The sequence below is a fragment of the Corvus hawaiiensis genome, chromosome 1 (assembly GCF_020740725.1).
Source record: "Corvus hawaiiensis isolate bCorHaw1 chromosome 1, bCorHaw1.pri.cur, whole genome shotgun sequence".
NCBI classification, from domain to species: Eukaryota; Metazoa; Chordata; class Aves; order Passeriformes; family Corvidae; genus Corvus; species Corvus hawaiiensis.
The window spans coordinates 59,247,603-59,535,960 of record NC_063213.1 but is presented as its reverse complement, the minus strand read 5'-3'; the positions used below and the strand labels follow the sequence as shown (position 1 = coordinate 59,535,960).

The following is a 288,358-nucleotide window of genomic DNA, read 5'->3' as shown; positions in this document are numbered from 1 at the left end:
TGTCTCATGGGGTCACAAGTCCTGCCAGCAAACCTGCTCCAGTGTGGGCTCCTCTCTCCATGGGGTCACAGATCCTGCTAGGAACCTGCTCCAACATCGTTTTTCCATGGGGTACCATATGCCTTTGCTTTTTGGCGTTCACATGCTCTGGTGTGGGGTCCTCTATGGGCTCCTGTGTGGGCATCCAGGGGCTGCAGGGAAAACTCTGCTCCAGTGCCTGGAACACTTCCTCCCCTGCTTCAGCACTGATGTTTGTGTCTTCAGTTTTTTCTCACATATTCTCACTCCTCTCTCTGCCTGCATAATCAGTTCAGGGTATTTTTTCCCTTTCTTACGTGTGTTATCCCAGAGGTGCTATCACCGTCACTGATGGGCTCAGCCCTGGCCAGTGATAGGTCCATCCTGGAGCCAGCTGGAGTTGGCTCTGCCAGACATGGGGAAAGCTTCTGGCAGCTTCTCACAGAAGCTACCCCTGTAGCCCACCCCCCAGCTACCTCAGGGACTGTCTGAAGGAGGTGTTATTCCATTGCACACAGGGGAGTGCTCAGGAAGTGGAGAGTTGGTGTGCTGTGAGCAGCAGCGACACCCCAGGCCTGGGCACACCTGGGTTGGGTACAACCAGGCAGGGTCTCGGCAGAGAAGAGCAAGCTCTGCAGCAACAAAGTCTTAAGAAGAGGAGCAGAGGCTGTCCGCTTGGAGAGACCAAGTAGTAGTGTGCTGGGTAACTGGCAAATGCAGGCTTTCAGCCTCCCCCTCTCGTGAATGTGCTTACCCCTGTGGATAACCCCATTTTATCATCTTCATATGTTTGTGTCATTTTTGTCTCACAGATAGACAGGGTGTTAGCAAGGCAAATGCTTCCCTGAAAAGTAGCATCTTCTGTATGCCCACATCAGTACTGTCTTTTTTTAGACTAGAGCTGAGCATTTCATTTTGTTTGAAATAATAATATTTTCATTTTTTAATCTTTTCCTGCTTTGCATTGAATATAGTGTTTGTGGGGGTGAGACTAAAATAGAATTTTCTTTTGTTCTAGTGACTGGCATTTTCTGTAACTATTTTCTGCCCATGGCTGTCTTGTTGCTAACAGTCAGACTTGGCCCTCCTGTATTTGCTATAAACTGGACTGTGAGATCACCCAGTTGATAAAGCCATTCAATTTTTGCAGACTGCTGGTTGCCACTCAATAATAGACCTTAAATTGTAGCTTCACACTGAATGTATACCCTTAAGAAAAAAAAAAGTCTTTAACTTGTACCTTTTATATACTGTGAGCTACTCATAATGATGCCATGAAGATTTTTTGCCTTTTCTTTTATACCCCTGTTATACCTTTTTACTACTTCTGTATTCTTAGTGCTTTTTGCCTACATTCTTGGACTTGTTTGTCAAGCTGAGAGACTAAACATTTTAGAAGCTTCGTAGCTAGGGATCAGTGTGCCCCAGACCCCAAGGTCCTCTCCAGAACACATTCTGTGAACCAAGATAGAACCATCCAGGGGAAGGTTCCTTGGGGAGGGGGGGCTCACTTGAGCCTCTCATTGGGGAATCTTTGATAGATATGCTAATTAGTAAAACCTATAATGTTATACCAGATCTTTTGGGGGGGGGGGGGAGGCATTTTTGCGGGGTGCATTTCGATGCATATGACCTGGACGTGGTGCACCTAAGGATCCTTAAAATAAATACCAAGGTCAAATCCCTTTTCCCCTTCTAACCATGTTTGACTCTTGATTTTAAGACCAGGAAAAGGCATCAATAAGGAATTAAGAGAGCCAGTATAAATTTGTAGAGTATCTATTATGACACATGGACTCCCTCTCCAAAAAACCCCCCACATATTTACATAAAAATGCAGCCAGCAAGAAAAAACTGTTTTGAAAATAAATTGCCCAGGATCAGACTACTACTGATCAGTTCTCTGCCCTTCCTTTCCTGTGCTTCAGGTTCCCCCAGCATTCCTGGTTAAAAGGGCAGGGCCCAGGAGGCCGGCTGGTCCCTGTGTCAGTCAGAGCGATGCACTGAGCCCTGGGGGCCGCTGCCGCCACCCCTGAGGCATCTCTGGAGGATGGCAGGCACGAAGTGGCCTTGGTGGCCATCTGCTCCTTGGCACCTTCCAGCCATGGGGAAAAGCACCACATGGAGAGACAAGCTTAGGGTCGTGTCTCTGTGCAAGGCAGCATCTCCTGAACCTCAGCTGCTGCAAAAGGCACATGCACCACAGTCGAGCATATTGTCCTCAGCTGTGCTATATACTTGAAAATGCATTTATTTAGGTATCAAGATTAAATGAAATAAAGACAGAGCAGTCATACTTCTTATTTTCTGCAATTTTCTTGTAATAAAGGTAATGGTAAAATATCAGGAAAATATGAAATCTAGTGCTTTTTAAAAGCTTACAGATGTTGACTGATGTTCATTATAATTCTTAATGCTAGGTGTGTAGGGAGATGGTGACTCCTGACCTAGAGTTACAGTAGAGTTTTTACAAGAAAATAAACTCAAAATCTTGTAGCAATAAAAAGCCAGGTGCTTATTAGGAATATTATTACTTTTACATTTCATATAGCTGCTTCACCGTGTTCCTTATATTGGTCAGTGATCCCCTAAAGAAATCTCTCATGCCAAGGCACCTCAAATGTGTTTGAGGTCAGTCTGACCTTGTTGAACTGCCTGCCAGCAGTTTTTCTTGCCAAGATCAAGGTAATCAGCATCTGGAGGTACCTCTCTCATGATTGCAAGAAGATACTGTATAGCCTATTGTTAAGGTGACAAATAGATGAATCATCCTGATGGATCCCTGAGCTAAAGTATCAGTATTGCAGCTGATTTGGATATCTTTATGTGGCATTCTGGTGCCCTGTGTACATCCACTAAGCCATGATTATGTACCACAGGATGACCACAGTAAGAATACACACTTATGATCCCTCCCGTGCACACAGGCCTGCTGCTTTCAGCAGCAGTTTCCACACATGCAAAGGGTGGTGAGTGGCTCCTACTTTAAAATGACAAAGAGTTCCTAGATCCTAGTACCCAGAGATGGTACTACAGATTCATGGAGAGGGCTGTCTAGCAAAATTTGGACCTTCATAGCCTTGAAATGGTTCTGAATATGTGGAAGAAGAAGTTTAAAAAATGGTGCAAACAAATGACCTGGGAATGCTAAATGATGACAAATTGTAAGTTAGGTGCTAGTGGCAATATCGGAGAATGTTACTAATTAGCTCAAATGGCAAAAGTTTTATGTATGATACGATGCCAAAGCGAGTGGGTGACAACGGCGATCCAAATACCAACAGGAATTATTAATGTTAATACTGCCTTGAAAAGTACTTACCAAACATTTAAAATCATGTTTTCACATTCCCCACTTAACTTCAATCCCTGACAGCTGATTTCCATTTCAGATAAGTTGACAGACAAAATTATGGATTTCCCCAGTATTGGATGTTAGTTTGCGTTATTTGTAGATGTTTTCCTTTATTGTTTGATGGCCTCCATGGCTATGGAACCCGTAGCCTTCAAATACAGTTAATCTGTCTCCCTCTGTGTGTGCCTAGTTTTCAGCTGGGAAAGATGATGACATGATCCTAGACAAGGTTAAATGCTACTGGCAGTGGGTAGTTGCTCAGACAATATAGGTGTTCCTGTTGTCTCCAGGTTCACCAGGATGCATGATGCCTAAGCTGCCTCAGGGTGGTTGGTCACACGGGATGTGTGGGGCAGACTCAGAAGGAGCATCTAGACCTTATTGCCCTCCAAAGGACTTGCACCACCTTACATCCCCACAAAACATCTGTCTCTTCCCCTACAACATCATAGAATGGTTTAAGTTGGAGGGGACCCTGGACGTCACATGCTCCAGTGCCTGGCTCAGAGCAGGATTAACTTCAAACCTCAACCAGGTTGCTTTACTGCCCAGTTGCATTTTGAGCATCTTCAAGGATGGGAATTCCAGAAGCTTGCTGAGTTGCTTGTTCCAGAATTTGTTTTGTTTCTCTGTTACGATACGTTTCCACATGTCAAATTTCTCTTGCTGCAAGTTGCATGCATTTCACAGTTCATCACTGGAAAGAGTCAGGCTCCATGTTCTCCACATTCTCCCATGAGTTGGTTGAAGAAGACAGTACGATCTTCCCTTAGCCTGACCGCCTTCAAATGGAACAAATCCAATTCTTCACTCTCTTTACATATTTATACTCCTGATTTGTGCTACCACCCTGTAATCTTCTTGATGTCCCTCCCATGGAATCTCCCATGTGTAATGGTTTTACAGTACCAGGGAACCCAGATCTAGACACAGCACACCAGATTTGGCCTCACAAGTTCCAGAAAGAGGGGAATAAACACATCCCTCCATCTGCTGGGTGTGCTGTTCACAGGCAGCCCAGCATAGGGCTGCTCTTCCCAGCCCCAAGAGCCCACTGCAGACTTGGGTTCAGCTGCCCCTCCACCAGTACCCACAGCTGGCCCTGGCCTGTGCTGTTGCAGAGGGTGATTTCATCCCAGATGTATGGCAATATAGTGATTTGTGAACTAGCTGAGGTACCAGAGAGGAGATGATCTGCCTTTTGAGTAAAGTTTGCTGTGGTTAAATTTGTTAAAGGGCATACAAGGTGTTTGTAGTACCTCTTCCACCAAACATGATGAGACGTGCAGTGTACTTAAAAACTTTGTATTTAGTGATTTAGGATTAAATGGAAGCCTGCTTTACTAAGACAGACAAGAATTAACTACAGCTTGGAGAGGGTTTAGGTTTATCTGTTAAATCAGGTTCACAGTCTTTTACCAGAGAAATGAACATACGGAGGAGAAAAAGGCAAACAGAAAGGAGGGATCACATGGTCTACAAAGCTCCTTTCCTTTCTGATTTTCATGAGAACCTGAAGACACAAGGTAACTTTACCTCTGTTATTCTCCATCAGAGCAGAATATGGCACAAGGCAGCAGTGAGGCAGCATCACCATTGCAGCAGTGGAGCAGCATCTCTGTGACATGATGAGCCCTCTGTGCCACACTGGTAAGGCTCTGTGTCAAGGTCAGTGCATGGCAGGGGACAGTGGCTCTCCGCTGCGCAAAGGCAGTGATATTCTGCCAGGCAGGAGACATCTGTTCTTGCAAAATTAAAATAAGAGGAAACCTTATGGTCTGAAGAGTGCTGGGGCCAGTCCTGGTCCAGAACTGAATGAGATGGGGCTTATGTGTGCAGATTGATGCTGCATGACAAAGATCATGAATTGCCTGTTAAGGAGTCATTCAAATCTCTCCAGCTTGGTAGGCAACATTTTTACAATGAGTGGAAAGCAGATCAAATATTAGACCTGCCTATAATTTCTTTGAATTTTGCTGTGGTTTTATGGTCTTTTATTTCTGGGTTGGGGTTTTTTTTCCGTTTTCGTTTGGGAGTCTGTGTTTATGTTCCTGTAATTGAAATGAATGGCAGATGACTAGCTAAATTCATTTAAGAGAGTGTTCCCAGAGACACGGTGTCAATAAACAGAAGAATACAGGATTATAATTATCTGTGATCCATCTAATAGAATCATAATTTAATATGGGTAGGCACAGAGGGTCAGCTCTTTAGTTCAAATTAGCATGTCTCCATTGAATTAAATGGATCTCTGACAGACTTCAGCAGCTTAAGAACTAGCTCAGTATTGTCAAGCAAATTGTGATTTCAGATAGACAGTTCACCTTAAAAAGTGTGTTCAGCAGTGGTACACTCAGACTGCATCACAGAAGAAGAAATGTCACTCTCTGTAGAGTGATTTGCTACTTCTTTCTGTACAGCAGTCTGGAAGCATGTGCGAACTGATTATGTTGTTGAAAAAGGAATTCGAGAGTGCCAGAAAGTAAATGCTGGTCTTTGCCATCAGCAAGACACTGAGGTACAATTTAGTAGAAGGAATTAGTAAAACGGGACTAAATGTCTTCTCTCCCATGAATGCAAAAGTATTTTTTTTCTGATTCCCAGAACACAAACTGCATTGATTGGATGACATGATATTAAAACTGCTGACACACTCAGAGATGGGCTGCTTGTTTACAGAGAATTGAAATTCAGATCCATATTGTCTGAGCAAGGCTGGCTGCAGACAATTTCAAATTGTTTTCCTTTCTCTGAACCTTTTACCCTACAATGTTTTCCCCCAAGAAGTACTGGCTTCTGCTAATCACACAAAATATGTCTGTGCAGCAAATTCAGAAGCATGTGATGGCTCCGGGTCTTTGTCATCTCTATGATCCATTAAAAACTTCTTGTTTTTTACGTTTTTTATTTTCAGAAGATAGATCTCTAATAGATTGATCATCTGGAGAGGCCTGTGGGCTATGAGCTAGGCTGGGCGGTGCTGATGCCTCACGACTCCACCTCCTGGCTACTGGGAGCTGAACAGAAAATCGCTCTCTAATATTGCTGTGGTCGGGGAAGAAGCAAAGATTGGTGGTTGAAGGCATTGCAGACAGTTTGGAGAGAAACTCCTGAGCTACGGCACTCAGTGCTGTACTGATTTGTTCTCAAATTATACTTGGTTATTGTTAATCACAGTCCTGTGTTACTCAAAGGAGACAGGCTTGAAAAGACAGCAATCATTTTGAAATAGGCTCAAAATAAATGAGCAGGCTTAGAAACTTCCTAATTGTCCATTTCCTGTAAATTATGGAAATGGAAGATAGTTCTGAGTCAGTATGAATTGAAGATTTGTGTGATTAAAGACTTTTTTCTTTTGAAATTTCCCATACTACTTGTTGCTGTGTGAGATGTGGTAGTTATTTCATCATCCCAACAAACACAACTGATTTATGCAAGCACAGACTTAGAGAAACCTCTAAAGCATTGCCTCAACATGAAAAGCATGTTGTGTAATTCCTTATTGTTATAATATGTATGGATCTGTGGAGACCATTTATGCTCTGGACTTTGTGCATGGGACAGTAAGATGGGATGATACCCTCTGAGAGCTGGCCTGTTTGTATATGGCTGCATAACAGAGTTTGGACGAAGAATGGTGTTGCATCACTTAGGATATGATCTTTTGGAATAGAAGTTTTTTCCTGGAGTGAGACAGAAAAAAACTGCTGAGGTGTTTTTTGGCCAATGTGCATTTTGTTGTGATGTCTGAAGATGGTGATGGTTTCTCCCTATCCTGCTAGAAGGCTAAAGCTTACAATGTTTTCTCTTTGCTAGCAAAGCTTATTTCAAAGAAGATCTAAATGCTTTAAGATATGACAGTTTCAGGGCATGTGAGAGCTATAAACTAAGGAGCAGCTCAGAAAAGGTTAATGGGGAATGAATGGGGGCTCTGACACATCCAGCTGAAAGATCTAAGGGACATCTAATTTTAACAGCAGGCAGAAAGTTCAAAACAAAGGTGATGGTTTTTGCATACTACACAGGTAATCTGTGTGGCCCCTTGAGTTTGGATGCTGGGAATACTAAGAATTTGAATGGCTTTAAAAACATGAGTAGAAAAAATTAATTTAAAAGAGCCCATCAGTATCCATTAAATGAAAAGGCAACAGCTCTTGTTCAGAAAGGCTCTGAGCTACAATGTTTTTTGGAGTCAGGGACTCAACTTGGGGGAAATAGAAGTGCCTGCTTCCCCTGCATTAGTATTCCTCCACTGTTGACCACAGACAGGAACAGGAGGCAGTGATCAACAAACCCATGGTCTGCCTCAGTAACACCAGTCTTGTGTTCTTATGTTGCACTGCTTTATTGGACTGGATCTCAAAACTACTATAAAGACCCTTTATAACTGAGAATGGCAGAGGGCTGGAGGACCTCTTCTGAGACCCATCTCTTGATGGTAATTTGATTGTTCACTGAAGTGCTATTTTATGCCATAAGAAGTTACGGATCTAGACTACAATGTATTCATTTTATTTATCTTCATTGAAGTCCTACGATACTTTCGAAGAGTTGGTAACAGCTGAATAGGGACCTCATAGTTACCCTAGGGCTGTTTCAAGTAAAGATCCCATGACGTTAATGTGAGTTTTGAAATTGAGTATCCATTTGTAAGATCCATCCTCCCTACACTCCAAACCGACAAGATAGAGACGTGTTACAAATGTCAGATCAACCTAAACCACTTTGCATTTTCTGAGGTTTGCATACATGCAATCTTCTCAAATGAAAGCCATAACAAGCTTGATACAACAAAGGACAGAGTGAGCTCCTGATGCTGTTTGTAGTGGGAGCAGCTAAAGCCTCATGGCTCCTATAAAGGCAGTATGTTTAAAGAGACTGGGAAAGATGCCCAAGTTCTAGCAATTTTTTTACTTGCCAGTGTTAAACAGAAAACAAGTTATTGCCACAGTAAGAAGTCAGACTTTAAAAATGGTAGAAACATGCATCCTGGACCTGTTATATATACATATATTCATCAGCCTCTGCAGGAGAAGAAAGCATATTATAATGTGATTACCCACAGTGAGGAACTGCTGGAGTGCTAATAGCAATCTGTCCTCTTGAGCTTGCAGAGCTCTCCACTGCAGCCTGGAGACTCTTCTCACTTTGAATTCAAGCTTATTGTCTCAAACAGAAGTTATGTTGCAAAGCACTAAAAGATATTTTAATAAAATGGTCCAGACTAAATTGCTGACTACAGGACAATTCTGCAGCTTTACAATAGGAATTGTAGGATTCCTGCTGCCTTCTTAACTGCATGATAAATTGCAAGCCTCTTGCTTCTGTGCCACAGGCTCAGAGAGCATTGTGTGATCACCATTGCTCTTCTGATTTACTTTTCATGCCTACTGGTACCCATATAAAAATATCTCTGTTTATGCTGGGGGTGTCTCAACTTTTCTCATTGGTTATATAGTGGAACGATCAGGTTGGCAGTTAATGTAAACATATATCCTGGATGTAATGTTAATTACATTTTAATTCTCTGTGTCTGTTACATCTGTCACCTCAGTTTGTGCACTTGCTATGAGGCTATTAACCCATCATAAGGGCTCTGGAGATCAGTTTATTCAGGTGTGCACAAGGCCTGGTTCTGCAATTTTATGCAGATAGCAATACCAAAATCTTCTGTTTTCACACAGAGTTTGCAGACTATTTTGCTGTGCAGTGCAAGGTGTATGTACCTGTTCTACTGTTGTCTTTTACGGCTGGAAGCTACCCCTGGGCAGGAGTAATACATAAAGGTTTGTTTTCACCCAAATCTCTGTGACTAGTGTTTTTCTTTGTAGAGGTCCTCAGGTGCATCCAGGAGTTGACTTTCACCACTGTTTAGGTACAAGTAATTGGTGGAATTTTGTTTGTTTGAATAACTCACTGAGGACCTTAGCCAAAGTCAACTGAACTTGACAAAAAGCCTGGTATTGGCTACAAGAAGATTTTATTACAGCTCAGGAGTGAAGACTTTGCCCCGAACACGGTGAAACCTGACTAGGTCAGATGGGAAAAATGCCATAGTGAGAAAAGCAAGAGAGCAGATGTGAATGTGTTACTAAAAATGTAGGGGCCTTCATGAGATGCTTTCTGTGCTAGTGAGAAACTGAGCTAGGTAGTCTTCTTCTCCTAAGCCTTGGTCTTGGTGGGTTGTAGGTGTAATCTGATGGCATCTGCTCCGCAGCACAGACTGAACACATTTGAGCCTAAAAAGAGACCCCACCTATGATTTCTTTCTGAGATCCACCAAACAGACAGTTTTAAATCTTTTTTAGTTTGTGCTTCAGTGGTTCAGTTAAATGTTTTTAATTGGGATGTCATACTGTATCACGGGAAAGAACCTTCTGAAATCTAAGTGTATTATGTCAGCTGTCACTTTTTATTAACTAAACTTGTCAAAAATGCTAGCAATATTTCAGTGTTAAATGCTAACATTTAAATTTACATTTAAAAGGGATGCTATTGTTTTCATTAAAGTGTGTTGTCAGTGTTCCTTATATTTGCATCTTACATTGTACTTAAACCAGTCTTTAACAATAATATTTATGTCAGGCTCAGTCTTTCCTATGATTTTGCTTGTGATGAGTGCTAAGCTGAGAAGCCTGCAGTCAGCCCTGCAGTTTGCCCACCATTAACACTTTACCTGTTCTTATGTCTGCATCTGTCATTGTGCAGCATCAAACACAGACAAACTATTTTTTAAAAGATTGATTTTGGTGTAGGTTATATATATTCTGTATGCAAAAATGTCAGGTCTACCAAAAGCACCTATGAGTGCTTTTACAGATACAGCAAAGATAATCACAGCATAACCTCTAAATTTTGATGCAGCCTTTGGCTCTAACTGCTGCAGTTAACACAATTATCATTGGGTGAAGTTACCGTATGTGTACATTGGTTAATATTTACACAGTGCTTTGGAGACACAAACTATTGAAGTCCTAAATGGTATTCAAACCTACAAAAACTTGCTGCTTTAGGACAAGGATTAGAAATATAGGCCACCTGAGGTGATACAAAACCTCGGTGAGCAAGAGTGTAGTGCAAAGCTGATGTTCTAGCGTGACAGACGGGGTTCTGCATTGTTGAAAAACCCAGAAATGCCTTACAGTTAGCTGGCCATTGTGAAACACTGTAATGTCTAAGTTGTGACATGGTTACAAGGAAAGGACATACAATGACACTGAACAATTGAATCAAAATAACAGTCCTAAAATAGTAAATATTGCAATGAATTATTAAAGTTGCTTATTTTAACATTTTATTTACTGAATTTTGCATTATTAAAATTACAAATCATCAACTCACATTGTGCTGTCATTGAATCTGGCCTCCCTGAGATTTGCTTTGTTCCCATTCAGTCTATCCCGTTGGTTAATATGAACTTGGTTCCTGAGTCATTACACCCTTATGATTCATGCCACTGACTCCTTGTTGCCCATTCTGTCTCATTTGAGTTTTCTTGGCTGTGCCAGGTAAGCTTTGCAAAGCTACAGCACACCATGAATCTCTCATCATGCGTTTTCCCACGTGCAACACCTCTTGTCCTTCATGTCCCAGGGTGCTAAGCTACTGCCTTCTTTAATGTAATTTTATCCCTGGCACTCATCTTTCTTGCTGTACTCAAATGAAAAAAAAAATTAGAATTGCTTGGTAAAATGAAATCCCTCATGAGATGCCCAGCATATGCCAGCTTTCCTGTGATTGTTTTCATACTGTATAAATTTTCATATACTTTTTGCTAAATATATAGGATGGTTTCACGTACAGGTCAATCAATGGATTCTTTAGCATGGTAACAAGGAAAGACTACTCCTGCGACATGCCCCAAAAGGACCAAGGCTTTGAGATAAAATTCCCTACAGGGAAGGGAGGAATCTGTAATGCTAAAAAAAGGAACACATCAAATAGAAAACTTTTTAGACAGAGTGAAAGCACAAAGGTATAGAAACAGCTCTACCTATACTCTTCTGTGTTGCTGAGAAAAGCCTGGATCTCTCTGTCCCATCCAAGGAAATAATGCTGGCCCAGCTGCAGAACAACATCCCAGTCTGTTCCTGTTTGTGTGTCTCTCCTCCTCCATGTCTCCTCCGATGACCACCTACAGCCCTTCATGGAAAACATGATGTAATAGATACACAAAAAAAGAAGAATAACCAATCATGATTTAAAGAGACCCTGAGAAGGCAGGTCTCACGGACAATTCTTGTATCATCTTCAACATCATTTCTGTTCTTCTTTGAGATCAGAGAACCTTGATAAGGCTGATTCCTTCTGGGCAAAGCCGCAGCACAGATAATCCCGGCAGCAACAGCACAAAGCAGGGTCTGTCTTCTCTTGTAGCTTGGATGCTTTATGTTCAAAACTACCTATTTATAACCTTTCTCATACGAATGCTAAAATGGTATCTGCCATTTTTAAAACAACACTTATCTGTTCTAGTGAAATCATTTTATTTTTGAAACTACCTACCTTGTGCATGTAGTCATACTGCTGGCAATGACAGATGAGCTTTGACTCAAGTCCCACTAGAAACTGTGTTTTGCCATTATACCTCATTTGCCTTTTTCTCTTTGAAACTTCCCCTGATAGATAAACTTTCTGAATATTTTCTAAATATCAGTTCAGTGGCAAGTTAATTTTGAGACTATCAGTGATACATGCCCCTAATCTGAATGGGGATGCTAAATCAGCTGTATCTAAGCACAGTGCTCACTGCCCTTACTTGTCCTCAGAGCAGTCTGTGTGGGAGGAGAGACTGCCCTGCCCATCAGACAGGGTAAGACATGTGTTTAGCTTTAATTATGGATGGATGGTTGACAAGTGACACTGTTAAACCTGCTACCCATCACTACCTGAGTCTGAGCTTCTCACCTTGCTCCAGGGAGATGCAGGCAGTGCTGGCCAAGGAGTGGAGTGGGAGCTGCACCTTGGCCTCCTGCAGGTATTTAAAATCTGGGCTTAATCACCTGGAGGAGATACATGGAGGTGAGATGTGATTGCTGTCCTCAGCTACCTGCCAGGGTTTAGAGAGAGGGCAGTTAGACTCCTCACAGAGCTGAGCACTGGAAGGAAACCTTCCCATGTTGCAGCAAGAGAAATTCAGATTAGAATCAGAGAATCATTTAGGATGGAAAAGACTTCTAAGATCATCTTGTCCAGCCATAAACACTGCCAAGTTCACCACTAAACCATGTCCTTAAGTGCTACATCTTTTAAATACTTCCAGGGATGGTGTCTCAGCCACTTCCCCATGGCAGCTTGTTTCAATGCTTGAATTTTGATGCTCCAGTTTTGACTGTACAAGAGGTTGGGTGAGTCATGCCACAAGCGTGTTTTTGGCGTCACGCCTTCCTCTACACCAACCCTGCAGGGAGTGAGGAGTTCAGCTGGAGGTGATTGCACTGCAAACACCAGCTGTACCACAGGAGCTTCTTGTCTACCCTGCTTGGAATCACCCATCTGTTTGCCCGTTGGTCCTTTAAGATATTTTAAGAATAATTGCCTCCTTAGTACTCACTGAACTCTTTCTAAGGACAGATAAAGTGCAATCCATGCATTCTAGCTTATTGTGATAAATGGGCATGCATTTGATATAGAGCAAATATTTCTGTATGTATTTTTCCTTTTCCTAAAAATGCCATTGCTTTTCTTGGGCTTAAACTGTCTTTGTCATTAAAAGTAAATCTAGGGGATCAGGTAGTCATTCCCAGAATATTTCCATTTCAGTCTAATGATAGGGAGGAACAACCCCTGAGGTAGAGTGCAAGTTAATACTGCTGTCAATTTTTTCAGGCTTCCCCCACAGAATTATTTATGCTTTCATATGAATGATTCCCTGGAAGGTTAATGAAAATAGTATCAGTGGATATTTCCTTCTTTGGTCCAGCTATCTGTTCCAGAGCAGTATGATTATGTGGAAAACCCAAGATACTTTTCCAAATGTAATACCTTGCACCAAGGCTTCCCGTATCTGACAGTAATAGGAAGAGGACTTGCAGATGCTGGCCTCTGCATCGTACTCCGCTAACTTGGCACAGTCTTATTTTGGTAGGATTCCACTCTTGCTGAGATTCTTGCAAAATCTGCCAACATAGACGGCTGCTCAATGCTGAATAAGCTTTGTTTACTATTTGTGCTCGAAGTGAGTCAGAAAGCTCTATGATCACCTTCTGGCCAAAAGGCAATGCTAGAGTTTTCTGTGCAAAGATCATTTGGCATCTTAACATTTTCAGAATCATGTAGAAAAAAAATATTGAAATCCCACAGATACTGAAGAACATGTGAAATACAGTTTATGTGAGTGTGCCAAAGACTTCTGTCCAAGTTGGAACAAGGGGATGCCTTCTGATCCTTTTGTTTCCAAGGCAATTTTTTTTTTTTTGCACAGCCTCAACCAGTCCTCTAGACAGAATGAAAATCCAAGAAAGTTCTCTTTATAGTATTTGGAATTAAGTACTGCACAGATATTTTGCTAACATCTGTCTGCCTCAGTTTAGGGAACAGAAACTGATTCATCTGAGGAAGCTGCTGGCAACTGACATACAGAAAAGCTGAATCACAGCCAGCACCAGAATCATAAAAATGCACTGTTTTGTCCAAAGGGAAGAATTTTGTCATTAGCCGTGCCAAAACCTGCCTTCGTTGACAGAAATGGATGAGAAAGCGTTACCTTATCTCACCATGCAGTTTACCAGGTCACACGCTGGCAGAGTCCTAATTGCATCCATGATCTTGCAGACGTGACAAAGCCAAGCTTGTTCCTAGCTCAGGAGAAGCTTCTCTAAATGTATGTATTTAAAAATGAGTTATGTGGCCAGGCAACAGGCAGCCCTTGAAGGGAAGCCCCTCTATGATACCACTTCGTTCCCTTCCTCCTCCCCTTTTGGGAAGGCTCTGTTGTGAAGGGGATGATATCTGGAGACAGCAGGAACCACTGATACTGTGGCTTCTCACCAGCCTCACACTGGTCCCCTCAGCGAAGTTGTCCCTAAATAAATGGGTTGCCACCTCAAAAAGCCCATCCGGTGAGAAATACACCATCAGGAACAGGAGAGGTCAGGCCTGCCCAAACTCTCTGTTGCTAAGGATGGGAGTTCTGGGGAGCAATACTTGCAAGGAGAAGGCTGATGGAAAGTATTTCTCTCTTCTCCAGTAGAACAGTCATTAGAGAAATTGCTGGAGATGGCACAGCCTAGGATTTTGCAAAACATACATTTCTTCTGAACATTTCTAGATTATTTTAAGAGCCTTACTTCCTGACTCATTGCTTCTGAGGCCTTACTAAGGAACAGTGCAAATACCGAAATAAGAAAAAGAGAAGGCAAAGTCATGTCTCTCCTAACTTTTTGTGCTTTGTCATCTTGGAAGATGCCTTGAATGCTTTTTTTCTCCTCTCTGCAAGTTGTTTATACCTCCTGGGAGAGACTCTTAACAGAGGAAAAACAATTAGATGGCCCTAGGAATGTCATCAGGAAAATACTGCCTTCTCTTGACTCCATGAGAGCAAATGTGCAGCTGAGCCTGCTAATGTGGACAGATGCTTGTACAGTACCTTCAGCGCATGTGATAAAAAATGAAAGACTGCAGCAATTCAATAGCCCAAACTTCTATTCAAGCAAAGGCATTTGGTATGTACAATAGCACAGTTAAAGGACATTTGGAACTGATAGGCAAATAGCTTAAGCTGAGAAATAAAAAAACAATGTTCGTAATAAAGTAATATCAGGCTATCTAAAGAGAAGTTACTCTTTATCATTTCAGCTGATTACATCTGCTTTTGTTATTTTATTACATCACTGTTATCCAAAAAGTGCAAATATTAAATATTTTCTCAAGTCTTTTAAGGAAAATTTGAAGACAACAGGGGCTTTAGGAGCATATCAGCCTGTGTGGTAAGGATGTATTCACAATGATCCATTGAGCATTTATTTTAGCAACAAAGGTTGAGGAGACAGAATTATGCACCTCTGCTCATGTATTTAACAGTTCATTAGATTGTACAACAAAGGGATCCCAGGCTGTTTGCGTATTCATTTTTGGGTGTTCTCTAAGAAATAATCTAAGGATTTGAGGAAGGACTGCAGTAATTAATTGTGCTTTAAATTTTTGAAAATGAAAAGCTGACGTTTATATGAGAAAGCTGGTTTTTCCTGCTGTTACACATATCGGTGAAATTGAGTGTTCTAATGAATTACCATGTACTTCTGGAAACATTTTTAGGAGACATTTTATATCCCAGGACATCCTGCATCAACAGAATTTCTTAATCTGCATTATGCTTCCATTATTGCATTGCTGATTTTATTTGATATCAAGCTGGAGATTCAATGGCTGACATCAAACATTGACCTCATTGTAAGTGTCCTGAAGATATTATAGGTGAATAAAAGAAACATTCTTTATTAAATTATACTCCCATATGTTCCATATATACAGGTGTGAAGAACAAGAAAATATTTGTAGTAACATCTTATCCATCTACATCTTTTAGAAGGTCTAAAAAAAAAAAAAGAAAACCCAAATCTGTATTCCTCTTTTCCCAAGCATTTCAGGGAGGTTATTGTAATAGAAGTTACATTAGGCTGTCTCATAGTGCTAAAATAGCAACATTGCCCAAATATGCTACCAAATATGTGTCAGCATATATTAGGAGTGGGACAAAATATGTTCTAAAATTGTTGTAGCTGAATCACTGAGCCAGAGGTGGGGTAAGGCACGGAGGTCTTGCAGTGTACTGGGTGCCTTCTCAAAAGGTCTTATGCAGGGGAAGGCCATGAACACAGTGCAGCTTATGCCCGGCAGCTTGCAGGATAAGTCCTCTTTGAAATGGATTGACCATCTCTAGATGGTTTCATTTATTTTATCAAAAACTTCCCAAATAAACTGGTTCCCAAAGAAACCTCCTGTTTTTACAGAGTTGAGAAGTGGTAAGTTTCTGCTCTAATGAGGAAAATATAAATAAATAGAAAGGACACAATGTAAAGTGAAGGGTCAAATGCAAGCTGCTCAAAAATTTCTTACCAGAAAGTCGGGCCAGCCACACAGCTGCTGAATATTACTGACTTCCCTGTTAATGATCTGAAACTCACCTGTTGCAAAGTGCCCTGTGACATCTTCCTAAAGGATGCTGTGTGTCAGTATCATGCAGTAACTAAAGGGTTTTGTGCAATAAGGAATAAATCCATAGGGCTGTTTTCCTGCAAAAGATTAACCTTTGAGTGACAACTTCATAAAGGAGTCATTAAGACCATGAGTGAGAAGATCTGTAAAATCATATAGAGAGGTAATCAGGCAATGGATGCAACTGTCCTGAGGACAAGTAGTGATCTTACAAAAATCAATGTAAGCACACAAAAGTTTGGCACTTTGATCCAAAACTACACTTTGACCTCTGTCTTCCATGGTTTTTATCAAGATTATTTCAGAAAACATTAACCTATAGGTGGCATTCAAGGATAGCAAATTACTCCGATTTTCACACAGGTATAGTGCTACCACACTTGGTCACACAGGAATGTTATGAAGGTGCTAATTTTTTCATAAGTGAGTGTTGCAGTGTCATTCTCGGTGGTACAGACCAGAATGGGTAATGTGCTTGTCCTGCCATGGCTCTGAGAGCTGTCAGCTGCCTTTCTCCACCAAGTTCTGTGCCATGCCACAGACCCTCCTTTTTTACTTTAAGTGCTGAATTGTTAAATGGGCTGGGTAGAAATGGGTCCTGGGCTGTGACGTGAGCTGAACACCAGCCAAGTCTGCCTGTCCCTGGTCAGGGGCAGCCTGAGCCGTGTCCACCTACTGCCTGCTGCTGGGAGGGGAAGGTGCCAGTACACTGCGAGCTCCAGCTGCCAAACCTGGACGTCACTGTCAGGGCTCTGCTGAGCTGGCATTGAGCAGACAACTCATGGGTGCTTCCACAAAGTGCCCAAAGCCAGCCCTGGCTATGCTGTTGCAGATGGATCTGGACTGCAAATAAAATCCCAAGAAACTTTATTTCCTGTAAGAGATCAAATCCTGACAACCCACTGCCTGGAGTGCCTTGAAGGACCATTGGGTGTCACCTCTTTAGATCATACCTAGGGAGGATGACCAACCTGCCAAAGGCAGAGAAAAAATAAAGTGCTTGAAAAACATAAAGAAAGTAATAGTAGTATCACCACTTGCTTTCCTCCAAACACTGGTGCAGCAGAACTTGAGACCAGATGTAAATGAGGAAGCAGCTGGGAAGGCTCAGGGGCAGTCTGGAACCTCAAGTGTGTGCTGAAACAGGGTGCTGACTTGCAGATAAGAACAATCCTGTATGACTTGTTTTCCCTAGACATCCAAACACTGTCTGAGCGAGCCCACCCTGCCACTATGGGATTTCCCTCCTGCCTGGTTGTCGGGTGGTGTTTGGCACAACTCACACTGCAACCATGTCCTGGTGCTCAGGCTGCCTTCAATAATGAAAGATTTGCATCTCTTCGAACGAGCATGGCAAGCTATCACCTTTGTCCTCAGCACAGAATAACCAGGCAGCAGGGCATGCAGTCAGGATAAAACAGCATAGCACCATTTCTTTGCTGAGATATAAACCACATAGGAGTGTCATGACCTGTGCAGGAGCAAACTGTTCTCTAAAGTGCACCTATATTCTATCCATCATCACAGGCCAGTCCTTCAGAGCTTCACGTGCTTGAATCACCCAGGGATTTGATCCCCCATTATGTTCCCCACACCATACCTCACCCTGACTGGCACGGGGGGATGCCGCTCTGCATCTATTTCCATTCATCTCTTTGTGGCTGGAGACCCCCATTCAGAGTAAAAATCAGACAGCTTTTTTATCTCCTAAGCATAACTACTGAACTTCTCAAGTCTCCTACACCCTTATCTCATATGGTCAGTGCAGTCAGTGGCCCGAGGCAGACAGTCTGCAAGCACAGCTGGGCACTGCCCTTGTCACAAGGCAAAGTTGCCAGTTGCTACCAGCATTGCCTGCCTTCACTGAATTCAGAGGTCTGCAGGGCATGCAATCCCTAATGCTTTACTTAGAAGGTTTTCTTAATAAATCTATGGTGCATCTAAGGTAAAACCCTCTTTTGCTGTTGTTGTGACATTCTCCTTTGCAACCTGTCCACACAGGACTTTTCCTCTGCAAATTCTGCAAAGCATTGTTCGGGGGTTAATTAAAGCAGTCTGTTTCTACAGCACGTTCTGTCTGTTTCTTCTTTTCATTATTAGATGTGATGACACATTTGCCTGTGTGGCTTCCCGCAGATGGCACGGAAATTTTGTGATCAAATGTTAAGAGTAAACCAACTGTCAGATCCGATCACAGCTTCCTGTATTGCTCTGCTGGTGTAGGAATACCGTTTTAATAAAGGGCTCCTTCTTTTAAAATGATAGGGTTTGCAGCAAAGATGAAGTCTGAGAGTAAGATGTCTAGTTCAATATGAACAGTTTCAGGACTGTATTGAGAAGTTTTACGCTCTAAATATAGATTTTATTTGCAAACACTTTAAAAATCAATAATATGGAGTGAACATTATTAGAGATTGTGGTTTAATTCACAGGCAATTTTCATGGTAAACTGAATAAAATACAAAATAATGTGGTTGGTGGATAATTCAAGTGCTTTGAAAATCATCACAATAATCAAGTGTAATGTAATGCATACATGCACACACGCACACAAAGAAGAAAAATCAGACGTTGCATAGTTTAGTTTGGTTTAAAACAGAAAGCTGGTTTATAGGGAAGAGATTTTTCCTAGAGATGGCCATTGTAGTGTTAATAGAAGGTATATACATGCCTAGCACTGATCAGCTCACCTCAGCCTCCTCTGAACAGATCAGACTTGTCTTGGGGGCAGTAAATTTGGATCTGACATTGAAGAATCTGAGTAGGTGTTCTGGTTGATAATTCAGATGTTGACAGAACAGCATAAACTATGCAGATCAAACATTTATTTTGCTGTTTTAGCTTTTTCTGCTATTCACGAATTATCTATGAACAGAATTTGATTTTGACAGATTTGTTCAATATTCAAAGTACTCAGAACCTACTCCAGGTTATATCTTGTTTGCAAATTGATTGTTTTCAGTATGGGTGTGAATTCAATGGTTTGCTGAGTATCATCCTCTGCTGCTGGTTGGAGAAGTAAAAGATTTTACAACAGAGGAAGGAGGAGTGTAACTTCCTCACACTAATAGGCACCTGCATGAGCAGCAGGCTCTGCCTGCATGGTCAAGTTGTGATTTTCTTGTGGAGAACTGATGGAAGTACCTGGTACTTGTGGGCCTCTTCCCTGTTTCACCCAAAACCCTGAGCCACCTGGACACCTTTCCCAACCTTGGTTCTTTCCCTAAATGTCCCATAGGCCATTTTACCCTAAATCCCTTCAAAATGTCCTGTAAGTTTTGCACAGCTGCTCCCCCGTACAGTCCAAAATAAGTCCCATGTCCCTGCGCACAGTCAGCCCATGGTTTGCTGGAGCTGGCTGGGGAGGGAAGGATCTCTCCTTGACCCACCTCAGCGGGTTTCATCCCAGGGACAGTGGTCTGCTTGGCCTTCTTGGATGCCTTTGGAGTAACTTATTTGGGGGCTTTGGTTTTGTTCTCTTCACTGAGACCTGGTGTGTCATTTGCTGAGTTTTGGTCAGGAAACCTAACCAAAAGGTTTGGGCATCCTCTAGTTTTTCACATTGGAATCGTACAGGGAAGGAACCCTGCTTCAGTGGGGTAAGTGGTAAATCCAGTCAGCAATCCAGGTTTGTGGGTGGAGACGGACAAGCCCTCAGTATGAAAGCCAGGTGCCTAAAGCTAATTCCAGGCTGACACTTCCACACTAATCAGATACTCTTCCATCTTCCTAGTGTTCTCAAGAGACTGATTAAATAGAGGGATCAATGGATGGCTTCACAGTAATTTCACACTCAGAGAAGATTCCTTTCACCTCCTGTTATAATTAAAATAACTGACATTTTTCTATGTTAATAAGCTACTTTATTTCTTGGTGGGGCTTGGTGGGGCATAATGAACTCCAGCATGGACTGGTTCGCTCATGTATATTGTCCTTTTTAGTTCTATAGATACAGATGGCTTTGCAATGCCACGTGAAAGACCAATTTGACTAAGATATGGTATTTAGTATTAAAATTTCTCATGCACATATTAAATAGCATATTTAAAGGTCACAGCAATTTAAATTGTGATCTGATGAACCTTGTGGTTTAGTGCATTATGCATTAGATGTAAGTATTTTCAGATTTTTGAATCAAAGACATTAAAAACCATTATTTTATAATTTTATTCTGAAATTGTTGTTTTCTCTACTAGTGACCTTTAGTGTTTTTACCTTGGGCAGAAGCCATAGGATTTACTTTTACACCAGGTCCTAAAATCCTCTTGGCAGAGGAGAATTCCCAGCACAGAGAAGAGCAAGATCACAAAAAGTATTTGTAAAATAATCCAGACTTGAAAATATGGTACAGCAGTCTTGTTTCAACAACACAGAAATAAAGTGTCTGGTTTTCAGAAAGATCAAATCAACTTCCTAAGGGTCTGGTTAAACTGCTGAGTGTAAATTGCTATTGAAATTGACTGTTAAAGATCTTGGTTGAGCAGGTTAAACATCTGCTGGATTTATTACGGTTTTATTTGTACTTCATCTGTGACTGGCACAATTAAGCCAATCAAAGTAAGTGAATCAAATCTAATTTACTCTCTAATGGACCAAAAAGGAATGAATAAACACAGCACTATTAGATCCAAATGATTAAACATGTCTCTGAGGTATTTTTTTTTTATTTCAGTATAGAAGAATCATGGTGTTTATGCTGCAATTAATCACTAAGGAATGATGTAAACTGAAGTTTGAGTATTCATTCATTTTTCATGTGGTATCATAAAAATGCTAAACAAAACGTGAACGTAATGAAACAAATTCCATTGGAATTGGGTACTTTTATTCATATAACCATTTATGTTCAATCTAAAATCATTATAGGATTGACACAGAGAGGTGTGTTTATCAAATAGGATGAAAATTTGTTGTAGAAATCTTTTTCACCTTACTAGGCCTTTTAAAGACAAAATTCAGCCCAGGTGTAAATAGCTGTCTAAGGTGCACCTGTCATGTTCAGGTTCATTAGGTAAGCATAAAAGTTAAAGTTACATAATCAGGATTAATTTGATATTTTAAAATTATGCAAATGGAACTGCATCGACTCTGCACTAGCTAGGAGCTGCACACTGTAAGTCTGGAGTCCTTCCTACATCCCAGCACCAGGAAGTAAACCTCATCATACAGCTGTTTACTTACACTGCCAACTGGAAAAAGGATTTAATCTGAAACAAGTAACCTAAATAAGAAAACCATTTAGAGCATTAATAAATAGACTACACAGCATGATTTAACCGTATCATATGAAAACCACCCCTTCCTTTGGATTTACTCACTTTTTTGTGCCCGTGGGATGCCTTTAGACTTTCATACTCCAGGAGGGCCCATTTATGAAATAGTTTCCTTTGGTGTCTCTGGAGACATTTTGTCTCAGCAGGAGGCAGCTGCAGTCCCCATGGGGTTGCTTTGCACCCTCTTGTTTCTCATTGCACTTTTTCTGTCATCCTTAGCCTACATGATCTTACATCAAGTTATGTTTTGGCTCTTCCACTGCAGGAGAGAAAGCAAAGTCTCATGTATGAATAGGCTGGAGATAACAACTATTTGGTAAATGTGAATGTGTTTTATTCCATGTGAAACATCTTTGCAAATATCAATATTCGTCAATGACTGAGGGTTTCTACAACCTCCTGAAGTCCTTTTTTGTCAGGACTTCATTAGGCTACCTCTAGGGCAGAGTTAAAAGGCAAGTCAGAAATTACTCAAAAATATTTTGTGAGAAAGCAAGTTGCTCTGGAACTTGAAAGTTTACTTGGAGGTTTAGCAAACAACTGAAGATAAAAATAGCAGGATTTGTACTCTGAAACCAGTACTTTTGACAACAGAGGCTATCATCATTCATCAAATCACTTACTTTAAAAAGCAAATTCGCAGTGACAGTTTTCAGTCTGGGCTTGTGCAGTATCTAGTGTGGAGTCCTGGCCCACAGCTGAGGCTTCAGAATAACATACCCATCAGACATACTATGTTGCTATAGCAAATTTACCACTGCCTTGGCATAGACTACAGTGCATATTTTTATCAGTCAGTGCCATTCCCAAAAATATTTTTGCAAGTGGGGCCACCAAGTTGAGGGAATCATTTCCACAACCTGTGTCAACGTTTGATTCCTGACACAACTAGGATGTGAGCTGCACTGGTGGCGTGGGGAGCTCCTGGCTACCTTGGGCAGCAGAGGCATTGCACTCTGGCCAGGGTAGGCAGACTGTGGTGAAAAGCACACCAGCAATAAGCCTCAGCGCTCACCCTGGCCTTGAAATGCTAAGAGAGACAACAGGCCAGGTGTTGCAGCTGTGAAGCAATTTCAGCAGACCCTCTGTGCTGCATCCAAAGAGCTGGACAGGTAAGCATATCACCCACGTGCCTCCAGACCCTCCCGAGCTGAACAACTGGGCTCCAACATCACACAGCCTGTGAGCCCAGCTCAGCTCTGTGGAGATGACAGGTTCTAAAATCACCTTGTGGCTGACCCTAATTGTATGAGTTTTCTTTCCAGAGCAAAATCAGCTTTTAAATCATGACTGACCTGTGTAATTTTGCCCTGAAATGGCATGGGAGAGCCTGGATAGTCATTGAGAGCTGAGATAGCTGGAAAAACAAAATCGGTGTAAATATATAGAAAGATTCAGCCTGTACTAAACATCAAATATGGATGAAAGTTTGATTTTTAGCAGGTACAAAGTGAATGAACTCAGCACTAGTGCTCAGTCACCTATCGCTGTAAACATGCTATTCACACACATCCTGCCTTTGCTTGGCTTGCTCTGTGTGACACAATCTCAGTGACAAGGAGCAGATTCCCAGGGCATTTGTACCATGCATATTTTATATCAGGAGTGAGATGCACACCACAAACCTGCTGGATAACCTGCAGATCTTTTGTGATAGTCTTTTCTTCATAATGTTTTATTTAAGGAGTTGAATCAATAAACCTATTCCTGTAATGCTGTCTAACCACCTGTTGCCTTCAATGACTTTTGGGATCAATGATCCATGAAGTCAGTTCAAAGGACGCATGTACTCTGCCTTGCTGCCCTGATGTAATTGCTGATGCCAAGTCAATGGTTAGGAACTGGATCGTCTCAAGTAAAGTGTAATCTGCACACAAGATTTTCTGAGCTGAGTGTGAGAACGGATGTTGAAATGCAACATCTGCCTACAGATTTCTGTTTCTGTGATTTTTACTCAGGCTTACAGCTGGGTGTTAAGTAATGCAGTTCTAAAACATATGTAATAGCAAAACAAGCTGTTTATTTTCAAAGTGGCAGACAAACTCAAAATTACAATGAATATTTTAACTAGCATGATTAATAATTACTTCCTCTTAAAAATATAAAGAGTATGACTTTGATGGGAGAATTTAATGCACTGTACCTAGCAAACATCATTTTTGTAAACCACTTAAAAATACCATAACTAATCACCTGGAAAATAACTGTGTGCCAAATGAAAGGGTGAGGAATCTCCTGGGACTGTGGATCAGAGCCCTCAGCAAGCTACCTTTAATTAGCAGCAAGACAGTGAGAAAACATCTTTCCAGAGTCATGATGCAAAAGCTAAAATTCAAAGTAACTATGACTGAGAACATGGTGCAGATATGGAAAGGAGTTTAAGCACCTACAAATGAACAAAAGGTAAGGTGAAAGACAGAGAAAGCCTAGAGCTGTACCTGGAGAAGGGCTAGAAATGGGCTGCAAAGGGAAAACTGCAAAGATGGCTTTGATGTGAGGCATGGTCAGAGGTAAGAGAGGGAATAGCAACTAAAATAGAAGAAGCTTTAGTGAGAGTTTCTGCTCAGCAAGAGGGATGTAGAGGTACTAGATGTTTACTAGATGTTTATAGCATTTGCTTTTCATGAACATAGCTGGGGTTTAGTTCTTGATCACTATATAATTTATTTTATGCTGTGTGACTGTATGGCAACTGTTTAATACTGTTTAATGCATGTTTTTACTCATATGTTTGGGCAAGGCTTGAAGTAAGGCCCTCTGTCTTATCTGAATACTGTCTTCTCAGATTTACAACATCATGATTTCTCCTACTGTCACTCCTTCTGACCCTAAAATTGTTCCCACTGTTTTTGCACAGTAGGAAATGTGTACCAGGCAGGAGGCTCATCCCAGTGTGCCACACAGATCTGTCTGCTGGGAAGAGAGCTTGATCTGCCTCATGCTGGAAAAGACTCAGATCTGAACACCAGACTAGCTGATAAAATTATGTTGCCACTGACTATGTTTTTTAAAGAAACAAAGGGAGCTGGTCGTCTGTACCCAAAGAAATGATTTAAGTGACAGAGTGTTGGTCTGTGAATCTCACATATGTTTTTCGAGTCTGGGGCCAGAGAAGGAACAGATGTCTAAGTCTGGAAGAAACACTCTTCCCTTTTTAGCACTTCCTATTGACTATTATAAGGTGTCCCCTCATTCAGTAGTGATTTCCATTCCTCCATATCTAGCTCTCCCTGTGACTAATGTAGATACCTAACCTGGCACTGGGTTTAATGGAGGCATGATGCTCCTGCTGCAGTGCTCTCTGGTGAGCACCTCCACAGGTGGGGGCTGCAAACCTACAATCGTAGTGAGCACAGAGTGCAGTAGCTGTCAGGTTCAACTCCAGTCTTTTCATCTCAGCTCTTTGTAAGTGTGCTTAAGAGAGCAAGGTTGGTATGGAAATTGCCACTCACAAAGGACTAGTGCTTTGTGCTGCAAGATCATGCACGAAGAAGATGTGTCAGGAAGTGAAAGATTTTTTTGTTTGTGGTTATGACATCTCCAAAGTTGGCCTTACTCTCTCAGTAGATATTGCTACACAAATTAGCCTTTGTATGAAATAAAGAGCTGTTGGAACCACTCAGCTAAGTCAAGAGTGGATAGATATTGAACTGCTAACTTAGTACATGTGCTTCACCTTCATGAAAGCTTTGCATGTTTTTAATCTGTTCTTCTTTACAAGCAGCTGCATCTGCTGCTAGCTCCTTTGGCAGAAACAGTGCAATCAGGAGGACATGATGGCTGAATTGGCAACATTAATGCTCACTCTCTTGGTGAGGCATCACAGTATCTGCTGTGACTGAAGGAGACTCAAAACTGGGAAGGGCATATTTTCTTTAGGTTACATAGAATTTACTGTTGGTTTGAAGTCACTGTGGGTTCTGTTTTGATCTTATCTTAAACAAGAAAATACTAGTCATCATTTCTCATTCTACAACACCCAAAATGCTCATCAAAATCCATTTCAGGTTAAAGTGCATGGCACTGTCTTTGCCATGCAACCTGTGGGCTGGCTTCCCAGCTGGCCGCAGAGAGCTGCTCGCAGGTTTTTGGTTCCCCAGCAGAACCAAGGTGTGAAGTTGGGACTGTGCTCTTCATCCCTACTCCACCTTGGAAACCTGCACAAAGAGTTGGGGAGGCCACACAGCATGAACCCAGATGGCCACTTGAACACAGAGGCTGCCACAGAAACCCCTTTTCCTCAGAGGTGGCACTGCCAGCACCTGTTGCCAGCACAGAGCCCCCTGAGCTGCAGGCTGTGCTAGCCCACTCACCCTATCCCTCAGACCCCCTGGCACCCCTCAACCATCCTGACTGATCCAGAGCTGATATGGGCACCGTATCTTACCCAACCCAGCAGTCTGCATGTCTGTTCCCAGAGCAGATCCCACTGTGGAACCCTGTCTTCCCACATAATTCCTGATGCCAGCCACTGTCCCCCATATCCTCCTTCAGATCTCTATCCTGCTCACTGATGTTGGAAAGATGGGCATTCATAATTAGTTTCTGCTTTTAATAAGATCCATTCTGTGACATGGTTTGTTTGTGACTCTATCATAGGAACACAAAATTTTATTTTAAACAGAGGTAATTTTATGATGAATTGCAGAGTGCTGCCAGTTTTCCCCTCCGTGGCTCATCTACAAAAGTATTTGGGTGGATATAAGAGAAGGTAGATCAGAAATTTCTTCACACTGTGCCAGAGAATATAAAACTGGAAGGCAGCTGACAAAAGGTGGCAATGAGACAGTAAGAGAACCATGTTGTTGCAGAGATATAAAAACCTAATGCCATAAAGAGAGCACTGCTGAACAATAAATTTAAGTTATTAGCACATATTCAAAGAGTGCTTGAGGAAGGCAGAAAAATTATATTTATGTAAAAGAGGTAAATCCTGTGGTTGCAGAGTTTTGAGTAGCTTCCAGACAATAGGACCATTTATTGGCCTCAGCATGTGATCAAGCTGGGTTGGCACATCACTTATCACAGCCAGGTTAGCCCATCGCTTATCACACAAACTCCTAGCTACCATTCCATTATTTTTTTCCGATATATCTAAGATTCAAGCTGCCCCTTGGAGTAATGTCTGAAAGTACTGATTGCACATACCTTACTGAGTAATTGCAGACTGACTATTAGTGTTATAGACAGCATGATTTAAAATACCCTTTTGGATGGTATGGTGTGGATAAATTTGGATTACATATGTCTCCTTATGTAAAAGAGATTTTCTTCTTTTGGTAACACATTGTCTGCTGCATTTGCCTAGCACCCCCTACCATATGCTCTTTAAAACAAGCTGTTGCATTTCAAGAATTGTCCCTAGTAATTAACAGGAAAAATATTGGTTTTTTTTTCTGAATAAACTAGGAGACCTTGCATCAATTAAGACTTATTTTCCCCTCTGGCTACTTGTTCCTGTAAGCCATCAAATCACTTCCTTCTCTTCAGTTCCTTACCTCCAGCCTGTCAGTTCAGCTTTTAGCACCACTGCTCCAAGTAAATACAAAGCAACCTTTTTCCAATGATCATTTCGTATCCCTTTTCCACTTCGTCTCTGAGCTTCTTGAAATCCTTAAAATTAATTTGCTCTGAGATCTCATCTCTGTTTTGCTATCTTCATTCTCATGCGTAGGTTTTTCCTCTCTTGCTTCCAGAAACCTATGTCTGAACCAGTGTCAGAGCTGCTATTTGCATCCCCTTGAACCTCTTTCTTTTTCGGGACCAAAAATTAGCCTACTTCTTTAATTCCAGAAAGATTTTGCCTCTGTGGCTTTCTGCTCCTCCAATTAATCTCCCTAGCACTTGATCTATCAATACTCTGGGCTGTATGGACTGCCTGTTCCCTCTTTCCCTCTCAGTCACTGTAAGACAAAATGTCAAATCCTTTTCCTTTCCTTCCAGTGCATCAATTCTGGCCCATGAAATTTGCTTTTGATATCTATAGGTATATTATATAATACGTATTTGTGTCTATTATAGTGAATCTCAGAGTCCCTCAACTCTGATTTCCCTTCTTCCAGTTTGTCTCCTTTATGGTCTGTCTAATACCCCCTAGATTCTCTAAAGCTTTCTTAAATCCAGAGTGGTGGCAGCTGAGAGAGTTGTTCATCATCATCTAGTTCTCTCCTTCTTGTGACAGTTTCAGGCTTGCTTGGCATCTAGCCATCCAAAACTGAGACAACAAGATAACTGTCCTAAGAGAAGAATATCTTTCATCTCTTGATGCCTAGAGTCCCCTTCTTTAAAGTTACCCATTGATTTTGTATTCTGTGGTTTTAAATGATTTTCCACCACTATCATATAGAAACAGCTTTCATATAAACCTATAGCAAAGTTCCCAATAAAATGACGAACATCTAGACCAGAAATTTGCCTAGGTTTTGTTTAATTTGTGGGTTGTTTTCCTTTTTTGTTGTTGTTTTTGGAATGTGGCCTGGAAGTAAAAAGGTCACTTGAATGGAAAGCTTCTTCTTTGGCAAAGAAGACTTTTTCAGGAATATTAAAGAATCTGGAGCTCCAAAATTACGTCCTCTCGACTGAGTGTGCAAAAGAAGTCTTGAGTTACTTTTTGTCTTAAGCAATAAAGCTGTTGTGATGTATTATAAGCTGCTCTTAAATTCAGCTTTAGGTATTTTAATTTCTTATGAAGGTGTATGGATCACTTTGGACTAGTCTTCAATTTGGATGTGATCAAGGTTTCCTAGAAAGTGAAGGGAAAAAAAGGTGTTCTGAAAACTGGTTCCTTGTTACTTGCTTATCTGGGTTTCACAGGGTGTGACCATAGTCTGAAGACATCCACTGTCCACTGCAGAAGTCTGAATTCTGTGAAAGACAGACATAGTATCTGAGGAATGCTTCAAAGAGATTGTTGAGGTTTTGACTAGCATGGGTCTTGCATGCCTTAAGCAAAACTAAGGCAGAGGTAATCTTCTATAGGTATTTTGGTATTTTAAAAATAGTAGTGGTTTCCTCAGTCAACAGCGACAGTTTTGTACTCTTATTTCAAGAAAGCTTTCTTTTAACCTGGACAACTAGTTTGCATGTCCCACATATCCAAACAATTATCTTTCAAGATATTTCAAGTATATTTCCTCTTGAAAGATTTCCGCTTTTCACAAAGCCTCCTTCGAGATGGTTGGAAACCCCCCTGTTTTCTTTAGATAGAATCACCATTTAATTTTGGCATGCAGGGGCTTTGTTCAATTTACAAAGACTATCAAATATCTGGCTCAAATACAGCAGCAGTTAAACTCTGCCTCACCGGGAAAAGTTAATCCAACACTTTGATGTATCAAGTGATGATTTAACTCCTCTTGGGAATCCTAGGTGATGGATTTGCTCCTTCTAAAACAGCAGCTGTTTCAGTTACGTGTTACCAGTTAGGAAATCATTTTCCCATATTTTGAGCCTGTAGAACATATGGTGTGTTGAGGTCCCCATAATCACATTCACACGCACCCTCACCACTGATTACTCCCTAGGGAACCTAAAGCTCTGCTAAATCACTGTGTAGTCCCTGAAATAGACCCATACATGGTCCAGTCATCACTACTACAGGAGTAAATCCCCAGTGGTACAGCCTCCAGCTACCTCTCCAAAATTGCCTTCTTCTGGTGAAACAGCTATAAACACACAGAAGTTTAAAAAGTTCAATTATATTTAATTTTATAATGAACACTTATTTCACAGCCTGTGCATGGTTTTTTGTTCTCTGTGTTTTCGTATTCTAAACTCCAAATAAGAAGATTTTTCCTTGAACTTCGTTGCTAGGGAGTACCTCTGCTGTATATCATTGTGCATTGAGGTGTGTGGTAAAGGAGATGTTTGCATTTTCAAGCCAGACCACAGGTCTGAAGTGGAAATGTGTTATGGTTGTCTTGTACAACAGCATCCTGAGGGGCTTAGAGGGCCAGACAAACTGCCAGACAAGTGTGACATTACACCACAATACTGTAAAACCAGATTAGCGGGAGGATCTGAGCCATACACTCTGGAGAAGTGTGAGAGTCTTGGAGAGACTTGCTCTATGTGAGCCAGGAGAAGAAGAGGTTTCAGCTATTCTGTGCTGATAAGCAGTAGGTGCACTCTTGCTATTCATTCCCTGTAAAACTGAAAACTGCTGGTTGGAGAGGAGGAGCTTGTCTCCTCCACGGGCTCGGGAGAGCCTTCAGGCCAGCTGGTGGAGAATCTGCAACCTGCCAGCACCTGAGCGAGCTCTGCCCACAGACGCCTCACAAGCCTGTCTTGCTCGCAGACAGATATTTTGCCACCTGACTCAAAACAAATCTCTGCTCAGAGCACGCTTTTTAACAGCCAGCTTTCATCACTGCTTCCAGATACCTTCTCCCTTCTTTGCAGCCTGGAGAAGGATGGTGGTCTGGGCGATTTCCAGAGGAGTAAATGTTAGCAGTGCTGGGAGCAGCTTCCCTGCATTCGGATGTGATGGTAACGAAACACAACCAGTGTTGCCAACTGTCACATCTTTTTCATGTCTCCTGTAACACACAGTGCTCTCTAAAGCTTTGGTTCAGAATACCATCAAAAGAAAAATCTATCTTGTCTTTAATTCTATAGCGTATAACTGCTTAGAAATGCAGGGGGAATGTAAGCTTCAAACAAAATTTAATCTAAAAAGTTCAGTGTATGTTGATGTTCATTTGGTTTGTGTACTTTGATAAAGTAATGAAATTAATGGCATTTACAGGTAATCATAGCAACTACCAATGGAGCAAAGTGTATAAGAAAGACATAAAGATTAATAAAATTTTTGTGAGTAATGTTGCTGGGCATGGAACCTTTATCTGTTATTTTAACTCTAGGTAAATCCATTTTTAGGCTTTTAAGTTATTTTAAATAATATTATTTAACTTAGTTTTAAATAAAGTAAGTTTTCAACATTCTTTTAAATCATGTTCAAGCTCTGGTACTTTATAAAGCACTGATACATGCATAAATACCCTGCAGAGTACTGGGATGGCAGAGAAGGCCAGTGATGAAAACAAGTAACATCACACTCTGAGAGAGGAACTGTAACAAAAACCAGGTATTGGCTGTCTCATGCCCCATCAGTATGGAAGTGAGAAATTTCTTATCACTGTTCTCAGCTAGTTACATGGAATTTACTTATTCAAAATTCAGCTACAAAATACATAATTCTAATTCTGCCTGTGAATATGTAGTTACAAGAAGAGTATACTGACACAGATGCATCAATCATTCAACTTAGTAAAGACCAGCAGGAAAGATACATTAACAATAGCTTCTTAGTGTGGAATTAATATACAGGACTCTCACAGAGTCAGTGGTATAATAAATACATAGGTGAAGCAGGGAGACCTTCCTATTTTTTTGGTCCTGTTTTGGTTTTTTTCCCCCATGCTTGGAAGGAAAAGTTCTAAAAAGTGAACTAATTGCCAAAAGAAACCATATGCACTATCAGTTCACCGCAGTGGGAACCACTGGGCTGTACCAGATGGAAACTCCTATCTCTGTCTAGCTATTGAGGAATGGCTTAATGAATTTCTTGCCTGTTCTACATTGTCTAAACATTTATAAATTACTTTCAAACCTGGGATGTAATAGGAGCGTGTGGGAGTTCCTGTCTTTGACAGAAGCATGTTTAAAAGACTACTGGCCATATTCTGGTGTATGAAGTGTCACATATACAAACTCTGATGGTGCTCCTCCCACAAATCATATGTACCTTAAACAGACTGTATTTTTAAAGATGCAAATAATAACACATGATTTCAGTATAGTGGCTCTGTCTGCCACAGCCTCTCTCTTTCATTAATCTTGGAATAAAAGTTCTGAAACCTAGCAGTATCTTTACTATATGTACAGTTCATTGGGGCATCATACGATTGCTGCATTACAAATTACTGTTAGTGAATCATTGCAAAAATGCAGGGATCTTAATTGCATCAGAGTAATGGATCTACTATAGAGAGAATGCACAAGGGGTAAAATTATCCTGCAGGATTTGCAACTGTTTGCCTTTAATATTAGCAGATTAATTAGTGAGTGCATTTGAGACATGTTTGCCTGGAAAAATTTTCTTCCCAAACTGATGCAATGAACTCAACAGGATGAAACTTTGGTTGTCAATGGTTACTCTGTAGATCTCTGAAGAAATTTATTTTTATAATAACTTACAAAATATTGGCATCATCATTACATGTTCAAATGTGATTAAGAGTTCAGTGAGTGTAGTCTTTTAAAACATGTTCAAGATTTATAATGTTAATGCTCTTTAAATAAATCTTATCTTTTCCTAAGGTAAAGATTTCCTTTGGTCTTTCAAGACCCACATATTCTCACAAGACGTACAAGCCCTGTGGATTGTTTTTAAAGGATTTTTTGTTAGTGGTTGGAATTGCCACAATCTGAGCAAAAATTTAACTGTAACAACTGGTCTATGGAGAATGCCTGGATGAAAAAGAACACAACAAAGGCAACAGCGAAAGCCATGGCTCTGAAATGCACAGTGTTACAGTACTGAATCAGTGCAGCTGGGAGTGTGAGCTTCTGTTCAGACTAATTGGTGATGCATTATCAATGTTGGAGTGATGTGTTTGAAAATAGTTACCCATGATTGCAAAACACAGCACTGGCACCGTCTACCAACAGTGACGCTGCTACAAGAGCCATTGCAAACCTAGTAAAAGCAACATCCTTGGCTAACCTGTGGCAGAATATGTAATCACACTTTAGAGCTATAGGGAGGGCACCATGTGTCTGGACTGATATGTTATGAGCCTAAAATCTTTGATTTCTGACAGTTTCTTCCTGCAGCAAGTGAAGTATCACACAGTAGTAAATTATCGTCCAAAGAAGAAAAGAGCAATGAGTTTAACATGTGGACAAAGAATCCCAGGTGAGACAGCAGGTTAAATTCCATAATGACAATGACCCAATAAGACAGCAGGATGCAGAGGATGCAGCCAGAGCATCTCTGGAGCTGCAGAGCTCTGATCCCAGTTGCTGCAAACAGCAAAGGCAGAGCTGATCTTGCAGTGAGGGAGAAGAAGGGGATCATATGTCAAGATTCTTCCTAGTCTTATTTTTTCCATATCTGTTATTTTCTTGTTCTGTGCTCTGTGTTTCGTTGCCATTTTGTATGTTCATATCCTCTACATGCTGCATTTAAACTTAAGCAGTGTCCTATGTCTGTAGAGTTATTTGGTCCAGTAACATGAATTGGATTATACAACTGGGATGCAGTATTTGATACTGCAAAATGAAACAAAAAGTACAAAAGCAGAGCACTACACTGATGTGTATGTTTTTGCAGATTGAAATTCTTAGCCTCTAGCCCTAAGGAACTTGCTCTCTTCCATTTCAGAAGCTGTCAGAGCTCTCATACCTTATAGTTAATTAATAATACGGGGTTACATATAGTCAGAGAAAACTGTCAGGATTTGATTTAATCCAATATGATGCAAGCTTGTCTTAGAAATATTCCTAAAAGGCATAATATAAAGGCATGATATTTGAATAGCAAAACAGCCAGACTCTATAGCAACAGGCTATATGGTCTGCCTTCCCCAGCTGTTAAGCTGCTGTTTTGCTAACAAAGTGTCTGCTAACCTCACTCTCCAGACAAGATTTTATTAAAAATTAAACCAGCTTAAGAGAAAGTGGAAACGCCTATGCAAATGTTTCAACAGCAATTAAAAGATTACTGAATTTTACTTCTGATCTTCAAATCACATTTTTAATTAACTGTAATTAACTTAAGGGCAACTAGAAAAGATGAGAGGGAATAAAGCAACAAGACAACCAAAGCTTCTGTGTTCTCAGAAAGAACAATAATTTTGCCTTCATGATTTCAGGAACTAGTTGCAGAAGTCTGCAAGTGGAGATAAAGTAGCTCTTGATTTCAAGTCATTTACACTCAGCAATGGGTTGTCCAGTCAAAGTGCTTGAGCCAGGGCTACTGAGTTCTTAAGTTCATTTGAAATAAATGGATCTAGAGTTACTGGAGATCCTTGTACATCTCTGTGTAAATTTTGTGGCTTACAATGGCCTCATAGCCAGAGAAAATAGGTAACAATTACAGACCTCCTCAGTGGCTTTGGACAGACATAACTAGCAAGATTCTGTGCCCTCTCCACCTTAAAAGTCCAGTATTTTTTCCTAAGGCCTTCCTATGTGCTGTGAAGATAAAAGCTGCTGGTACAGTTTTGACAGTCACAGTAAGGCTCATCAGCAGATAGATATTCTGGCTGCAAAAGAGACAAGCTTTCATTGCAGGACAAAATAAGAAACACTCCAAACACTGAAGAACAGTAAATGGACCCAGCCTATCAATTACTAGCATTGAGGGTGCTAAACAAGAGAGTGGGAAATGAAGGCTGAAATACTCTGGGTACTTCAGGTAGAGCAGGGAAGGGAATCATGGTTTCTATGCCTTGGATGTCCAGTTCTGGGGGGAAAACTTCCTTTGCAGTTAAAAATTCTATCTAAAACATGAAAGATCTTTTTCAGTGAAACTATGCTTTCTCTCTGAGTGCTTTTTTTGACAAATACAAGTTTTCAGGCAAAATTGTGTGGCTGAAACATTCCAGTCAGCTCTAGCACTCAGCTGGTGTGCAACAGAGCCCACCTACAGTGATCCCTGGAGAGGAGCTCAAGGGGGAAGTCCCACCCCCAGCACAGCTCACTCCAGCTTTGGAGCTTTGGGACCTCTGCTTTCTCACTTATGTTATTTCATTGGAAGTAATGCCAGAAACAAAGCACAAAGATCTAATGCAGCAAAGCCGGAGGAAAGGCAGGACCAGAGATGCTGTGTCCAGTGTGTGCCTTGTTCTAATACAGCAAAACAGATATTTCAGTCAAAGACACAAAATAACTAGGTTCTTTTATATAATCTACTGGATTTTTGTTAAGTAACCATTAAAGGAGGATTAGCCAGTAATCCTCCACCTCTTTCTAAGGGATTCTGAGCCATGAGTGTCTTATAGTCCCTCTAATGTCACACTTGAGTGAGAGTCTATCACCATTTAAGTGTTACACTAATAGGATGTTGAGAATGAAATCTCTGTGTTTTCATTGTGTAGTGCTCTTCCATGTATTTATCCAAAGGCTGGCTACTAAAGCTGTCATGAGCCTCCAACTCTCTTGGGCACCACTATCATGAGTACACAGCATAAATGTCTGGATTGATACAATGAAAAGTTAACAAACTGCTCAGGTAAAATCAATCCTGAAATTGTAGCATGGTAAGTCATGGCAACAGGCAATTCAGCTTCTAAAATACACTATAACAAAACTATACTTTTTCTTTACCTTGCCACCTACTGACTTTAGCCTTAGACTAAGATTGTAATTTCTGTTTGTCATGGATCCACTTTTTCTTTCTGTTTGTACAACGCCTAGGATAGGGAGGTCTAAATTGTAATGTATCCTCCTAGTTAGGCAAGATTGCTACCACAAGATTGATAACAATTATATAGTCAGTCTTTCCAAGAAGGAGGATTATAAGAGTTATCAGGCTGCATAAAGAGAATAAGGAAATTGCACCTGCTGTTCCTATATTGTGTAAAATGTCTAAATGGTCATTATGTTCTTATTTAATATACATGTAATGTTACACATGTAATAATTTTCCAATTCGTTCCAAAATCAGTGAGAGCCTATACTAAGTTCACTTGTGATCATAATGCTAGCAGCAGTGCTTCTTAATAATTTGAATATGCAATTAAGAAAATGGCATGCAACTTCAAACTGGCAATGCGTGGGATAAAACACATCTTCGCCCTGAAGGGACTGAGTCAAGCTTCCTTAAAGCAACATCTTTCAAGGCTGCCCAAGACTTTCTTTTTCCATTTCTCTCATTCTTCTTGCTAATATAACTGCACACCAAGCCATAGGGATAGCATAAGCCTTTTCAAATATCTGGTGTGCTCTTCCTGCACAGCTGAGAAAAAGAAATTGGAAAAAGTCAAATTATGATGCTAGTCCTTTGCTTTCCAGGGAACCCAGCCCAGGCTTTGGCTCTGCAGAGTAAAGCTCTTACAAAGGCAGGAGTAGAGCAAAGGGTTAGAGCTCATGTTTGGGTCTCTCTCAACTCCACTAGTATGCTTTCATTAACACTCAAATTTGTACAACAATTTAAAAGATCCCTGAAGTCTCTGCCAACCAGCAATAATAAATGTCAGTATTTTGATACATGAAGCAGCCGGTATCTCCCACTAATATTTCAATTAACAGTATGAATGCTAGTTATAAATATTTCCGTGCACTTTGGAAATCTACAGTTGGAAGGCTTGGCTGGAGAAGAATTGGAATTGCTGGCATTTTATGACATAGTCTGAATATCTCTTGAGGCAGCAGGTGGACAGGATGCTATATAGATACTATTCAGGCACGTGTTCTTATTGCAAACAAGATCCCAGCATTGGCTGTAGATAAGATTTGGTATTGATTCCCATTTTAGCCTGTCTTTTGGTTGCTTATAACTTTGCAAAGCTGCAAGTGCTGTGTCTATGAATTTCTATTTGGAGAATAAATTTTTTTTTGTAGAACTCAGCCAAAAACTGTTTGCAGAAAAGCTGGTGCTCTCACACAAGTCAATGCATTTGAGGGCCTGAAAACTTCTAGTGCCCCAAGTGGGAGCATGAGGGAGCCAGAAAGCTCTGTTCATGTGTGTCAAACTTCTGCCCAAATTAAAACTTGAAAATTCATTTGGTATAGGACCACTTGAGGTTCAAATTTAGTTTTTAAATGCCCTTACAATCTCATGATATGCAAACTCTGGTATGTGTGAGTATACTGGATCCTGCAGGTAGCAGAAAATAGAGATGAAGGGAAGATGTGAAGGAATAGCAATGGAACTGAATGGGAGAGGGAGCAATTTACTGATAAGGTATGAACCAGATCCTGAATAGAGTCAGGAGGTGTGTGGGAGACTGAACTCCAGGGGGAAACTAGCCTGGGAGAGAGCCTGAAACTGAAGACTGGGGTTGTCTGGAGGAAGAGACCAAAGTGGTCACACTACCTGGGAAGCTTCACCTTTGTCTTTGCCATCCCCCACGTCATGAGTTAAATATACAGCTGTTGGCCAACCCAGGAAAGCAATTGCTTCTTACTGACATAATTTTCTTGTTTGGATTTTCTTTTTTCTTTCAGCTAGAGAGCTGTGTATCTATGTCACTTTATCTTAAAATAGAACTGGAAGAAGAGATCACTCTAGCTATTGCCTAGTTCTTCCCAGCAATCCCATTTCTGATGGGGAATGCTGCTCCCAGTTCCTGTGCTTCCTTTCCCCTCTGCTAGATTTGCAGTCTGGCCGTGTAAAGGAGCATGTGGCTTTTTATATCCTGAAAACTAATGCAGAGGTGTTAGAAATACTGTCATAATTGTTTGAAGAAAACTGCTAGCCTTTCCAGAAGGAGAGGGGAACAGCAGGAGGGTTCTTTTAATGTAAGTTTAATTATAATGGCCAAGTAGCTCAGCACCATCAGACCATAAGTTACAGCTTCTTGTTTATGATACACCTGCCAGGAGGAATTTCAGATTCTTTAAGATATGTGTCTAATAACTGGTGCCAGTCCCTAAAGGCACAGACCTTCTGCTCCATATCCATCTCCACTTTAACTTGATCATTTTTTACTGAACTATGAAAACACATAGCAAAAAATCCTCTAAAATTAATAACTTACACAATGAAGTAAGATTAATGAAATTCTTTATAAAACAGTTTAATCAGTGACAAGGCTAAATGCTGCAGTTCACAAGTTTTGAACTTGGAAATTCACAAAATAAATCATTTCTGTTTACTCACACTGAGTTTATGCAACTTAGATGGTAACAGTAACCTTCAATGGACGTGCAAAGATTCAAGGGAAGAAGAAAAAAGCCAACAGATGGTACTGCATGTAATTCTTTAGCAGTGTTCACTAACTTTTTTTTTTTTGGTCATTAAATTATCTAATTTTGCATGGCCATTTGTGAATGCATCAACAATACTCAATTTAGTATGTGACACAACGTTTTTTCATGCCCATCAGTAGCATGTCTAAAATTTTCAAGGCCAGATTTAGCACAGCTATAATAGCTTGAATGGAGTCTCAAAATATTTTATATATGGAAGCTGGGGGTTTTTTTCCACTCTGCTTTTTCACTGACTATCAAGACTATTGCGGGAACACCTCCCAGGCGTGTTATTGTAGAATGTCTGGTGGGTGTGCAATAGTCTTCAGCTGTGACTGTTGTTGTAGAAGTGCTGGGCAGCAGTTTTGGACTGTATTATTGACTGTGTGCCAGCTTTCAAATCTGGTGCTAAACTTAGATGCTTGTTGTCGGTGGTATTATTCCCTTGAGTATCACTTGCAGGATTAGGTATTTCTTACACAAAATTACAGAAACAGTACAGCTGCTGAAAAGCTGTGAGTGAGTTCTCTGGAACTACACTGAGATCCTTGTGATGGGCTTTGCTTAGTTTTAATACTACTCTAAATCACAAGGAAAATCATCTACCAAGATATCAGCAGTAAATCACAGCCAGAAACAGGATCAGGCAAAACTATCCAAAACAAATGACAGTTTTATAGTATTTTAAATATAGTTCTGAGAAAAAAAAAAAAGAGGTTGGAAGTGGATGATTCCTCCCACAGCCCTTTTCTGGCAACTCTATATCTCCTGGAGACCACAGTACACAAAAAAATCCTTGGTAGAGTTGTAAACTGGTTGCTCTTCCCCACTTTTCTCTTCACCAGAACTTGCTAGGTTCTCCGATTCCATTTCCTCAGGTTCAAAACCAAAGTGTGGTCTTCAAATATAGAAATTCAATTCCACCTATGGACAAGAAGTATCCTTCTTCAGATGGAGCTGTAAAGTCTCCTGAGCAGTAAGAAAATACATGAAAAACTTCAAGTCTTTTGTCTCCAGTTTTTTTCTGCCCAACAACTCTGATGTCCATTTCCACATGTGCTCTATTGAAATCTGCTTTTCTCATCCAGATAGTGTACTCGTCTGGTATATCCTTGAACACCTCCTCCACTTGGAATAAAATGCTCTGGGGTTTCATTCTTTGCTGCTATTTAGACATTGCAATAATAGAATTTTCTTAATCAAAGTGAGATATTCCTGGGACAATGTATTTAAACACAAATTAAACCACTAAATTCATTTTTGGACATCTATATGGGATATGTAATTTCTAGGGCTGCAGAGGTAAAATAAAGCAGGTTTGAACCTTCCTGGATATCAGGCCAGTATTTTATTTAGATATCTAAAAATTCTTGAAGGATCCTAACTTCAGATCCATCCAGTTGGTAGTGCTGGCCCCACATGTTTCTCCTGAAGTTGGAGAGATGTGGAGGTTTAAATGGGGATACTCAGAGGATAGGAAAGAGAAATGCACATTTTTCTGTCATTGTGGTCATGCTGTCATTGCCTTTCCCTACCTGTTGATATCATGATTATATCACAAATACATTTGGTTTTCTGTTCCAGAGGAAAAGGGACTCCTAATATCAGCAGGGAGCCCTGGGGCCACGAGACCATAAACTCAGCTGCCACTGGCCCTGTGAGAGCAGAAGAAGAAGCACAAGGAAAACTACAGCCATTTTCCACAATTTATCAGATCTACAGTTGAAAATCTGAAGAGCACTCTGTTACATTCCTAAACCAAGCAGTATTTAGGAATACTGAACCTGAACTTAATAATGGAAACAACCATTTGAGAAAAGAACAGATGCTTGTGTGATAAATGTCACAAAAATCCCAAAGTTTTTCTCTGATGGGGTTCAGTAATAGAAATGTAAGTTTCCCCTACTCAAATGCAGACTGCCATTTGACAGGGCCAGTGCTGAGTTCTTGCTGAGCAAGAGGACACTATATCAGCATGGCAGTGCCAGCAGCAGTGCCTGGCAGGTGGCCAGGGGACAGCTGGTCCCTCCCAGGGTGATGCAGCCCATGCCAGTACAAGAGTGAAAGGACCACTGTGAAGAAGCAGCCTCTGACTGTCTTGGCCCCAGCTGCCTCTTTGGGACCCACTGGCCCACCTGGTGCAGAGCCACCAGAGATGCTTGGACCTGATCTGAGCAGCCAGTGAGGACTATGCAAATATAATCCTCTGATTAGTACTGCTGGACCCATTCTGTGCCAGAGTTGAAAGGTGAAAAAACAGCTGCTGGGAAGAGAGGGAAGAAGTGAGGTGGAGAGAAAGCAATGATTGAGATGATGAGCATCAACGGGAGCAGAAATCAGAGCAAAGTCTTTACAGAGGTGGAGCTGGAGGGGACAAAGCATTACAGTGGAGAGATGGAGGAGAAAAGGAAAGGAGCAGTCCGAGTGCCTGCATGTCTCTCGTGGTGAAGAACAGTAATTATTAACGAGGCTTTTTGTTATTACAGTAGCATAAGTTTAAGGATTAAGAGCAAAAAACCTGTCACTTTACACAGGTAATAAGTTAACCTGGGCAGCTGACACTGTTGTGCAGTCTTCGAGGATGGAGAAGGTGTGAAAATATCAGAGGTGGCAGTGCCAGGGGTCCACAGGGAACACTGGAACTACTCAGTTGTGCCTTCACTCTCAGTACCTTACTCACTTGGGAAGTGGTAATGAAAAGATATTTACTTAAAGGCTGATATTTCAAATAACAAACACCAGTTTTACAAGCATTGACTTGTACCAGTTAATAACTGTGCCAGAAAAATAGAGGTATTTTTAACAGCCAGCTCCTCAATCTGAAAGCCTTGACATGTGAACAAGCTACTCCCAGAATAACGTTACCAGAAGGTGATGGTTAAATTCAAAATTGTACCAGTGTGGCTTTAGATCAGCTTAAAATAAATTTAATTAAATCAAGCCAAACCTCTATTTCTTCCAATTTATCCAGAGGTCCTACAGACTTAATCTGAACTGTTTTGAAACCATATGAACCTTCTCTAAATACAATTAAGAATGCCTATGGGTCAGCTGTGTTTTGTGTCTGCCAGTGGCAGGAGCACATAAAAGAACCAATGAGATGCTCGTGACCAGAGTTAAGTTATGTAAATGGGAATGCTTTTCCTTATTAAGAAAGGTGCCTGTCTGTGTGCTTATTCAGGCTAGGAAGATGGCCCTCAGGACTCTGAAAATGAGGTGGCTTGGTACTGGTGCAGAGATCTGCATGTCTCTGATCCTCCTTTTGTGTACTGATAGCTTTTAGCTGGCAGCCATATTAAAAATAGACAGATCTTCTGAATAGTAAAAATCCAGTAACAGAGAGCTGGAGAAAATTGTCCTTTTTTTAGATTTTATTGTCTTTTTCACAAATAGCATTTTCTGTGACTGTTTAAGTCTATGAGCAAAACCAACCTCTCCTTATTAAAAATGTGTGTCTCTGAAGGGATACACATATCCAATATAACCTTCACTACGATGCTTCTAATTAACCAGTCTGCTTCACAATAAAGTATCTAGCTGTCACCAAAATCAACACTGTGCGGTTATTAATAGATTAAGGAAAGAATGTTAATTCTTCAAGCTCCATTTCATTTGGTCTCATTACTTTGCAAGCCAGATGGTCACAGGGCCAGACCTGTCAGCAGACACTGGGAGGAAGAATACACTTGCCGAGTGGCAAGACGCAACACACACAGCATCTGGAAACCTGCACCCAGGGGCAGCTGCTTATAGTTCCTGGGAATTATTCTGCAGGGAGCAGAAGAAATCATGAATTGATCTAATTTGGTATTATTTTTCTCACCTCTCCCTCTGTGGTACCCAACACCATCTCCAACACAGTGGCAGAGTGTGCCTCCAGCTGTGAAGGAGGTAGCTCTCTGTTCATTTTAGGTAGCCAGCTAATTGCCTTTTTCCTTATGGAGATGGGCTTAGTCTCTTCTGAACTGGCTAAAGTGATGCCAGGTTGGAAGAGATGTTGCTATCTACATCCAATTTGCTAGACTTTCTTCCTGCAGTATAAGTCTTAGGACTAAGAGAAAAGCACTTTGTCTCGCTGATCAGTCAGAATGTGTGGTGCATTCCCAGGCTCACATGGCAGCCAAACCCAGAAAGAGAAGTTCACCTCCACTCACAGCTCAGGTAAAAAGTCTCTCATGCTCAAATATAAAGAGGTGGGGTTTTTTTCTCCTTTTGGAAATAAAGTATCAGAGGTTTTGAAAGATAATCACCATTAACACTTTTGGGGAAAAAATCTGATCTGTTTTTCATAAAAACTCTCCAAGACTTTTAGTTTTAATCAGAAATACAAGAAAAATTTCAATTTGACCTGAAACTAAAGTTTGAGAAAGTTTCTCTCAAGTTCCCTTTTGTCTCCTTGAAACAGTATAGGGAAGGGAGCTCAGAGCAATACAAGGCTGGGTCAGGTTATCTTTCTGTAATGAGGCAGAACCAAACATACCGAATCCATTCTGGAAATATGTTCTTGAAACTTTCCACTGGGAATTCTGCCATCTCTCTGAGTAGCCTCTAACAGTACTTTTCTATTGTTAGAATTAGCAAGGTTTTCCTAAAGTCAAACCTAATTCTTTGCTGCAAATTAAGCCAATGTCATCTTAATCTTCCCCATGCTGAACTATCGATTACTTACTCTTTTAGCATCCATATTCTGTAAGATTTTTAATGTTTCCCTACCTTAAACATTATTTTCTGTGTATTAAATTGATGTCTTATAACAAGCTTAAATTTTCTAAGTTTCTTTCCATTCTTGTTCCCCTGCTTGTCCTCAATGATGGTTTGTGCTCTCCTCAGATTATCAGGGTATCCATGACTCATTTTTTCATCTTGTTCACAGCTGAAAAGAAAAACTAATTTAAAGTATACTCAAATGTTTGTCTTTAAAAAAAAAAAAAAAAAAAAAGAGGAAAATTATGAACCTTTTCCTCAAAAAGTACTTTTCCACTCTTTTATAGAAAATGGCCTTGGATTAAAATATTTTACTATCCCCAAAACACCATCTATCTCATCAAATCCCTAAGTCTAAATGTAGAAATGGCAATGTTTTTGTAAGACATTAAAGTGCAAAGGCTCTGAATGGTAACAGGGCACAAATATACCTCATCATGGGGAGACCTGTGAAGAAAATGTATCTATTATGAGCCACCTTTTTTTTGCTGTGGGGAGATCAGGCTGCAATTTCCTTGTCCTTTTTGGATGGGATGAGCAGGATGACACAGGCAGGACCTCTTGTCCCGGGGTGACGTTATGAAGCCGCTTTATTCCTTAACCGGCCGCTCAAGGCCCAAGGACGCTGTGCCTTTAAGATGGACCCGGGGGCGGAGCCACGGGCCCGAGGGGGCGGAGCCACGGGCCCGAGGGGGCGGAGCCACGGCTCAGCCCAAGGGGCTCGGGAGGGCTTGGGAGGGAACGTGCCGGGAGTGTTGTGCTGCTTTCCTGGGATTCCTCTGTGTTCCAGCTAGCTAGGAAAAGGTTCTGTTGGGTTTTTTTCTTGGTTTGTTTTTCCCTTTCCTTCCCCTTGCCTCACTGCCTCCCTTCCCTCCTCACTGGTCTGGGGGTTCTGCAAGGTGGCCCTGGCTGGTCCGAGCCCACGTGTCTGTTCCCTCTCCGGGAATTTGTTGTATTTTGTGGGCGTTTTTTTATCCTGTTCTACCCTGTTTTGTTCATGTGTTAATAAACAGTTTGGTTTCTTTTTCCCACTTTCACTCCTTGTGACCCATTTGTCTCATTGACGGAGGGAAAGGGGAGGAACACTCATTCCAGAGTTTTGTCTCAAAACCCAAGACACCTCTCCAGCCCCATCCCACCATAGCCTGCAGCCCAGAAAGGGAACAGCCACAGTGACTGCTGCAGGTTGGTGAACTGGTATTGGTAAAATTAATGGCAGAGATGAAAAACCATCTGATGGCTCTAATTATAGAGCTGGGTTATAGAGTTTAAATATAAAAAGCTTTCATACAAACTTGTGTGTATGATAGCCATATGTAATTAGATACTGTAGAAGACCTAGATTAATAGTAATGAAGGCCATTTTAGAAAGGCCAGCTAAAATTACTAGGAAAATGAATTGAAAGAGGAAGAATAGAGGCATTGATGGGAAATTCATCAGAAAAAAAGTCTTGTCTTTTATCTGAGTAATACAGAGGGAGGGCAAGCAAGGAGCAATATCAAAATGGTAACCTGCCAAGACAAAGATATAGGTCCTGTAGTCTTTAGGAAACAAAATGATCTCTAGCTGGTACCACACAGAGTGAAAAAGAACTATTTATGGCACTATGTACAAAAAGGAGTTGCTCCTGCAACTTTGTTTTGGCTTTCACCAAGCTGTATTTTTTCATCAAGCAAAAGATATCAAGACCTCAACCATTACATTTGCTAAAGTTGAATTTATTTCACTTATATAATTTCTTGGTGAAGAGTCTGTATCTAAAGAAACAGTGAATGAGCAAGTGTACGAAAGGCCAGACCTTTCCTAGATTTCCCAGTCTTTGCCACAGTGTCATAGGTCTGGAAGCTTCCCTGGGGCTCATGTAGTCTGTTTATCATCCTCAAGGTAAAATCAATGATAACCACAACTCTCCTGAGAAAAGCTATTTTAATCTATTTAATCTGTTTTTAGAGAACTCCAATAGCGGACGTGTTGCAGATTTCTTTGCCGATCAATTCTTACCCATTTTTTAGTATACACATATGAAAGATATATTTTAACATGTTTTAAAACTTTCTTGCAGCAATTCAAGTCCATTATTCCTTTTCCTATTTATTCCTGCACAGATTTCTCCCATCCTCACTACAGTTGTGCTAAGGACTGTTATCATTAATTTTCTCGTTGTCTGGTTTAGACAATCTTTGTTCATCTGTTCTTACCTCATACATCACTTTTACTGAAGCTTGATCATGCTTGACACTCAGCTTGTGATCCATGTCTACCATTAGCTTGAACCTGTTGCTTTTGGGGGTGCGTTTATCTGAAGTGCAAGGCATGGTGGTCAAGCTGGTTCAGTCAGGGCTTTTGTCTCCGAAGATCTGAGATATGTCTAACATCATGGTAAACTAAATCCCTTTCCTGAAGAAAATTGCTTGTCCTCTAAATGCCTCATTTCCTAAAAATTCATAATGTTATTTGCATTTGTTCCTACATGGTAAGCTAAGAAAACCATTAATAAACACAAAATGTGTGTTGCTTTACCACTTTGGTGCCTCTCCTTGTGTGAGGGAAATGGGGAATTCAGGTGTGGACAGCAGCAGACCTGAGTCAGGGAGCTGCATTACCCTTGCTTTTCCTCTCTTCCATGGGGTTTGCAGCTAATTAGTATCACCTCCCAAACCAACATCATTTAGTGGGATATCTCAAGTCCAGCACCCCAGTTTAGAAGTATTGATAATGAAAAACTTCTGGATTTAAAATTCTCAATTCCAAAATTTTAACTGAGGGAACTATCTAAAGATGTAAGAATACTTGAAAGCATCAGAACTGGCATGTAAGACAGGGTTCAGATTCCTCTGTATCTCACAGGCAGAAATGTTCAAAACATGTGTACTACCAGCCTAGAGGTAAAAACCTTGGAAAGATCAGCTGCAGACTTGAAGGGAAATAGTAGGGCTAAGAAATATGGCTATAAGGAAAGGAAGAAGTGATCAATACAGAAAACTAAGGTGTTGGAAAGTATTGAAATAGAACAAGACTCTCCAAAAAATGAGTGTTGCATTAAAGGTATAGAAATTTAGCAGAAAGTAAACCACCGTTGGTTGCAGCTGGTCTTCAGAGATCAGAGGGGCTGGGTATGACTGGGTTTAACTTCTGATTGAAGTTAAGTCAGCACGGTATGCCTAGTTAAGTTCAATAAGAACTTTCACAAGTACAGGTTCACAAATAATGCAGTTTACCAATTCAGGTCTGGTTGTGTTCAATAAGGACTTGCATGATCTAGGTTCATGAACAGTACAGTTCATTGAAGTAACAGGAAAGAAGGTTCAGGATTGCTGGTGATAAAGGAAACAATTGCAGAGTGTTAATGCATGTTACTACAGAAAGCATGGCAACAGACATCTGTAGTGCTGTATGTGTGTGTCTACACACACACACACACACACACACACACACACATATATACATGAAATGAATATTCCCAGGTCTGGTCCAACAAAGTTGGAGGTGCAAAGCTCACCTAAAGGCATCCTTTCAGGAGAGGAGGAGAGACACAGTCTACCAACTGATCCTGAGCAGGCAGAGGTGTTTTCCCCCTGTGACCCTTTCTGCCCTGAAGCTACCCTTTTATTGATGCCATGATGATTTTTTGTCTTTTATATACCTTTTATATATACCTTTTATATAGCTTTTATTTATCCTCAGTGCTCTTAGCATGCATACTTGTAATTCCTTAAGCCCAATAATTTAGCATAGTCCTAATATTCTGTTAAACCAAGAGACCAAACATCCTAAAGGCCTTGCAGTTGGAGCCTAGAAAGGCCTACACTGTCCTGAGAAACCAAGGTCCTCTCTAGAACGCATCCTGTAAACAAGGACAGGCTCATCCAGGGGGGAATTCCTTGGGATGGGGGGTATCATGCTATTCATTCAAGCCTCTCATTGGGGAATCTTTGTTAGATATGCTAATTTGCAAGGTCTATAAATTGTATATGCGATCTGTCGTGGGTGTGCATTTCAGCGCATTCCACCTGGGCAAAGTGGTGCACCATAAGGATCCTTATTAAATACCGTGATAAAAACCCTTTCTCCCTTAACCATGTCTGCCTCTTAAAAATTAAGACCAGGAAAAGGCATTATTTTACTATACATTTTTGTCCCTTCCCAATGGGATGGAAAAATGGCATGCTATATGCAGCAGTGGAGGCTGTCTGACCTTTGCCAGAGAGTCTTTGCGTATATCCTTATTCCTTAATGGACCAATTTTACATCAAGGCTTGGTTTTCAGGGTGAAGGTGGAGTACAGAGCTGTGGGTGCTCTTCTGTGCCTCTTCTCAGGTGTGAGACCTCCATGTCTTTCCAGACATCCTTCTGTTGTCAACCCTTGCTTGAGCCAGGCAATCAGGAGCCCAGCTCATGCTTTCCTCAATTAGTATCATCAATTCTTCAATGACTTAAAGCAACACTGTACAGTTCTGACCATCTACGACCTTGAGTTAGACCTCCCAAAGAAAACAGGGGGAAAATAAAAAAAATAGGGATTCATACAACAAAAAAATAGAAGAATTAGCTGTTATGTATTCAGAGTGGAAATAATGATTAAAGATAGACTGGGTATAGCCTAAAGACTGATGAGTACAAGTCCTCAATTTTCTATAGTGATATACTAAAAGCCTTTCACCATTTCAAAAAAATAAATTGTAGAAAAAGGCTTTTTGGAAGCTCATAAAATCAAGGGTTATATTAGAGAACTGGAGACCAGCAAATACGGTATCTCTTCTTAAAAGGAGGATAGGAGAGATGTAATGCCAGCAACTACACTATAGTTCGTGGTCATCCCAGGACATGATGTCTGGGGGTTTTGAGAACAAGTATGAAAATGGTGGTGTCAAAGACTCAGAGGTAAACAAATGAAGATTCATTAGGCCGGGAAAGAAAATTAAGGGGCTTTGTGTCCCCCCTCCATGCAGCACTGGTTGGTGTTACATAGGTGGTGCAGTTGCTGGAAGAGTGGTGGGCCATGGTGGAAGGGCTCTCACGCAGCTGTGGAAAGGCACCACAGTGCTGTTTCCAGTCCTGTAGGAAGAAGATAGGATAAAACTCAGCATAAGATTCCAATTTTTTTTCCTGATACCCTAGAAGACAATACTGTCAGAATAACTCTGTATCTTCCCTTGACAATTTGTTTTTCCATGCAAAAGACACGCAGGCAGCCTAATCTATCTGATCTTCAGTAAACACAGAAGCAGTTGTATATAACAATGTTACTTTCCACAGTACTTAAAGGAATGTAGAAAATAAACCAAATGGGATCAAATGAACCAAATGGCAAAAGTTAATCTTGAAGGAAGAAGTATGATACTTGAGGCATCTCTAAGGATCATCTGCAGCACATATTTTGCTTAATATTTTCTTAATGACCCTGATATGAAAACCAAGGGTATTTTGATGACATTTTCCGATGATGTGGAATTGAAAAGAATTATCAGGGCAGGGCGGGTCATGATGAACAGCAGAGCTTGAGAACTGTCATGAAATTAATGATAGAAATGGCAAAATCATGGACTTACAAACACACATTTTCATTTTTTCTAGAAGTTAAATTTTAAAAATTGTGGGATTGTTTGGAAAAATGTGAGTATTGCAGATGATCACAGCTTCCACAGAAGTGTCTCGGTGAGGGATGTGTGGAAAAAGAGGATGAATGGCTTAAAATGTATTCAGGAGAATCAGAGAGTCATCAATGTCCATACAGGCCCTGGCAAGACATCACCCAGAATGCTATGGCAGGTGGCAGTGACTTCTGTGCAGGAGCAGTGACTGGACACATAGCAGATATGGAGAGGCTACTGGGGAGACAGCTAGGGAGTAAAAGCCTCAGACCTGAAACATGTGATTTGAGAAGTGTCTCAACATGCAGACTGGGATGATCACCCTCTATGGATGCAATATGGAAGGAAGAAATCGGGGAAAAAGAGCTGCTTAAGTCAACAGACCTATTATTAGTCTATGAAGAATACTGTGCTGAGGACAAACTTAGGCTGGGCACCAGTGCAGTCTCCTGCCATAAGAAAAATTATGTTCTTGAATTGCCTTCCTGCAGAAAGACTGGGAACAGAAAAAACCTTTAAGTCATTCTACAATGAAATGAGATAATTTTATGAAAAGAATTTCATTATATGACTGACTGAGACAGCAGCAAGATGAACTTTATAACTAAGGGAGACACTTCCAACCCATTTCTCCTGTTTCTATGTGGATCAACATTCACTTTGTGTATTAATCAAACATTTTAATTTCTAATTGCAAACAGGGTAAGAGCAATATAATGTCCAAATAATTCTGAGGGTTCTCATAAATAGTCCAAAGCTTTTCCACATAAAGCTATGAAGAAAATTAATCTGATTACCCTTCCCCTCCTTTAGGCTACTGGATAGTCATGGAAGTTGCACCTTTGATACTTAATATAATTCTTTCAAATGCAGCCCATCTGTGACTTGCAAATTAGTAGTTGACAGTAACAGCCTGACATCTCTACAGTGCCAGTGCTAGGTCTCTACAGCTGTGCAAGTGTGCTCCAGCTTGTGGCCTGCATATCCAGCCCTCTGGCATCTAGAGTGGAGAGGTTGGTGGAGCTCAGTGTGACTGCCTCCTTTCCTAATCATATGAGTTTCCTACTCAGTGTTTCCTACTGCTTGGGTATGGGTAGAGAGTGCATGCATATACATGTTAGGGAGTAGCTGTGTGTCCAATTTAAATTTATGTGATGATGGAAAGGAAGGACAACCTGAGTGGCAACCTGGCTCTGGAGGGATTTTATGCATCTCCTGCATTGCATACCTTCTCTTTGACCAAGTTTCCTCAGCTGACTCTCTGTAAAACGAGTGTGGAAATTGTCCCAGCTTATCGGATAAGCACTAGAGAAAGTGCACATCTGTGATCATAGGACGGGGGGCTTTTTTTAATGCAAGAGGAAAAGTATGACATATTAAGTTTCATGTACATAAATGTCTCAGTAGTAGGCAGAAATATTTGCTTTGTCAAAAAATGCCTGTTAATTTAACTATCTATTGAAATTTAATAAGAATGCTGTGAAGGATAAAATCTTAGCTCTAGAAAAGGTAGCAGGAGATTGGCTATTTACAGGAAAATATTAAAGAATTTATCTCTAAACTGAAAGAAAACTTTTTACAAAACCCAGACTGTCATCAAGACTAGATTACCTATGTAAGACCACTAAAGTTTAAATTACTCTGACTCTGCCCAGGCGGATCACAACTCTGTGTTATCCTTCAGTTCTGCCAGGAGCATTTGACCAAAACGTTCTTAGAAAAGGAGTATCTCTCCACCTTTTCGTGGAGAAAATCAAAGCAGGCTCCAACCTTTAGAAATTCAGTGTTAAGTCCTTGGAAGTTACTTGTCCTTTCCTGTTGGTTTCACATGTTTATGAGCAGCTGCTGCAGTTAGAGCCCTGGTGGACTGGGAGCATTGGAAAGCTGCGGGGCATCACTGAAAATAGGTTTAGGCAGCTCTGTAGAGAACCCTGGAGCTGGAGAGTGAGGGCTGATTGCTTTAGTGGCATAGCCTCCCTAAATAAACAGGTTTTTTCTTTCCATCTCCTGGTCCTAAATTTGCTCCCCGGGAGTCCCTCAGGATTCTCATTAGTGACAGACAGGCACGTCCACCCTGAACGTGCTGCCCCCAGGGCACTGGCACAGCCCAGAGTCCTTTGGCAAACTCAGCTCTGCTGTTCACAGTTGTTTTCTTTTCCTGCAAAGGTTTACTGTGAATCTTAATAACTTGCCTGAGACAGAGGAGGATTCTCAGTCTTTCTTCCCCAAGTTAATGTCAGCATGCCTGTTAATACGGGATAAGCTCAACTACAAATCAAGTGTTTTTTCCAAGCTAAAACAAACCAAAATATTTGAAAGGCATTTCATGCAGGTTTATAGGAGAAAATCCTTTCTGTACTTGCCTCTCAGTGTTTAAATCCTCCAACCATTCCCTAACCCATCTTCTTATTTTATGATCTGAAACAAAAGGCACTAGAACAGTTCTTTCCTTATCTCTCACCTCCCTTTTCTTCAACCCACAGCAAAACAACAAGGTTAGCGCAAAAAAAGTGTTTTTCATTCATTTTGTAATTTTGCTTCAAACACATGATGCATTTTGCTGAGAGCTCAAGATATCTCTGACATGAATGGGTTAAGATGAGGGAACGAAAGACATGAAGTGTAACTGAAAGGAGCTACCTGACACAAGCTTGTTACTTGTTAACCACCACATTTGGTAAAGATTTGTCTTTTTGGTAGTTGCAAAGATCAGGTCAAGTTCTGTGTTCTTTAATCTGCCTCAGCCGCTCAACCACCACCAGCTCCATACATTACTGGTGGTGTCCTTATCAAGCTGTACTGACACGATGAGTTTTTAAGTTTTCTTGTGCTGTTTCAGGAGGCAGGTATTTCAGATGGGCCCACAGAGCCAAAAAATGCAATAAACCCCTAAAATGTTCATTTTTAAAAGGTTAAAACAGCACTCTAGTAGTAGAGCACATTTTAAATAGTTTCTAGGATTGATCTAAAATGCTTGGGCATGGGTTATTAGCAGTAGTGACTGGGTTGTGCTTTTACAAGAACTTCCTCGTGGATCATTGCTTAGTTACTACTTAATGATTTCATCCATGCTTACACACAAAGCCATTGCTAAAAACACTGGCATTGACACAAATGTCTGTGGAATGGTAAACAGGAACGAAGCAGAACAGACAGATATTTTAATGAATGAAAAAATATACAGAGCCTTGTGTGTGAAACAAAGCCAGCTGTTGAAGGAGACATGGGAACCTGAGACTTCCCACTGAGGCTGTAACTTGCCATGCTGCCCAGGCTGTCTCATCCAAGCACTCTTCTGCACCTTCCAGTCTCTTTTCCAAGGCAGGGTCACAGCTTCAGAGGACCACTACTTCAGATTAGACTATGAAGAGCTCAGAAGGGCAATTTCTAAAAAAAAATTAAAAATTGGATTTGAGCCTATCACACTGCCCAGAAGTTAATCTTTTGCTTCCCCAGAAAGTGTCTGAGCACCAGTCTGTTCTAGAAGGGGAAGGTACATTTTCCTCTGGCTTTAACTTGTGGGCCTTTTATTGGGGTCCCAAGTCAGAAAGATGCTGGGTCAGAATGGCCAAATATCTCCTCTTAAAGAGGTGACACTGACTAGAAGGAGAATGTTGATTTTGCTTTTAAACCTAATATCAGTAAAGATAACCATGAAAGTCTGCATTAGTTCTGATACCCACATACTTACAAGCTGGTTTGAGAGAGAACACAGAGGAATGATACAGCAATTCAAAAACCAGAGAAAACACTTGCAGAATGTCTTTGCATCCAGCTACCAGCAAAGAAACTAAGTTACATTGACTATAATGTATACCTTTGCAAACAGAGGGTGCTTCATATCAAAAGATTGCTTAAAAGCTACTAGCTCCTTTTAGCTATATTCTCTGTCAGTTTATAAAAGTAGGTGTAGTGTTCTAAACTACAAGATACAACGTAATTTGTTCAGGTCACTAGTACTAGTATTGCTGTGAAATTTTCATGCCTGTTCTGCTTTACAGCCCTTTTCTGAGCAACACTATTAATTTCTTGTTTACCATTTGGGCGGGTTTGAATTTGGTAGTTTAAGTTTTTCCACTCATAATATTTCAGGAAGGACTTCTACTTGCTTGAAGAGGCTGATGGTGCCCCATAACTTACTCTCAAGGACATTTAATGGTAATATGAGCTGATGTATATGTACTACTTTCAGAGGTTTTCCTGATGCGTGCCACAGAAGCAGAGAGAACATTTTTTAGATGGCAAAGTGTGGCCACTTTGCCTTAGACCAGCACTCTGCTAGCCCTAAATAACTCTCATGAAGCCTTTTGTCTTTTCTTCTGACACCAGCATGCTGTTGTTTTTATCCACGTTTTCTGCCAAATTGCTTTCAGGAAATATGAGTGTCTGTATCTTGTGACACCCTCTAGTTTCACACAAACTGAATCATGCTGTACAGTTCAGCAAAGTAATAAAATATAATCTGATTGGCAGGAGGTATTAAAGTAGGCCACATCATTACAGATCCTCTTTTAACCCAGTTTAACAAGTTGCTCCTGAGAAGTTATTTATTCTAGCTGTCAACATCTTGTTGTTGAGATGACAGCGATCAAATCTCTGTTAGATCCTAATCTTATTCTTCTTACTCCACCTTCGAGTATGTGAGAGCATCATATAAGCAATATCACTTTTTGTCAGCAAAATGATTTGACTCAGATCATTTGCTGAAAGTTACAACAATGTATTTTTTAATACCTACAACAATTATTAGTATGAGATGGGGATGGCATAAATAGCAGTCAGTAGTGAATCGTGGAGCGTTGAAAGTCTGAATTGTTGCTGTGTTGAGCACACTGATCCATACAAAACAAGAAAGTATTTCACAATTACAGAAACTTAGCAATGCATTCCCAGGTGCACAGATGTCACAGAAGCAAATTATTAGTAAGAGACTGATGTTCTTCTCATGTCCTGGGGACATCTCACTAGCTAGCAGAGTGCCAGACCCATCTCTGTTACGAAGTTATAAGAGTTCTTTTATTATGACTCTTGATGCTAGGAATTAGGAAGGAAAAGCTATATATTTTCTGTCATGCAGACTCCACCTCAGTCCTCTGACTTGGGAAATTCTAGCACCTAAATGATGTGATCTATCCTGATTTTAACTTCTCTAGTCCCCCAGTCCTAAGAACTCCTGCAACTCTACCATTCCATGCATTATACTGAAAAGTGAAATTCCTTGTAAATTCCTTGTATGTATTTGTAGACTATAAGAATGTTTTAAAGTTAGAATTTTCCTGAAAGTAAAGTTCAGAATGTTAATTGGAATATGGGAATATTTTTTTTAATTGTTGGAAGCTCAATATTTTAGGCTTATGACACATTTGAAATAAAACCACCTACCGAATTCAAAATTATTCATTTAATATGTTACCTGTCTCTTGGGCCATTTGTGAATGCTAGCAGATCTCATTCTTTCAAAGGAGTAAGAAAGCAAGTTCACTTTCAAATGTGGTAATAGTAAAGGTAATGCTCCTGATTTTCATCTGAAATCACAAGACATGTTCTCTTAGTGGAAATGTTTTAAACTCAATGCACAGTATATTTGTGTCAGAATGGATCCAGATGAAGGTGTTCACAAAAGTGTGAAAATACTGTGCCTGGTGGAAAGACAGGCTAATCAGCCCTGTATCTAATTGACCAGGTGGGAGTGTTGGTCTGCTGGAGGTCAGGAGGACTCTGCAGAGGGATCTGGAGAGGCTGGATCGATGGGCCAAGGCCAACAGTATGAGATTCAACAATACCAAGTGCTGGGTCCTACCCCTGGCTCCCAGCAACCCCAGGCAGCACTACAGGCTGGGGGAAGTGTCTGGAAAGATGCCCAGCAGAAAACAGCCTGGAGGTGCTGGTCAACAGCAGCTGAACATGAGCCAGCTCTGCCCACCTGGCCAAGAAGGCTAATCCTGGCCTGTATGAGAAATAGTGTTCCCAGCAGTACCAGAGCAGTGATCATCCCCCTGTATTGGGCACTGTTGAGGCCACACCTTGAGTGCTGCATCCAGTTCTGGGCCCATCACTGCAAGAAAGACATTGAGCTGCTGGAGCAAGTCCAGAGAAGGGCAATGGAGCTGGGGAAGGGTCTGGAGCTCAAGTCTTGTGAGGAGCAGCTGAGGGCAGCTGAGGGTGTTTAGTCTGGGCAAAATGAGTCTCACAGGGACCTTACGGCTCTCTACAACTACAACCTACTACAATCCTGAAAGGACCTTGTAGCCGCGTGGGGTCAGTCTCGTCTCATGGGTAACAAGTGACAGGACAAGAGGAAATGGCCTTATGTTGCACCAGAGGAGGTTCAGAATAGGTATTATGAAAATTTTTTTTCACAGAAAGGGTTGTCAAGCACTGGAACAGTCTGCCCGGGGGAGCATTTGAGTTACCATCCTTGGAGGTATTTAAAAGACATTTAGATGTGGCACTGAGGGACATGGTTTAGTGGTGGGCCTGGCAGTGCTGGGTTAACAGGTGGAGTTGATGATTTTAAAGGTCTCTTTTAACCTAAACAATTCTGTGATTCTATTTGTATTATGCTGATTCATTGCCTGTATTTTGGGATCTTATATTTTGGAGACTAGCATTTTTGTGCATAAAAGGAAAATATGTTATTTTCTGACTTGCTTTGCATAGGTTGGCTTTCTGCAGTGATTTTAATGAAGTATGTATTTCATATATATGTATGAAAAAAATCTGTATCGCACCTCGTCATCCCTCTTATCTCCTCCTCAATACAGCAGAGAGTCTTATGTTTTTAACATTATTTTTTCCCTCTCATCAATGAATCAGTTTGACTTCAAAATTTGATATAGTTATTTATGAAAGCAAAACCCCTTGAAATTCCTACTGAAACATTGATTTTTACATTTTGTTTGAGGACTTTCTTTTCAATTTCATTGCAGCTTTTACATAATTTTTAAAAATAGTACTTCTACATTGGTTTGTACACAAAATAAGAGGAAACTCTGCCTTTTTCCCCCATAGGAATATTTTTGAGAAATATATTGATTTCTCTCATTGTTGGAACTATAGATGTAAGCTATGTGGAGGTTTTCATGGCATGTATCTATTTCTAGCATTTCTGCAGAAATTTCTGCATTTCAGAGCAACACATTTCTGTATAAATGGGTGAAGGAAACATTAAGATAGAAAGCTGGTTGTAAAATGCTGTAGAATTAAAAAAAAATTATCTAAAAGCAAAATGACTAATAAAGGTTATTTCCCATGGATTAGTCTTACATTTGAGTTCTGTAGTGTCCAGTAATGCCCAAATTTAGATACACTACTTTGCAGAACACTTCCCTGAAAGCAAGCTGTGAATCAGGCACAATAGGAACTGCCCAGTTGCTCCTACTGGGGTGAGTCACTGTGCTCCAGGAATGCATGCCCTAGGGAGGAAACTGGAAATTCTGGACCTATCAGTGAGATAATGTGCTGTTTAGAGACAGTGGACTGGTTTGAAATGGGTGTTCAACATTACCCCTCCACAGCAAAGTGTTTGATTGTGACAGGAGCTCTCCAGATGGGAATTTCAGGCAATGATGGAGATTCTCCCCAGGCAACAATTTGTATGCTCAAATGTGTTGATTAATATCCTGATTGGAATGTCCTACAGATGCCCAGGCTGTTTCTGCTGTAGAACTCGTATGTGTGCATAGATAAGACACTTGCTAATAGTTGAACCTGTTACTGCAGCTACAAAAATGTTCACATAACCCATTTTTTAATATGTAGTTAAGGTATTTAAGAGTTGTTGTATATGTCATTAACTATGTGCTGGAGGTGGTTGTGTAGGACCATGAACCAACCAGGTCAGAACTGAGCAGAGCAACAGCTCTGGGAATCTCAACCCAGCCAAAGACACTGCTGCAAAGACTCTTCCAGGAGAGATTCCTGTCACCACCAGACAGCCACTGGCAGTCATGTTCGAGGGATCTGATTCCCTATGCAAGTGTGTTTTATGCCAACAAACTTCCTGTTCATGCCTATGCAAAAGCTAGAAAGTCAGGATCTCTAACTGACCTTGTGAATTTTCCTTCTTTTTTCTTTACTGTCATTTGACTTCAACACATTGCAAAATACTCTGCTCTACTAGGTTATATGGTAGTCATTCAAATACTTTTATGGCAAGTAGGGACTAGAGCTTTGAACTTGTCTTTCTTCCACCCTCTGGGTGAATGCTCTGGTGGATAGGTTCTTCTATGAAAGCTGAGTACTTTCTTTTTCTCTGATCATGTTTCCAAGCAAAAGTAATCCTTTGTAAGTTGTGACCTCAGAAAATTTATTTTAACTCCCAAATATGATTAGATGGAAATAGGTGCTAAGAACTTAGGCAGAGCAAACCCCCTTGTTGGATTAAGCTTCATAAATTCTAAGTTGTGGTTGAGTGTCTTTTATTTGGTGTTATACTTCTAATCTGAGTAATTTAAATTCCTTTTACTATAAATAAAAAGACACAATTCAAAGATACTAGTTCCAATAAATGATCCTATTTCTCTCCATTGATTACAAAGACATCTTTGGGTAGCTAGGTTAGATGCTAGTATTTGCTTGGCAGATACTGAAAGTTAGGCAAAATTTGCTCACAGGGTCCAAGGCTGGTTCAGAAAAAGCATTGCAAGCAGGTGAAGGAAGATGCTCCCCCCTGTCTACTCAGGCCTGGTGAGACAGCTGTGTAGAGCTGTGTCTAGTCCTGGGCTCCCCAGGACAAGAGAGACATGGACACACTACAGAGTCCAGAGAAGGGCCACAGCAGTGTTGAGGAGGTTGAAGCATCTGACACATGACGAGATGCTGAGAGAGCCAGGGCCATGCAGACTGGAGAAGACAAGGGTCTGGGGGGATGTTATCCAAGTGTATAAATAGATGAAGAGAAGGAGTAAAGTTAAGACTGAGCTGCAGTGGCCCTCAGTGATAGGACAAGAGGCAATAGGCACAAACAGAAATACAAGAAATTCTGCTTAAAAATAAGAAAAAATTAATTTTTATTCTGCAGGTGGTCAAACACTGGTGCAGGCTGCTCAGATCGGTATGTCATCTTCATCTTTAGAGATGCTCAAAATCTGCCTGAACATGGCCCTGAGCAACCTGGTGTCATTGACCCTGCTCTGAGGAGGAGGTTGGACTTGCCCATCTCCAGAGGTGCCTTCCCATAATTCTGTGATTCTGTGGAAATTATTCCAATTAATTCCACCTATGTTTAGTCCAGTAAACCTTCTTATATTGTATTTTGTTTCTTTTTATAGTTTTTCCTTAATCTTAAGAAATGTGCCACATCTGTAGCATAACATTTCAAGAAATTTTTCTCATTTCAAAGATTTTGTGATATTCTTAAACTGACCTTCCCATAAAAATACTCATAAATAATGAACCTGAGAAAATTGCCTAACATTTAAGAAATTTACCTCATGTCACAAAAAAAAAAAAAAAAGTAAAAGAAGCTTGGACTTCTGTTTGCAAATCTGAATGTATCTAAATACAAGCGTCTTGTATCTGAATATACAAGTTAATCTTTTATGATCTTTGAAAAGGGCTTTATCTTGAAACCCTTTCTCAGGTAACATAAATCATCTCTAACTAAAGATCAAGAGGAAAGTACTTTGAAGATACATTGCTACATTATGTAAATTTGAAAAATTTACTGTGCATTTGGAGCATGAATTTCATGCTGTGACCTAATTCTTGCCTACAAGTACACCATGAACATACAGAAAAAATGTAAAGATTATCTTTTGATCTCCAACTCTGTCTAATTAGGACAAAAGACTTGTTTTCAATAATAAAAACAAAATATTCCATAGGAGAAAACTGGGGGTTGTTTTATTTTCATATGCGAAGATAAACCTCTAGAATACTCCTGCACAAAAGTTAAAATCACAGAATCATAGAATGATTTGGGTTGGGAGGGACCATCTAGTTCCAACACCCTGTCATGGGCAGGGACAACTTCCACTAGACCACATTGCTCAAATCCCCATCCAACCTGGCCTTGAACACTTCCAGGGATGGGGTAGCCACTTTCTAGACAACCTGTTCCAGTGTCTCACCACCCTCACAGTAAAGAATTTCTTCCTAATCATGGAGGCATTGAAGACCCCCATGAGGACCAAGGCTTCTGAATGCAAGGCTGCTCCAATATGTCCCATCTGCTCGGTCTCATCTGCTCAGTCTTCCTGGTTAGGTGGCCTGTAGGAGACTCCCACTATAATGTCCCCAGTCCCTGCCCTCCCTTTAATCCCAGCCCACTTCTCTCCGTTCCCAGGCAGAGCTCCATGCACTCCAGCTGGTCATTGACACAGAGGGTGACACCCGCTCCTTGTCTCCCTACCTGTCCTTCTTAAAGAGCCTGTATCCATCCATTCCAACACTGTGGTCATAGGAGCCATCACACCACATCTGCACAATCCCAGTAAGACTATGGCCCTGCAGGCATGTGCATAGCTCTAACTCCTCTTGGTCATTCCCCATGGTGTGTGCATTTGCATAGAGGCATTTGAGTTGCCCCTCCCCCCCCCTCCCCCCAGTGAAACTGACTTACTGACTGGAGTGGCTGGAATTCCTTTGTGCTGGTTTTCAGGTGCTTGCCTGCTGATGTGTGATCCCTCTGCAGGCTCTGGGCATCTGTTGCGGGCACTGGCATCGTGCTCATGGGAGTGGGATGGATTGAGGTTTCCTGGTTTAAAGCCCACGGCTGAAGATGCTGTTCCTCTTCTCTGACTGACAGACAGATGCCATCAGCCCCCAGCAGACCAGGTTTCTCAATGACAGTCCCATGGTCTGAAGTAGTCAAACCCTTGGCTGTGGCACCAGTCCTGTAACCACTTGTTGATTTGTCACATTCAACTGGCTCTTTCAAACCCCTTCCCTTTGACCAGGAGGATTGATGAAAAACCACCTGCATTCCAGAGTTCCTTACCACTCCTCCCAGTACTGTGCAATCCTTGATACTCCTCAGGCTGCTCCTGGCTGTATCACTGGTGCCCACATGAAACAACAGGGAACAGCAGCAGGTAACAGTCAGCGGACTGTCAGAGGCTTGGGAGTCCCGTGGTGGCATTCCTGATACGAACACCAGGTAAGCCTCACACGTCCCTGGAGCATGCGTCAGGTCAGCAAACGGGTGTTCCATAACTCTTGGAAGAGAGTCACCTCCTGCTATCACTCTGCACCTCTTTTGAGTTGCTCTGGTTGTTATACAGGGAGCAGATCAGGCTGCCTTACTCAGCTCCAGCATCTCTCCCAATGTGTGGTAAATTAAAATTAGATCTGCTATGTCAAAAGGTTCTCAGAACAGCATCTTTGTTATATTATACTAAATGGAAGATGAAAAAGCAATATTCCTAGTACTAGAAAAATAGGGCTTAGAGCTTCTGTCTTTGAACCACAGCAAAGTATTTGACTGAAATTCCAGAGAAGCAAATAGTGCATCAATAATGTTTGCAATACTTCCTTAGGTTACATATGCAAAACAAACAAGGTTTACTTAATGTTGGCATAACTATTCCCCCTATTAGTTTTGATCAATTGCTTTGTGGTCATGTTCATTAGACAGCCTAATCTGAACTGCAATTAGATTTTATCCTTTTAAAAGGCAAAGCAGAATCCCAAGCCATTAATTAAAGGGTCTGACTACAGTTGGTTACAAGATGGATGTTGCATACCCTTTAGTGATGACTCAACTCAGCAAAACAGAGCACTTTAGTTTTAAGTGGCAAATACACCAGCACAAATTGAATGCAAGCTTTTGCTCTGGTACAGCTGGAAAAAAGGAAGTAATTTCACGTGTGGATTCTTGAAGACATGAAATGCTAATGAGAACCATGTGAATAAGCAAGATTTACATAGGGCAAACTGCAAATATGAGGAAAACATTTGAAATAGGGGAGAGTGATTAATATACAATCCTGCACCACTTATTGGTTGTTTTATTTCTCTCAGGAACTGAAAAACATTTAGTATTTAGTTTTCAGACCCACTGTATCTAATGCTGCAGTATCCCAATGGCAAAAATCAATTTATGGCTCCTAAGAAATCAAAAAGCTCATTACTTTCTTACTGATTGCACTCAATGGGTGTTCCCCAGTCCTTGCTTTGTGGTAGGCTGCTCCCTCATACTATCCAAAGTGTAGGATATTCCCCTTCCAGATATGAGTAAGTCCATATTCTTGGTCTCTCTCCTTCTAAAACCAGAAAAAGCCTTACAAGGGTTGCTGATTTTAAGATCTGAAGTCATCTGGCTAGACAATAAGCTGCACTCAGCCATTCACAAGACCATGTTATACCAAATGCTCCAGGTTTATGTCTCAGCTTCTCCAAAGATTTCCTATATGGCCACAAATAAATCTGAGGCATTTTAACCAATTTTGAAGGCAGGTTAATCATGGTACTTTTAATGTATGAGACTCAGGCTTTTGTGGATAAAATGGCAGCATTTCTCAAACTCCCAGGGGTCCTGCAAGGCTCTCAGTACCTGTGGTAACTGAGAAGCACAAAATGTGAGGTTGGAGGTAAAAGTGAAATTTGGATGCAGTAACTAAAGTTCTAAAGGAATTTTTAATGGATTTTTTTTAATTGAAAAGAAAAAAGTCCAAATTTTTTAAAATGCAGGATTCACTGAGGCTATCATCTGGTGTCTGTTTGAATGTCTTTCCCTTTCCATGAGTTTGGAATAACAAGACTATTACCTAGAAGCTTCAAAAGAAGAAGGAAAAGCTGCTCACTGCTAGTGATGGAAAAAATATAATGCAGACCTTGGCAATAAGGGCCTGCAGCTCTACCAGTCATCTCAGCATGTAGCCAGAGTTGCTAACTCAGCTATAAGGGAGCCAAAGCACACAGAGAGGCTGTTTTTTAATTAGTTTATTGTCCATTATTAATAGGAAACCCACAGAAAATAAAAATACAAATTGTAGACAAACACAAAAGCCTATTTTTAGTCTGTGAGATATAAGAAAGAACATTGCAGCCACAGGAGGTTATCTTCCATTTCTCTGAAGTTTTCTTTGTAAGTTTACCTTCACAGCTGTCTGCTGCATACACTCTGCCAGAAATGCTCTCTGACACTACCAGGTGCCCTTGCACTAGGCTGAGGGGATAGCAAAGAGAAGCCTTGTGGTCAGCTTGAGGAAGGTTGTCTGGCATACATGTCCTCTAGGATGAGACTGAAAATGAAGAAAGAGCTGGGTTCTCCCACGATAGCCAAACAGAGAAAAAAATCAGGAAAATATTGGAACACCATCAAGAAAAGCAACAAAACCAAACGCAAAATTAAAAGACCAAAGACAGGCTTTATGTCAGAGCAGCATTTCTAGGACAGGGAGTCAGAATTAAATAAATAATTTTTTTTTTTGCTTTTAATGATTTTCCTATAGATATTCACAGACCTTGGAAAAAAGGCTAGATATAAAACCTCTGGTTTATCTCTTCGTGATAGTGAGCAAAATGCTGAGCTGAAAGCACAGAGGTAAACCATCATTTTCATCAGGTCGTCTTCAGCAAACAACTGGCAGAGAAGATTATGCCCAGACTTGTATGTGATACATCACTCAACGCTGGAGACAATTTGAGTAAATTCATCCACGAATAGGAGAAAAAAAGGGAAAATGCTGCTAGTTTTCCTGCCTGTGGGGGATTTGGTACAGAATAAGTAGTTAATTTATTGATTAAGAGCTTTCTTGCTGAAAAATGTTTAAAGCAAAATATGGGAAAAGGTCTGTATTCTAACCTACTAAAAGAAAAGACTATTTAGATAAATAGCACAAAACTTTTGATGTTACTATTCTAAGAAAAGAACATGTTGGATTTTCAGTTCAAAATTACTTCTATACTGACATTTAAGTTACTTAAAACATAGAAGTTGGAAGCAAAATGAAATATTTGAAACTAAAGAAATGACAATTTCACCCATGTTTTTGCTTTATGAAAATTCTCAGTATTTTGATTTCTGTTATTTGTATGTTTTAAATTTTCAACATTTCTGAATCTTTTTAGTACAAAGATATAATTTCTCCTCTTTATTCATTAACTCTTTTTGAATGGAATAATGAAGACATTTAAAGGGGTGCTTTCCCTGTGATTAAATATATTCCTTAGAGGAACTACATCCAACCTTAGAAGCAAGAAAATTATGCATTTGATTGAATATTCATGGAATTAAATGAGCATTTCCCCATTGACTTAAGTGACTTATATTTCTAGTACAACATGAAGGGCTTCACTTTCAGAAATGCAGATGTATTGTTGCATGTTTAAACACTCATAGGCAAGTAACTGCAAACTCTTCCACTGATCAAGAGTAGAGATTGTCCTCCCAGTCTTGCAGACTTGTACACATATTAGAAGATGACATGAGTATTTGTGTGCCTATCTATATATGCATCTATATGGAAAATAATATAAAATATTTATATGTTTTTGGCTGCAGCGTCAGAATGAGCATGCTTTTCTCTCCTAAAAGGAACACCAAAAAAACCCTAGAGATTGGTAGAAGCCTAGATTTGTTTGGGGTGTTTTGATATATTGCTGCCTACTTGCTCATTAGACAACCTCCCTCTTTCTAATTTATCACTTTAACATCAGATTCAGCACAAAGAACCAGCCTGCAAAAGGTAAAAAAAAATAATTATAAATTCTACTGACCTGTTCACATTAGTGTGAGTGCTGGCAACACTAAGGTGTTTCTATTTATCACCATTTGCTTTGATGGGGCACCATTCATTTCATTTATCATTTGATTCTTTTCAATTATTTCTTCTTGGAAAGAAGTAGAATCAGCATTATTTAGTTAGGATTCTGTTTGCCCAACAGGTTTTGCAAAGTCCACTGAAAGAAAACAGTCGCTAGATACTTGTGCATTGGGTCTAGAGTTTTCCTTCACCATCTGCCTATTTTGTGATTTAAAAACATATTTGTGTTTTTTAGTATTACAGGAAGCCAACACTGATTTAGGCATTTAAGCTCAAAAGAATGTAGCAAAATTATGTAACTACTTTTTTTCCAGCGTCAGGGTAATACATTTCTAACTGGCGTAACAGCCAATTTGAAAATCTACCAAGGAACATTGCTGTATACCTTACTGTTTGGGTTGAGGTTGTGGGGGGCTTGAGGATTGTGTTGTTTGGGGATTTTTTCCCCAATTTCGGAAGCGTTGGGAAACCTCAGTAAAGATATGGAACACATGATTCCAAAAATTAAATTAAAATGCCAGCTCTAGTGCTGCATGAACCACTTAGGTGCACTGAATCATTATGGGTAATAAGTCTGTGCCACCTCTCACACCTCTTCTTCCCCTGTCATTATCTTTCCCAAGAAAATACTAAGAAAGGTGCATATATTCAAGGGACACCTTAGTTCAGGGAGGGCTCCTGGACTGTAAATCCCAAAGCAGTTCTCTCAGCATTTCTGCCTAACTCCCTACCAACCAGCCGGATATGTTGGGCATCATGACTTTAAATCCTAACCTCCAGTTTGCTCTGGGAATTGCACTGCTGGATCCTGGTATCTTAGGCAATAGCAACTGTCCCTTGTATCAGCACCTGTCCCTCAGCCCCTTTGTGAATTTGAGCCTTACTCTTTACGTACCAGAAGATGTAATATGGTGAATAAATACAAAAATTGGTGTCCAGAACAGGGTGACAGTCAAATGTCAGATGTAAAATTACAAGTATGAGTTAACACATTGCTAATGAGCTGCTCTTACTTTCAGTGAAAAATTTCTCAGAAAAAAAATTTCTGATTTTTTTGTGACTCTGGGCTTCTCTTGCCACAGTCCTGGGCACTCGGATGTTTAAGAATATTGAAAAGGAGGAGATCCTCCCCTGAGAGTCGGTGCAGACACCAAGAAAAGAGTATGTGTAAGGGTCCAGAACAAATTTAGCAACAGGGACAGGATTCGTCTCAGAGTGTTTGAATTATTACACTTGGAGGAAGAGGATTCTAACTTCTATGAAACTTTTAACTATTCTTCTGTCAAATTTTTCATTTGGCCCTTTACAGGAGGCAGTCAAGGTCTTTCTGGATGCCATTTTCAGATTGCCAGTTAATCACTTGATAATCACTGCAATTAAAGACTTCTCTGTGTTTCACATACAAAAATGAGGATAAGAACACTGAGAGGTTTAGAGGGGGCTTTGAGAGCCACAGAAGAAGAGCAGAGTGTTTAACACCACCTTGTGAGACACATGCCACACCTTAAGCTTCACAAACCTCTTGTTTTCTATGGGTAGCAAAATGAGACAGGGAAAAAAACTACATTTAATTGTCAGAAATAAAAGCAATCTTCAACAGCTTTTTAAAGAAGGAATTGCACAAAGATATCCCTGAAGTAAGAAGTCCATAAATATTCATGCATGATCACAACAGTTACACAGTCCCACCAAAAATTTCCGTGCCAGAAACCCTCTGGAAGCTAAGCCTGGTCCTGTTTGACTCCAGGACTCCTGTCTGTGACAAAACTTGGACCAAACCCATGGAAAATAGTATCACCTGCATCCTCAACCTCTCTAAATACACAATAAAGGCTTGTGATTAGAGGTCAGGAATGTATCTGCCTCTGTGTTTTGTTTGTTTGCAAAACAGGGACTCACGGGGGCACAGCAGGGCAACTGGCCCTCCATCTGTTGTGCAGATCTATGGGGTTTTTTCTGCAAGGTATACAAGAAACAACCTTCTTCATTAGGAGAGCACAATTTGACCTTCACTTTAAATATGCCTTAGTTTGCCTGAGAAGCTACAGCTTGAGGTTCCCAACCTCACCAACCACTGGTACTGAAGAGACAAAATTGTCACAAAAAAACTCCTAGTTTGTGCACCACCAGAAACATCTTGAAAGATCACGTGGAACCTACAGGTTCTGAGTTTTATTCCCATCTCTTACATGGTGTTTTCCTAAGATATAAGAGTGATGTCATGGACAAATTCACTGACATATTCTGGGCCTTGCAATGCTTGGAGAACAGGGATGATTTATATAAAAAGTAGGATACAAAATCAAGTTCCCTTTTGAATATTGGTTCAAAGGCTTGGAAAGGCAGATTCTTTTATGTTCAGAACATAGATGTTCGATAATTTTTACAGAAGTCTCTAATAATTTATAATCAAACTCAGGTGTTCCCCCCTTATACATTGCCCAGTCTTTATCTGCAAATTCCTATAAGGATTTGCAGAATTTGGGACAGCTCCCTTCCCAGGGAGATACCAGCTCTGCCCCAGTCCCACCCTTACACTACTCCAAAACAGCTGCCAGGACACAACTCGGCTCACCACCAGCTCGCCCTCTCTGCTCCAAACCTTTGACGTGATGTTTCTGACACAAAACAATATTACCCAATTATTTGGTCAAAACTCCCACACTCTTGGCAGTGAGGAGCAGGTTAAGGAAAGGGGAGAGGAAGAGGCAGATCAGTATGGAGAAAAGGTATAGGGATTTTTGTTGATTATACCTGTTAGACTTTCTGAGGTACCTGGATAGAATTGTTGTACAAGCCATGATTGTGTTAGACAAACAGATTCTATACACTGAGTCTGTGAAAGGGCACAATCTGCCTGACGTTCCCCATCACAAGAACTGAACATGCTTCTAACTAAAGTTTTCTTCATAAATACTTTCCTTCTTCAAAGGGCAGCATCTGGACTTTAGAGTGCTATCATAAAGCCTATCTTTTGGGGTACAAGATGTACAGCATAGGAGTAGTTTAGATAGTAAACCTGAAAGGCTATTAGACATCAGGAAAAATACCAAAGGAAAGAACAAGTGCAATTAATAAAACATAAAACATTTGCTCCATAAAAATCTAGAATATCATCATTACTGCTTCAAATTAGTTGGAGAGAAATTATCCCCAAGATGCTCCAGCACCTTCTACATCTTGCTTGCAAAAGTTTGACAAAACAGGAAGGAGCTGATAAAGATAAGGATATAAAACTGTTGGATTAATAAGGGGGAAAGAATGAAAATAAATTATTTTATGTGGAATGACAAATACAAACAAAATTGGACAGCTCTAGTTATCTGTGTTGCAAGAGTGTACATGCAAGTATCTGAACCACAGTGAAGGTGACCTTGCATAGTCTCATCTGATAGAAAAGCAGATTAAAATTCCTATTTATCCCAACTATTGTCATTACCACTTTCAATAAACAATACAAACCTAGTGGAAGAGTCCAGCTGATTGTTTATGTGAGTAAATGCTTGATTTGCTGAAATTGTTCTGCCTTTTGTGCTGAGGTGATTCAGAAAAAGAATTTATTGAACACTTTTAGGGGCATAGGAATGCTTTGTGAACAGGGTGGAAAAAGTCCTTACGAAGCTTTACTTTAAAGAAGGTCTTCTCACGAGATTTGTAACACGGGATTCAATATCATAAATATTTCCACCGTTTATCTGTGATAAGGAAAAAAGAACATCTCTGTATCCCAATGGTGTAAAGGCAGCAGAAAATTCAAGGTAAAGATTGTCTTTGAGGCATATTCCTCCCCTGGCAAGACCAGGTGAGACTTACTGAGGACAGCGTGTGCCCCACACAGGGGTAAAGGTGGTGAGCTCCACAACCCTTCGGTGCACTGAGCGAGTGCAGGTCAGGTACAGCAGAAGAGAAGACATCTCTTCCTTGCAAGAAAAAAACAGGGCTAGGGGAGAATGTGCTGAGAGTGTATGGAGAATGTGAAAGGAAAGAAAGATGGGCTGCTGGATGCCCTTCCTTCTCACCAGATCCTGAGAAGAACAATTCTGTGCTCTATACTGTGCTAAAACATGACATTTAGACTTAAGCACTTTAAACAGTCCCCTGGGCTATGTTGAGGGTGAAGAACAGCTGTATGTATAATTAAGTAAAGCTAATTACAATAAATTAATTTAACTAGAAAATCAGTCACAGCTTTTATTCCTAAAAGTTCTGTTGTTGTTGCCAGACTTGAAACTGCTGCAGGGCAAGATGCTGGGCCACCACAGATTGTCAGAGATCTAGTCACTCAGTTTTATTTTTAAAACTAAATTTGTAACTGGAAAATGTTGGAGTAATGGGAAGGTTCTTCATGCATGTATTCCAAATTTAGCAACTAGACAAGGCTGCTGATCTCTCTGGGATAATTGTAGCAGTGAGGTACATGCCTTCTCTTTCTCTTGGCTACAGAAGACTGCTGAATGCTCAAGTTGGCACCAGAATATTGTGTGAATGTTTCCTTTGCCCGTCTACCAAGCCATGCCTGCACAACTCTACTCTAAAACTGTCACAGGTGCAAAAACTTTTGTTCTACCTCAGCTTTTAAACATAACACAGAGTCTCCTGAAAATGTAGTCCAGCTCCAGGAAAGTCAGCAGAGTTATATAAATAGGCTGTTGGTGAGTCCTTTCAGAGAGAAGGATTTGCCTACCCATTTATTGAGATTCCTGTTTCAAGTTGTGCCAGGGAAAAAGAGGCAACCTGCCAGGAGCAAGCCTTATTCTGTTGCAACTGGTGGAGAATGTAATGCAACAGATGAATGGTAGATAGCTTGGATTTACGGTGGAATCACTGCCTTGAGGACCAACTGCAGGAAGAACAACATACAGTATTGTTTACAAAAGTTTCCTGAAGAAAATGCTGGGCAGAATTTGGCTCCAGCTGAGGAAATGTGTGAAGCACAAAACCCTGGAATCAAGGCAAAGACACCATGAAAGTGTCACTGCAGCTTGCCTTTATCTTAGTTCTTCCCAGAACATCTGCTGCTGTCCACTCTCAGAAACAGGATAGTGGGCTGGAAGGATCTTTAAACTCACCTTATATGAGTATGATGATTGCACAGTCTGCTCCTTCAACTGCAGGATGTATTCAGGAAGGAACAAATTGTGGTTCAGCTGGCACACAGCAAAGAGAAACCAAAGGCTGTGAAAATTCCTCCTGTGCCTCAGTACTAGATGCTGGAGCTAAAGACCAGATTGTGAGAGGGAGAACGATCTTTCTTTGCAGAGTAATGACTTTACTTTGTGCAAAGAGAAAGGAATTACATTGGCAGAAGCTTTGATTTTGCCCTTTCCCCACAACAAGGCAGTTCCCTGTGCTAGCAAATATAGACTGCTCCATGCATCACTGCCTCAAAGTGCTCCCTCTCCTCCAAGCCTCTCCTGGAACAGTGCAAAAAATTCCCCTCCATTGCCCCAAATTGGGGCAAAACACGGTGTGAGGCTCCTAGGAGAAAAATACCATTGAAAAATACATTTAATTCATCTGCATTTACCTTATTGGGTAAGAAGGAATGTCACCACAGTAAAGATTTTTAGAATAAAAATGAGTCAGTAACTATCTTTAAAGGACTCAGTTTAAGAGTAGGCGTAATGCAATCCACACAGGCTGTGAAGTTATTCTCATCAGGAGGCTTAAAGGAATGTTTCTGGGAACCAAGGTGAATTAAAGTTTGACCTTCTTTTTAAAATTGTCTTTCTCGACACTTTCTCTTATATATATACACTTGTTTTCAGGTTTCGGGAATGAGCTGCATTGATCCTCTTTTTGGAGATCAGTCATAGTGGTAAACAGCAAGTCTCTGTGATTTATGACTGGGCTTGCTGATAGTACCTCAGAGATGTCTGAGCACCTGCAGCTGAAGATCCAGCTTTAGGAACCACGAATTGAAGCCTTTCAGGTATAGCTTTTCTAGCTGTGCTCATTTGTGAGATGAAAACAAATCAGATGAGACAACAGTGATTATTACCAGTGATACTGATCACTGTTCAGCCCATGAAAAACAGATCGTTCTGGTGTTATAATATTCTTCAACATCCCCTTTCCCCATGACATCCTTGATCAGCCCTTTAATAAACACTAAACATACAGAATTTCTTATAACAGCAATAATAACGAAGAGACGGCATCAGGAACTATAATGTATGTCATACATGTGACAAAATTAGTAGAGAACTTTTTAGTTGGTAAAGTACTCAAGCCAGTCAAAAGTGGTTTTGATGTTGTATTGACTCACAACATGATTTCACACCAGCTACCCCTACTTGCACACACAGCTACTGCGTGCAAGTCCTAGTTAGTCATCCTAAATGTCAGCAATACAAAATAAAACTGTATTTGTGAACATTAAGATTAATTAATGTGTTTGCTTGCCATTGTACTTAATAAAAACAAGGGCAGCATAGAACACACTTATGCCATAGCCATGCTCACACCATTATCTTTCCTTTCTGTCTGACATTGATGGATATAAAGGCATCCTGTACTACAGATAAACCTGTCAGAGACAGGAAAGACTGAGTAGGGAAAGACCCTCCTTAAACTGCCAGCTTTAAATTCAGCCATTTTCATTGCAAACTAAATGGTACAAGAATAAACTTGGCTACACAGGACTGGATGTTGCCATGATATGGTAGAAAAGGCTGTGGTACACTGCAGCTTCACTTCTGGCTGCACAGCATGGAGCAGAGTGCTTAGGGGGAAGTCTACCACCCTCTGAGCCACTGCTGAATCTACCCTTTGCTGCTTATGGGAAAACATCAGAATGCCTGAGATTCATCAGCTGGTTTGTAACATTACATCCTTTGACATGAACACAGCAGCAGCAGCAGCAGCAAGCAATTGTGGGGAAAACCCTGCAGGTAAATGGCACAGCTGTATTGATTAAGACCCACTTAGACAGGAATTGAAAACATGTCACTTTTTATTAGCAGTGATTGAAAGCACAGATTTTTAAGACTGGGAGGAATCATTATGATTTGATAGTCTGATCTTCTATACAAAATGGGTCAGAGGAGTGCCCTGGAAAAAGGCCAAAAGCCAGGTTTCTAGGGCATATTTTCTAGGAAAGAAAGTATAGCCCTATTTTTTAAAAAGTCATTGAAAGAAGAACCATTTCAGTCCTTCATAATGTATTCCAGTTGCTAATCACACTGAGCAGCACTGTACTCTACTACTCTTCCTAATATCTACCAATCAGTTCACAGACATTAAGAGTAAAACTTAACCAACTTTGAGCAACTTCAGTAGTGCTCTGCAGCTGTGCCCGTCACACTAGGTGCCTTTCACAGACAGTAGAGCAAATAGAAGCTTTAAGGCAGTGATTCATCTAACCTGTTTTAGACATCTCCTTTAGGCTGAGATGAATTGAGCTTTACAATCTACTGAGAGTATTGCTTAGATCTGTATTGACACACAGCTTCTAGACAGACTGGCTCAGGTACAGACATCTATATTTAGCCAGATGAATCCTACCATCATGCATGACTTCCTTCTGTTGAAGAGTTTGGTCTTTCTCAGTGAGATACTTTTGGACTATAAGCAAACTGTCTCTTAGCCCTACCCTCCTTAAGAGGAATAAAGAGGGCTCCTTAGTATTTGACTTGTTTCCTAATACTAAAAATACTCTTACAGCCCTCAAATTTTCAGTTTCCTTCTTGGACTGTGAACATCAGAACTAGAGATCTGATCATACATCATGATGGTAAATATATCAGTAGTAGGAACAACAACATATGACTAGCTGTACTAGGTCAGTCCCAAGGTCCATCTAGATAAATGTCCTGTGTTTGACAGACGTGTGCAGTGGATGACTCAGGGAAAGTTTAAAAAAGAAAAGAAGTGAGTGATATTTTCTGAACTCCTCTACCAGCCTCCAGCCTTATGACAAATACAGACACTTCTGTGCTCGGGAGTGCTCCATGAAAGCTACTTAACAAGAATTTGTCTCATTAGCATAAGCTTTTGGTCTCCATAATCATAGAATCATTGAAAAGTTTGGGTTGGAAGGGACCTTAAGGATCATGTAGTTACAACACTCCTGTCCTGGCCAGGGACACCTTCCACTAGACCAGGTTGCTCAGACCCCCATCCAACTTGGCCTTGAACACTTCCACACATCCACAGCTTCTCCGGTCAACCTATTACAGTGTCTCACCACCCCCACAAGTAAAGAATATCTTCCTAATATCTCATCCTAACCTACCCTCTTTAAAGTCACTATCCCTTGTCCTATCACTACATACCCTTGTAAAAAGTATTATTGTATGCCAATGAGTTTAGCAGTTTACATATGGAACATTTTAAAAAATAATCCTTTTTTGTTTTGTTTTGTTTTGAGTTTGCCATTCTCTTTTCCCATCCTTACTTGAGATCATCCTGTTTATCTTCATTAATGGTTTCTTGCTACAGCACTGAGCATCAGATCACCTGCTCCAAGCACCAAGATGTTTCTTAGAATTTCTGTTTCTGGAGGTGTGTTTTTTAATGTAGTAGCCTTTTCCCTGATATTTGCTTGTACTAAGTTGTTTAGTATTATGTACCAAAGCTGCAGCCTCAAGAGGAAGCACCAAATGACAGGAGCTGCTCTCTTCACATTCACTTTGGTGGAGGAGGGAAACTCCTTAGTGCTGTTTACAGTTTTGTAAACAGAAGTATAGTGAAGTGCTCTGTTAAAAATTGTTATGAATGACTGAAAGCTTTCTAAGATATTCTTGCCCATTATTGTTTACCGTATTCTTCCTTCTCAACTAAGACCCTGGGACCTCAAGAAGCAATTCAGAGGCTATAAGTAGCCTACAAAATTAAGCATAGTCTACAGTTTACATCAGGCTCAAACAAATCTGGTGTTACTGGTTTGTGTGCCTAGGTTTTTAACCAGGAACAGAGGGTGGCATGGCATAAACCCAGACTCCTGTGCAGCAGTGCTACCTGGCAGGCTAGGCTTAACTGGAGAAAACTTGCAGGAGCAACTGGAACCTATGAGTGGGAAGCTTATTCTGAAAACGGAGGTACCAGCCAGTGGAGATACAGTTACTTAAAAAACCCCACAGTGGAGTATCCAGAATTGGGAGTGTGCCAAGATGAGAACCCTGAACAGCCATGGCCCAAAATCACTGCTCTGTGGTTTTGTGTCTTTTGTGTTCTTCCTCTGACTTGCCTCAGTCAGATCACACAAAACAAATTTCTGAAAGAGAAAATAGGACTTTCAGCCAATGCAACATAGCCAAAAATAGTTAACTCTAAAATGTTATTTACAATTTTTATCTTCTTCCTCCTGGAGGTAGAAATGCTGCTGACATCCTCCATAGGAAAGATGCCTGCCAGAGGGTGGAATGCATGAAAAAGGATAATTCCCTGAATCATCCTATGAAGGCGGCCACACTATGGAGGAGGAACAGAGCGACCTCTTTGCTTCTTCCCTGTTTTACTCCATCTGCAGATGGATGTTGAACATAGGGAGTAGGAGGTAGAGGGGAGGCACATGGGGAGTTTTGTACCTCCCACTCATCACATTTGAAGACACCAGCCCACTCACCCAGGCTTGCCCTCTCTGCTTTAGGCTGCTCTTTCATATATTAAAGAAGACCAGGGAGCCATACTGAAACAGACATTCTACATTCAAGTTAAAACAGTTATTTTATAGTTTTATATTTTCAAACACATTGTGGCTCTCTCTGTGTGCAAATCCTAAGCACAAACCCTGAATCCTGCTCAAAGCCTTGGATGTGAGGGGTCAGTCTTTATACAGATCCCTCATAAAAGGCAATTTTTGTTGCCTGTGAAGATGAAAAGAAGGAAAGGTAAAGATTTCAGGATATTTGAGGTAGAAAGGGACATGCCTGGATCTGTGGAAGCAGTAACTGTGAGAAAGACATACCAGTCTTGTTGCATCCACTAAAAAAAAATTTTAATTGTCCACTGAAAAACTTCTATACAAAAAAAAAAAATTGACTCACTCATGCTCAGGCAGAAGCTAGTATCTCTTACACTACCAGAAATAAGAAGGGTTTATAGTGATGAAGAAGTCAGCACACAGTTAAAGAAAAGAACCTGCCACCACCAGGCTTTCATTTTTACACCAGAAACAAAAGGACTTTCTTGGGTTAATCAGACAGCCACAAATTCTTATTGTCATATGTCCTTTCATGCACTAAAAGCTGCTATTAAAGTGCCCTCTGATTATATAATCTGCATATATCTATTGACTAAAGAGCACCTGTGCTTGTATATATGTACAGTAATAAAAAGAAGAAAAGGAGAACAAAAGGATAGAATGAATGCAAAGGTTTATCATTAAAAATTGATTTAGGATGTCAACAGAACAGATAAATAAAATTATATATGAGATGTGTCATTTCAGGTTTAGCAAGGATTTTGCAATCTAATTGTGTCAGTGATGTAAGAGATCAGTTTCTACTGACACCAATGTGCCCTGAAGATTGTGTGATTGTGGCCAAGGGTGACATTTTCCCTGGCTCTAGCTGCTCACAAACACAAATACAACTTAATCCACTGCATTTGAATTGCCACAGATATGTGAATCTATAGGATCTGAAGGATCTATATTTTTCTTAAAATATAGTAGCTCTGTGTCTGAGGAAAATTTTCTATTGCAACTGCAGCATCAAAAACCAAGACAAAAAATCCTGTGGAAGAGTAGGTCCATGGTGTAATTACTGCCCCAAGTCAGCTGGCTCCAGAGCAGTACAGAGTGAAATGCCTTGTGACAAAGAGCTCCTGACCTGACCAATAACTCAACATCCACTTTGCTTGATCTTTGTATCACCACTGAGAAAGAATAAAGCTTCATGTCTGCCTATGCAGGGTGAATATAAATTATCGCAGTATTTGCTATTGATACAGTAGCACAAACGTCAAGTCAAAGCTGAGCAGATCTGCATCTCTAAGGAATATGAGGTCATACACATGACTGACACAACTGCTTCTGCAGGATTTGCAATAGTATAAATAGGAAAATTGACTTTGAATCAAAATGATCTTATTAAATAAGCATTCGTGTCAATGGCATGGACAACACAATGTTTATTTTATCAGACATATCCACTTACTCCACTAGTTCAACAAAGCATTGTATATCGATTTGACAAAGATACTGTCAAATCATGTTGAGTGACTGCTTGTGGTACCAGTACAAATCTTAATTTATATTCTGGAACTGTGCCCTCTCTGCCATCTTGGATGTCCCTATAAAATCTTATAAGATGCATGAAAAAAATCTATTCCGCATTTTTCAGATTTATGACTCTCAAATGAAAGAAGGAACAGAAATAATCTTTCCATTTGTCAGCCTGTCACCTACATGGAACAGACAGAGCTGCTGCTGATTCAAGAAAATTCTATTACAGGTGCAAAATGGACATTTTCTTCACAATTTTTTTTATTAATTTAGCATAGAAATCTATGAAATCCTAGGGCAGTAGAATACTCATTTCATTTTATGAACAAAAAGACAAATAATAATTCACTTCAGGTTTGGCTTTGTTATTTTGTGCAGCTGAAAAGCTAGCAAATTCTCTTTAGTGCTCAAAGGTGCATATGCCTTGTTTGGGGAGAGGTAATATGCAAAGCTGTTCTTTCATTTCAGTCTTCCACTAAGGAGACAGCAGTGGGAGTCCCTACAAGCTCCCTTGGAATTATGAGGGAATGAGGATCACCCACTCCAGAAACCTTGCTCCCTGATCTCCTCAATCAGTTATGGAAAAGGACTCTCTCCAGAGCTGAGATAATTAAGAATGAGTTAGGTTTTTTTTACAGAGGAACATGTTGCTTAGGAAATACATGCAAGTGTGACATTTTATCAGTGTTACTTTGATGGTAATATGAAAAACTATCTGAAACATGAAATAAGAAACAAAATTTAAATAAGAATGAAATCAATATAAACTAAAAACCTTAGAAGGAAGGGTAAAAGTACTCACCTGACTCACCATATTGGGATGCAATATCCTTGTATTCCGTCCCAAAGGCTTCCACAGGAGACAGACGGGAACCTGGAGAGTGAAATTTGACAGGGAATGTACAAGGTGCAACAAGTGCTTTGCTGTGTGCTTCCCTTTCAACCACTCGCTCCCTGGGAGAAAGCAGCCATCTCATCCATGTACAGTTGTTCATCCTGAACCCCATTTAACAAAGGACTTGACCCCTGTTTCCTGCCCTGATCTAGTGTAGCCACACCCTACTCTACTGTTTGTTAGTCACCTGAGTCCACAGAAACGAATTCTTTTCCTCAGATTTGCATGGGTTCCTTTCTCCCCCTCCTCTCACGCTTTCCCCTTGCATCCCACCTGTGTAACCTGAAGCCCCCTGTGACAGGAGGATGTGCTGCACCTTGCAAAGGGATGCCTTGCTACTCCCCACCTTTCTTCCTTCTCCCTGTCTTCTTCCTCTCCAAAGGATTGCAAGGGACAGAGAATTGGAAACTACTAAATACCATCAGGAAAGAGAATCAAAGTGCAAAATGTAACTAAACTGGGAAAACAAGTTGTTTCCAATCCCAGTAGTTAATGCCAACTGTTTTTACTAATTTGTTAATGCAGATGCAGCATCGTATGATTTTTAAAATAATGAAACTAATATTTGCAAGTTTCTTTCATTTAAGAAAAGAGGGAAGACTTGACATTGCAAAATGAGCTTTATACCTGAGTCTGACCTGTCTGTGCAAGACTTCAGTGAGGATTTCAAATGAAAGAAAAATCATATTTAAACTATAAATGGGTAGTGAGTTAAAATGCAAAGTGAGATTACTGAACTAGACAAACCAAATATTTTGAGAAGATTAACTGATTTTTAAAGTGTAGAAGAACTACTCTGTCTGGATTTCAGCAAGGAATTTAGCATGATGCCACCTCAATAATATTTCTGTGTAGCGTAAAACAAAGTTCTGAGAGCTGATCTCTGGAAAAGCAAATTTTCCATTTTACTTCTTAAAGCAGACTGTGTTTCAAAAAGAGAGATCCTATAGAGCAAACAGATTCCAGCATGGAAACTTGATTTTTACCCTATTTTGAAAAGTTCTAGACTTTAGACAGTTATTTGCAATGACAAGACACTTAACACTGCTGGGATGGTATAAAAATCCTCTGTGTCCAGAATGTAGAAATGTTCTGCAGCTCATATATGTAATGACGTATTATAGACTGGAAAGAAAATTCTTTCAAATTCTAATTCCTTACCAATAGAATATCTATTTTTTTCTTAGATTCAAAAGGATAAAAGTAACAGGAAAAAAAAAAAGGAGAAAAAACTCCAGACCCTGCACTCTTTTGCTTCTGCCATGATGACATAAGTAAACCTCTAATTTTCTGAGAAAAGTTATTTTAAAGTTCTGAGACCGGAGCACTAGATAATTCACCATTTTTATTCTGAGACTACTATGTTTATCCTTTGGTTTTAGTGGAGTTGGCATGCTCATAAATCCCACCTTCCTCTGGCTGTTATTTCTGTCTGGTAAATTATTTTTTTATTCACAAGGCAATAAAAGGTCACTGGAAAGAGGAATATAATATTCACTCCCATAAAATAAAGTTAAAGAGTATTTAGCATTTATATCTTTCCAGGGTGGTAAACAAAATATGGTTTATTTGACTCAATGAAGAACTATGATACTGAAAGAGATAAATCTAATGACTTGTTTTAACAGAATAAGATAAATCTTTCAAGACAAATCTTCAATAATGCCATGTTTTTCCTGTGAAGGTCCACAATTATACATAGGTGCACATAGAAAGAGCAGCACTTTGGCTCTTACCTGCCAGAATTACTTATTAGATGCACGAGTAGATTTCTTAACCACTTCTGGAAGTAGAGAACACTTCTAAATTGTTACTGTATTAAATTATAAAAACCAAACATTGCTTAATAAAGTTTAGTACTAAATTTGATCATAAAATCACAGGAATAAAAGAGGTTTTCCATTTTTCATTAATCTCTGTTTTGACTGAGGCCTGGTTCCTGCAGTGTATTTTCGAGAAGTAAAGCAAATTAATTCCTTCTGAAAGGAAAATTTAATTCTACTTAGTAGGAAAAATTAATTCTCTAGCTTGGTTTAAAAAAATACATAACAGATAACCAGTAAATGTACCTAAGTGTATACTACAGACTAGATAGGCTAGAATTTTTTAGAACAAAATTGTATGTGAAAACACAGTGAAAGGATGCATAATAAAATACACTTTGCATTTTGCAACTGCAATATTCACTTCCATTTTCTTTTTTTCTGTGATTTCTTTATATGCACATTCTCTAAATGCAGCCCGGAAGAATGGGAGTTCTGCCAGAGAATCATTCTGGCCCCAGATAGTTCTTTAGCAAGGAGTAGAATTTTATATTCACAGCCCAGATTTTTCCTGGTTGAACTCATGTATTAATTGTGATCTCCAATGTGGACATCTAACAGATTAAAAAAAACACGAGTTATTCTGCCAATGGAGAGTTGAAACTAGGTTTTCTCCTACATGTGGACTCAGTTTCCGAGTTTAGAAAGGAAAGTGAAATAAAACATACTTCTGCATCTGCCCTGTGGCTTCTGATCAGTCTCAGCTTGTCCAGCTCTTTGCAAACCAGAGCTCACTTCATTTATCTACATTTAGCACAAGTAAAAGCAGTGGAAGCCCTCATTTCTCAAGAACTATTTATTCTTACATTTGCTGTCAAGCTGATGCCCCACCCTGGGAGGGGACTGTTGTAGGGGAAATCCTTAGTGGCAACAGCACCAGACAGTGTAAGGCCAGTCACCCAGCTGGGAGGGGGGAGGGTGGTGTGGGCGTGTGTTATTTGCCCAGCATGCAGGAGTTGCACACCCACTCAGCATATTCCAGTAAGGCAGAATTTGATAGCAAATGCTCTTGATGGCCTAAAAATATTATCTTGCAAAGTTAAAAGTTCTGTTATCTGGGAAGCTTAGACTGAAATAACTGGCCCATGCTAACACATGGTAGACTTTTACATTTCAAGTTTTTACAGAAGCATTGCAGTGAAAAAGCCCCATAACTAGCTTTTTATATTTGGGGCAACAATTTCTTTATTCCTATTATTGTCCTCTGTAGTAACTGAAATATTTTTATTGAAAAGGAAGGAAAGAAGGAAAGAAGGAAAGAAGGAAAGAAGGAAAGAAGGAAAGAAAGCAAAGAAATCTGCTGATATGAAGAAGAAAAATATAGAAGGAAAGGAATGAAAAAAAGAGAAAATGTTTTGAGGGAAATTATGGCAACTGCAATTTATGTCTGACAAAGAACTGGAGTTTTATAGGACTTGAAACTGTAAGTTCTTACTGATGAGAAAGAACTTGAAATAGAGGTATTATCAATAGCTTTGCATAAATTATTCACATTTCCAATCAAAGGCTCTCAAAGTATTTCAGTTCTGGGAGGTGGGAAAATGGAAAAGGGAAAAGAAGAAGTCCTGTTACCTAAAGCTAGGAATCTAAACAGAACTGATTATGTTTTCCCTTACTGAGGGATTTCCAGCATCCCCATTGGAGTTAAGGCACTCAACATCTACAACCCAAGTTCCTAAATTCAAGCAGACTATCATGTTGTTTCTTTCTGGTAAATAAGCCTTAATCCTTACATAGTTTTTGTCTCAATCAGTGATACACTAGGCATGTCTGCTTTGAAAAGAGACTGACACATTCAGCAGAACCAAGCTGTACTTCCAGCGCTCTTCTAACCATTGAAAACAATACTTTCAGAGATCTTCCACTCTATTCCCTGCCTCAAGGCATGAGCACCTATACCTAGATCATCTCTAGGAGATGATCTAATTGCTACATCATGCTAATGGTGTCTTAGTAATGTGAAGAATGTGGGCAAACTACCAAAAAACCAAACAGGAAATAAGAAAAATGCTCACCCTTTGGACACTATCATTTTGATAATCAAGTTTCTTGCACAGACTAGCATTTCCATACTATTCCATTAATTACATACTAGAACTATTTTCAAGTGTAATACAAGCACGATTTGGTCAAATTTGAAATAGTTCTTCATCAATCCCATGTACTCACACTCAAAATCTCAAAACTAATTCTTCCCTTGTTCAGCTGCCCCATTGTGCATTTGGGAAATATCTTTGCTCTTATATGAGGATCTAAACATCCCATTTTTCCAGAAGAAAAAACTTCCTCTAGTTGCCCGCTTGAAAATCCACATCTCCACTAAGCATTTGGTTTCTGGCTATTTCTCCTTTTCAGTCAAGGACCACCCTTGATGGGTGATGCTGGAAGCTGCCCAAATGCTGTTGTATCTGGTAGAAAGATATTTCCAGAACAAGATCTCAAAGAGTGATTGAGGCTTGATGGAACTTTTCCTTCCTTTCTATCTCAGTATTGAAAATCAAGTATAATCACTATTTATCCTTCCACCTGAACAGCTCCCTGCCTTGGGCTTCTCAAGTGGCACCATGTAACTTCATAACTCCCATAAATCAGGTAATCCTGTGTATTCAGTCCTAGAGGTGCCATGAACTCATTTTTTAACCCAACAAGATTTATCGGGTGGTGATTTTTCATGCCTTCTGGTGCCTCAAGACAGTGGATATTTATATTTTTCCTCCCAACTTATTCTCTAGCATTTCAAAGCAATGACTGTATATCACAGTTTGTGTTCTAAAAGTATCACCTCATGACGAACTCCCTACGCATTGATACGCACAGGATCTAAGAGTTCTGCCATTTTTTTCCATGGCTGATTGTGCTGCAGGTTTTTACAACCAGAGAACAGATATTTCTCGTACAGTGTGTTTCACACTGCTCTTTTGAAAGACCTTGTGATGTACCAGTATAATGGATCTCCCCACTTTGATGTTTGTGAAAACTGGCAAGCTACAGATTGTATATTATGCCCTGCATGACAATCTGTTACTAAATTTTGTCACCAATTTTTCAGGAGACTATTAAGAAGACAAATCACCGTAAATAGGATATTTCAGGGAGTTTCTCTCTTAATACTAAAGTGTCCTGATACTCCAATGGTTGAAGATGGAATGATTGTCATCTTTGACAGGGAAACTAAATCTGTTGTAGGAATCAGTAATACTACAATTTTACAGATGTAGAACTGTCAGCTGAACTTTCCTATGCTCCTTCTGAAACAGTGAGAATTGAAGGTTTCTGAAAAGCTAAACATCCAAGGCTAAATAAACAGCAGGAAAACTGCACATTGAGTCAGGCTTAAACTGCCTACTCTGGAACAAAGCTCATGCCATAAAGCCTGGCAAGGAAATAAAACACACTGGAGCAATGAAGCACAAAAATGGTCTAGATCAAATTTTTCTATATTACTCTCAGTAACAAGATTTTTTTATTAACATATCTAATGAAAGATTGCCTGTTCTGTCTTCTGCTGTATTTGGTAGCCTGGTCTCTGTGTCTTTTTGGCTAGACTTGTAAGCAGAGCTGACTGCAGCCACGAACATCCCACTGCAGTCACATATCCACTAATTGTCAGCTCAATGGTTCGCAAAGACAGGTCTCTTCATTATAAACATGCCACTGCAATACAAATATTACTGGGTGCCATCATTATTAATTTCATTATACCAGAATGTTAATAATATTTGTATTTATTAATTTATGCTTTACCGTGTCAGTGTTTTGTTTCTAGGTGTTTCAGTGAGACATTTTACGTTTAGACGTTCCCTGACTACATTTGTCTGTACTCCTACTGTTGTCTCCAGGCAAGCTCTTGCCCTACTATATGTAACATCACCTAAGATCACATATGTGTGCTCCTTAATGATGTGAAGCAAAGCCCTATTAGAGTTTCTCATTATGTGGTATTTGAAAACTAGGGCCTAGAAGTGAATAAAGCACAGAAAAAAAGCCACCTGGATTTTAAAAGCAGTATGACTAAAGCATGACAGTTAGTGCCTGGGAGCTTATTAAAGTTGCAGAGACTGCTTTGATCTGCATTGTACTTTAACAATAAAGGTAAGATTGCTACAATTAATCTTGGGTTTGGGGGTGTGGTTACAAAGGAAGAATCTGAATCACTCCTTCAAGATCCACAGGACTAGAAGAAAAGCTGACACTTGGAGGAAAACAAATCGTTTACATGGGAGGCGTCTCAGACTGTTTTGAAGTTCAGGGTTAGGACTGATTTGGGGTCATGGTCACAGAAACATGATGATTTATACAGCTGATGCTCAAATCAGTTGCAGTTTGGGAACAATTTCTGTTCCCATTAACTGTGTCTTGATAATGGTTAGCACTAGTAAGGGTTCTGATTAGATTTACAAAATGTAGATGATAAATTATTACTTTTGCCACATGATCTTGGAAGAACGAGGATGCAGAAAAAGGACTGGGCCAGAGCAAGAAGTACTTTTTTTATCCTTTGCTTCTACTAGCTCTAAAGATGAAGTCTGATTAGTGCCATAGACACCAGGAACTGACTTTTGTCTTATTATTACTGTATGAAATTTAACACCTGAAAAACAGGCTGACAATTGATGTGAAATGGAAAACCAGTTATGTTTCATTTTGGCCAGGGGAAAGGTGTCTAAACTACTATTAAGGATTATTGTTAACAGTAGGATAAAGGCTGGCAAAAACATATTAGAGAGAGCAGTGCCTAAAGTGCTTGGTTTATTTCTCTACCTTGCCAAATCCATGGCCTAGTCAGTGAAGCCATCCCAGCTTGCAATTTTCCATCAGTCATTTCCATAGCTGGAAAAGAGTATTTATGATCCACAACGAGAACCCTCAGGTACTGATCAATACAATCAACATGTGCTGGGCCTCTGCCTGCCTGTGATCTAACTCCACTTGGCCTCTGTTACCTATATCAGAATAGATGGAATAGAAACGATTCCACAATTTTCTTGTAAGTCCTCAACTAGGTCTGTGTGCAGTATCAATATCAACAATGGTATCCAGCCACTTATCTACCACTTAACGCTAAACTGAAGTCCTCTTTTGTGGAAAGATAGAATCCATACTGTGCCTCAGTCAGATTGGCCTTCATGTGGCCCAACAGCCACAAGCCATCCACTGTCTTTTCAGTGTTGTGCCTAATCATAAACTTGAGAAGGGATTCATGCCTGAGGCTCCTGCACAGACCTTCTGGGAAGGGCCTCTTCAAAGCCATTGGCGGCATTGTCTCTAGTGGGCCTGGAGTGCAAGCAGCTTGAACTGCAGCCTGCTGACCCTTGGTACAGAATAAATTAATGACAAACTGTAAAAAGCCTGCAAGAATAAGGAAGATTGTTAGGTTTACATGGGCAGGTAGTGATAAGACAAAAGGAACAGTTTTAAACTAGATTTAGATTAGATATTAGCAGGAGATTCTTTACCCAGAGGGTGGTGAGGCACTGGAGGAGGTTGCCCTGAGAAGTGTGGGTGCCCCATCCCTCGAAGTGTTCAAGGACAGGTTGGATGGGGTTCTGAGCAGCCTGACCTAGTGGGTGGCATCCCTGCCCATGGCAGGAGTGTTGGAACTAAATGATCTTTAACATCCCTTCCTACCCAAACCATTCTATGACTCTATGACTCTATGATTTGCATACTCCACATACTCTAAACTAACTCCAGCTCCAACGATTTTCCATTACTACCCTATCTTTAGCTTTATAGCAAAACCCCACCCTCAACAGGCACATAAAATTGTGTCCCAGCCCTCATCCTCACTGTAGAAGGTAAGTTGAATCCAAACATTAAGCAAATCTAACAAACTTACAACCCTATCCACAACCCTACAGATACTGCTACACCAGCAGCACTCACAAAGCTCTTAAACCAACATGGACAAGGTCTCAGAGGATTAAGATGTAAAACTATTAACCCAGGCCTCAGTCCCACTCTCAACCCTAATTCAGACTATAACCTTGAGTCTAATCCTTCTTGCCCCTTGCTCATTCCAGTTTTGTCCTAGGCTTGGACAACATAGAAATTTGAACAGTAGGTCTATCACTTCAGCCTTTCCCATACACAACAATGTATCAAGAAGAAATTACGTATTAATCTTTTGTCATAAATCAATTTCAATTCAATTGTTGCTGAAAGCCCCAATACCTGGCTTGGTTAAACTAAAATCAATAAATCAATGTATTTCATATGCTGAATTTTGAAGACTAAAACTAAAAGCAAACTTTCATCCCTTGGGGTTTTAATGAAGAGTAAACCAAGACACTAACATATATAAAGTGATCTGTTTCAAAAGTTTAAGATATTCTACAAAGAACATTTATTCTTCTGAATGCTCAGTTGTTTTGGAAACTTATAAAAGAAATTCTTCCAAGAAATACCAGATTTAAATAAAAAAAGACTATTATATTGCCTCTCAAAAACATGAATACACTAAAGTTAGGACCCTGAAAAACAACAAAACTGAAGCAACCTGTAAAATAGAAAGCTATTGGAGAGATGTGCAACAGTTAGCAGGATTGCCTGAAACAGAGGGCTGCAGTGAGAATTTATGATTTAAAAATTTACAGTAGTTCAGTCTGAACAAATTTTAACCATGTAGGCTTCTCCCTCTGAAGGGAAGCCACAGAAACTGTCAATGTCTCTCAAGAGAGGAACAGCCCATATTTTATGGCTGTCAGTTGAAAATTTCCTTCCTAAAGTTTTTCAAGTAGACACGTAGGAAATGGGAAGAAGGATTCTTGGGAAATATCTAAAAAAACCCAGTTAAGATTTGGATGCTGCATACTAATTTCACATGTCCTATGGATGTATAAGTTAATAGATGATACCAGAGAATGTAATATAGATTATGTTAATAGGTTATGGATTATGCTAACAGAGTGAGTGCTCGTGGGCTCTATAGAATAGGATAGAAAATTCCTTCCTTTTGTAAAAATTTTTGTCTATAGCAAGCACAGTACTGTTTGCTCAGTTAGAGAATTAGGAAAGAATTTAGAAGATCTTGCCTATAGTTTCCAGTATGAATAATAATGACAAAATCTCAAAAGGTGACAAAGCACATTTAGGCTCAGCCCTGATACCTGTCTTGATGAAAAACTAAACCGTATCACCTTCTTGCCCTCAACACCAAAAGAGAGGGTGACATGTCAGCAGTGGTGACACTCCAGCTCAGCTGCAGGGCTGGGAAAAGCACTCCGCTTTGCCCAGGCAGAGGTGCTGGAGCTGTAGCCCACCCTGCCAATGGGGTTGCCAGGGTTACCACAAGGATCCTGAGTGTGGAAATTCAGGATTGTAATAGAGAAGCTTTGCTTCACTAAACAAAAAAAATAGAGAGAGATGGTTAAATACTAGAGGATTGCTGCAGAAATAAATAAAACTGAAGAAAACGTTAGCAACGATATACAGGTAAAATGCCAGGGCTGGCAAAATGATTGCTAAATCCTGAACTACGTGTTAATTTTAAAAAGTGGAAATTTTTTGCACAATTAAAGTAACATTTCTGTCTCTGCTATACCCTTTACCACTCTCACGGTATGCTCACATTTATCCCAGCTGTATCACCAGGAGACAGATGTACCTTGTGCAGGATAAGATGAAGCCTCAGCTCCAGCCACCTGTGCTGGTTCAGCACAACTCCTCCTGCATTTGGCTGCAATGAGCGTCATCCAGGAATTCTTTAACTGAGCTACAGGTTAATTCAATGTTCAATTGTAAGGCAGCAACTGAACCAGGACAGCTGCTGTGCATTGTCCCTTTTTGGCACAGCAGGTCTGTGTGAGACAGAGTAGCCAGGGCTGAAGACCAGAGCACAGGCACAAAGCCATGCTGCTAAATGTGCCAGGGGCAAATGAGCAGCCCTGGATAAGCACAGCAAGAGTTTGGTTAATTTTATTACAAAAAACCTCATTATTACAAAATTATTACTCAGCTTGTACCTGAGTACAGAATTGAGCTCCTGGTATAAACACAGCCTTAAAATATTGGTTCAGAAACTACCAGTGGTTGCTGTGAAATGCACTAACACTTCAAAAGCCTCCTAAAATTTTGAGAAAATTCCATCAGAAATGTAAAACTGCTCATGCATTTCATCATTTTGTCTTGTTTAGGCTTTTTCCCATATTTTTCTGCTTCTATATTATAGTCTGCCATTGAGGAAATTGCCTTGTTCTTGCCTTATTTAATTTAATTTAATTTATTTTTGACATGGTAACACATACATTTTCATTATACCCATGCAAAATCTTATGTTATCAGGATAAGATCAGGAAGAGGTGACTTATGTAATAAAAGAGTTCAAGAGAAAACTTAAGAGTAATGTCCCATCACTTATATAATTATTTGCAATACAATATCATACTGAGAAAATACTTTGAACAACATTTACACTTTTTTTTGAGGAATTGCATTTTGTATCTAAAGTTCAACATCCAGTAAAAAATAAAATTAAGAACACAAATATAAGAATGAAAAGAATAATTAGTAAATCCAAAAGGGCAATTTACCTAGTGAAAATATAATTTTCTGACCTTAGCTATTTAGGCTTGCATCTTTATTTATTGTGCAGGTTGTCAAGCAGTATAATTTAACTAGAAAATGGTGTTTCATTTGCTTCAAGTTCAGCCCACATCGTGAAGAATTCCACAAAGAAGCAAGAATGCTCATTGTGGCTACTTCTGCTTTTGCCAGTTTATATTGGTGAATATTCAGTAATTTTAGGAGATGAGGGAAAGTGACACAAGCAAGAGGCCCAGGATACTTCTATTCATAGGTCATAAATCCATGTAAATGAGTAATCTGTTCATTATCTGCAGCAGTGATTGGTTTGAACACAGCAATCCCTTCATTTGGAGTGATGAGTCTTGTTTCCCCTGGACACTTACAGAGGGGTTTGGCCTTTAGTGGTTATTTAGGCACCTAAGTGTCCATTTCTGTATTTCTTAATGCTTGGCTATCTCACAGGAGGAACTGTGAAAGTCCTGGGCTTCTGGAGGTTGTACTCAAAACAGAAAATGTTGCATTCTTTTTTTCCTTTGGACACATTCTTCAAGCTGTTGTGTGCAATGGGGAGTGCAGGCCCTGACTCCTCCTTCACCGTAGGAAAGGTGTGATCCCTCCACAGCCTCTGCTTGGCACGCTCTAAGAGTACCTTCTTCTGCTGCTTTTCTCAGGAGATTTTAAGCTTCTTTTTGCTCTTTCCACATCTCCAACTGGAGGAGATTCAAACTGGAAGAGAATGTAGACAGGAGACAAAATACAGCATATGGTGCATCAAAATCCCATGGCAGGAGCCCTTTTATGACACAGACAGGTTTGGGTTTTCATTGTGGTATAAAGCTGAAGAAGAAGATGACAAAGATGAGAAAAAAATCCCCCAGAAAGTATAGAATATGTAGGGGGGAAAAAAAGTAGCCAGATTAATTGTCGTTTGTACTAATAGTGTGAAAGTCTATCTTCAAAATATTCAATGTATACATGGATTTATTCAGAATTTTTCTGTCTTTCTATCCATCACCAGATTTCTGCAACTTTGAATTGCTGGACCAGATAACTGAATTAAAAATATATATACGTTTAAGTGTTTAGCAGTAACAAATGGATATAATATAATTTCAGTAATACAATTACCACGATTCTGGGGGTTTCACAAAATTAAAGGGATTAAATGTCTCTCTAAAGGTTTATAGTTTGATGTGAATCTATAACTCAAAAAGCCTGCCTGCAATTCAGCTGCCTAAGAAATATATATTTAAGATACACACAGAGCTTTTGATCTAAGTGAGAAACGTGAAGAAAGAAGTTGTCATGTTAAAAATTTGAGGGTACATTGAGGCTGACTTTTTGGATTTTTTATTTTTAAGATAAGTTTAGAGGCAACTAAAAGGATTTTTCCACCTTATCTAAACTAAATGAGAGGACAAAGGCAGGACTGTCCAGAGAACAAACGATGACCTATGAGATTAAAAAGAAGTCTCTTTGTTGCAATTTTATCATCACTTGTAAGTGACAAAGTGCCAAAAGACAGGTTTGTGGCAGCAGCAATATATTTTCTTCAGGGCAGGAAAATCATCAACAAGGTGTCTGTATATGTGTAGCACTGCTTGAATATGAAAGCAATTTTCTGAAGCCCTGTGGCTTAATTCTATTGTTTTCATCAGGAACGAATATTCTGGATCACAATCTTCAGCAACTGATAATACTGGACACAGTGTGAAAAATGGATGAGCAAGTTCCTCAGATGACTGTTGGACAGGGCTCTGATACCACTGACAGCAATATTTGCATTTATCTAAGAGGAGATTAAATGCTAACAAGGTTTCAGTACATTTATCTGCCTGCCTTCTGTGTATGGTTCCCATTAAACTCAAGGGGGAAAGAAAATATGTAAAGGGAATAAAATATAGAGAAAAAAGAAAAAAAGCATGCTGCATGTAGAGAACTACTATAAACTTCCTTTTTCTAAAATACATTTATTCTAGAAAAATATCAACTAGTGATGCAGAAATACAAGCAGTGATACAACTGCTCAATCAAAGTATAGGTAATGTGAGATAATAAAAATTATTGCACATTCTACCTCTAATGTACTAATACACCTTCAAGAAAACCTAATTATGTATCCAATATTCATTCTTAATATCTTTTGAAAAATGCCCCAGACATATGAGAACCAGTTCTTCTGCAGCAGAATCATATCCCTCAGCAACTGACGGCAACATAATTTAAAAGCTTCTTTAATTATTCATTTCCTTCCAGCCTAGCCGGCACCTTCATTATCTTCCCATTTCAGAGCATCCTCCTACTTGGAGCAAAGACCATGCATGGGAACAAGTTCTATAGACAAAATCAAGGGATTCTCTTTTCATTGCCAAATCAAGATAGTTGATGACTTCTCCATCCACTCAAAATCCACACAAAAACCCACTGTATTTGTTCCAGTTATGGAACTGAATGACTGCTTTTTGTAAAAAAATTTCCACATTTTCTACATTTTTACACTGCCTTGAAAATTATTTCAAAGCAGTGTCAAGTATTTTCATTTGATTCTACTCCTCCTGAAATCAAAGGAAAAAACCTATCTTAGATAGGAATGAGATTGCAGACTGAAAGCATTTGACTTCATGTAAAAATTCTAGATTCTGATCCTGATTCAGGAAAGAATATAATCTAGGTACAGGCTTTACTTTACACATGTAAGCAGTCTCATTTCAGACACAGCAAGATTAAAGCAGATGGAGGTAAACATAGGCAAAATTGTCTGTTCCGTTCTCCCCATGTTTAAACAAAGGCACATATTCCCAACATTTCAAAGCCCATTTGGACACCTTAATATCTCTCAGAAGCTAAGCAGTACTTCGGAGCTGTTAAGCCATGTTTCTCCAGTAAAAAAAAAAGCTGTAACAAAATGGTATTTTAATGAAGGTATGTGATTAATTTGATAAGAAAAATATTAATATTTTGTATTTAAATGTATTGAGTCTTGATTTTGATTCTTTGAATTTTTTTTCACTAAAAAATACCTTTATATGAATTTTAAAGAGACTGTCCAGTTAGTGCAAAAATTAAGACAGCAAAATAACACTGGGAAAATAGTTTTTGGAAATATTGATTTGTTTATTTACAAACAGAAACACAGAAAGGTTCATTAGCTCTCTGCTGCAGGAGTAATGTAGTTCTGCTGAAGACATATTAGCAATTTGTTATGAAGTTCATAAAGATGGTTCCCTAGGGCCAAAGCACCGCCCATCCACAACATTCAAGGGAAGCTAGCAGTGCTTAGTCAAGGACAGCCTCTGCCCATAGCTTTATTTATTTCTGCTTTTCTGGGGCAACAAAATTTTACAGTTACCACTGGACATGATACCCAAAATGATAACAAGTGTATGGGTATGCATATGCTGTTACCTACCTCTCCAGCTGACAGACGACTTCCCAAGCTGCAATGAAGCACCAAGGGCTGTCTGGTTACAGGACCCACACTTTACAAGGTGATGGCATCTCCTGTAGTGGGACTCTGTGTTGGTTACACTAGGAAGTATTTTTTGCGTAACCTCCAGGAAAAATGCAAAGACAGCAATCTGTCTTTAACACCCACTCTGATAAGCTGTGAATAATACATGTCTGAATACAACTATCACAAGGGAGGCTGCTATTTAAGATAAATATAATAGCAGGCACTGACTACATGGTGGACCATCAGGACAAAGGGGAACTATTGGTGTTAAACCTACCAGCCTAACTAGGGAAAAGAATGTTCTTTATACCTAGGGTATGAAAACGGAATCATGGGTACATTTCTATCTAATTCCTTTCAATGACAGTTATTTTTGACACTTTTTCCTACAGCATTGAATTTCAGAACACATTTAAATAGACATTTTGCATGTGTATTATTTCTGTACATATAAAACTGATATAAAACCAGTATCGTGAATGTCTGTGGTGCCTGCTATTGTCTATTTGAAAACTGAATTGAATTCATCATTGAATGACTTTATCTCACAGCTGTAAAGATAATTTTTGTTTCTTAAAGGAAAATTGTAAAAGTATGTACTAATAGATAATTCTTGTTTTTAAATAAAAATTGTAAAAGTATACACTATTATACTATAAGATAATATTAAAAGTGTTTTGTCATGGATTTCAATGCAATATAACCAGCACCAGATCCTCTACTTTGATTTCTTCAATTTCTTCAAAATTTCCTCTCTCCATGTAAAAACACAGCTAGTCACAACACAAGCCCATTACTGGATTGTGGAGGCCAGTCTGATTAGGGCATGGGACTCTGGGAGGGAGCTCCAGAAAGATCAGACTATCAGCAAGAAAAATAAGTCTATTATTTACCAAGTTATTGACGTTCTGTCTCTTCATTCAACTACTTCTAACACTGCACATGAGAACTACAGTCCCGAAAATATACTGTATCAGGAATGGCACACAAGATCTATGAACAATTTGTCCCTCCTGTCATTGCCAGAACAAGCCTCACTGCAGATCAGAAATGAAGCAAAACAAAAGAATAACCTTAAAAAACTTTGAGCAGCAGATACTCCATTCAAACAACCCATATATCAAGGGCTAAATTTTCAAAGTTCAAATTTGGGCAAAAAAAAAAGTGTGTAACTTGCAAAGTTCAAATTGTATAACACAGTATTTCTATGAAATAGTACAATGCATACATACGTTAGTGAGGCATTTCTGAGTGTATGCATGCCATTTCTCAGTTAAGGTACAAGTATTTGTAGTTTATCCTCCACTTGATACAGCTAGACATGGAAATCACATAGGTGTTTTGTTCAATGAAAATGTAATAAGTAATTTCACTATTTATTTCATAAAAATTATTTCATTATTTCATAAAGAATTATTTCAATTCTTACAGGTTAAAAGAGCAACTAAGAAATGATAACACTGGATTGCTTTCTATGAACAGTATTTCTACAGTATTTGGGATACATGAAATAGATAGTCATGCAATGATCTCTGGACCATCAGTCATATAATTCCTTTCCTACATTCATCAAGCTCCATCTGAAAATCTGGGTGTCTCATGTCCACAGCCCACTGTGCTAGTTTTGGCTGAGGTAGAATTAATTTTCTCCACAGTGGCTGGTACAGGGCTGTGTTTTGGATTTGTGCTGAACACGGGGTTGATAAGAGAGACATGTTTTTGTTGTTGCTGATCAGGGCTTACACAGAGCCAAGGCCTTTTCTGTTTTTCATACTGCCACAAAGGCAATGGAGCTGGGGGTGCGTGTGAGGCTGGGAGGAGACACAGCTGGGACAGGTGACCCAAAGTGACCAAAGAGATATTCCAGACCCTATGGCATCATGCTCAGGATATAAAGTTTGGGGCAGAAGGTGGAAGGGGGGATGTTTGGAGTGATGGCGTTTGTCTTCACAAGTAACTGTTACATGTGATGGGGCCGGGCTCTCCTGGGGATGGCTGAACACCTGCCTGCCCATGGCAAGCAGCAAATTAAATCCTTGTTTTGTTTTGCTTGCATGCACAGCTTTTGCTTTCCCTATTAAACTGTCTTTACCTCGACCCATGAGTTTTCTTGTTTTCAGTCTTCTGATTCTCTCCCCAATCTCACTGGTGGGGGAGAGAGCCAGTGGCTGCATGGGGCTTGGCTGCTGGCTGGGGTTAAACCAAAATAGCCACACACAATATTTTTACGAGCTCTCTCTCTTAAAGGTTGCAATATTTCTTTATATTCTAGCCTAAATTTATTTATTCATGTTTACTCATCTGTGTTCATTTGAGTCAACAATGCCCTTGAGTTTAAGCAATTCTCAATTCCTTTTGTCCCCCTCCCTGATGTGATTAAAGCAATCACATCCTCTTCCAGCTTACTTTTTGCAAGACTAATAAAACCCTGCTGTAATCTCTAGCTCCTTGAACATCCAGGAAACTTTTCTTTGCAATTGTTTCAACCTGATCTCAGCTTTATTGCATATAAGTGAGAAGAATTTGCCAGTACTCCTGATGAGATCTCACTAAGGCCTTATAAAATGGCATTCACGTTTCCTTCTCTCTTAGAAACATTTCATTTGATATATCCTAAGACTGTTTACTTTTCACAGTCCTGGATCCAGCCAGCTTCGGCTAGCCTTTGGCCAGCTAAGACTGTGTCCACATTGCCTAAAGCACCTACAGGCAACAGCAGAGGTCACAGCTACAAATGATGCTAAATGACTCCTGCCCACACTGCTTGGGACATGCAGTCCTTTTCTAGTGAGCACCATCTGTGTCTAAATTGCACAGCACATGATCTGGGTCCCCTGTGGTGTCTGCATGATACTCCTGCGGCCCTACAAATTAATACTGACTCTCTTGTGGTTTTCCAGTTAAAGCACCCAAAATAAAATAGAAACGGAGTATGCCAGAATAATGCCAGACCAAGGACATGCTTTGGATGTGGGTGATATATGAGAGGTACCAGGTTTGCTTAAACAGGTTTGGATCACTACACACGGGAAGGAATTAATGGTGAGGTCCAAGATACATGCTGATCAGGACAAGAGCAAGTTATGAGAATTCCGTCATTTCACCAGCACACTCGTGTACTCCTTTTTTCCTCTGTTATTCCCAAAAGATTGTGATCCCTCTCTTGACAGAAAATGTTCCTATTGCTCTCTGTTGACAAGACCAATGCATATTACTTTCAAGTTTTCCTTATAATTAATAAAAAAATATTTCAATCTTCTTTTGATTATTTTCTGTAGCTATTTCATCTTTAAAATCTCCGCTGTTTCCCTACATTGAATATCAAACATCAATTTGTATTGATGCAATGATTGTTTACTGAAGAATAAGACTGTTCCCTACAGATACACCATTAAACAAAACAGCACCACTGAACAATAAAACTCCTCCATCATGCAATTATTAGAAAAGTCCATGGTATAATATTTCCCTGTTTCAACTGTCTCAGCCAACTCCTAAGCACCACTTAGGACTTACCACAAGCTGGAAAAGAGTCTCAATCAGCAGCATGGATGGATGCAATCTCTTTGAAGATGAAAGGCAATTAATAATATGGACGTGGGTTATGCCATGCTGTTGACTTCTTCATCAGAAAATAGTCCCAGGCCCTCTTAATTTTCTTAGTTTTCTTGGCTCACAATATTATTAGCCTCACCTAAAAATACTCATCTAGTTTTACTGCAAACTCTCAAATACATTTAAATCTGAATTTGAATGCATTTCTTCAGTGTGTGCAATAGGTTGCCATTTTGTCAAATCTTTAGGAAGTGATACATTCAGGTAGAGTCTTCTAACTTTGTTTGAATATACTGAAATCTCATTGCAAATTTCCCAGCTCATTTTATCTCTGTGGTAAACAGAACAGTCTCTGCATTCAAACACCTCTAACCTTGGCACATTTTGCCCAGCTTTGCTACTGGCATGGAAAACATTGTATTTTAGTATTATGGGGCATTTTTCCTCTAACACTGAACCCATCAAATTCCTGGAAGATATTTTTTCTCCATAGAAAAGTGGGACTATACAAAGAACATACACCTACAAAGGTGGTCAGAAATTGTGATCATACAGAGTTTGTGCAGATCACACAGAGTTTCAGAGGAAAAACTTTATCAATACAGATACAGCAGCTCCAGCCATTATTCGGCAGACACACACATCTGTATTGCTCCCTTGCATGCACCACTGACTCCAGTGTGACCACACACAAATACAGAGCTCAGCAAGATCAGGGACTGCCTGCTACAGACACTTCCATGACCCTGCCTGGCTCATCTGGGTTCTCAGTAATTAATAAGTGATCACCATAATGTATTATGCATTCAAAAAATCTTTTTTTTATATGGATATTTCTTCATTCTCCCAAGTAACATACATGTTGAATTCTTTCTAAATGCATTGCTCCAGGTGACTTAACTCGGGCTGTGTCTCTGTGCCCTTGTTTTCTCAGCTGCTCTCACCAATGCTCAGGAAATGCCTGGGTAGATTTTGTTAGCATTTTTATAGTACTGGGAGCAAAGAGGGAGGAGATAATGAAAAGGAAAAGAATCATTTATCAAGACAGAATTAAAAGCAAAACTTTAACAAAAATACATTTGGGTTACTATTTTAAATGGCATTTGCCTGAATTGTCTGGGAACCAATTTCCACCCACTCTATCCTCCTGTGGCCAGAAGGCTTATACAATGCATTTTACACTGTGATTTTCCCCATATTATAAAGGGTGAGTTATTTCAGATTCTACTGTGCTTTCAGAGTTTCAAAGCTGAGTCTTAACCTTTGAATCTGCTTATTAATACTCATGTCATGACTCCTATTGAGAAAGAAGTTTAGTGTCACTGTCCTCAATCAGTGTCCTTTCATTCACTTTCATTAAAGAACCATGTTTTCCTGACAAAGGATAACAAATGAACGCTGTGGGTCCCTAATGTGCTTTTTGACTACAGAGCCTGTACCATTTCTCTAAAGCAATGGCAATTATTTATCATTTTAATATGACTTGGCAAGGAGATCCAAAAACATATGACCATTATTCATCAATATGTATATCTTGTGCTTGCATTAATATTAGAATATCATTATTATTACCCTGACATTGTATGAGCTAGACAAAATTACATCATGTAAAAAATGTATTAAACTATGTTCAGCAGTATCCATGCAGCAAGGCAAAAGTAATTTAAACACCTGTAGTAGCTCTGTGTTGAATGCAGCAATTCATTCTGATTAGCAGTAAAGTCCTTTTACCTGTATTAATGAAATATATTTCAGTACTGCTCCACTGTTAATTGAAAACAGCATAGTTCTGCATTACTGTTGTTACCAAACATATCCAATGATCACATCAATTTTCTTTGTTCCTAAAATCTCATGATATTCAATACTTCTGACATTCCTGGTAAATAGTGTAAAAAAAAAAAAAAGTCAATTTCTGTTAATTTGGGCAATGGCATAGCCATGTTTTTCCCATTTCTTCTAGATGTTTTTGGTGTTACTGTTTTTCTTCAAGCTGTTGCACATCTTGAGCTTGTATACAATACTTGAGTCCAGAACTAAGTTCATTATCATAGTTTCCTACAGAGGAATAAAAGAGTTGTGCTTATGTCAGTCTGTTGGTTTTAGATCCAAAATCACTGACTAAAGCCAGAGGGCTCTACTCCTAGTGTTTCTTGAGTCTGTGGAACATGGAATTAAAAGTGGATGAAGAAAACATCCTAATAATATTTAATATTTTTCTTCTCATTCCCCTCCACCTGATAAATAACACTGCTCTATGAAAAAAAGGGAGGTAGAAACATCTCAGAATAAAAGCTCTATATAAAATGCAGGGACCACAGGTTCTATCCAAGCAGGCTATTCAGGTTATTTCTCTCAACAAAGTATGACTTGAGGGAGAAAGACTCCACCATGAAATAACATTTGAGTAGCTATGTTTTCCCAGATGACATACTTATTTTGGTATGACCCTAACAAAGCTTAAAAAGATGCAGTCCTTTGCACTTTGCAATGCAGCGAGTTCAGCATTTAAGGACACTTTCCTGGTGAATTGTTGGAAAATACAATTCATAACTAAACAGCAACAGCAAAAATTATAAGAGGTGATGGCAGAGGCAAGTGGCTTCAAAATGCTCAAAATTTTTAAAAAATTGTTTGTATTACAAAGTCTGAAACCAGCTTGATATAGTAATTAATTTATTAGCTGAATAATTGTATAAACTTGATTTTTCACCTATTTCCCTCTCAGCTGAAGGAAGATACAAGGAACATGATGCTCTACTTACAAACTAGCATGTCTGAGACCTTTTCAGGTCATTTAACCCCAAGTGTCTCAGTCCCTCCATTTAGTAGGCCTGAACTAACTTCCACTATGATCTCCTAAGGGCATAGAACTCTTCCCTTTGTTTATTACCCTTACCTTTCACTTAAAAACAAAAGCTGCATTATTCTACTTATTTTACATAATTAGTCCATTATTTCCTATTTTCTCCAACCATAGCACTCTATCAATTTTTTATCAGATATTTCAGTTAAAATGAGGTTACTCTAAAACATTTAAGCCCATCACACCAACCACGAACCTCACTGTACACTACGTACTTAGATTATTGTCCATTCTAGGAAGGGCTGCTCTTCGGTCACTTGAGTGCTTCCTTAGTAGGCAGAAAAAGCGAGTTTTAACATGCCATTGAACTCCTCCACTGAACAACATAATGGGAAGTAATAGTTGAATCAACATAGGAGCGAGCCTGTATGACAGCCAAACAAAGGCATGTCCATTATGCAGGTGGAGGGATTTTTGCAGAACACCATTTTGTGCAATTCAAAGATATGAAGAGAAAGAATCAATAAATCAACAATATGCACCAAACAGCTTTGGGATTATAGCCCTAAAAAAGCCCAGCAAGAGTTATGCCAAGTGTTATCTGAAAGAGGCTTATAATTCCTGTCATTTTGAGCACTCTTTGTAAATAAAAAGGATGATACCAGCTACCTAACTCCCTCAACAACTTTTCTTAGAAGAAATATCTCATTGACCAATTGCTCAATTCAACAAAAAAGATACAGGAGTGTTGTTTCCACTACTTTCACATGTCATCTTCACTTACGTGCCAAATAAGCAGTTCAAGTAGAAGGAGGTAAGTGGGTCTGGTCATAGCAAAACCAAAAGCACCACCAGAATGGAGCACAAAAGGGGGAGTGAAGATGTCAGCAGCATAAAGATCACATAATGCAGCGAAGAACATGCAAAGAGACATCTGGACTGCTCTTAAATATAGATATCTGTAAAAATGATTGCAAAGGGATTCTAGAAGTATGTGAAACTTCATCGTAATTTTCCATTCTTCATTAAGCATAAGAAATTTTTAGATATGTCAAGTTAGAAATATATTTCATCAAAAGTCAAATCCACAAAGGGACTCAGCAGTTCTAAAACTTCTAGGGATCTGACAAATACTGAACGAGACTGGAGACAGGAAGATGGTAGTGAACTATCCTGTTTTCATCTCAGAACTTCGGCATACCAAGTCCTGCTCTGTAAAACACAAGAATCAAGTGAACAAGTAGTGTTTAATATCTTATATTTAATATCAATGACATAGACAGTGGGATCAAGTGCCCCCTCAACAAATTTGCAGGTGACATCAAGCTGTGTGGTGCAGTTGACAAACCTGAAGGACAGGATGCTATCCAGAAGGACCTGGACAAGCTCAGGAAGTGGGTCTGTGCAAACCTCATGAAGTTCACCACAATGAAGTACAAGGTCCTGCATCTGGTTGGGACAACCCCCAATCTCAGTACAGGCTGGGAGATGAAAGAATTGAGAGTAGCCTTGACAAGAGGGATTTGGGGGTGCTGGTGGATGAGAGGCTGGACATAACCTGACAATGTGCCCTTGCAGTCCAGAACACCAGTTGTATTTTGGGTTGCCTCACCAGCACCACAGACAGAAGGTTAAGGGAGGGGATTCAGCCCCTCCACTCCACACTGGTGAGACCCCACCCAGAGTGCTGCATCCAGCTCTGGGGTGCCCAGGGCAGGAAGGACGTGGATCTGTTAAAGTGGGTCCAGAGTAGAGCCACAAAGATGATCAGAGGGCTGGAGCAGATCTGCTATAAAGACAGACTAAGAAAGCTGGGATTATTCATCCTGGAGAAAAGAAGACTCCAGGGGGACCTTAGAGCAGTCTTCCAGTATCTAAAGGGGCCTATGAAAAAGATAGTGACAAACATTTTATCAAGGCCTTGCAACTGGACATGAGGTAATGGTGTTAAACTAAAAGAAGGCAGATGCAGACTACATATGAAGAATAAACTTTTCACAGTGAAGGTGGAGAAATGCTGGAATACGTTGACCGGAGAGGTGGTAGATGCCCCGTCCCTGGAAACATCCAAGGTCAGGTTGGACAGAGCTCTGAGCAAAATGATTTAGTTGAAGATGTCCCTGCACACTGAAGGGAAGGTGGACTAGATGCCTTTTAACAATCACTTCCAACCCAAACCATTCTATGATTCTATGTACAACAAAATAAAGAAGCAATTGCAGAGCATGATCAAAGAGGAAGAATCCAGATCTTAGCTACATAGGATGGCTCTCTGAGAAACCATGAGATCTGGAGAGAGTGAGCTCTGGTCAGGTGTTTAATATCTGCTCAGAGTGCACTCACTGGGGTGTGTTTTTAATACCACTTTACAACTGACTTTCTGTTTCCTACCTTTTGATGCAAAATCAGTGAGCATGTGGGATGGCCAAAGTAGTTGCATCAATGCTCAGTTATTGCCTGGAGTGCTTAACAAACATGCCTTTTTGGTGTTTTCTCAAGTGTACATATTATGGTAAGAGCAGCAATATTTCTTCAGTCTTCTGAGAGCGTTACTGGGAACAAAGAAAAATGGAAAACACAGCACAATTAAGATCATCACCCTAAAAGAAGAATAGCTATACTGAAAAGCACTGAAAGAAATCACAATGATTAAATATATTTATTATGTACTTGTATTTGGCACTTTAGTTGTGAATCTTTAAGATTTGCATTGTTTATTGTTCCAGTTTTTAGTAAACAAAATAGAGCTGAAATGAGCTGCAAGAAACCACTTTGTGCAAAATGGTTCATGGAAGACCACAACCGCATTTGATACAGCAAATTACTTGCTGGTGCTATAGAGATAGATGATATCCTAAAAATAACCTAAAAAATATTTTTAAACTGCAGCCTTTATTAGTTTCCTGACCGGGCTTACCAGTGGGAACCCACTACTGGACCCATTGGCACAGCAGTGGGGGAGGCACACAACAGAGCAAATGGCTTGAAATAAACAGTGGCGACAGAGAAGCTGAGATTTCCACTGAAAGAAACGTACATTAAATATGGCACAGTAAAATAAATCTCATGTAAGCTTTATGTCTTTTTAGGACTGCACATTTGTGTAACTGCTCTGAACACAGCACCATCTTATACTTCATTGGCAAGGGCCCACAGGAATACGCTGTGCGTGTGCTTGGTGGCCAGCAGTTGTGGTCTAAGAAATCAAACCTTGCATGAAGTTACAAAAAATGGCCACAGATATCTGTTGGGGTCTCCTCCCCTGCCATGGAGCCCTGGGAGATGGGCCCTGGGGGGGAGACACGGGGTTTCCCTGCCCCTGGTCACCTTTGTTCCCCATTGGTTGGTTTGGGTTCCCCGGGGTGGTCAAGGACCCTCGGGTCCCGTGACTGCGGAGTTCCTGAGCTGAGCCCCGGCCATGCGGCTGGAGAAATAAACATCTCTGAAACATCTACCACGAATCTGTCCATATATACTTCGTTTCCATGGGACTCCTGGTTTGAAATATGCTTGTTGCAGTAATCCCCGCTGTAACAAACTGGTGGAGGAATGCGGGCAGGACACCGATCCCTGAGGAAGATTCGTGAGTAAAATAACCACTCTAGACCTCTCTTCTCATCTTGGTTTGGATATTCTCTCTGGACTATGGAAGAATAGTGGGAAATGGGGCTCTCTGAGCCACAGAAAAAAATGTATCTAGAAGTAAAAGGAATCCTTGAACAACAAAACAAAAAAGTAATGCAACCGGGAGATCTAGAACATTTCTTCATCTGGCTTTTCAAAAGGTTCTCCTATATTTCTCGAGACTTACTTTTTGATATCAAACCTCCTGTATCTTGTGAGGGGTGTTTCTGGGACGAGATATGGGATAAAGTATGGGATCAAAGAGAAGCTTTCCGTGCACACCTTATAATCAGGGAAGCTCTTGAGGAGCATTTGTATGGTCCCATTACCCCTAAAGCAGAGGCTCATACTAATCCCGTGGCCGAGGCCGCGCGGCCGCCATCCCGGGAACACATGACTGCAGCTGTGCCGGCGGAGGTGCCTGTGCTGGATGCGCCCGGCCCCCTCGGGAGCGCGCGCCCTATCGCGGACCCCATCCCTGTCTCGGGGTCTCCGGCCACGCGGCCGTGAGTGAGAGAGCGATGCCGCAGGCGCCGCGGGTGCCGTGGGCCACGAGCAGCCAGGAACCGGGCATCGGCGTGGCAGGCCGCTCTGAGCACACGGCTCGGAGAGCCCTGCGGAGGGAGAGGCGGCGGCTTCCACAGCGACACGAGGAGCCGCGCAGCGCAGCGCCGAGCCGGAACGGGGCCGCTCTCAAAGCAGCGTGGAGTTGGCGGAGCGGAACCACTCACAGGGCACGGGGCCAGCGGCGATGGCAACGCGGGGCCGCGCAGAGCCCGGACACGCGCCGGAGCAGCGCCGCTCGGAGAGCGCGGAGCAGCCGCAACACGGGGGCCCAGCCGAGACGTCGGAGTCAGCGAGGCGGCGGCCACGCGGGACCAGCAGCCACGACGACCACGCAAGCACGTGATAGGAGAAGTTGTAGCCACGAAAATCACAGGAACTGTGAAATGGTACAATGTAAAAAACAACTATGGATTTATAACACAAGATGATAGAGGGGAAGATCTATTCATCCATAGAACTGCCATTAAAAGGAATAACCCTAAAAATTACCTGCAAAGTGTAGGAGATGGGGAAGTTGTACAATTTGATACAGTGCAAGGAAAGAAGGGTTTACAAGCAGCAAATGTTACTGGGCCTGGGGGTATTCCAGTCAAAGGCAGCCGTTATGCACAGAATTATAAACAATATCCATCCCAGCAATTTCCCTACCCACAGCCCACTTCCCCCTTTTACCCTATACCCAATATGAACCCCTTCCTAATTTTACCCTGTCCCCAGTTTATTCCTAATCCATTTTTCACCCCATGGCTTCCCTATACAATTCCATTTCCCTACAATTCCTCTCTGATGCCGAGGGGGGGATGAAAAGAGGGAGAGAAGAAATTAAACCCTCTCCTGCCTCAGTTTCCCCACAAAGCATGCTCAGAGAGTTCTGTCTCCCTTCTGTCAGCCCTAAGATGTTCCAGAGAATCTGTTTGGACATCTGAAGACTCAGGAGGGTGGCTTGTTTTGTCTTGAAACTGTTCTTGTTATCCAGTCGTTTTCATTCTCCTTTTATCAAAATAAAACGGGTGAGATGTTGGGGTCCCTCCCCTGCCATGGAGCCCTGGGAGATGGGCCCTGGGGGGGAGACACGGGGTTTCCCTGTCCCTGGTCAGTCTCATTTCCCATTGGTTGGTTTGGGTTCCCCGGGGTGGCCAAGGACCCTCGGGTCCCGTGACTGCGGAGTTCCTGAGCAGAGCCCCGGCCATGCGGCTGGAGAAATAAACATCTCTGAAACATCTACCACGAATCTGTCCATATATACTTCATTTCCACGGGACTCCTGGTTTGAAATATGCTTGTTGCAGTAATACCCGCTGTAACAGATATCTAAAGGATATAAAGAACAGTTTTCTAGAATTATCTAGAACAAAGATGTTAAAGTCTGGAAAAATACGGTACCAATACAAGAAATCCCTCAATGATCTTAAGGGTTTGAAATAGACACAGAAAGGCAGTAATGGCTTTGATATAATGGAGGTCCTTTAGAGTAAGTCCAGAACACTGGAGAATAACAATGATGAAACAAGACCTCTAATTTCTATCATTTGGGCATTCTCTTTCACCACTTAATCAACTTCTATATTGTCTATAGAAAAAACAGAGATGTAAAAAGAAAAAATATACAGAAGGCACCATGGCTTACGCTAAAATACAGATATCATTTAATAAATTTAAGTCTTTTAGCTTCGTGCAAAAATTTTCTCACTTTACTGTTTTTTGAATCTATCATATTTGCTGTCTTTTGCCATATTTTGCATGATGTAGCAATTTTCGGGTAAACTCTCTGGGACAAGAGAGTTTTGTCTCCTCTATTTATTAATAAAATGCATAGAATAATGAAACTTTTGTCCCTTTTTAGGTTTCCAAGCAGTGGCACTAAAAAAAAAACAGAAAGAAAAAAAAAGGGTATTATCTTGCTCATCTTAAAGCTGCAGAAGATATGTATTATACATTTGTTGCTGCACTTTTCTTTCTGTTAAGGCAAATATTTATTTTGAGAGGTCAACTAATGCATGCTAGCAGCAGGTATCCCACACACTAAAGTGCTGTACCAAGAACTTCTTCAAACTCCCCTCTTCCAAGTTATTTACTGTCCTTGACCTTGACTGTCCTTTAGGAAGGAGAGAGAAATTGGTCTTAGCTTTGATATGCAGTAGCAAAAGCTAATCAAACTCACTTTCACTTCCATCTCCACCATCTATGTTGCCTTCTGATGAGGAAGCTGCACACTGAGAGCTTAATCCAAACCAAAGACATTTCCCACAGGATCTCTGGCTATACTGACACAGTAAAGTAACTCCATATCAACTTCAACACATTTTTAGCTAATCTGGCATCCTCAGCATCCCAGCTGTATTTTGATCTGGATAGCCTGGCATTTTATGGTAAACTTTTGATAGTAAAGAACAGACAAATTCTTTTAGCCTAAAGGGAAATTTTCCCATAGGAGAGAGGGGATTTATCCCATTCTAGCTTCTTTCTAAATAGAAACACTTTGTATAGCACTGCTTTTAGTTCCACAGTAGCATACTTATGAACAGACAAAAATATTTTCTCCCAATAGTTATGGGGTTTTTTTTTTGGGAATCAGTTCTATAAAGGTAAAGATGGTACAGTAACAACAAATTGGCTTGCATGGTATAACTGGGTTGAACACATTTCACATTTACAAGATCTTTAATGTATAAAAATCTCTTAGATAGTGCTCTTAAAAATGAAACATTACAGTTGCATGATGTTATCAAGCAAAAAGCTTTCAATAAAACATATTTATATCTAACTGACCAATACCTAAAAGTATTCTCATAAACATTTTGCAGTCAAGCAAGTAAAGCTCCTATAAAAAGAAACTGTCAATAATTTCTAAAACAAAGCATAAAAATAACTAAGGTGTCCTTTTGATCCTTGTGAGTATACTTTACTTGTCCTTGAAAAAAATATATCCAATGTACCTTTCAAAATGATTTATTATGTGTTATTGTTACAGTGTTCAATATTGTTCAATACCAAACCACTGTACTGATTACCACTCTCCCAGTCTGCTTTAGTTCTATCATGTGCTTTTATTTACCACCTGAGGCAAGAACATTTTAATTGGTTTAGGGAAGCTTGAACTCTCTTTTATCAATGACACATTTCATCAAAATAGAACGAAGCCAGGATATGTACGTACTCTCCCAGTGTTGCAAAACAATGGGTTTGTTTGAGGGCTTAAGTTTGGAAATGGATCGCTGCAGTGTAATTACTTAATCACTTGAATAGCAACAGCAGAACATCGTGATTTTTTCTTCCATTTTTTTTAAGAGTAAGAAAATTTATAAACAAATTGCACTAACTTTCCATATTTTACCTTTATTCTAGACAAATAAATTCTTCAAAGTGACCCTAGATATGTACTGTATATCTAGGAAAGATCTAGAATACAGCATTATGTGGCATATAGTACAGCAAGCGACAGAACTAAATCATGTACACATCGATTTAAAATAATCCTTGCACAAAACAGAGAGAGGATTTATTCATGTTTGAAGGAAGTTTCATTATTTTCAGTGATTAGAAAAAAAATATCTAATTCTCCCAGGTCAAAACTGTCCCTTTAAGAAAGCATGACTTACTTAAGGAGGATACCATATGACTTGCAAACAAAAAAAGTAAGATGTCTTTCTGTGCTATTAAAAGTGCTTAGCTGACACAGACAGGATCCCATTGTAAGCACTGTATTTTTTAAAAGTTGTTTAAAACAAAAATATATGTATCAACACAACATATTAGTTAAAATTAATTACAAAGCAAGGAATAAATTTATTAGTCCACTTCTATGAATATTTTCAACTGTGACAATTAATATTTTACTTTGAAAAATAACAAGAATTATACAAGATAAATATTTTTTCATGAACAAGAGTTAATGAACCCTTTTCTCCTAGTAGGTTACATACTCCATCCCTCACAGAGGTTGCTGCCACAGCTCCTGCTTTTATCCCAGCTTTCTGTCTGGACAAAAGGTGGAATAGCTGGCTGGTATCAAACACGTGGTGACTGCCCAGCTGTTTCAGCACACATACTAGCTCCACATGTACTTATGCATATAAGTTTTTTTGTCTTTTCCTCAGTGACATAGATATTAGCGATCCAAACACCAATTTTCACAAAACTTCTCAAAATTCATTACTTTTAAGATGGCAGATCCACCCTGTCCATATTGTTTGAAATTAGTTTTAGGATTCAAAGGTTTTGAGGGATAGTTGGAAGGAAAGATGTACAGATAGGCCAAAAGAATAATTACATATGCTTTGCTTCTTTAGGAATTCAAGTTTTAAAAAAGCAATATAAATACACAATGACAACAATCTTTACCTTTTGGCTTTCCACAGCAGTACTTTATTGCATTCAGAGACCCTTCAGTGTCACTGGAAAAGACTTCTGCTTCCCCTGACATTTGTGGTGCTTGATTTCTGCCTGTTTGCTGCAGAGGGAACAAGTCTGCAAACTTCAGATGCTGCAGATGCTGTGCCGGGCCTCCAGAGCGCTTGTTAAAATGCCCAATGGCCCTGCTTCATAGATTCTTTACAGGCTGGGATGAGGAATGCCTTATCAACCCTAAATCACATGAGACAGGTTGAGAAAAAAAAGAGAAAAAAGTATGATCTCTGGAAGAAAGAATACATTTTAAAACATTTACAGAATATGTTGACATAACTATTTGTATTGGGTTTGCGTGACGAGGTTTTGGTAGTGGGGGGCTACAGAGGTGGCTGCTGTGAGAACCTGCCAGAAGCTTCCCTACGTGTGACAAAGCCAATGCCAGTCAAGTACAAGACAGACCCACCACTGGCCAGGGCTGAGCCCATCAGTGACAGCGGTAACACCTCTGGGATAATAGACTTAAAAGGGGGGAAAAAACTGCTGCAAAACAACAGCAGCCAGAAGAGACGAGTGAAAATATGTGAGAAAAACAACTCTGCAGACACTAAGGTCAGTGAGTGGCAGGAGGAAGCTCTCCAGGTGCTGGAGCAGAGATTCCCCTGCAGCCTGTGGTGCAGACCATGGTGAGGCAGCTGTGCCCCTGCAGTCCATGCTCGACCCTTTGGCAGAGCAGAGATCCACCTGCAGCCCACGCTGGACCTCACAGCAGAGCAGGTGGATGCCCGAAGGAGTCTGTCACCCTGTGGGAAGACCACACTAGAGCAGGCTCCTGACAGGAGAAGGCAGGAGCCCACACTGGAGCAGGCTTGTTGGCAGGACTTGTGACCCCACGGGGGACCAACACTGGAGCAGCCTGTTCCTGAAGGACTGCATCTTGTGGAAGGGACCCACACCAGAGCAGTTCTTCTGGGAACAACTCACATTTTAACATAGGTTCTTCCATTCCACAGTTACATAACTGCTTCTCTCACACCTAGCAAGGAACTTGGAAAAATGAGATTTAATGAGTATTGTATTTTACAGTGGACCTTATACTCTTTATCCATTTCTGCATTAGAAACATACATGATATAAATACCTAAGGAAGCTAATGCTGTGTAGCTTATTGTTTTCTCCAGCTTGAAAACAGATATTGGCATTTATTAACCACTTTAGGGGGATTATATCTTTTAGGTCATTGATCTTTAAGCTTTTCCTTTTAGGTCTATGTGTTGGGTTGACCCTGAGTTGATGGACAGTCTTTAAGACCAATTACGCTTCTCACAATTTACATATTTAAACCGCACGGAAAGGCGGGACTTCCCCTTTTGGTCGGAGCTCGCCTGCTGGAAGGTGGGGGGCTCCGAGCCTCCCGGCCCCGCTGGGCCGGGCCGGGGCCACTGCCCCTTTCCCCCTTTCCCATCGCTGCGGCACGGACCCTGGGTCACTGAGGGGGACTGTCCCAGAGCCGCAGGCAGCTAAAACCAGCCATGGACTGCTCACAGCTAAACCCATCCAGCGCGGCTTCTGGGGACAGGCGGGTCCCTCTCCTCTCCATGCGGAGCCGGCGGAGCCAGCGGGAGCCGGCAGAGCCTCCTGTCTGCAGCCAGCACACTCCGTGCTGAACTGAAGAGGACACCACGCAGCCAGCAGCACAGAGGGAGCGAGGCTTTCCCCACCGTAAAGCCCGAACAAGAACACCCTTCAACATGGCGGCGTCAGAGTCAGAGAGAAAGAGAAGTGAGTCCCGTGGGACGGAGCTGAGCATGGCGACGGGAGAAAAGAGGGCGGTGCCGCGATTCTGGCGCGCAGCTTAAAAGAAACCTTCTTGCATGCCGTGGTAAGAAACTGTAATACCACAAACTGTTTGTCTCTTTAATCCATTTGAAGAACATGGGGGGGGCGTGGAGAATCAATGTGTGCCTATGAAGTTTGTGAAGAGTGCCTATGCCAGGCTATACAGAAGTAGTAAGAGGCTGTTAGAGACTTGTGGCGAAGAAAAGCCTCTGTGTGCAGGCCAAAATAACTTATCCTTAAAAAGATGAATAACCCCATGTGATGGCCCATGTTCTGTAGTGTGAAAGAACTGTGAAATTCTTCATGGGAGAGATGTTCTACACACAGCAGACTGTTTGTTTCCGGGCGGGTCTGCTATTGGTGGCAGTTTGGGAACCACGTGCAACTGAAGGAAACCCCTTTTTTCCTTAAGCATAAGAGAGAGACTTTTCAAGAACTGCAACACTGACTAACATCCCATGTTCTGTTATCCCTTGTGTGAGCTGGATAAAAGGAGAGAAGTGCTGGAAAGAGGGGGGGGGGGGGGGGAATTTACTTTAATTTTGTTTTGTTGTTTTCTCTTTACTTTTAATTCTGTTAGTAATAAAGCTCTTTCATTGTACTGCAACTGTTTAAGGTTTGTGCCTGCTTTGCTTTTCTCCTAATTCTTATCTCACAGAAGGAAAATAAGTAAATAATGAATATTTTGAATCAAAACCACTGCATTTAATTGGTGTTTCTGCCCGGTTTCAAACTCAACCCGCTACAGTCTACCATAACAATATGGCTTATAGAAGTTTTTAAATATGCTATCTGGAGCTGAATATATCAATTATTTTGGTAAAGCTTCTCAGTTAGCTTTAGAACCGAAACAAAACAGCTCTCTCTCCCATTTTTCAACTGTTCATAATTCTGAAGAAGCATTTGTATTCAAAAACTCTATAGATGAAGACAGCATTCAATACTGGGAATCCATACTGAGATATGGAGAATGGGATTTATATTTCAAAAGACCTAATAGACTTTCTATTACCTTCAGTGTTCCAGGTGAGCGGCTGGGAGACCATCTGGCAAATCTGCCAGACTCTTAAGCTGACACAAGGTTGAAGGTCTGGCACCAGCATTTGTGCCAAGTTTCATACTAACAGAAATTTGGATGGGTATTGAAGATGACTTTTATAAAGCACTTGGCAATCAACATCAAAATACTTCCAACACCATCCTAACCAAGATTTTTATATCATTTATTCTGAAAAAGGAAAGAGACCATCTCTCATCTAGGGAACTACTACCAGTAGTTGTGTGATTGCTACAAAAAGTGAATATATAGGACCTAATTTTAAATAGCTTTCCCCATGAAAGCTGTTTTGCTTTGGTTCTGGAATGACACTCTGTAACACAGCTTTGTTGTCAAGTCATAGGTAAGCACAGAAGAATGGCAACACTTCAAAACCATTTTTTGAAAATCCATCCAAATTTGGACCTCTTTAGACTTAAGATTCTGACCACATAAGTTGGCATTACTGTATTTCTTTACCATGTACAGTTATATATAAGAGGATGCTAAGAATTATGTATTAAGAGGATGATATATTTTTCATGCTTACAAAAACCTTACTGGCAAAAATATTAGTAAGGTGCTTATTGAAAATACTTTAAAAATTTATTTTCAGTTTTACTTTAAAAATGCTTCAAAAGTACACTGCAGGAGACGCCTGACATAATTTCCAAGTCAATAAGACATTTTTGCACTGAATCCTAATTCCATTCAGTAATCTAAAATATTAATTTTGACATATCAAAACTTAGAGTCAAGAAGAGAAATCCAATACTGCAGACCATGCCTATTAAGAAGCTCAAAGAGAGCAAAAGACCCAGATATAGCAGGATCTATAGGCAAACAGCAAGGTTGCTGTAACACTTGGTAACATGGGAAACATTTGGTACATTATTATTTCACAATCTTTACATTCTCAAACCCAGTTCAAAGGAGTGCACTGTAAAATTATGCTCTATGGTTTCCTATAAGGCCTGGTTGATATTACATAAAACAAACTGTGTGGAAACTAAACTAGGTCCTACGATTTACAACATTCTTTCCATGTTATTTATTACACTGAATTAGTTTAGATATATATCCTATATATTTAATATTAATCTCTGGATTGTTTTGTTAGCACATTATTCCTTAAATTCTATTCCCTTTCTTTCCTTTTGTTTATGAGCTGTAATAAATTCTTATTGTTTCTCTTTCTTCATTTTACAAGGTAAAAACTGTTCTTATTGCCCCATCTTATGGGTATAAAAATGGAAGTTGATGGAGTACACAGTTATGATTTATACAACTTCACCCAGAACTGCCCATGTATTTAATTCCATAGTGAGATTATAATGTCTTTATAACTACCATTTTTTTCTGAATAAAATTATTGGATAACCAAAATGTGTAACTTTGGTTACAAGAGAGAAAACCAAGAAAGGCTAGAAACAGATCCATTATCAATGTACAACAGTCAAGCTATCTGAAGTCAGACTTTAGATCTGAGCATACGTTGCACACGAGTTTTGTCTTGGTGCTTTTCCTCTCTGGAGTACTAGCCTGAGAGAACAAAGATGATCCCATAACTAATTACTACCTTGCATATAAACATTTCTCTTTTAAGCTTTCAAATACTGGACTGTCAGTGGGAGAAATCCCAAAGCCTCTTAATTTTTTAGCTAGTAATATAGTGGGAAAGCACCAAGATACTTCAAGTAGGAAACTGCTAAGCTGTTAATCAAAGCACTTGGTATACAACTTACACTATCTCTGTATATTGTTGCTACAATAAGACTACTCCAGCTCTCCATCGAAGATGAGACTTCAAATTTCTAGTAAACTTCTCTCAGCAGTATGAATACACGTCGTCGTCATCATCATCATCACGATTATCCTGGGAATCAGAAATTTTAAAAAAGGGAAAAAAAAAAGCCCAGACCAGAAAAAGCAAAAACTTTAGGTTTCAGCTGGATCACCACTGGTGTAAGCAAACAATTACATGATGTGATTATCTGCAACATGAAAGTGAATGCAATTACTAGGAAGTTCTTGTGAGAGAAGTTATTGAATGAAATATCAAGACAACATAGAGAAAGTAAAATACATGTAATACTGTTCACGCACTTCTAAGACTCAAGTAACATACTATACAAATGAAAATTTACAACTGATTTCTTCTCCTTTCACTTTAGTTGTTTCATTTTTATATTGCTCACTGAAAAACAAAACTCCATTGACCTGTATCTGTCACTTCAAAAATATGAATGAAGAGAGAGAAATCTCTCTTACTAGCATCAGTCCATATGCATTCAATGACTACCATGTAACGAATTCCTTAGGCAGAATCAGGGCAGTTGGAAGGAACCACTGGAAAACACACCAACACCCTACTCAGTGTAAGTCCATTCAGATCCAAATACTGAAGGCAGTGGCTAGTCGAGAGTCAAGTGTCTCCTTGGGTGGAGATTCCACAATCTATGCAGGCAATCGGTTGCAGCATTTGACCACTCAGGGCAAAGCTTTTCCCCTTGCACTGGGATGGGTTTCCAAGGTTCGAATGTTCTAACTTCTGGTCACAGGCTCTTGTTCTCCCACTGTGCTGCTCTGAGAAGGGTCTAGCTCTGTCCCCTCAACACTCTCCTGTGAGGGAGGGATATGGAGCATCAGCCTTCTCCTTTTAGGACAGAACAAACACATCTCTCCTTGTACATCATATGCTACAGCCCTCTAAACATCAATATGGCTCTGATGCATTTGCTCCACTGTGTCAATGTCTTTCCTGCACTGGGGAGCCTAAAACTGGACACAGCACTAGAGATGTGGTCCCACAAGTGCCAGATAGAGGGAAACAACCACCATTTCTCTCCAGCTGCTGATTAAACTCCTCCTAGCACAGCCCACGATGCAACCGCCCTTCTTTGCCAGAAGTGCAGCTCACTGGTGACTGAGTGCAACTCAATGCGCACAGGGACCTCAGGTCCTTTTCTACAAAGCTGCTTCCCAGCCAGCCAGTGCTGCCCTGTGCTGTTGCATGGGTTTATTCCATCCTGGGTGTAGGAATTCTTATTTGCCTTTGGCGATTTTCCTGAGATCCCTGACAGCCCATTTTTGGAGCCTGACAGAGTTCCTTTAAACAGCAGCCCTGCACTCAGTGTACTGAACACCCTTCCCAATTCATATATCTGCAAACAAGCAAAGGATGCAATTGATTCAATCATCCAAGCTGTTACTGAGAACAAGCATGGTTAGCATTAATCTCTAAGGCAAGCAACTCATACCTGGCTGCCAGGTGAGCTCTGTACCAGCAATCACTACTTTAGAGCTCAGTGGCTGAGATAATTTTCTGCCCATCATACTGTCTATTTATCCAGCTCACCAGTTTGGCTGTAGGAGCACTATGTAGATTGTTAAAGGCCTTGCAACACAACATCCATTGCTCTTAATGTCTTAGCTGGTCATCTCATCACAGAATAGAAGGCAGATGACCCTCCTAGACCACATGGCACAAAGGATATATAGGTAAAGAACGCTTATCACAGCTGAGAAGTGTCATAGGAAGCAGTTCCACGGCAACTGTTTCCAACGGGTGCAAACTAGAAAATAAAAACCCAGAAATGTGGGAAGCCAAAACCAGTTAGTTACCTGCTGGCCTTGCATTTTCCTCTGAAATTTTGTTGGGAAACTTCTCTTTCCCCAAGGCTTCTGCTCACTGTAAACACAATGACCTCTGAAATTCAAAAGGAGTCAGGATTTTCATTTTCTCTGTCAGTTGTAGCAAATTCTCACGCAAATGCAACAACACTGGAAGCTCAGAAGTGCAAGATTTAGAGTATATGTTCTTATCACTCATTTCCTGAAATGAACAGATTTCTTCACTAAAATACACGAAGCTTGGTAAAAATTTTGCCATGCTAAGCCACACATTGATTTTTCTTTTCAATATCATATGAAAAATGTTCCAAGCCAAAAACGTTTCTCTGTCATCATGTGAATCATCACAGCACTAAGTTACATTCACATCTCCTGATGAGCTCCTGAATTTTGCTTTCAGTTGCACTGCTACAGAATGAAGATATCAAAAAGAGAAGAGGAAAGCTGCACTAGGATTTCACTATACATAGGTGATGCTGCTGAAAATATACTAATGCTGAATGCTTATGAAGATTTTTAAAGCAAAAAAATTAGTGAGGCAATAGCAGAGGCAAATGGATTTTGAAACCCATCCATACACACTTCATGTAATGCTAAGTTTTGTAAAACACTATGCAAGGATGTACCATATGTCAAATTGCAGAACAGGCTCTGACACTATCAGTTTCATACCATTTAATAACAAGCATTTAAACTTCAACCACTTCTAGTGAGTCAAGTGACAATATGCTTGAATATCAGACTGTCTCCTCTCTTTTCCACAGCCAGCCATCTTGAGAGTTGCCACAATACTTAAAATTTATCTGCTGATTATTTTTTCTTAAAGCAGTGTTAGCAGCAGCAGTCCCACTGTTGTGCTGAATGAGCAGTTTTCTTTTTAGCCTTAATTTTCAGGTGTTCATATATTTTTTTCTAAGAACATGTAATACCTAAAGCTGCTTAGTATATTTCAAAGAGGCAGGAGGGAAGAAAGAAGAGAAGAAAAAAACACCTCTTCATAGGCTCAGTTTCTGGAATTGTTAGTTTCACAAAACCCAAAGAAAACTGAATTGGTACAAAACAAGGAAACTTGTTTATTTCCATCTAATGGCAAAATTAAAAAAAACCAAAACCATTCTAATACTTGCAGTTGTGGTCTGTAAGGACTATGAATCATTCCAAGTATTTTATTTCAGGAATAGATGGTTTTAAGTAAAAAAGGAGTGTAGTGTTGAGGAAATGCTCCTATTCATCTACACAGTTTTTTAACTGAAAGAGGAATGTGGTATTGAGGATAGGTTCCTAATTAATCTAGACAGTTCTAGATCACAATCTTCTCTTGAAGCTTTGATGTCTATCAATCACTACTTAGAATGACAGGAGAGAGGTTATTCGATTTTACTAGTATTTGTTCTTCTGGTTTTTTTAAAAAATAAGAGAATGGGAAGAAAATAAAAGTATCAGCATAATTTTGTTCAGGGAGAAATTTAAAAGAAAAAAAACCCAACAAGACAACAAACCAAAGTCTAACACGGTTTATATGTTCAAGAATAAAAGTTGTCAGTAAAAATGCCAACAGTATATAAAACAGAGACAAGTCATGGTTGTTGTGGGAAACTGTAAATTTGAATCCTTCACTATGTGTATTCCAAAGCAGGTGTTCAGCTGCTATCAAACAGCAAAATTCCCTGACCCTTAATTTCTTAACCACAGGAATGTGCTGAGGATTTTTTTTCACCGAATTTAGTTAAGCTCAGTAGAAGTATTCTAGCTATTTTAAGAACTACAACACCCTCTATAGGGCAAAGAATTTTCATTCAAATATGGAAAACCAGATAAATTCAATGATCCAAAGCAACCACTGGTTGCATTTTTCCGAAGGTTGAGCCTGAGTGCATGATGCAGCCATACACAGTCTATACAAATCAGCTATATATAACTATAATGATTTATAAAATCCTATTATTTATTTTGGTGTGATGATAACATTTTATAAAGAGGAAGTAGGAATTCATCTTTTGATGAAAGAAAAGACCATCTCAACTCAATTATGAGGTTACTCCTGAACCCCCTTTCCCTGAATTTTCTCATTTCATCAGTGCTATTCTCAGTACTGCCCTGCATCTCCTCTGAACAAAGCAGTCTTCCCAACATGGGTGCTCCTTTTGAATTTGATCCTTGCATTCTTCCTTATGCATTCTTAAAATGTTACAAGTATGTGATACTTTTGAAGGTTGCACTGCAGACACAAATGTGTCACAGGCCCGAAGAACTCATAGATTCTTGGACAGAGAGTATCATTAGGAAGGTAGATGGGATTTTCAGCTGCCTCTGCGAAGAGATGAAATAATGAATTTTCATCACAGATCAGAAGGACGCAACGTCATACGGGAAGAAAAGATCATTGCAAGAATAAAAAAAGCAGTAACATTTAGATTAATACTTAAGGGACAAAACAACAGCTCAGGATGGAAAATTTAATAAAAAGGCAAGCATTATTAAACAGAAGTATTGTAGATGAAGGGGAGATTAGAACCAGTGTGTCAAGCTTTTAAAAAAGAGGAGGTTGAAACAGAAAACCTGTAAAAGTAAGAAAAATAATTTAGAGAGCAAGACACTTAAATGGGCAAATGGTTTTGATTACCACACTTAAAGAAGGAGGTGCCTGCCCCTTTACTACAGACCACCTTCTGAGTATCTTTGTTTTCTCCTATCAGCAATCTGAACCACCTCTTCATTCTGCATTCTTCCAACACACCACCTGCTTGGAAACAAAACTTCCCCAGTAAAACCAACTTTTCCTCAGTCTTTCCAAGATAAAAAGTAAAACCAGTCTAAACACAATGATGGCATCTTCTGCAGGAAACCAGTCCTCTTAGAAGACTGGAACTTTCCTGTTTAATTTTGACTAAATAATGCATATTTAATTCTTTTGACATTTCAGTGCAATTAATATATTTCGATTCAGCTTTATTGAAATCAAAAATTCAGTCCCTTGTATCAAATAACTTTTTAGTTTGAAGTACAGGTCACATTACTAAAATTGATGAATCTACATGCCTTATATCTTTTCTTTTGTGGATTTCCACTGCTAGGTAAACTCTGCAATTAACCAGAGGATACTGACTGCACACAAGTTATTAGCCCACTGATGTTGCATTAAGCTTGCCTGAGCCACTTCTAACTAATAATGCCAGAGATATAGTATTAGTATCACTGTGTTGGAACTTGACATTCTTAATTTAATTATACTCCTAATAGTCTTAATAATGATAGACTTTTTTCCTTTCCAAACACAATGTCATTTTTTTCCTTTTCTCCCAAAAAATTGAAGTCCATAATCCAAAGCATTTGCTGAGAGCTACACACTGAGTGACAACGGAATGATAATGGATGTTTAAATTTACCTGTCTCTGAAAGATCATTTTATCTGAAAATAATAGAGAACCTCAGGATGCTTTGGGGGGAAAAGATGACTCTTGTCTCTAAACAACATGAAAATGCCATGGTAACTTGCAAAAAATGAATAAATTACTGTTTCTGAAATAGTCCATTTTCTTCTTCTATACACTTATGAATCCTAAATGAAATGCAACAGTGAGTAGAATGATTAAGTTCTGATGTAGCTTGTACTAGGAATATAGGGGTATTCACTCACTGGTGTTTCTGCAAATGATGGAGTTTTAGCTCCAGCAGTTTTAAACAGCTTACTTAAAACTAATATATTGTCTATAGCATTAAGACACTATATATTTGGCATATACACAAGAAATAACTCTTTTTTACCTTACTTTCAAAAAAAAAGTTGTGATTCTCCAGAAATTCCTTCCCATTCCTCAAGGATGTCAATCCCAAGCATTCACATGCACAGGACAATCACTGGCTTGTTTAGTCTCATCAACAGATTCTCAGGGCAAATACCTACTACTACTAAATTGGTCTTTTTCTCTCTTCTATAATTTCAGTAGGAGCAGTAAACTAAGAACTTTTTCAAATCTAGCACTAATTCATAATTTCAAAAGAGAAAATAAGAGACATGAGAGCTTTCTGTTTCTTAGACTTGGACTCTATGTTCTCAGAGAATCTGGTCCTGATACACAGGTCAAAATAGAAGTTTCACCAACTTCTCAAAACACGGAGGCCTAAGAAGAGACAAAAGAGACTATGAAAGTATCAGGGCCATAGGATGTCCCTTGACACCTGAAGAATTTAAATTTCGTGCCCAAATTTTCCTCCCAGTCTTCCTCCTGGCAGAAAGCACCCTACTCTGCTCTAGACAAGAGGACTTCTTCCTTTGCCTGACAAAAACCCCTGTTAGGCTGCCCCAGTTCAGGCTGGGGACACTGGGCAGACAAGCATGACACCATGTTGTCTCTTCTATATAGTGTCCCACTGTCTGACCCCAGCAAAAAACAGGGATCAGCATCTCTGCCCACCACCACTTTGCCATCACTGCTACTACAATTATCTTTACCTCTTCACCAAGAACTAGTTGGAAGAATCAATGTCAGCCACAGTTCAGAATTTACCTCTGCTGCAAGGGACGGAGTAATCAGCATTTTGTAAGCTGGTGACATTCATTATTACTCAGACACAAATGTGTACACAATGGAATTCTGAGCATGACTTCTAATACTAAAATTTCTTCTCAGAGATCATGCTGAGAGCACACAGTCATATAGCATTTCATGTTGCACTATAAACAAAGTCCAGATATATTCACATCAGTAGGAAGTAGGCATCCAACGCCAACAGGTAGACAACTAAACACTTTCGTGATTTGGTTCAACAGCATTTTCTAGCCCACCATAATGTTTCAACTTCTCAATAACATTTTTTCTATACAGATCTGATTGACAGATTGATTTTTGTTTTGTTGGGTCGAGAGGGCAGAGGGATGGGGTGAGGTAATTAAAATATGGGAGTAAACAGAAAAGGGAACTGTAGAAAACTTTAATTTTAATACTCATTTCTACATTCTCAGAACAATTTAGTAATACAACACCACTGTGATTTCCTTTGGATCTGTATGAACTAAGTAGCCTGCCATTAATTATTATATTTGTTTTTCCTACCACCCAAGCCAGCATTTTTAAAGACAAGTAAGGCAAAGCTATCTCAGTGTAGATGAACTTTACTGAGATTTGTCTGGCAAAAATCTACAGTGTCTGTAATTTGTATTTCTGTCTGTCAACAGTTCATAGCAGTAAACCCATAAATTCTCAATTAGTCCAAAAGCTTTCATAAATAGATTTAATTCTTAAAAAATATATTAAGTAAACCAAATGGGGCTGCACAGACATAGAGTATATGCTTATGTTCCTTACCTACTCCTTCTGTCTAGTAGAGAACTGTTCTAAGATGAAACATACTGCAACCAACAGAATCAAGATAGTTTGGATTAGAGATTAGAAGGGAGAGAACAGTATCTGCTACGTTTTTCTGAAACCCCAAACCCACCACACCAGCCTGCAGAATTAGCTGCACTGCACAAAAAAAGAAGTGCACCCTAAGTTACCAAACCAACCACAAGATGGCAGTCCAACATTAAAAAAAGGAAAAAAACTTGCATTTAATAGAAACTATTTGAAAAAGTAGTTTAAAATCTATGCATATTATTCATAATATAACCAAACAATGCTGAAGGGCAGTAATTTTCAATCTTCCTCTGTTTGCACACCTCTAAATACTTTAAGGACTTAAAGACCCAATATGCAGATAAATCTGCTGTTTATCTTCCATGAAGCCCTGACTTCATAGTACAGTTTTTACATCCCAGAGTCCACAGAAAAAAATATTTAAATATCAGTTTCATAATTTTAAAAAATACTATTTTCATGTAGTAGTATGCAGATTTTCACTCTCTTTGTTCAGAGTTCTGACTTCAATCCACTTACATTTATTTCTGAAATACAGCATAGCTGTCAACATGTTATTGCACAACTGAGCTTGCAGTTTGTCCCAATCATCCTTTTTAGTTTCCTCCTCACTAACTGCAACTCAGCTACCTACATAAATTCACACACAAAGCTTCCTGTGCAAATCTTTGGTAGGCATATGCAACATATCACTAGCCTATGAATGCCCAACACTTAAAAGAAACTGATGACATCCAGAGTCTCATTTGTTCCAGTTCAGTGTTGTTTGCTACAGCTGATATACAATTTACTTTTTACCATTTGTATTAGTGAGACTAATGATTTCAGTGATATTTCATAGTATTTCCAAAACAATTTCCCACTGAATTTCCTAACCAGCACATGACAGATTGTTCCAGTTGGCACATATCTCCAAAATTGCTCCCTTGTTCCTAGATTAATTAATTTTTATTTGTCTATATTGAATTCCATGTGCTGTATGCCAACCAAATCAAGATGGGTCAAATCACTTTACATCTTGTGTCTCTCATTACCATCTTTGCTTTTGCCAGTATTGTGAGTAACTCTGAAAATGTGTTTTCTCATATCAAATTATATGGATCAAATTAGCAATATCAGAGTTTACATCAGTTGCTGGTGAGAGCATTTTTACACAACACAAGGCATTAGCTGCAAATCGGTTACTGCTACACAAATACTGCTACCGCACCGAAATGTGGCAATTTGTCATTCTAACTCAGAAATATAGATTTAATTTTATATTGTGATGTTAGAGGAGTATGAACTGCTACCTCACCTGCAGGTCTGTAATCACAGATTTGAAGCTGATAAGCATTCTTCCACTCTATGGTGAGAAAGTAAATTTGTCACACTAATTTAGAGCACATTAAACTGCAGGATCTCTTCTGGCTCACAGCTCTCCAGGTTGTGACTCAGCTTTTCCTTACATGTGGAGAAGTTTCACTGTGAATACCTGTTCGTACCTATGAAATCAAAGGGCATGCTTATTCTTATTAACTTGCTTTCCACAATCACCACAGAGTCATAGAATCATTTAGGCTCGAAAAGACCTCCAAGATTAAATCCAGCCTTTGATCACCACCTTGGCAACTAGACCATGGCACTTGGTGACACGTCCAGCCATTTCTTGAACATCTCTAGGGATGGTGACTCCACCACCTCCCTCAGCAGTCCATTCCAATGCTTGATGACCCTCCCCATAAAAAAGTTCTTCCTGATGTTGAACCTGAACCTATCCTGGTGCAGCTTGAGACTATGTCCTCTCATCCTGTCGCTAGTTGCCCAGGAGAAGAGCCCACCCCTCACCTCCCTACACCCTCCTTTCAGGTAGCTGTAGTGAGTGATAAGGCCCAGCCTGAGCTTCCTCTTCTCCTGGCTAAACAACCCCAGCTCCCTCAGTCACTCTTGATGACTTGGTCTTTAAAACCTGCACCAGCTTTGTTGCCCTTCTGTGGACACACATAATGGTTTTCTTGAAGTGATGACCCAATGCACCAGAGATGGAAGTGGAGGAGGAGCTTTTCCAGCCTTTTAGTGCTTCTGAGTGATGCCATACAACTCCTCTGCCATACAGCAGTGGCCATCACCCCATTGTAGGTTCAGCATCCTTGTTTTACAGTGCCTTCTCCCCTCCATTCTCCACTTGTCTATTGAATTGTTTTTCAGATTGCACCCTGAGCACCCATGACAATATAAGTTTTCTTCCTTACAACAAGCCCAGGAACTTGAAGAGATGGCCTAAAACTTGCACTTCTTTCCTCTGCCTTGTAAAGCCTTCCTATCAATGGATACAGTCCAAAATTTGTTAAGCTGACTGACTTAGACATCCACCATGGCACCATTTTGATAATTACATCTCTGAAATACTTCAAATGTATATACAACAACACCCTTTAAAATAAATGTACTTTGGTATTTTCCTCCTGCTCATGGGATATTTACAATTTCAAGTCTGGTATACCTTGTATTAAATTCAAAGTATTACAACAAAATTTGCTTTTTACTGCACTATTGATTTGAAAGACACAAAAACTAGCAACATGATGGCTTTTGTTATAGTATGTACAGAACTTAATTTTGTTGTCACGATGTCTTTAATTCTAATTAAATTCCTTCCCATTGTTTGAAGTTCTTTCTTTACGCTAAAAATCAAAAAGTGTCCATTAAAATTGCATTATTTACTAAAATCCAGAATCCATTCTGTTAATCGATATTGAAGGAAATTGATGACATATCAGTAATTATTCAGAAAATGCTTAACTGTGCATATACTTGAAAACATTTAAAAATCAGAAGTACAACCACCCCATCTTCTGATCAATTCATGGTATGACATGTCAGAAAACTCAGAAAAACAGTTGATATTGGATATTTTCATATTTAATTCAGAATGACTGCACATGTAATGGCCTCAATACGTGCTCAATCTTCATAAAAGCACTAAGTGTATGATGAAAGACAAGGAACTACTGGAGAGGGTCCAGTGATGGGCCACACAAATGATTAATGGACCGGAGCAGATGCTCTTTTGAGGACAGACTGCTGGAACTGGGCCTATTCAGTCTAAAAAAGACTGAGAGGGAATCTCATTAATGCAAATAAATATCTCAGAGGTGGGTGCCAAGAGGCATAAACTAGAGCACAAGAAGTTCCACCTCACCATGAAGTAGAATTTCTTTACATTGAGAGTGGCAGAGCACTGGCACAGGCTGCCCAGGGATGTCATGGAGTGTCCCTCTCTGGGGACATTCAAACCCACCTGGACACGTTCCTGTGTCACCTGCTGCAGGTGACTCTGCCTTAGCAGGGGCTTGGACAAGATGATCTGACGATTATGACAGGGGAGATTCAGATCAGATTATTAGAAAAATCTTTTTCAGTGTTAGGATGGTCAGGCATTGGAATAGGTTGCCCAGGGAGGTAGCGGAGTCGCCATGCCTGAAGTGTTTAAGAGGTGTCTGGATCTGGCGCTGGGTGATGTCATTTCGTGGTTACAGTGGTAGTGCTGGGTGATGGTTGGACTTGATGCTCGTAAAAATCTCTTCCGACCTCGATGATTCTATGATTTCATAATTCAATCTCCAGCGCTCCCTGCCAACCCTACCGATTGTGTGATTCTGTTTAAGTGGGCGGGCACAACACCGCAGCTCCATTTCGGCTGCTCACCACAGAAAGAATTCCAAGCGCGAATACACAACAGTTTGATCTGGGGAACCTTCAGGTCGAAAGGCTTTTCCCCAAGAGAACACCCCCATTCCGGATTTGTCAGAGCAATGCCTACGCCCACACGCCCCACTGCCCGCCCGCCCCCGCCCCGCGGCAGCCCCAGAGCCTGCTGGGGAAGCGGAAAGGGCCGCTCCGCCCGGCCCGGCTCCGCCCCGCTCGCGCGGCCCCGCCCCTCCCTGCCCTGCGCAGGGGCCGCCGGAGCCGCTGGAGCCGCCGCGCCCGCCCGGCCCGGGGCCGCCGCCGCCGCCCCGCCATGTCCGAGGCGGGCCAGGAGCTCGTCCACCTGGTGTGGGGCAAGAAGGCCGGGCCCCGCGGGCTGGCCGACACCATATTCTGCCGCTGGGCGCAAGGTACCTGCGTGCGCCGTGCCCCGGCCCCGCGCCCCGCCCGGCCCTTCCCGCCCCGCTGCCCGCCCGCTCTCCCGGCCCTCCCGCCGGGTCGCATCCGCAGCTCCCCCGCCGCCCCCTGCGCTGTGGGGCCGTGTGCCCGAGGGGCGCCGTGCCCTGGGCACTGCTCCTGCTCCTGTGTCTGCGGCACCTCGGCGCTGGCCCACGCGGGAAAATGATGCGGCAGCTTCCCTTGCTAAATAATTATTTTGGTTTATTGCAGCATGGTCGTCTTTAGCCACAAATCTCCGCAGGAACCTAAAATTGTGTAAAAAAGGGTCTGAATTTATTAAATATATCAATAGCGTCTCATGTCGTGATTTTACATAGCTTGTGGAAACGAACATAAGTTGTGCTTTGTTTCTGTTTTTTTGCGAAGAATATGTGAGTCACAAATAGACTTAGCAAAAGCGGGGACAGGCTTGGGATAGAAGCCCACATTCGTTTTTTTAAACTGGTTATTTGGCCATGGGAGCAGGTGCATGCCAGTATTAGGATATGTCAAGAGATAAAGCAGCAGTAGCGCTGGAACCTGCGGTATTTGTAACGTGTTTTTTCTGTATTTAAGTTATGTAGCTTATGCGTGGTTTCTTCTTGATGGAGACTTGCTGGTGGTCCTTAAAAGTACAATTGCAAGGCTTACCTATAAAATTATATGCAAGGAATCAGTCTGTGTACCTTTCCTTGCTGAAAAAGGGGAGTACTAGCCTTCTCTATAACTTTCGTGGGCTTTGAAGGATTCTAATAATGATTACGATGTTCATGATAAAACTACTGATTCCTGGAGAAAATTCATAAGTGATAGTGGAATTTATAGTTTAAAAAAAAAAAAAGCATCCAGGTCTCAGGGTAAAGTTGCTTGAAACAGAAGTTTCTTAGTGTTTTCTGTTCTTTGCCTTTTTTTTTTTGTTTTTTTTAACAAGGGTGTTGTCATCTACATAGTTTCAGTAGATTTGGGAGCTGCATAGCTGCTCCCCATTACTGGACACAGTGCATTACCAGACTTGTATCTTTTTCCCTAGGTTTATCTGTCTTCAGATGATTCAATAATAAATATTTAGGGAAAAAAGCCAAATTCCTTTCAAGATCTCGAGTTTAAGCAGGCACAGTAAAGCTGTTGCTTGCTTTTCCTAAAAAAAGTGATTATTGAAATATAATTACTTTCTGAAATATCACTTTACATTTTGGTAATGTTGCTGTTTCAGTACAAGGTGTGTGCAAAGTCAGAAAAGAAGAATTGGTGTTAAAAAGCTTAATTATTTCTTTAACTGGTAATGTTGGATTGCCACAATTGAAGTTTTAAAGATAATTTGTATGAGAAATTTTAGCAGTTTGAAAATTTATTGAAATGTGTGCTATAATGCACTGTACTTCTGATCGACTGAAGGATTAATGGAAAAGGTCTTTGGAGTTCTTGGTGGCTTCTGTAGTGGAGCTGCTATTTCCAATCTCTCTTTAGTAAAGCCCTGTGCTACAATGTGTAGTGTATCTGTTCCCTTCTCTATATCCTCCTCAGTATAATCAATTTTGTGTAGCAAAAGCCCATGACATTAAGTTAGTCTGTTTGAAGGTCTTGTACTGAGAATCAAAAGTCAGTTCCAGTCACTTACCTTGTGTACCTGCATAATACTTTCACCCAGCTTTCAGTTTCTATTTTGTTGAAAAAGTTCTGGAGCATTTACTTGCTGCAAAGGACGCCTGTCAACACTGACTCATCAAGATTTAAAAGAAGAAAAAAAACAAAAAAAACCAAAAACCCCCCAAATATATCAAGCTTTATTATTTCCAGAGACTTGAAAGTTTAAAAGATAGATCCTGTTCCAATAAAATGCGCAGAAAGCACCAAACAACTAGTTTGGTGTTGGATTTTTTTTTTGTGTTTATTTCTTTTGATTGTAATGCCAACACTGGCATTTTTTTCAGATACTTGCTGAACATCATCTGATCCTTTCTCAAATCAAACCCTTTGGAAGTTGAGAACTATGATTTTCATTTGGAAAGAAAAGTAGGCAGTAGGGAGGGTGTTGAGGAATGTAAGACTCATACCTGTCAGGTTCTCAGTAAAGATAGCAGCATTCCAGAAATCCTGTTATGCACCAAACTTGTTGACCATCGTACTCGTTTGAAGATGGGCTGATCTGTGAGCAGTTCAGAGAACTGACCCAGCTCATGTGGATATGCTGTTGGAAGTTAGTGACAGTAATTCCCTCAGTTTGCTGCATTGGCAACTTTAAATATATTGGTTTTATTCCTGACTTAACAAAGGAGCCACAAAAGCGTGGCTGCAAAGTTGTTGTGAGGGTTTTCATGTGGAGTTCTTCACAGAATTTTTTTCTTTATGATTGGAGCAGAATTTGCAGTTTGAGCCCTGTGGATTCCATTTACCAGAATCCTCAAAGCACAGGAATGTAGTGCAAAGCTTTAGTCTGCTCTTCGGTATTTCCTGGCATAGATAGGAGGACTTGGGAAGGAGCTGAGAAGACGACAGAACCCTAAAGGAACATACCTGTGTTAGGAGTAAATGTCTCCATTGATCCAAGGGACAAATTTCATGCATAAAACTGCTCTTCAGATCACTCCCAAAGCATGAAGCATCGTGTCTATCCAGTGTAAATGTCTGGCAGATTTGCGCACCTTTCAAAGTTACATAAGCTGTGTTCTCACTGGTCTTTGGAAAGAAAGATACGGAATGATCTTCTCAAACAAGCATTTAACTGCAAAGGCATAGTGGGAAGTACAGTTTATGTGTATATGGATAACATACAATGTAAAAAGGTCCCTTTTAGCTGGATTCTCTTCAAGCTTCCAGTTGCCCAATGTAGTGGTAGCCAGCCAGGTGGTTTGTACACATACCTCATACCTTTGCAGGACTTAACGGTCTCTTTATCCACAACCTATTCAGTGATGTTTTGTTGTGGTATTGCTGTAGTAAATGCTTCTTCCTTTATGTGGGCAGAAGAATGTTGTTAGTTTGTTGGGGGTTTTTCTCCCCACAGAAAATTTTGGAAGTTTCATTTTACTGTAAAGATCTGCTTGGAAAACCCAGAGCCACAAGCAAAATGTGTATCATTCTATTCCCAGCGCTAGAGAAAGGCTGAAACATTAAGATGTGTTCGGGTCATGCTTGGGCAATAATGTTTTATTCCAGTGTGTCAGGCAGTTCTTGTATCCCAGAAGAGAAAATGGAATGTACTTCCATGGTGAGAGGTGGTTGAGGTCACTTGGTCTGTTCAGCCTGGAGAAGAGGAGACTGAGGGGAGACCTCACTGTGGTCTTCAACATCCTCACAAGGGGAAATAGAGGGCAGGTACTGATCTCTTCACTCTTGTGACCAGTGACAGGCCTCGAGAAAATGGCATGAAGCTGTCAGGGGAGGTTTAGGCTGGGTATCAGGAAAAGGTTTGAAAAACCAGAGGGTGGTTTAGCACTGGAACAGGCTTCCCAGGGAAGTCACAGCACCAAGCCTGACAGTTCAATGAGCATTGTGACAATGCCCTCAAGCACATGCTATGATTCTTGGGGTATCCTGTGCAGGAACAGGAACTGGACTCGATCCTTGTGGGTCCCTTCCAACTCAGCATATTCTGTGATTTTAGGACAAGAAGTGAATAGCACAGCATCTTTGTAGCTAGATTGGATCAGCAAGGGTTTTTCTAATCTGGTTAGAGTTGCATGCTCTTTGCTAATTCCCTTGTCTCTTCAGTTAAAATTGGTTCTTGTACAGAGTGAAAATACTGAAGAGACACAGCATTCACACTTTGTGAAGTGACAGTTATGTTTATGGTGTCTTGGATGGAAAAAAAAAGATTTTTAGAAACAGGCTAGTAGTAAAAAGATTCAGGAAAGTGGTGGAATAGTCATAATAGAAGAAATAATGGGTTTTGTAGTGCTTTGGAACATGATGTGGCATATTAGATGAAGGACAAGAGTGGGTAACAAAGTCATACGCTAATTTGGGCAAAATGTACATAGAAGAGCTAAGAATTAGGTGTGAGAAAGAAACATGGACCTTCATAAATGCCATATGGGGAAATAAGGAGAAAAAACTTTGTGTTGTCTGATTACAGTGTACAAAGGATATAAAGACAGATTTCTGAATGTCATTACTCAAAATATTGGGCAATGCACTGACTGACTACCAACAGGAATCTAGATCCATTCCATCTCCATGCCACACTGTCCCAAAAGGTTAAAGCAGCAGAGCAGCAGTGATGTTGAAAAAATTGGGTCAATGGAGTGTTTAATAGGGTTATAAATGACACGGAAGATGTATGGTAATGACACTATTTTATGTTTCTTGCGGGGAAATGATGCTAATTATACTCATGGATAAAAGGCACACAGATTAATTTTAAAAATATTATTTTGTCTGCATTACTATTTTTTTTCCTCGAAATTTTATCTTGAGTGAAAAGAGCTGTATAATAGGTATGAATGGTTAAGAGAGTAAGTAGAAGTTACTCTGGATAAGAGATGCTCATCTTGGTTGCTTAAAGGGTGGCCAGGCCATTCTTCCAAATCATAAGGAAGAGTGTGGGTTTGATGAGTGTTTGGATTGCCCAAAATGTGACTGTTGTGAAGGATTAAAAAGGTAAGTTGGTGTGGTTGCAGTCTGAGGTAGACTTGAACCCAGCTGGAGTTCAGAATGCTGATTTCTGAAATTTTACCTGAGCTGACTTAACAGTTCTGTAGAACTTTTAAAAAAGAGAGCAAACCCATACTGCCTGAAGCCCTTTTTTTTTGCTTGACCGCTTTTAGAATCTTAATATTTATTAAGCATTAAGTAGCATTTAAGTAATAGCAAGTGTTTCCTCAGGTATTATATATGTGTTTTGCCTGTAGTTGTATTCTGTGAAATTCTCTGTGATACTGAGTTTACATTGTCTGTCTCAAATTTGTATTCATTCTGGTGGATCACTTGATGTTCTTTGTTTTTAGGAAGCAATTTTGAAAAACAGGGCAGGGTTAAGCTGAGACAGTTCATGCCTTCTGTAAGAAGCCTGAAGAATGTGAAGCAAATTCGAGATTTCTGAAGTGTGGTTTAGTGGTACCACACCCAAGTATGTTGTTTTTCTGCAGAAACAAATCATTAAAACAACTAAAAAAGCTTTCTAGTTGCAGTATGCTTAGATAGCATGCAGTAACACTTACAAGCAGAGGAGGACTTATCTTTTAATATTCTAAGCCTGCACAAACCAATTCAGAAAGTTTAAGGGACTGAGGATATTTCTTAGTAGAGCATGTTAACAAGGAAGTGAAATGACATTACTGCAAATTTTGGTTAAAGTATGAATTAATGGAGCTTCATTGTGACATCAGGTGATGCCAGATCTAAGTATGTAGGCTTGACATAGGCACCAAGGTTTTGGATATAAAATATATCTTTGTAAGGCACATTTTCCATGTGGTTAAAAAGGAACTTGGAGCCTTCAGTCAGATCCACCGGAAATCCCATGGCTACGCTGATCCTTTTTAAAACAAAAAATTCACATTATTGGGGAACAGCTACCATTCTGTGATGAAATATGGCCTACAAAACATGCAGTAGTCTTATCTCTTGCTGCTTGGGATGACTTACTTGCCATGCTGTATTGTGGGGGGATGCATTTCCTCAGTTCAAACTCACATCCAGGGCTTAGAGATGCTTTTGAAATGGCAGCATGTAATCATATAGAATTGGGAAAAGGAGAAGTTGTGGGAAAGTAGCTTTGAACTTTCTTTGTGCTGAGACTGACAGTGTCAGTCTGTGACAAGATGCATGTGTATCCCCCTTTCTGCCTGCCCCCACTTGCTTGTGTTTGCTGGTTAGTTGTTGACTACAGTTGCATGGTTTCTAGATTACAGTGAACTAGAATGACTTTGGCACAGTCTTACCATCCCTTTAAAGGATAATGTACAGCGTCACTCGCTGTAAGTTGCCATGTATCATCTTCATCAAGGTAATTGCATGTGCATTTATCCATGAGAAATGAAAGCTATGAATCACCTTATCTTAAAGACAAGTTTAAGGGCAAGGTGGTAATGAAACAATTTTGAGGTAATTGCTCCAGTATTTGCTTTTTTATGTGACTGTAAGATAATTCTGAAATACAAATACGTTAAAGCTGGAGGGGGAAAATAGGTGATGTTGCATCTCAGTAAATGCAGTGTATCTTCTGTGAAAGAACACCATTAAGAGGCTCGATTCAGTGGTTACAAGTGAATAGTAAAGCTAGTCAGCATATTTCAGTCTTAATAGGATGCACTGGTAGGTCAAAAATGAGCTCAGTGGGAGGCATACCATGCCCTTCATCAGGAATGGAAGTGTATTATACATGTTCAGTGAAGGTTCCAAGATGTATTTTTTTTACATATGTGAGACAAAATAGTAACACAAATTCTAATTTATTGATAAGAAACTATAATAAAATAAAAAACATGGTTTAAGTAGAAATTCTTTTGTTTAAAACCCTTGCTGCTGGACCTTTGTGGTCATGATTTAATTGCAGATATAAATAATTCTGTCCTTTCATCTGTACTTATAACTTCTTCAGACAGTTTAACCATACGCAGTTGCATTATCAAGGAAACCAAAACCTGATTTTTAAAGGTGAATAAGTCAGATGTCATTTCTCTTAGGGAAGGAGTATACCTAAACATGTGCTTGTTTACATATTTCACTGAATAAAATTCTTTTTCATTTGACAGGATTTGTTTTTAGCGACTCTGAATCAACGGCATTAGAACAATTTGAAGGTGGCCCTTGTGCAGTGATAGCACCTGTGCAGGTACGATGCATTTATTATAGGAATGGTTTAAAATTAGTGAGCCCAAAATTTGTTCTTTATGTATTTGGAGCTAAAACAAATACGAACAAAATTGCAGATCAGTTGTATCATAATTAAAGTGTGGAGGAGGCAAAATCTCTGTAAAAATGCAGAGATGGGCATGGGCTGATTTTGAACTATAATTTTGCAGAAGGACATTTGTTTGAGGAAATGCAGCAGGCTGATCCAAGTAGAAGTAACTTCAAAATCAAGAATGCATTATAGAAGGGAGGAGGAAAAGATCAGATAGAAATTTAATGCTAATCCTTTCACATCTCTTGAATTCCCTGCTCTTAAGGCAATACCTGTGTCACAATGTCTGCCTTTTTTTTGTAACTCTGTATTAGAAATATTTGAAGTAGTTGATTTTCAAATCTAACAAGGTTTGCCATGTACTGAAAGGGAAACATTATACTTTTAAAGTTCTAATTAGCAGAAAATTGAAATATGTCAGGTGAATATATTTTATCCCTGATAACGTGCTTAGGATTTTACTTGTGCTGCAGATACGCTCAACCAACTGTGGTTGTGATTTTTTTGTTCTCTTACTCGATTGTACCTTCGCAGGCTGTGCATGCTCTTTGCAATGCTTTTTCAGGGCAGCTCTGACTGCTGGGTGGATGTAGGACCTGTAGGCTGGATCTGTTCTGCTGGAGCAGTTTGTTTAACTGCAACTGCTCTTCATTCTTGTAGGAGCACCTGGTAGAGATAGGCAGGCTTTGAGTCGTGGACGAGATTACTTTTTCTGGTAACCTGCTGTTGACTCTTCCTAAACACAGATCAAATTCTGTAGGTATGTCTCAATCTGATTGGAGGCCTTGTGCACTGATCTGGGACATACTTAAGTCATACAGAGAGTGAATCTGGTCATGAACTGGAAGGTAACTGGGTCAGACAACTGATGCTGTGGAATTGTTTTCATCTCTGGTGTGTACAGTGTCATAAAACCTCTGCCATTCTAAATGCTGGTCCCACCAAAAGACTTGTACCACAGGAAGAAGCGCCATTTGTTTAAGTGGCAAACAATCAATAAAAAGCTATTTTATTATGAATTGCACTCCATAGCATGGCCCTCTCTAGTTCTCTAGTCTTAAAACCAGATGCAGAGTGTCTGGTCTTTGATGTTAGAACTACAAATCTTTTATTTGGGGGATTGGAGAGAGTAAAGAATAGGACCAGCCAGCTCTTTAAAGGCAATGCCACGTCTTTAATGTATAAAATGTTCTTGTAGACAAATGGTTTTTTAGATGATACATAGGTAAACTTCATTGAAATTAAGTAATTAAAGCATATTTGAAAGTGAGTTGGGTTCCAGCTAGGAAAGGAGGAGGGGATCAAACAGATCTTGCAGTGCCTGCTGCTGCTGTGAATTACTAGAAGGGTGTGCAAAAAATCTGTAATGGGAGAACAGAGTGAGCATGTCAGGAAAGCAGTGAAAGTTGAACCAGCTGTTTTTAAGGTGCTTCAAATACCTGAAATGGCATCTTATAGAGTAATTAGAAAACCCAAGACTGTTCCACAAAGTTTCTTCTTTCATTGTTCCCTCTCTGTAACTTGGAGCATTTTTTTTTAATTGCAGCATTAGCATTGATGATAAAACAAAGCAGGGATACAGAGATGCATAGGATTTCTTTAACCTGATCTGCAGGTTATTATTTGCAATGATTAAAAGAGTTGGGCTTGTTAACCACTAAAGGGATTTGTCTTAGTGACTAGAGATGTCTTGTACTACTGATCAGTTATACTGAAAAATATTTGTGCCTCCATTATTGCAGTCCCGTGAGTCTGGACGTCTGCATCATGTGTATTTGAAGCGTACTTGAGGTTCAAATCATTAGTGTTGAATGTAGTTATGAGGCCGCCTTTGTGGCTAGTTTGATGGGGAAAAGTCAGTAAGCAGGGCAGGCTCAGACTCTTGTATTGAATGATAAGCAGCTTGAAACTCTTCTAATAACATGCAAAAATGCTTTGGTGTAGAGCTTGTGACATGATGTAAAAGTTGGTGGTGTCTTGTATTTTAATAATATTTTATTCTTTGATACCAAAGGCATTCCTTTTGAAGAGGCTTTTTACCAGTGAAAAGTCTACTTGGAGAGACTGTCCAGGTACTGTGACCTCTTTTTTTCCCCTCATTATTTTTCCATTTTATTTTTTTGTAAAGCATATCTTAGTTCAAAGAATTTAAAATACTTCACAGTTTCTTTTTGTTTGCATGCTTCCATACCATATGTATACTACATGCTTCAGAACTCCGATCTGTGAGTTCTGTGCTTGTCCTTAATGCTTCTGTGTTCTATAAATATTTAATTGAAATCCATTATTAAGAAAGGGAATGGGTTAGAAATCCTATAAAACCATATTTTTTGAAAGATAGCTTTATAATCTTTGGTCCAGTGTAGTCAAAGAGCAATTAACATTGTATTAATGAGATAAAAATAATAATTATTTAGATAGTGTTAATGTATACAAAAGATACTAGTAGCTTATGTATGACAGTGGTTCTCAGCAATCAAACTCATGTGGGTTTCTGATCTTTCAGAAGAGGAGCAGAAGAACCTTCTCTGTCATACATTATGTGATATTTTGGAAATGGCTTGCTCTGATAATTCTGAGTCATACTGTCTGGCAACATGGATAAGAGGAAAAACAACTGAAGAAACTGCTAGTATTTCTGAAAGTCCTGCAGAATCTAGTCGTCAAGAGGAACAACCTTGTAAGATGCATTTCTATGCTAAATTGCCCATCATTTAGTGAAGTATTGCATAGTTTTTGAGGGCCCACTGCTTTTTTATTTATTCACAGGTGGAGTTTTTGCATTAGTGATTCCACTAGTAAAAGACTAATTACAACACACAAATCTGAGGCATTGATCCTGTTTGTTGAAAGCAATGGGCTGTCTATCACTGGAGTTCTAACATACATGTTTCTTTAGAATTTCAGCAATTTCCATAATCTTCAGTTTTATTTTGTAATTTATTGGGACCTGATATATCTTTAATTTTGAAACTTCTACGTGCTTCTTAACACTGAAAGAATACTTTACCTTGTCACTTGTTGCTTTAGAAGAGTTTTTGTAGGAAATTCTTCAATGCTTTATTTGTTCTAAAATATTCTGGATCCCCTGTTATGGAGAAATAGCCTTTTTCCATTTGTCTGTGCAGTACCAAACAGTTTAAATCACCTTCTAGTAAATTATAATAATTTTTTTTGTAGATTAGAATTTTTCAGTTACCTGCTTTTTGCAAACGGCTTGATTCCTTCATTAGTTACTGACATCAAGGGTACGGGGAACATCATCTGTTGCACTAAGATGAGGCATCCAGTCATATCTAACTACTGCAGAGCCAGTGACATGGAAAGCTTATCTGTGCACATACGATCAGAGAGTTGTATTTATTAATCTTTTAACAGGAGAGATCTGATATGTTAAAAGATAAGCTGCTTTTTCTTACAGTTTTTTTTTCGCAATGGGTCCCTTAAGTATGAAAAACTCCTCACATGAGAACATGTTGCTTATAGAGGTGCCATCTTTTGATGCAAGGAGTATGTTATTCATCAGTTTGTGGCATAACTGCAAAGTAAAAATTGTATTAATAGATTTTTTTTATGGGCACAGCTAGTTACAGAAATTTGTAGTGCTGGAGCTCATTGTTACAAGTCATCTTCATGTGCTTCCAACGAGTGCTCCCTGTGCTTTAGAAGGCTCAAACAATAATTAAAATGTTATTTAATTGGAAAACAGAAGGCCAGTGCATAAGAGTTCCAATGTGAGCATTTTTTTAAGTAAGGAAAAGTATTATACAGAAAGTTGTATCTGCAACTTCGCTGTAAAAAAAAAAATCTTCCTTTGCAAAATAAGGCAGTTGTAACTCTGAAAGTCCTAGTTTCTGTGCATTTTTTAGTTGTCTCTGAAGCTCTTGCTAATGATACAAAGTTTGCTTTGAAGAGAAAGTGAAGCAGAGACTAGTTATCTACAGGATCTTACTGTCCTGTTTTTTAATGTATTGCCTTCCAAAGTTCCAAAGGGCTTTTAACCATAGAAAATGTTCAACAGTCTTTTTAAACACACACTCAGTTAATAATTACTCTCAACACTGACACTTAGGAACTAATCCATTCTATTACATAACTACATTTTTCATGTTTCTGTCTAAGTCTTCAAGTTCTGCCTGCCTTGTCCTTAATAACACGGAATGTGCTCAAGGAAGACCAGGATATATTACCATGTAAAGTCTGCTTGTGCCATAGGCAGTGTTAATCTCTTTCATTGTTTTTATTCTACATTCCCTGCTAGACGCTGAATGCATCTCTCATATGTACAGTATTTTGCCTTCTATGTATATTGCAATACACTTACCAACTTAAGATATGTTAGTTAGGTTGGGGCTTTTTTCCCTTCCTCTGTCCTGCTGTTTAACTGTGAACCATCTTCTTAACCTGGTTAGGGGTGGGACAGAGATGTTGAGGAGAAGATATTGTAGTAATGCAGAGTTGTGTAACTGCTAGTGCAAAGGGATAAATTTATTTCTTTTTTGGCTGCTGTACTCAATAAAAATAGAAACTGGCATTGTCATAGTTGATAGAACTTAAGAGATGAGTTGGGTGAGCAGGGAGTATTGCAGATACAGTTCCATATGGCAGGCTATTTGGGAATTGAATATGGTGATATGTTTATAATAAAGCCATGAAATATGGTTAGACACAGCATGATAGAGCATAATTTTACAGAGTTTCTATACAATTGTATTTCTCATACATCTCATGTTCTTTTGCTGTTTGTTCTTTTTCATTCCACCAAGCACTGTTTTTATTTAGCATTGTTTGAGTTATGTATAGCTCTACTTCTCTTTAGAATTTCTACTTCTTTCCCTTTATTTCAAATAGTAATTCTCTTAGCATTTCACTCTGTTCTTTAGTAACAGAATGAAACTGTCTATCATCCTGGTGTGTGAACAAAAGGTGGATTCGAGCACACTTACTGAATGCAACAGCATTTTTCATCTGCTTTTGTGGTGTATAGCAGTCATTTGTTGGCCACGCGTTGGCTTAGTAGTGCAAGTTCCCAGGTTCAAAGATTGCTTTATATGAGTTAGTCCCTCTAACTTTCTGCTTACAAAAGCCTGTGTTCTTCAAACAAGGTCAGTTTCTGCAGAATTTTCTGCAATTTAGATTCATTGTTTCATATTTTATAAAAATGTCTTAAAAATACATTCTTTTAAGTCCAGTTTTGGTCTTGGTAATCTAAGCAATTCCTTATAGTTATTCAAATGACAAAAACTAAAACTCTTAAGACAGCTACTGCTGTATTTCTGAAGTAGAAAATGAAAATAATCTGTTGCCTGAGAATCAGTTGTATTTGCATATAGGGCAAATCAAGTGCATCTTTCAAAATACAATTGGAATGGGCATAAAATGCCTTTTCTGGAATTCTGGTGGGAGGAATCAATCAGTAGAATTAGCCCTAATGGCTTCAGATCTTAACCGAATTGTATGCAATCACATTCAGTAGCTAGGTGATCAGGCATTGTTTAAATATTCGGCATCAAGTGGCATCTATCAAAAAGCAGATCTGTCTGTTTTGTGTATTGCTCTACCAGCAAAAATGTAAAGAAAAGAAAAAAGAAAGGTATAAAGCCTGTGTTGAACTTGGGAAGACACTAATGCTGTATTTTTTTATGTCCGGGACGCAACACTAACCTGAAAGGGTGTTTACCCATTATTGAAAGAAAACAGCAAGAACTTGCTTAAAAACAGAATGCATAACACTGTGTAGAATTAGTCTACTTTTTTGTTTGTAATAAGTAAGCTTTAAAGGGAAGAAAAAGCCCTCAATTTCAGTAACAGAAGTGTATATTCAGAGAAAAAATACAGCTTATCTACACTGATAAAATGATCCAAATAATCGTGCTTGCTTTTCTAGGAAGTAGTACTTCTTGTTGACCTGCAAAATTATATCTATAGTATGCATATGCTTGGTGACTTTGTGACGGCCACATTTTGTACAAAATCAACAGCTTAGTATATGACAAATATTTCCAAGACTACGCACTCCAGTGGCTTTGTGCTTTTAATAAATTGATTAGTAGAAATAGAAATGTTCTCACTAATTTGTATGGTGGAATCTTAATGTTGCGGTAAATTAGTTTATACTAATCAGTTAATTTTAAATGTCAGGGGAGGATTAAAAATATAATTAGAGCTTGAAAGTATACTAGCTTGCTGTGTGTATCTTGTGTCATTTTTTTGCCATGTGTAGTGCTGAAAAGTGTCTCTTGTGTATAGCTGCCTTGGCTGTCGAAGAGCTTGGCTTTGAGCGATTTCATGCATTAATTCAGTAAGTAATATGTTGGAACATTTAAAATACAATATTTTGAAGTTACACTAATATTCACAGGCCTGAAAGGGGTATGCTGAAGAACTTTGTGTTACTCATCAGGTTAAACATGGATTTCAAGTTTTGATTTGGGGGTTTTTGTGGTTTTTCTTTGCATTTTAACCATTTAAAATGGAATATTATTTTGAGCATAAGTATTAGGCTTTAAAATAAAACTGAAGCAATGTAATGTGATAAATTGGCCAGATAGTTTGTGGATTTCAAGTATATGAACACAGCTAATCAATATTTTATAATAAAGATGTTAATCCTCAATATTTATGTAATGTCATCTAGTATATTTCCTGATTTGGGATATCGTAAGAAACATTTATTAAAATGTTTCATATGCAAGACTGATTTTTGTTTCATACTTTAAACACTGTTCTTTTTTTGGGGTGTAAACACAGAACTGACAGTTCTAGTGAGTTTATAATTAAAGGCAAGAGCCTTTTATTTTCACAGTGAACAGCTGGGTAAATATTATACAAATCAATCCCCTAAGAAGAAATGAAGAGCAGCAGAATTCCAAAAAACACCTGAGATGGAAAATATTGCTAATTAGAACTGAAATACCCACAGTTTATTTTATCAGTAGTAATTACAGTTTATTTTTTAAACCATTGTCATATAAGGAAATAAGAAAGAGGAGTCCATAGAAGTTTTATAACCTTATCTGATCAAAACAGTAATTTCCTGCCCTTCCCCCTCCCCTCCTGCTCACCCCCTCACTCTTTGCACTTGTGATACCCACTTTTATTTTTTTCTGTCGTTCTCACTGGGAATGAATGCTCTGGCATTTACCTTTAGACATCAGATGAATTTCAGAACTGGCTTTGCCTTGCATACTTTGTATGCCATGTGTCTACTGATGAAGAAAGGATGTTTAGAAATCAAGTATTAGCCAGAGTAAACCCATCTATGAATGTATTTTTGTAGATGTTTGTTTCTTTTTTAAACAAAGCTTACTAAAAGTGTGCAAGAAATCAGAAAGAAAATAATATACTTGCTCGTGTAAGATAAGCAGAGACTATGATCTAGTTTGAATTACTCAGTAAAAACTAATGCTTGTGTTCTGAAATGTAGTATTTAGCTCTAACTGCCCCAAGAAACTGAAAGTGTATTGCTTCACTGGGATATTGATTAATTTCTTCCTTTTCTTGGTTTTTATTTCAGTTTTTTTCTTTTTAAACATATGATCGCATGGTGTTACCTTATCATCCAGATAGTCACCATATTACGCAGCCAGATAGTGTCCCAAATGTTAATGTAGCACTGTTCAATATTTTGAACAATTTGCTTTTTCCAGAGCAAGAGTCTAACAAATTCAAATTCTTATGGGAAATACAATAATTTCTTCAAAAGCCTGGAAGATAGTCTTACCTGGTTAAGTAGAAGGTTTTTTCTCCCTTGTTTATGGGCCAAATGTCTTTCAGAACACTATATAATGCATATGTTATTTTGGTGACATACAATCTATTTGCAATTTCAGTAACAGTGTTTTATAGAGTTACAGGAGTGGTGCAAGCCACTCAGCTCTTTCACACGTGTATGTAACTTTATGGTTAGTGTTTGCATCTCAAAATTGTTCATTTTTGCATTTTGCTCCAGAATTATTTATCATCTTCAGATGGGTAAATACTAATGACTCTATGGCAGTTTCAGTAACTCCAGAAGAGCTGCTGTGTCATTCTGTATATAACACCAGATCTGTTCTACTCTTACTTTGATATTTTCATGTTAGGTGTTAGTATTTCTTGTTTGTGACACTATTCTAATGCTTCACCTAAATACATACTTCTTTTCTGTTGTTTGTTATTGTTTTTTGTCTTTAGCAAACGAGCATTCAAAAGCTTCCCTGAACTGAAGGATGCAGTTTGGGATCAATATTCAGCGTGGACAAACAGATTTGGAGTATTGCTCTTTCTGTATTCTGTAATACTGACAAAGGTTTGTGGTTTGCCTGATATATTTTGTGTGTGGTTTATATTTCTTTGTTAAGAGAAACTTCGATCATGTAACCCTTTTTCTGTAAAAGATGAACAGTAACTGATGAACTAAGTCCAGATAAATGGATGAAATGGTATCTTCATTTATGTTGCAGTACAGTTCCAGCCTAAAAATTTGAAAGGCTCCAGCCTTTTGTCTTTTTGGGTTTTGGTTTGTCTTTTTCTCTTTTGATCTGGGAGACTTACACATTTTGAAAACATACTTTCTTACAAGATGTTTGAAAACATATTCCTTAAGAGAAAGCAGCCTGTTTAGTTATCAACTCATGTAAAAACATCAGCCTCCCAATATTTTACTGTTGCATTATGTTGTTGTATAAATGTTGCAATTCATTCCTTAAGATAGCAAAAATGTTTGCAATTTTTCTACAGGGTATTGAAAACATAAAAAATGAAATTGAAGATGCAACTGAGCCATTGATAGATCCTGTTTATGGTCATGGAAGGTAAAATACATTTGCTACCACTTAAAATAGATATGTGGGGTAATTTTTTGTTTTATGTAACTGATCATTCTTTTAGGGAATTACTGACATTAAAAGACAGATTCAATTACAAATTTAAAATAACCAAAAGCAACACTGAAAAGCGTGGGTTTTTTTTCACTGCTAACTCCATTTACTGTATCAGTTCTGAGGAAATGCTTCTGTTTTTGCTGAAATTTCAGAAGAATAATTCTCAAATTCAGGGCTACATTCCATATCAAGCTTGTGTCTGAAAGAGTGGAGATGATTATTAGTGTTCCTGAATTAGAAATACACACTAGTAAATGGAAAATAGTTATAAAATGTCTGCTTGGCTGTCTGGATAATCCAATAATTTTTTAATTTGTTACAGATAACCACTTTTTTTGAAATAGATTTTATGTCCTTTTTAATTTCTTATGTCTTACATAATTTCTTTCTGTTGCATAGCCAAAGTTTGATTAATCTGCTGTTGACGGGACATGCTGTTTCTAACGTGTGGGATGGAGACAGAGAATGTTCAGGAATGAGTAAGTTGATTCTAGTTTGTGCTTGTTCATAATTTTTACATACTCTGGGATGCTGACCTATAGATTTGGAATGTGTTCCATTTCTGTTTTGATAGTCTCCTTATTTACTGCCCTTTGATTTTAGTAGACCTCAAATGGAAATAAAACATACTAGCACAAAATTGCTGATGTTAGTATCAGTGAATATGGGATTGTCAGCTACCAGTTGAACGTAGGAGTTACCTGATGACCAGGATGATGGAAGGGAGTGGAATCTCTGCAATTTGGGAAGTTTGAAGACAGGGCCGCTATTCAGAGCAGCCCCATCAAGCTAGAGAAATGGACTGACAGTAATCTCCTGAGATGCACCCGGGATGGAATAAACCTATGCAACAGCACAGGGCAGCACTGGCTGGCTGGGAAGCAGCTTTGTAGAAGAGGACCAGAGGTCCTTGTGGGCATTGAGTTGTACTCAGGTGTGTCCTTCTGGCAAAGAAGGGCAGCTGCATCGTGGGCTGTGCAGGAGGGTAGCCAGCAGCTGGAGAGAAATGGTGGTTGTTTCCCTCTATCTGGCACTTGTGGGACAAGCTCTGGAGTGGTGTGTCCAGTTTTAGGCTCCCCAGTGCAGGAAAGACATTGACGTAAGGGGAGTGAGTTCAGTGGAGGCTCATGATTAGAGGGCTTTTGTGTTTTTTGCATTTAATTTTACAAATAGAGATTATATGAAAACAGGAACAGTTTAAACTGTGGAAATGTTCACATCTTCTCTTCCACTGCTACAAAGTCCATCTCAGGTTCATCAGCACATTTCTTACAATGATTTTCCATCATCTAAGTTAACATTGAAAATGTTTACTTGAAATGAGGTTCAGGACAGATCCATGCAAGACCTGAATCAAAATGCTCTGGTTTGGCAATGAACAAGTAGTATAATCTCCTTTGAGACATACTGCACTTGGCTATGATTCCACGCAGCCTGTACTAAAAGACTTACAGAATATCATTTGGATATTGTGTCTAACTTTCCTCTGTTTGACATTGTTGTCATTGATCCCCTCCCCACCCCAGTTTCTAATTGAAATTTGTTTCAATTAGCCTTCTGGGTTTTATCTTTGTGTTCTCTTCAGTATTTTTAATTTTCCCTTTTTGATTATGATTTATCAGTCTGAATTTTTATATTATGATTGATCAATCAATCTGAATTGTTCTTGCAGTTTTCCTTTGTATTAGGATAAGTTGCTGTTCTGTAATTCAGTGTATTGGTTTTGAATACTGTGAGTTCATTCCCTCGTTTGCCTTTCAGATTATCTTTCTGGTAGGCCTTATTGTTTAGTTATCCAAGTTGGAATTTTTTTCTTTTCTGAGAATGCTGAACTTGCTTTGGACACAGTAATAGTCCACACTTAGGTTCTCAGTCAGTTCTGCCCTAAAAACCTAGAACCAGAACTCCCATAGAGTCTGTCTCTTCTTGTGGGGAGTGGAGGAGCAAAAAATGATCTTTACTACTTCTTAAGGATCTGGTATTGTGTCCTGTTAGTTTTCCTGACCAGTGAAGTAATTGGACTTTACTGCTGGGAGCCCTCAATTTTCTTGAAGCCCTTGGATAATTACAGTCAGAACCTGCTTATTCACTGTCTTAAGTCTATAATCATATCTGTTACCAAGTGATTTGTTGTCTATCAAAAAGAAAGATAAAGAGCAGCCGTTACTGTTCACAACTTCTTAGCAAGACTGAATTTTGGATACATTGTCAAATTTTCTTTACCTAAAAATTCTTCTTGTCATCTTTTCTTTTTCGATCATTTCTCACGGATTTTGTTTCTCTCTGTGCGTAAAACCTTTAGCTTCTTTCCTGTCAGTGCTTATGAGCTTTTCATGTAGAAGGGTTGCAGGTATCAAAATAACAAGGACTGAATACATTTTTATTCAGAAGTTATCTAAAGTCACTTTACCTCTTGTTCAACTATTTAGATAAGCAGTTTTGAATTAATAAGTAAATTATTAAAATTATTTATAAGGCATTTTAAAGGTACTGCTAGTAATTTTAGCAGTGACAAAAGAACATACTGAATTGCAAACTTGAGGAATTACCATGTGTTTGCAGACTGTACTCAGCGCACTGACTCTCACAGTGTTGCATATTTTCCAGATAGGGTAGAAGTTATTAACTGGAATTGTTCTTGGCCACTGCTGGTAAATACGCCAGTGAAATGATATCTCTTCTTTGACTATCTACATGTTCTCCTTTAAACCTTTCTTCTTATTCTGATCTTTTCTCTTGCCACAACTGTCCACAGTGGGAAGATCTGGGGAGGTAATTTTTTTTTACCACTTTTTTTTAGGACTGTTGTTCCTACATGCGCTGTAGCAATTGCCTATGAATGCAACTAGTGCTGGATCTGCTTTTCCCACGCAGTGCCAGGGATTTGTGGGGTCGGTGTGGCCGCTCGGTGGCGCTGTGCTGATGCGGTTGGTAACAGAAATGTGCTCAGGAATTTGAGTGCTTCGCAAAAGTGCTTTTCCAAGCAAGAGAAACTACCTTTGTGGCAAGAGGCATAAATATTCATGTTCTTAGTTGATCTTTGGTGTTCTCAGATGCATTCCGGTCATCTTCTCTCTTTGTGGGATGAGGATATTCACAGAATAAACTTTGACTTAATGCTAGTCTCCCTTTGCTTCTTTGTAAATCATCTGAGAGTGATTTTTGCTTTTGTGTCTCTCTTCTCTGTTGGCTAATTCTGAAGGAGGCATGGGTAGGCCAGTGACTACAAACTGAAGTTAACCCTAGGAGCTTCCAGATACACAGTCTGTGTAGCTTGACTACTAACTATAAAGAATACGCACACTGTGTGGCTACTGCTGTAGCCAAAATCCCAGCTCTCTCTAGTCATCAGTTACAGTTCTCATGAGGTTATCTGTCAGGGGAACATAGAATTATTTTGAATAATTTTCTGCATAATAAATATTGTTTACACGTGACTTTGTTGTTCTGCACCCAGGCATTGGCTCCTACATCTGAAGCCCTTGTTTAGCAGATGGAACTCTACATTGATTTCTGCTAATGATTTTTAAGAAATATATGTGGTGTGTAAAATTACTTCTCTCATGTACTGTTGCTTACTTCTGCCACTTGTTTACTTCATTGCACATATAAGTATGCTATTTCCGTATGTTAGCTGTTCCCTAGATTGCAGGAATCTTCACTAGTTTTTTTTTTAATTGGGCTATAGCTCTCTTTCCCTCAGCTCAAAGAAAAGATGAATTGTCCCAGCATATGTCAATTTATAGTAACTCAGCTATAAATCAGTGAGATAATGGGGTTTTGCAAGGGATAATCTATGCATGCCCTGAATATTTTAATTCCAAGCGAGTTTGAAGATAATCTCTGAAAGCACAGCTTTCAGATGAAAGAATTCTACACTGAAAAGATCCTTTTAATATGTATAGCTGACACTCTAATGAAGGAGTACTTGCAGACACAAAGGTAGTGAACAAGCTCATGTTTGTAAGTTTTTTGGGTTTTGATTTTCAGAATTGGATGTATGGGGACTTCTGCTTAACAGTAGAGGAAAAAGTTAAACCATTACTGTAATTGTTTTGCACTGTTGCAAAATTCAGTTAGGTACACTTGAAGTTGGTGAAGGGAGTATGGCATGCCTGGTGCTGCAGAGTTGACTTCTGCAAATCCAGAAACCTTTTAAATTCAGAGTGGTTTCTTTCACTTGCTATGGTCCTGGGGCTTTAGCCTATGGATAAAGATGTCAGTTTTATGCTGTTGCACACAAATAATTGATGTGAAAAATTATGGGTGAGACTTAGTGTTTTAGAGGGAACTTTCAAATATGAAAGTCAGTGTTCACTAAAAAAAAAGGAAATCCAGATCTTCTTAAATTGATCATGGTGTATGTTTCCAGGTATGTGCTGCTCGTTAGACAATGTTTGGGGATCTAGCAGAGCTGTTCCAAGCAGACAGTACTTGGAGCTCTTGAGATGACGTATATGAAAGCCCAGAGCGTCTTCCAAATCTGTATAATTATGTTTGAAGTTTGAATTTTGAAGTACTTTCTCATTCTTTATTAGAGGACCTCAAGTAAGGCTCTGTAAGTGCTTTTCCAATCAGTAGTACATAAATATTTCGGCTGTTCCTGGCAGCTGTGTGTGTTAGAGAGCTTTAAGTGGAAGTCAGTATTGAAAATCAAATTAGTTTTTCTGCTAACAAAACTATTATTTGCAAAATTATGTTTTATTATTCAGAATGTGAAACGGTTAAGATAAATATGGCCAAGGAACTCTTAAGAAAAAAAGAGGGAGAGCGAAGAAACATTCATATGTTGATATATATGGGATTTTCTCCTCTTCGAGATAGCTGTTTTTCTTAGATTTTTCTAAGAATAATTGTGATGTAAGTTGCAAGTACTTCATCCCCTACAAAATCCAACGGTTTTTGAAAAGAGGCTATCAACAGGAAGCTCTTAAAACCATGAGTCTGGATCTTATTTTATAGAGAGATACTATTCATAGAGAGATATATAGAGAAATCTTATTTTATATAGAGAGAAGTGACCATTTTTTACCGTATCTTTATGATTTGCTGTTGTTACTAAAACTGCATAACTTAAAGTTGTTATTACTTGACCAGTTTTGAAAGTAAGAAAAAATGACTTAAAATAGGATTTGCAGATTTTTCTTGAATAAGTTTTGTGTTTTCTTTTGAACAGAACTTCTTGGTGTACACAAACAGGCAACAGTAGGCTTTTTGACATTGATGGAATCTCTGAGATATTGTAAGGTAAGCTGTTTTCTACATCATTTAAAAGTTTTCTTTCATTAAGCTGTTTCGGGCTTTTTTAACATTATTACTGTTAATACTACTTGTATGCAAGTTAGACACTTATGTCATTTTATTGAACATTTTATATCAGTGGAGTCCCAACTGTTTTGAAAACGAACTGAATTCTCATTAACTTGGTCACTAACTAGATGGCCTTTCTGGGTTTGCTTTGTATTTTTGATATTGTTGTACCTTTTTAGGTTGGCTCCTATTTGAAATCTCCAAAATTTCCCATTTGGATACTTGGCAGCGAAACACACCTCACAGTCTTCTTTGCCAAGGTATGTTAGATGTGGTTTTGGTAACCTCAGGCAGATAAACACCACATAAATTCAAAGTGCAGATCTTGCTACAGTGTGAGTTTTATGTGGCTTTAATGTAAAAACGTAGTCACTAAACCTTTTAATTAAGCCTTCGCTTGAAGGCCGAGTTGTTCCATACTTCATCAATATCTCATAAATTTCAGTGTGAAGCCTTTCAGTTTTAGCTTAATTTATTGGGCTGGGGGTAGTTTATGTTTTGGAACACCATGCTTGGGATAAGTACTGTCTTAAATTTCTGTCGTGCAAGAGAGAGTTACATAGTCATTTCATCTCCCTGACAGTACTTTCACAATTTTTAATCTGTAGTCGGTTGTTCTAGATTAAAAATAGACATCAGGACTGTCACAGTAATTCTTTATGTATATTTTATCAGATATTCTATCAGATATCTACTGTAGCCTGTGAAACATAAAATGCTTTTGGGAGGACTCTCAGTTTAAAATATTAGACCAGATTTTCCAGAGACAATTTCTGTTTCTTTAGTTGAAGATTGTAAGCTGTTTTTCTTAAATTTTATTTTTATACAACACTTGTTTCTGATTAAATGTTTTATTGAAACTTTGAATGGTACCTACTAGTATATTTATTGGCACTTACTAGAAATTAACCTTCCTGTACCTAGTATCTTAAAAATTATTTAAAACTTTAGTTATAAATCTTGAAAATAAATACTAGAACATACGACAAAGATAAAGCTGTAAATTCTCGAGCTGTTGAATTTCGCTAAGTAAAACTTTTGCTTAATCTTTAGAAAGACAGCATAAATGCTTAGATTTTTCTTATTAAAAAACAAACCTCCACAGTATATTAGAAGTTTATCTGTAGTAGTATTTTTTTATCGTTAAACTTAAATTTTAAAAAATCCTTTAAATTAATTAGCCGGTGTTACACACTGAATTTTTTTTTTCAAATTTTAATCCCTAATGTCTGATAATATTCTTTCTTCCTTATTTCATGAAACAGAAAAATCCTTATTCTCCTCTGGATGTTTTTTTTCTGCTTTACTCTCTCCCCAGTCTTTCCTAGTAAAGCTTTTTTATTTCAGTTTTGAAACTTTATCCACAGTTTTTCTGAATGATACCACCAAAGTCAGTACTTTGTCATATAGACAGCAGTGTGGTGCAAATAGGTATAATCACTCTGTTATGCCAGTCCAGTGTTCCTGTCACAGTGTTGTTACAGCTAATGTTTAGTGTCTGCAGAGACCATTTCCAGACAGAAATCCACTTCTAATGCTCTTTGTTTTAGAGTGTTGAAGGCTGTTTCCTGGGTTTAGAGTAACTGGGTATCAATATCTGCTGTCTCCAATTGGTTCTCCTTTCTTTACTGAACTCCACTTAGGCTGTGGAAAACTTCAGCTTGTGATTAATAAAAAGCAGAAGAATTGACATGGTATTGGCAAAGAATTTCCTAGAGTTTTTGTTGTCATTGTTATTACTATTATGCAGAGCAGGAGCTGAAGATGTGTAAAAGCTCATAGTTTTTGAATTTGCATCTAACCTCACCCTTTCTAAAGTAGCAGTCGTTGAGCATTTCTGTTGGAGCAGAGATGTCAGCTACAGTGGAAATACAAATTGTGTTGACAAACCATTATTGTATCAATTGAAGCTACATGTCAAAAACTACAGGAAAAAACTTGAATTCATTGCCAGTGGTTAATCAGCAAGTTGTTAAAGTAGCACATGTAGTTGTGTAGATGGTGTTTGATACTGAGGATGTAGGTTCATCATCCGTTTGATACTGAGGATGGTGAGTTTGATTACATGAGAAAGTAATTTTCAGAATGGGAAGAGAAAAATGAACTGTGGAGCCCAAACCAGTGCAGATTAAGTTTGAAAAAACCAAGTAAGTTTTAATTCTTTCAAGCTGCATATATTTTACAGGATCATAAAGCCGTATTTTTAAATAGAATAATGTTAGGCAATTATTAAGCGGAACAGTAGTCACTTCTGTCATTAGTTGAGTAATTTGGTCTGGAAATCTAGAAACAGCAGTCTGCCTAGGCTACTGTTGCTATAGACAACTAGCATGGGAAAATTAGGGAACAGAGCAGAATCTTCATTGCTATCTTTCCTTGAGCATGGAGGTTTAACAAGCAAAAGGTTTTACTCAAATTCTGCATACTGCTTTACGTAAAGAAAGCTGGCTGCTGTTCTTTAGTACTCAGATTTTTTACATCTGATGAATGATAAACATTGGTTTCCTATCAGTGGAATGAACGATTAACCACCGCACTTTTCTATCTCAGAACAGTTTGATTTAAATATTGTAGACTTCTGTTGCTGTCTGCCAGAACATATTTGCGCTGCTCTAAGTGTGGACCATTCGTTTGTAGCTGTGACTGTGAGAAGTGGTTTATTTTGTAAAATAAATAAACCTGTTCATAGCTGCCATCCTAAAACTTTGTATATTTTCAATGGATTTTAGTGAGCAAACTGCAGCACAGTATCTTTGGCCAAAGGTCACACTTATAGCCTCAAGTGAAAATGAGTTAACTAAAGTATGTAATTGGTCTTAAGCTCTTTTGTAACTGCTGCTGCATGAAGTAGCCTTAAACAGAGGCTGTTGAGTCAATTCCTTGTTTTAAGAGAAGTCTACAGTGGGTCAGCAGTTTCTCCTATTACTAAAAGAGTAAATTTTATTCTACCTGCATGGTCTTCATCTCCACATCTTGATTGTCATAGCATTTCTGTGAGTTATTAGCCTTTTTTCAATAGAGAGATTTGAGGTAGAGAGAAATAACAAATAATTTCTTCATTGAAACAGCAATTTTGATTGAAGCACTTTTTATTGAAGACAGTATCAATAGTTTTGATGTCTGGGACTTTGCCAGTTTCTCATCAGCCAAATAATTACTTGTAGTTAGATCTTTTGGAAAGAAAATAGAATCTGGAAATATCTGAAATGAAACCTCGCATCTTACCATAAATTCATTTTTAAGGTAGGCTGGGTTGAGCAGAAATACTACAGCTTATTCTGCACATGAGTAAATGTTGAAGTCAGAAAGGACATGAGAACATCTGCATTACTTAAATAGTTCTTCAGAACTCTGATACTTATGTGTGTCATAATAGAGTTGGAAAACTTTGTGAATCATTGCAGGGGGAGTTCATAGCAAAGAACGATAAGTAGTACCATCACATTGTTTTTCTTTTCTTCACAAATATGTGTGTATAAAGTCAGAAAGCTGCTTAATGCTCAGCAGGCCAGATTTAACATTTTCCAAAAAAGGAAGTGTGGCTATTACTCTTAGAGGTCACAGGCTATGCATTTGCAACAAGGTAGATTTTGCCTGAAAAAGTGAGTATGTAGATTCTTCATAGGCTACTAAATCTAATCAGCCATCATTTCTGCCTTTCCCTGCCCACCCTTCCTTTCAGTGAATAGGAAGACTTTCAAATGGCTTCAGTCCAACAAAAGCAAACAAGGAAGCTTTCATCTGACACACTGAGTTTCCCTGCATGCTCTGTCAGACGGTGCAAAGGGAAATATGTGGTGCTGTAAATGTCCTCTAAAAATCAGCTTTATCATTACAGTCTTTTTGTATTTTTTTTTTTACTCTTTTATTGTAGAGATAAGAGAGAGTAGGAAGTGGGGTAGCTCTAAATAAGGCTGTGATGTTCTGGATGAAATGTTGTAGGGGCACTTCTTAATTATTTTTATGGTACTCATAATATAGGAAGTTATGACAAGCTGAGACAATTCAGAACTTCTAGGAATGTCAAAGTGTGGTCAGACTATATGAAAGAATACCAACAAGTTGAAATGTTATGCAAAATATAACAAGAAAATGTTCCAGTGCAAACAATAGGAAGAACAACAGGAGGTTAATAGGTGCTTTCTAAATACTGTCTGCTGACATGCAAATCCACGTGGTGTTGAAGTTTGAATTCATTTGAAGTTATATGTCTATGCCATTGAAAGTGAAAAGACAGCATGGATGAAGGTCGGTCTGGTGGCTTCAGGTGATTGAAACTAACTGTGGGACATTTCAGCTGTGTAAGTTTTTTTTAAAATTCTGTTAGTTTGTTTCTAGGTCTTTGAGCACACAGGCCTCAACAGAATTGGCTACCATTTTCAGTTACAGCATTGTAGCATTTCTAGACTTGAAGAGTTAGATAAGCAGAGAAAACTTCTGTCTGAGAAATCTGAGTAAGTTACAAATTACTGCTTTTGAAGGAAAATGTCCTGTCCTGGAACCACACTGGTTTCAGATTTTATTTTTCTGACTTTGATCACTGTAACCTGTTCTACATATTCTCAGGGCCTTTTTTCTGCATCCTTGATAGTATTGTCTCTCAGAAGAAAGAACATTCACTTCTCTTCCTAAACAATCTTTTTCATCAGAGTTCAACTGAGGGGCACCGCAGCGAACACTGACACGGCTATAGGAGAGCCTAAATGTGGCTCAGTGGTGTTTACAAGAACTGGACTGAGGGGGAGTGTTAGTTGGTACAGCATTTAAGGTCCGAACACCAACAGAGGTTGTCAGTGGTCATGAAAGAAAATAAGATGCATGTGTAAAAATTCAGTCATTATTAGTATATGTTAACAAGTTTGGTTTCTACAAAAGTAACCTATGTGTTTCCTTTAACTTAAGAACTCTTCTGCTTTGGAAGGGTAATGAAAAATATCTACACGTTTCCTTTTGTTTTTCGCTCCCATGACCAGTGAATGCAGGTAAAGTATATTTTCATCAGAGAATAAAATCACATTTTGAAAATCCACTTCAGGAAATGGTTACAGAGCGTGTGGATTTAGCGTCTTTAGTTTTCAGGAGTAAGAGGAGTTGGTTCTGGTTGGGACAGTCTGGACAACTGATGGAAAAGATGTAGATGTGTGAGGCAACTGCAGAAATCATTTCTGGGCTGAAGTAGGACTCCCATTTTCTCTGTGCTATTTAAGAGTAGGGAGGCAAATGCTGTTTCGTTTTTGACAAGAGCTGTCACCTGACTAAATCAACATTGCATCTTCAAATATTTCTATTGGCTGGTAATTTGAGAGCTCCTTTCTGCAGGAAGAGACCCCTTTTTTAAATGAATGTTAAAGGAGAGTGTTTCCTTTGGGAACTGTGGGCTCCCAAAAAGAATTTAAGTTACTCTACTAGTTGGTTTAAGATCTGTAGTGTAAATGCTATTGCTAAATGAATTTAAGTTGTTCTGAATAACACAGCAGTTCATAAGCAATTCCAAAGGAGTTTTGGAAAGTAGTAGAAAGGCCAGTTTTGAGATCTCATTTTTGTCAGGGAACATCTCAAAATACTTCTGAAAAGTTCTACCTTACTCTAGCTTTGTGAGATCACAGAGCTTAACTGTGAAAACTTGTTCTGCTCCTTGTGGGTCTGTTCTGATTTTACTTGTGGATTGATTTGTTCGTACTACAGGTGTGTGGTCCTTTTCGTTGAACAGGTCCCTCTGGACAATTTTTTATAGTTTGTTTGGAAGGTTTTTTACAGGAGAGCTTGTACTTCTTACATTCACATCAGTGATTTGCACACCAGCATTTATCAAGTAACTTTTAGATTTTGTCTTAATTTTTCATTCTAGTAAAAGAGACTCTATAGGTGATGCAACAGTGTGTGGTGGCATATTGTTTCTAATTAAACCAGTCCATCACATCAATTTGCCCAAAGTCATGGTGCATTGTCATTTATGAAGTCTCCGAGGTTTTTTTGGTGGGATTTTTTTTATTTTGGTTGGGGTTTTTTTTTGGGGTGGGGGGGTTTGTTTGGTTACAGTTTTTTATTTAATTAGAAATGTAGTTTTGGTTTTAAGTGGAGGTGGCTTTCATGAGAAACTTCAGCCATCATACAGTTTTTAGCTTTGCTCAGGACAAATACTTGTTTCATTTTATTTTCCTGTTTCCCGCATTGTTTGAATACTCAGCCAACTCTGATAGCTGCTAGGAAATACCAGATCTCCCTGTCTGCTCACAACTTTTGATGGTCTCTACATCAGCTTTACTAGAAGAATTTTTTAATACTGGAGAAGGCAAAGCTCCTCTGAGTTGCTCTACTTACTGAAAAGAGTTTATCCTGAAATGTTACACATTTTGATACTATTCTGTGCTCAGGTAGATGAGAGAATGCCTTTGTACTGACTCTGGGCACGTTGTTTCCACACCTAGATGAAAACTTGTAAGATGCGGGGTGGGGAGTAGTTCTCACAGTTCCAATAGAAACTTTCAATCCAGCAACGTTTAGATATAAAAACTGAAAATAAAACACTACCACTTGTTGCATGAGATACTCTTTGAAATGAAGGCAGGAAGGGTGAGAGAATAAAGGATAGAAAACCAGTGCAGTAAGAGAACCTTTTCTAGATCCACAAATCGAAAATGAACGAATTTCCTGCAAATTGCTAAGCTCTCAATTTAGTGTATTGTAGGAGCACTTCTGAATCAGAAAACTTACAAGGAAGATCTGCCTACAAATATCACATTAAACATTTTTAGGAAAAATGTCTCCTTAATCATTTCAAGTCTATTTAAATGCACTTAGGAAGACAAGTGATTCTAGAGGTCATCCATGAATTTACTTTTCCAGCTTCCTAGTTCCCTTCAAAGTGTGTGCTGTGTTTACTTTCTGCTTGCTGAGTTTGCATTTTAGTTGGTTAAGAAACAAACTTTTGTCTGATTTTTAAAGGTTAGCAGTAGGTTGTGGGAACATAACCTGAGATTAATGGGTAGACATCTCCATGAGACAATTTTTGGCAATAGCTAGGTGGATACATTGTCTCTGAACATGAGCTAGCTCTATGTTTAGTGGAAAGCTTTTAGTGGTGAACATGTAAAGCAGCTGTTGTGAAAAATGCACTGAGCAGTATAGAAATGGTGGGTCATTTCCTGCCCATTTGTAGGCAGGGCTGTCCTGAGGAGTACATTTTCCTTTTCCTCATATTAGAATGTATGACTCTCATATGTAAACTGAAATTGGGGGCTGGAAGGTAACAAGTTGGGTCCTACCTCGTAGGAGAACTTCTAGAAGGAATTGCAGCCTCCTGTGTGTTGAAGGAGGAGGCTATGAGCAACATCTAGTTTGCATGTACATCAGCCTACCCAGGGAAGGACTGATTTTTAAAGAAACACATTTTAGTTGTTTTATTCTTTTTTGTAGTATATGCAGAGTGGCTTGCAAATAGTAAATACATCAAAGAAATTTCTAAATGCAATTTTATAATTTATAAGTCACTCTATCAAATAAATTCTGAAAGCAAAGATACTAGGTAGAAACAAAGCCCTAAAACCTAAACCACTGTCTTCCAAAATACGGAATTTAGTATGCTTGTAGTATCACGATGAAGAGAAGGCAAATGAAATGAACAACTTCTCCACATATTCCATGTACTTTTACGTGAGGCAAGAGGTAGAAATCATAAACCTTGATAGTGCCAGACTCTCACCATCCATTCTTTGTTTTACAAAGCACCTTCCTTTTTACTTTATCTTTTAATTGTGGCCTACTGACTGCATATTTTTAATACCAGATAATGATACTGGGAATACTAAGACTTAGAATTGGGAATGTAGTATTCACCACGTGACAGAATGGTAGTTCCAGCTTATGAACTGATTATCTACCTGCTATGTGTTCTGTTTGAGAAAATGAATTTCTGTGAATGGCTATTAATCCTTGCTCACATGTTATAAATACATGTTCTGGAGTGAATCTGAGGAATCATTCTTTCCCTTACAATTTTGCTACCTGAGAAAATGTCCTGAAGTCATTAATGTATTACAGAACTTAGGAAACAGACAGTTTTAAATATAGTTATTGAATGCCTATTAAAGATATTTTTAAGTGAAGTGTTCTTGGGCTAAACAACAGGGAAATTATTTTGTGGCCATTTGTCTCTCTGCATGTTTTTTTTTCCAAAATGTCTGAAGACCAGATGTTCTTGCTGAGCAGGGCACCATGTATCCTTGGAAGTGGAGGATTACGTATTTTTTTATTCTCTGTTCAGCCTGCTTTATTCCCATGTGCCCAAACCCTGCTGGGATAGATGCAGGAACTAGAAACAGTAAATGAGACTGCCAACATGACAACATATGCTTCAGTAATAAAAATACACTTTAAAATAGTAACTGTTGTAGTCCTGTTCTGAAACTTTGTGCCAAGTTCTGCTTTTTGCAAAACTCACAAACTGCCTAATAAACATGTGACATGACAGACTGAACTTGTGTAGAGAATCTCTATCAGAAGACTTTAGGTCATTTTATAAATGGCAGGAACTTGGTTAAAATTGGTTTGGGTTGTAGCTGTTGTTTGAGCCACAGAACCTTAGTACATGTGACAGCTGTGGAATCCCTGGGAAAATAGGGTGAATCCATATACAGAATTGGGTTTAATCCAAGTACAATCACAAAGATGTTTAGCAACCAATTTCTAACCACTTTTTTAAAAGCATTGAAAAATAAGTTTTTCTTCCCTATATATATCCCCTTCCCTTTCATACAGATAGCAGCTTTGTTGCATCCAAAATGAAAATAACATCTTTGACCTCTTTTGATAAGGCAGCTCTACTTTCAAACTTGAAAGTCTGAATGTGGAAGAATACAAATACAGAGAAAAGGCAGGGACAGGGATTGTCTATGGAGGAGGGACCTTTGAACTCTTCCTAGGAAAGGTGAAGCACATTTAGTCATATTTTAATTTGCTATCTTTCTCCTCTTACAGAACATAAGAAGTTACATGTGATTAGCTATGTGAATAATATATTCTTTTGTTTGTAAAACTGTAGTAATGTCATTTCAATATTTAAGTGCATTTTTTTCAGTGTTAGTTTGTTTTACATAAGAAGCACATGAAATCTGTTTTCTCTTTGTATTACAGGGAGTCCAATGCCATTTTCCTCTACCAGTTGATAGTTTAGGGTATCTTATATATGTACTTTAAGAATATCTGTTACAGAGGGGTGCCAAAGTTGTCAGTCAAAGAGACTGGGCTATGAAAATATGGAAACAGTGCAGGTGTATTTAGAGAAATTTGGTCACTGTCTATGCATAGTTAAGAAAGCTCATGCAGTTTGAGTGAAGTGAGATGGGCTTTACTGTATAATACAGCTTTAATGAAAAAGTGTCACAAGTTTTGTATTGATAAAAGAATAAACATACTGGTTTTTATAGAAGCTAATTGCTCTATTCTGCTACTGTTGGAATTAGCTACCTGAAATAATATACTTCAAATATGATCATAAACAGCAATACTGTTTTTATAATATACGAAACGGTGATATTTATGAATATTTAGTATTTTCTCTGTACACGTAGCAATGTGCATATAAAGATTTCTTAAAATACTCCTTACCAATACTAAATAACAGTGGCTTACATGCCATTATTAATATACTTTTTTTCTTCATTGCTTCCCAGAGCTTGTACATTTCATGTGAAAAGCCATAAAATATTACTGTTAGGTTAATTAACCACGCTAAAAATTGTCCTTTAGAAACACTTGTTGGTTTTGAGTTATGAAATAATTGATCCAGTCTATTTGCAAAAACTTTTCATCATTCTGGATTGAGGCAAGCCAGAGGGTTCTCGTCATCCCAAGAGAGAATTATATGGTTTAAGTGGGAAACTGAATACTGTAAGCTGGTTTCCAACATTAAGTGCAGCTTTCAGGATTGTGAGAACTGTACTTAGGAAGTTTTAAATTTCTCCAGTGAATCTTCACTTGTTGTAAACTTTGGTATCAAATGTTCCTGACATACTTGTTCATTTCCTGCCTCCTTATTGTAATTCCCAAATAGAATTAGTATGTTAATACTCACCACTGCGTTGTATGGCAATAAGCTCATGTCTATAGACTGAAACGGTATTAGATGTAGAAATAGTATTTAAGACTAGATATTAATTTTTTTACATGGAAAAAGAGTAGCATAATAATAGAAGCTAAAGTTCATCTTAGTGAATTATACTGTGGAGGTTTTGGAAGTCATAAAGTGTAGAATTTGTTCACTTCCAGCTTGATTCCTCATAGGAACAAAGTATAGTGTTTGCATAGCACTGCATTCTGTCTTCAAAAAAAAAAAGCTATGTGAATATAATTTGAAAAGCTGCCCTTTCAGATTAAGCTTGCGACTTGAGGGTAGTACATAATTTAGTTATTAGATAAGAATTCCAGTAAACTCAAATTTGCTGACTCCTGGTCTATAATTCCAGTAATCTATTTTTGCTTTCAAAACAAAGACTTTATGTTGATGAGCAAAATAAGATACTAACTGAATAAGAAAAATACTATATGCCTAATCTTTATTGGTTCACAGTAATCTCTTGTAATCAGTCCGTGAAAGCAAGGAACACGTTGAAGAAGCTCTTATTTTTTCATGAGTCACCAAGTGAATTGTTGCCTTCTTGGGATGTTTTAAAATAAACCACCAGCATCTCTGGCAATGTAACTGTTAAACAGGTATTAATTGTAGTTTTGTGTTTCTCTTATTTTTAAAAACTGCTATGCTGTGGCTTTTTTTGTTGGCTGTCTTATTAAACCATCCTCTCCCACAGGAATGGAGGATATATTGTGGTTTCTATAACTTACTTGAGTGTATGTTAAAAACCCCACTTTCCAGATGAATAGGCTGACAGGGTCCTCAGCTTTCTGTTGTTAATTCTTCCTCTTTGGTTTGTGTTCACTTTTCCTCCACAGCCTCACCCCACTCTTGGATTAGGCTCTCTTTTCTGTCTGGTAGTATGGCTGAAGGTGAAAAAGAATTTGAAGTAGTCCATATGTAGCTTTTCATTCTTCCCTATGGAGAACTCTCTTCAGTTCTCAGCAAGGTACTGCAGGTACTGTGAAGTAAATACAGTCCTTTCACTTTAGCAAGGCAGTGTGCAGCTAGAGCCAGTTTGCTTCCTTTTAACCACCTTGTTGTAACAAATTGCTTGCCGTCAGTGTTCCTCCTCCTCCACCACCACTATCCCTTGATGAACACTTTCAGATAAACTGTTGTATTTTCCTGGTCTAAACTACAAGGTCGATATTGTATTTTCTGACCCCTGATAAGAACACTGCTACTTTGGGGGTGGCATTCTTCCTGTGGTGTCTTTTTCCTCTCTTATTCAAGAAAAGTATTTTCTTTGAGCATTTTCTGAATCCCTGATAGACTCATAGCCCCTCTTCAAGACTTAGGAGGATACAGTATATGATCTTTTTACACCTGCCATTCTGAAGTGGAAATAGTTGTGGCTGCAGAGCTCTTGTATAGTGACAGATAAGTCAAGGACCTTTCCTTCAGTTTTTCCATATACAGCTCTCAAGTGGGAAAAATTTTATACTCCTTCAAGTATTCTTTGGTTATATTCCAGTTGTTTGGCATTTTTTAATGCCTTCACTCATGGAAGATAATATGCTGCAGAGCAATATCACATTCCATTGGCGAGCACAAGAAAATCATTGTAAGCACTCTGTGCAGGGCGCTGCTATCACTGCAACAACCAGGGACAGTGCCGCCTGCGAACTGCTGGTGCAGATGATGTCCCTGAATACTAGTTCACTAGTCTTCATTGGCCATCCCTCTGTTCAGAGCCAGACTCATAATCTTTTAAACTGCATTTATGTCAATAACATCAAATGGTCTAGGATAGACTTTGCAGGTAAGGGCTCTAGGATTTTATTTACTTTGTTACCACGGCATAATTCTCTAACTGTCCCTTTTCAGACATGCCCTTAGGCTATTGCCTGCCTAAATTGACAGTAGATTCAGTATTTTTAGAGTATTTTTAGAACCAGTAACTTCATACCTCAGCAGTCTCAATACTGCTTTAGTAGTGCCTAAGAGGAAACAAGATCTATAACCTCTCCATAACTGTTCAGTTCTTTGTATGATGGTAATAATAGCCTCCCATTTTACATCTTAAGGCCTCTCTTTTCCTTGGTTTGATAAATAGCTCCTAGAAAAATCTACCAAAAAAGCTGTTATGTCATTTCAAGCAATGCCCAAGTTCTATTGAGCCTTCTTCATCTTAATGAGAATCAACAACTGGATTTTTATATCACTCTAAGACTTTGAGTGTATTTTTGCTACTGTAGTGATGATAGCTTTCCTGCTTTTCAACTGATACTGTCTATGTTAGATTTTACTTTCTGGTTTGTTTCCTAGCCAGTCCCTACAAGTAAAACTATCTGATGCCTTTAGGACACACAACTTAATTTGTATGTGTGCTGATGCATATGGCACTTCTGCTCCTTGCCTTCAAATAAAGCTGCATTCAAGTCTATTCTCTCTTAATTAAATGAGTTGTTATATCTTAGGCTAAAAGAACATTTCTTCTTCAAAAGGTGGAGGATCCCTTCACCTTTTGAAGAAGAACATTCTCTGTGTCCTCCGGGGTACATACAGTGGATGTGGAGATTCATTGCAAATGAATGATTACAGCCACAGGAGGAATTGAAGTTGCACATTCTTACTTCAGACCACTATCAATTTGAAATGCATTCTGGTCATGTGTGAAAGACCTGTGTGTCCGAATTGTAATGATACAGTTACATAGTACATCAGTAGGACTGTGTGAAGTGTCTTTTCTCTTTCAAAAGAAAATCTCCAGAGGAACCTTGCTGACGCATGAAATCAGCTTTCTTTTTGAACCAACTCCTCACTGAGATGCTCTGCCTGGCATCCAGTTTCAACAACCAGTTGTGAGACTCCTGTTTCCTCTGTAAAATTGAAATTTGGCAATGGATTCAGAAGTCAGTTAGAGACATGGAAGTCAGTTTCAGAGGTCCCATCTACCTTGTTTTCTTAGGAAGCCATTTTGGAAAAGTTGATGCCTTGAAAGCCACTGATTATAGCATTGAAAAGTACATGCTTTTCTCTGTAATACAAGACTGGATTAAATAAACTTCAGTTCTCCAGATGCGATTAAGTTACAGCAAGTTAAAAAGTTGATAAATAACTAGTGTTTCTATACTGTTTCTAGATAAATTCTGAAGAAGAAAGTTAGTATTACAATATGTAATTCTTACCCGTATCAGTCAATAGTGATAGTGTAGAACCATAAAGTTCATGTGCGAGCAGATTTCATTTTTCAGGGCAATTGGTCTTTCAGGGTGTGATCTTTGTAACAATTCATAGCCAGGATTTCAGTGTGGCTTAGCCATTATGTTCTGCTTTTGATTTGTAGAATGAAAACTTCTGGAATGTTTTCATTAGAACTTATGAAGAATATTTTTTGCCTCTGAGGCTAAACATGGGATCTTAAAATAACTGGTACTACTGATGAGAATAACTTTTCAAAGTAATATAAAATGACTTGTTTGTGTATCACAAGAGCCAATGAGTGAAACATGATTTTTGGGACATGTTGTACTTAGTATTGGAAATAATTATTGTAATTAACTGTTTATGGGATTCCCTTATATGGAACTTTCAATGCATGGGTTACATCAAAATGCAATTCATAAGGCTGGAGTGGGGAATATATTTTGGCACATATGGTGAAATATCAGCTTGGGCAGTTGAAATATGTTTTTATGTTAGATGTGTATCACATTTTCAGCTTTATTGCATGAGGGAGCTATAGTATTTTTTTTTCCCTAGATACAAATATATGGACTAATTGAACTTTTAAAGTTACCTGGATACTGGAAATGAATGACATGATAAGTTAGAGGTTGTATGGGATTTATATGTAAAGGATCTTGCATTTTAAACTTTTTATAGGACAGCAGTCTCAGTGAAAAGGTGAATTATTTTACAGATAACAGAGGTGGGTTTTTCGGTCATCTCTCTAGGGCAGACTTTTCTAACTTTTCACCTGAAGTTACTTGCTTAGAGCATCAGTAAATCACATTTAGTGAATAAAAAGTGTTAATATGTAACGATTTGGAGGCTTTACCGTATTTGTAAGTTCTGTTGAAAGAGAGAATTTTCAGTATTGAGTAATGCATTCAGCGGCTTCACCTCTTAAGTTCTTCCCGTGTACACATACATGAACTGAAAAACTAAGGACCTGAAAAATGAAAATGCTAACAGAAATACACAGTGTTTGCAATTGGACTATCAAAAAAAATTGTTGGTAGTTGCAGGACACTTGCTTTAAAGAATCCATTTTGCATCACATGAGAGTGTGGAAAGTACTACATTAACAAGATAATTTGTGGGTAGGGAAGACAATGCAAATGATAGTCTTTGTTCTTGGATTACATTAAGATTGTGTGAAAAGAACTGCATACTCATAAACCAAAGTAGAACTATGTAGTTTACATTTGAAGTTATATGTCTATGCCATTGGAAGTTACTTTGGGTTATATCCTTCCATACTATTGGAAATTTTAAGAGTTCTCCCTTGTTGCATAGCCTTTGTGAGCTGCTGATTCATTAATAAGAAACTACTACTAAAATGCCCCTTCTTCAGAGTTAAATCCTGAATATTGAAATCACTAATTATCTTGTTAATAAGCTCTACGTGCCATGGCATCAGTGATTTTAAACCAAGAAATATTTGTATTAGTTTACTGTAATACACTGTAATAATGAAATCTACTGCCTAGTATGTTTTGTGTTCCAAATTATTTAAGAGTTGATCACATACTACAAAATTTCATAGTGTATTGTATGTACCTTACATAATAACGTGTTACCCATTATGACAGGGTATGTGCTCAACAACTGCACAACTTCATACATTATTTGGCATCATGAAACTAATTGTGTTGAGTTAATATGGACTTTTTATCTGAAAGTACTTTAAAGGATTTTAGAATATATGTAAACATGAACTGTTTAAAAAGAGTTAAATCAGTTTAAAAACTGTTAAAATATTGGTTTTCTCTAAATGTTCTAGTTATAATTCATTTATAAAATTAGTTGAAAATTTTTCATTAAACAGTGGGTTCGTTTCAATTAAGTAGTATTTATGGACCCTTAAAATTACCTTATTATGATACTGAATTAATAGAAAAATCTAGAAATTATTTTTCCAGTATGTAAGCAATTTTCAAGTTGTTCTCACCAGAAGAGATTATCAGGACAAAGGGACTCCTCCCAAATTAGTTTCTTCTGTGCTCTTTCCCGCTTGAAGCTCTTGCGTGCAAATGAATGGAATTGTAATTTCCAATTAGCTTTTGTGCCACAACATCCGCATGAAAAGACTTGCATAAAATTTGTCTAGAAGTTCATGGGGTAATCGTTAGCATATTTCTTGATTGTTTTATGTCACTCAGCAAAATTGCCAAATCACCTTAACTTGTCTTCTGTTGTATTGAAATTTTCATTAATTTAGGTTCCAACTGGGTGTAGTATTGCTAAATACTTTCTTAGTAATCTATTTCTGAAGTAAGAATATTTTGTAAGGTTTCTTTGTGGTTCCCCCCATAGGACATGGCCCTTGTTGCTCCTGAAGCGCCTTCAGAACAAGCTAGAAGAGTTTTCCAGACATATGACCCTGAGGGTAAGGGCTGTGCTTTGTGCTGAAATAAGCTTTTTTTAATAGAAGTGTACTCATTAAGAAAGGAATGAAATGCCTAGTCCTTAAGAAATGTTCAGTGCAGGAGTCAATCTACAACACTGAGCACCCTGGTCTGCTGGAAGGTTTCCCTGCCCATGGCAGGCAGGTTGGAGCTAGATGATCTTCAAGGTCCCTTCTAACCCAAACCATTCCATAATTCTATGAAGAAATTATCTGAGAATTCTGCAGTAAGGGCAGTTGTAAAATAGGAAGTAGAATTTTTAACAGATTTTTTTAACCTTGTAATGTTCTTTGTAATTAACATAAAGCTTAAATAAAATTTATTTCTCCTATATGAAATTTTCATTAAAAAACTGTTCTAATATGAATCATTCTTCATGAGATTTTGTTCTGGAATGTATGCAGCATACACAGAAAATTTTCTTAGGTTTTGGAAAACAGGATGTCTGGCATTCGGGTACTTTTTTAACTAATCAAAAGGGAAAAATGGTACAGTTATTACCGCAAGGTACCTAGTGGAGAACTCTACACAAAGATTGCATTCTTAGCAAGTATTAAGCTTCTAATTGTGTGAGTGGTAAATCCAGTTTCTGTATTGCACTGTTCTTTTTTTTTTTTTTAAAGTGTGAGAGAAGCATTTGAAAACTGCTTTCCTTCTAGAACCCCACCATTTGCTTGCAAATTTTACAGATAAAGATACGTAGTATTTGTATTTCTGAGTGAAATTTGTTCTCCTGGAAAGCATTTTGTTTCTTTTCCTCACAAGAAGCTTTGCTACTTCTTCAGATAATGGTTTTATACCTGACACTCTGCTAGAAGATGTAATGAAGGCTCTGGACCTTGTTTCAGATCCTGAATAGTAAGTATAATAAAATTTAAATACTGTAGAAGTATCAATTAATCACATTAATTATCATTTAAGGCTTTTTTTCTGGATTCAGTTAACCCATACCTGTTATAATTTAGGGTTGGTTTTGGTTTCTTCCCTGGTTTGGATTTTTTTTCCTAGTTTACATTCTGGGCACAGAATGTTATTTTTAAATGTTTAAGTCAGCTTTAAATTAAAGGGGAGGAATTAAAATTAAGATGTCTCTAACTTTGGTAGTGGTAACTAGAAGCAAAAAAATCCCTCAGACCTACTGCATTACTATATATTGAGGAGATAGTCAGGATTATATTTCTGTATATTAATGGGGGTGAAACTGTGTGACAGAAGAACTAAACAATCAAGGTATTCAGTGGCAGATTTGGATTACCACTGGATCTTTCTGCAGAGTTTGAAGCTGAAACTGCTTCAGTTACAGTTTTGTTTCCACCAGCACTCAGGACCTTATAGTGTTTATAATTACCATTTATTTTCAGAAATGACACATTGATTCTCGGGATTATAGTTAAAACTCAAATGTTTTAACTCTAATATGGACAGACAAGACTAATATTAAGTGACAACAGTTAACTTTCAGTGTCAAAACTTACCATGTTTTGTGACTAAATGCTTAACCCAGAAAGGAGAGCCAAGGCCTTGAACTTTTTTACTGCTCCAAAAGATGCTTCTGCTCTCTTGTAAACATTTGGTCTAGTTTACTTGGGTCAAAACTGGAATGACTGTGGAGACTGCAAGTTTACTTACGACAGCCATCTGAAATGTGATTGAGCCCATTTTCTGTCCTTCCAAATGTTTGAAGTGTAATGAAGTTTACTGAGTTGTTCTCTGGAGGATAGGAGTGAAAACTGAAATAAAGAGGTACCCAAACCAAAAGAAAGTACAAGACAAAAGGCTCATGTTCATATTATGACAGGAAATGGTGAAATCTTCAAAACATTTGTTTTTTAAAGGAAGGGAAAGAAAAAAGCCATCATTTAATAGGTCTGAGAAGCTTTCTTTTGCCTTTTTGTTCTGCGGTCTCAATCAGTGTGCAGAAATCCTCATTTTTCATTCAGCAGTTTTTCCATTTGGCTGTTTGGCATTCAGGACATTTGTGGCATAGCCCTGTCTTATTTTACTGTGCATAGCACATCAAATATAAATTGATGTATGAAAAGCCAGTCGAAAGACTTGCTGTATTGAAAAGTCATGATGAAACCATGGAATATGCAGTCTTAAATCATCTCCTCTTAAATAAATATATTGCCTAATACTTTATCTTGAGAACCTACTCTCTTTTGGTTCTAGATGTTCTGTCTTTTTAGTGTGGAACACAAGTACAAATAATGTATTTCAAACTCCATACAGGCTTTTTTGCTTATTTTTTGTTTGTTTGTTCTTAAGGAAAATTAAAGGCCTTGCCTCAAATGTACTGTTTAAATTTGTGATGATCTAGTCCAAGGCTTTAAGTTTCTCAGAATCTCAGGATGTATGAAGATCAGACCTAATTAGGATTTTAGAACTGTAGAGGGGAAAACTCTGTAGAGCAGACATGAATTAGCAAGGTGACTTAGCCAGTACTGAATGCCATTGCATGTGTTTTTAGTAAAATTTTCTAGTTTTTTAGTGAATGTGTCTGAGAACCCACTTGTCTCATTTGTTTTGCCTGTTTCTAAAAACCATTTGATGCCCTTTAGGGCGCCAATTTGAGCACATCTCTCAATCTAGACTTAGCTTGTTTAAAACACTTTATGCTGTCTATTTGACCAGTAGTGCAGGCTTTTGTCCCCACACACTTCTCAGCCATAACAGTACAAAGGCCATCACCCCAACACTCGTAACCTCTTCGGTTCAAGTGCCAGGCTGTGCACTGAGGAGACTGAAGCACAAGCACACACGTGTTCAGTAGCTCTGCTGTGGTACCAGTAACGTTGAAAGGTGCTAGGGATCTGCTGAAGGAAAAAGCCTCAGTTGAAACATAACACAGTCCAAGTTTATTAGATCTACCCTCCTGCTTAACTGATTAAATTCTGTACACTGACCATATTTAAAAACTTAGGTGGCTCTGTATTTTTAAACAGTTCTTGTGTTTCTTTAGTGAGTATATACCTTGCTTTAATCTTACTACATAATTTTAAGTGCATTTTAAAAATTATCTGTCATGGTTCTGTTTGCAAACATGGTGTTTTTGCAACTCTATTGCAGCATTTCAGGAATCTGGGCAGGTTTCAAACAGCCACTGAAATACCAAAATTTTGTACTTTGAGAGCAGTGAGAATGAGGAATAGAAGGATTGAAGTCCAGTATCTTGCAAATCCTGAGTCATGGTTTCACTTGAGTAGAGAACTTTTTTAAAGGTGGTAAATTAGCATGGTTTATAGGATATCACAGTCAGTGTTACGAATTTTAAAATTTGTCTTCCAAGGACCTTAACAGAGCCACTCTCTTAAGATTTGCATAATATATCCTCTGTGTGTTGAGGGAGAAACAAAAAGAGTCCAAATAATTTACTAGTAGTTCTGTGTTAGGACCAAGAAAGGAAGTTACTTAAAGAAGACATGCAAGGGGTAGCCAGAAGGACAAAATGCATCTGTACAACAATCAGAAAGACCTTGGAAATGACACCTTCTGCCCACAGCCCCCAACAAAGAGACCTGGGGTGGTTAAGGGCCTACGTAGTAAAAGAGGCATCTGTGAGAAGCTAAGAATGTGTCTTCTGAGAGGAAAACATAGTGCCTACATGAAAAAAAAGGGGAAGAATCTGGATTTATGGAATGTTAAATGTAAATACAATATGAAGTGAGTTAAAATCTTCTGTAGACTAATCAGCAAAGTTATAAAACTAATAGTATTCTTCTGAGCCTGTCAGTGCCAAGAGGCTTGCAAGAGGTTTGTAGTTCTGACAGACGACTCCCAATATTTAAAAGTACTCAATTAGAAAAGTGCAGTGAGTTCTTTATATTCACCAGGGAAGGTGGCAGGGAGCAGTTCTCCTCATCACTGGAGATTACTGAGGGGTTCTGTGCTTAAGCCTTCTTATGGGTGGTCAGAGTAACTAAGGTTCTGAAGTGTCAAAAGAAGTAATAAAAAACCAAAATCCTGAAGAAACGTCAGAAGGACATTGCTGAACTGTTTTAGGTTACTTACCACTGTGAACTGTGCTGGTACCAAACAGTATCAGAATGAGAAGTTGACAAATGAGCAACAGCACTTAGAAAAGGATTTGAAGGCCAGTCGAGGGAAAATTTTCATATAAATATTTCACGGGTAAACATGGAATAGGAAGGAATGGTTTTTGTAGATAAAGAATTGACCAAAGAATAAAAATGTCACCTTTTCTTAATGGAGGGAGATAATTAGATGAATTTTACAGGATTTTGTATTAAGTCTGTGAATTCTGTTATTTTGCCAGCAAGGATTTGGCAGTAGGGATTTGTATGATTGTTGCTGATACAAATGTGTTTGAGATGTTAAAAAAACAATATGTAAGAGCAGCAGAAGTTACTAGAAGATATGATAACAGAGAAGTGTCAGTACAGTAAATGTAGATTGGTCGCTCAAGGGAGAAAGAAATGCTGATTTCACATACACGTTGTTGGTCTATGAACTAGATATTACTGGTCAGGAAACCTCTCTAGATTTAAACTGATAGTGATAGACATGGAGTGGGATTCGTAGGAGTTATGTCATTGTATAAATGCCTGCTGTTTCACTTCAGCTTGGAAAAAGAATATTGTAGAAAGGTATCAGGAATGCAGCAAGGCTAATTAAAGATATGGAATGCCATTAGTGCAAGGAAAAGGTAGGTTAGGACTGTTTGACCTGGAAAAGATAGACAACCATTTACACAGTAAATAGGGAGTGATTGTTAATTGCTTCACACAATACAGAAATGGGGTATCATCAAACTGAATTATCAGCTGACAGGTTCAAAACAGAGAACATCTATTCCCAGAATCCATAGTTTAGTTTTCATTTTTTGAGTGGAGTTTATTAAGAGCCAGAAGTATATATGGGTTCAAAGCTAATTAGGCACATGCATGGAAAAAAAAATATGTATGTTTGTGTTTTAGATACTGCCTGTCACTGAAGAGATCTTTGAGCAGCAGACTGCTGGAAATGGGGAGGGTAAACTAAGGCTGTGTGTTTGCCCTGTTGTATCGTAAGCATCCACTGCTGGCCAGTGTCAGGAACAGGATACTGGGCAAGATGCTCTGTTGGTTTGACCCAATGAGGACGTTCTTGTGTACGGTACAACTTGTAACTAAAGCAGAGGGCTAGGTAGATGCACGTAGGTACAATCTGCTGCCTGTAGAAATATATTGCTTAAATAGATATATAGACTTGTAACTGACCTTCGTTTGCAGTGACCTGAAATTAGATCATAGTCATGCAGTAAGGCTTCCAGATTAGTACTGTTAGTATTTCCATTGTTTGTTGGTTCTGGCTTCTTTGATATCAAGTACATGATGTAAATGTAAATGTAGAAATGTATCTGTTAAATTTAATTTTATTTCAGTGTACTTAGAAAATCTTGGAAGGTTTTCAAATCTATGTTTAAAAACAGGTTGTTTGGCAGTGACAGAGCTATGTTTGAAAGATGGCTGTTTCTTGTATCTTTAAAGAATGCTTACAAGACAGCAAAATGCCTTTTGGGCTGTAAACCTGGTTTTAGATTATATCGGTTTCAAATTATTTTACCAAATATGGTGGTCCTTCAGAATTATCACTTATTTAATTTAAAATAACAAATTACTTTTATTTAAAAATAACCATGTTTTTGCAACTTGCATACCATTCTGGTGCAGTTGTCACTTGTGATTAAGAATAGTATTGCTATACTTGGCAGTCAGTACTGTGGTAGCACAGCATAACTTCGTCATGCAAGAATAAAAGTGTCTTACTCATACTTTAATATTCAATGTTTTTATCTTAGTGTAAACCTCATGAAGACCAAATTAGACCCAGAAGGACTGGGCATCATACTACTGGGTCCCTTTCTGCAAGAATTTTTCCCTGAGCAGGTAATCAATATAGCTTTATTGCTGCAGAGCATTGTCTATTCTGTTTGGCTTTGTGACTCATTAAAAACTTTAATCAGTATCACAATTTTTAGTAAGTATTGCGTTCATTCAACTCAGCTGATCAGCAGATAACTTCTGTATTCCACCACAAATGGTAGACTTCTGTTTTCTGTAACATGTCCATGATTTTTTCAGCCTTACTCTGGAAGGAAGCTCCATTGTAGCAACAAGTTCTAAATTTGAGTTCAGGAAATTAATCATTTTGCATGTGACATTGAATTGTTTCCTTACACAGAAAGTTCATCGGAGTTTGGTTTTTATGAGAATAAATGACCATACTGGTTTTATGAATATTAAAAATATTGCCAACAAATGGGAAAAGGTTGCAAACATATTTAAAACTATTTTTATGTACAATTCTTAATAATGTAAAATTTTTGACATTTAACAAAAAGTCATTATAGACTTAGGTTTAACATATGTGGAAGTTAGGGTATTGGAAAATTATTTTCGAACTCTCAGTCTGCTCCGTATATTGTTCAAGACTGCACCACTACCGAGAGGCAGGTGTTAACCTAGCACTGCTATCCTCTTTTCCCTTTGCTTTGGATCACATTTTCCTGCCCTCACACTGCCTCCCTGCCACCAGGAGCCTCTTTAAACAGATATGTGGTAAGCCAGAACAGGGAGCTGGTCTGGGTAAGAGCTCTCTTTGCAGGTGTCTGGGGGCCGTGTTCCATTGCCATGCACATGCTTGTATTGGCAAAAGAGAGCAGGTTTACCTGGAGATAGAAGGATAGGCTGGTGGAAGCAGGAGAAGGCCTAACGCAACCGGGCGCTTGTCAGCACAAGCCCCGGCGTGCCCTCGGGCAGAGGGGACGCAGCGTTGGCCTCCACAGCGTCCTCGCTGCACGGCTCAGTGGAATCAGCGTGGGATGGGTGCGTGCGCTGGCTCCTCCTCAGAGGAAGCTCGTCGGGCAGCCGATGGAATGGCTCGCGTTAGCCCGGAGGCAAAGAAGGCGGGAGGGGCTTCTGGTGTGAGTTCCAACAGGTTTATTTGCAGGAGGGTCCAGGGACCAGCAAAAGCCCCGAGGAGACCCGGGCTATCCCCCCTTATGGGGGGGTGGAGCAAGGCAGGGAGAGGGAAAACAACCAATGGGGTACAAGCAGAGGGGAGGATACAATTTTTCAGAACAAATGGGGAAAACAGGGAGGCAGGAGTCGTAACAGGGAACCAATTAATAACTAAAAAAGGGAGAACTTTCTGGAACAGGGGGAGGTAATTTAGGATTTGGAGCCACCCAGGGCGAGGTAACCTAGACCTCAGTGATCTCTTCTAGTGACTGACATTTGATGGTTTCAGCCCGAGAGCAGGCTGACCCACCCCAACAAAGGCCTGAGAGGAGTACTTCTTTAAAGGCTTTTTAGCTTAATGTGTCACTGAAACTATGTGGCTTAATTTTTAAAATCAAGGAAATGTGGAACTGCTGGGTTTTAAGTGCCTTCAGCGAGATATATTTTGTTAAGGATTGTGCAGCACTGGGTATAGTATTCTGTACTATGAAACATTCTGGTCAGTCAGAAGACACTAGAATTGCACTGCCATAGATGGTAGGGATTGAATAGATCATTCAGAGGCTTTCATCATCTAGAGGAAAGAGAAACAGGAGTTAGTGTTAATTTTCTCTGGACTTACAGAATTATATCTGCATTGTATTTTTGCCAACTGTTTCTTCTTCCTTCCATTTGTTTATACAGAAGTGGAAATACATGCACAATTGAATGTAATTTATTTATTACAATTATATTACATTTGCAGATCTGGAAGACTCCACTGCTTAATTTTAGGCCCCAGATGCTTAGAATGAAGTTCAGAAAGCCAAAGAACATCCTCCATAATTGGCTGTGTCTAAACTGTCCAATACCATGGGCCCTAGATAGCTGGGGGAGAAAAGAGCCATTGTATGGGGCTGCTGCCTCTCTTTCCTGTTGCAAGGGCATCATTGACTGAAGAAGGGAAGCTGGAGAACAAAGCACAGTGCAATCACGGGCAGAACCCTGCCTTGCTCACCTTGGTGGAGGAACTCTTTGCCTGCTGTAAAGTTGGAGCCCCCAAGTCAATGCCTGTCTGTTAAGTGCTAATTCCCCACCACTCAGTTTTGCCTGTCCTGTTAAACCTTCACTGGCTCCAGTACAAAACATGGCAATTGTTACTGCCTTATGGGTGCTATTAGAGCAATCTGCATGTTTTGGACCGGAACTTGCCAGTATCCATTTTTTCAATGTCTGTACTCTGTGGATCAGGTAGCAGTAGCTTTTACCCATACTGACACCTGAAAGAATTCTTTCTGAAAGTGAAATTCAGCACAAATGAAGATTAAGGTCTTTTTTTCAAATACTTTGAGGAAATAGCAGATAACAGTGATGGCTGGAATTTTTGGTGTTGATATTTGAACATGTAGCTAGGGCTTGGGAGATCCCGATTCAATTCCTTCTTCACTGATATTCAAACCCCTATTCTTACTCTCCTAGAAAGTACTCAACTCCACCTCTGAAGTAGGAGGGTATCTCAGCTTTCCATCTGAAAGCTGCTGGCTTAGAAATAAATTATTCAAAGCTATTCAGCCTGACTCTTTAGTGTTTAGGGCAGTCACCTTGAGAGGGGGATTCCTGAATTCCCTGCTAGCCTTTTTTTTTTCTTTTTTTTTAAACAATAATTGCACAGAATTCGTAACTTCCATGGGACCGGAAGTGGAAAGCAGCATATTTTTTCTTTCTGGGTGAACGTAGCTTCCTCAGGGAAATGAATGTGTCCTCTTTCCTCCCAGCAAAGCTTAATTTTATTTATCTCTGTGAAGCAACTTCTGTAAGCAGAGTTACCACTTATCTTCCTTTTCACCACCCTCCTTCCACTGAATAGCTTGGATGGCTGTGAGAGACCCATAGAGAGAGAGAGTTTGTGAATCATTCAAGAGTAGAAAAATGAATGAGGGTTTTTATAATGTGATGGATGTACTGTAACCCGAGCAGATTTATTCTCGTTCCAGCCTTTACTTCCATGTGCTCAAAAAAGGGATAAGCTTTTGTTTGGAGCCTGGTCCGGTAGGCATAAAAGAGCTGATACTACACCTGATTTGTGTTTCCTGGTTCAGTGAAATCCAAAGCTTTCAGTCCTCTTAGGACTAAAACATTTAAACACCTGGAACAGTAAAGGTCAACCAGAGCCAGTACTTTTGCTGTTGGACCTTGGCAGAACTGGTGTCTTCAAAATTAGTTTACTTAGGCAGGGGAGTATATTAGCTTTTTAGCTCTCAGATGGAGGGCCAGAGATTGGACCTAGTCCTTAGTAAAAAACTTTGTAGCATCCAAACAGTGATAAATAAACATGCATGTGACTACTGCATAAGGTGTCTGACATTAAAAATTAGGACAGCTTCTACATGGTTAGTGCTGAAGTTGTAGTTCAAAGTGTCCAGGTGAACACAGAAAATCATGACGTGCTCTTGGGGCCATTACTCATTAATTTACTGGCACCTGTTTTTTTATTTCTGATAAGAAGGGTAAAATGAAGATTTTGTCACCTAAAAGAAATAGTACTTTTTAAGTTTCCTTGAGTCTTCTTGGTTGAATGCATCTGTCTAGTTGTAAAAATAAGAGACTCAAGGCACAGTGTATGCCACATGAAATTAACTGTCTTCTTTCTACTAGGACTCCAGGGTTTCAGAGTCATTTACTGTTTACCATTACAATGGACTGAAGCAATCTAATTATAATGAAAAGGTAAGATTTACCTCTAAGCCCTAATAACAGTAGCTATGCAAAACTGAATATAGTTAACAGCAAAATACTCTCAAAACAGATGTTTTACAAAGCTATTATTTTGATAATTTTCTTCCAAAATGATATATTTGGAATTGGAAGGTGCTTTGTGCTCCTGATCATATTTGAGCTACTGTACTGCATTACTTGGCCAGACCAGGTCTCTGAAACTCTGCGTTTTGAAAAGAGCACTTCTCACACCTACCCGTCATAAGGGGGGGTCTGAACTGTAAGAAGGGACGGTGGAGATGTAACATACACAAAATGCAACTTTTAGAAGTAATTCTACATCTAAATTAGGTGTTCAGAATTTTTCATGTAATTTTTTTAGTAGTCCAGGCTTGCATCAAAAATTAGTATTTTTTTGAGCCATTTACTGAGGAAACAAAGATGACCTGTTTCATTTTCAGTGTTCTCGAAAAAAGGGGTATATCAAACACAATATGACTGATTCTAAGTTCCTGAAGGAGAATTTAGAGTAAAAGATTGTAAGGCATTAAGAGCCATAAGGAACAAGAATGACTTCAAGTTAGAAGACTCTTCCAGAAAATATACCAGCTCAGTCTTTGGAATAGCTTGTAGTTAAGTCCTTAAAATCCCCCCTGTGAAATATCCAGCGGTTTCATACCCCAAAATGTAGGCAGAAGCATTCAAAGATTAGGGTTTTTCGATTTCATACCTCCATTTCATTAAAAAAAGAAGTATGTAAAACTTCACAGATTTAATGTGTATCGTAACAACTCCTCTCCTAAACTGGTGATAATAATCATCTCATCTTACAGTTTTTGAGCAGGCTGACAGAGTTGGGTTTACTTTGACAGGTCATGTATGTAGAAGGCACAGCAGTTGTTATGGGCTTTGAAGAACCAATGCTGCAGACTGACGACACTCCCGTGAAACGCTGCTTGCAGACCAAGTGGCCGTACATAGAACTGCTCTGGACCACAGACCGATCTCCTTCCCTAAACTGATGTGGTGTCCATGGGCAACGTCCGGCCGTTGCATCCTCGGATGGGGAGACGGAATTGGAATTTGCTTGGGGAGTGGTATACTTTGACTGTGTGGAGTTATACACTGGTATCATTGAGGAATTGTAAATAATGATTACAAACACTTTTTCAGTGTTAATTGGAATATTTAATTTTTTAATCAGATTGATTTCTATTATAATAGTTTGTCTTTTTTGGCCACTGTAGTACTGTTAATGTGAGTTATCCTAAAAAAAAAAAAGCCTACTTATAAAGTCTTACCATTATTTTGCCATCTCATGAAGATTTGAAAAATTCTGGTATTGCAGAATCTGCATATTAGATGTCAGATCTTTAAAACATGAAACATATTCAGCTTTCTCAGCATCATATAGGCATGTTTTATTATTTAAATTATACTAGCTTACATTACAGTACCATAATGTGTGGACTAAACTGGCCTTTGCACTGGATATGTTTTAATGAGTTAAAATTTTCTGCAGTTTTTCCTAAAATCTAATTTTACCTAAAGAGCTTGCACAATGTGACATAAATATGATACATTTTTAGGAATAAGTATAATTCTTAAATAATCTTTCTTGGCAGTTGTATATTACTGTGGCTTAGTTATTGGGCATGTTAAAAGTGAACAGAAAATCTGAGGAAAAATAGATATATTAATATTTATTTGAATTTGTATAAAAGAAATGTAAAAACAGCAGAAATAATTTCTTGTTCTATAATCTTTAAACTATTCAAACTTAGAATATTGCCAAATACCTCTTCTTAATTTGTCCAAACAGCAGTGTAAGCCAGCATTACTGTATGTGTTAAGTGCATGAGAACATCTGTTATTACATTATTATATTCCTTTATTTATTATCAACTTCTTAGCCCTAAAATAAAATCTTTTCCTTGAATCATATATTATTCAAAGTTTGGTTTACTTGGACTTGTTTGCTGCTTCTCTGAGATGATGGAAAGGGACCACAGGTTTAGAAATGTTAGCTTTCAAGTTGAACACATCTTGGGGGAGAAAAAACCCACACCAAAAGGTAATTTCCTAACTTCTGGAATTACCGTGATTACCATTCCTTATTGCAAACTGACCACAGAGTATCTTAGTATTAAGAGAGTTTTATTTTTTTTTTAGATTTCTTTTTCTGAAAAAAAAAAATTCCTTTGCAGATAACAATGATTTGAAAAGACTCCTGAATTTGTCCTAGGACTTGCTTTACTTAGAACACAAGTATTCTGTCTGGTGGTGTGGGCCTGACATTAAAAACTTGTGCAACAGTGGTATTACTGCTGAAAACTATAGATAACAAATTAGGAGAGTCTGCATGTCAGGCATGAAACTTTACTTTTCAAAAAATAGTCAAGCTTGATAGGTATTTGTTTTAGCTGGTTTTGCACATTTAACATAAATGTCTTTAGACTTCCACTGACACCTTAGAACGGGAAAATTCACTTTTCTGGCTCTTTGTCTTGAATGTTGGTGTCTGTCCTGGGCTTGTACTGGAGTATCTCACACCAGATTTTGCACTGAATCATATTAGAATATGCATCCTTTTTTCTAGCCTACTCTCATAAAATTTATGTTCTATCTCACAGAAAAAAAATCAATTAGAAGCCCAGCTGATGTGAGATCTGTATATAAGCATTAGTCTGGATTAAAACTTCTGCTGTACTCCAGAGACATTTAGCCAATGATGGTGTGATATAAGAACCCTCATTCCTGTATTTTTTTTCCTTCTTACTGCCTAGTTGTTAGAGACCTGGCTTCTGGTTTACTTCACTTTTGGATTACAGAGGCTAACTAACAGTGCTTTATGGCATTTAGGCAGCTCATCTGAGAACCTCAGCCAAATGAACCTTTCTGTCCTTTCTTCCCTGATGAGCAAGGCTGGGAGAGATTCTGCCTTTATGGAAATTCACTTTTCGTCCCCTAAAAGAATGTGGTTATTTAGATAGCAGACTTAAAACATGCAGGGCATTAATGTTTGCTACTTTTTATTTGCTCCCATGGAAAAATGTCTAGGAACCTATACAATTTCCACAAGTTGTTCTGCTCTAAGTGCTGCCTCTGTGTGTATGTATATATTGTAGTTTGCAAATTGAAGCCTAGTCGGTAATATCAGAGCACTCTATGGGATTAAACACATGCTCTAAGTAACCAGAGCAAATTGATAATGCTAACTGTAAGAAAGCATGTGAGCGAAATATGCAATTACATGACATTTTGATTAATACCCTAGGGGTTTTTACATATTGCACAGTCATTCAATTTTAATTGCCAAGGAAAGGACAGTATCTTCTGGGAGACAGCTACTGTCCTGGCTGGCAGCACGGTACAGTTAGCAGGACATCGGACAGTTGGTCTGGAAAACTGGCTTCCCATGTCTCAGAACCCTTTGAGACAGAACATTGTTCAGATACATGTTGGTGTCTTTTTGCTCTAAATTCACTTTCATAAAAAAGAGGTGATTGGGGGGGGAAAGGGTCCTGGGGTCAGCTGCTGGCTAAATGGTAAAAGAAATTATTCTTACACTTTAATGTATACTGAAGTTCACAGTCAGCCTCAAATAAGTTATCTAAGTAAATAATGGAAAGACTACTTCTAGTGCTTCATATTAGCCCACATGACTTAGATTTGAAGGCTGAAGGGTAACAAATACATATTTGCTTTGTTAAAGTCTGAACTGTTAAAGGTAAGCAGCCAGTACAAACCCAAATGTAAATATCCTTGTTAGAATCCACACAAAGGGCCCTTTAAAACAGTGAATCACTTAAGTACATGCTGGGCATTTTGGTTTTTGGATACTTTTGTTGAAGTTTTGTTCCTTCAGACAGTTACAATTTCTGCTTATCTGGTCCATCTGTATGCTTTCTCTTACCTCTTCTGTTCCTTGTGTGGATGAGTTTAGGTCAAAGAAACCCAAGATGGGCCTTGATGGAGCAGGCAACTGATGTGAGAGTAAAATCCACTGGGGGAGAGGAGTGGCTGTGTCTACACATCAGTTCTCGAGCAGAAACAAGAACCTCCCTTAGTGCAATGCGCTAATTTGCTGTCCAACTAGATGAGCGTCTGCAGTCAGGCTGTGGACAGCTACTCTGGGTGCTCCGGCTTGCAAGCAAGTCTGCTCAGCACAAAACATCAAGCATGTTCAAGGGAGCACCTTCAGCTTCCCGTGGCTGTGCTGAGCCCTGTGCTGCAGCTCTGCTGCTGGCAACAGCCAGAGGTGCAGTGGGAACACAGTGTAGCCACAGCTTCCCCTGCAACGTCCCGTCCTTTGGGGTTTCACACACAAAGCAGCCAGTCCCTGCTTTCACCAGCATGGTGGATTGCTCATTAGACTCTGTTTTACATTGATTTTGTGTGATTAAACTAGTTAATACCTATAACTAATGAAAAATCAGTATTTCCTGGAGATCTCTTGAAAAGAAACACATTTTTCTGCAGACTATATGCTTTGATTGATATAAGATTTAATCTACTCAATCTAAAATTAACTTTAATGCTTTTCATGTAGGAATTACTTCTGCTAAGATTTTTAACTTGGACAATGTTCACAAAGGTAAGGTTCAAAGAGGAATGCTGAACATCTTTTGTCAGCATGTCATCCTGAATTCAGATCCCACAGACTCGCTCTCTTTGTAAAGCATGGTCACATCCTCATTTTATCCCCTTGCGACAGGATAATCAATACAAAATCCTGTCTATGTAGTGGTTTCAACTACAGTTAGGTGAAGGATTCTGGCCTACAGAAACAAAACTAGGAAACAATTGAAAGATAAATTTTCCTGTGGGAATTGGACATTTCAGCTTCTGTACTGCCATGTTTTGAAACAGTAACATTTAACAGTAAAATTGTCATTAATTTTTATAAGATTTATGTTAAAAACCCATACGATTCTTTGAAATACTTGTTCCTCTGCTAGCAGGTTCATTACTGAGTAATAGCATAAATAACACTAAAGCCCTGATAATGAAGCCTCCTGCAAAATACTAAGTTTTGCCTCAGCAAAACTTTCCATAGAAGATTTGACTCAGTTATTTTTAAGATTGGAAACACCGTAATGACATACTAACATCACCAACTGCACATAATATTAGCTGTAGAAATCCACACCATTAATCTTATATTTTTCTTCATAAATTACTTAATCCCACATCTGACCTTCCATTTATTCTGTAAGGTAGATAATGATTTTTAGACTCTTGGCTAAATGTTCTTATAAAAGCTCTCTGTCCTGGCTCCAGGTATGGTTCTAGAGCCTATTAAGACTTTTTAGTTAGATATTCAAAGCAGTTAATGTATCAGACCACAGGTATACTAAAGTGCAAGCTTCAGCCAACCAGCAACTGGGGGAGCTGCTTACCACTTAGCATAGATCAGTGTCCACTTCAAACATTTCTAAAGCCTGAGGAAAGCAAGATGTGAAATAAGCTTCCAGTGATCAGAACAGATCCAGGTTGTGTAGAGAAACACAATCCTTAGAAGCAAAACTAGTTGTTTTTGTTTATCTCTTTAAATTGATTTGGAATATCCTGCATGCATATGTCTCTATAGAGAGGAAGAAAAAAAAGGAAAAGTGTGAGGGGGACTGCTGTAGGTTAACACTTTGGAGGTAAGAAGATCTTGATAGACAGTTCCTTCTTTTCATGCTGCCCTGCCTTCCTACAGGTTTTAGCTCTGATAGCTGTTTGAAGCACTTTTTTACTTTTTAAAATTCAGCTCAAACCAAACAGGTTAGGTGGCATGTATTTCTAACTGAACGGCAGGTACAAGGGGAGCACATGAGAACTGCCTGTATTCTTGCTTATGCCTCTTCAGCTTCATTGGTGTGAACACTGACCTATCTTCAAGTGTGCTAATTACTGAATTTTAACGGTTTTGGATGGATCTGTACGAAATGGCTACAGCACCAGAATGTGCTGCCTTCTCCCTTCTGAGCAGTCTGAGTAGTTCTCTGAGCCCCAGAAACTACATTTGAGACACTCAGCCCTGGAACTGATTGCTGTGCTAAGAAAGAGCATTATCATTATCATCATCATCATCATCATTATTTAGCATAAGGCAACACAACTTCCAAATGCCTTTAATTGTCTTAAAACTGCATGACTTTTAAGAGTAGGTGTTAATCCTAAAGTCATTCAGAAGTACCTCACTTCTGAATTTATTACAGGTGCTTAGATATCTAAGAGATACTTGTACTATGTAAAATAATGAAATAGTGTCAATGGTGATGTTTCACCATTTAACAAAGTAAATTTGACATAAATATAAGGCAAGCAGAATTAAGGGATATTACAAGCCTGTGGGGACAGCTAAGGATCACACAGTTAATGCTGGAAATAAACACACAGTTCTATTTTTGTGAAAAGGCATGTTAGTCTTATCTGAATAATCTTGCCATAGAGCACTTAAAATAAAATAAACACAAAAGTAAAGTAACCAGAATATCAGAGCAAAACAAACTGCTCTCAGCTGCTTTCATAGGTAGATCCACTGTAGCATATTTATAAATGGGTTCTCTATTCTTTTATTCTTTCTCTGATTCTGTTTTGGACATATCTGCGTTATAAATGCCGAAAAACTATTCTTTTTTCTTTTTGTCACAGAGCTGATTACATGGAAAATAAAATGTTTCTCCTTTTCTTCCTACCTTTGCGTTGGTAGAAAAAAAATATAAATAATGCTGTCCCCTCAAGATGTGGGTGTAATGGCACATTTAGCTTTGTAGGGGAAGGGAGCATTTCAGGCAGTCAGGTTTTTCTATATATTCTTAACAAAACCAGTTAAAACTCCGTTGTGGGGCTTGCAGGGGCAGAACAGTTCAAGACAGGAGTTATACAGCCCCATCAGTTTTGATTACTTTTACGAAGAAATTACTAGAGGAGCTTTCTAAAAGCACCATTCCATTTCTGTGCCACGTGCAATTGGTTATTTCTGTGGGAAAAGCGGCATGACACCTGCTCCTGCATGGAGCTGTGGTAAAGGCTCGCTTCTGCGCCAGTGCGAGGTGCCTCCTTCAGCTTATTAAAGCTTTACGTAGTCAGGCACTCATGGAGAAACTTTGAGAGGAATAGAGGAATGCATCTTGTAACGCGTTCTGAACTCTGTGCCCGGCTTTACATGTTTCCTCTGGTTGGAAGGGGTTTTTTCGTTACTGAGGTTGTTTGGTTTCTATTTAATAATGGCCATGCCGAGCAGCCACATAACAATCTGTGAAGGTTTACATTTTTTCAATGCACTTCAGTTTCCTAAAAGAGATTTTCAAGTACCAGGCTCTTCAGTTTAAACTCTTGAAAATGCTGGAAGTCGAGAGAAGTTCAACTAGAAACCAGCAGCCCACGCCCCGACATCTCCCGCTGGGAGCACGGCCGCCCCAAGGCAGCCATCGGTAGCTGCTGGGCAGTCACGGCGTTCTCCTCCTCAGCCGGCGTTTCCCGCAGCTTCTCCGGCGGGGCCTCTGGGCGCTCGGCTCGGCGCGCGGGAGCCTCCGCGGGCCGCGCTGCGGGCGGCAGCACTCGCTGCCCCGGCCGCGCGCCGCCAGGGGGCGCCCGAGCGCGCCTCCCCCGGGGGGCGAGCGGGGCCGAGCGGCGCCGAGCCTCCCGCGCCGCCCCCCGCCCGCGCACGGCGCGGCCGGACCGCTCCTCTCCGCTCCGCAGTGCCCGGCTCCGCACCGCCCCGCACCTCTGCGCTCCGCCCCGCACGGCCGCCGCACAACTGCGCTCCGCTCCGCTGCGCCAGCGGGAGCCGGCCGCGGAGGCGCCGAGGATGCTGCCCCTCAGCCGCGGGCGGCCCCGCCGTCGGCAGCACCCGCTGCTCCTTCTGTCAGCGCTGCTCTGGGCGCCGGCGCTGGTGGCTTTCAACCTGGATGAGGAGAAGCTGACGGTGTACAGCGGGCCCCCGGGCAGCTACTTCGGATACTCGGTGGACTTCTACATCCCCGACCCCAGCACGTGAGTGCCGCCGCCAGGGGTGGCGGGGACGGGCCGGGACGCCCCCGGGCCCGGGGAACGCTTTGGGAAGGCGGTGGGCGAACGGCGGCATCGCGCCCGCGGCGTGACAGTGCCCATCGCCCGCCTGTTCTGATCGCCCCGGTGCCCTCCCGGTGTGTTTCGCAGGGTCAGTGTCCTGGTGGGAGCTCCCAAAGCCAACACCACGCAGCCAGATATCGTGGAAGGAGGAGCGGTGTATTACTGCGCCTGGCCCGCCGCCCGGTGCAGGCAGATCCCCTTCGACAACACCAGTAAGTGCGCGGCTGTCCCGCGGCCAGTGCGGTGTGTGTCGCGCCGCCGTGCCCGGGTCCCCCTCGGCTCCTCCGCGATCCCTTTACTTGGGTCGCTTTGATCCGAGTATCTGCGCTTCGCCGGAGAAATCCCGCTCCTGGGAGTCTGAATGCATGTGCTCTTGCGGGGAATGGTTCAATGGTCCCCAGGGAAATAACAGGACTGTGACCTCCAGCATGAGCAGTTCATCTTAATAACTGCCTTTTTTTTTTTTTTTCCCTTCTTCTTCTTCTATGAAGGGCATTTGTTGCAGATTCCTGCTTTTGAAAACACTTTTGCATGTTCAGAAGGCAAAGCCCCAAAAGCCTTGTCTCAAACGTCTCTGAACCTTGGAAATAACAGGATTTCTAGTCTTTGCTGCTAGTTTCAACGAGGGGATTTCTGGCTGTTCAGATGGATGAAGTGCCTCGTGTGGGATACTTATTTAATTCTATTCAGAAAGCAAGAGTTTCAGAACAGTGAAGCTAGATGTAAACCGATTTAGGCACAATGTGGATAGATTATATCCACTTCCAAAATCCCATGACAGATGTTTCTTATTTAATTAGAGGGAACACACGTTTTAAACAATTCAAGCTGTTTATGCTTTCTGTTGTCTCTTTATAGGTCTTGAAAATAATTTAAACCTAGTGTTTGCAGAGTCTTCAAAACTGATTCCTTTATTTAGGCAGACTTTGACAGTTTCACCATTAAGCAAAAGTTATTCTTTAGGTTATATTTAATCTTAATATTTGTGGTTTATTGAAATGGGAACACATTTTTTTTTTTCTGAAAGCACTAGTTAAATTATAAGAGCTCACTTAACTGTAGCAAATAAACACAGCAGTTCTTTACTCCTCCCAACTCCCACAACCCACATCCTATTACTGTGTTAGTGTCTAGGAGCACTGAACAGGATGACTGTCCCATGATGCTGAGCATTCTTCCCAGACTGAGTGATAGTTCAGGTGCGTGTATATGGTTACTTGGGCAGGTAAAGCTATGTACAGCATCTGGTTATGTATGGAAATGGAAATGTACATAGACAGTATGCGCACATTATTTTAATTGTGATATGTCCTGAGTGTACATATTTAAAATAAAATGAGGAAATAGAGGAAATATTCATGTATTTCCCATCTTATGGTTAGATAGTTCATGTAACAAAAGTGGAACGTATTAGCTATACAAAATAATTTCAAGTTTGAATATAAAACTTACAGACCAAATGAAAATTCCAGCACGTTTTTGAAGGGGAGTTTTGAAAAATTAATGAAAGTCTAGTGATGAAACTAGAAGGACATCTGACTTTCCTATGGGAAACATGGGACAGTTCCATACTCTTTGCAGAGATGTCCTTTTGCAGAAAACTATGTTTTGAATAAAGGCACAAACAAACTGAAGAATATCAGTAAGGCTTTGGACTGTATCACACAACTATTCAGCTTGGAATCTCCAGAGGGCGGTTCATTCAGTCTTGCTGAGATGGTTGTGTCCATAGGTAGAATCCTGACATGTAGACAGCTGAAGTCCAGCCAGAGAGCAACCATTGTGTAGGCAGAGATGTCTTGTGGGAGGGATGGCAGCATAGACAGGTTTTGCAGTGTTGTCCCTGGCTCTCTTATTCCAGTCCCAAGGGCAGTAAAGGTGTCATTTGGCACAATTCAGCAATGTCCTGTAGACAAGGACCCCAGGAAGGTTTGCATGGCTTGTACCAACCCCTTCATTCTTCATTGCCAGCAACAGAAAGGCCATCCCCAATAAGCTTTAGGTGACTCCTTTTGCTGATGTGTGGATGTATATTTCATGTCATTTTTTTCTCTCCCAAACTCACTATTTACAGGATCGAGTTTTCCTTCTTTTCCACTCTTCCACCAAGCAGAGTAGTACACATGAGCTCTATCCTAGGTGAAACTATTTCAAATAGTCTGTCACACGGTTTCTTTTGAAGCCTTTAGCTATTTTATGCCTACTAGGACTTAGTCCTTAGTAAATACATGGAGTGTTTTCAATTCATGGCTCTTTCTTGTACAGACATTTTGTACTCATTATATCTTCTCCTACAACATCACTCAGAAATATTGATATTCCCACTTTTTTTATTCTGATAAACAGAAAAAAGTCAGTCCAGGTTGTCGAAGATCATACAGGAAGTTGATGATGATACTGGTAACTGACTTGGGAGTTTTTCTTCTTCTTCCAGTGCCTTAACCACAAGATTCTTCTTTCTTCCAAAACAGAAACACTCAAAAGTTGTTAGAAGACTAAAAGTTGAGTTGTAGCAGCTTTAATTTTAAAGATTAATGCTTCATGCCTCATAGGAGATCTTTAAAAGTCTTGTAGAGCTTTGGAAATGTTTTCTGAAACAAAACAGAAGAACTACAGAGGCTGCTTCAGAGCTGAAAGATTTCATTTTGATGCATTTTTATACAAAGCTTCCATTTTTCAATACTTTCTTCTTAGTTCTAACTAAATAATATCTCTTTCATTTCGATTAGCTAAGCAAAGCACAATAAAAGAAACAAAACTACTGAATAATTTGTAGCATTCTTAATTAAGTTCAGAAGTAAAAACTGAGTGGAACTGAAAAGAAAGGGAGAGTATAATGTAACACTTAAAAGGCAGTGTGAACCAACAAGTAGATAAAGAATTTTCTAAATCTGCATTTTTCAGCCTCAGAAGGTCAGTGGGGAGGACTTCTAAATTCTAATGAATTGTTAAAGTAAAGCAGATTCATATATACTATATCCGAAGTTCAATATGTGAAATTGCTTCAGGTCACAGAAACTAAAATTTTCACTATTACATAAAAATTCAAGAGATTAACAAATCCAAGAGGTTGAAAGACAGTGGCTTAAATTACATATGAGCAGGAGGGCTCATGTCTTCTGTTTCTGAGGACTGAATGCACAGATGAAGCTCAGGTATGTTGCATTCAGTGCAAGTTATGTTTTGCCCTTGAGGAGAGAACATACAGTGAGTATACTTGGATGATACTTGGAGTTTTACTGCCACAAACAAGTAACTTAAGTGGACATCTAATTGGTAAGATTCATATGTAACTGCACAGATTATTTCTCTCTTTCCACAAGAATAGCACACCTAATTTCAAGAGAGGTTATTTGTTTGCAAAGGCTTTCATGTTATTTGTATTAACACTGTTACTATCTTGGTCCTACTAAATGAAAATAGTGTGGACACTGACTAGCATTCTGTTATGGCTTTAGTCAAGATTCTGAATGTTTTCAAATATCATGGTGTGGATATGAGGGAACCAAGTAAGTGACAGACACCTTAGTTAAAAACTTAGTCTTGCTTAGGTTAATTTTATGATGTTCAGTGCTGAGATAGAATGGTTTTTGGTTCTGTAAAGGCTCTTTGGTTGAAGGGATTTGTTTATTTAATTAGTTATGTGAGAAATATATTTTTATTTTTAAAATAACGGAAGTGTTACTTAAAAAAAAGTCATTCTATATCCTGAGCCATAGAGTCACGAAGGAAGAACACGAGTGCCAGGCCTAACTGAATCTGACATCCTGACACTGGTAGGAGACAACTGCAGTGTTCCCCAGTGGATCAGGGATATGACACTGCAGGGGATGCACCCACAGTCACTGGTAAGGTGCAGCTAACCTCCCTGTTACCACACAGACTGTGGCACTCAGTATTAAACTTTGGGTTTTGGATCATGTAAGCTTTAAATGACAAAAGAAAAGTCTGGTTTATGAAGCCCCCTTACTCTTTTAATTTTTCCTCAGAGACTAAGATCAGGTGAGGGAGTAGATGCTGTATTCCCAATGAATGATACAAAAAACCTTTAAAAACTGCATGACTACTTCTGAGTGCCATGTTCAACCTGTCAAACACAGACTGAGCTGCTTACTACTAGCAGTGATACTCAAAACCAAGACATCTGCTGAAATCATCTCTGTGGCACTGTGCATGTGTTAGGATGCTCAAGATGGTCTGAGTGCTGTGAGCAGCTGCATAACCTGTATCATTGTGGAACTGTATGTGGACTACACTACCCTGCTGAGAAGATGGCTTAACTGGAGTTAGTAGAGGTGCAGGAGTATCTGAAGCCCATTCCTAAAAGCCACATCACCCAACTGAAGTTGCTCTAGAGGTAGTTGTCCCAGATGGTTACTAATTTCTCAGGCCACCTATCTCTGTTCTTCATAGTAGCTAACCCAGAGGTTTCCAAAGCAATGAGATTATTTACTTGCATCAATAATTAATCCTACTGATGAAAAAGCATTCCTGACAAGCAACAGAGGGGCAAAGGAGGGAAGGAGGGTGAAATTTTGTCATGTAGGATTAGAGCTGACCCATCCATAAGCAAGTCATGTAACTGGATGTTCCCATATGGGTTGGCCAGTGAAATGGCCTGCAGCCAGGAAGGGGCTTTAGCAGGGGCTCTCTGTGTTTCCTGCCGTTGATACAGCACTGACTCTGCAGTCCCATGTTTGCATTTCTTTAAAGCTCCCTAAATCTGTGTGCCAGGGTCAAGGCTCTGGGAAGAAGCTCAAAAGCACTGCCCTTGAAAGCACAATGGGTGCTTTGACCTGCTCCACTGCAGCATGGAACTGAGATAAAGTATAATGGAAAGGCTTTTAGTATCCCCTTACTCCAGGAAATATAGATTGAAGGGCAGTGACTCTTCTCCCTTGTTTCCGTACTTTGTGAAGTTGTCCGGTTGCATTGCAGTGTAAGGCTGTGATACTCTGAAACTCAATGAGAGGACAGGGGAAACAAGCATTGGCATCATATTAAAGGCTTGTGGTCTGTCTTTCCTTCTTACCTACACAAAGCTAACTTCAGTTTCTTCTGTATGAAATGGGTTTACAATGACTATTTCTGCCTTAACACTGAGGTAGAGTTACCAGGTCTTTGTTTCAGCTGTGTGCTCTTTCATTCAGCTGCCAGGAGAGGTAGCAGGAGAGCAATATCAAGAAAACTTTCTCCTCTCTTGATGAACTAGGAAACTTCTGAATCGTTCAAAGCATCTTGCAGCCAGAAGCAGACTTAAATACCCCCTAAAGTGCACTGTTGCTTTTGAAATCTGGTAAAAAGTTGATAGTTTGGATTTTGGAAACTTATTATAAAGGTCACTTTTAGTTGTAATACTTGATAGACTGCATCAAGTTCTTATATTTTAAATTAGGTTCTGAAGGCAGAATTTTAGATACCACTTCCCTTAAGTTTCCAGAACACACTGGGGTGTTTTCTTTGCTATCAGTTAACTTTACCAGTTTTACTAAAATAGGTTATATTTTTCTAAACTAGCTGGAAAAAATCTGAACAGCCTCTGAAGAGGAGCAGGGAAGGGGGATGTAAATCAGTTCTGACCAAGCGTGCAGTTGATAAAAAACATGAGCTAATCTGGCCAGAAGTTGAGCTGATTGTAACAGAACCCAGGTACTCTATAAGGAAAAGATGTATTGTGGGACTCAAGAGCTTTAGTTACATGAAAAAATCATTAGCTGTTGAGATAGTAAGATTCTGGGGAAAACTTAGAATCCTGTTATAAAACAGAATTTGCATCTCAAGATAAATTGCTGAGAGAGAACTTTGTTGTACTTTTAAATGTGGACACTTTTTAGTCCACTATGCCAGTAAGACCTTATCTGGAACGTCATGATTCACTTGTAGCATTCTGATTTATAGTAGACCCTCATGAGTTTCTTTTGTAAGTCTCAGCCTTATCTAAAGAAAGGAAAAAGTACTCTTAGCTATGTTGGTTCAAGCCCTGAGGGCTTAATTTGTTTTTGATCAGATTTTATTTAGGGAAAAAATCCTACTGAGTTTGACGATTTCAGTTTGGTTTTTTTTTTTATTCATGGAATGAAAGTCCAAATAAAGCTCTCTAGATACGATCTATTAAATTAAAATGACTCATATGAATAGCAGCTAAGTTGCAGTAAAAAACAGAAATAAAATAGATGGTTGCAGAACCAGATAACTCTAAATATAGAAGCAGCTCTTCTCATCGTGACAGCATTTTGCATATCCTTACTGTTTCTCAACACTACGAAGTCCCTTTTTTCCCCCAGCTTTAATTAAAAGCAATTGTTTGGCTTAGTTCATACCTAGTGTTTAACTTTGCATTTGAATTCTGTCTCTCTGGTGAGGGTCTAATATCAATGACCCTGTGAAAGTTACTGAATTACCTTTGTTTTGTAATGGGTGGTATCATTGGACTCTTAGGGTAGTGATACGGTGGTAGGATTGTCAGGATTGCCTCGTTTCCCTCACTTCTAGAATATGGGAGCAAGTATGCCAGTACAAACCCTTCCTCTCCCTCTTCCCTTCTGTAAGCCAGAACACTAATGATGCAGCGGAGCTGATTTCAAAGTTAACTGCGGTTGCCCGGGGCCTTTTGTAGCCAGCTTCACCCCAGACTGGAGATCCATAGTCTTTCTGGGGAATCTCTTAAGATTTATTCAGAAATTCCGTTGCTGCAACTTGCGTCTTGTTGCCCCTTTTCCTTTTGCTGCATATCTCAAATGGGAGTTTGGTACTCTCTTCTTTCTACCTATTGAACAGCGTATGAAGCACAAATAGATATTTGTTTTTTCTCTTCTTTGGGCCAAACACCTTCAAGTACTGATGTCTCAAAACTGTACATAACATTCCAAGTGTAGTCTCCATGTCAGGGATATTCACTTTCCTTTACCTGAATAAATTTATGGAAATATTTGTTTGTTTTATGTGTTTGTATTCACATTTTATACAAATATGGATAGATTTAGGTGATTATTCACCTCTACTCTGTGTATATATAATGATGTACAAATATATGAAATCCATGTATTGCATTTTATTCCACCTATATTTTTTATATGATGAAAAATATGCATAGGTACATACATACACAGATATATCAAAACTGGTATTTGAAAGGGATTTCCCATCATGGATGTAGGCACAGATCTGAGTGTAACAGAACCTGCTGCAGATGCCTGGTTAATGGACATCTGTGTTCATCCAGTACATACAGGGAAATACACACAGAGCATTTAGACATAATACTTTCCAAAATTCCAGGATGGTGAAAACTTATCTGAAAGAGCTGCAGGTGTATTACATAGACAGACATTTTACTTTGATTAGAAGCATTGTTTTCCTGTGTTAAGTTTGATTACAATATTTTCACGGAATCACAGAATCACTTAAATTGGGAAAGACCTCTAAGATAATGGAGTCCAACCTTTGAGTGATCACCACCTTGATTTACTTTTGTTCATTTGAGTATTTTCAAATTATAAAAGATGACGCATTTTTTACTTGCAGTTTCCAAGAGCTGAAAGAATCACAGTAAGTTGCTACCAATGTTTGCCCATACATCTCTTATGCAGGTATTGATTAATATAAAAAAGAAATACTGGTAAGGGAAATGTTTTATTCGTGCCTATTAAACTATTTATAATGTGCTGACAGTGACTCAGAGGAGACCAGTTCCCATAGAAAGCACCAAATTTATCCTAATGTGTAAATGATGGATTTGCACTTGCTCTAGATTCAGGCTTTAATTCCTACAAGGGAATCTGCACTATTGCTCTGAACATAGCTTTGCTTTTTGCTGTCCGAACTCAAATTTTTCTACTTGTCCAGCTACTGTTTTGGCAATGTAAGGGGCTTTTTTTTTGCCTTTGGTAGCCCCTAGGCACCTCAACTAATAAACTGGGTGAAGGAATGATAGTTTTAATAACCGTATTTCTGTATCTCCAGAGCTGCTTCTGAAGATGGATTGTGGGGCAGTACATGTACAGGAGTCATGACTCCTGCAGTAGAAAATGAGGTGCTTTGGGTTTGCTGGAATGCAATTTAAGGATGTCCTCATACCTAAATTTATATTTATAAATCTCTGTTCTTTGCATACTCCTGATTGTCTGGGCCTTAGTCTGCAATACAGTCTTAGGCAGTACAATTATGAGTGACTCCGGAGCTGCATCTCAAGCCAAATTTGCGAGTCATCCAGACTGTTGACCATCTGGAACAGCTCCTGGGCTGGCTCTGAAGCAATCCAGCTGGTACTCAGGCACTCCTTGAACCTCTCTGTGGACACGCTCAGGCGTTGTGTGCCCAGGCCAGCTGCTGCCTTGTACTCTTGCTATCCTTGCACTAGTGTCACATAACATGATACAAGATAGCCTGGACTCCTTCCTAGAAGGGGCCAGGCATTCTCCTCCAGAAGAGAAGTGTTGGGGTCCCTCCCCTGCCGTGTAGCCCTGGGAGAGGGGCCCTGAGGGCACAGACACGGGGCTTCCCTGCCCCTGCTCAGCCTCGTTCCCATTGGTTGGTTTGTGTTCCCTGCGCGGGCAGAAGGACCCTTGGTCCTGTGACTGGAACAGTTCCTGGGCAGAGCTCCGGCCATGCGGCTGGAGAAATAAACATCTCTGAAACAGCTATCAAGAATCTTGTCTGTCCATATATATTTCCTTTCCACGGGACTCCTGGTTTGATATATGCGTGTTGCAGGATCCCCACTGCAACAGAGAAGATGGTATTTGAATGCAAAAATTCACACCAAGTTTTCACTGCTCACAAAAATATGGCTGTGGGTAAGTATAGACTTAGCCTGTGGGCCTCAGATGCCCATAAATAGCACAAAGAGAGATATTTCCCTGTCATATAATGGTGTTATCAGGATACAGGCATGCTACTTTTTGAAATGCGTAGATAATGCTGTTTTGAGGAACATAGAGATTTTTTTTTTTTTAATTGAATTGGAATTTATCTGGGTAAATTAATAGCTTTTATCTGAGTCTAATCTAAGCTGGTCATCCATGGCTATCTACAGTTAGTTAAAAAAAGGTACCTTTAGGCCATGATTCTTCTGACCTTCTCAGAGTTTTGCTTTAGGAGGAGAAGAACAGGCTTAGATCATGTGCTCAGATGTAAGTGGATGACTCGCTCAGAAGTGGACAATTGCAGCAGGGTACAGTAATGACACCTTGTGTCTATTCAGACAAGTTAGTTGCGTATGGAGCTTTATTTTGCCAAAGTTACATGGGAAGCAGTAGCTGTTGTATAGCATTCTGAAATCCTGATCAGTTGTCACATCCAAAAGACTAAACTGTATTTTAAGGCACAACCTCAGAAACTGGGAATATGACTCCATAGGTCTAGCAAGGATGCTGAACAAAAGTGATCAGAAAATTTCTATCAAAAGAGATTTATCTGGGGAAAAAACTATTTGTTAATTTGCGTGTCTGTAATATTTTTCAAATTATTTTATAATGAAAATCCCATGCCACATGATGAAGTATTCCTACTATGCCATATGCCACTAAATGGGGTGGGATTCTGTGTGTGTGTGTGTACAGTTCTTGCAGATTTACTGGTAAATTCAGCTGTGGTTTTATAAATCCTGCAAATGGTTGTCCAAGTTTTAAAATTTAACTTCTTTTCAAATGTTGGTATGCTTTGCCAGTAGACAAGTATGTTGTTTTGATTGAAAATGTAAGCTCCTTTTAAGTTAGAATACTGGTCACAAGTATCCTCAGAGCCAGGCTAGCATTGGCTGCTGTAAGCTGGCTGTGGCTGATTTTCAAGCTTCAAAAGCTTTGTTTCTATCAAGATCCCATCTGTGGACATTGATCATGTTCAGATCTGCTGGAGCATTAAAAAAAGAAACCTTTAAAGTCTGAAAGGGTCTGGCTTCACTGGAAAAAATAATTGAAATAGTGTTGCCAACAACTAGGTAGAAGCTGGCAGCTCCTACGATGCTCTGTGTCAAATACGTTGTCTCTCACATCCACACAAGTTTAGGCCGAACTTCAATAAAATATGTTTTTAAAATTATTATTTTTAGAGTAATTTTAAATTATACTTCCTGAATTTTTAAGAGCTAAATATTCCTGAAATTTATCTCCCTAAGCATGGACTTCAATAGTAGCTTCTGTAATCGGCACAGCACAGAAGCAAATACTTGTACGAAGGAAGATGTTTCCTCAGAGACTTTCAAACTTTAAAAGATTCATTCTCATTCAATTTTCCCTCATGTTTATTAGGAAAAAATACAGAGATATAGTACCCTTGTTCTCCAGGTATGATGCATTTTTCTTTCTAATTTGGTTTACAACATTTATGAGGTTACCATAAGCTGAATTCAGTGGTGAGCTAACATCCTAGAAAACGTTCAGGTATCTCTTGTATTCCTGCTGGGCAAATCCCAAGTAGTGATAACTTTTTAAAATGTTGACTGTATTTTTTCTCAGTTATTTAAAAATGTATGTAAATCCACAGAATATAGTCTGACACTGCTTTTTTTTTTTTAACATTCCAAGGTAAACAGTATATGGTTTTATTTTCACTTAGAGTGACTAAAAAGGGTTGATTCTTCAGAAATCCCTCCTGATAGGAACCAGAAACAAACATAAGGGAATGCCAATGCAAGGGAGAAGGAGTAATGCCTTGCTTATGTATAAATTGAAAAGTTCATTAGGAATGACTGGTAAGGGAAGAGCATAGCTCATGAACATATGGGAAATCAGTTTACTTCAGAGAACAGAGGGTGAAAGGAGGGGATGTCTGCTTTTTATTAAAACCTGAAATGCATTGTAATTGGCCTGAATCCTTGCCCGGATGGCTTCTCTTCTGCTGACATCTGCAAGAGTGTATATAAAGCAACATTAAGAAGCTGTCCCTTGTGACAGTGTGTACACATGTAATTCTGTTAAAAACTAAGTCCTTTGCTATCTGTAGTGTTGGTCCTTGAATAAGCATGCTGAGAAATGTCATTTGTTTGACAAAAACTAATCATGGAACATGCTTTTTACATGGAAAGTTTCTACCACATCTGAGAAAACTTTTTAGGGCTTTTCACCTATTTTTGTAGATTCTTGTTCATTCTTCATCATAAATTCCAAGTAAACTTTTCTCTTTTTTTGGCAGGGGGAAACACAGCATTTCTTATTCCAGCCGAGTGTATTTTTTTTTTCCTAAAGTTTAAGTGTAATTATTTTGAATTTTAATGTGTGAATTTAAGCTGGTTTCTACTGACCAGTGAAAAAGTTAATTGACACCAGAAAGCCCATTGCCTGTTAAACGGGTTGGATGATGACAAGTGGGTTCAATGTAATATATCCATTAATCTCTTCACTTGTATAGCTCACAGGGTAATACTGTTAAAAATAAGCTGTCAACATACTGCTTCTTTCTTTGTCAGACAACAGGAAAATTAAAGTCAATGGCACCAGGGAACCTATTGAGTTTAAGACAAATCAGTGGTTTGGGGCAACAGTCAAAGCTCATAAAGAAAAAGTTGTGGTAAGTCTTATGCATTTCATATTCATTTGGAGAAAATGTTTATTTTTCTCAAATGTATATATTTAATAGCTGTCTATGTGTACATTATGGAAATAACTCTGATTATTGCATGAATTATAAAACACATGATATATATAATTCAAAAAATGAAAGCAGCCTATAAAATCAGGTTCAACTAATCAAGTGAAGATGATCCCACTGCCATGTGAAAACAGCAGAACATCATATTGTTGTGGAAGTGAATGATGATATTTTTTTAACAGATAATGGACATATTTCAGAGATAACACAGGAACTGATAGCTCTGTGCTCTAAAGTATTTTGTATTATGAAGATATGTATTTAACATGTGGAATATTAAATACAGAATGTAGTGGAATTGCATGTACTTGAATGTAGTGAAATGTTATGAAAACCAAGAACCTCTGTTGATGTTCAGTTAGGAAAACACTTGCCTCTTTTGTCACATTTACATTGTTTTGAGCAGCTGTGTTATAGTCATGGTAAAACAGCTGCAAAAAAAAAGCTGATAAAAACAGCTGATAAAAAAGCTCCAAATAAAGATGGCTGTCAAAATGCAATATCTGCTTTCCAGTTTCACTGAACATTTTACCTGTATTGATAGAGGCCTCCAGCAGTGGGCAGGTGGTAAAGTGCTGGTGATGCTGCTTTTACACAGAGATTTTATATTTCCATTTGCATTAAGGTTTACATTAAAAACAGCACTGAAGTAATTGTGATAAGAATAATTGGTTTGTTCATTATCTTTATTAGTTTTTACAATTACGAAACAAAAATTTACCTTGGAATTTGATTAAAACTTCCAATTATTACTTAAAAAGTAGTCATAAGGGAGGAAGTATTGAAAGGAAATGCATTCATTTATATTGTAACCCTTGTGGTTAACCTACAGAAGGATTTTGAAATGAAACAGGTAGTGAATAAACATCCCCCTATTCTTTTACAGAGTTAAGTAAACATAAAAATTCTAAAAATAGGTGAACATTTTTCATTCTCTCTACTAAATAATTCGCAAATTTAAAGTACTTCTTTACCACTATTTGTTAAATCTTAATCTTAAATCTTAAAAAAAACGACATCTCCAACAGATCTACTCTCCAACAGGTGTGCTGTGTCCATATTGACCAAACTTTTCTTTATTTGGGGTAACTATTCTCAGAATCTGAAACTGAGATAGAGTCAACACTTTTCAGGCAAAAATTTGGACAGCAAAGCTGGAAGACTTTATATGTTAAGGTTTGTAGGCTGAAAGAGGAGAAAAAGAAAATGTCATCAAACTGTCAGGAACTTGTTTTTTAAGCTACGAATGTAATAGTAAACTTCGTTAAGTCAATGCTTATGATTATATTGAGTTCTTGTTTCAATCCATTTGGCTTGATGTCAGATGTATCAGATGTACCTAAAATCACCCCCACAGGACACATGCTCCTCTTTGCTGCACTCTGGTTTTGCTCTCTGTTTTAGTATGCAGTTTTCTAGGCAGGGGCCTGTGAAGAGTCCCTGTTCTTTAAGCCGTTGCTCCAGAAGCTCTGACCTTTGTGGTAAGCGGTGAGTAGCACTGTGGTTCATAGAGCTGGTACTGATTGCAGAACAGAAGCTAATACAATATTGTAAATAACAGCAACACCTTGCCAGAGGTAGACAGGTTTGTCATTGAAAAAGTAGGACAAGATAGGACGTGAATGAAGGATTTATTTGTATCTTACAGAGGCAAGGTTGCAGGGAGAGGTGGTGTCTTCACCCTCCCAGGCAATGAAGATTTTCAGGGAAACTGTGAGGAATGACTTGCAGACCTGATAGTTTATCGTTCTTATTTTTCTAATTATCTGGATTACCTTAAAAAAAGATAATGTTTCTCTCTACACAAGTTGTGTATCTTTTATCTTTACACTGTCGTGTTTGTAACACTACTGCCATTACATAGAAGATTAAATATCTAGCCAAAACTTCCTTAGCAGAAAGGTATTCACTCAGACTGTTGAATGCATTATAACTGTATCCTATCTAGGAATATTTGAAGCAGGGGGTTATAAGAAGGCAGACACTCTGATGATTGTTATTGACAGTATGATACAACATCCTGACAAATCTCCTGCTAAGTGGAGTCAGTTCTGCTGCTACACCTATTATCTTAAGACATACCAGGACAGAACTGGGACTGCCTTCAGCTACATATATGTGATATGCATCTTAAATTACAGGATCAGCTCCTGTGCAATGAGCAGTAATAGAGCAAACATATTACTTGTGAAGCAAACTTAGAGGGTATTTGTAACATCGCTTAAATATGACTTGTAGTCCCTGACAGATACCAGCTGCCAAGGGGCTATAAGTGAAACATCAGTGTGCTTTTCAGGTTATAATGAAATTAGATAAAGCAGTGGTCCTGCATTTTCTTCTGTCAGTATCTTGTGATCATTGCTATATGAATGATACAACACCAGAGAATCCTTGAACACAGTCTATTAAAAGTGACATTTGCTAGATGCAAGAGTGTGTGAAAGGTATGTGTGTTTTCTGTTTTGTGTTTCTGTTTCTATAGGCTTGCGCTCCTTTGTATCATTGGAGAACCCTTAAAGACAGCCCTGAGAAGGACCCTGTTGGCACCTGCTATGTAGCAATTCAGAACTTCAGTGCCTATGCTGAATATTCACCTTGTCGCAATAGTGAGTATTAATATGAACAGTTCTGTGTTGAAGGAATCGATTTTGCACTCAATGTTTTCATTCTTTCAGTCTTCACACAATTTCGTTTTGGCTGAATGAAGGATACTATACGTTATGGCATTGAATGAGGGTGTAAAGAAAAATCAATATTAAACTATATGCCTGCAATTGGATGCTTTATTGTATAATTAATTGAAAGAGGAGAAACTAAGTAAATTAAGTGTGTGCAGTTATAGTAATGAGCTATAATTGGTTCAATTTTTATGGCTTTAATATGTAGCAAACAGATCTAGATAAGAACCAGATGGCATATTAAACCAATTATTTGTACTTACACCAAGTATAAATGTCTCATCACAAGATCACAATTTGAAGATCAGACCCTGCATAGAAACACACAAGCCTGTATCACCACTCATGCCAGCATCATCCCCAAGAGCTCATTTGTGAAGAACTTTCAGCCCAGAAGAAAGCCATGCACATTAGCACTGCTGTTCCACACTCTTCTCTGTGCTGTTCTGAAGGTGTAGTAGCGACCTCAGGGCCTTGCTTCTTGGGGAATAGAGATAAACCACATGTATATTTAGAACCAGGTTCAGCTACCTAGAGGTCTACAGAAAATACCACAGATTAGATTATTATAGGGCATTCATCTTGCTCAGCATTCTATGCCTGTTGTAGTAGGGCTCTAAATGCAGTTGTGTTGTGTCTTCCTTTTAAAGCCTCATCCTTGTCCCTGCATGGACAGGTACAGAAAGAAGCTGAATCTGTAAGAAATGGTGACCTTAAGATCTGTTTTATTTACTTACTGATGTCTCTCTGGGCAAAGGCTTACATCATTTGAAAAGAGAGTTCAAGTGGCCATTCCTACTGTCAGTTTCCTAATCCTGCAGTCTTCTGGCTCTCTGGCACACATAGAATTGCCATAAGATGCATGCCCAACACACTTTGCACAATTATATAAGGATTCGGAGAATAGAAATAAAAGTAGTCAGAAACAGGAAGGTTGGTTTTCCCTGTACCCATCCTGACCCTTCCACTGTGTCAACGTTTTTTGAGAATGTTTTAGTAAACACTTATTTTTGTATTTATAACAGATCAGACTGTGGTGAGCATTCTACAGTCTTGTTGAGTTTTTTGCTTTTTTATCTCCAGCTAAATTAAAACTGAATCCCTGATAGTTGTTTCAAGGGTCCTTTCTTGGCAGTAAGAGGAGAAAGTCCCAAGTAGGAGGTCCTATTTTTCAAAATCTTCACAAGGGACTGCATGTTCAGGGTCCTGTAGAATGTTTTGATTTGCTGTTCTTCTTCTAAAAAAGAATACATATTTTCACATATATTGGCAGTTTTGCTTTTCATAGCCTTATAGCTCCAGGGGTGTCTGTGTTATCTTCCACATGCACTGTGAAATGAATAAAATGCTTCTACCTTCATAATTGCAGGCAATGCAGATCCTGAAGGACAAGGCTTTTGTCAAGCAGGTTTCAGCTTAGATTTTTACAAGGTGAGATTCTGCTTCTGAAGTATTTTGACCGAATTTCATTGTGATATATCCCCATGGTTCAAGTGCTGTCTCTGTGATCATGAGTTTATCCCCATGCTGTTGCGTGCGGAAAGTTTTTTGAAGTTGTTGCAAGTTCTTTCCTCCTTTTCAAGCTTCAAACTTTCATTAATAAAAAGAAATACTCAATCAGCACCTGTTCATCTCTTTGCAGCATTCCAATCTGACTCAGTCTATCTTAACAGATAATTAGGCAAAAACTTCTGTGTGCTTCTATCTTATTCTGTCCCACTTAAAATGCTTTACTTGACTTTCAGGAAGCAGTGGGGCAGGTACCAACTAGTTTTAAAAAGTTAAAATAGCCTTTATAAGGGTACTTTTGGTGGCGGACTAGTCATTGGGTAAAACCATTGTCATGTGCGGGTGAAAGTACTTAACGCAAAGAACTAGATTTTCTTAAATGCCAAGAGGGTCCCGAAACAATGTTACAGGACAAAGGATAAACTTTGCACGGTTGTTATTATCTGTGCCGTTTTTACAGCACCAGGACCTCAGGTAACTTTGACCATTGCCATTGTTTTGAGCATTCTGCAGCTGCATTATGTAATTCTCTATAAAACTTTACTATTGTTTCGTTGAACATGAGCACCCTCTTTTCTGTTAACTTTGTTTTGTTACGAATAAGTGGCAATTTTTGATGTGTTAGGTTAGAGGCAAAATAAATGGCTTTCATTCAAGTGAAGATATTTAGGGTGATTTCAACTTCTTTTAACTGTCGATTTTCCTGGACATCCACGCACCTACATCCTTTCCTTGAACATGGCTATTCTCCATTATCATGATTCTGATATTATTTTGGTCATTTACATTGTTTTTTCCCATGCATGCTGAATTTTGTTGTCTTCTTTTCCTGTGTAATTTTATTTAATTCTGCTTTTTGTAGAATGGAGACCTGATAGTAGGCGGGCCTGGTAGTTTTTATTGGCAAGGTATGTTCATCTGGCTGGTTAACTGGATCTAAGAAGTGAAGCAGAAAGTATCACTGTTCTAGATTTCCACTGTTTTGTCAGTTTAAGATAACAAGTGTCTGATCTTATTTTCAACAAATGTAAATCAAAATAATTGCTTAACAAGCAACTGAGCATAAAAATAAGCCATGAAAATCCAGGATGTAGGTTGTCTAGGAAGTTAAACAAATACAAATAACTGTTTTTATGTTGGCATTTTGTATATTTGTCATTTAATTAATAAGTTGAATTTTTCCATAGAAATACTGCAGGTTTAAAAATTGCTAATATTTGTACAGCAAATGTACAGTTTTAAAAGTTTTTGTTACTGTTTGTTTCTGAACACCAACTTTTATAGCTATCTGCATGTATTTTAAGTTCATTTGTGGCATCACTGTAGGTTCCAAGATGTAGTTTCTCACACAGATAAACCCTGAAGTGGTTTCAGTAAAGGGTTAAGAGGTTATTTTTGTTTTAACTTGTTCTTACATGTATTATAGAGCTGATTCCCAGCCTCTGCCTACCAGCTTGCCCACTGTCAGCCTCTTTGATGTGTGTTTTTTCATTGCTTTTAAAGGAGAAGGTCTAATTGATTGTGATTGTAGCGAATTCACAGCTTTGAATTCTCCATTGAGAAATTGTTTTAATTGATCTACTACGTTTATACGGTGCAGTGACTTTAGTTTGAATTAGCACATTGAAATGGGTCTGGAGATGTTTTGGTAATGGTTCAATAGAGATTCAGTGCCTTGTTGTATTGATTTATGTGTACTCTTGAGACTTTCAGGGTAGTAATGGAGAAAGCTTGAGAGAAGTTATCTACTCTTTGCATCTGTGCTGTGTTAGTGTCCTTTCTGCTCTGTTTTGGTGTTCTGCTAGCCCTGTTTATAGAATCTGGCCCTCTTTTAGGTGCCTTTCATTTATGAAGCTGTTTGAATCCAGGTCAGGTAATCACTGCAAGTATTGCGGACATCATTGCAAATTATTCCTTCAAGGATATTCTGAGGAAACTGGCACGAGAGAAGCAAACAGGAGTGGCACCACCCTCATATGATGACAATTACATGGGTAAGCTGAATTCCATATGAGTTAACAATATGTTCTAAAAGCATGAGTCTTATATAAACATGAAAACAAGCCCTACATTACTATTGTCCCAATTGTGAGAGGATTTGAACATGTTTTGCCTTAAGCACAACAGCAAATCGGTAGTTTGCTGGTTACTTCAGTGAGATTATTAACATTCTTGAAATGATGTGCAGCAATAGGGTTTGAAGGTTGAGATCTTAAATGGCTTGTTAGGGTTCTTATTATTTGATTTTAAATAATTAAAGCAGAAGTACAAAATTTTCCCATTTATGGATTTTTTCATTGCAAGATGATGGATTGAACTTAATGTAATTAAAAGACAATTTCAGTTTTTATTAGATAAATTCAAATTCAGTTCTGTGGTGTTTTGTACAGTACTACACAAATACCAATTTATTCTCACTGTTATTTAAAAGATACAATTGAAGTAAGCAATAACAAAAGTCAATTTGAAGATATTATGTAATTAATAGAAAAAAGGCTCCTTATCTACTTTTAATTAGTACAGATCTCTAAGAATTTTCATGATACTCATGTCTCTGCATGTAAGGCAGGTTTTTCTTCACATAGTTATAGAAAAGATTCAGTGGAATTTGAAAGCTAAGACATGTCCTTGCACTGTTGTCCATAGATCTGAAATTAAAGTCCCTGACACAATCCAAAAGTCTTTTTTACTGTTGCAATAGTAGCTATCTCACAGGTTTACTAAAGCTCCAAGAGGTGCTTTACTGCATCTTTGGCAATCTGTTTTCCATATAAAGCTCAACCAGGACACACACATTACAGTACAATAATGAAGACCTAAATTGTATTCATAACTATTAGGGCAAAACACCATAGTACCTGCTGTTTTTTTCAGATAAATTAGTAAGTATTAATGATTTAGAAGCTCATTTTTGGAGAGGAAGGATCAATTTCTTATACATTCAGATCTACCATTAATTTAGTCATAATAATGTGATAAACAATTTTCCTTTTTCCACACAGTTTTAGCATACCAATGTTAGAAGACTTGCATTCAGAGAATCCATTGAAAAGACAAATCTGATGGTTCTTGCATATTTTTTGAAAGAAATTGTTTATCAAGTTTTATTGTTGTTTGTTTGGTTTGTTTGTTTTAATCTGTAATTAATTGTTTAAACAGGATACTCAGTGACTGCTGGGGAATTTACTGGGGATTCTGAACAAGGTAAGAACCTATGTACTTGAATGAAAACCATATGGCCGTGCACTTACTAAATTCTTCATTTTGGGTCTCTGCACAGGAACATACCTATTATACATTTGAAACACTGGTGAGACTTAAGCTATCTATACTCAGTATTCTCAATTATTTCCTTAGACAGTGTAACATAACAGAATTAAACACAAAAGTCGGAATTCCTTAAGGGATGGCTTTCTTGGGGGGCTGAAGAGCTCTGTGGTCCAGACTCACAAAGCCAATAGAGACATAGTACATTTCCACAAGTAAACCCAGTTCTCCAGAACTGCTGCTGCTTAATCCCTCTGAAGTTAAAGTTGCCTGTCCTGCATTATGAAGAGTTCAAAAAATAAATAAAAAACCACACAGTTTTGAGCCAAACACTGTGATGTGTAAAAAGAGGTACAGCCGGTATGGGAAGGCTACATTTTTTGCTTCTTTTTTAGTGCATACTCAAGGTTTTATAATGAGTGATCTTTGAATCAGTATGTCATGTGAATGACTGGCACAAAAATATTGCATAGTTAGCTGAATTGAGATTCATCCTGTGTCATGTTCAGGCCTTCATTAGTACTTCCATTTCCTCTTGACCAAACACATTCAATCAGAGGGGAATATATGATCTCAGTGAGGAACAGAGGAAGGCTAGGTCACTACAAGCAGGTGGCTGAGGTGCTCTGTTATCTGAAGTTCCTGCTGCTGTCTACTGATGTGGATATCCTAATGAGGGAAAGTTTAGACTGTAAGACTGCAGGCTGGGACTTAGCTTTTTCCTTCTTTTTTTTTTTTACTCATTTGTTCTACTAGTTGTTTAAGATTTCACCATTGGGCAAAATTACTCCTAGAAGGCAGCTAGGTCTAATGTTTGGTGTTCTTACTCAGTAGATCCCTCCAACACCACTCACAGAAATTTTCTTGTAATGCAGACTGTGCAGAACTTGTCAAGGATTTACATGGCATCAAGTGAAATAATGGATGAGACAAATTGTTGGAAGGCACAAAGAAAAGAAGTATTTGTAAGAACAGTTCTATTTAGCTTCTGTGCTCTAGTATGCGATGCCATAACTAATTCTGGCTCCATCAATCCACAGCTGTCAGGTAGCAAGCTGAATTGTACCAAGAACTTTATTATACTGTGCTATGCTAAGCAATGCTAAACAGAAAGAGATCCATGGATCGATGTATTCAAAAGTCAGAGTGTAACGTTTTGTGCAGGTAAATGCACTGAATGAATGCTATAGTCTTATGAAATAATGGCTTGAAGTAATTTACAGGTCTTTCTGATACAGGTGACAAATCAAAATCCTAAGGGCTTTGACATATATATATCAAGGAAGGTTTAAGTGGCAGGGCATACATGTTGCATGCACCACTCAGATTGCAAAGCCAGTTAACTGTTGATCATTTATCCTTTCAGAGCTGGTTGCTGGAGTCCCAAGGGGAGCACAGAACTTCGGCTATGTATGTACCTTCATTTTATAATTTTTATAATGAGAACTTCATTAAGCTATTTGTAAGGTTAAACGCTCCATTATATTTTCTGTCTCTTTCATACAAAACTTTCAAATCAGAGAAAACTGCCACTGACTTTCACCCTCAGGCTATCTGGGTGGGTTGAAATGCCTTACTGGTTTGGGTTTTGAATAGTAAGCACTTAGTCCCTTCTGACGTCTGTTTTCAATAGGCAGTCACAATTACAATTACATGCTCTGAGTCTGCCTAGTATCCCTGTACCCACCGTGTTATCAGACCTAAGCTCACTCATAGGTTAGCATATTTTTGTGCAGTGCTGTGTCCATGGTGCAGAGGAGTCCAAGTTCAGATTATTCATACCCAGTGTTTACTTTCAGTGCTGTAAGTGTGTACACTGAAATCCAGATGTAAAGAGCCATGATATGCAGTTAGAAGTGAGGGAGAAAACAATATACATTTGTGGATACAGCTTATAATTTGTAGGAAAAACATTCCACAACTAACCTGACTGGGAAAAGAGATCCCAGCCACAGACACATTCACTAGTTTTGTGGACCCCAAATTCCTTGTGTCTCTGGAACTCATTTTTAAAATTTTTTAGGAAAAAGGTGTGTATGTATATATATATATATGTATGTATATACTTCTTTATGTTTTAAGTTCATGTTTTCATGCCTAGTCACTGATTAGCTGATAGTCTGTGATTTGCTGCTGTTCAGTGTCCAGCAAGGAAGGGAAATACTTTTCCTTATTTTTTTATGGGGAACCTGAGAGTCATGAAATCTTAGCAATTTGGTCAAGATCATACAGGAAAACTGTGGTGAGACAGAAAAATAATTGTTTTTTTCGTGGCCACTTAGACGATCTTTCAGTGTGTGGACCATTCTTTTGCAGTGATGTCATGCTGTAGCATCTGCGTGTGTGCTTGAAACTTTCCTTATTGTTCTGTTACCAGGTCTCAATTATTAATTCTTCTGACTTGACCTTTATCCAGAATTTCACTGGTGAACAGGTAATGTCAAGCAACTATGTGATGAAATATTGTATCTCTAGAGCATGTCGTTTCATTAACATAGTTTCAAGAATACATAAAATATTCTTTTGTATTGATGACCATAAAAAAAAAGAGGATTATCAGTAAAAAACCTTTACACTTGATATCAGATATGAAAGCCTATCTGTTGTTCTTTATTTTCAGATGGCGTCTTATTTTGGGTACACAGTTGCAGTATCTGATGTTAACAATGATGGGTAGGTTACCACATGTATTCGGCTCCACTGAACACTAATAGAAGCAATGCCTGATACTTATTTATAAATGTAGGTTTTCAGGTGCTTCATACCTCAAAATGCTTTTCTTGGCTCTCTGCTTTTCTAATTTTAATTGTTCACGTAGGCTTATCTTTGTGCAGTCACAGTGGCATGAGTATTTGCAGGCCTAGTTTGGATGAGTTTATGTTCCCAAATATTTATTGAAAGCAGTGTTTCAGAGGAGTGTCCAGAGTCCTAGAAAAGAGATCTAGGTAGAAAAACAGTGAATAAACAGCACTAGCTACCACTGGGATGAGATAGGTGAAAGTCAGAAGTTAATTCTCGCATTCTCACATACAGGTAAGTCTTCTCATCCATAGCTTCACTTCTCAATTTTAACAGCCTTCCAATGTCATCAGCTCTTCTTTCTTCATTCCAGCACCTGCTGGTTGGCCATCCATTTTTATCACCCAAGGGCCAACAAGTGTCTATGTCCAATAGTTGTGGCAGGCATTGTGTGTGTCAGAGGGAGAATGATGCTCCGCTCCCAGGGTCATGATGCTTGGGGATCATATCCCTAAGATACTTGGGGGTTTCAGGCTCTGTTGAACAAAACTTTCAAGTCATGTAAAGTCTGATTAAATATTTTAGGAGAAGAGGACTTTAGTCAGAGAATATTGATAGTAGCTATCTAGCAAGGACATAAAAATCCCTGAATCTCGCAGCCTTGGAAGTCTGCACAAAGATGAGCCAGGATGATATTTAGAGATGCAGTGTACTCTTCCTTATTGCAAAATGTCTCAGATATGTCTACTTTGTATTTTTTTCTTGTAATCATTTCTTATTAGGTGCTTAAACATAGTGCATTAAATAGTCATTGCTTCTTATTAGTGACTAGTGACCCTTTAAAGACTGAGGAATACAAGAGAAGAGAAAAGTAACAAGGTGGTAAAGTGTTAATGCAGTTACAAAACAAAAGAACAACAACAAAACAGAAGCTTCAACAGTTTCCATGGTGGGTTCATAGTACTCAAATCTTTCCAAGTTTCTGAGATCAGATTTTGGCATAGTATCACAGCTTTTGAAAATTTCTGGTTTTATGATAAACAGAATCAGAATTAATTTAGTCCTACTGATGTATTACAAATGTGAAAGGGTGGAGGAATATTAATCTAAGGTGTAATAGACACTCATTAGACTTTCAGGGAACTTATTATTTAACTTCTCACTGAACCAAACTATTTCCTGTGCAGGTTATTTCCTGTTAACCATAGGGTTACTTGGCAGGTCTCATATTTTCTGTGTACCTCTAAAACCACTGTTTATGTCAATAATATAATCAAAGTGCTGTTGAGGCCTGTGTGGTCTCCCAGTCTATATCTTAAAAGAAATCTAAAGACTCTTCCTGAGATCCAAACATCCCACAGAAAACAAAACACAAAAAGCTCTACTTGATAAACATGTCTGATTAGATATGTAGTCTGTCTTTGCTGGTTTGCATATATAGTCAATAGAAATATTTATCTGAAAGGAAGAGTGAAAGGGAGGAAAAAAGCAAGAGGGAAATTAACACTTCAGACTTGCTTAGGCATTTTATTCAGATAAAGATAAGGAGGTGGTGATGTCCTTATCAGTATGAGAAACCTGATTAAGTTATTTGCTGAAAAAATTAATACACGATTATTAGGAATGGTGCTTTGCTATAATAAGACTCATGATACGGCTCAAAGATTAGGCTTATCTTAGGAAAAAAGCTCTGTAGACCTAGCCCAGCAGTTCTGTGGGTATTACAAAGTGACTCGTGCAGTTTTATCTGTACCACATCAGGATTGTAGGCAGAACAGGGAAATCGAGGGTATGGTTTGAACTACCCTTTAGTTGCCCATTGCTAATAATAAGAAATCCACAATGAAACTTAACAAATCAAGCTTTGCCATCAACTTACAGGCTACATTCCTAGTAAAGAGAGAAAAAGAGAACACTTTCAATTTAGGCTGGAAACAGTCCGGTAAAAGTAGTGAAATAAACTGTTTACTGGGTTTTTTATTTGGCCTTTTTCAAAGCTTTCCATAGTCATACTTTGACCTCTTGACATTTCCCATATTCCTGCTTTTTATTAGTCTGCAGGATACAAAGGAATGGCACACAGTCTCAGCAGGTGGTCAGCTTTGTGCTTTTTAACGATTTTTTTTTTAATCAGAAGGGAAGTAATACTGACTGGCTACTTTTCTGTGTTGGAGAAAAAATTAATATATCATTTATGTTAACTCTAGCATCTTAGTGCAGTAATGAAATCTAATGAACCAGTTCAAAGTACTGCTGCAAATTGAACTGCATTTCATGGTTTAATATTACTGTCCACGGGCTTTTGCTTTTATTTACTCCTACGGCTTTTTAGAAGCAATCACATCGAACTGAATTTGACTCAGAATTCTCAATTTTGTAAATACAAACTCCTACAATTTAAAAGACCAATTGAAATATCCTCCATCACCAACAAAAATGCATAATACTAATCACATAGGTACTTAGAACCCAACAAGTACACACCCCTCCCATGCCCCCTTCACTGCTTGTTACCTAAATAATCAAATTGTAGAAGCTGGGAGGCAAAACTGAGTATAAAGTATGGTAAACAGCAATTGTTTGCTTATTTTACCCACTTGAAGAGGAACCAGAAAAAAGTAAATGAGGATCAGAGAGAGTTGGGTAGCTAACAAATCCTTCCTTTCTAGCTATAGTACACTGCTGTGACAGCACAAAATCCCCAAACTCTAATCCCTAACTTCTAGATTTGCCTAAGGGAGAGCTCCCTCTTGCAGAGGACTTGCTGAAGCAGTGTGCTTTAACCTACAGAGCTCAGCTCTGAAAGAGAAGGGGAAAAATTTCAGAGGGTGAGGAAAGGAAGGCCTTGGTGGGGGCTGTATATGTGAAGACCTGGAGGGAAGGCAAACTAAGTGCTGTGAGTGTTCCAGGTGGCTCTGCTGCCCGTAACCAGTTTAGAAATAGGTCAGTGTATTAGATGACTGCCTTTCTTCCACCTGTTCCTCAGCACATCAGAAGATGAGCCATCTTAGCTACTGGATTCTGGTCCCTGCTCCCTGGACTGTTGATGCATTTTACACAGTTATTGTCATTTATTTTAGCAAAGTTGAAATTTTACGAGAAAAATAACCCAGCACTGTGCACTTCTAGCTGAGATGCTATGCTCTCTGTTGAGCAAGCTCCAGCTCCTGTCTGCTTGCTTTCTGTCTCACCTGGTCAATCTTGTGTTCTAGGTTAAGCTTCTGCTTAGAGAATTTTAGTACACGATAGATAGTCTGCCTCTCTCTTTTCACCATTTTAGGCACTCTGGATATTGCTCTATGGACCAGGGTTTTAAAGGTATCTGGGTATCTCTTTAATTTACATCAATATACTGGGAGCTTTCTGACTCTCAGTGATTTGGTTCCTTATCCCCTCTAAAGATATCTTCCTTCAGTCTTAAAATTGCTCATTTGTGAAACATTCAAGGGAGCCAAGCTCATCTTTTATTTCATGGTTTCTACAGCACTTAACTCTATGGGGTCCCAATGTACTAGGAGTATCTGGACTGTGAGGTACTAAAATAGTAATTAATGATAGTGCCACTGTGTAATGCTTTTAGTACATGGCATATGTAAAATAACTTTTTTTTAAAAGAGCATTCATAATTTGTTTTCATTGTTGCTTTTGTTTCATGGCAACCATTTCAGCTGATATTCTGTCCTAACCACAAACAACTTCCATTAGTAGAGGAGAACTTTTGATGTTTAGTGTGAAAGGAAAATCCCACCTTTTATATCAAGTCAGCATCTGCTTCCTTCCTTTTTTAGTTATTTATGCCACAGGGTATAATCTAACATAAAAAATAGGACAGCTATAGCAAACTGACCTGACATTTGGAATTACACTTTCCTTTATGGAAACATACTATAAAACTTCGTAGAAAAATAACAGTCCTAGAAGTATTTTGTCACAACTTACAGAATGTGTAAGTTCTACAAGGTAATTAATTTTTTTTTTCTAGATGACATATTCTGTGCTAAATTCTATGCTATATATCTTAGAATCATAATATATATCTATGGTAAAATAGTAACTGAGGTACTGCTGAATCATACAGATTTTTTTTCTATAAGGATTGGGAAAAACAATGTAGTGCAATTTTACTATTTGGTTTGCTAATAGATAAACCCCCATATTGGAAATAAGATGAATTGAGAATAGAAAGTTTTCTATGAGTTTTCCAAAGTTTTAAAAAACCTTCACATTAGAGCAAGAGAGTATGTTTTCCAAATTAAATATTGTGGGATCAAGTAGTCCTAGTTATTTGCAGTAACAGACTTATTTAATACAGATGATCAATGTCTACTGAATATAATGCACATTATTTTATTACATGGCCTTGAGCAACCTTCAGCAGTTAATCTGATACTACCGTTTCATATCTCAGAATAATCCATTAATAATACTTCTGCTTGTTATGAGTCTGTCAATCACACTTGTTTTTATTCTTCACAGTTTATAAAAGGGTCTTTTTATTCCCTCTAAATAAATGTTGGTAACATGTTTTGAAACATGACTATTTAGAACAACAACATGCAAAATATGCATTGATTAGTCTGTGTTCTTTTACTGATTCACCTTGGAGTACCGTAATGGACAGAAAGTCTTTTCCCTCTAAGCATCTTATTTTTGTGATTTGATTATGTCCTTTCTCTTTAATACTCCGTACAGAAAATTATATGAGCACTGCACCTACCTGTGTACCTAATACTGAACAGAAGTGTTTTCAGAAATAGAGCTTTGGCTTTGTCTCCCAGCTTCTATTTGAAGAAGTGATGAGGCATTCTCTATTAATTGATGCTCTACTTGTGTTTCATGTATGTTACTCAAAAATCTACTGTAAAGTGGCAGGGTTTTTTTTCTTTTGGTCTCTTACTGATGTAGAAGTTGCAAAAACTAGAATTTATACTAAAATTTGTCTCTCGCTAGAACTGTTAGCAGAACAGATCTAGAGAATTTGTTCTAGTAACATAGATTCCCTCTTAGTTAGATTCCTGACTTCAGCATCATTAATTGCAAAGTGTAAGTTTTCAGTGTCTATTGTGGGCATAAACTGAAGAGCAAGAAATTCCATTTAAACGTAGAAAGAAACATTTTTGCTGTGATGATGATCAGACACTGGAAGTAGTTGCCCAGAGAGGTTGTGGAGTCTCCATGTGTGAAGATAGTCCAAACTGAGCTGGGTATAGCTATGGACAGCCTTCCCTAATTGACCGTGCTTTGACCAAGTGTTTGGGCTAGGACTCCAGAAGTGCCTTCTTACCTCAGTTAGTCTGACTGTATAATAATTATCAGCTTCCTGTTTAGAAAATGTATAAACTGTGTTGTTTACACTCAGTCTCTCAGTGACACTGGTTTTTGTTTGACTGTTCCAGTTTAGATGATATCTTAGTTGGTGCCCCTCTTTTTATGGAACGAGAATTTGAGAGCAAGCCTAAAGAAGTTGGGCAAGTTTATCTGTACCTGCAAGAAAGTGCATTCCTCTTCCAAGATGCACAAATTCTGACAGGCACTGAAGTGTTTGGTAGATTTGGCAGTGCAATCACACACCTCGGAGATCTCAATCAAGACGGATATAATGGTAATTTGTATGTAATGTATTATATCTCTGTTTAACATTCAAATTAAAAATGCCTAAACAGCAAATACCAAGTGTCTGTGCAGTGCTGGGAAAGGCTTTTTAACAGGTAACCATCTTTGAAATTCATGAGAATTTACACTAATGCTAATGAAACTGATATTGAGACCCAAATCATGAAAAACTGACCGATAAGTCATATAGACTACAGTGTGATTTTTTTACTAAATATTAGTATGTTTAGTTGAATAAAAATATCTTTGTTTTATAACTCTAATAACATTTCATTACTTAGTTAAGATGTTTAATTTTTTTGAAAGCAGAATTCTCTCCTCAAATGCTTGGAAGAATTTGATAATTGAATGAGGCCTGAGTACATGGAGTATTTTGTCAGCAATGAAAGAATTGAGCAAGTACAGAAGTACTATTTTGGAATCAGCCTTCCACTGGTACTTAAGTACTAAAAGACACAGGTGCATAATGGGTTCTTTCTCAAATGCTTATAGCACATGCACACAACAAAATGTTCATGTAAGTTAACTGGCAGCCTACATTCAAGAAAACAGTATAACTAACTGCTTGATTACCTGAGATAGCTAGAATACCTTGAGCACCTTGAGCTCCTTGACATGGTCAGTAGCACCTTGGTTTTCCCTACATGCATTTCCTTACTTCTTATTTCCAGGATGTTAGGGATCTTCAAAGCAGGTACCTCTGCATCTAAAACACCTGTGTTTTAGATGCAGGTATCTCTACATCTAAAACTTTCTCCTGGAGGAGCTGTTTTGCACAGTAGCCTTTAGAATAGTTGTCCCACTGAGTGGACTTTGCTCCTCCTTAACTTGAGGGCTGTTTTTCACAATATTCTAGCCACTAGATTCTAGGGCAGTGTCCTCATTGTGTGGCTGCTGTGCAAGGGATCAGTCATGTCAGGAGTCATAGAATTGCATTGGGGTTCTGAGTGCACAAAGTATGAATACCATCCTGTGGGTAGAAGCTATTGGATTGTGACTGCTGAGAGTACCCTCACTGGCTTGTCCTGGAATCCCACCATAGAGTTCAGCACAACTGAACGTCATGGTGGAGAATTCCTGTTTCCTACCAGTGAGCAACAGCAGATACCCTCAGCTACTCTGGGCAGGCAGTATTTGTCTCCCTTCTCTCCAGAATTCAGATGAGGCAGGCAGGAGACATTTCTGCTTTTGTCTGTCACTGTAGAAAGACCAAGGATACTCTAGAGCCAAAGTCTTCTGCGTCGTAACTGAATATGAGCTTTGGTGCACGTCTGCCTTTAGAGTGAAGCTACAGAGTCCAGGTGCTCAATTCAAGAGTAATAAAGAAGTCCAGCACCAGCTCCTAGATCAGAACCCAAAAATGAGAGCTATAGATACATACCCTCTGTTGTTTCCTATTGGCTAGCTCAGCTAGTACAGCTGTTGAATCTCAATCTAGACATGACTGTCTCCACATCCCATGCACAGAAACGAAGAAGAGCACTGTAAGTTCTGCTTCTTGGATATGGCACCTCATTTTTAAGGATTGAAGTGTTTAATTCCATAGTGCGTAAGACCTCCTGCGAAATTCCTGACTTGGTAATATTCCTATTTCTCAATAAGATGATGAATTGGTATAGATGAAAACATGATATTCCATTGTTCTCCTTTGCATTCTAAAGTGTTAGATGTTTGAGGGGTTGAAGTTTTTTGTCTATGTAGAATATGTTATCTGGAAAAAGAAAATTAGTTTTACCTAACAGCTGCTCCTTATTATCTAGGTGATAGAGGAAATCAAAGAAAATTTGTGGCTGTTTAAAAATATGAAAGTAGAAGCAGGCATTCCTTAGATCTTGGTTTATTAAAGCTAATTAACTGCCTTGGAAATATGTAGAGGAATTCAATGTGGACTGGCTATTTAGTATAATTCAATAACCTCTTCATAGGATTATTTTATAAGCTTTTGTCATGAAAGTTTGACACAGAAAAGACACTGCAAACATCTTGTATATTTGCCTTTAAACTAGAATACATTGAGAAGTAAAGAATGTTGACGTTCTTGCATGTTTGTAGCAGAAGCCATTTGTGTCTGTTTTCCTGCAGGGAATTAATTTATAATTGTGTCCATTCTTTTTATTTATTTATTTATTTTTCACTGCAGACATTGCTATTGGTGCACCATTTGCAGGAGAAGACAGACGAGGGAAAGTGCTCATTTACAATGGATACAGTAATGGGTTAAACCCTACCCCTTCCCAGGTTCTCAATGGAGCCTGGGCCTCACAGTCCATGCCTTCGGGATTTGGCTTCACTCTAAGAGGAGACTCAGATGTAGACAAGAATGATTACCCAGGTAAGATTTTTGCTTTAGAAAGGGAATTTCATACTTCCATTCTCTGGTAAATGCATCTTGCCTAAACTGCTCCTTTCGGAAGGCAGAGGTCAGAATAAAGGATAGACATTTCTGGGCAGTTCTGGTTTGCTTTCCCGAGGGTTAAAATCAGACAAAACAAATACTCCCTTTCCTGTCAAAAGACATGATCAGAAAGTCAAGAAAGGGCTTAAATAGTTGTATTAACATAAAGCATGTGAAGTTTACAATAAAAAGCTTAACCCTTTCCCCCCACTTCCAAAAATTGAATGGTCTCAGCTTATTGAACTTGTAAGGTCTCCTTCATCCTGGCGTTCTTTCTTAATTAAAAACATGTTGCATTGTAGAAGAAGGGATTGATCTGGTTGTGTTGCTAAGTTGTTTTTTGCTGACCAAAGAGACACTGAGCTATATATAGTTAATGGCTTTGATTGCATTACAGAAAAGCAGAGAGAATGCAAATTGCTTAAAGCAGCTATTTTATTTGAGCCTTTTCATCCCTTTAATGTTTTCATTTTGCTATATGGACTCTTCCTTTTTAGGTTAGCTTTGATTCTTCCTAATGAGTTTACCTGACATATATTTACATTTATCAAGTTTGTAACATTAGTTAAGTTTCTCAGTGAAATGTTTATTTTTTAAAGAAAATTTTTCCTACCATCTAAGTAGCCTGAATGTAAGTGTACTTGTATGTACTCTCTCTCTGAAAGCAAATCTGTTCTGTTTCTTTTCATCACAATTCAGAAGCCTTAGCAAGGGTGTGCAGTAAAACGTCATATTTTGTAATTGTGAAGGGTTCATCCACAGTAAAATGCTAACAGTCTGTGCTTCCCTGACTTACTATGAAATCACTCTTGTTAGCCTGGGTTATTTCAAGGCTAGAGTTCTTAAAAGTTGTATTATTTCAAAGTGAAAATTGTAATTTTTCAAAGGGACAAAAATAAGATCTTTCACCTTTTTATGATGGATTGTAAAAACCTTGAAAGAGGTGTCTTTCAAAAAGCAGAAGGGAATTTCTGGGAAGGGGTGTTTACAATAGAAATTACAGTTTTACAAACAGAAAAGCTGTAATACAGTGAGGCTATCATGAGACAAAAGTAAGAGGATTTTTGGCACTTGAGAGAAGAAAGGGCTTTTAGACACTGTTCTGACTTTCTGTTTGCATATTGTTGATGTTGCTATTAATAGTCTTTCATTGTCCCTGACTAATGAGGTTCTCTTGGACAGCCGAGCTCTTTATTAAAGTTTCAGCATTTAAACATTTGCTAAGGCACTAACAAGGCCCCCAGCAAAACCAAAGAAAACAGGATATTGCATTCCTGACATTTCTAAGATTGAAAAGATAGAGGGAAGGGAGAGATTCTTTAACTCATATAGAGAAGAAAGAAGAGTGGAAGTCTCACTGCTGTATTAGCATACTTTATGTGGAGCATCTTTTAAGCTAATTTGTGGAAAGTTTGGGTGATGAGTGTCGGTCTTTCTAAATGTGTACTGAGGAATTGTACTGTAATTGTAAGTTCTCTGCTTGCCATTGTGGCCTCCACCATGCATCTTACTTGCAGAATTTCACATTGTGTTATCAGCTCCCTATGTGTTAGATATTTTATCACAGGAATTACCTAATTTAAAAAAAAGAAAACAAAAGAAACACCACCCTGAGTTTACTGTAACTAGCTTTTCCCTCCATCCCTCAGTTGAATATCTGAATGAGCAGTCCACAATACTGGTGAAAATCTCTCTGAAAATGAGAAGGAAAACCCCTTACTATCAGTAAACCACCTCTTCCTTAATTCATGAAGATTTGGAGCACCAAAACAGAGCTGTAAAAATACTGCAAACATGGCATGGTGCTAGCACAAAAATAGAGTGCCTTCCTATGGGAAAAAGGGGGAAAAAAAAGAAAGGAAATAATACAGGGAAATGCGAGCCTAGGACAAACACACTGGGCAATGAAGTAAGTAATCCTTCTTGTGTCAAAGAGCTTTTCTTCTTCACCTCCTGATGGAAATGCTGAAGGGCAGCCCTTGTAAAAGGAGGAAACAAGGTACTGAAGTTGGAAGGATTAGGAAGGAAGTTTTATTTTAGAGAAACGGAGACTTGCTGACTATAGAAGGTCTAGAAAAGTAGCCTTTAATTCCATGCTTCCCAAACTACTGTTTGTGCCTGTGATTCAAAGACGGTTGTGAAAGATTAGGAAAAAAAAAATCACAAAAAATTTAATTTAAGCTTTCTAATGTGTATTTTCTAAAAGCAACCATTTTATAAAAAGAAAAATGTAATAAAAGCAGGTAATTCTGACTTACCACTCTCACAAGTTCCGTTCGCAGAAGTTCTGGACTGGGAGGTGAGAGACAGGTGCTGGTAATGTCTGGCTGCAGGTATAAACATATATTGCCACTGTCTAAGGTGAGAGTCTCCAAGCGTGTAGCTCTTCCATGGCTAGAGTTCAAGTGTTCAGGACTGACCTGTATAACTGTGTTTGTATAGCTTACTCAAGCCCTTGTGCCTGACATTGTTCATGAGGCAGGCATATCCATGCTAGGAAATGGGAGGCTGAGACATGGGAGTTACTCTGCTATTTCATTTCTAATGCACTGTTTAGCATTTTCAGAGCTTTTAGAGGTTCAGACCTCCTTTAAATCAGACCATGTATTAATGTTTTTGGAGCAGGTCACTGACCCAGAGGGCAGAAGATACCACCTGTTTGTATGGCTTCTTATCACAGACCACTGAGCTTCATCCTGGGATCACTGTACTGACCCCAGAAACCAGTGCTCTTTGATTACAAGTTGGGTAATACAAAAACATGAGGGTGAATCACGATGAAATTTTTCTCCCACTGGAAAAAGGTTAAATCCTGTCTTGTCTGGGAGTTCAGTTCAGGCTGAGATCCGTGTATTAGCCTTCTGGAGAAGAGCAGCTGTTTGGCACAAGAAGTAATATCTTCCTCTCTTCATCCAAATGCCAGTATAAGCTGAGGAACAGAGAAAGAAATAGGGAGTAGGTGAAGACTCCCTAGTACATAGCACTGTTCAAATCCCTCAGCTTTCCTGTGGATGGAGTGATTTCTCCTTTCTCCTCTTCCTGCAGCTCCTGGCCACCAAAGGGAGAGAGTCTCCCTCACCCCCCAATTTCTGGTCTTCTTTAGGAAAGGCAGAGAAAGAGTCTCTTGTACCCCATGACCCCAGTTGTATAATAAATTTGGGAAAAAACTGATCACGGGCAGGTTTAATGGTGTAGTAGCAGAGCAGACAAAGAAGAACATAATACAGCCACACTGATACAGATGAAAGATCTGTCTAGCATCACAGCATGTTTCCAACAATGGCCAACAGTAGATATCCTGGGAATTGTACAGTTGTGATATTTCCCAGAATATTCACCCAGCACTAACCAACCGGAGTAACAAGGCAGCCCTGAGTCAGAGATGGCACCTCCAAAATTAGTATCCTTTGACAGACTTTTCTTGAATGAATTTGACCAATCAGCTGTAGAACCCATGCAGACTTTTGGCACGCACAGCATTTGTCAAGGGACCCCACAGCCCAGCTGAATGTTCTGTGAAGAAGTAATTCTCACTGTGTCCTATTCAAATCTTGAACATTCCATTGGACAGTTTCTTTGGAGATGCCCTAGTTCTTGTACTGAAGAGACAGTGAACAATTCTGCAGTCCGCTGCTATTTTACAGACTTCTGACATATTTCCTCCCTCAGCCATGTGTTTTAGCAATCAGGTGGAAGGAGCTCTAATATATTTAATTGTTCTTTGTGCAGTGGAGAATGGCATACCAGTTCTGCTGTACCAAATGATTGTTCAGTCTTGTCACCACCACTGCCTTGTCTCCTCTTCTTCATATATTTTTATGTAAAGAGCAGTTAGTAATTTATGACTTGTGTCTGGGTAGAGTATTGCTTCTAATGAAGATTTTACCATTGACCTGGGTTTTATATTTAACCAACATAAAAAAAGAGCTGTATCTTCTCTACTGAGAAGAAAGTCAGAATTAGTACTTGAAAAAACAATAATCCCAAATGTTTTTCATTGCTATCAGTAATTATGTTTGTGCAAGAAAATAAAGTGAGCCAGGAACTGTGGTCTGGCCTTGAGGCTACATGGCACAGCCCAGCTCACTATCATCAGATGAAACCACTGAAACAGGATGACTGTACCCAAACTGCCTTTTGTGAAAGGTCTGTGGCCCAGGCGATTCCCCAGACTTTTCCCATCTGGGAGAGTACTAACTTGCACACGCTAAAATCACAGCTAATCTGTGCTAACAATACAAAAATACGGACAATGCTAACACAGTGCTCAAGCTCATGCCCTGCCTTTATTGCACAAGCACAGGATACAGACAGCTGAATAACTTAACTAGTCAACATCATACCTAAAAATGGAACTTTCTCTGGTAGGGTCAGCATGCAGACAGAACTTCTTTTCCTTCTTGTTAGCAGTCCTGTCAGTGTAATGACCATCTGCCTTCAGCTGTCCTGGCACAGATGTTAGCATTGTAACAGTAACAGACCCCTCAGCATTGTAAAATTACGGAGATTTTTTCAATAGGGAAGACTGAGGTTTTGTTACTAAGTACAACCTTTGGTTTACATCTCTGCAGCTTTCCAGGGAAGGAGTTCTGTACATTGTGTCATACTTACAGACACTCCAGATGTTATTTACCCAGAACTGTTCCTTTATCAACACAGACAGGGGTGATAATATGGTAGTCTCTGCTTTGCAGACTTGGAGGTAGTGGGAAGCTTTCAACCTTCAGTGGGAAGCACCAGAGGCACAAAACTGTGCTGATCATTCTTACAGCTGTGTTGCTCATGCAGCTGCCCTCTCTGTGCTGGTGTTCATCACCTTCAGCCCCAAACGGAGCGCTCCTCCTCACCTAGCAGGATTGCAGTGCCAAACAGTGATGATGGTGGTAATGAACGAGTGGATGCTCCTTTCTTTGTAGTCATGTAAGAGGCAGAACCTGATTAAACTTTATAGTCAGATAAGAGTAGTGAAAGGAAGCAGGTTAAGCATATCAGTCAGATAGATTGTGCCAAGCCATGATGTGCATCTTTCCCAGTCTTCTAAGCATGACTCTGACAAGCTTAGTACCACACTTACGTGAAATCCGCAGTATCTCTCCTGTATACAACAGGTACCCCAGTATTTGAAGGAAAAGACCAATTAATTCTCCTAAGTTACATCTACACTAGAAAATGAAATATGCTGTCTTTGGTTCTGAACTATCACTGATCACTCCTTGTCCACACTATGAAAGTCACTTTTTTGCCCAGACAGGGTTGCTGCCTGCTCACTTCTGGAATCTAATTGGCATGGGTGAACTGCTTTAGGGCTATTTTAATTATACCACTGCAGACAGTACAGATACAGCATACAGGCACATTCTCTGCCACTAATTCACTAACACTGACATAATCGTAATATCTTTCAGCAGATGATCCATTTCACTGTTCTTTGACAACTCATGTTCTAAGGTGATATTCAAAGAAGATCTGATCTCACTTCTGCTGCAATAGTAAATACTGGTTTAATGCCATTACCCTGTATTGACAGTCATTAAAAAAAAGTAGATGGGATTAAAGAAATAAAGGAGAAAACAGGATTGAAAAAATGCAAAAGATGGGCTTTTCCCATCAGTTTAAGTGCAAATACAGTCATAGTTGGAATATTGTGCAAGATCCTGTGCTGAGGTGAGGGCATGGCAAAGCAGCATCGTGCTGTGTCTGAGGCCATACTGGTGAGGGCTGTAACACAATTTATATAACCATGGGATTCTCTGTAACTACAGCTCTGCAAGGTTTGCAGTAAAGTTATTCGGAAATACCTGCCTCAGGACAGTCTTCCTGCCTGTCTTCTGTGCTGGGACATCTTGGACACATAATGGTAACTTTCAAGGCAGCTTCCACTGTCCTGTAAATCTGGGGCTTTTAGGGCCCCTTTGCTCCATCTTGAGCTTTAAGTGTGTCATCAAGCCTGGAGCAGGGAATGAAGCAAAGGCATGCATTTTGAATTATAGCTTATTTTATTTATAATTTTATTTGTCTTTTTCTATTAGCGTAGTTCAATTTTCATAGGAACAAAAGAAATCCATTAATCTATTTAATGGGAAAGAAATTTGTTTCTTTTGGCTTCTGGGCATCTGTTCAAAGCTGGCCCCACTAAATGCCTGGAGTCTGTGATTATCTAGGTGGTGGTACTGCACTTCCAGCTGGTTCATCTATCTGTACAGGGCTCAGGCATTTGGAGGCTGTAAGGTTTCCACCCTCACATTTCAGCATATGTTCAGTCACTTGATGGCTGATTATAGCTGAGTCAATAGTTTATAATGAATAACTTACTCAACTCATTAAACTTGCTTTCTTCTTGTGGCATATCCTCCCAACGACTGTGGTTTCTTCAAATGTGTTTGTGAATCAGGATGATTTAACCAGTTTCTTTTAACAGTATGGGTAGGTTCAGTGCTTTGGATGAATTCACTATTCAAAGACTGTTGATTAGTTAATTGCTCAAATAAATTATGCACTATTTTCTCTGCTCCCTGCGTGTTTAGATGCTTGTGTAAGTCTTCCTTATTAACTTAAGAGAATTGTTCTGGAATCAGTGCCAGTGAAGCTTCATCTTCAAGGTATCCTTCTTTAGCACAAACACAGCTGTTTTCCTGTTCTTTTGGTTGCTCTTTATAGTCAAGCCTTTGTCAGCACAGGGAAATGTATAAAGGCATCTTCATGCCTTGTTATTTTGGACTCAGTTATTATCTTAAGAATATCATGTAGTTAATATCAAACTACTCTAGAAACATTTTAAGAAGAAAAGAAGTGTGATAAAAAGACAAAATTTCTTCAGAACTTCAGTAATCCAGTCTAATCTTAATAAAATAGGAGTATTTAACAGCTCCATCTGCTGAGTACATTAATTAAAACAGCAGGAGGAAAATCCTCAAATTTCTTATTGAGAGGCAAGGGTTCTTCAGATTCATAAACTTTTTTGAGAACAATAGGCATTGTGCCAAAAATATTACAAATTGGAATCTAGTGATGATTAAATCATGAAGTTGGTCCAGGAGGTTTGTGGAAGACAAACAAATTAAATCAATGAAAAGCTGCATCTGCTCTGGTAAGAGAGGACTGCTGTGTGTGAGAGCCAGAGCAACGGCTTGGGTTCTGCCAGCAAATGCAGAAAACTGAAGTGCTTCTACCAGCTAATTATTTTTTCACATGAATAATCAGTCAAAAATGTAGTGACAAGCCAAGGATTGTGTGCAAATATGTTGATTTTATGGGAAATTATTATCTCTGTAATTTATAGGTATGCTTTTCTAAAATTCATCACAATATTTTACGAAATCACAGTATTGTGCCCAGTAGAATATAAGAGTAAAGCAATTGATCCCAGTTAGTAGTGTTTTACTGACATGATAAAGCATTAACTGTCCTCTTTGGGATTTTTTTTTTTGTAATATAATGAAAAATATTGCTGTATTGTGAAAGGGATTCATTCAGACAAAAGGGAAGCATTGATATGAATTAGCCTTAGGTGTTATCCGTAACAGACCTGCTACCAGAACGGTTTAAAAACAGAGAAGGATTAGGGCAGCTGAGAATGATGGAATTGGAAGAACGTACTTGGCTTTGAATGATGGCTGTTTGTAGTATTTAACTAAAATTCTGGACTAAAGCTGGCTATACTGTGCAAGCCAGTGTCCTTTACTATGGTCAAGCCTGAAGTGATGGCCATTTAAAGGAAATTTTATTCTGGACATTTCCTGCTGAGATTTAGGATTGTAATGCACACTGAAATCCTAGAAAACAAATAGGAATATGACCCTGGGCCTTTTTGGCACCTGATCTGCTGAGGAAAATAAAAAGCAAAAAGGCTCACTATGATTTTTTAACAGGGTTTACAGTTAGGCAGTTTTCTCACTTTAACAAAATTTCCATTAGCACCTGTACCCAGATAGAATATAATTTTTTTCCAGCCCCTTTTTATACTGTACAGTGAAACTGACAGACTACGTGAAATTATGTTTAAAGCTGCAAGTAAATCATTCTGAGTCCCCAAAGTTAACACTTTCCTGCCTGCGTCTTGGTAGAGTTGCAGTGGGGAGGTGACTCAGCTGTTGTTTCATTTTTGGGTTTCTGACAAGTGAGGTGTTTGCATTAGGATTGTTTAACTTCGTGCAGTGCCCCTTCACTTCAGTTAAATATGTGCCAAAGACACTTGTTCCAGCATTAACTGTGTGAACTCCACCAGCTGGGACTTTAATGCATACAACTTGCAAGCTGTGTTGAAAATGGAAGTTTAAAATTCCTGTGGAATCACTCCATGCTTGTTTTCTTAATTTTTTGCAGTGTGGTTGTGACCCCGCAGCTCATTTATTCCTCAAATGCAATGAGGCAGAAGCACATGGGTCCTGCCACCAACCTTTCCTAACAGATCTTGGCTTCTCTGCAGGGGAGCAGCTGATAGAGAATCTTCTCAAACAGGCAACATGGGCAAAGTGGTCATTTCATGAAAACAATGAGGTTCCTCATCATCCCAGAAACATGAAATATGAGAAAAAGAAGAACTGAAGATTTTGTGATTCTCTTTGTTCGTCTTTATGTTTTAATCACACATTTTGATCTGAGCTTGAAAATACCCCTTCACTGATGCAATGGAGTAAAGATTTTCATAGGTTTTTCTTCAGGCTCTGTTCAGAAGGATTATAAGGAGTTAAGCTGTTTTTTTTTTTAAGCTAGCTTCTTTTGCTGTCTAATTGCTTGTTAAAACCTTGTTTTTCAGCTAGTGACCTTTGCGTCAGTGACATTGCATGCATAGCATTAACAAGAATTAATAAAGAAAACCTCTCTCTATTTTTAGGAGGGGAGAGTTGCCAAAATTGAGATAATTTAGATATCTCGTGCATTTTTTTCATAGAAATTATTAGTAAATTAACTTCTACAGAACCCAGAACAAATTCAAAATTTCTGCATCTAAAATTGCTCTGATTGGATGTGTATTCAAATCTCATGCATTGGTATCAACATCAAAAACTATTTTTTCCAATTATGGGTATAGGAATTGCACCCCACAAGGCAATGAAAGAAAGAAGAGTGAAACTACTGCTCTGTAACAGAACAAGAAAAAGCAAAGAAAAATCCCTAATTAAACTTCCAGTGAATGCTCTGCTTGAATATATAATCACTTTGTCCATACACTAGATTGTAGAAGTTACTACTAGCTCTAAATATGGGGGGTTTTTTTGCATATTCATTCTTAATTCCATTTTCTCTACTGAGTAGTTTCACTCATTCAAGCTCTTTGGATCAAGAATAAGCATGGCTCAGACCAGAAAACAAATGACACATCAGGGTAAAAGTAAGAGCTTCCAAACAAGAGCAGGATAAGCACAGTCCTGGCTGCCCTTAAAGTAGTCTCAAATAGGACTTTCATGGTGGTGCCATGATTAAGGATCCTCATCCTGTTTGCTGTGTCTCCAAACCTGGCTGAGGTGGCAATTCAGAAGGACTGCTCATGGAAAACCAGTCCTTTGGTGGCTGAGGCCTGTCCTTGCTCCTCAGACCCCTCACCCTCGGTCTTCAAATAAGCTGAGCTCTGTCTCAAAAAATCAGGATTTAACCATTAAGCAGATATACAGAATCCTTTTTAATATTAAAGTGAGGATGCCGAAATACAGGGGATCTCTGCACATCAGTATATACTGAAATTGCATTCACTCACACTAGTGAGGCCAGCTGTATCTGACAGACTCATTCTTCTCACCTTCAGATTCTAACAGGCTACATTTTATTAAGCTCTCCCAAGTTGTGTGTTTAACCTTTATTTTTTAATGAAAAAGCATATTATGAAATCATCACTAGGCAAGATCTGAATAAATCTTGGATATCTACCTGTTTTTTCTCTTATAACATAACCCTGAAACCTCTTGAGTTATCAAGTGTGGTATGAACTAGTACATACCCTAAGTCAAGTCTGCTATAGAATTCATAAAGTGTGTCCAGCTGGGACAAGCAGAATGGAAACCCTTTCCGTCTTGTCTTTCACTTTCTGTTCATAGCATAATGTTTCTTTTTCCTTAAAAAACAACAGAAGAAAACGCTACCAAACACAAGCAAAATAAAAACCAGCAAAATACTAAAGCTTTTTCAGGGGTTACTATGGGTGCCACTATAAGTGCTGCCAGAAAAAGTTCTCTATATGCATGGTGCAGCCTTCATGGTGATGGCTTTGTCTCAATTAGTTGTTTATTTAAGAGGGAAACATCTTTAGGTTTTGGTACTGTGGGCAAGTTGTCTATAAAAGCTACTAAAGAAAACTACTCACAAATGTCCCAAAAAGGACATAAAAACACTTACTTTCTTCTGCTATTTAAAGTGTTCCTAACCCTGAAACGTACTTCTCTAAGGCCAACGAAATTAGAAAAATGTAAATGTTGTACAAAAAGAGGATCAGATCCATAAACTGTCCGTGTCTGCTCCTATTAGGACATTAATCAGTGGAATTCAGTGAAGGACTGGCTGTTGCCCATGTGAAGTATTTGTTTAAACTTGTGAAATCCTGACCATCTGAAAGACGGAGGAGCACTAGAAAACACACTGCCAGCCCTGGACCAAACCCATCCAGCTATTTAACTTCAAAGCTTGGTATTTGCGTCATGCTCGATGACTTCAGGGCTTCTTAAGCAAACCAGTGCTCCAACTATAGAAGCAGCAAGTAAGGGTTTGTTTACAAGCCTAAGTACTGGTTTAATTAACTAATTTAGATCAATTTAGGTTGCCAGTCTGTACCACTGCAAGGTCTGTTGCAAGGCTCAGTCTTCTGAATTGGGTACGTCAGTCATGTTGAATGATAGCAATAGTGGAGTGAAAGCCATGCCCAGATGAACTCTGGGGCTTTGAAAATGCAACAAAGCTCTTTCCAAAGGCAGAGGCAGCAGGAAAATTGATCCTTTTTCCTCATGGCTTGGCTCCAGTTTTTCTCTAGGCCTGGATGGATCCAGCAAGCCAGTCTGGATCTTTCCAGAAACCCCTGTGTGGGGACTCCAGGCAAAAAGAGGAAATATTCTGGGCTATAGATTCCCAAACCCCAGGCAACAACCATTAACAAAGACTTGCCCAAGTCCCAGTGTGGTGCTTGTGTTGTTGACTCCATCTGTCAGGGAAAATGACGGCTTTAGATGGATAACTGTTGTAAGCCTTAGAACATATTGCTACAATGCTGGAAACATTAGAAGCTGTCAAATCAGCCATCCTCTGACCTTGCATTGTATTTATTTGCAGAGAGATGTAATGCCTAAATTAATGAGTGAATTACTTAAAACACAAAGCAGAGTGGAAGGATTGTCAGGAAGGGACACCATAAAGTTTCAACATGACTTATATGAAAGTGGCAAGAAATTGTTTTGCAGCTCTTCGTTTAATGGACAATTAAGGATTTGGAATAAAATGCATAGAGTTTAATGGCATTTCTTCCCCTATGATACAAGCTGGAGAGAAATGAGATTGTGGCATGGGTTACCTTGTGTTAAATAGTTTGGAAGTCAATGGATACAATGAAGACATTTATGAGACCATCTCTGACATGTGAAACGTTTTCTTTCATGTACACTTGTGAAAAAATTGCTTAGAAAGGAATTACCATATGTGTTTTATGTTACTGCAGTTTTAATTTAAATAATCTAATTTGTGATGGAAAAAAATGTGTGAGAGATTTCTATGTAGCTATTCTCAAGCCATTTTGTTTTTTCCAGATTTAATTGTGGGTGCATTTGGAGCTGGAAAAGCAGTTGTTTACAGGTATGTGGTAAATGCAATGGATTTGATATTTTACAGCTTTGGTGGGAGATCATTTTATTAAAAAATGTCATATTCCTGTTTCCCTGTTGCAATGTGTAAAAGGTGGTTGTTAGAGATGATAAAGTAAACATCTTGTGAGAAAGAAATGTTTTTTTCCCATGCTCAAAACCGGTAATTATCAATGAAAATTTCCATGCTTAGACTTAGCTCAAGCAGCTTCTGGAATGTTTGACTCTTCAGTTAATTTTAAATAAGAAACTTAAAAGGCATGTCATTGAAAATTAATGTGGTTTCTGGGGGAATGGTGCTAGTAAGAAATTTTAAAGTGACCAATCCTCGGAGATTGTGTATGTTAAGACATGAAACATTTATTGAAAACAAAGACTGCTACTTTTAGCCTCAGTTTAAAAAATGCACATGATCCCATTTTACAAGACAAAATCTTGTTGCTGACTATGGATTTTCACTAAATGCACTTTTTGATTAGATATAAAATTAAAAACTACTAAATACATAAGCAGAAATCTGCTAATGCTCTCTTAGTCCAGCCGTGCTGACAGTTCATTTCATTTAAATATTCACCATCCATTTCTACAAAAATGTAGTCATATTTCTGATTCCTGTCTGGCTTCTTGTCTGTATTCCCAACAGCACCTGACAGAGAGGAGGCATGTTCTACTTCCCAACTGAATGTTTGTGAAAGCATAAGAATTTTGTAAAACAGGAATGTTAGCTCATCTCAGCTAACACTGTAGGTGCAGCGAGAAGACCCTATTTTCCTACTGCACTATGAAAAAACCATGCAAATACTTTGCAGTCCATCACTTTGCAATGCCATGAGTGATTGCACAGGATGTGAAACACTGATGAATTATATCCACTGTGTATTTTCAATAACAATAAAATGTGTTCTATTCAATTTTAGAAAGTGAATAGCAGGAGGCCATTTCCTGGCCAGAATGTATGAAATATACAACTTGTCATATTGTCGAAATAGAGTTTTATTACGGAAATTTTCTAGGACAAAAAAGTTTTCCCTGTTGCACAAAAGTGAAAAAGTCATTTTATTTTTTAATGTCTTGCTGAAGTAATACAAAAAAGTAATCATAAAAGCTCAGATATGGATTAAAATAGAAGGAAAGTTAGAAAACTGGGATAGCTGGAAATATGTAAGTTACTGTAAATAGTACTGCTGTCTTAAAAGAAACAGAATCTGGGCACATCCTTCTTTTCATTTGTCTTCTAAACTGCTTGCACTTATAGATTATCTCATCACTTAGTAATAGCTTCAGAGGGATGGTTTCCATCACCAAAACTATATATTCACATACTCAGCAGAATTTACTGATGATTATCCCTGGTTTACAAAGTCAATGTCTCAAGAAATGTCAGACAGAGTTTACTTGATTATTGGTTCGAGATACTCTACACCAACTTCTACTTTAACCAAAACATGTTTATTTTTTTAAGAGTCTTAAAACAGACATAGTAAGTCTGAATGTATAATTATTAATGGAGGCAGTACAAAACAAATCTGCAAGATGGCTAAAGGACTGCTGTAAAACCCAAAAAGGCAGACTCTGTCCCTTTGAGAAAACTCAGTGTGATGAAATGTGTCTGATGTGCCTCAGTCCTGGGACACATCTCTTGCTTAACCATAGGATACTGTTTCCATGATGTGTTAACCTGTGATTTTTTTTTTGTGAATCTCAGTAGGATTCTGACAAAAAAAAAAAAGGTTCTTTTGGCTATGTGCAGCATTATAAAACTGTGTTCTCCCAAGTAACCCTACATGTCTGGCTTCTTTGTGGCCAACTCAGTTAAGTGTTTGCTCTGCTGCAACTTAGGTACTAAAGTGCTCCTTCTGTTACGTGGTGAACCTTATTTCTGTCCCCCAGAGCCAGACCTGTTGTGACTGTGAATGCTCATCTTATTTTGAACCCCATGATTGTGAATCCAGACAATAAAACCTGTCAACTCCCCAACTCTCAGCTTTTGGTGGCCTGGTAAGTCTATGATTACTCAGAAAATATCCTTATCCTCTTCCTCAAATAACTTCTTGTCCCTTAATTTTATTGCAACTCTTTCTTGAACGTGTTTAAAGTTCAAAATGCTGAAACATGCTCTGAGCACAACAAAACCCCCCTATATAGCGATCTTTTTGATATTTATCAGTACTTCACAGGTTGTCTAACTAACTGTGGTAGCTAAAAGTTGAGTCCTTTGACACACTGAGTCTCCTGCATAGGAGGATGCTCAGTGTCTCCTAGGGTCAAGCTGCAAAGTTATATGCAATGTTTAGATGAATGAAATATGAAACAGCTAAAACAGACAAAACACGTAAACAGTTAAGTGTTTGTTGGCAAAATGTAACAGTGAAAGTGATGCAGAGCTGGTGTGTCCAGTTATCAGCTGGAGAAAGACAGATCTTAGTCCTTTGTGGAAGAGAGAAGGTATCTGGCTAGCCATCCTGAAAGAAGTGCACAGGATGTTGTTGCTGGGTGTCTTTGGTCAGAGGAAAGGTTTTTTTAGCACATCACACAGGACAATGTTTCAACTATCCTTAAAGGAGAAACCCTTAACCACAGTAGTGTTTAACTCTGAAAAGAAAAAAAAAAAAAAAAAACAAAAAAACACAACAACAAAAAACCAAAACCAACCAAACAAAAAAAACCCAACCAAACAAAAAAAAAACAAACCCAAAAAAACCCCAAAAAAACATTAACAACCTTTGAGCTAATTAAAAAAATATAAGATCAGTTACAAGTACAAAATGGTTGCAGGGCAGTTGGAGGCTATCTAATAGCACATAACAGCACATAAAGGCACAATTACTGCACTAGAAAAAAGTCACTTCGAAAGGACCTCAGAAACAGTTGACAGAAGAGGCTATTACAAATACATAAGATACTGTTTAAAAGTGGAAAGTATAACAAATGAGGAAACTGAAATCAAAACAGAGCATAAACACGTGCAAGTTGAATATAAAATGCTAGTAAGTCTTGAAAGAAAGACTGTGAGGAACAGATTTCTAAGGCATAAAAACATTAGAAGCAGGAAGCCTGCCAGGATGTGGGCTGGACAAAAACAATATTAAGGTGTAAAGGAGGACTCCAGCACATAACATCATCGCAGAAATTTTGCACTGCTTTTAAACCGAAGATGGTCGGAGAATTTCCTCACACTGGAGACATTCTTTACAGGAGAGGAGTTCTAAAAATCATCTAAAACGTAAGATTCAGCAAAAGAGTCTTTAGAATTAATTGATAAATATGAACTGTAAAACATAATCATGAGAAGCTGTTCATGTAAGAGCCATAAAGGAACTAAACTCTGATACACTTAAACCAATAAATATGTGGGCTTCCAATGCATCTGGGAGGGGGTTGTCAAGAGATTTTCGCTCTTGCGCTGTTCTTTTGCACTTTAGAGGACTTTGTCATATTCTTTGTCATGTTCCTCATTTTTACATCCAATGTAGAAAATTGCCCATCTACAGAGCAATGTAGAAGGCACTTGGTGGAACCATGCAATCCCAGAACTTTACAAGACTTGGGCTTTTCTGTGTTACAGTGGTGATACTGCAACACGTGTATCAGACAATGAGGCCTGTGGAAAGAAATATATATGGACCGATTCTTGCTAGATGTTTCAGAGATGTTTATTTCTCCAGCCACATGGCCGGGGCTCTGCCGAGGAACTGCTCAATCATGGGACCCAAGGGTCCTTGCCCACGCAGGGGAACACAAAATGATCAATGGGGAACGAGGCTGACCAGGGACAGGGAAACCCCGTGTCTCCCCCTAGGGCCCCTCTCCCAGGACTGCATGGCAGGGGGGAGGGACCCCAACATTTCTGGAATTTTTTATTCAAGTACCTTTTGTTTTAACAGTTGATGTAAAAGAGAATTTGAAATATGGACACTTGGCTGAAGCATGTTCATTGATCCAAATTATGTTGTTTCACAACTCCAGGTTTTAAGACTTTTAAAAAATGCTTAGTTGTCCTAATGGAAAAGATTTTGGAACCACAACAGTTATCAACAGAGTATTGAAAGAAAAAATGCGGGTTTTTTTCACAGGAGGAAAAGCATCTCTCTTAAAAAAATATTCTTGCTCCAAGATACTGTTTAGAAAAGGAAGGAAGGAAGAAATGCATACTCCTTTAACATATATTTTTTTATTTCTTTTCATTTTTCCACTACAACAAGCCAGAAGATGTTTGATTCATATCTATAAGAGCTTTAATAGAAGCATAATTTAATTTCTGTCTGCTTTATTCTAAAATACTGTTCCCTAAAGATCTAGTTCATGTTATGAAATGACTGAAGAGCAGCTGCTCTTTTCCACACTGTAATTTTTCTCCTTAGTTGATACAAACTTGTATAGTACATATGAAAGCAATTAGTAGGGAAACTCCAACAGGCAAAGAATTCCTCAGACCCATGGGATAGATTTCTGTATCTCTTAGCCAGCTGTGCAACTTGTATAAAAACTCTACTGACTGACACTGCAAAATTAGAATGAAAGGAAACATCCTACCAGAAGAGTTTCAGGAAGTGTGTGTGCATGAATAATGTGGATTATTTTACATTTCCAAGTATTAGAAAAATATTATTTCTGCCATGATATAAATTGCAAAGCTGAAGCAACAGAGGAAACGTGCACAAAAAGTCATTTTTATGCACAGCCCAAAGAGAATTGTCCTGAACTTCTAGAAACATATAATTCATTCTCTGCTGTGTGTAAAATGTGGCTATTTCTGAGTTCCCAAAACCAGCAAATCTGGAACAAATTCTGCAACTTTGAAGCTATTTGAAGCTATTATTATTTCACACCCCCAAGTGTGAAAGATGGAAGTTAATATCTCTAAAAAGAGATAAATAAATTGAAGATTTTCATTTTTCAAAAGCTGTTTCCACATCATGCAATTTATTACATTCAAGATTGGGTTCTAGCTACCAGGAGGTCTTATTTATCTATGCATTGGCATTTTTATTACCATTTGAGGTCTGATTATCCACTAGCTACCTTATGTATTTGTTCTTAAATTGCAGCTGCAAAAGTTATTTACTCACCTCTCACTAATTTAAGGTAAATATTGTTAATTCCATTTTGTAGAGGAGCAATAAGTCAGAGAAGTTACCTGACTTACCAAAAATTGCATAGAAGTGTCCAATCATGATAAAAAGTCGATTTGTAGAATATATTTTGTATATATATTTGTATATTTCTGTTTTATATTTGTAGAATATAGTTTTTATTTGTAAGTGCTTTTCAGGTTTGGATGTCTATTTGAGATGTGCCTTGTAGGCTATCCACCTTCTGTAAACCCACTGAAACAAGAAGCAGACTGCTTAAAATTTCTGATATTCAAGTTCCTACTATCAAATGATACTCTGAAAAAAAGAAGTTGTTTGTTTATCTCCAAATTTGTTACTACTAGAGTAGTAATAAAATATTTATTATCTTGAGTCAGCTAGATTCAGTAAATGAGACATTTCTACATACACTTACAAAAAGCTGAATACAAAATTCCTACCAAAGATATAAAACCCCAAAATAATAATATTTCAGCCTTTCCTAGCTGCATAGGTTAGACTATGTTTCTACTTCAGCTCCATTCTACTGCAAGTATTTTGTTTTCTCATTGACATAATTTTAAAGAGGATGTGATTGGTGCCCCGTGGATATGGACCATGGGGCCATTGTTGAGATGAATCTGTGTGAAATTATCCACAGGCTGTTGGCCAGCCTGACTCCATGGGTTGTATAGCAAAGCCATATGGCCAAGAGTCAGAAGATGGATGCCTCACTGCTCGGGGGCTGGTGAAAGGGGGGTAGGCAGGTGGTGTCACTTGCTACCAACGCAGTTGGGTTGCTATACGGAGACCTCTGTGCCAGGTTTTAGCTTCAGTAGCCCTAGAGACGAAGGCTATTTGTCCAAAGGGCAGTCACTTACCTAGCAGCCCTACTGCTACTGCAGCCTGGCCATGTGATGTAGATCAGCCATGAGATGCCTTCAGCATTAAAACTCTGTGATGGTGACTGGATTAGACTTTGGCATAACAGAATCTAAAAGCAGGGCAAGTATTAGAGCATTGTAATAGAAGTGTATTGACTTGCTTTTGCATATTGTACTTCAAAGAGGAAACTGGTTAAAGGTTGTTCATCAGTTGATGATAACAGCTTCTTCTCTTCTTCTGTGGAGGTTTGTGACCTTGCAGGTTGGTTATAAGCCTCACACAGAATGGAAGTCATTAACATTAAAGCCTACATTAGCCTTTCTGCTAAGGCATTATCCATTTTTCTCTCCATCTGGAAACCTGTGCACTGAAGAAATTGTTAACAATGACAAATGACGTCTGGTAGGATCTGCTAATGCCTTCTTCTCACCTCGTGAAGTTTTCTATTTTTTTTCAGCTGCTAGAGTAGCCAGACCAAAGTAAATGCTTTCTGGTACAAAGTCCTGTCTAGAAAGTATTGTACATGAGTAACTAACTGATTTTCTAAGGATTGAGCACTTCGGGTGATATTAGGTAATTTTATTAGGCTTGACTTTTGAAGAGACTGCTCCCATCTGTGCCAAGAGTAGTTATGAAGAAAGGAATATTTTCTAGCTTCTTGTTCTTGTAAAAATATTTCTGTCTACCTGAAGAACATAAAATTATTTTAAACAAACTGCTGTGTTGACCCAAGGTTGTCAGGAAAAGCTAGTGTGTTCAGTTTTAAGGCTTTCCCTCTATTTTGTAACTACAGTCAAATACTATTCAAAGCATAATCTCATAGTGATGACAGACACAGCAGAATAAATGTGATGTGGGGATCTCTTCAGAGAGGCAAGATTGATAGCCTATAAAAAGTTCATATGCTTTAGGATGATGTACTATTTCCCATTTGTTTCTTATTTGCTGAAGTTTTCTTCCTCTGATTGTTAATTGTGTTATTTGATTGATTGCTCCTACAAGCAAGCTCAAAAGCTCAGCTGTTTTATTTCTTACTGTACCTAGGAGTCAGATCTCAAATCTCTATGAATTCTTTAGACTCTTGTCCTCTTTTGTGGTCTGTCTTTCCCTCTGCTTTTCTTTTTCTTGATGCTAAAACATCCCTCAGCATCTCCCCAACATCTTCTTGTTGAAGTGATGAGCATATCTAAATTCATCTAGGTTTGCAATTGAAATCTTTGATGTCTTTAGAACTATTTCTGAACCAAATAATAAAATCTCAAATATGTAGCAGGATTCTGCTAAAACTGTAGTCTTGCTTCTTGTGTGGCCAGAGTGTGGGAGATTAGCCACTCCAAATTTTTGCTTTTTTGCTCTGCCATTCCCTTTTTGACATGCTCTGCCTGGAGTGGAGGGAGTAAATCTTGACTCTCACAGTAATATAGAAGAACATGACTTCAGTCATCAAATATGTATGATGAATTATTCTGTTCATTGCAGTAAATAAAGCATAGACTGAAATTTTTCTGTTTAACAAGTAAAGCATTCCAAGCTGCATTTTTGAACTCAACCGTTTTTCAAACATGATAGGGCAAAATTTATGTGATTTCTCCAAAGCAAGATAACTGAGTTTAATACAATGGCAGCTCTTGAGTTTACATTTGAGAAAATACATTCTTTGACATGTGAGACTGGCCTGTGAAGTCTGATGTCTAAATTGAATTTATACAATTACACAAGATTTCCTCATTTTTTTTGTTTTGTCCTTGTGTATTTGGAAATAATTGGTTCTTCATGTATTAACTCATAATTGTAAAGAAGTAGGAATATGAATAAATTTTCAATTTCTGCATGGACTGGAGAAAGGCTACAGTTAAACAGAGATTAATGGCATAATGCCATTCTTTTTCCTCAAGAAATTATGGCCTTTTTTTCCCAAGAAAATAATCTTTCATTAAGGTCATGAGAGTAACATGTATGCCAGATGTGGCAGTTTCATTACATCTGTCAGAGGAAACAAACATGCAATTGGAATGTGATTACAGGTTGGTTTAATGGTTATGTTAGTGGTTTTGAGACATTAGTATACAGGATAACAGTACAGGATATATATAACTACAGGATAACAGTAGTGAGGAGATCAAGAGCAATGAATAAAGCAAAATTTTTTATTTAACTCAAGCTGATTTTAGTGCTGACCTACAAACAATTTAGGTTTTATGTTTCAAATTAATTATAGCCTCTTGAAATAATGAAAATCTTACAGTAATTCCAGTGGAACACATTGGTATCCTGAGTGTTTTAATTTGCTAGAAAACAGCTTCAGCATTGACTAGATGCTCGTAAGATTTTTCTGATTTGACCATGATGAACCAGAAAGGATTTCTGCAGACAGCCTGTTACAAAGGTGGTTTGCTGAACCTCAGTATAAAGAACCCATTTTTGGCAATAGTGTTAGAAGGGTCATTTCCATGGTCTCTCTCAAGAACTACTGGGAACAGAGAATATTCTCCATACCTTTGCCAGGAAGTATTCAGAGACTGTCCTCTGTAATTATTAGTGCAGCCTAGGAGACTTCCTGACTTAATTAGGGAGTATCATAGTTAGCCAGATACAGATCTCAATTAACGTCTTCTTAAGAAAACGAAAATAAAACTTAAAAGATATGACTCGGGAACTGCTGATTCCCAGGTCAGTCCATTTTCAGCTAATAATGAATGCCTTCTCTTTTTTGTTTGTAGCTTTACTGTAAGAGTCTGCGCAGATTTTGAAGGTCAAAGTATTTCAGATGAGATAGGTAAGAAATGTTTTCTATTTCTATAATTCACTCTGGCCTGCTCCATTTCAGATGTATTTTTTTCCTACACTTGGAAAGACAATAGGAGTGAGATCCTCCTAAGGCAAGAAAATGCAGTTAAAAAAAAGTGCATGTGTATGTGTGTGTGTGTTTGTGTGTGTGTGTGTGTATCTCACAAGCCTTTTATTACTCAGTTAAATGATTTTTGTTTCAGATTTAGTAATTTTCTAAGCAAAACCAAGAATGTACCTTGTTGGAGAATGTTCTGTTTTGGAAAAAAAAAAATTAAAGAGACAGAAGTCCTGTACACATATGATCTGTCAATGAAATCAGAAAGCTTAAATTACATGTCCTGCATACTTTGGATCAAAAACTTGTGGGCTTTTAAACAGACAGGCACTTAAAGCATGGATTAGTTTTTCTTGAAAGACTTGGTTAGGTTAATTAGTTATAATGCATAATGAATTCTTTGCTATTTTGTTTCTGTTAAATCAATAACTAGTTTATTTATTTATTTGTATCCTTTAGTGCTGAAAGGTGAATTGCAGTTAGACTCATTGAAACAGAAAGGAGCTGTTAAGAGGACCCTCTTCTTTGATTACCATCAACCATATCATTACTTCTCCATTGTGATAGAAAGACAGAAACAACTCCATTGCCAGGACTTCCTTGTTTATCTCAGAGTAAGTTGTTTAAAATATTTTGGATTGTCATCATTGCTTGAGTAGTGCCAGGGATTTAAAGATAATAATAAAAAAGGAGCCACTGGAAAAGGAAGAATAATTTCCAAAATTACAAAAATGGGATGTAAGATAGACCTCATCTGTATGTTCAATATGTCCAGAGCATATTGCTACCTTGAAAAAATTTGTTATGTAAATCTTTGGCTCATCTTTTGTTAATATAAGTATTAAAGAAAGATTTCTTTTGAAGAGTGTAGGGTTTCTGTGTGTAAAAATGCACTCTTGAAGTGCACTCTTGAATGAAGAATGTTCACACTCTTCTGGAAATTCTGATCAAATACTGCATCTTCTGATACAAAAATGCAAGATTGCTTTCCTTTTTTGGTATCCCTTTACTTTTTTAGTATTCACGGTGCGGTAATAAACTAATGATGTTGAATGTCATGCCAGTTCAGGTTCAAAAGATATTTTAAAAGAGTGTTACAGAAATATTGGCCTAAAATACATATATTTAAAAAATATTTTAAAGATATTTTTAAATGTTTTTAGAAAAATTAAAACTGTGGAATTGAAGTTGTAAAGGAGAAAGGGTCAACACTTGCTCACTTGCAGGTGGAGTTACCTCATGCAATTGAAGTAGATTCCAAGTCTGGTCCAAGAAATGCAGTGGGAGGTGAAATGGAGAAGTTTCAAGCACTATGTAAGGACATATCTAGACAGTAAAGGTGGTTGAGTTTTACCATTGCTAATTCAAATAAATTCTTGGTTATGGTACAAATATGGTACAAATACATGGTACAGCAATATTACCTCCACAAATCCACACATGCCCTACCTCCATTTCAAAAGGAAGGCAGGCAGTAGCTGATAGGAGTTGGTTCTGTGTGTCTCTCTTAAACAGCTTCATTTTAGGCTAATGCTTTGAAAAATTTCTGAGTCTACTCAGCTCAGCCAGCTTCTTCCAGATGTTGGGCTGTGGAGGCAATGTGTTCTGGGCATTCCAGTTACTGGTGAGTCACTTTGCTTTCCTAATGACACCACGTGCAGCCAGAATTTGGCCAGCAGCTGTCGAAGAATCATGCCTTTACCTTCAATAAAGACCACATCTTCACCTTCAGAAGTCTGAATCTGTTGTCATACTGTACTAACTGAAATAATCATAGTAAACCATTGGTTTTTATTATGTGATTGTCTCTCACAGGATGAAACAGAATTTAGAGATAAATTATCTCCCATCAATATAAACTTCAGTTATAGTTTGGATGAGTCCAGTTTTGAAGATAGTTTGACTGTGAAGCCAATACTGAACTATTACCAGAAAAGCTCATTAGCAGAGCAGGTATGAATTTTGCATGCCACGTTTTCTGTATATAAACATTGAAGCATTTACAATTGTTATGTGTGTCATCTTCCTTAAAAAAGAGTATCACGGCCAGAAATTACACAACTTGGATTTAATTAATTCAAAATGTGGATTGAATATAAATATAGAACCAACAGGCCTTTCAAGTATTTCCAAAACTTTCTTGTGCTCATAGTTTTGATTGCATTCTAGAATACGTAAGCCAAGTTAGTGTGGGAAAAGGCCTGAAGATTATATTGTTCTGCTAAAGACATATTTTACCATCTAAATGATCTCCAACTACCATGTGAAAAGGAACTTACAGAAAGGAGAAAAATACTTAATTCACTAAGGCAGTGCTAGTGGTATTTAAGACACGTTAGCAATATTTAAGGAAGTGATTTGGACTTAGAGGCATGTACTAACTGTATTATAATTTTTTACTTTGCAATAATACAGGCTTACATTCTGGTTGACTGTGGGGAGGACAACTTATGTATTCCTGACTTGCATCTTTCTGCAATGCCGTAAGTTAAATAAAATAAATTATGCTGTATATAAGAAAGTCCAGACAGTGCTAACTGTTGCAACAGAATGAAGTATGTAGAACACAGTTCTGTTGTTTACTATAACTAATCATTCTTACCTGATTTACAGATTTTAATTTGTGCATCCATTTCATCTATAAAACCAAGAAATGGAGAAATACACAGTTCCAAACCACATTCATGATGTTTAATGGTTATCACAGAAAATATAGTTTGCAGGTGTTTGTTAGCGGTTTTAGTTCTCTGAAAATCAAGAGGTGATACGAATTGTTGTTCACAGGAGATTTCAAGTTTTTTATTTCAGTGTGCCAGTGACTTTGAACTTGGACGCAATTCTCCTGTACTCAATATACAGTGAAGTAAATAAATGTCAGAATAGAATTTTCAATACATGGGAACAGTTTCTCCTATGAAGGGAGAAATATGCCAAGCAGGACAAGTGGGGAACATCTGAGTTACCTGACTGCCCGCACATCATCAGAATCAGCCCACAGCTGTGAAAGAAAAGGGCACAGTGCCATTGCAGGTCTCAGGAGAATTTCTGTCATTCTTGGTATTACAATGGACATGAGGAGAAAACTACCACCTTTGTGTCCTCCAGAAAACAATGCTGACGAGACCCCCATGGCAAGTGATTCCTCCACTAAATACTTCTTGCCGTTTAGAAAGTAGTCAGGCTCTGAAATTTTATACCAGTGACTTTCAAGTTTTGTGGTAGTCCACTTTGGCCATGGTTTTTTTCTCTTGACTTTTTTTCTACCCAGACGTTGGTATACTTTTTCATGGGGTCATTTTTTATAGAAAATGCTTTATTTTGTGTTCGCAAAGTATTTTCCAGAACAGATGCTCTGAGAGCAAAATGTCCTTTTGCATTATTCATCTGTAAATCCTAATTGTGCATGTTTTAACTCCTGACAAGTAGTGTGTTCTATACAGGGATACAGATCAGCTAATAATTGGAGAAGAAAACTGTGTCATGCTCATAATAAATCCAAGGAATGATGGGGAAGGAGCCTATGAAGCTGAGCTGCATATAAAGATTCCACCTGAAGCAGATTACACTGGGGTTGAACGCAACAACAAGGTAAAGGAAAATCAAAATGTTAGCGATAATGAAGCAGACAACTGAGAGCAAGGACAGCCTGCATAGACTGTACCAGCTGAAAGCAGCACATAAAGAGGTTCCTTTCAGGAAGAGGGATTCCATCAACTCTCAGCTATCCTTGCTTGCACAGTCCAGGGTAAAGGTTAGCCATGCCTCCAAATGATGGGAAGGACAGGACCATTCTGTTCAGACCAGTTCAGCTCCTTCCTGTTAACTTAGTTATAATGCCACACAAATACTGTTACATTTCTCCTAGGAACAGAGGTATTCACATAATTCAGATTTTGAACCAGTAAACACTACCAGTAGCAGAAAGTAATACTGCCAAATTCCCTGAGTACTTCCAGCCTGGGATCCCATGGTACCAGCTCCCAGTCAGAGTTAATGAGCCCTGCTGACCCCCTGACACTTGGACACTGCTGTCTCCTCACACAGCACACCAGTGTTTTACCATTATTAAGGGTGTCCCAGTCTCCAATATCCTGAATAGCTGGACATTAACTGCAGTATAAACTTGACAAAGTTGTTTCCCCTTGTCATCAATTCTTTTATGTTATGAATGGGCCAAAAATGCAATTGTAATGTAAAATGTGCCAGTATTCACAGAAGGACTAATGTTGACTGAAGTCGTGCTGAGCTGTACTGAACATGCAGTGTTTTTCCTTTTTGGGTCTGTTTGTTTTTTAAGAGCAAAGATGAAACACTATCCTGCAAACAAGCAGAGTGTTCATGTATTCTCTGTTGGACAGCAAGTCCAAATCGCCTCATCTGCACATAAATCTCCCAAGCTGTTGCAACATGAGCTTGCTTTTTTCTCTTAGTGCCTGGAATGTTCAAGAGGGCCTCAAGGGTGAGAGTGGGAGAAAGCAAGTTAATTTCCTTTCTAAAGGCAAATGTTTTTAAGGAAGTTGAAAGGTACTTACAAGGTATTTCCTTATTCTCCTTCTGTCAGTGACTTTATTAATGGGCTTCTAACCTAGTTTGAAAAAAACTACAAGAAGAATTACAAGAAGTAATGCTATCATCAAAGATGATAGAAATTCTCTGCAACCTCACATCTCAGAAGCGTATCTTAAAGACACCAGCCTCTTCCTACTGCCTATTACTCCTTTTCTTCTCTTAGCAAAGCCTCTGGTTTTTTGGACTGTAATCTACAAAACTAAAGTTCTCTTTAATGTGCTACAAATGGTTACCTTTTTTCTTCACTCCTCCTTAGAAATCTTTTGCTGTTCTTTTAGTTGTTACCAAGGTGTCAAAGGAGGCACTTATTCTAAAATCCACAGAATGTATTAGGACATACCTATTATTTGAAGGATCTGGGGGTGGGGGTGGATGAGAGGCTGGACATGAGTCATCAGTGTGCGCTCACAGCCCAGAAAGCCAAACGTGTCCTTGGCTGCATCAGGCCTTCCAGTACCTGAAGGGAGCCTAAAAGAAAGACAGAGAGGGACTTCTTACACGAACATGTTGTGACAGGACAAAGGAGAACGAATTCAAACTGAGAGAGAGTAGCTTTAGATTAGATATTAAGAAAATTTCTTGGCTGTGAGGGTGGTGAACAGGCTGTCCAGGGAAGCTGTGGATGTCCCATCCCTGGAAATGGCCTGGTTGGATGGAGCAACCTGGTCTAGTGGAAGGTGTTTCTGTTCACAACAGGGGGTTTGTAACTCGATGATCTTTAAGGTCCCTTCCTATCCAAACCCATTCTATGATTCGGAGCAGAGAGAAATAATTCAGAGCTTTTTATGATTTTAGGAAAAATTGAATTTTTTAGTGCCAACAAAATAGACTCGTGGAGAAAGGAAGGAAAGAATACATGGGAGATCCTGGTGCTTTGGAAGAATAAAGAGAAGCTAGAATGGGTTGGGAAGGAGTTTTAAAGTTAGAATACTTTTTCTTTTGAAGACAAAATTTTAAAACCCCAGGAAACATAATACAACTTCTTCATTCTTTTCAGATTCTGTGGAAGACAAAATAACTTTCTGAAAAATCCAGTTCTGAATCCTTGTAGATTTATAAAAAACTGCCTTCCTTTTGTCCACATTTACCTAGTTCACTCCCATACATAATTTATTTCATATTCTCTTGCTTTTCATTCTTACTCCACTCAAAAAGATGTCATCATGTTCTTTCTGTGAAGGATCAAAGCATTAGTCCTACTTTCTACATCGTTGTTAGTGTCTTTCTGCATTTCAGGGACCATTTTCACAAGGATTACAAATGGCACTGAAAGCAAGTTTATTCTTTCTATTGTTTTTAAATGGTAAATGTATATTTCTGAAAACTATGTTTTTTGCAATATTATGGGTCCATTAAGTAAACTAAAAAATTAACTTCTAAGTGCATTTGGAAAAGAAATTTATATTGTAAATTTCTTCTAAAATTTTCTAAATGTAAATAGTTCTGTTACCAGGATGACCAAATTCTTAGGGGTCATATTATAAATGAGTATAAGTGAGAGGGACTCAATTCATTCAGCTTGCAGGGCTTTGAAAAAATACAGCAGTTTGAACTGACAAGGTAACAGAAGAAATTATCACACCGGATGCAGTAAACACTGAGGTATAAGGGGAAAAAAAGGTCTCTCAGTCTGCAGGCATTTTTGGAGGCATGGACTATAGATGAAAAGTACAGTTTTCATGTCAGTTGCAGTGGAGTCAGGATTTCAATACTTATTTTTGTGTTTGTGTTGTATCCTGCCAATGGGGCATCTGTGACTGCTCCTGAAATACACTTAATTTAATACTGAACAATTTCAGCAGACAGGTAGATTTATGTTAGAACCTGTTGCAATCATGTTGTTAAAGCTCTGCCTCTAGGATTGCATTTACTCTTGGTTGTATCTGTGTTTACAGTCCTCTGTGTAGCTGTTTTTCTCCAGACTGCAGAATTCCTGGTATTAAGGCAGAGATAAGATTCACCTCAGAGCCAACAAAACAGGTAGACTGAGACCAGAATAAATGAAATGTAATCAGCTGAATAAATCACTTGGCACATTTCTGATGGAACTGAAAATCTGTAGAATCACATAACTAAATTACACTGTCATAATTTCAAAGTAACTGTACTCACAGAGGATATTTGTCTATTTTATTGTGGAGCTACTCTGGATTTAGTCTATCTAACAGAGAAACACACATTAAGTGCTTAGTAGAGAAACACCTTAAGTGCCTCCTTTCCACCCCTGGTGTTTTTTTCTTTATTTCATTTTCACAATGTATTGTGTTATTCTATATCATCTGATTTACACTTGGAAGTTGCTGAAGTCAAAAACTTAACTGAAAATTCACTTGCCTTCTCCCTCCTCCCTTCGGCTTTGTGCAATACAGTGTTTGATCTGCCTCAGCTGGCATTATCTTCTTACCTCAGACCTGATTCTGTAGAATATTGCACACAGACTGTGCAACTGCATGAAAAATGAGCAACATTTTGCAGAAATGTGATCTTATGCAAGTGGAGAAGCAAGTGAATGTGTGTGATTTAAAGTTTGAGGTCAAGGACATGATTTTGGAGCTTCATTGATTCCTGCAGATGCTGACACTTCCTTCAGTCAAAAGCTGATGATTGAAATAGAATTACTTAAAATGAAATCAAGTGTGTTCTTCATCAGCTGTATTTCGGAAACACTTCGAAGGTCCAGAGACCAGATAAATGAGACAATTACCACAGCATCACTAGTTACTGGAAACCCATTGGCTTGCAGTAACTGTTCATATGCAGTAGGTGTGAATTTATTGGAATTAGCTGCTGTGAAGAAATTATAACCACATTATATTACCTCATATTTCCAGCAGTAGATCCAGAGATAGTATATACCGCTATATGGTACATTCTGGCACTACAAGAGTCACTAGCATGACCGTGTGTTTGAACCCCCAGCGACTGCCTGAATACTGTGCACTAATCCTTTGCTCCGTGACAGAGTTGCCTGTATTGAACAGCTCAATACTGCCTTAGTAGCAAAAGCTGGGACCCAAATTCTTATGGAATAATTAGTGTAAGTAAATCAGGCAAATACAAAGCACTAACAGATACTTGTTACACACCAAAAACATTATGTATTTTGGCAGAACTGCCTCTGCTCAGGCTGGAAACTGCAGAGTGGTACAGATCACATCCAGATACGTATTACAATGGATAAACTCTGAGCCTTTTCCCCCATGCCTTTCTGAACTAAAGCATAGCACTCTTAAAACAAGAAAAAGTCCTGAAACATTCTTGTCTTAAGTGAAAATTCTTAGACTAAGAATGTTGTGGCTGGCTAGATGAGATGTGATTTGAGCCTGATGAAGGCAAAGACTAGTTCTTCATACATCAACTAAATACATACATATACATCAACTAGAAGATGGTACTTAATCCATCCCCTTTTCCCCAGAAAACAAAATTGGAAGGTGATGGTAAAGAAAAGAGGAAGTGTTTTACTCGCTAGCCTGTTGTGTTTAACTAATCTGGCATCAATTAGTAATTCAACACTATGACCACAAAAAAGATTTTCTAGTTTGTAGACTGCCTGGGTTACTTGAAGCATCCAATCACTTCCTAGTTAAAATGCACCCTGGGAGCACACGTGTTAATTGTTGGGGTTTTACTTCTGATCAAGACTGCCAAAAAGACCGTGTGTTACTACAGAAACACAAATTGCTACCAGTGTCAGGTAGAAGGGCTTTGTGGCAAACCCTTCCATCTGGCTGAGTTACATGTGAACGCACTGACAGTAGTAGGTGTACAAGTCTCAGCTCTTGCTTGCTTCCTGCCTGGTTTTAATTTCGTATTTTGTACTTAACCATCTCAAAAGGTGATCAGTGCAAAAACGAAGGCAGTAAATCCCATTATTGAAGGAATTCTACCACAGTTGACCCTTTGTCACATCTTTATACTGCACAAATTAGCTTTTGTGATGCTGTTCATATAAATTCTGTACCATTAATCATTTTCATTCTAGGAACATAGCCCCCAGATTGCAAAAGAACTACTTGAAAAACTCCTCTGTTTTCTCAGCCTTTGAGGGACAAAAAAATGTGTGATAAGGGCTGATTTACTGTGTGCTGGTCTATGATACATCATTTTTAAAGAAACTGCCAAATATCTAATATAAATGAGTATTTATTTCAAACTTTTAGACCTCAGTTTCAACCCCCCTCCCCCAACTAAAGCAAAACTATAAACCCACATATCAAGATCAAATGGACAATTTTCCAGACAAGTTTGATTTCAACTGTGTTAACACCCTCTTTTCTCCCATATGTTGCTTCCCGCCTCTAATTAACCAGCTGGAAAGAGTGTAAAAATCCTTCCCTCCCAACCCTAGAGAGGCTTGGGAAGACTATTAGTGCACTGGACATGCTGTGTAACAAACTTTGTTTCCTCCTAGCAAACTGTAAAAATGTCAATGTACAATGAGGTGTGTGCTGAGGGCATGCTTCACATGGGCTCTGTTTAGGATGTGTCCCGTCTTTTCTTTTAATCTCAGGAAAGGATGAGGACAGCATGTCCATGCTGGCTTTTACAGATAGGGTAAATTGTTCTGGAGATTTCCCAGATCTTTTTATATAAAGGGCATGAATTTGTTCACACTGCTTCATCTGTGAGAATCACAAATGAACAGAAAGGGAATGCAACTTGCTGCATCCTGCTTTTACAAAGCTGGCTTACTTCTGCACATATATGGAAATACTTCCATTTAGTGAAGATGTCAGAGAGGAAAACAGAACCCCCACACACACACACACATTTTATTGCAAACCTCCCACATTTTATTGCTTTGCCTTATTCTGTATCTCCTAGCTTGCACTCTTTAATAGCTGCTCCTCCTCTTCTACAGATTGTTTACAGATTATATTACTAGTGATAAAGATTGCTATTATCAACAAAAACCTTTATATCTGGTAATGTGAAAGCCTATCTCCTTTGTTGCTGATTTATAAACACACATAAAGGTTTATGTTTTTACAGAAGTATTAAATGTTTTAAGTATTTTACCACAGATTGGAAAATACAGATCTAGAATTGATCCAGGTTTTGCCAATGGCAGAAATTCATTCTGGAGACTTTTGGTGACAACTGCTGTGATTAGTGTGAGACCTATTTTTCTCACTTAGTTGTGCCTACTCTTTTTTTCTCTGTTGAGTCATAATGGCTATAAGAATGATTCACAACAACAAAGCAGTATGGTAAAACTAGACATAGAGTGATCTCATCATGATTCTTAAGGTACTGGGAAACTATCCTGTTTGTTTTTCTCTGGCATCAGTTTTCCCCCGTTGTCTGACAATAACCAAGTAAATGTTTTGATAGTGCACTGAGCAGGTGTCCGAAATCAGAAGAAAGGTCACGGTCAAAAAGGCATCACTTTCCCAACTGGATAAATTTCACTGTGATCTCTGACCTCTATATTGGTGTCCTTTTGTTGCAGGCACTGCGTGTATTGAGCTGTGATTACAAGATGGAAAATGAAACTAGAATGGTGGTTTGTGATCTTGGGAACCCCATGGTGGCTGGCGCAAATGTAAGGGAAAATCAGATGCATTTACTGATTTTTATCTAACTGAATTTTAAAGGGGAACAAATGGAAATTTATTCAATTACCAGAATGTGTCCCAATAAGCAGCACATAAACCAAATTATTTACCTGGAAAATAATTTGTTGGTGTATAAAAGGCAGAACTGTGCTTCTGAAAAGTTAATAATTTATTTATCTAAAAGATTAATTATGCTAGTTTTATATCACTTAAAGAAAGTGAGAGTTATTCAATTTATCACAGAAGTTGGACTAGTATAGTGAAAATTCCAATCCGTAATGTGATCTGTTTATTTCTCCCTTTTAGTATTCCATCTATTTAAAATATATATAGATATATGTATAGTAAGTGACAACTTCTTCGGCCTGATTCTCATCTTCAGTGTATAAGGGTTGTCTTATCAATTTATATTGCAATTTATATCCAGGAAAATGTGTTTGGAATAAGGTTTTGCTTCAAGTTATTATTGTAATTCTAAAGATTTTCCTAAGAGAGCCTCTCATAAATCATACTACACGTTAGATGGAATGATGGTAGCCTTGTTTTTCGCCAAAAGCTGAACTGAATAGTAACTGACAATGAACACTAGATAAGAATTAAAAATAGGTTTGAAGATAAAAAATTCCACAATTGTCATCCTTTGTCCCTATTTCACGATAAAACAATCCAGGAAATCCAGAAGTGTTAAATCCAGGAATGTTCAGCCATGGATGCTCTTGCAGAGGAATTTAGTGTTTCTCGTAAATTCATAAGTGCTATAAATATTTCACTAAAAGAAAATAAGCCAAACAATGATACCTAGATAAAAAACTGTCCAAATAAAAATGAAACAGTCAACAGCATGAACATATATCAGGAATAAATAACAGCTTTTAATTGAAAACTACAGCTGTTGAATTTCATATTGGACCTATGGTTTTGCAAAGAAATCAAAGCAAATTTCTTTAGTATTTTCAAAGTCCCTACTAAGTTAAGGTTTGTCCTTCCTATGGAAGATCAATATTTCACTCTTCAGCCTCTCTGTAGAGGGGTGTTTTCCTGGCCTCTTGGGATCTTGAAGCAGTTCATGTCTGACCCTCAACAGAAGAACCAAATGGGTCATATCATAGGAGATTGGGACTAGAATAATTTTCTTTGGATCCTAGGGATAGCCTCAGATCAGCCATAGAACTTTTGAAAGTGAATGAGGGCAGGTGTCTGATACAGTCATCTGCTTGCATGGTCACAAGCAGTCCCAGAGACTCTTTGGGACTACAAGGAGGTGAAACCATTGAAAACTGAGCTCTAGGTGATGGACCTCTTGGGAAGAGGAACCTTCCTGGTGAGGGTCCTTCTCCATTGAACTACTGTGAACTAGAAGTCTAAAGACATCACTATGAAGATTTTCTGGGAAGGACATAGACAAAAAGGCAAAAAGCTTTTGTAGGTTTTGCTTTATTCTACTTAACAAAAATACTAAAAAGTAAAAGTAATTGAAAACATTTCTGAGGAATGGAATTTTCATAATGGGATGATGGGACGCAATGATGGGCCAAAGCATGAGACAAATTCCAAGTCAAGGCAAATAATTGAGAAGGCAGCAGTTTTACTTACGTGCTTAGTAGTTTCCTAGTTAGTCTCAAGGCAGAAGCAAATTCTCAAGATACAGACAGAAGTGGACAAGAATCTTGTGGGTGATCAGGATGCAGTGGAGGGGGGCAGGAGAGCATAAAACCCCTTGTGTTTGGAAGAGAAAAGGAAGACCAAACAAAAAAGACACTAACTTGTATACCAAGAAGAAAATCTTTGTAGTTTGCATATTGTCATAAGCATAATGGAAAGGTCTGAGTGTAGAGGTGTTAGACTACAGACCCTCATACGCCTCCCTTTGAATCCAAAGCGCTGTTTGCACATCGTCCTTCACCCAAAATGCTAGCAGTGTGAAGACTTCAGGAATGCCATTTGGTGGCCACTAAAACAGTACTACATCCCAGCTGTCTCCTTACGAATTTTCACAGCATAACTAATCCTTCTTTTCTTCAGAATCAACTCTAGGACTGCTGTAAGTGCCATTACCAGATACTCCTAAGCAAACTACTTCATGAAGAGAGACTTAGAAGTAGCAGAATAAAACAGCAGGGTTCATAACATATTCAAGGGTTTTCTACTTTATAACAAAATAATCCAGCCCTTTAAAATTGAGGGATACAAAGATAGAGCATTACAAAGCCAGATGGCAAAATCGTTTGATTAGAGTGAGTGAAGTCTTAAATCCTAAGTTTATCTTTGAAGCCAGCTCTCCTGGAAGCTGAGTAAAGGTGAAAGGACTTGTTTTTTTCAGTCCAAACATATTTATGATGGCAAATGTACTTCCAAAAGCAGAATACCAGCCCTTTGTACAAATTGCATAAACCTCAAAACGTTGCTCTGATCCATTTCCAAGTTTGCAAAACAATTCTGCTCTGGCAGGAGATCAGTTATTCTCAAAATACTCAGTCAGAAAGGGACTCTTTGTGGAAGTTGTGAGTGGGAAGGAAGGGTTAGGTCAAAATTGAACATTCCTAAAACTCTTTAACTATTGAGTCACCTAAATGACTTGCCAGCACCCTGAAATCCTAGAATTCTTGAGCTCATGAAGATCAACTTCTGAGTATGAGGGTTATGTCAGGATTTTGTAATATAATCCATGGGATATTACTACAGCAGACTACAGGGTTGTCTGACACTTCACATCTTCAAAATACATTATGGTCATCTACATAGACCTTAAAATTGTTTACTGGCCACAAAAAAATACTTCACCTTTTCAGTAATATCTTTGAAGTTAAAAAGAAAAAAAAGATGAAATTGTAAAAAAGAAGATAAAAAGACGTGGTAAGGAAACCTCAATGCCATATGGCCCAGAATGCAAACTAAATGTCTGACAGCATCTCACTGGCAGAGATTGCTCAAGGTACTTATTTATGGCACTGAAATCGATCAGACTGACAAGCTCGCTAATGCCTGTTCAGTGGCGTTAGCAAGTGAGATGTAGGTTTTATTAAAAATTCTGGTAGTAAAATTTGGAAGTTCATAGAAATTAATAGAAATAAAGTTAGAAGACTGGAGACTTGGAAGATCTTGCCTATTTCTTGGTATGTGCCAAACTGATTCTTCAAGAGCACCAGGTTTTATCTTTCTTACACACTGTAAGACACTTCAAAAAAAGCTACACCTCTGTCTCCCAGCATACTCCTAAATCCTGTCAAACGTAATAGATTAAAACTTACCAGTAATAGTAGAAATGTCATGTATTTCAAAGATACATGATGTTCCAAACATGAAAATAATGCAATTTTAATGAAACTAACTTCATTTGGAAAATTTTAAGTAAAATTAAACTATTTTGATAAAATTTATGTCCCACTAAAATAAGGATGTTGAGTGATTGCTAAGTTATAGGTTCAAGCAAGTTAAACTCCTTTGGCCTCAGTGGGTTTTCAGCAAGGGCATGTGAGCATCTTTGCCCCATTATTAGTAGCAATGTCAAGGGTTACTTGACATTAACAAAGTCATATGACTATACAAAGACAACATCTGCAACTTATTAGAGATGTACAGTAGGAGTGTGTTTCACTATTAAATAGGGGATTAAGCCTCAGGGATGTAATAGATCATCAAAACTGCACTTCATGTCTGCTCTGTCTGATGAATATTTTATCTTTGGTTCATCAAATCTTCTTTCTGCTATAAGTGGAAACAAATTTATTTAGGCTGGTTAGTAAAAACAGTAAGAGAAATGGTTAATTGAATATTTGGAAATATTAGTCTAAAAAACTAAAGAAAGTAATTATATTTTTAAAGGTGAATGGAATATCAATACAGTTGCTAATATCATCTCCAAAAAGTGAGCTAAAAATTAAAAAGAGCTTACATCTCTATTCCAAGTCAGCTATTCGACTTCTGAGTAATTTGATAAGCACTTCGATTTGATAATCTTTCATCTGAAAGATTTTGCTTCCAAAAGGAGAGATCAACTGTAACTATGACATTAGGATAATCAGAATTCAAAGATTTGAACTCGCCACTCCATTTATGATGAAAATATTGCTTCCGCATGGGCCAGGTGAAAGTAGTTGAAACATGTTAGGTAAGTCTTGTTCTGGTGATGGATTGTGTTGCACCACTGCAAGTGAAGAAAGGAGGAGAACTGAAGGAAAAAAAAATGATGGGAAAAAGGAATTGTTTAAACATACAAAATTACATCCACAGAGGAAAATTCCTCATCTTCAGAGATGTTGAATGTAAGCCCCAAACACAAAACCCTACATTGTTGTGTCCTGCCCTGTTGCTGACAAGGTTTCCTTAAATATTCTAAGGAAATCATGCCAAGCAGACAACTTCTTTTTTCTGCCCCAACCCCCCCCCACTAATCTAGTCAGATATTGGCAGGAATGAGGGGATGATGTCCTCATTTCCTAGTGCCTTTTGATTAATTTCTCAGGAAGATTGTTTCTCCACGTGGAGAATATGTCTATGTGTAATGATCCTCTTTTAAAAAATGAAAGAACAATGTGCATGTTATCCTGCAAAAAATTCTACCATCAGGCCAGATGGAAGGTAGATGGGGAGTGAGAAGTTGTAGGAATTGCAAAATTCACATTTCAAAAATTGCCACATTTAAAATGTGCAGTTGAAACAATTAAAAACAATAATTTAAATATTTCAGTAGAATTTAATTGATTTAACACTGAGGGAAGATGGCATCTCCCATTACTCACCTGCCACTTAGACACTGGGACTGTAAACATGTCCAACAAGAGGCTTACAGAGACCGTACCATATGCTATTGTATATTCTTTCTCTAGTTAGCCCTTCTCTCTTCTGAATTAACTTGATCTGCTTATCCTTGCTCTTCTTGAGAAGCAAATGGAAATTGTCACAGGGAGGAATTATCTGCATAAATGCAAGGGAGCACCAGTGGAAACACTTACCTCCTTCAGTTTTGGGAGCTGTGTGTTTTACTCTCTCCTCTGGTCACTCACTCCAAGTGGTGGCAAACTGAACTTCAAATATAACTTTGAAGCTGTATTCCTCTTAACAGAACTGCAATGGAAAAAAAGAATCAAACTGAAAGTAAATTAAAACTGCTGCTAATTTAGCCTCAGGTGCTCAGTCAGCCCCACAACACCTAAAGCATGCAGTGCAGAGCTCATAGGTGCAGAGACAATGCAGTTACTAGGAAGCCCTGCAGACCTGGACAAAGGTGTGCATGGATGGAGACAGAGATCAGAGCTGCCAGACAACTGTTATTTTCTTTTGGCTTGGCAAAGCAAAGCAGAGACTGTCTGGATGAAGCAGGGCCCACTGCTGTGTTCTTGGGAGTGTGCTTCTCTATTCCTCTGATCTTTCCTCTGTCCAGCCAAGTTTTCCATCTGGTGACGTACACAGGCAGGATGGTATTTTTTCCTGAGAACAACTAGATGATGTTATTTCATACTAACTTTAAAAAGCAACAGTATCTAGTATAAGTCTGTGAAATGCAATGTTGAATGGTACTGCTTTATTGATCTGGAGAGATCAACTGTTTCTAGTAACCTGTTGTTTTGTTTCTTTCTCAGTTCTCCACAGGCATTCGATTTTCTGTTCAGCATTTTGAAAATGCAGATTTCAGCATCAATTTTGAGCTGCAAATAAAAAGGTTAGGTATTTTATCAAGAGCATGGTTGTTTAAATGATGAATTCCTATTGACATATGAAGTTTATTATATAATAAGGTCCCTCTTGAGTGTCAGTAATTATTTCATGGGCTTTCCAATGGTAGCTTACTTCAGGAGGATTTTTGGAGTTGGAGCCTTGTTAGCTTTTAGCAAAATCAGTCTTATTTCTTTAAAATTCAGGTTAACTGATTTTGGTCAATAATCCAAGGATTTTCTACAGATTTGCCAAATTTGATTTGCCGATTTGCCGTATTTTCTACTTCAGAATTAATAAACAGTGATCAATTTGTAACAAAGGTGAATATGCATAAACATATCATTCTCTGAATTAAACCAGACACGCCTCTTCTTCACAAAAATTTAGAAAATGGTTTTAAAAAAAAGCAGTTAAAATCTGCTCAACAGATTTACTGGCATGGAGAGAACTGTTTCAGTTTGTTGCAGGTGAACCTTTGTAATTTTTTCATTAGATTCCTCCCCATTTGTGGGCCTCACATATAAATACTGTAGAATCTTGTGTTTTATGCTGAGCAGTACTTCTTCCACAGGAGCTAAAAAGCACGGAGTAGGCTAGGTTAGGATAACCTCAAAAACAAACCTGAGACTTTTGAGGTAGGTGGCAGGGCTTCTGCTCCATCTGTCCTCATCAAATACACACTGGAGTTCGTATGGGGCCCTCTCTGCCCCACACGCAGAGACTTAATTGCTAATGTCTGGCCTTTAATGAGGGCCTTGATCATGTTGATTATGGTAAATAACTGAGACATTTAAAATGTTTAAGTCATGTCTCCATAATGTAACCCTTGAAGCAAAGGACATGCAGAAACTCAGGAAGGGCACAGCAATGCCACAGAAGTCCATTAGGTGCTTGGTCAGGCCTCAGCCCTCTCCCTGGGATCTGGCTGGGGATCATGCAAATCTGGACATGGGCTCACTCCTCTGGAGAGAGATACAGCATTTAACTTGTAGGTCCCCTGTCCATTCCACTGTTCATTTCTTAATGCAAGCAATCATTTTAAATGGGTATCCAAGGCTCATGTCACTACCCTTTTCATGCTGTGAAATTGGGGAGCTCCAGAGCTTTCTGGATAGTTAAATCTTTCTAGGTAATAAGTTGAAGGTACGTCGCTGTTTTAAAAAAGCGACACGAATTTACTGAGGAATACATCTTAACTTCAGAAGACAGTAACATCTCATGCTTCCTCCATGACTGTGACTGACTAAAATGTAAAGGAAGGAAATGTGTTGGGCTACAGACTGGTATGAAAATGCTGAAAAGCACACAGCTATTTAAAAAACAAAAAAAAAGGAAGGAGTAAAAGAGTAGAACTTCTTGCATAGGGAATGTACCTGACAGGTAAAACTCACTGCTTTGTACATTCTTTCACAAGCAGCAGGAGAGTTTGTGCATTTCTGTGTCCTCAGTAAAACAATCCTAAAAGAAAAAGGGAACTCCATGAGGCAAAAAGAGGAAATTGCCTAAATGGAAGGAAAGGGAAGAATACATGTGAATTTGAGTCCTACTTTAATTTATTCAAAAGAGAGAGCTTTCATTTACTTGAAAACATCAAGTGGAAAATAATATTTTGGTTTGCAAGACTGAAGTTCATTACTTGTAGGAAACAAACGAGGCTGAGGAGTGTCTTGAAATCTGATTCCTTTCTGATGTGGATGTTGCTGTGCAGTTATGTACCCCTTTGAGAGAGAAATGTCCTGGCACTTTTATTTAAACTATTTTGTTCTCTAAAAAATGCCATAAAGCACAAACAAGGTTTGAATACCAGATATATATGATTAAAATCTGTATTTTAACTCTATGGGAAGTAGGATGAATATGCAAATTGGAAAGCAGCTTATTCTAACAAAGTAGTGGTATAATAATTTTTATACTTGTACTTTTATACTCAAAACAATGGTTGTAGAGGATTACATGAAAGTTCAAAAAATGTTTGATGGGAATCTGCATTAGTTTACAAACAAATTAAAGCTGCTCTTAATGTTAGCAATCTGTAACCAGAAAGCCTGGATCAAAGCAGTGTTGCTCTTTACTCCTCAGGAGTCAGTCACTGGGAATGCTGACCTCCTCTGAATGTTTCCATTTGACTGATGCTACCCAGATGTGATAACAGCAAACCGTAACAGCAGTAGAAACTTAGCGTTCATGAAGCAAGGAAGTCCATGCTTGCTTGAAAAAAACATGCAAATTTACTGTCATTAATCCCATAATTAAATAAATTCTAAGTCTGTAATTACTTCACTATCTTCGTGAATTGGAACCTGCAAATCTTTCTTTGTATGAATGGGCTATAATCATAGGAATGGCCTTTTGAGGCAAGAGAAACTACCTTTATTACTAAGGATTTGCAGTAAGAAAAGACAATAAGATGAGTTAGAGCACTACATTTTAAACATACAGAGATTTGTTTTCACTGCTAAGCGGTTTTAGGAGTGTAAACACTCTGGATACAGGAAAGAAGAAAATAAGAAAATTAAAGGAACAGTTGATTTTGATTCTTCTTCCCCAAAGACTGTCATGCAAAAGTCACAGGCTTGGAGAGTCATAAAAATAAATTTTGTTATAACAAAGCCTGTCTTATTCATTGACACTGCCTTCCTCCAATGCATGAAAACAAACTTGTATTCTATTAAGATACTTCTATCTATACAGATAGCTGAGTTGTACAAGGGAATTTACATGGTATTCTGAGCCAAATAAATTTGTATCATCTTACTCATCATCATAAGATTCTTTAGAGGATGCTTGAGTTGATTATATTATTAAGCATGTGATGAGCTCAAATAATACCAAACTTAAATACCAGTGTCCTACAAGACTGAAGAGTGGCAATAGGAATCCTGTTCTGTCATGTGTCCAGGGGGCCTTTTGTATTGAGTGCTATGATAATCTAGAGTTCTGATAAATAACCTTTTTTAACATCTGTATATATTTTTTCCAGTTCTAACAAGATAAATCCCACCAGCAACTTAGTGAACCTCCATATCAACATCAGTGCTGTGGCTCAAGTACAAATCAGAGGGTAAGTATTCAATTATTTCACCTCACTATGATAACTACTTTTTTGCAGAATCTTTCTGCATATGATAATCCCATGTAGTGAATCTTATGGCATATTATAAACCCAAATGCTTTATCCATCTGGGACACCTGGGTCTTACCCCTGCAAGCCTTGCAGGATGGAGCTACTGCAGACTTACTGAGTGTCTGTGCAGACAGCAACCTGTAAAATCTCACATTGTAGCAACACCAGTCAGAGCCAACATTTTATTTGGGCATTCAGATTGTGCATGGATGTTACTAATATGGAATGTCTGTTCGTATGTGTTCATATGTGTTCATATGTCTTCTTGTGCAACCACCTGGACACTTAATGCTGAATACCAAACAGGATCTACTGCTTTTATGGCTGGAAGTGTGAAAGGCATTATGTCAAGGCATATACTAATAGAGAGCAGAGTGAGGCCTTTGGAGAAAGGATGAGTAAGAAATAAGTTATGATAAAAAGTCAACCAGCTACTACTGTAAGATTCTTATATTTCTGCCTGAAGCAAGTGCCTGTTCACTGACACAAAGTATACCAAAACTAAACAAGCACAGGATGTGATCAAAGATGATAATTTCTATCTCTGTTTTCACATGTAACTTGATTTTGCAAACTATAAAATGCCATTAGGTGATAATTGCCAGCTGAATATGAGCCAGCACTGTGCCTAGGTGACCAAGAAGGCCAATGGCATCCTGGCTTTGTCAGACATAGTGTGGCTGGCAGGCGTTGATCATCCCTCTGTACTTGGCACTGGTGAGGCTATACCTTGAATACTGGGATCATTTTCGTGCCCCTCACTACAAGAAGGATGTTAATGTGCTTGGGCAAGTCCAGCAAAGGGCAAGGAAGCAAGCTGGTGAAGGGCCTGGAGAAGAAGTCTGAGGAGCAGCTGAGGGAGCTGGGGGTGTTTAGCCTGGAGAAAAGGAGGCTCAGGAAGACCTTATTGCTCTCTACAATTAACTGAAAGGAGGTTGTAGTGTGGTGGGAATCAGTCTCCTCCCCCAGGTAACAAGTGACAGGATGAGATGAAATGGCCTCTAGTGGCACCAGGGGAGGTTCAATTTAGATATTAGGAAAATTTTCTTCACGGAAGAAGTTGTCAAGTATTGGGAGAGGCTCCTTGGGAAAGTGGTAGAATCACTATCCCTGGAGATACTGAAAAGACATGTAGATCTGGCACTGAGGGACATGATTTAATAATGAACTTGACAGTACTAGTTTTATGGTTGGAATCAATAATCTTTAAGGTTTTTTTCCAACCTTAATGATTCTAAGATTTTATAAGAATATCAGACTACCCTGTACAATCTTGGAACTAGACTCCTATCCTGGAGGAAGTCAGGAGGATGTCTTTTTAAAGCAAATAATTGCCCCCAGTGCTTTTTGTCTGGGATATTAGATTTCCTACATCTCCTCTTATGAAACTACAGCTCAAGACTTTAACCATTACCAGCTCTGCAAGGGTTGAACAGGAACTACAAGGCTCAGATTCACTTCCACAGTCAGGCCATGAGGCTTGGCTGGTGCAAGAAGGGTAGATGTCTCTTAAGTGATGCACCTCAAGGGGCTGCCTTAGATGTAAACCAATAAAAATGCATTTATTTATGGGGTTTTTAATTTATAAAAATGTATTTATTGTTGTCACTTCTGAGACAATATGACTACCTAGTGCTAGCAATAAGTCAAATAATTTTGCAGATCACAGAGAACGTTTCCTGCTCTAGTATGCAATCTATCTGCTCTAATATTCAGTCTAAATCAGAGAGATTTTTAAAGGATTTTCCATCATATTTCGTAAGTGTATTCCAGGTTAAGAAGACTAACCCTAAAACTAGTCAGGTGGAAAAAAAAGGCTGGCACTCAAAGGCAGTGTGGACATAAGTTAATTATTTTATTTCTGAAAAGGAGCAGTTGAAAGGCAACATGTTTAACAAGAACGGAAGTGAGAATATTATTTCATTTTCTGTAGCTAGTGGTGATCTAAGGAAATGAGCTGGATAGGAAGAGAGGTGAAAAATACAAAATGTGTAACACAGAAGAAGTAGAGGCTGAGGAAATAAGAATTGAAGGTGTTATTTAATGGGCTACAGATGTGTGAGAAAATGTTGGGAGCCAGCAGCTGCTAGGTATTGCTGTGGGTGAACACCCAGGCTAAGGACTGTCTGGAGTTTCAGACCAGAACATTTATGGTTACATACACAGCACTTCTCAGAAAGGGTTGCTTCCAGTGCTGTGGATTCTATTATTTTAGTGAAGTTTTTCCTCACATTAATAAAAAAATCTGCCAAACCTCTATTCTTTGCAAACTTCTTGGCAACTTTGCCTCCATCGTGTTCTTTCTGTGCCATAGTGTGTTCTTTTTAATGAAAAGTTCTGTAACAGGTAAATAGATAGACCAAAAAATGACCACAGAATCCTCAGTTCTTATGAGCTTGGTGATGAGTGGAAAAAGTTGCTTGAATTGCTGCCTGCAGTGCTAAGAAACAGGTTATTATATACAGAGGAATTACTTAATTGAATGACTTCCAGTTTCTTTCCTCTTAAGTATTTTAGTTTTCTTATTAGCCATAGCAGTCCCAACTGCTTTGTTGACAGATTTTGCTAATTACTGAGAGATGCTAAAACATCCACTTCCAAGAGAACTGCTCACTATTTCCTAGATAAAAATAAAAGAGAGATTATGTCCACATTTGGACTGGAAAATATATTGTAGTCGTTTCTCTACTTCTCTTCAGAGAGTTGCACAAGGTGGAACTGGATGCATTGTACATTTTACTGAAGAAAAGTAAGTAGTTATGAAATTGTGCATATATGCATACATGCAGATACCATGCAAATATTTTTTCTGTGAAAAAGGAAGAAATCTTCTTCAATATCCTCTTCAAAGGAAAATTAACATAACTCCTTATATAGTTCAATAAGCAGTTGCTTAGTTGCTGGCTAAGATTTGATTATTCTGCTTACCTTTTTTCTTCTATAAAAATGTAGGAGTTTTAGTATTGTCATTGTTATCTCTCACTGCTGAAAGAGCACTAGGGGAATGAGAGATTCAGGAAGGAAGTAATTTGGATTGAGAGGATTTGCAGCTGGCAGAATTTTTATTGTATGTCCCACATAAGCCTTTTTTGTGGACCATACTTTGTTTATCTTATTTTTCAGTACTCTTGTTTGACTACAATTGTCACCTAAAAGTCTAGGAAAACTCCTTGTCTAATAAATCATTCAAATGTTAAAAATATTCTCAGGAAAATACAAAATAAAATAGTGAAAAGAGTGGATTTGTTTTTCATTTGACCTAATTTTGCTACTTTCATGTCAATAGCAGAAGTCCTCAAAATAATTGTAAATTCTGTTAAAATAAATGTTTTTATATGCTTTATAGTCATTTTAATTTAATCTCTAAATTTATACTTTGCATTTTGCAATGCTGTGGATATTTCCCTGGCAGTGCAATAGAAAACACTGAGTTTTGAGTGTTCCTTCTTCTCTTTTGTCAATGTGCAGCTTCTGATTTGCAGGTTTTTGTGGTAGCTTAAGGGTCTATGTGTCTTGGCTTTTGTAACAACATCCTAAAGTTCCTATTCTCCAACAGCAATCAATAATTAAAATTCATATTGAAAAGATGATTTGTGAAACTTAGGCTAAGTACTTAATCAGAAATTACTTTTTAAATGAAAATGTTTAGTTTCTTGTTTTTTATTAGGGTGGGCTTGTGAATTTGTCCTCTGGCATACTTTTTAGTACAAACTGCTGGCCTTTTGAAGTCTGAGGAAGTATTAAGAGTTAGCAGGATACTCCAGAATACACCAAATTTCACAAAGAGTTGTACTTCAGCTGGGTGGTATTAAGCCGTTCTTCTCTGGGATTTCTTGCTGCTTTGAGAAGCTGTATACTCTAGGAAATTTTCCTTCAGACATTTCATTCACTGTATATGACGTAAGAGCTGTAATCAAGAACTGTTTGTTTCTTCCAGTAGTATTTTTTCAGCATTTGCAACAAAACCATCCAATTGTTTCTTCAAGGGGCAATCTGTAGCAGGGCTACTGCAAAGTGATTAACATTAGTGCCTAGAAGTCTATCATGTTATTCCAATGTTACATTCTAAAAAAAATTGATTGTTTTTTAACACTTTTCTGTTAGCAAAATTCCAGCTTTGGCAGAACCAACACTGAAATTTTATAGATTTTCTTTCAGCTAAAGACTCTGTAAACCAGCAAAACTGAGTGAGACTTGACCCTGGCAAAGAAAGGGTAATACCATTTTAGCGCCAAGAGTTACATGCAGTACTTGTAGATGACATATGTCTGTGCTAGAATTCACCTACCATGCTAAAAGAAATTCTTGGGATCTGATTTCCCAACTTCTGAGCGCCTGAGTGAGGTTTAGTTTGCATCTGAATGGGACCGGTACAATGAACTTCCAGTTTTTACGGGAAATAAAATGTTCACGATTCAAATAAAAATGTTAACAGAAGACTACTTTCTTAAGGTCAGATAGAGAAGGAAATGAAAAATAAAATAGCAGACAGAAAGAAAGATGTCAAATATTAAGTGACAGTTTTCTTTGTTTATGTTTTATTTATGTGTTGCAAGTTGCAACAGTATTTCAGGGAATGCTATAGATGCCACTTTGCTTGCAAAGCAGTTGGAAAGCCTGGAGCACTCTTTTAGGCTCTAGTCCTGAATTCTGTTTCCCAATACACCAATTTCCATTATGACTTTATGGAAGTCACAATATCCCCGTTGCCCACCTGTAGAATGAGATAGACTATTTTGCAAGGTTTTTTAAAGGAGTAATAACAGAGGTTATAGAAATTTACAGTCAGAACAGTTAAATAAATACCAAAGAATGTATTCTAGGGAAGAAAGATGCATAGCATTAAACACCTACAGGCTTTAAAGGAAATGGGAAAATGCATTTATTTACTCTGCTTTCGTGGATAATGTATTCAGATATCTCATCAGTGAGAATGATAAAAATGACCAGCAGACTGGATTCTGCTCTCCAAATAGAGCTACTTCCTTGTCTGGAAAGGCCAGTCCATCAGGGGAAGTATGAAACTAAATGCACACCCTCAGTCATCTGCAAGGATTGGGTAGTACTTTATGGAAGCATTGTAGCATTCACCTCACCTAATTCCTATTAATATGCCCAAATAACAAGCCTTTGAGGGCTCAGTTTTCTATAATGGTTCTTAATTTTTTTCTAAAACTACTGCAGTCAGTCACTGGTAACAGTTACTGTGTTAACCTGTTTTGTATATTACAGAGTGTCTCACCCCCCAACAATTATTTTGCCACTTCACAACTGGGAACCCAAAGATGAACCTACAAAAGAAGAAGAAGTTGGTCCTTTAGTAGAACACATCTATGAGGTAAAAACTATGTATGTTGCCACAGGACCTCACGCTGCCCTCACTGAATTCCTGATGAATTTGGTTTATTGTCTTTATCTGTAGCTAGATAAAGCCACAAATGTAAATACTCTGACTTTAGCATGTGACCCAAATTTAATCTGGGAATTCACAACCCCATTATCTGTTCATGCGAGTGGAGGAGATATTAGTTTATGCTAGGAGTCTGTCTTTGATATTTAAGGGATTTATAAACATTTTGGGTGTTTGACAAGAATTAAAAACAGTCCTTAAAATTTCCTTATAATCAATGTCAAATATCTTCTCATCAGAAGCTGTGCACTGGAAAAAATGTTTTCTTTCTAGCTAACTGAAAAAAAAAGTAGACATACGTGTAACTTGTTACCTCAGAAAATGTTCTGTTGAAAATAACTCTTAATGTTTGAAGTACACATATATTTACCTTGTATTTTTGTTGGTTTTTTTTTCCTCTGGATGATTCATCAATTTAAAGAGAAGAGTTCAGCTTAGAAAAAAGGCATTGAGTGAACTACATGGAATAGAAGCCATCCTTAGAATCTGATGGATGGCCTTTATTCTAGAGGGTAAAACAGAAGGCTTCACATATGGTTATAATTCACAAACTAGCACTTGAGAAAATATAAGCAACTGAGCTTAATCAGCAATGTAAGATTACAATTTTGCATGACATGCTAAACTGTAGTGAATACAACTGTAAAATACAAGTTATCATTTGTGAATTCCTCATCTTAACACATTTCTCTAAACTGAAAAATGCCTAACAAATCTTCCTGTCTCAAGCATTTGGGTTGTTTGTGAAACTATATATGTGATTTCAAATGTATTAAAATAATTACTGTAATTAGTTACAGTTACTAAGGAAACCACTTACATGGTTTATATCAGCAAAGTATAAGAAAGACTAGACAGTTTCCCAGAAGATGTAAGATTGAAAGGGGTTTTTATTTAGCTCTAACTAAAGGTCATCAGTCACAAAAATTCTGCAAATTTAAAAAAAAAAAGGTTCTCACACCTCTAGAAACTTTGCGTGAAGGTCCATGAGGTTCAGCTTCTTTAGCTCTTCATGCCCAGTGACAACACGTCCAGACTTCCTGTTGTCATCAGTTATTTTCAAACTGTAAACTGATACCAGGAAACTATTTTAATAGCCTAGATTTCTAAACTTTTATTATTTCTATCTTTGTTCATTTTCCCTGGAAAAAAGTAATATCCTGGGATGCTAATTTAGGATTTAGGAAAACTAGTTCCTTTACTTCTTTTGAGGAAATTTAGATTGAGAGTTTTGAAAATACAGTTCTTAACTGAAGAAGCTAGTTTAAGTTCTGCTCTACCTTCTATTCCTGTGCCCTGAAATGTGATTCTTTTGCATTCTGAAGTTTTGGCTACTATTTTCAAGTATGAACTGTTAAAGTTCACTGTTCATATTTCTATAGTGTTTCTTTGCTAGTGTTTTGGGTTGAGTTTTTTTTATACTTGTTTAGATAATTTCAACTCTTCGTATGTAGGAAAAAATGGGAAAGGTGATGGATTTCTTGAATACAGACTTGGACAGCAAAGACTGTTCTCCCAGATTTGCCATTGGCTTTGTGACTAATTTGGAGAGGTTCTTCTCTCCTATCTGCCACAGATTCTCCATCAATAACGTGATGTTAATATCTGTACATCCTTCCCTAAATACTTCAAGGCAGTGTCCACTTAGAATTTGAAAATATTTAAGCGGTTGTTGCAGTGTTTTTTGTTGTTATTTGTTGCCTTGGAAAGTACTGATCATGTTTCTTTGACAGCTGCACAATATAGGACCAAGTGCCATCAACAATACAGTTCTCCATGTTGGTTGGCCTGTGTCCAGTAGAGAAGAATTTCTTCTTTATATTCTTCACATTCAGACACATGGACCATTGCACTGTCAAACAAGCTCTCCTATTAATACAATGCAAATAAAGGTAAGTATTTTATTTCCATCCCTTTCTGCATTTTGATTGGGTTTTTTTGCCTACACTTCATAATGGGATGGAACTTTTTGGGAACTTTTAACAACCCAAAATCATTTTCCTGAGTAAGAAGCAAGACATAGGTCGTCTATAATGTTTCTAATATGACTGTTGTGTTGCTCGGTACATATTTGGTTTCTGTATTCATAATATTTTTGAGAAGGGTGCACTCAATCCCACCATCAGTGCTACCAACAGAGATGTTAAAAAGTGCCCTGTCCCAGTACCAACCACTGAGGAACACCATGTGTCACTGGTCTCCAGTTGGACGTTAAGCCATTGACCACAATTCCTTGAGTGTGATCACACAGCCCATTCATTATCCCCTGAGTGCTCCATCAGGTCCATGTCTTTCCAGCATAGAGACCAGGATGTCATCTGGGACTGTGACAAATGCTTTCTCTAGGTGCAGGTAGATGATGTCAGTTGTTCTTCCCAACACTGTGACCCCACCATAGAAGGCCACCAAACCTGTCTGGCACAATAAGCCTTTAGTGAAGCCATATTGGTTGTCACCAATCACCTCCTCATTTTCCATGTGCCTTAGCATAGTTTCCAGGAAGATCTGCTCCATGACTGGCCTGGGCACAGAAGTAAGACTGGCTGGCCTGTAGTTCTACAGGTTTTCCTTTTTTCCCCTTTTTAGAAATGGGGGTTATGTTTCCGCTTTTCCAGTCAGTGAGAGCTTCACCAGACTGCCACAAATTCTCAGATATGGATTTTGGCTTAGCCACTTCATCTGCCAGTTCCCTCAGGACCCATGGATGCATCTCATCAACTCTCATGGCCTTGTGCACCTCCAGATCCTTTAGACGTTCTCAAACCTGACTTTCTCCTAGAGTCCTTCATTCTCCCTTGTGTGATTTGGAGAGTGTGCCCAGAGTATTTGCCAGTGAAGACTGAGGCAAAAAGTCATTGAGTATCTCAGCCTTCTAAACATCCTGGGTAACCAGGTCTCCTGTTTCTTTCTGGAAAGGACTTATATTTTCTCTCATCTTCCTTTGAGTATCCATAGAAGCTTTTCATATAGTTTTTGACATCCCTGGCCATATTTAATTCTCTCGGGGCTTTAGCTTTCCTAACCCAATCCCTGGCTGCTTGGACAATTTCCTGTTTTAAGATCTATGTTTGTGATGGCAGATCCCCCCAAAAGAGCTTGGTTTGGCTCAAAGTCAGAAGATTAAGCAAAGCAGCTCTACATATTATGCCATCAAAAACAAGGTATCCAGTTTTTTAAGCATAACTGATTCCAGGCATTTCTGGAGTAAACAACAACACTTCTCAAGTTTAACCAGTAGCCTGTTAAATGTCTTTCAGGGAGAGTTGCCTTCCAAGTGCTAAAAATGCGCCGCGTCTTTTGTGTACCAGAAGGGGTTTGAGTTCAGTATATTCAGTAAAGGGGAGACAACTTTCTAGTGATGAAGAGTGCTCACAACCTCAGGAGCTACAAGTCAAGTCTTTAGCTCAAACAGACAGAACTACAATACATACTTAAAAGAGTAAAGAAAAATTGATGTCTACCAAAAATAGTATGGCTAGATTTTTGTGTTTCACCCAGGAAACCAGAGAGGGATTGGAATTCCATCCTTTTATGTAGTTTCTCTAGAGAAAGAAAAATCAAATGCGTGGTAGGAAACAGAAGATAATAAATGTCTGTCCGTTTTATACCCAAAGCACAGTAAGATTGGAGACGGAATTTTTTCTACATATCTTTTCTACCTAATTTTCACCTCTTTTTCAAAAGTGGTGAGGAGGAAGAAGCTGAGGTGCTGCATTTGTGCTTGTAAGCCAAGCTTCTCAAACTCACTGATCAGATCAGGTTGCAAGTGAAAAGGAGTTCAGCATCCTCCTGCCCTAGCCACTGTGTTCTGTTTAAGTTTGAGTTAAGAAGCTGAGTAGAATACTCCCACAGTTCTTACTGACATTTTCAGGCAATGTATATTTTTTTATTTAATTTTTTTTTTTTTTTTAGTTTGCTCTTCCTTCTCCTACTTGGTAATGATTGCCTCTGTTACATAAACAAGGCTTAATTCCTATGAAGCTTGTGAGAAATTTTCCTGTAATAATGGTCCATCTGTTGTGGCAGAATATGGCTTTAGATCCACAATCACTATTGCAAGAATTTAAGTATCCTTCCCTTATTTCAGTTTTTCAAATCATTGAACAGCATGAATACACAAATCAGGTTTCAAATATGTAATACTTATCTATTGGCTTCAGATGGGAGGAGGACACAGAGACAGGCTCCTTCAAGTTTTGTATAAATAGCAAGATGCTTATCTCAAATTTCCAAATAAGGCTAAAGGCATTAAATGCCTGACTTCTCTTGGATATACGAATCTAGCCCACTTAGGGCACTGAGGCATTTCCCCTTTGAAATTACTCAGATTGTTCAGTTTCAATCAAAACAGTGTATTCCTCCCTATTGCTGAATTTCTTGTCTTGTAAAAACATTTTCTTCGGGCTTTGTTGTCTAGTCCACAAAGATAAATCACACCTATGGGAAGACTTTTGTTTAGGGACTTCTCTGTAGCTTATCTTTCTATGAAGGCCATGAGGGATGTGAAAGGATAATAAAATTATGAATCTTAGAAAAGGTGCAAAATGGAGCAAAAAGGAGCAAAAAGGTGAAAAAGGAGCAAAATTACTTATCAAAGATAAAGAACGGATTCCATTGCAGAAGAACTCAGAACTCAGTACACTAGGATGCTTCAATATAGAAAAGAGGTGACTATGCACAAATATCAAAATGATCCTCAAAATGAGTAGTGGCAGGAAGAGTGTGGGTGTGGATTGACTGTTCTCTGCCTCTTCCTGAGCAGGAACTGGAGCATCTGATGAAGCCTGGAGAGTCAGATTCAAAACAAGCAAAAGGAAGTGGTGGTCCATGGTGGCAGGTCTCAGGTGTCTGGAACTTGTGGCCAAAGGGAAGTAGTCAGGGTTAAAAGTTTACATGATTTTAGGAGAAGAGTAAATAAATTCCCAAAAGAAGAGTCCAGTGAAGATTAGTAAATGAACAAAAACTTCATACAGATGAGGAAGTCCCTGATCTGAAAACATTTGGGAGCTGAAAGTTATTAGGAGAGTATTGTGTATGCATACCCCATTCTTAATTCCTTCTTACTCTTCCTAAAGGCAGCTGTGATGAGAAGAGGGCTCAGCTAGATGGACTTTTGGCTTGAGACAGTATTCCTGATGGGTTGCTTTTTTCTCCCAGACTGATGGCAAAAAGCATTTTTATGAAACCTGTACCTATAAATACCACTATGGTAGAATATACAGGGTGACACATATGGCACATTCTCAATAGATGAGCACCGTAGTACCACAAGTGAGGCATCTGTCAGGGAAGCAGTGAAATAACAGCCAAAATTCACCACATGGACAAGGTACATCCACCAACATGAGTGGCAGGAGCTAATCCCTTCCAGAGGCACTGTCTCCTCATGCTGCAAAACTGTTTCTACTATGTTTAGGTCTTGGTCTCAGGAAAAAATAATACCATCCAATGGGTTGCTCTTGAATGGTCACCAACCCATCTTGAATAATACCTTTTACACAAAGCCTTCTTTCAGAACATTTCTGATGGAATTGCACATAGTAACAGAGGCTATTGCTTGGCTAGAAAACGAGAAAGGTGAAACAGGGTTTTGAGATGAGAAGTGGAGAAATGGAGAGGTCTGGAAACCTGCTTAAAGTAATAATGCTCAGGAGAATAATGCAGTAGTTTTCCATGGCGGGGAAACTGAGACAGTCCTCTGTAGTTAGAGGGAGGGAATGATCCTCTATCTAAGATGAAGTATAGTGTACTAAATATGTGGCATATAAAATAGCTACAGATTGTACAGGTGTGCAATTCCATGTGACCAGCTCAAGAAGGGTAAAATAATATCTTAAACCTGGACATCTAGGCCACTGGACAAATTCTGCTCTTAAACGGTTGCAGGAAACACATATGTTTTTGCTTAACCACAGGGCTGGTTTTGAACCTTTGCTGTAAAAATTCACTACTAAGATGCTAACACTCTAGGATCTATGAAAAAAGAAAAATGTAAATATGAAAATCCTCTAGTATTCAAATGGATCTACATCTATATCCGTTGTGATCATATATTGAGGTCTTCTTCACAGACATAATATTGTGTTGCGGTTTTTTTTTCATTTGTCATCAATAAAGTCTATATGCTGGTGAAAGAATTCTAGGAGAGTTTGGACATGTCACCACATTGAGAGGGAGAGATTTACTAGCTACTTAAGTGTTCCCTTATTGCAAGTAGACAATGTTCACCTGATTAAGCAACAGAAAACAGGAAAAAAGGGGATTCTTATTTTTTTAATGGACTTTCATCTGTTAATGAATTATAATATATTTCACTTTGTAAGATGCTTTTGACTGAAGATCTCCGACAATGTCAAATGTTTATGTTCTGTTTATAGCATTATAATTTAAATCAGATAAATTGATGCCGTGAAGATTTTTTGCCTTTTCTTTTATATCCCGTTGTACCTTTTTTACAGCTTCTGTATTCTTAGTGCTTTTTGCCTACATTCTTGGACTTGTTTGTCCATCCGAGAGACTAAACATTTTAGAAGCTTCATAGTTAGGGATCAGTGTGCCCCAGACCCCAAGGTCCTCTCCAGAACACATTCTGTGAACCAAGATAGAACCATCCAGGGGAAGGTTCCTTGGGGAGGGGGGCTCACTCAAGCCTCTCATTGGGGAATTTTTGATAGATATGCTAATTAGTAAGACCTATAATGATGTGCCAGATCTTTTGGGGGGTGTGCATTGCGGTGGGCATTGGGGTGCATTCGACCCGGATGTGTGCACCTAAGGATCCTTAAAATAAATACCAAGGTAAAATCCCTTTTCCCCTTCTAACCGTGTTTGACTCTTGATTTTAAGACCAGGCATCAAAAGGCATCAAAATGATACAAATTTTCCAAATCTAGTACTACACAGCATTAGTGTGTGGAAGGTTTTGTGCATTTATAGCTCTTCTCTTCCATGTAATGCTACAACATTTATTACAATTACAAACATTTTCTTTAGGAATTTGTTTAAGATATTTTGTGTTCAGAAGTTAAAGGAACTGATAAGAATGATCTGATATAGCTCTTTATAATATGAAGTCCTTAAGAAATAGCTTTGGCTATGTTTAGTTGAGTTCCTGTTGAGATCTTACTGTAAACTTCCATGAATATTTTATTGTGATTTTACATGATTGGATTGTCATGAATTAAAATTTTTCTTTCCTTCTGTAGCAATTAGCTCCAGGAGTTCTTTGAGGCTTCATGAAAGAAGCTATAAATGTCCTGTGTAGAAGTTAAACACAAACTGCTAACAAAAAATGTAGGTTTTAATTGAAGAACAAAAATCTGTAAATATAAAGCTGAAGAGAATGCATTTTAATGTGAGATTAGAAATTAAGAAACTGTTGCATTCTACAAAGTTGAGCTTTTACCAAAACAAATCTACAATATATTTGTTATATGATCAAAAATCATGTTGTTTGAAGTCCAGGCTTCCTTTTTTTTCCAGAACTGGTAAAATCAGTATATTTCATTAGGCAGATTCTGATCTAAATTAATGACTAAATTACTATGCAACAGTTCTGAATTTATCCTATTACATATATCAGAATCTGCCCCCAAGAGTCTAACAAAATTAAGTAAAGCAACAAAATTGACACCAGTAAAATTGGAGAAAAATGTTGTCTACTGTAATTCCTATAACTGGGCAATATCTTGCTGTGCTATTACTCATCATGATCCTAGTTGAAAACAGTGTATTCTCATGATTGTGCTGTTAAATTGAAAAAACAGTGTTAATCCAAAATTTAAGACCTCTGAGATGGGAACAAATCTGTTAGACTCATTCTATGCGTATGTCTTTACCATTCCCATTTCTCTCTTTGCAGTTTGCTATTCCACAAGACACTCCTGAACTTGCTGCTTTTTTATATAATTCCACAATTTCTCATTACATCAGGAGAAGGGATGTCGCAGTGGCAGAACCTCACAGGAAAAACTCTGCAAAAATATTGGTGAGCTATCTAAAAGCTATATACTGGGACTGTGCAGGGAAAGATGACGCTCTCTACAGTACCACAGGCAAGGCAAATGGGACAGGTCACTGCATTTTTAACAGTCCAGACAATGCTGGAGCAATAGCAATACTCTCTCTCCTAGGGCAATAGTTCTGATTAGACAGCTTGGTACCTGAGTATTTGGACTTGGCTGTATTTTCAGGAGTTTTTGTTCCACTCCTGCATTCAAAGTGCCATCCTTAGCATACTTCAGTACTGTGGGTGTCAGCTGCCCTTCCCTAAAGGCAATGTTCAAACTCTATGACCTTGAGATCAGTCAAGGGATTCACACAGTCAGTGCTTTCCATCTATTTTTATGAACCTTGAGCAGAGTTTCTTTCATGCTGTCTAGTCTCTTATTAAGCTGTTTACTACAGACTCATGCTTGGATTCTTAGCCCTCACTAGAATTCGGTAGGAAGCAAAGAACCTCACAAACCTAAATCTTCTGGAGTAATAGAATAATTACACTGCTTCTGAAAGTTAGTCTGGCAATTTTTTTAACAGGAAGAAGATAGAATCTGAGAGTAATGAAAACTGAAATTTTATTAAGAACAAAATCACAGATTAACCCATTATAAACAGTAATCACTGTTGATTCCTGTGCCATTCTTTCATCAACCCAATACCCTGGGAAGAATCTAATTCCACTGGGTCTGAAGGAAGAATTCCAGGAGTTTCAAAGACATGCCAGTCATTATCACAGAACACTTAATTCATTCTTCAGTGATATCTTAATTTTCAGTCATCTTTCTAGGCTCATAGGCTGCCAACATAAAAATGACTGCAGCAACTGGAAGTGGTTAACCAAGTTCTGAAGTATGCACTGTGTCTGCAACTTAAAATATGAAGCAGACAATTTTCAGCTGGTTGATGTAGATGGATCAAATATATTTAGTGGGGTACGTAGTAAAATGAAATTGGCACTTTGATGAGCAGTCTTCTAGTAAAATACGCTTTTGATCAGCACAAATTAGGATAGAATTGGGTGCAGTGCTTACCACTGGATATATAACAAAAATTTTCCAGGGTATGCATAGAAAAGCAGTGTCATTAGTTCAGTTAGACAGTGTCCCACCCAGTTCTGTGCGCCTTCAATATTAGCTACTGCTGATGCATAAAAATGATTTTTTTTATTTGACATGTTGGAAGTATACATGGAAAATCAATGTTGCTCTGGAAAAAAGACTGATTGGTCAAAGATAATTCTTTATTAAAAATCGTAATTTTTTTTAGAAATTTTAAGTTGATTTTATTTTCATCAAAACATTTTCACAGAGAGACAAAATGTTCTGAGAACCTCTTATTCTATTTATACCATTTATTAAACATTTGGTTTCTCTTCCATTAGTTCCAATGTTACATTGTTCTGAAAATCACTACAGGCTAAATGCATTACTGAGAAAAACAGAAATATGTGTTCAGGTCCTAAAATGTCAGCCAAAAGTAGACTTTTTTGCATACTAATGATTTATTTTGCTAATGTGTGTTTTTGGCCAATACGATTAATGAAAACAACTCTTCTCCTTCCTGCAAAATAAATAAATCTGTTTGGAGAATGTTTAAAGCCAAATAAACAGATACTTTAAAATACTCATTTTAAAAAAAGTTTATAGTTGCAAGTTCCAGGGTTTACAGTTTTGTTTTCAGGCAGATATAGAAAGCAGCAATTAAGCATATAGCTTCTGCTTATCCTCTGATAAGATAGAGATTTGTGAGGAAAGCTGTCTATAAAGACAGAGGATTCCTTAAGGGTGTTTTCAGATCTGTTTCGTGCATCATCATCTCATTTCCTGAAGCATGGGCATTGGTACTGCATTCTCACTCTCACTAGAGAATATACTCATGAAAATTTAGCTTTGTTTTTGAGGTCATAAGGCCTTCTGTCATGGGAGGGATTCTCTGCTTTGTTATAAAAATAGGAATCAATTGAAACCTCAGCCTTCCCCTGAGTCAAACAAAACTTCTCAGATAAAACCCATTTGTATATACAAAAGTTTTTATTTTTTCCACACACATTAATCATTTTTTAATGAGATTTTTTCCTTTTTATGCCCTAAACAACCACATAATTTCTGTAGTTACCCCATGAGACTCTGCTCATTCCCTTCAGTGGCTTCTAGTCAGCTTTTAACCTTTAGTGTGACATTCTCCTGGCAGACTTTAAGAGTATATAGTTTTGAGTTGCAATGCTTGGCTTTTGCCTTCATCCTTGTAAATGAGCCAGAATCACTGCTCATCAGGAATGTTTCATGGACAATAAGTTTCAAGTAAAGCAACTAATGAATCTCAGCAAAAGTTCTGGCTGCTATAATGTAAATATCAGTGGGAAAACCAGGAGAGTTAGAAAAGGGGAAGATTTAGGAATATAAACACTTCATGCATAGAGAACAGGAAAAAAAGTGTTGAAATCATAAAATGATTGATAGGTGAAGAAAAAGCACATGCTTCAAAGGATTGGTAGGTGCCTGGACATTAAGAGTTCTTCAGAGCAGATACTTTTGAAAATTATTGCTTTTATTTTCTTTATTACAGGAAGGTGTTTGTATTCATTGATGATGCAAAAAGAATCTGCTCCTTGGTTTATAGGTATCACAATGACTCATAGGGTATCTCATGTATATTAGATGAAATTACTGATTTCAGGCTATTTAGCTCTTTAAGGGAAAGTTGATTTGTTTTGCTTATTTATAGCATTTGAAAATTATTTTATTTGTTTTCAAAGCATAAGTATGACTTCCCTTTATTTTGTGCTCAGAACTGCACAAATGTGAAGTGTGTCCTAATTTCGTGCACTGTGGGACAGCTGGAAAGAGGAAAGAGTGCCGCACTAAAAATCAGGTCCCGGCTCTGGGCACAAACATTCCTGGAGGTAATCATCTCTTTCAATACATATATTAAAATTTTTTTTCTTTGACCAGTTATTTAAAAATATAAATGATTAAATTAAATGGAGCAACTGCAAATACTTTTTGTTACCACTGTCTTTGAAGGTAACATCTCACTGGTTCCTGTCCAGGTTGTTTGGATGCTGCTTACTTTTCTTTTTTTTGCTATCACTCTTTCTCAAATTTATGTCCTGAATCCTACTTGAAAATTCCAAGATTATTTTAAATACCTTTTCTGGTTTTGTTTCAGCTTTCCTGGAATGGCCCAAATCAATAATCTCTTAGGTCTCAGTGATGTGTTCTGCATTTGTAACCTCTTTTCCCAATGGAGGGTTTTTCTTGGAGCCATACTGCATATCGTATACACTATGTCCAGCTTAAAAATTCATTATTATTCATTCTCTGTTAATCTAGGGAAGAGTAGTATGTATCAAGCTCATATGATACATGACACTCATATAGTGACAATCTGTCTTGCTACTAAAAGAAGGGACAGTGTAGGCCATGGGAAAAATAAACTTCCCTTTGCAAATTCTTGCATTTCCAACTTCTGCTCTCAGGATTATATTCACACTGCATAAAGGGACCTGTTGGAGTGATCCCAGAGGAGGGCCACAGAGGTGACTGGAGGAGTAAAACACTTCTCCTATGAGCAGAGGCTGAGAGAGTTGGGTTTGTTCAGCCTGGAGAAGGCTACAGGGAGAGCTTATAGCACCTTCCAGTACCTAAAGGGGTCTTATGAGAAAGAAGGGAAGAAATCATTTAGCAGAGCCTGTTGTGAAAGGACAAGGGGTAATGGTTTTCAACTAAAAGAGGATCTATTTAGATTAGATGTAAGAAAGAAGTTTTTTGCCTTGAGGGTGGTGAAGTGCTGGAACAGGTTGCCCAGACAGGTGGCAGATGCCCCATCCCTGGAAACATTCTAAGACAGATTGGACAGGGCTCTGAGCAGTCTGGACTATTTGAAGATGTCCAAGCTTATGGCAGATAAGCTTTGACTTTGACTCTGACTCTGAAAGGTCCCTTCCAACCCAAATTATTCTATGATTCTGTAAGGCAGAGGAATTGCACTGTGAGCTGTTACCTCACAGCTGGCCATGTGTCTGTACTTACTGTGTAGTTGTCATATCTTTAACACTGGGAAGTACACTGAGAAATTTATAATTCAGTTTGCTGTTATTAGGAAATAACTGCAGCTCCTATCTTGATCAAACTGATTTATTGTCACCTTCTTTCTCAATTTAGAACTCTCATGTCTTTCTGGAGTGCAAGAACCTTCCTCTGTTCCCTATAGCTGAGGGAGAAGAATTCTTTGTATGCAGGGTACCTCTTACCCTGGCAAGAATTGAGGATCTTTGGTTTACAGCTTTAAATTAAGCTTCTCACACCTTTTAAGTTAATTTTTCCCTTCCCTCAAACATGAAAGTAGACAAAAGAAATTCATCCTCACTTGCTTTCCTGGAGAAATGAGAGCAGATAGAATAGTATTTCCAGAAAGTTGAATGCCAGCTCAGTAGCTGCTGAGATTTGCTTCAAATCCATAATGGGCGCAAACTGTGGCGGGTCACTGGTCTCTCTTGGTGTACAGGACTATGGCAGTGGTTACTTGAAAGGATGACTTGAAAGGTTTTTCTGTCTGTCAGGGCATCAGATCACATTGTGTGTTTCTTCTCCAAAAGCTGTTATAGAGGACCACTATGACTGAAGAGCGCTTAAGTTCTGTCCTCGCTATCTGACCTTGCTTGAAAAAAAGAGATTTTTTGTCTAGCTCATTAACAAGAGACATCCTTTCAGATACTAGGTGAACTAATTCCTGATTTGTCAGTGCATTTTCTTTCTATGAACAATCAAACCCAAGAAATTTTCATTCAGTTCCATTAACACAAATACAAGACTTTTAAGAAGAAGCATATTTAACAAGTGTGTTTCATACTCTAGACTGGATATACCTTATTTAGGTTTGCTGAGTGAGTAATCTGCTAGTACAAAAAAAATGCAAGCTCTGGTTCAAATTTAGGACCAAAAGCATGACAGCTTGGATGTCTCTCTGTCCTTTCAAATCTGTGAGCTGGGATGGACATCGTCTGGTGCAAGCTTTTGCAAAGGACAGAAAATAGCAGTATGTAAGCATCTCTGCAGCTATAGAAAAAACATACCTATTGAGAAATAGGATGGGAATTTGATTCCAATTTTTTCTAATTCCATTAAGAGACTACTGGGCAACCTCACACGGGCTAGTCCCTGTTAAGTTCAGGTAAGAACTTCACTGCACTGGTTCTCTGTTCCTAACGCACAAAGACAGGCAGAGAGGCAGGGATATTATCTTTGATTGGAACAATGTGTGACAACTTTGAGCACTGCAGTGGGCAAGAATTAACATAGAGAATCTTCATCATTTTCTTCACCAAGCAAAAGATAAAACTTAGCTTCCTTAGCTGCCTTCCTTACTGGGAACTGAGCCTGACATATTCCGGATCCAGTCAAGTTTTTCTCCTCATCATTCTGTTGATGAAATATAATTAACTCCATAAGAGCCAAAAAGAAGGTCTTGTGAAAACACCCTGTGCACAGATTAGATGAAATTTCTAGGCTATTTACAGCTATTTCAGTGGGAATTAGCCTCATAAAGATTTTCCTAAGTCTAGTTTAGTATTTATCAAGAAATATCTGTAAGAGATTAAAGTCAAGCAAAATTCATGAGAAACAGTTTCTCTGAGTTTTTGGCTATGACAGAGGATGTGTAACAATTGGAATAAACTACCAAATCTCCTTTTTTTAGTGACTCAGTAAAAACAGAATCTTTTTCTAGGATGTCACCTTAGTTTGCCTGACTTAGGTTCAGAACAAGTACAACTGCATGAAATTCAGTGGCACGTTTAATGCAAGAGCAGTGGAACTCATTTTATGTAATTTTAGTAATCTGAAAGTTAGATGCCAAAGCTGGTTGCCTAACTCTGTAGACAGTGACAAGACAGAAAGGTATCTTCAGAGGATGCGTTATGCAGCTGACTTGAAGCATCTCTCCTCCTGATCTGCATGGGGAGAAGGGTCAAAGCTGGCCCTTGGGACATGGGTGTGTGCAAACACACCAGCCAATGCCAGTGCTGCAGTCCCTTTAGCTCCTCCTTGCTCCTTAATAAATCCTGCTTGCTTTGCCTGCACCTCCGCTCACCTGGTGAGCTCCAGGCAGAGATGGAGTGTTACACCAGCTTGTGGGCAGGGACAAAGATGAGCCATGCTGTAGATTCACTGGGTGGAAAGACTTCATGGGAAACACTACTATCAGAACATCTGCTTACTCCACTGGCCTTACATACCTGTGCTATCAAATAAGACTTTTTACAGGCTGTGGTTTTACCTTTTCCCTGTAAACATTTCTGTGTTCTTTGAATAGTAACTTGCAAGTCTTGTTAAGAATCGGAAAAACTCCACTCAAAGCAACAGAGTTTTTTCCTAAGTAGAAAAAGGTAGTCCCCAGAGAACTGTTGCATCCCCCCATTTATGTCTAAATAACTGCCAGAATAACATGACCCCTACTTCACATGCAAACTTGGAGACCATAAATAGTGTCCTAAGGTCTGGTTGTCTTCCTTCCACCCATCTCAGAACAGTTCCCTTTTTCACAGCCCCTTTTAAAATTAACAGTTATACAGCCATCACTGTAAAAGACTGTAGAACATAATTAGTTTCCTAAAAAGGACATAATCTGCTCTTAGTAAGTCTGCAGCTGTTGTTAACTAGGTTGAAATCTGCAGAGTCAAACTGAGGATTAAAATGCAGTCAAAATAATCAGGATGAGATTATTGTGAACCAGGAAGAACTAGGGCCAAACTGAACCCCACTGTCATGGTCTTGTAAAGAAAATTAGGGGAAAAATCTAGAGCAACATTGCAACCTCTTTTGCACATTCAGTTAATGTAAAAATTTTCATATGCCAAAGAAAGCAGCATAGTGGTGATGTACAACATTCCTCAACTGTGCTATAATCTAAATGAAGACATGATGATTTGCAGAAGAAATTGTTTGTGCTCATTAAAGCCAAGAACACAGTGTCATCATGCTCTTTTCATGTAATTTTCTCCTTATAGATATGCTAATGCAAACCTGAGAAGGATATTATTGGAAGTGATTGATTTATGCTAGGATGAAATAATTAATGTTTTCCATCAAAGTTATATGGGCCAGCCTGTATATTCTGTTGCCGCAAAAGATCTGTCATGTTTGAGTGACTCTTTCCTCTTCCACTTAGTTTAACTGGCAACAGCTGACCATGTTGTCTCTTGACAGTTGTAATCTGTCACCTTAAACCCCAAACTCCCATAACAAATAACAGTTAAATGACGTGCAATGATTAGACATGTTTGAGTAAATAAAGCAGCCCAAATTTCCCAACCAGCCAACAAAGATAGAGACAGACATTGTGCAAAGGCCAAGAAGAATCACAGACTTTTTTGGATTAACTTCAAAGTCTGGCTGTAAATATGAACCCTCTAGTAAAGCTGACTTTTGAATTCAGACTTGCTGATCAGGCAAATAATAGCCTGATTTGTGCAACCTTACATGGTTACGTTACGTTGTGTTCTGATGGGGCTCCAGGATGTCCCCATTTGTCTAATCATATTTCTGAGTCATCTGAGGGAGACCTGAAGGGATCTGGTCCAGTATTCTTTGAACAGATGGGTGCTTTTTAATATAGAACTCAGGAGTTGTCTAGTAAAACATCTGTTTTGAAAATGCATTTCTAAGTGATGAATCTGTATCATCTGTCTGATTTGTGACAACCATCAGGCTCCAAGCTCTTTAGAACTTATAACATTGTGGGATGTGGAACTCAGCGCATTCTTAGCTATTATTTCAGCCTGTACTGAAAATTCCTCATAATGATACAAATCACTTTCTGGGAGAGCTAGGGGAGGCAGTAATGTAAAAGGAACACAGAGGGCATGTGAGGTTCCCGAGAAGTTTGAAGTTTATTTTATTTTCTTCTAATGTTATTGAATATAATTGTATTGTTTCTCTCTTGACTTTTTGACAGTTCCAGATATGTGAATTTGGCACTCCTGAACACATGAACTTTAATAGTTAGAAGGGAGAAAAATCTAGTTTTAATCAGAAAAAGTTGAAAACAAGAGAAGTACCACTGCATTTGGGTGCTCTCTTGGTACCCAAAGTCATATTTTGGCTTCTCTGTTAAATACTCATTATTTCAATGTTTCTGAATGTGCGCTGATCCTGTTTCTTTTTAGATGCCTAAAAATGGAAATTTATGCTTGACGTATTAACTGTGATGTGTACTTCAACACCCATATCTTAACTGCCTGGCCCCAGAACTGGTATCCAAAATCTGAAACTAAATGCCTAGGCTCCCTGTTCAGCACATGGAGAGAATTAGGTACCTCAGACAAAGTGACTTGCACTAACCATCAGGGTGGTGCATGAGGGGTATTCCTTATCAGGAGGATAGGCACCCAAATCAGAATTAAGTGGGAGTATGTCCACCCTCTCTGAACACAGAATACAAAAATTGCTTAGAAGGTACTTATAGAATTAGTTGAAAGATTTTAAGAGGACTTGTTTTATTCCATATTCATTGCCAGAAGCAAGAGCTGGTAGTCTAATGATTAGAGAATTCAGGACTGGAAGACACAAATTCAGTTCAAATTCAGCTTGAGAGGCCCCACATACCTGCTTTATAAAATGATGGTGTTCCCTTCTGCTGAAGCTGCATCAAGGACATAAAAAGAAATTGAGAGATCTGGAAGGGTATAGAAAACAAGGAAGACAATGATGTAGTACCTTGTTGGTTTGGACCATCAACTACAAGTTCTCCCAGTCTTGTCCTCCATCTTTGCCTTCATTGCCTGGAACCTGGAGCTGTCACCACTGTTAGAGTACATGCTCAAATTGTATTTCCATGATGAGAAATTTTGTTGAGAATCTCTGTATTTTATTACTAGTGAACTCAGCGCCTCTTTAGTTTGGTAGAAGTTCTCTTGGCCAAGTAATGCTTTTGTGGTAAGGATTCAGTTTAGCTGCACAAAGGCCATTAGAGGAAGAGTGCAGATAGCCTGTGCAGTGGGGCCACACAGACTGTGCAGCACATGTGTTGGCAGAGGCTTGGAGCTCAGAACAGAGTTGAACTGATGGAGGTGATATGAGACAAGTGAGAGATCCTCTTGTATAAGATCTTTCATGTGTTCACTTTTTTTCCTCTCGTCTTTACTATGGGGGCAATTATTCGATCTGTAAGTAGAATATGAAGGAACAATAATTTCTATCCTCAGCATCCTCCAGCACAGAACTGCTTTCTGTGTCCAGTGGAAAACATCTCAGTCAAGGGAAGATTGCTTAGTATTTTCAAAGAATAATTCTGCAGCCAACCTAAATTCCCTGTCTGTGGATGGAAGTGGGGAAGCAGAAAAATTAGCGAGAGACATGTCTTGTGCCCTCATTCATTGCCATATATAAGCCATATATGGAAGTTTAAGTAGATTATTTTAATTCAGACTGAGAATTAAAAGCTAAAAATTTGATGCACTGCCCTTCAGGCCACATATAACAACAAAAGGAGGAAGTAGTCAACAAAATTTTCAGTTACACCAAAAAACTGTTGTTATTTGAAAAAAAACCCTAAGTAAAACCCACAACTTTGGTTGTGGCCAAAAATATTATATTATTCTGGATTTGATTGTTTATGTGGAATGAAGGCTAGAAAGAAAGAGACATTTGCATGGGACTGAACTAACTGGAGGTCTTTTGGGTGTGGGCGAGTTTTGTTTTCATTCATTTTTATTTAAAATATTTTCAATGTTAACAAGAGGAGAACATGACACTCTTCCTAGATGTGCTACAGTATAGGCAATGTTAGGTATATGAAGAAATAAACATCTTAAATTGATAACCATCAAAATCTCTATATTGAAGTCTTCTTGAATCACGACAAAACAGCTGCCTCTATTATAACTTAAAATAGGCTATTAAAATTAATGTAAAAATATAATATGTGAAGTGTAATAATATAATGATAGAGAGAAGGATGTGTTGATTTTCAGAGTATTGTCTTTGGTCAGAAGTATATTTGGGTGGACATATCCTCTTGCTACAAATAGTACAAATACTTTTTGACCATGTACAGAATCACATGTACATTTTTAAGCAAATTAATAAGAACAAGTAGTTTTATGAGCTCTACTCTCAGCATTTATGTGAGCTACTCTATTGGCAGCAGTTCACGTCTTGGTATGTATTGGTCAAAGAAAGCAAGCTAATGAATTCCCAAAGCATGTATTTTAAAGGTGTTGCTTACCCTCCTGCCTTTAAAGTGTGCCAGACTGCAGCAGACACAAAGGGAACAAGTTTTAATCAAACAGCACCAATATTGTTGTATCAGCACTGAACTCCATGTGCAGAAGTCCTAAGTTCTTGTGGTGAAAATACCACCACAACATGCAGCTCCGTAGGGAAAGCATGTGCACTTCAGCTGGGGAGACTTCACTGGGCTACATCTAAGCAGAAGGAAAAGGATTTCCACGAGCCTGAACAATTCTCCATAGAGGCAATGAAACAGAGTTGTTCTGGGGACTTTTTCCAGTAGCTGAGCTGTTAAAATCTACAGAACAGCAATGATCTGCCAGTCTTTAGGCTGCTAAAGGTTTTGTTCCTCCTACCCTCAGTCTAGCTCCCTGGGAGCCAGATTTGTCTCTGCATTTCAGTGTGCTCTCTGACCATGGTGCCCACATGCCTTAGAGATGCCTTGGGGGGGTCAGCAGGTCTGTGTAGGTCTGCAGAAAGCACCAGCTTTCCACTGGAGACTGGAAAACTGTCCTTCAAATTGTCAAAGATTTTCCAGCACTTCTCACATTATTTTGGTCTCAATTGTACTTAGGAAAACACTGCACTGAATATTTATTGGGAACACTTTCCCTCATTTCTGTCTGCTTTTTTGTCTCACAACTTTTAAAGAAAACAAAGGCTTCAATTCAAAAATCTATTTGTAAAACAAAAGCATGTAGAGAGAGAGAAGCTTTAATAAGTACATCGGCAGGATCTGCCACCCAGGCAACACAGGGGATGGCCATGTTTTGTCTTCTTCCCAGAATATTGCAAACTACTGTCTCAGCAACGAGCACAAGATCAGGTTCTGCTTGTTCTGACACAAAAGGTCAGTGTAGTTAGGGCTGGGCTGTCTACTGTTGGTCATTAAGCACTGACACAAATACCAAATTCTTTCTTCCCCTTACTCTGAGCCATGACTAAGTCCTCGGCTTGAATTTCCAACCACAAGTCCTGCAGCTTCCAGTAAATACTGAATATTTAAACATACACTATTTAAAAAATGATATGGTAAAGAAATGCTGTTTCTTACAATTGGCTTGAGAATTATTAAAAAGGCTGTAGGAAAGACATCTGCTTCTATCTCAAAGGTGTTAGTACAAGTAAGAATCCTGGTTGCAACCAGTGTTGACCGCAGTCACTGTTTTCAAGTTCTTTGCCACAAACACATAGTTCTGTAAATGCAGGAAAATACCCTCTAGTCTTTTATAGTCTCCATTCCTGTATTCCAGTATTTCCAGGAGCCTAATGAAGGGTTGAGGCGAGTTGATAGCTGTGGTCACAACCCAAGCTTATTAACCCAAGCCAAGCATTAATCCACAGGAAGTACACTCCTCTCGTGTTCTTGTTGCTGATATAAGCTGAAAATGAAATAAGCCATATTTGTAGTATAGTAGGTGAAAGGCTTTATTTTTCCATTAGTGCTGTGTTTCCTTTATGGGAGGTTTCAAGAGAGTTAATGCCTTAGCCAATCCGTCTGAATGTCTAATGTCTACTTCTTCAGTAATATAACCTATTCTGCTCTCTCCATTACAGATTACTTTTATAAATCATATAATCATATCCAGAATCCTGCATAATAAGAATTGCTTGGGATTGAAAAGATAAAGCTTTTTTCAGATTTTTTTTTCTGAATGCACAGCAACAGAAACATGCTGAGATTTTGTGTGAGGAGGAATCTAGTGCTGAAGTATAAAATATGAAGAATGGTTTGAGTCTGGAAATGGAAAATAATTAAGGTGATAAGGAAAAATCTTTTTTTTGAATATCACTCCATAGATGATCAGCATCATGAAAGTGTATAAAACTTACTTACCAAGTCTAATTTTTCATTTCAAGCTCTATTGATAAAAAAGGTACCTCCCTTTCATTTGATGCTGTGTTAGACAGCTTATGTGACCATCCCTGTGTAGTTGTTTGAGACAGATGTTTTAGTATTGCTCTTTCCCAGTATAAGCACCAATGAGAGGTTGAATTTTCTGATAATAACCATTCAGCTGCTCTCAATATTTTAAAAGAACAAAATTATGGCATAGCCAAATGAGTTCCAGAAGGCAATAACTGTGCTGGCTTTTTATCACCAGTAAACCCTCACATATTTGCAGAGAAAATTAGCTTTTAAAAAGGAGAACAGACAAGGCAAATACCAGAACTACAGCCCTGGAGCTCAGGAGAGCACCTTTTACAGGGATCTGCTTGGAAGAAGTCCATGGGAGATGATCCTGGAAAAAAGAGAGTTCCAGAAGAACTACTGATTCTTCAGGATCAGAATCACCTCCTTTAAGCTCAAGAACTGTCCATCCTGACAAATGGGAGTTTTACCACCCTGGTACAACTCAGACATACAAAGATAGTAATAGGTTAAAGGTTGCACTCAATCATCTTTTCCAATCTTTATGATTCTATGGTTCTATGAAACACGAAAGAGGTGGAAGCAGAGTCAATTGACCCAGTGCAGGGGCTGGATAAGGAATATAGAGAGGGTCTGAGAATGCAGGGACAGAGTTAGGAAAGTAGAAGCCCACCAGGACCTGAGCTTAGCAAGGGACTTAAAGGGTATTAAGGAGGCTTTTATATCAGCAGCCAAAAGAAGACTAAGGAGAATATGGGTCTTCTGCTGAATGGGACATAGAAAAGGCTGAGTTACTCAATGCCTCCACAGTTTTGTCTTTACTGGTAAAACCTGCATACAGTAATCCAAGGCCTCTGCAACCAGAGAGGAAACTTGCAGCTATCAACATTTATCTTCAGAGGAGGGATATCAGGATAGGGGAACATTTAAACAAATTGGGCATACAAAAGTCCAATGAACCTGATGAATACAAGTACAAGTCCTGCAGGAGGGGCAACAACAATGTGAGACCTTTCTCAATTATCTTTGAAAGCTCATGCTGATTGGGGGGGAGTTCTTGAAAACTGCAAGAATGCAAATGGTAACACCTGTCTTCAAGGAGGATTCAGAGAACTATAGGTCAGTCAATCTTATTTCAACCCCTGAGAAGAGAAGGTGGTGGAGAAAAAATGTGGAAGCCATTTGCAAACATCTCAAGGAGAGGAAGATCATTGGAAGCTGTCAGCATAAATTTACAAAAGGGATATCATGCTTACCAACCTGATAGCCTGATAATTTGCAGATTGTAGTGAAGTGGAAGGAGTCATTGATATACCAGTTCTTTGTACTGCCCTTCAGAGGAACCTCAACAGGCTGGAGAAGCGTGTTGGCAGGAATTTCATAGTGTGACAAAGGGAAATGCAAAGTGCTGTACCACAGGAGGAATAATCCTATGCACCAGTACAGGCTAGGAACCAACCAGCTGGAAGGCAGGATTCTAGCAAAGGATGTTGGAGTTCTGCTGGACATGAAGTTGAACATGAGCACACTGTGTGTACCCTAGCAGAAAAGAAAGTCAACAACCTCTTGGGCTGCATGAGGAAGAGCATTGGCAGCAGGCAAAGGGAATTGAATCTTCCTCGGTACTCAGCACTGATGAAACAGATCTGGAGTTCAGTCCTGGGCTCCCTGAGAAAAGTGAGACATGAACATATTGCAGCAAGTCCAGCTAAGAGCCACAATGATGGTTAAGGGCTTGCACATTTGATATAGCAGGAGAGGATGAGAGAGATGGGAATATTCAGTCTGGAGAAGAAGAAGCTCAGGAGGGATCTCATCAGTGTGTATAAACATCTGATAGGAGGGAGTAAAGAAAACACTACAGGGTCTTCTCAATATCCAGGAACAGGGAAGAAGCACAAATTTAAATAAAGGAAAATCCATTTAAACATAAGAAAAAAACCTTTTTTTACTTTGAGGGTAGTAAAAAACTGGAATAGGTTGCTTCTTGAGATTGTGGAGTTTCCTTTCTTGCAGATATTCAAACCCTAAATGGACATGGTCCTGAGCATACTGCTCTACTTTACTGTGCCTGTGGTTGGAGCAAACAAACTCCAAATACGCTCTCCAACCACAGCAGTTCTGTGAAAAATTTGATTTGGGCCGTAGTCATTCAAATGCATCCAGGTTGGCTCCCAGGTTTATGTTATGCTTATTTCAGGTCATGTTCACAAACAAACCTTTCTCCGTCACTGAAGGAAAGAAGTAGTAGCCCAAGTTATCAAGGGGTCTTCTCACCTCAGTCTTTGCTCAACAAAACAGCTGAAGGAGGAAAAGCAGTTCTTTGAGAGGGTTTATGCCTTTGATGCAACAGGAAACTACAGGGAAAAACTGAGGAAAAGATGTTGAACAATCACACAGGAACCAAATCTTGTCAATGGAGCAGAACTCCTAAATATGTGAGAAATAGAAGGAAGGAGAAAGTTTTGCAGGTGTTCCAAATATGCTGGACTGTAAGAAGCTGGTGACAAAAGGAAAGACTGCTTTACTTAAAAGGATATGTTATTCTGTAAATCATCAGTCAAACATTGTGTTGAAATCTGATCATCATATTTCATAAAGGGTTAAGACAGTAGCAAAATTGGGATGGTATAATAATAATAATAATAATAATATAGAAAAAGGATATAATAGTCATAACTCCTAGCCCTCTGGATTCCATTGACCATATTAACCCTTAACCATCTAGCAGTCTTCAGAGAATATCAAAGCACTTTCAAAGGAGACCCATATCACTACACCAAATTTACATGGGAAGGGATATACAAAATGAGTTGCATGTAGGGTCACCCATAAAATCAGTTGCATGTTTTGTGTGCACCTCTTTGGGTTTGTTGAAATGCTTAATGACAGCTATATAAATATTTTATGAGGTGGCCAGTTAAACAATGGCTGCTATACATTCCTCTCACATTGACACAACTTAGTAAGCAAGCAAGGTGAGTGGGATTTTTGAACTCTTCTCTAATAGGAAATCAATCCCATTCGAAGTGTACCTGGTCTAGGTGACTCTGCCTTAGCAGAGGAGTTGGACTAGTTATCTCTAGAGGGCCCTTCCAACCCAAACTATTCTGTGATTCTGACTAATTGAAGTTCAAAGATGCTTGTTCCTACTATTGTTCTTTGGTGGGAAGGCACAGCCATTCCTTTGATGTTATCAGGAAGCTCTGCCAACCTGGTCTCAGCATAGGCCTGCAAATGTTCTCAATATACCCATATTGGTTGTTGAGCTTGGTGAGCAGAGGTGAGAGTTTAAAACACAGACACCCCATAAACTTCACTCATGCTTCTAACTCACCTGTTTCAGAGAGAATTATGAGAAACAACTGTATGTGTCTTTCTTCATATCTAACCCTTCTTCCCCATTTTGAACATGGGCCTTTGTATTGCAGCTTTATGATATTTATTTATCTCATGGACACATACAGGTCTCAGAATTCCTGCACTCTTCACCAACAGAAACCATCTTTGACTTACGAAATCAGTGCTCTGGGGTTTTTTTGTCTGCTTATTTTTCATAATGCTTTTAAATATAGATAGGGGGTTTAATAATTTCTTTTTTCCTATAATTTCAGAGAAAGAATGGTCTCTACAGTCTTTCTTCCAATGTTTCCTTCAAAGTTAAGAGCATGCCATATAAAGTGCAACCAGAAAAGCTCCCTGAGGGAAGCATAGCAGTAAGTAACTGAAAATTATATCTTGGTGTGAAGCACGTGTATTTGGTCACTCTAATCACAGCTGTGAAAGTTTTTATAGATTAAAATATTGAGATTAGTCTTTCCTGTGTTTCTAGTGTAAATTCCTGAAGGAATCACTACCTAAAGGAAATAATTTCATTACTTTCTGTGGAAGTTGATGATACGTGATTCTAATTACATTTTAAAATAATTTCTTGCTGCACTAATGTGCAGACAGCTTTATTGCTATTAGGATGGATTTTTCACCCAAAATAAAACAACCATGAAAGCAAGAATCTAGTTACTTTGTTTGGGGCAAAAGATAATCTGGAGGAAATTTTTATACAAAATCCAAAATCATGTTTCTGTCAGGTTTAGAGATCTCACTCTTCTCCCAGTCAGCAGTTCTCTCCCACAAGCTTATGTGTTGTCTACAGCAACTTCTCTCTTATCTGTATTAAGCTTCTTTGTTACCCTGATTTTCAGGAAGGTTTGTATGCCTTTCTAGGGTTTCCACCTCACAGCACATCAAGTGCAAGATACAAATTTACTTGGTAATCCTTACAGAAGTGATAGATAGATAGATAGATAGATAGATAGATAGATAGATGCTAAAATACTTGCCTTATTTGCAGACTGAAATCTGTATGGCCCTGGAGTACTATATGAAAAATTAATTTTGGAGGCATAAATTTGATTTAATTGTTTGCTGGTGCTGAAGCATTGGGTTTGGGGAGCACTTTAAAATAATTTGCTTCTCATGGTGTCTAATATCATGTGTAAAATTCACTCTATTTTTTCATTACTGATAGAAATAAGTAAAATACGTGTGCAAAAATTTATTCTAGTATAAGAGTAATCTGAAATTTTAAGGCTTAATGTTCTCATTATTATAATGATTCATCAGTTACAGTCCTTCTTTTAAAATACAAGCTCAGTTCAAGCTTTGCCAAGTTGAACTGTGGTGAAAATACATCTTATCAGTCTGTTGAGATGTAGTAGTAGGGGCAGAATATTTTCTTACCTAGAAAACCAGAATAATACACTTTATAGCTTACTTTGAGTATATTTCAGAGGGTACAGGCTATAAAGTTTGGTTTTGTACATGCACAGATTTAATGGTTGATTGATACTTGCTCTGAGAAGACACAAGGTAAAATCTTGGTTCTGTGTGCACAGTGACTCCAACCTCCCTCATCAATAGAACCATGATTTCACTAGAGAGGATTGGTGCTTAATGCAGTATTCATCCAGAAAGGTTCAAAGGCACCAAGCTGACAGATATACTGGGGCTCTTTTTATTTTCTTGCAGCATGTGTTCCATACCAGAAACACATGTGCAGAATTCTGTTGATAGTGGGGCCTTCATCTGGACTGAAGTGCTTTACCCCAGGTGATAGCCTGCTGTTCTCAACAAGTGTCAGATGATCTACCAAATGCTCAGATAAGCATTTCATTCTCTTACTCCAGCCAGTATAATGCTTGTTATTTGCAGCAGATGATTTACAGCAAAATGCCTATAATGGCAACTGTAAAATGTTGAAAAATGATAACGCTTTTATGTCATTTCATATCTGGACATGGCAGTGGATACTTGCCAGCTCTACAGCTTGGTGTGTTATATGCACCAGTTCTTTGATGTTCCACTTGCAAGAAGAAATATTTCCTTGAAGTTGGGCAAAGCTTAATATTTTTGCTCCTTCTGAAAAAGATCACTAGTTGTGTTTTAAAAGCTTCTGAAGATTTATTTCAATGTTTATGGTTTTCTTTCAGACAATGAAAGGGTGGAAGTGAAAGAAAGATTTAAATATTTTTTAAATTAATTTTCAAAAGTGTATATCTCATAATCAGCTAACACTTTAAAGTTTATATAGAGAAGATAATACATTTAAAAGAACAGAGCATATGTCCTTCATTTAATTCATATAGTGCTGGATTCCAATTATGCAGGCTGATATTTACATTTAGTTTTAATGGCATGAATAATCCCATGCACATAAGTAACCTACAGAGTCATGTGGTCATATTTGCAGCACTGAGGGCTTTATTTCTATCATCATGGAATACAGGTCTTGAACACATGGGTCTTGTACACAGGGTTATGATACAAAGGTGAAACATTATGTAAATGTAAGAAAATCTAGACCTTCTATAGTAAAACATTAGAGTGAAAATGCATCAAACAGAAAATCAGCGTGGATGTTAAACCAGAATCCACTGACATCTACAATAGTATTTCCATTAATTTTGGTAGTCTTAGAATTGCAACCATATATTATACAACTGGTTGGATTTCCTTGCTAACAGCTGAATCATTCAAGAGAAAATTTTCGATTTTTTGTTACAAGTATTATTGTGGTAAATACTGTCTTACTTGGTGAATTTCATGTGCAACATTAAAGTATTTTTTATTGCAAGAAGTACAAAGTTAGAATAAGCAGCAATTTGCTCTATTTTAATTTAGGATTCTTGAGCCAGTTTGGGAATGTAATAAAATATGATTGCTTTTCTTAAATGTTTGATAGGCTTTTCACTGTGGATGCCTTTAGTATAAACTGTTTGACCAGTGTCCTACAGTGAGTAAAACTGGTTGCAGACTAAGGCCTACAACTTTGTTTACTTATTACAAGATGATAGCACTTTCATTTTAGATAAGCTTATATTCCTCATGAAATGTATTTGCATAAACATTTGTAAAATGTAAACATAAATGTGACTTCAAGCTCAAGGGAGCTTTTACATTCTATTTTGAGCATTTTTTGAGAACATATAAGAACATCATGCTGTAAAGGTATGGATGGGGACATGTAGGAGTACAAAAGAATTCCTGTATCTCAGCCTCTATAAGCAAAATTGCTGAAGACTAAAGGAAGGTCATCATGGGCAGCAAAAGTAGTAAAACTAGAATAATAATTAATTTAGCTACTGTTTCTTAAAGTTGCATAATAAATTATGGAGAAGTTGATTTATTTTTTAAAGTGTGTCTTTCAGAGACCCAGGGGAAAAAAAAAAAAAAGTGAGAATCCCACTAGCATGCACTGAATTCTGACCACAGATGCTGGAAGTTTGCACCAGTAAAACCTAATTCCCATCTATACACATGGAACTGTTGGTGAACCAGCAACTTTCTACATGTGCTTCTCTCTGCTTTGTGCTCCCTTCAAGAGGAATCAAAGACTATTTTGAAGACACACTGAGTAACACCAAAATCAGAAGCAAAATCCAAACTGTACAAAATACAGTGGGAAAAAACCTAATAATTATCTTTTCTACTTAGAATGTGCTTAACTGGCACATTTTAAAAAGGAAAATAAAACCCTCCCCAGCAGAGCACTTTCATAAGCAACAAGTGACTTTCATGGAACCACAAGAGGGGTTATGAAGTTAAGACTATCAGACAGCATCTGTGCTAAGACCAGCATGGATTTTATTTCCAATAGCAAACAAAGGCTCTGTCTATAACTCTTGGGTTGACTTCACCCTCATCTCAGTGCTTGAGGCACCCTTTGCATACAAAAGGTGTGAGACATTCAGCAGTGTCAGAAGTCAATGGCTCCTCTCAAGTCTGTGAGCTGTGCTTTTCACCCACCTGACAGAGAAGCAAGCACTATTTTCAATGTTCCACATAAAGTCTTGTCCTGAACGGAGAGGAAAGCCAAGACACATCTAAAGTACAGTGTCAACATGCAACACTTGTGTAAAAATTCCACTTCTTATTGGCCACCTTAGTTGGAAACATTCCCTGGCTCTGATCCTGCAGTGCTAAACCTACCACATGGAGAAGAACAGAAACCCAAGCTGAAAATACAAACTTGTCTTAAATCAAAATCGTATGTAAAACTGTTGTGGACAGCATGGGGCAAAGAAGGGACGGTCCTCTGTAAAAATGGTGAAACAAGGCAAACAAAACTGAAGGAATGTTTTGTTTCTTTCTACCCCTCCAGCTTCTGTCTCAGCTCTGTGGGTGTTCAGGACTTGCAGTGTCAAACTGTTCAGCAGCAATTGCATTAGTAGCCTTGCAAGTCTTTGTGTAGAGTATAAAGGGTGGCAGCCCGGGGGCATTATATCCTACTGGTAATGCACACAGGCAGGAGTGAGACTGATGCCTACAAATAATCCCCTGCTCAGGAAATAAATCTCAAGTACTTAGCACAACCATCCCCTCGCTTTTAAAACCTAAGACAAAGAAGGATTCATGGAAAAAAGTGTGTGGGTGCAACAGGATGGTTTCAAGATTTTAGCAGGCAAATGTCATTAGCTTTGGCTGCACTCAGGCTAAAAGAGAACAGAGATGCGCCAGCTTTGCAGCAGCATTCTGCTTAATACAGGATAGACTAATTTCTGCTGTCTGTTTTGCTCATTGCTGATAATCTAAGGATTATAAACATGATACCCTGCTCTTCTAGATTACAATTCCTTGTTTATGTTTCAACATTTGTCAAGCTCCAGCTGAGCTACTGAAATTAAACCACAAGTTCACTTGACTGTCTGTAAAGGCAGAATGACAGAAGGAGGAAGGGAGAAAAGATTCTGAACCCGGGCAGCACAAGCAAGGCTGAGTGCTGCTATACCACTCATCATTATTCAGCATCCTCAGGAAGATCCACATGTCCTTATCTGGATCCATGCTGATAGGTGCTCTGTAGATACCAGAAGAAGAGCTAGCTGGTCTTATTGTTTTTGTAGCCTAAGAGGAAAGAAAACACAACAGACAAATACAACAAACATCTAGGAAGTGGCACATAAAAGAAGGCATGGAAAGGCAACATGGGTACTTGTATTTGCATACACTGCTATCAGCTTTATCCAAAATCTATCTACCATCCCTAATGAAATAGTCTGTTTCCACTGATTGCAGGAGGATCTCAAACATGCTTTGAGGTCTGGATTGACCCTACCTAATTTTGAACAGTGAACTGGCACGCATTAAGAGTCTAGTTGTTGCTCTGCTGCTGTGCAATCATATGTAGCCCTATGAGCCATTCAGACCCAAACACCAGGCAGCAGCTTACTTCACCCCTGTCTGAGAGCACCTGTGGTGCTGAAGTAGTTACCTTAGATTGGGTTAAAGTGGACTTGGTGCCCAAGGAACTGAGTCCTTGAGAGGCCTCCTAGACACAGACACTAGACAGGAGTAAGGCAGGTATTTATTTGAAAGTCCTTCAAAGGTACCCCCTGGGGCCAGAGGCTATTGCCAAGATGGACCCCAAGATGGACAACAGGTCACGAGTTCTTCACACTTTTATAGGTTTGGTTCATTTGCATATAGGGTTGATTCTCCAATTAAAGCTTCAGTTTAATGATGTAATTTCCCTCCGTTTACCCCCCTTTAGAGGCTTTTCAGTTTATACTTTTTGGGCCTAGGACGGTCTGGGTGTCCTTGGAAAGCAGGCCCAGAGAGGCTTTGTTATGTCTACCTAGCACAACAGAGCAGAAATTAACAGGCTACAAGAAACTTCAGTTATACACTAAGCAGAACAGAATTTGAAAAATATAAAAGTTAAAACCTAAGGCATCAAACTAGATGTGGTTCAGTCAAATACTGTCTGAAGAAATGTGTAAACCAAAAGTTCTTCCTACAGTAGTACCTGCCCACTCAGATAATTTCCATATTCAGGATTACCATTTCAGTAGATTGTTGTCATGGTTTAGGAACGGTACTCCCCAGTTTAGTTCTCCCACTGTGACTCTCCAAATCACGCACCGCTTGCTCTCTTCCCTGCTTTCCCCTCCCTCTCACCCTGCAACAGGATTGGAGATAAGAACTGAAGGTAAAAAATGTAAAGATCTTGAGTTGAGATAAGAAAAATTTACAGAAAACAGCAATGAGATAAGAAAATTAACAGTAACAGCAACAATACTAATGACAGAGGGTACAAGAAAGGAAAGATTGTCAGGGAAACTCCCTGACAATAGACAATACTGACAGCTCCCTCTGCCATGCTTACTCAACTGGGAGGAACTTTGGAAGAGGCTCCCTTCCCCCAGCCTCAGCAATAGTGTGAGGTGGTATAGAGTAACCTTCAGGTCCTGGCCATGCCCCCTCCAGGCTACTCCAGAAATTAATCCTTTCCTGGAACCCGGGTGACCATCCATCTATCATGCCAACCATACCTGGCCGGCAGCTTGTCAAAATCCTTTTCTTCTGTTTTACTAATGTTCTACAATCCACCCTAAAGCAGCAATGCTGACTCCCATTTCCTCTTGTATTTATCTCAGTCACATTATGCCACCTAGGAATTTGGCAGAAGCTATCAGTAGCAGAAATGGCAAAATAAAGTCTTTCCATGCAAATAGGTCTTCCCTGAGATTTGATCTTGCTGTATAATGGGGTCATTTTGTTAAACTTGAGACAACAGAAAGCACTGATTGCCTTTTATTTTTGCTGCTGTTTTACAAATATTTTTTAAGATGGTTTTGTAAGTGGTCTTTCACATTAGTGCTCCAGCTTCACAGCAACATGCTCAGGTAAGTGATAATGTTAAGAATAGAAACTACAGTGAAGCTCAAATCTTAGATGATTAAGATATGCAATCTGTATGTTGACAGTGTCGGGTCCTTTCCAAACAATAACTAAAATTTGTAACTTCCTGTGCATAGTACCTCAGAGTTTGCCAACAGAGGTGAATGAGTTGAGGTTTTTTGAATCAATCTGGTTTTCCTGTCTTGGGGCCCATGAATTTTCATCAGCACTTCCCAACTCTTGTGCTGTATGTGATCAGGCTTGCTTCAGGGCAGCATACATGCTTTTCAAGCAGTAGAAGGGAGATGCTTTCTTGCTTGGACAGCTGAGCTCATTGTTTTCTACAGGCTTCAAGCAGCCCCTTGTAACTGCATCCTTTCTGTTTTCCCTGGTCAGTTAGCCTTTTACTTGAATTCATCTTTTTCCTTAATTGGCTTTTCTCGGGAAGAATCTCTGCAGACAGTTCAGATGACCCTTCTCTCATTTGCTCTGCCCTTGCATTTTAATGCCACTCTGAGACACAAGCAGAGCCATTCAAAAACATTTTATCCTCACTAAATGAGCTCTGCTCTAGCTGAATCTAATGATGCAGAGAGGCTATGAAATTTTGCAGTGGTTAAGAAGCAACCCAAAGAGGAGGTTGGCAAAGGAAATGGTATTCCTGCACTGGCATGGTTGATCACTTGATCACACCATCAGGCTATCTGTTGGGACATAAGGGTGGGATTTCATGGGTTGTTTTATTAATGCTTTTTGCCTTAAAATAATTTTTTCTTGCTTTAATTAGCTCTCATATTTATTCTTTGTAGATGTTATCTTTTTGAAATATTTTAGACTTACGACTAGTTAGAGCTGCTCCAAAGATGTATATTAGCTGTGTTTGTTAGATCAGCAGTGGTGTGGCCAGCACTGCAAGTACTTCATCTTCAGAGCCAATGTTAAAGTGCAGACACCAGGACTGCGTAGTGTCTTGGAATTTTCTGTGTAACTCTCAGTGGAAGCTTTGGTAGAAAGCAAGTAGTACCCTACATAGAAAGTTTGTCCCTACATTTTGTTTCCTGGTGAGGGATGCTATAAAAATATGTGCATCAGAAGAGCTCACCAGACTGCCATCTCTGTAAGCGCTGTGTCAGAGTAGGGAGCAGTTGGCTGCACAGATGAAGTAAGTGAAAAGGACTGTTCAAAAGTGTCTTCCAGTTAAGCCTGACAGTAGCTGAAAGACAGATCTACTGGTGCTTTCAGAATGAAAAGTCTATGAAAGAATGCTGATCATAAGAAAAAGTGAGAGAGGAAAGGATTGGATGTGGCAGAAAGGATAAAATTACTAAATTTGCCACCTTCAAGGAGAGAAGTGAGAGGCATGGGAATGGAAACAGTTTTGAGCTGAACTACAGAGTTGTGTCCATTCTTAAAATGTAGGCTGCTGTTTCTTCAATGAACAAATTAGAAATTAGTATTGTGTTAAATTTCTAGTGCATCAATCACTAAGGTAGTAGCAGAAAAAAAAAACCATAGAAAATTTACGAGTGCAGCTCAGGGACTGGGAAATAGTCAAACTTATTAAAAAGAGTAGATTTCCTAGCTGTACCTTGAGCACAGAAGAGGAATATCATTTGAGAGTTTGTGTCATCAGTTTCTTTGCAAACTGATTTCATCATGTCATAAAGCAAATAACTCCTATCTGTCACATACTTATCCTGTGTAAGGGAGACTACAGTAGATGAGAGGGGTCCAAGAGAAAACCTAAGAGAGAAATCACTTCCTAGGCTAACAGCAAAGAGAAAAGTTTGAGAAAATGAACTAAAACTGAAGGGATATAATTGTGTCAGAAGAGCTAAGGAAAGCTCAAAATCATTCCTTCCCAGTTGGGAGCAGCAGGGACAGAGCAAATATTCAGTGAGAATGATGAGGAGTCTTCCAAGCAGAGTCTGAGAGCATATAATAAATTTTGTACAAGGTACAGAAAGGAGAATGAGGAGGAGAGAGTGGATGTCCCCAAAAGGAGAAATGCAGAAGGGTTATTACTACTCTTTGTCCACATGAAGGTCTAAAGAGAGAGGTTTGCCAAGTCAATTAAAACTTTGATAACTGATGTTAACATCTGCTGCTTTGTAGAGCCTCAGACAAGGAAAGAGCGCATTTCATGCTTGTTTCCCATTTAGGCAATAGTCGGTATGCTTGGCTTCTTTTAAAGAAGATAATATCATACTGTGCATTAGGCTTTATCACAAGGACAATACACACTCCTTGAGTTTCATTTTTTGACTGCTTAGCTGAAATGCAAATCATCTGAAAAAATGTGTACGAGTATGTCAGCAGAAATTAAAATAAGAAAAATGTAGCTGGTATCTACTGTGGTTTGAATTAAGAGTTTGGGCCAAAGTCAACCATTGTTTCAGAGTAATTCAGTGCCATTCAGTGTAGTGGCCTAAGCTGCACCAGCATTCATGTGAGCAGAACTTTGTTCCTTGAATGTTCTTGAAGCATCTGCACAAAAGGGCATTATTTTGCCACTGTATTATGGGGAAATTATTTGTATGTCTGATACACAAAACTTTTATGTATGTGTGAATTCCATTTCTAATAATTATCATGAACAGGTGGAAAGGAAATTACAATAAATGAAGCCAACATGGGTGAATTTTGGTCAATGTGAATTTCTAATCTGCAAAATGCTGTTAAAGTCAATGCTTCTAGTCTCTGTATTCTACTACCAGATTTGCTTTACTTGCTTCATTTTTGTTCATTAAATGTATTCCTTTCATTGCAGATCAGAACATCTGTCATTTGGTCCACCCCAAATGTCTCCTTTGAGATCCCTTTATGGGTTATAATACTAGCCATACTTCTTGGACTACTAGTACTAGCTCTGCTGACACTAGCTTTATGGAAGGTATGTTGCATTATTTCTGTTACCGTTGCCTTAAAAAAACCCCTGGAAGATACTAACAGATAAAAAGAGAGGCTAGAATTTTGTGATCTTTAACAGTTTGGAGCAAAAGCAACAGTAGATGTGTCTTTTTTGTTTTGGCCTTTCTGATATGTTAGTGTAATTGACCTTTATGCAGGGAACTTGTTCTCAAAGTCCTCCTTTATTATTGAAGTCCAGTTATAAATGGGCATACAGAGTTTGGCTCTGTTTCCCAAGACCTATGATCCTCTATCTCAGGATGTTTAGGTTCAAAAAGAAGTTACTCTAACTTTGTTTTCTCTGAATAATTCAGGAATTTCCAGTTTTTGTCAGCATGGAACAACACTACCAGTTCTGAGAATTAATTTTTAGAAGATTTCCTTTTATATTAATATATCATATATTTTGGTTTTTAAAGTTTTCTATTTTTGTGTTGGTTGTTACACTCCCTTCAGAAGTTTTAAGACAAGTTTCCAGTAACTGCTATATTACAGGGAGCCAGTGTAGCTTTTGTCCATCCTCTCAGTTCACATTAAAAATAAGATTGAAGTAATTCCTTAAGCTAGGATATGGCTCATCTGTCTGTAGCTGCCTAAAGGTTATGGTTAGGTGTACAGCCTATGCTAACTGCCCAACTTCACCTAGTAAGGTAGTAACAGCAGCAAAAAGCTATGTCTAAACATGAAGGAGGAGAGAAATTACCTTTTGGTAATTACCTTTTAGTGGTACATTCCTTTGACCACTTGTGAACTTAAAACCTTTCAACTGAAAGAGTGACTTTTAGGCAGTTAAAGTAAGCTGAGAGAAATCTAATCTTTAGTGATCTTTAGACTGGGTCACAATACTGTCCTGTGGACATTTCCCAACACATAATTCACCTCTGTTATTATTACTGCTTGTCAGTCTAAATCTCTTTTCTGAATGAGCGCCTCGCTGAACTGAGATGAGCAGATTTCTCATTCTCATCAGTCCATATCACCATTCAGACCAACTTTACATCTCCTGCAAAGACATGTAATATAATTTGGATTTTTAAAGCTCTGCTTTGGAACTCAGTGCCTTGCATCTAAAACTTTCAAAGGGAATGATTTGGATAGAAATAAAATACCTTCACAATCTATCAACCTGCCATACATTGTGTCCGACATTTCAGGTTGCCTGAGTGAAGAATGAAACTGCAGCTGAGTGTTCCTGTGGTTGTCTTACCATGATGTCTTTGTTTCTGTTGATTGTTTTCTGCAGTGTGGCTTCTTTGACAGAGCTAGACCTCCTCAAGATGACATAGCTGACAGGCAACAGCTGACAAATAACAAGACTACTGATGCATAAAGGAAGAGAGTTACAGTTCAAGTCAGAATCCTGCCTGAGACTAGAAACACAATGAGGATTAAATGAAAGATTCCTTCCAACAGTCTTCCTTTGTACCAGGAAGTGACATTGTATCAATCTGATCTATGCAATGTTCTGAGAACATGCCGCATGATGGCCATCCTTGCCAAAGAAAGCAACTTTATCACTACCTTATAGACATATTCACACTGAACAGAATGTTCATCCCATATTCCAGTCAGTCTACGTTTCAGCAGATGCTTTTGAGCGCATGTGGTATACTGAGATGCTTCCAGAACAAGTCCAAATCTCTCAAGGAGAGAATGCCTTCATTGCTGTATTATCTAGAAGATGAACCAGGACAAAACTTCTGAATGCTACTGTATCATGCAGAATACCTTTGAAACCTCCCTAAGAACTTTTATGAAATTATGGCTCAGGGAGACAGGCAATATATCAGTACTGTGAAAGTACTTCTGAAACACAAAGGTAGTCTATAAATAACTTTATAGATGGGGCACAATTATTTATTTTTCCACCTTTTGGAATAAGTATCTGATATAATAATCAACATAGATTTTGAGAGAAGAAAGGAAAAAAGAATAGAAATAGTGTACTTACTTTGCATGTAAATAGAAGAGTAAACCCATTGTACGCCCAGAACACAACTTCCTTGGCTGAAAGGTGTTTTGCAAAGCAGAAGATTTATGGAACACTTTACAGGATGAGATATATGATAAGCAAGTACACATTGTATCTCTTTCAGCCCAGAGCTGGCAGTATCACACCCAGATAACTAAATCCATGCACAGTATAGAGCAGGGATGAGTTACCCTGTCCTTGCTTTGCTGAGGGCTGGCAGCTGTACACTGACACAGGATACAGTCATTTCTGAAACACTGTTTTAAATTATCACAGCCACACTGGTGATATTGAAAAGGCTTGGAGGGTTTGAGCTGGGGTAAATTTTCTTGGCCATTGCCCTGTTACTTCATTGAAATTGCCTCTTAAAATGGAACAGCTACTGCCATAATTGTTCACCTAAAGAAATCTTTGTCTTTTTCATTTTTCAAACTACAAACTGGCAGCATCTTAAAAGTAATGCTTTTGGCAAAGTTTAGGGATTAATAAAATTATTTTTTAAGCAAAGTCTTGCAGGAAAGGGTGGCAGGATTTGTATTTGTGCAGAAAAATAGCATGCCAGCCAGCCAAGCATTAACAAAAAGAAGAAAAAGATTTTGAGGTAAAGAGTAAAAATACACACTTAGTATTTACTATTTTTTTCTGGGTTTAGGATTCTGAAGAAGGGATGATTCTTTCCCTTCTATCAGCAAATGGTCTTTATCCCAGCAGGGACTGTAAGGCCTGATCTGTGCAAATTTGTATGTGAAAGTTTGAGTCTTTCAGTGCTGTCTGTGAGTGTGAAATTAGCTATATTGTGTAAACGTCAGGAGGGATTGTTCATTTTATGAAACATACACACCACTTGCCTTCTCCTGAGTTCCTTTTCTTGCCAATCCATCTCAGCTTCTCAACTGGTAATGGCCTCGTCCATTCTGCCACTTTTTGGCTCATTTTAAATAACTGCCCTTCTGCTTCCTAATACTTCAAGATAGGAGTAGTCATGAGACATCGTCAGTTCTGTCAGTCTGACATGAGATTTTACAGGTCTATCATTTCTTTCAGACTGACCTGGGAAATCCAAGCAGGAGCTGTGTTCCGCCTTCATATCTAAGGCAAATTAGCAAGAAGATCTTTATGGAGTCTTTAGTTTATCAGATGCAGTGTGCCTGGGTCACAGGACTTCCTTAGAGGAGGAGACATGTGCCTCTGAACACAAAGATGAAGCACCTGTGTGCTTCACACAAGCAAGCACCTCTGTTTCCTAGAGATGGGGAGGCCTGACATCTTCCCAGTCACCCAGAAAACCATTAACAGACTCCTTCCCCCAAAGGGTTTTGAGCTGCTCCCTTGTAGATTAGAGACAACAGCTGATAAATGCCACCACAAAGCACACCTGTCCCATATTTGCACACCTCTGTATCCCATACATTCCAGGCAAAATCATCCTTCCATGAAAAAATAAAGTGAGCTTCCAGCTTTTGTAAATATTTAATTGTTGTGTGTAGCAGCTTCAGAAATAATATCAGCAGCTCATTGTAATCACATCATCTGCACAACTCTGATGAAATAGCACCATAAGGAGATACCGAACATAGGACTGTATGTGCAATACTTTGTATTTCTTATATACCTGAAGCATGTTTACACTGGCATTTGTGGTTATTTTTTAAATTTTTGAATATAGTGATAATGATTACAATAAAGAAAAAGGAATAGGGGAAGAAAAAAAAAGGAAAACAAACACAGCACTGTTCAGTATTTCTTGCAATGTGTTTTCAATCCGACATTGTTCTGAGGATGGGACTAGGTGACCTAGTAAGTTCTTTGCAGTTGTAATTTCTACAGTTCACTTTTGAGCAATTACTCTCCATTTTAATGATGGGCAAAACATGTTCAGATACTAAATTTAAACAAAAAAGAACCTCAGTGACTGTTGGGCCTGGCTGAAATCCATTGGCTGCAGCTGTGTAATGTCACTGGAAACCAAATTAGAGGCACATGATCTGACAAACAGTTACTTTGAGCGATGCTTTGTTTTATATTTCTACATCCTTGTAGATTAAACTTCCCCCGTGGAAATGCCTGGAGTTGTGTGTTGTCAAGGACTGTAGTCTATTCCCAGCATTTGTGGATAGTTTTGGCTGCAAATTGCAAACAGCTTTGTGAAGATTTCTGGGTTTAGTGCTTTCCAAGAGTGTTTATTCCCTGGGGAGATTGCATCCTGGATGTGGACACTAGCAGGCAGTTGACATAATCTTTCCCCCCAGTATATTAGTAATGTGCTGCATGATAACCTCTGCCACATCCTGAACTGAATGATGACTGAATGTGATGTCAGCTTTATAATGAGTTACTAAATGCAGCTTTCTGTAAAAGTAATTCGGCCTTATGCTTCCCAATGTATGTGGCAAGATGCTAATTGCAGAGAACGTGGGAGTAGGCCAGAGAGCAGGAAAAACAGAAGATTACTTAAAAAATCAGTCTTTTAAAACTATATTGCTATGACCACCACAGCAGTCTACTAAACAGAGAGACATTCATCTTATTTCATATGCTTCTTGCTGAATTTGAGAAAGGCTGTATGCAGCAGACTGTATCATATTTTCTGTTTCATGAAGATCTCAGAATTTACATAACAGGGATCAGTATACTTGAATATGTTTTCCCTTACGGATTTAGTCTTTAAAGATATTTAGCAAATACAATTTTAATTTTACCACAGGATAATTTTTTCTTGTCATCATTCTGTAACTCACTTCGAGTTTTTCCTGTTTTTCACAGCTTTTACAGGTTTCCCACATTAGACAGCTCTTGAAAACAGTACTGATTTTCTCTGCATTTTAGCTGTGAACTTTCCATCCATTAGCATGAAAGATCTTCTGGTAGGCATAGCTTACATTAACTAAAAAGCCGTTTGGGAACCAACAAAACACCTAGAGATACGGAGGGGAAAGAAAGCCCCAGCCAGCCATAGCCTATGGTATTCCACTCCATTGCAGCAAGCTTTTTTTTTCATTAAATACCATCTGACACACTGCCTTTAGGAATTGTTTATGAGTGAGTGTTTTATTTATGATTGTGGGCAAAGATCCATATTAAAATGTAGTGTAATGGCAGTGCCTTTTAACAATAAAAAGTCTTCAACTCAGCTTGTGCAGGCACCATGATGTGACACAGCACGAATTCTTTTAATATGGAAGGACTGTTCTTGTTTTGCCTGTGTGTTGTATTGGAGAGGCACTTAGCTATTCAAGATACTACCCTACTGTACACAGTGATTTTTAGCAAAGAAGAATGGAAGTAATTGTTCAACTCACTTTTCAGATGGTTTCTTTTGTTTTCAACATGTTATTCTACTTAACCAATGTACTACATTTCATTTGGTTGTATATTGTTCTTTGTTTCAGTGAGGGTTTGTAAAGCAGACTTCAGGAACTGTTTTCAAAACTGGACTGCATCAGACAGTATTGCTTTTCCAGAGGCCACTCAGGATAACAGCAGCAGAGCAGAATTCAGGATGCTGTGTGAATTGGTCAGTGCATTACATGGGCTAGCTTCCTTTTCAGCAGTTTACCCAAGTTCATATTCAGAGTCATATTAAAAAAAAATCAATCTTAGATTCTTCATTTCTCTTGTCAAGGCAGGCCAGGGTGTGCCCTGTTTATCATTGCTATAAAAGCCAAACACCAGGCAGTTCTCCCAGCAAAGCTGAGGAGGGCGTGCTTTAAACTTGCACAAGACCAGTGTTGCACAAAGCAGCCAAACCAAGTGTATGGCAAGAGCACAAATACCATCTCTCTTGAGGTGTTCTCCTGGTCATGAAAGTTAACATTTCCAGCAAAAGCACTCTCCCCATTTATCGCATTAGACCTGCAGCACCAGAAAATAATTTCTGAAGCTGCAAAAAGTTTCCATAGATTTCATATTCTTCGTTGAAATTTTTCATTATGAATTTATATGATATTTCTTGGCTCTCCAAATACCCTTACTGATTTTTTGTTGTTGTTGTTGGTCCTTAATATTTTAGTAGCATTTGGGAAAAGATAGGTCAGCATAGTAAGACCTGAAAAAAAAATACATTTAAACTAACAGTGAAGTCTTACAGGAGACCCAGGCTTATATCTGGATTTTTTTTTCCATTTTAGGCTTGGAAGAGGTGTCAGGAGATAGGTCAGGTGGAGAGTGTTCTGACTTTGTTGTAACAAATACTCCCATGCCAACTAACGTGAAAACCAAAATATTTTGTTCTAAAGATCCAGATCCAGGTCTGTCATCTCCTCCTGTGTGCCCTGTGTATGGGAACAGGCAGAGCACGGGTAACTGACACCATTAAACTAGGGGTAGAATGAGACATTCACAATTTGACCAAGAAGAAACTTTCTTGTGGAGAAGGACAAAGACTAAATTTTCTTGCTGGCTAAAATTGGGAAAGAACTGTTTTTCTTGAGGAGAATGTGACACCATGGAAGCCCTGCCCTTCAGGCACCATGGGTACAAGAATAAACACAAGGTGGCTGGGCACAAGGGACTTGCTATCAAGCAGTTAAGGAGGCTGCGGGATACTACATTAGCTATAAACAACTTAAAGGGAGGAG

At 38.7% G+C, this 288,358-nt stretch overlaps 2 protein-coding genes and 1 long non-coding RNA gene across 4 annotated transcripts; 2 read left to right on the top strand and 1 right to left on the bottom strand.

Moving 5' to 3' along the window:
- The first annotated feature begins 119,307 nt into the window (after window positions 1–119,307).
- Window positions 119,308–167,812, top strand: MINDY3 (MINDY lysine 48 deubiquitinase 3). Its single transcript, XM_048306811.1, has 15 exons — window positions 119,308–119,455; window positions 126,179–126,258; window positions 128,345–128,402; window positions 128,837–129,010; window positions 132,580–132,631; window positions 134,506–134,620; window positions 135,052–135,125; window positions 135,594–135,673; window positions 140,371–140,441; window positions 140,684–140,764; window positions 156,121–156,193; window positions 156,998–157,070; window positions 162,013–162,100; window positions 165,809–165,880; window positions 166,741–167,812. The coding sequence occupies exons 1-15, from the start codon at window positions 119,359–119,361 to the stop codon at window positions 166,888–166,890; spliced, it is 1,338 nt and encodes a 445-aa protein (XP_048162768.1). The 5' UTR covers window positions 119,308–119,358; the 3' UTR covers window positions 166,891–167,812.
- Window positions 167,813–173,600: 5,788 nt separating this feature from the next.
- ITGA8 (integrin subunit alpha 8) lies at window positions 173,601–287,128 on the top strand. The gene is made up of 30 exons (XM_048306799.1): window positions 173,601–173,857; window positions 174,023–174,147; window positions 185,340–185,440; window positions 188,004–188,127; window positions 189,569–189,630; window positions 190,571–190,616; window positions 191,577–191,702; window positions 192,868–192,912; window positions 194,342–194,385; window positions 195,353–195,409; window positions 195,596–195,648; window positions 201,111–201,316; window positions 203,468–203,659; window positions 215,446–215,491; window positions 217,390–217,497; window positions 224,177–224,232; window positions 224,761–224,915; window positions 226,117–226,254; window positions 226,717–226,784; window positions 227,742–227,889; window positions 234,326–234,418; window positions 240,011–240,090; window positions 243,067–243,147; window positions 248,443–248,548; window positions 250,354–250,512; window positions 256,482–256,607; window positions 259,407–259,520; window positions 272,335–272,436; window positions 281,670–281,792; window positions 283,053–287,128. The coding sequence occupies exons 1-30, from the start codon at window positions 173,673–173,675 to the stop codon at window positions 283,137–283,139; spliced, it is 3,156 nt and encodes a 1,051-aa protein (XP_048162756.1). The 5' UTR covers window positions 173,601–173,672; the 3' UTR covers window positions 283,140–287,128.
- LOC125327373 lies at window positions 174,905–206,293 on the bottom strand. 2 transcript variants are annotated; one of them, XR_007204189.1, is made up of 4 exons: window positions 205,981–206,293; window positions 188,463–188,510; window positions 184,720–184,778; window positions 174,905–176,526 (listed from the first exon to the last, which is right to left on the bottom strand). It is a non-coding gene; the product is annotated as an uncharacterized LOC125327373 (long non-coding RNA). The 2 variants fall into 2 exon arrangements; XR_007204188.1 differs by lacking the exon at window positions 174,905–176,526 and having other exon boundaries at window positions 182,683–184,778.
- Window positions 287,129–288,358: the final 1,230 nt, after the last annotated feature.

What these genes read in the sequence shown, in the direction of transcription:
- MINDY3 (XM_048306811.1), top strand. Translation starts at nt 119,359, where the DNA reads ATGTCCGAGGCGGGCCAGGAGCTCGTCCACCTGGTGTGGGGCAAGAAG. An exon ending in AATCTCTGAGATATTGTAAG is followed by an intron (nt 140,442 to 140,683) that starts GTAAGCTGTTTT and finishes GTACCTTTTTAG; the next exon opens with GTTGGCTCCTATTTGAAATC. An exon ending in AATCTAATTATAATGAAAAG is followed by an intron (nt 165,881 to 166,740) that starts GTAAGATTTACC and finishes TTACTTTGACAG; the next exon opens with GTCATGTATGTAGAAGGCAC.
- ITGA8 (XM_048306799.1), top strand. Translation starts at nt 173,673, where the DNA reads ATGCTGCCCCTCAGCCGCGGGCGGCCCCGCCGTCGGCAGCACCCGCTG. An exon ending in ATATTCACCTTGTCGCAATA is followed by an intron (nt 188,128 to 189,568) that starts GTGAGTATTAAT and finishes TCATAATTGCAG; the next exon opens with GCAATGCAGATCCTGAAGGA. An exon ending in GGGCACAAACATTCCTGGAG is followed by an intron (nt 259,521 to 272,334) that starts GTAATCATCTCT and finishes CTATAATTTCAG; the next exon opens with AGAAAGAATGGTCTCTACAG.